Genomic DNA, 249,875 nt, shown 5'->3' on the forward strand with positions numbered 1-249,875 from the left:
ATTTATTCCAATAGGAACCAATAGGGTTCATTCTCGTGTTACGCAGCACGTTTGAGCTTCAGCAAGAACCAATAGGGTTCATTCTCGTGTTATGCAGCACGTTTGAGCTTAAGCAAGAACCAATAGGGTTCATTCTCGTGTTACGCAGCACGTTTGAGCTTCAGCAAGAACCATTGGGGTTCATTCTCGTGTTACGCAGCACGTTTGAGCTTCAGCAAGAACCAATAGGGTTCATTCTCGTGTTACGCAGCACGTTTGAGCTTCAGCAAGAACCATTGGGGTTCATTCTCGTGTTACGCAACACGTTTGAGCTTCAGCTAGAACCAATAGGGTTCATTCTCGTGTTACGCAGCACGTTTGAGCTTCAGCAAGAACCATTGGGGTTCATTCTCGTGTTACGCAACACGTTTGAGCTTCCTCAAGAACCAATGAGGTTCATTCTCATGTTACGCAGCACGTTTGAGCTTCCGCAAGAACCAATAGGGTTCATTCTCGTGTTATGCAGCACGTTTGAGCTTCCTCAAGAACCAATGAGGTTCAGTCTCGTGTTACGCAGCACGTTTGAGCTTCCTCAAGAACCAATGAAGTTAATTCTCGTGTTATGCAGCATGTTTGAGCTTCCTCAAGAACCAATGAGGTTCAGTCTTGTGTTACGCAGCACGTTTGAGCTTCCGCAAGAACCAGTGGGGTTCATCCTTGTGTTACGCAGCACGTTTGAGCTACCTCAAGAACCAATGATGTTCAGTCTCGTGTTACGGAGCACGTTTGAGCTTCCTCAAGAACCAATGAAGTTCATTCTCGTGTTATGCAGCACGTTTGAGCTTCCTCAAGAACCAATGAGGTTCAGTCTTGTGTTACGCAGCACGTTTGAGCTTCCGCAAGAACCAGTGGGGTTCATCCTTGTGTTACGCAGCACGTTTGAGCTACCTCAAGAACCAATGATGTTCAGTCTCGTGTTACGGAGCACGTTTGAGCTTCCTCAAGAACCAATGAAGTTCATTCTCGTGTTATGCAGCACGTTTGAGCTTCCTCAAGAACCAATGAGGTTCATTCTTGTGTTACGCAGCACGTTTGAGCTTCCGCAAGAACCAATGGGGTTCATCCTTGTGTTACGCAGCACGTTTGAGCTTCCTCAAGAACCAGTGAGGTTCAGTCTCGTGTTACGCAGCACGTTTGAGCTTCCGCAAGAACCAATGAGGTTCATTCTCGTGTTACGCAACACGTTTGAGCTTCCGCAAGAACCAATGGGGTTCAGTCTCGTGTTACGCAGCACGTTTGAGCTTCCTCAAGAACCAATGGGGTTCAGTCTCGTGTTACGCAGCACGTTTGAGCTTCCTCAAGAACCAATGGGGTTCAGTCTCGTGTTACGCAGCACGTGTTACAATGCTGCCCTATAGCTGGACTGTTTGTCAGGTGGTACCCAGTACAATTCCGCTGACCTTTATGAAGTCTGTGACCTAAATGTCTGAATCACCTACTGTCACATCACATCCCGTCTCATTTGTCCATTCCTTGAACATCCCTGTTGTTCTGGGAGGCATTTGTAACACCTTGTGGGTTTGAGGTCAGCAGAGACTCATACCTGTGCATTACAGAGGCTGTCTCTCTGATGGATGGCTTGTATTAACTGTTCTCTGCTCCGACAAAGTGAAGCGCGTCTAGTCTTGTGAAATTTCAATAACGCTGGCTGTTTTGCACATCTGTAGGCGTGCATCTGGAGGACTGAGGGCGTTTGATTTTCTATCATCATTATATTAAACTCCATATTAAATATATATTGAACACTAGTCTATATAATATCATACAATGTATATATGTATATTTTATTGTATTTTTATAATATATTTTTTGAGTTTCATATATTTTAATATATAGTGTGTGTATATATATATAATAATATATATACACACAATTAATAATATAATGTATTCAAAATATATGTATTCATATGAATTACATTATATATACACTCACCTAAAGGATTATTAGGAACACCTGTTCAATTTCTCATTAATGCAAATATCTAATCAACCAATCACATGGCAGTTGCTTCAATGCATTTAGGGGTGTGGTCCTGGTCAAGACAATCTCCTGAACTCCAAACTGAATGTCAGAATGGGAAAGAAAGGTGATTTAAGCAATTTTGAGCGTGGCATGGTTGTTGGTGCCAGACGGGCCGGTCTGAGTATTTTACAATCTGCTCAGTTACTGGGATTTTCACGCACAACCATTTCTAGGGTTTACAAAGAATGGTGTGAAAAGGGAAAAACATCCAGTATGCGGCAGTCCTGTGGGCGAAAATGCCTTGTTGATGCTAGAGGTCAGAGGAGAATGGGCCGACTGATTCAAGCTGATAGAAGAGCAACTTTGACTGAAATAACCACTCGTTACAACCGAGGTATGCAGCAAAGCATTTGTGAAGCCACAACACGCACAACCTTGAGGCGGATGGGCTACAACAGCAGAAGACCCCTCCGGGTACCACTCATCTCCACTACAAATAGGAAAAAAGAGGCTACAATTTGCACGAGCTCACCAAAATTGGACAGTTGAAGACTGGAAAAATGTTGCCTGGTCTGATGAGTCTCAATTTCTGTTGAGACATTCAGATGGTAGAGTCAGAATTTGGCGTAAACAGAATGAGAACATGGATCCATCATGCCTTGTTACCACTGTGCAGGCTGGTGGTGGTGGTGTAATGGTGTGGGGGATGTTTTCTTGGCACACTTTAGGCCCCTTAGTGCCAATTGGGCATGGTTTAAATGCCACGGCCTACCTGAGCATTGTTTCTGACCATGTCCATCCCTTTATGACCACCATGTACCCATCCTCTGATGGCTACTTCCAGCAGGATAATGCACCATGTCACAAAGCTCGAATCATTTCAAATTGGTTTCTTGAACATGACAATGAGTTCACTGTACTAAAATGACTCCCACAGTCACCAGATCTCAACCCAATAGAGCATCTTTGGGATGTGGTGGAACGGGAGCTTCGTGCCCTGGATGTGCATCCCACAAATCTCCATCAACTGCAAGATGCTATCCTATCAATATGGGCCAACATTTCTAAAGAATGCTTTCAGCACCTTGTTGAATCAATGCCACGTAGAATTAAGGCAGTTCTGAAGGCGAAAGGGGGTCAAACACAGTATTAGTATGGTGTTCCTAATAATCCTTTAGGTGAGTGTATATAGGCTATATTAGTTCTGTCAAATCGATTAAACACATCTAAAATAAAAGTTTGTAAATATATATGTATATGTGTAATATATATATCTGTAATGTATATATATATATATATATATATTTCTTTACGTTACCTTTCTTTTGGATTTTCTTAATTTGAGCATAATTAACAAATTAATTTTTCTTTGAGGAGAATTATGATCATTTTTTAACAACATTTAATATTTAATGAATTTTATTCATGTCAATGATAATGATATTCATCAATTAATAATGAACTAATTTAAAAATAACCTGCATAATACATTTGCACTGCAGAATTAAGGACCGAATAATCTATTATTAATGTTATTTATGTGTCCAGCATTGAGCAAAGGGAATTCTTTTATTATGTTTAAGTACAGTCTACTCCAGAGACTAGATTCCTGAACATAAATTCACCTGTGCACTTATATGCACAGGGCTGTTGGGTTGCCATGTCAACCTGACATCTGTGTACGTTATCAAGGAGAGATAAAACAGAGGTGTGAAATCTTTTCAGGTTCTTCCTAATGAGGGCAATGGATTGCAGTCTGTCCGTGTTGCCATGGCGATGCTTTTTGCAGTCAATGGAAGTGTGTGGCAGGCAGGACCTGTGAGACAGAGACAAATGTTGGAAGAAAAAAACAAACTGATGCGAGGACAAAGCTGAATACTGCTGTGCTAGTTAAGAGTCTGATTAAGCTAGTAGGGATGAAGCAAAATAAATCGGCTTAAAGAGGAAGATTAATGCACATGCCAGCTTCCTTTGGCCACCAGAGGGCAGTCTTGTCCCATTAGCCTGAGCCTCAATATAATTAATATCCCCGATGAGTTCAAATGTGGCATGTACGTCGTCTCACGCTGTCTGTGCAACAGACATGAATGAGACTATAATTATATAGGTACGCTACTACTAATCAATGTAACACGCTCAAACAAAAACAGGTGAAGCATTCCCACAGAGTAGCGTAAATTAAATCAAAATAAACTATTCTTATTTGTTATGGACCACTGCATTATTTATTGTAAATGATTAATCTGCACACATCATTATTGTTTTAAAAACCAGTGCCCTCATGATCTTTAATCAAAATAGCTTCCACTTCATCATCTCTTTTCTTCTCTGATGATGTGTTTACTGGCGAGAGGGCGGGGCAACCTGTCACTCACATGAGATCGACCAATAGCAAACCACAACCATCCAATCAAGTCCCGGTGGACAAAATCAAGTCCTACCCTTCACATTTTCTTGTTCAAGAAGCCGTTTCACTCGGATACAGGTCTTTCACAACTTCAGTTTCTTCCCTACTTTTTATCAAGGATAAAAGCCATTGAGAATTGGAGGAGATGTATTTTGACAACCAGAACGTGTGAATGAGTGAATGACCTTCTTGCCTCTGATACTGGTGTCCTCAGCCTTCTGATTCTTTTGCAACTGTTTGCCATTCTGTATTCCTATCTCGTCTAACTGCTATCAGTATTACAGGAATTGTCCTTCAAGCTCATATCTCTCAGACAGGCTACAATTCATTACAAACTCAAAACTCATTATGTCATTGTTTACAGTGGAGTACCTCAAGGTTCTGTTCTTGGTCCACTTCTATTTTTAATCTACGTGCTTCCTCTTCCGCTACATGCTTCCGTTTCATTTCAGATCATCCAGCGTCTTGGTCTTAATTTACAGTTATGCTGATGATACACAAATCTATCTTTCTGCTCAGCCTAATTCTGTTTTTTCTCCCCCTCCCATTACATCCTGCCTAAACGATCTCAAAGCTTGGATGGCTCAAAACTTCTTAAAACTGAATACTGAAAAAAACAGTAATCTTGTTAATAGGCCCTAAATCCCTTGTCTCTCCATTCATATTGACAGTTTTAGTTTGTCCTTACTACATGCAAACTTGGGGTAATATAAATTATGCTTTAAACCCCACATCAATCAGCTTGTTAAGAATTGTTTTTCCCATCTCCGTAATATTGCCGTACACAACCTTCGTTAAATCTCAAAGTTATTGAAACTGTTGTCCATGCTATTTTAAGCTCATGTCTGGACTATTGTAACACTTTGTTTTACGGACTACCCACTAAAACCCTAAATCGTCTGCAACTAATTCAAACCTCAGCTGCTCGTGCCCTTACATTTAACAAAAAAATCAGCTCACATCACTCCCATCCTACAGCTATTGCATTGGCTCCCTGTTCACTAATATATATATATATATATATATATATATATATATATATATATATATATATATATATATATATATATATATATATTAGTGCTGTCAAACGATCTATCAAGTTTTTGTTTACATAATATATATATATACACACACACACACATGTGTGTATGTGTGTGTGTGTGTGTGTGTGTGTGTGTGTATGTATGTATATATATATATATATATATATATATATGTATGTGTGTGTGTGTGTATATATATATATGTATGTGTGTGTATATACTGTACACACACACATATATATGTATATAAATATAATAATATATATACACATATATTATGTAAACAAAAACTTTTATGTTAGATGCAATTAATCGATTTGACAGCACTAATATATATACATATTGTCTTCAGAAAAGGCAAAAATCTAGTTTTGGTCACTTGTTAACCTCATTATAAATAAACGTGAAAAATGTGTGTGAAAACTAAAAGCATTTGAAAACGTACTTCTCAGTTTATTATTTAAGTAGTAGGCTTAAATGGTAAAATGGACTGCATTTATATAGCGCTTTCATAGACCTATGGCCACCAAAGCGCTTTACATAGCCTCACATTCACCCATTCACTCACTCATTCATACACCGACGGCGGTGTCAGCCATGCAAGGCGCCATCCAGCTCGTCGGGAGCAGCTGGGGTTAGGTGTCTTGCTCATGGACACCTCGGCACTTGGTCAGGTGGAACCGGGGATTGAACCACCAACCTTTCGGTTTGTAGACAACCTACATGAACCACTGAGCCACTGCCGCCCCACTAATGCTTAATGCTATATCATGCAGCATAAACATGCAATATAATGTATAATGTAAACTGAAAAGCAGGCATTAACCACCTGACAGCTTAAAGTGTGATGGACTGCAGGCAGATGGTTGGGGGTATCAGAACATGCTCTGCTTCAGATCGTCTGGGTGACTGACAGGGATCTAATGGGATAGCAGTGCATGGAGACACTTGAAAATTCATCCATTTTCTGCTGACCGGGTGAGCGGGTGGGCTGCCAGCACAGAAAACTCTCTAGAAAACAACATCACTCAGCAACCTCAGGACGAAAGCGCTCAGGGCAACTTTCTGTGGCACAGCCTATCTGAACCAGTCAGGCCCTGAATCTAACATTACTGTGGATAGGAGTTTGTTTTACAAATGGGGGGTTGCTGGGGAGGGGCTGGAGGGAGGGGGTGTGAGTCTCCATGAAATCAAAATTGACAATTCTTATTTTTTATGGAATATTGTACCTATTATAAATGATTTATTTGTGCACACCATTATTTTAATTCATATGCACTTGTTATCTTTAATTAAAATACTTACCCTCCATCTTGCAGCAACATTTCTGTCTTTCTCTGATGACATGTTTACTGGCACAAGGGCTGGATAACCTGTCACTCACATGAGATTGAACCAATAGCAAACCACAACCATTCAACCATCCAATCAATTCCCATTGGGCAAAATCAAGTCCCGTCCTACATTTTTTTCTTGTTCGAGAAGCCATTTCACTGTTTGAGAAGCTGTTTCATTAAAAGTTTTATTAAAAAAATGTGTCCTGCCCACAGAGCTCACCACAGACAAACTGTGACATATTAGAACTGCTCCAAGATTCAACACCCAAGGACGACTTTCTGGAAAACAGCCAGGGAAGCCAGGACAGCATATTACAGCCTCCGATAACATCAGAGCAACAGCCCCTCTAATCAGACATGTTATTCCTCTCTCCAGAGAAAATGGATGGACTGGTGTATGCTGGAACCAAACTATCCCACTCTATTACTGCAAGCCCCCAGATATCAACCAAAAAACGTCAGGCCCCACAAACACTAAAGCCCATAAACACTAAAGGGCCGAGCTTGCCCTCCCCCTCCTCCTGTGAGAGCTCTTCAGTCTCTGCCATAACGCCAAGGCCCACGCCCTCCTCCATCTGCTCGAGGTGAACCAAAAACAACTGATACCAGCTCTCAGTGATATGTGTCGGGTCCCCGCTATGATAACCAGTGTGGACCCAGTGTGCCTGTATCTTTCTCTATTGCTGTTCTATTACATGATAGAAAGTCTAAGGCCTTCAAAAGCCATACAGCAAACCCATCTAATCTGGTGCCTATTACACATCAAACTAAGATTGCTGTGGGGACAAAAAGTAAGACTGTTAAGTTAGCACTTTTAAACATCCGCTCACTTAAAAATAAATCACTTCTAGTCAACGACTTAATAACCACAAACAACCTGGATTTTACATTTCTAAATTAAACATGGCTAGAAGACAGCTGCAGTGCAACAATCCTCAATGAAACATCCCCTCCTAACTTTACTTTTATGAGTAAATAATTTTATTATAAAAAAAATTTTTTTTACGATTTGTCTAAACCCCAGTTACGGGTACGTTTAAGGGTAGGTTCAGGGGTAGGCCATTTGTGGGAACATTGTCTAAACCCCAGTTACGGGTAGGTTTAGGGGTGGGGTCAGGGGTAGGCCATTTGTGGGAACATAGGGCTGTGGGAACATAGGCATGATCCCTTCTGCAGAGCGGGTAGGAGAGGTGGGGGTGTAGCTGCTCTTTTTAAAGATGTCTATCAATGTAAGCAAATATCATTTGGGAATTACCCGTCTTTCGAATATCTTAGTGTTAAAAGGTGCTCCATGCATTTTATTTAACATTATTTACAGGCCTCCAAAATACTCGAGATCTCCAGCCTTTGCTGAGGACTTTACTTTGTTATCAACAATTACCTCAGAGTTTGACTGTTTTGCCATTGCTGGAGGCCAAATACGGCCAAAGAAATCAAACCTGTTTTAAAACCTTTTGATCTGACTCAGCATGTACATGGACCCACACACAATCGTGGACACACTCTAGATTTACTTATCAGTAAGGGTCTAAACATTTCATAGCACTGTCTGATCATTTCTGTATTTTATTTGATATATTGATCTCTCCTGCCATTGAAGCTAGTGTCTGTCAAGAAGAGATGCTTAAATGAGAACACTAGTGTACTATTTATGAAGGCCATATCTTTAACACCAAACATATCTGCTGACTTTCTGCTGAAAGTCACTGCTGACAAGTGATTTTCTCCTTGATTCTTTTGACTCAAAAGTTAAAAGTGTAATTGATGATATTGCTCCTGTGACAGTCAGGAAGAAGAGTGGCAGACAAAAAGCACCTTGGAGAAACTCAACAACAGTGCAAAATATGAAAACACAATGCAGAAAAGCATGTGGCGGAAGACAAAAGTTGTAGTCCATTATAACATCTACAAAGGATATGGAACTAGGCAAAGCTAGACAGACTTTCTTCTCGAATATTATAAACAGCTACTTAAACAAGTCAAGTCAAGTCGTCTTCATTTATATAGCGCTTTTAACCATGTAGATTGTTCCAAAGCAGCTTTACATTGATAATATGAAATTAAAGTAAAGTGTTTTGGCTTTATAGCAGCTCTAGAATAAAGTTATTGTCCAGCTAAAGTTAGTTTGATTGATTCACTTCCGTCGCAACGACCACCAGCCATTAACCCAGGGGCCGCCAACACGACACCGTTCCAACAGAAAACTCTTAAGTTCTTTCTTCGCAAACTTCAAAAACGCGAACCAGTGAGAACGCCAATGGCATGCACATGCGTATTACGAGTTCAGTCTATAGGTATGTGCGTTTGAATATATGTGCACAGGCGTGTAGTCCTTCCCTACAAAGGAAGCAAACTCACTGCATTTGCTGCAGTGCTGCATAAACAACACACACACTCTTTTTGCTACTGTAGAGAGCACAAACCCCCCCAAGTCACATTCCCAATGAATTACTCTCAGACAGCAAATGCAGTGAGTTTTCTTCCTTCTCCTCTGAGAAAATCAATAATATCAGAAAGGTGATCAGCACATCCTTGAGTTGCGCTGGGGTCAGACAGATCAGACCACAACCTGAGAAAGTAGTTATTATGTCTGATTTCGAAGAAATTGATGGCAAAATTTTGGAAGAACCCGTATAGCACCTTAAAACATCAACCTGCGCCCTTGACGCACTTCCCACATCTTTTTTCAAAAGTGTGTTAAACTGTTTAGAAGCAGACCTCCACGAAGTGGTAAACTCCTCACTTCTCTCTGGGAGTTTTTCAAACTCCCTGAAAACTGCAGTTGTCAAGCCTCTCCTGAAAAAGAGCAATCTGGATAAGACCATATTAAGCAACTATAGACCGATCTCAAATCTTCCTTTCATAGGCAAGATCATTGAAAAAGTTATCTTCAATCAGCTGAACAAATTCTTAAGCTCGAATGAATACTTTTTACATTTTCAATCTGGTTTCCGACCACATCACAGCACAGAGACAGCGCTCATTAAGATAATAAATGATATTCGCTTTAATACTGATACAGGCAAATTATCAGTGCTGGTACTACTCGACCTCAGTGCTGGATTTGACACTGTCGATCACAACATACTTCTTGACAGGCTGGAAAACTGGGTCGGGCTTTCTGGGATAGTCCTAAAATGGTTCAGGTCATACTTAGATGGGAGAGGTTATTATGTGAGTATAGGAGACCATAAGTCTGAGTGGACATCCATGACATGCGGAGTCCCTCAAGGCTCAATTCTTGCACCACTCCTGTTCAACCTGTATATGCTCCCAATGAGCCAAATAATGAGAAAGAACCAAATTACTTACCACAGCCATGCAGACAAGACACAGATCTACTCTGACTCCCTGTTTGATGCCCCATTGACTCCCTGTGCCAATGCATTGATGAAGTGAACAGTTGGATGTGCCAAAACTTTCTTCAGTTAAACAAAGACAAAACTGAAGTCATTGCGTTTGGAAACAAAGATGACCCAGAAAGCGATTTTGTGTTTAAAAGACGTGTCGTTTAAAAAAATAGCCGTCCAACACAGCCCAGACATAGGCTAAAACAAGGCAAAATTTAGGCTGTCAGTGAAAATTTTATATACGTCTAAACCCTAAATAGCCCAAGAATAGACTAGTCATCAATTAGATAAAGAAATTAAATGAGTGAAGAAATGAAACCAAACACCTTGTAATCACAGTTTACTTTGCTTACATGATGGAATATCACATCTCTCAAAAATGTAACCAAAGTCAAGGTTATTTTGGCTAGAAGTGGGTTACTCATAGCCGGACTATATCGGGTCTATAGTTAACCTATAGACGGTGAAATTACGACTTTTGCTTGCTGGGTGAAGTTCTCAAGGTGAAGGCATACTTTGACGCTATAGGGGTCAAACAACTAAAAATCAAGTCAGGAATCTTGGTGTGACTCTAGACTGTCGAAGCAATAACTAAATCAGCATATACTATCATCTGAAAAATATTGCAAGAATTAGATGCTTTGTTTCCAGTCAAGACTTCGAGAAACTTTGTAATGGACTCCTCACTGGCCTTCCCAAAAAGACCATAAGACAGATGCAGCTCATACAGAACGCTGAGCAGAACCAGAAAATATGAACACATAACACCAGTCCTCACACAAGTCTTTACATTGGCTCCCAGTTACATTTAAGATTGATTTTAAAATATTATTACTGGAATATAAATCATTCAATGGCCTAGGACTTCAATACATTGCAGATATGCTCACTGAATATAAACTCAACAGATCACTCAGATCATTAGGATCATATCAGCTAGAAATACCAAGGGTTCACTCTAAGCATGGCGAGTCCGCTTTTAGCTATGCTGGAACCAGCATCAGATGTCAGATGTGCTCCTACAGTATCACATTCAAATCCAGACTCAAAACACATCTGTTTAGCTGTGCCTTTACTGAATGAGCACTGTGCCACTGTTCGTCCGTCTGATTACACTATTTCATTTTCTTTTTTATTCTAAACTGTTGTAATTATCCTTGCCTTGCCATAAGTTTATTTTACAAGTCACGTAGACCAGAATATCATAGACACTTTTAAATGGCTATTTTGACGTCAGCCAGTAAGCAACCATTTAGGACACCCTAGCAACCACATATCCCCATGCTAAAACCACTCTGAATACTAATCAAGTCAAGTCACCTATATTTATATAGTGTTTAATACAATTCAGAGTGTTTCAAAGCAGTGATAACAGGAAAAGTATGCATTTCGGCTGTTGTTCAGCTGAAGTCAGTTCGGTGTTGAGTCAGTGCCGTTTTAAAGATCATCAAATATTAAATTAGTTCATTTCACCTAAAGCAGTTATGCAAAAAAGAAATCTAACTTAGTTCAGTTCTCATTCAACAGCATTGCAGTAAATTAGCAAACACTGTTGTGAGTTTAGCATGGTAAGCGCCACTCAGATTTGCTTCTGAAAATGTGAAAAAGAGTTTTGTTATCCAACAAGGGAAAACAATTGAACTAATTCATCAATTAGACTTTTTGCACAGTGCATACATTTAGGAAAACAGATCAATAAATTCAGGGAACTTGAATGCATTTTGCGTTATTGATTTTGTTATTGATATGGTTCTGCAGGCCTTATGGTGCAGTCAGACTCAGACATTGAGTGGTGATTTGAGATGTGTGTGTGTGTGTGTGTGTGAACAGGACACAGGTGTCCACGTCTCATGCCTCTGCAAATATCTCTTCTCCTCCGGTCATCGCTGGGCTGATGTGAGCGGATGGATGGATGATAGCAGCTCCGTGAAGAAGGATGAGTGGCTTCGATACCTGCCACATTACTCTTACTCAAGCCGAAATTTCAGATCAGTGAGCAGAAATTACAAGGTGGAATCTAAAGGTTTTATATCCATTGCACAGACCAAATTCTGTGGCCGCTCAGTTCTCTCAATGCATTATAACTCTATGGGTTTCATTTTTTATTTTCATGCCTTTATTATTGCTTACTTCAAATACTTTTTTGGTGTGGAATTTCTTGCTTTACTTTTGTCTATTTTAAATCTTCATATGAAAATATATTATAAAATGAATTTTAGCATTATTAAAGCAATAGTGATATAAAATGACACAAACATGAACCATTTCAATATCTATTGTTATATCAATTTTCTCTCTGCAGTTTCCATCAGAAGTTTTTTTCAGAAGTTGGTGAATCTGAGTTCACTAGTAGATGAAACGATCTGAAACACAAAGAGAAATCAAGGTTAATATCCCTTTTTACTGCCCATTATTACCAATCAAGCTGTATGGATGTGTTCATAATTATTCATTTCATATTCATTCACTTCTTTTGTTATTATAGCTTATTATCTGTCATCATGAGCCATATGTGATGAAACACTTGTGTTTTTCCCCTTTAAATAACCTTTTGTGCAATGAAAAGGTTACAATAATGTTAAAGGCTCTTAATGGAACCCTCAGTACCAATAAAGAATCTTTATTTTAAGAGTGTAAGAAAAAGACCGTAATTTCACGTCTCCTCTGCAGTTTCAGAAGAGATCAGTGTAAAATTAGCTGAGATCTCAATACAAAAAAAGCTATATTCTAGCCACATACATAGCTATGTCAACTGTTGTCTGATTCGTCTTTCTCCTGGGGAATTTTCTCTGAGCTCTGAGAGAACGATCCCTATAAACAATAAAACTGTCCTTTGTGTAATTTCTAACCATCTGAACCGCTGTGACACATATAGAGAGTGAACTTCAACAGAAGAACTCTTTCAGTGTTGTATTGGATGGTGTTCACACTAAATTAAACCTCTCTGCTGTTGCTCTAGTGAGTTTGGATGCAGAAATCAATGTTAAATTTGGCTAATTGCAGCTCATCAAAGATATAATGTCCCCCCGTTTGTCAGTGCGTAACTCTTATATGGATCGTTCATCCAGAAATGAAAATTGTCATCATTTACTCACCATAATGTCGTTCTAAACCTATGATTTTCTATCTCTGGTGGAACCGAGAGGAGATGAATGCATGAATGTTTGAGCTGTTGGGAACTGAGCTTCTCAAGCTCTTAAAACGCAAAGCTCTCAAATCTCACAAAACAAATTCAATTCCAAACATAAAAAAAAGTCACAATCGATCACAAGACTTGCAAAAACACAACATATGGCATACTTTCAGAAATATGATATTCACATAGCATTTGAAATGCTACACATTATATATAATTTTGATATATATATATATATACACACACATATACAAAATATAAGTACATTTGTATTGATTTTTATAAATTATGGATTATATAAATATAATTTAATGACAAAATATAGAATTATTCAGTGTTTATATATATATATATATATATATATATATATATATATATATATATATATATAATATATAATAATACTAATAATAACTATACCATTAATTTCAATTACATTTTTATCAAATTTTACAAAAAAAAAAAAAAAAATAGGCTATTATTAATTATAAAAAATATAAATATAATTATAAAAAGGTATTTAAAATGTAATATAAATTTAAACTGTAGGCTAAATAAATAATTATATAAATAACTGTAAAATAATAGAATATTACGATATAAGGATGTAAACCCTCTTTGGGACCGCCTTGGAAACCGCTTCCTTTCCCAGAATGCTATTTACCCCCAAACTCAAAATAGAATCAAAAAGCATCAAACATCCATTACCAGATGGAAACACTAAAACAGCTTAATTACAGTTATTGTTTTATTTGCAGGGCGATTCAGTAAAATCGGCTTCCTCATTCCTATTGTAATAGCAGTTTCACATCCTGTTAGCACTGAAAAAGAGGAAATTCTGAGTCTGTTCCTCACACAAAGCTATTGTACAACTTCAGAAAACTAGGAATATCCTGCATAAGTCATACAGACTTCTATCATGGTCAAGGCTTCTGTATTCAAAGTCAGATTTCATGTGCACATTCATTCAGCGAACACAAGCACATTGCTTCAATAAATCATGCGCGGGATGACTGTGAGACCATCACTGACAAAAATGACATGACCTCTGCTTCCTCTCCATCATACACACACACACACACACACCAGTGGAACTGAACATTTGTGTGTGTATGTGTGTGTGTGTGTGTGCACTCAGGACCATTCTAAGCAGATCATGGCTGACAAGCAAACGTCCCACAGCTCTGTGATGACAAAATCCCTCCATCTCATTCCCATTCTCATCTGCGTCAAAGTGTGCCTGCACGCGGCAGATAAAGACTGCAGGGCTGTAATCAAGCCGGTCCTTCCCTTCAGCTGTACACAGCTTTATGTTATTTACCAACAACTACGTGCAGCTCAGACTGCAAAAACACATCAGGACGCGAGACGCAATGTATGTGGACGTGAGAAATGAGCTACACGCAAGACAAAGACGGCTGAAATGTTAGATATTTGTTTTTGTGTGCGCATAAGACAAATAGCTATTTGGCTCCACGGAAAAACAAAAGGGAAATGAAATAAAAAGCTAAAAAAGTAAGCAGAAGAATGATGAGTTATAGACAAGGCCCTCAGGGAATGCCTCACTTTGCAGCATTTTCTGAATAATTCCAATTGATTTTTTTTTTCATCACACAATGTCTCATTCTGACTTTGTGAAAGGCATTTTTTTGAATATTGATTTTAAATTTAAAACCGAGATCTCATTACATTAGCATTCAGAACTGTGTAGGGCTGCAGTGATTACAGCTTCAAGTCCTTTTGGCTCTGTTTCGGAATAATCTTTCAATTTGTGAAGCTCCTCCTGTTTATCCATGCATGCCTCCTTGAGCTTTGTCAGAAATTATGGATGTGAATCTGTAAATGCAATCTCCTCTCCCTTTCCAATAGATGTTTGTTGCAATCTGACACCAGTCTTTGGTTGCTGTGATGCTTAAAGTCTACATTATTTTTTCCAGCTTTTCTCAGGTTGTGCGCACTCCAGGGTTTATTGCCTTCAAAAATCTGTCTGTATAAGCTTCATTTGACTTGCTCTCAATGCTCAAGTGGCTTTTGTCTATATCTGCTCTACCATACAGACCTGATGGATGGCGTCCTGCAGAGATGGTTGCCTTTTGACAGGTTCTTCCATCTCTTTATTGTTAGAATTCACTCATAAAGATGGTTTCTAATAAGATCTGAGATGAGTTTTATAATCTGATGCAATACAGGAGAAACTTGAACATTTTATTCACATGATCTTTCAAAAACAATCTACATTCTTAGAAGAAAAGGTTCTATAACCTTGAAGGCTTCTGTCAGGCGCTTCAAATATAGAACCTTTAAAGTTTTCCCATGGGATTATTTTATGGATTTAGTAATTCATTTTCATTTTAATTAAATTTTATGCTCAGATAGTAAACATATTTTATCACTAGAAAAATTAAATAACCCCTTAAATATGAAAGTTTTATGCAATAATTTCTTTAAATAGAACCTTTTTGGCATAATGGGTTCTTTAAAATTGAGCCAAGAACCCTATAGGGTGTAATATAAAACCCCACTGAACCTATTTTTTCTAAGGGTCTGTTAACACAAAAAAACACGAGACACGGGCAGTGGAATGGGGGGTCTCAAGACACGTTTTTTTTTTAAAGTTGAACTTCTTTTAACTTGAAAGTTTTTAGTGCACCGTTTCATAAGCGGGACACAGAGATCAAACACATCAGTCTAGTGCGTTTACATAGAAAATCAATGAAAAAATAGCCTTGAAAAAGGAATTGAAAAACACATTTTTGCGGGTAAAAACACAGGTCAGGTCAGTGAAGCGAGAGAGAGAGAGAGCGAAAACCCAAGGTCTAGAAATGCATTTTTGAAAATCCCCCTATTATGCTTTTTCAAAAATGACCTTTCATGTAGTGTGTCATATAGCTGTTTGTGAATGTAAAAGGTTTGCAAAGTTTTAAAGATCAAAGTGTCAGTCGTCTACCCTGGAAATCCAGAGTTCTCGCGAGAGCACAAGTTGAATTTGCTCAGCGAGTTTACTCTGGCGTCAAGTGATGATGCTCATTAAATATGCTCTTGCATCCGAGCTGCACCAATCACATCGGGTTATCTGATATAGGCGGGCCAGAGGCGAGCTATATAGATGACGACAGCGCTGTGACGTCGAAGTCATTAGTAAACATTGCAAGATGGCTATGGATGAACATCAGTTGTCTGAAACTGCTTTGGCCGCTACGATGAACGAGTTAGACTTGGCTTTTTATCTAAAAGAGGAACAGAAGACGGTGCTCGAATCGTTCCTTTGCAAGAAGGGCGTTTTTGCTGTTTTGCCGACTGGATACGGCAAGAGTCTAATCTACCAGTTAGCTCCGCTGGTAGCTAAGCATATGGGGCTTGTTGTGATTGGTCGTAGTGTTATCCAATTGCGTGCAGTGAGATTTTCAATGCATGCTTGGTGCCGCCCCTCAAGCTGGCCGATTTTCATTAATCGATGCCAGACCATTCATCTTTCAGATTTAGGTCTGGATTTCCAGGCTATCAATCGTCAGCAATTCCAGTCTCACTTCCTGTTACATACCTATAACAATGTAACAAATTTGCATCTATGGTCTTCATTTGTTGCTTGTGAACAACGTCTGCTTTGACCCACCCTTAAAGTTGTAGCTAAGACTGGAAAAGTTTGGTTCATGTCATGTTTTCTGCACTGAGAAAGCAAATCCACTTTGCATGCACTTCAAAAGGGTAAGGACTCATGCTGGAATTGATAAGAAAAAACGACCGTGTTGTTACTGTTCGTATCACAGTATATCAAGCGCTGAGGAAGATCTGGAGCTGAAATTCAGATTTGGTAATAAACGTTTTGTTTCTGAAGCGCTGGAAGTGGTAGACCAATCACAACAGACTGTGCCATCTGGCCAATCAGAGCAGAGTAGGCTTGCAGAAAGGAGGGGTTTAGAGAGCCTGAATCTTCAAACGAACCGTTTTCAGACTCTTTTATAAATTAGGTGACGTGCAATGTACATTGTAAGTAAATTAAAGTGTTTTTGACCTTTGATGCATGTACATATTGTAGGAGACCTTTAAAACCTTAGGAACCTTTAAAACAGCATAGTTGAACACTCTAAACTTGTTTTTACTTGAGTGCCGCATTTTTCAAATGCCTCGACATGCACTAGATGCTGCTAAATATGCGAGACACGAGCAAGCGGTCAGATACGTCAGTCTAGTGCGTGTTTGAAGGTATAATGTTATTTTACACTCTTTTAAACATAACTTTCTCAAGATCCAGAACAGACGAAATATTATTTCCTGCCAATTCAATTCAATTCAATTCCATAATGTATAACACAGTGTATAAATATATAAAATGAGAGAGAACAGTCCCACTGGAAGTGGAAAACAACATACCTACTTTCCTGCTTCACACATTCAACTCCAGCTATTTTTTCTCACTCTATCGCTTTTAATCCTTTTTTCCAAATGTTGTTTGTGTCCCCCAGGCGGAGGATTTTCTATATATGGAGGGGTGTTGAGAGGATGTGAGCCGATCACAGTGAGCCAGTCATTGTGTGCGTGTCTGAGTACATTGTGGTTTGAGAATGCCACACAATTCAACACACACACACACACACACACACAAGAACAGTGCAAACAGATGCATCGTGAAAAGATGTGAATGGGCAGAATTCATTGAAATGTGTGAGAAGCACATATTTGCGACACCTTTTTTTTCCCATTTTCACACCGCAAGCAAATCCTTTGAAATCTTGAGCTAAATTGAGATATTATTAGTATTATAGACAAGATTGCTGTATGCCTGTCTTACTATTTTTTCCTTGCTTTCTTTTCCCACACACACACAGCTTAAAACTCACATTTTAAACAAATCTGCAGTGAAGCATAAAAGATCTAATGAAAAAAAACCCACAAACCAGCAGCAAAACAAAGTGCCTGATTTCACAGTAATCAAGAGGTGAATAAGCATAAATGGAGCGAAAGAGCACTAAAAAGGAATGTAATGAAAGGAGTCTTAAAGGAATAGTTCACCCTAAAATTGGGTCATTTACTTGCCATTCCAAACCTGTATGAGTTTCTTTGGGGGACTGAAGGTTTGAACACAAAAATCAATAAAAATCACATAGAAGTGTGACACTATTCCACTTTATTCAATGGATTTGAGTGAGAAATAAACTGAAATTTATGTCAAGACTGGATCAATGAGTCAGCGAATTGAACTCAAGAACTAAATCAGTGCAATTTGTGAATGAATCAATCAGAACGAGTTTTGAACAGTTTTGACTCAAATGAACTGAATCATACATCTCTTTTTCTCTCATGAAGATTTTCAATAAGATTTTCAGTGAATGACACGACTCATGACTCATATGAACCACTTCTACGGCCCTGTTTACACCTGGTGATGCGTTTTGCTCGGTCGGATCACAAGTGGACGACGCAAAATACAGGTGTAAACGGGCTGGGGTCTAAAACGTTTTGAGTTTGTCCACTTTAAAACACTTCCAGAGGTAGTCGAAAACGCATTAAACCGGATTGCTTTAGAAGTGTAAACGCTCATGTGGTCGAATGCGATCGAACAGCCACAAAAGACGCCTATACTCTCCGCCTACCGACTCAATGAGTAAACATTACGCTAACCTGACAGGATTTAAACTTTGTTGGCTGGAGGCCCCAGTTTGGTTTGAAGAACAATGTTCTCTCCCCATTCCTGATTTCTAACACACACTCACAGAGTTTGCCGTGGTCTTCTTGTGGCTGTCAGAGCAGAAACGAAAGCTACTGCTCAGTGTATTTCTCCGTCGTCTCTAGGTCGCGTTCAAAATTGCGGGAGCATATTTCGTCTATTAGATTGAAAGATCTGAAAAACCCCAAACATTTACCCGCCCATAGACCCTCCTCTCGAAGAAATCAGGACAGACGTGGTTGAAAGTGGACGAAAGAGACGGATTAAACACCAGGCGTAAACGGGTATATGTGTCTCACTCGTATACTTGTGATCGGATCGACCAAAACGCATCTTAATACCAGGTGTAAACAGGGCCTATGATGCTTTTGCATCCTTTCCGAGGCTTGAAATGAGCATTTTGGGGTGAACTATGCCTCTAAGAAAACCTGAGAAATTAGACATTTGAGGCAAATGAACTGAGACATTTTAGTGAGTGTGTACGCAGAACGTACAAGAACCCTGCTGTGGGGTGGTAGCCTGCTCGGCCCTTTAATGTGTTTAATCATAGCGTATTATCAGCAGCCCTTTGGTGCGTCATTAGCAGAGCAACACTTAGCTGGGCCAGTTTAATGGAGCTTTAAGATATACTGTAATAATGAGGGGCAGAAGGTAACCGGATCGAGACCTGAGGAGAATAGAAAAATAAGGCAACAGTAAGGCATGGGGATGGACCCTTCAGTGTATTAATCAGTCTGTCCGAGTCGGAGAGTTATGCCGGTAAAGGTGTCGACAGGCAACTGATACATGATCACATTAAAGCAGCCACCAAGCTTAATCAATCTGAGCCTGCTGGGCCGAGCTAAGGGACAATCTTTCAGAAAGCTCGGATGGAGGGCAAAGTATGTGAGTGTGAAGGAGGTTTCAGGCCATTTTTAAAAGGGTTGTCAGATTTGGACATTTTGCCATCCTATTGGACCTCCGGTTAGGACAGTGTGTTGGAGACAATGACATTGAATGCTTGAAAACGTATCATTAGTGCCAAACTGTCAGTGGTCGTTAGAAGCGTTTGGCCCGGTGAGCGGCAATTCAAGCTATTTTTTGGCCGAGATGAGATACACATCGTCAAGCGCAATTGAACACACAGTAACAAGTGGGGGAATATAGACAGATTCTAATAGGATTCAATTGCTCTTTTTCCTGTGTTCCGGCTAACCATGACTCAGCTATAAGGATGCATCTGTGAGAGAGGGGGTGAGTGCTGTTAGGTAACAATATAATCAGGAATCTTACTGAATGTTCTGTGGGGTGGAAAAAAAAGTGTATATGAAGGTCATAGATTGAAGATGAATTTATAGCCCACTCCCACTGACAATATGCCACTCTTCACAGGACTCTTTATATACCAGCATTTGCTTTTGACCTTAAGGCACTCTCAGTAAATGGACACTCCTAGAAAAGCTGCTAATGGTGTACCCGAGGATTTTAATAGTGGTAATTTTCAGAAGGAAATGATTATTTGTATTAAGACGTGGAATTGACACATGTAGCCCTACCGTAATTATCTTACTATTTATATGAAATTTTAATTTGATGTTGTTCAATGGCCCATTTTAACACAGCTTTGTGAGGCTTCTTGAAAACCTCTGACTGTCCCTTTGACAGCCCAAGCTCTTAAAAATAAAGGTTAAAAAAAAGAGGTTTTTTGCAGCGAGGCCACAGAAGAAAGATTTTTGGTTTCCCAAAGAACCTTTCAGTGAACAGTTCTTAAAAGAGACTTTTTTTTTATTAGTGTGAAGAACATTTTGAAAATATAAAAAACTGTTTTACACTATGAAGAACCTTTTGTCAAAGGAATCATCGAATGCCAATAAAGAACCTTTATTTTTAGTGTGTGCGGTTGCACTAGACTTTGAACATGCAGAATTGCCTTTGTATCCTTTTGACATCCATATTGGGGTCAATGTCATTTAGGGCTGCTTCAATAAATCACAATTAACAAATATTATTACATTCAAAATGTCACTTACCGGAATACTGTTGGAATTTCCCCATCAACACTTGAAAATATCTAATGGGATGTTGCTTCAGTCACCACCATCTTGGAAAAGATGCATCACACTAGCTATGATACATGCACCCAAATGATCTGTTTATAAATGGATTGATGGCTCAATCTGACTGAAAAGCCTTCATGTAAACACCTCAATCAAATTCGATTGAGCTTGATCTGAATGAAATTTCAATTGGATTGAAAGGGATGGTGTAGACCTGAAATAATCTGATCAACAGAAGAAAAAAAAACATGTTAAGGCATGAATCCAACTATTTTCTCAATCGTTTTCAGAAATACCTTGTGAACATGTGAAATTTTTAAGTTTAATCAACTTGGATGTTTAATAACTTATTAAAAAAAGTAATTTTGATATACGTATATCGGATTACAACGTCTAGGGTTCATAAACAGAACTTTCAGTTTGTGAAATTGGATTGGATTCAATCCAATTGATGGAAATTAGTGCATGTAAACATACCCACTGAAGTCCAGATCTAGTGGTTATTTTCAGGTAGAAGATGGACGATTTCTTGTTAGTCACGAATGCAGCATTAGTTCCTATTCTAATCAAACACCTGCAAGAGGCCATCTTTTTCAGTGAAAATGTGTGGCTTTTAGTCTATGTCTGTTAGCCATGAGGTCAGTCATGCATATGCTAATACACTCCTAGCTGTTAACACAATATGACTAGCTAGCAGATAGGCCTATGTGCATTTTGACCTAACTCATGCTGCACTGAACAGAGTTTTGTCAAATCAAATGGTCTCTGAAATGAGTATGTTTCAACAGGAAACAGAAAAGAAAAGAAAAACGGTGTCTTTCAATCATTTCTTGGGGTATTTCAAGTATTCAAAGTGCACACGGCCTATGCAACCTTCAAACTTCGCAGCTTTTTAAGTTTTTCAAGCTGCCAGGCAAGACTTTGTCAGCTAACATCAAAGTTTGCCTTGTCGAACTTCTAGTTAAAACTATAAACGTATACGCAAGCAACCGTTTATGCATTATCGAGGGGACGCTGTATTTCATTTGACAGAAATCTTCCGGGCTCTGCATGCTAATGAATGTGAGCGCGTAATTTCACAGACTAGTCAATAGATGGCAGAGCGAGGTCACTGATTAGTATGCAGGCCATTCCCAGAGGAGAAGAGCACTGAATTCATCAATCCCGTCCTTCATTCCTCCTTATTTGAATAAATCGCATTGTTTTGACAGTCAATCAACGGCAGTTATGGGCCTCCGTGTGAGTATGAAGAAAGTCCGCCAATATGAGTATAAAATATTTTAACTTACAAGTTCAGATTCGACATGCAAAAACAGCCAAGTCGTCTGATTTATAGTGTCTGACAATTTTGCCAGTGTGGGAAATTAACTTTTTAATTATGGAATTTAATAGTCGCCCCATGGAAATTGAATTTCAGAATCATTTCTTTTCATCATTCACCGTTTACGAGGGCATATTTTGAAGAAAATAAAGCAGCGTGTCGTTTATTTGTCACGTTTATTTGAACTGAAATAAATCTTCAACTGATACAATGATGTCAGAAAACTCTCTGTTAGCGTATTTTTACATAATCGATGGTTCTCTTTGTTAGACTGTTGTTTACTGTCACAAACTTTAATATCTAAATAGATTTACTATTTCGATTAAAAATAGTGCTATAGAATGTTAGAAGTTATACAACGTCAAATGTTAGGTAAAACCCTGAGGAAATTACAACTGGGGGATTTTTGTCTAAATCCCCCGCTAATTTTACTCGCATTCTGATTACAATCTCAAACAAAATAGTAGGCTACTTCGAAGCGGAAAACCCGAATCTGGATTATACGCTTCAATGGTGTCTCTGGAACCCGATCCACAAGTTCTAAACTTCAATGCCCTTCCATTTCCCACTATGACGTGACGCGACGATGACATCACGACCAATTCCATCTGTAGCGCTCTCGCGCTCGCGACCGAACAGAACAAGTGAGCTAGTCTCGTCAGGCAGAAGGAGTCAACGGCACCATCACGAGCACAATAACATACCTGCACACACTCCGGGCTTTACTAGCAGTTGGAGCGGACTGTAAGACTGAGATTCCGACCTGACGAGCCTCAACACACCGCCTCCGGTTCGCCTCGCAAAGTGAAAGAGATTTTATGCTAAAGTTTTCAGGATTTGTTTAACCTCCCGCGGACAAGAGCGGAATGAGCGACTTTACGATGATAAACTGTTGCCTGATTCTTGGCGCGTGCCTTCTGTCCAGCCAAGGTAATGTGACTCAGTAACTTGTGGGTTAATCTTTTTTTTTTTTTTTTTTTTTTTACTGCTCAACCGGTCTCTTGTTATTTTGAAACTGTACCTACCTACACAGAGGTCATTTGCATGATGCAGTAGGCGCTTAACATGAAGTCGCCCGTCCCAAGTGTATTGATACGCAACTTGCACGCATGTGTTACGCTTGCGCGCGCTGATTTCTACGGCTTACCTGCTTATCTGGGTTATCCTGGTCAACTTAATAAGAGCCACTGACCGTAACCCGTATCCCTTGTCTCGTACTCCATGTTACGCAAGGTGTGGCCTGTCTGTCGTGATCAGTTTTTTTCTTTCTTTTTCTAAGGCTGGAAGACAGCAGGTGTAATTGAAATGTCATACTTTATCACCTGCTTTACAGTTTGAAACTTTTACATCTATACATCATTTGTTACATGTATTATAATGTATATTTGAGGCAGGAAATGCAACAGGGTTTAGTTGTTAACACTTAGAGGTTTATGACAAGTCTATGTTGCTGACTGTAACCTTATAAAATGCAATGATGTCTGAATTTTATGTAAGTCTTCTGCTATTTTGAGATACCACTGCTATAAAATGGCATTTTAAGTTACTGTTCCCCTTGTTTGCCACACTAGTCTTGCTAGTGGTGATGGTCCTAGACATTTCTTCCCTGGTGGTTTGAACATCACAGTGATTTGATGGCGTCTCAGAGGGGCTGGTTTCCTCTGATAAGGAGAGACATGTCTGCGGTTCAGTCTAAGCCGAGGCTACACTGCAGGACTGAAGCGCTGCACGTATTTAAAGACTCAAGTTTCTTGTTTTTGTCAATGTAGTGTGCACTTTACGCAACTAAATGCAGGTGCGTCTACTACAAGATGTCGGTTTTTAAATGATTTGCACGAATAAAATAAGAAAGATAAAGGAAAAATAAAGAATAAAAGCTTGTTAACATTAACAATAACTATAATGAAGACACGTCCACACCAACAGACGATAACATTCTGATTATTATAAGCGCATGTTGCAGTTTTGTTGTCTGCCACTTTAAATTCTCAAGCATTCTGATGGGCTGTCAATGTTTTTATTGTTCGTCAGCTAAAAAAAAAAAAAATTCGGAAAGTGATTGCAACATATGTTTCTCTGGGCTGTCATTGTTATAGCTGGGGTGTAGATGTCACTATTCTCTTAGAATAAGAAAGATTATAAAACGTTAAATTTATCGTCCTTGGAATGAACAGCACTTAAATGCCAAAAATATGGATGACTTTTGCATGCTCGTTTGCAGTCTCGCTGTTTCATTGGCTGCTCACCTTGTTGGGACAGTGTGCACACCTGTCAACTGGTTGGGCAGGTTTCAAACCAGTGTGTGCACGCACTTAGTTAACTATAATCCAGATTATTTATCGCATACTAGTTCCATACAATATTAGCTTCAGTCTTATAGTGTGCGCTTGGCTTTTCGGGTACATGGGTAAGGCTAGGAGACTCGAGATGCTGGCAACGGGTGACCGTAAATGAAGTGTTCCCTCTGCACATATTTCACAAGAAATAAGATGAGCATCTTGGCCATTGGATAAATGAGTTTTGGATGGATGAATCTTGGCACCACAATTAGTCATGCCAAGATTTCAGTGCCGCTCATCTCGCGTAGGTACACTCTGGGGTTCGCCTCTATTAATTTCTTCGCGGGATAAGGCGTTTTACACATCAGGATGAACGCAAGACTTCTGGTTGCCCATTAATCTTGTTGGTACATGTCAAAGGTTTGTGTATTAGTTCTCAGAGGGGATCTTCAGGGGTGAGGTTAAGGTTCCTCGCAGTTGTCATGGAGACCTCTTTTCATTGGGGATCTGATGGCATCCATCTTGTTTTAGAGTCTTTGAGGGGAGTTTAAAACATTATTGCCGAGTGTTTAATTCAGTTTGGGATCAGGGAAGCACGACAAATGGAAGTAGATACTTTTCTTATTGGTTCCCTTTGGTCTTCCATTACTGTCAGAAGCAACAAATGTCAGAGCGGCGGCAAAGAGCAACTCCTTCACAAAGGCGTGATAATTCCCTTGTATTCCTTTTTTCTTCCCGCCGAACAATATGCTTCTATCTATGCCAACAGGTTTCCAAGAACAAAAGACCTCAGTGTCTGCATTGTCCAGAATAGAGAGTAGAATGAAACTAACACCTTCACAAGAAACCTTTCTCTGTCTTTCTTTCTGACTCTCACCCACACCCACATTGAGCATGCAAGGGACTAAAATTGCTTGTCTTTGAATGAGTGCCCTTTCCCCGCACCCCTCCTTTTTTTTCTCCCAGTGTGCATTCAAAGCTCTGTCTCAAGCCTTTGTTCTGGTGGCTTTAGTGATTGGTCGCCCTATAAGACCCTCTGTCTCCTTTTTCTTCCATTGTTTATGAGTGTCTGGAGTGCACAGGAGAGCGTTTTTCTCGGAGTGTGTTGACAAAAAAGTTTCCCCGTCTGTCCTCAATTTACCTCCGTCTCACATGGTTTACACTTTATTGTGGCCCCACTATCTAGAAGCCATTTCCGAGGTCTCTTTTGTAATGTAGATGATATATTGGGAATGAGTGAGTTCCAGAGCATACAAAACCCGAAAATTGTTTGATAGCTGCAATCTTGCTCGCTGGACTTGAAAATATGCTGCAGTCGTAAATGGGGAATCAGATGTTGCCGCATAACAGATGGAAAATCTGTTCTGTGTCTCCGTCCGTCTCCCGATTTATGTGTTTGTCTCACGGCGTGAAAGAGATACTCTCAGTCTCTGACTCTCCCACCTCCCTCTTTTTTTTCTTTTTTTCTCCCTTGTTGTCCTCCTCTGCCGCTCAGCACTGATGTGGTCATACGGTGCCGTTAGTGAAGGCCGGAGGACTCCTGGAGGCCAGCCATGCCTTCTTATCACCCACCACTGTGCTTGATAAAATGATGGTTAAAGAGAGGGATTTTTGTGTGTGGGCTCTGAGATCAGCCTTTTCTGTGACCCTGGGCTCATTCAAAGGGCTTTTCCAGCCTCTTTAAAACTTTCACCACCTTCATCTTTATCCTTTAAGCAAAGAGCGACAGCCATCTCTGTACTGTGCTGCATTGATGTAGGCTGCCTCAAACATTTTGGTTAGGATTTGTTTTAACTTAAAGGGATAGTTCACCCAAAAATGAAAATTCTGTCATTAATTACTCACTCTCATGTCGTTCCAAATCCATAAGACTTTATTCATCTTCAAAACACAAATGATGAAGATATTTTTTAATGAAATCTGAAAGATTTCTGTCCTTCCATTGAAAGTCTATTCACCCAAAACTCTGATGCTTCAAAACGTTCATAAAGAGATAGTAAAATAAATCCACATGAATCGAGCAGTTTGATCCAAGTCTTCTGGGTTAGGGTTATGAGGGTGAGTAATGAATGACAGAATGAAAATTTGGGTGAACTATCGCTTTATATTAAAATTTGTTTTATAGGTTTCAGCTTTCATGCATTCTAACCCGATGGGATATACGTTTACAGCTGATATGGTTGGTTAGGACAGTGTTTGCGTCACTATATTGAAGTTTTATTTAAAATGTAGTAAAACATTAAGATTAAAGTAGGGCTGGGCGATATATCGCATGACATTGTTAGGCGCATATCGTCAGTAAAGCCGTTTCCTTGAGTAGTAAATCGCCATCACCTGCTTTCAGATGGAGCGGCATTTACAACACAGAGCCGTAGTTAACTGACAAGCTGAGCCATATCGCGTTAATTATCACGGACGTATCGCCTGCGATAATTAATGCGATATGGCTCAGCTTGTCAGTTAACTACAGCTCTGTGTTGTAAATGCCGCTCCATCTGAAAGCAGGTGATGGCGATTTACTACTAATCAAGGAACCGGCTTTACTGACGAGATGCGACTAACAATGTCATGCGATATATCGCCCAGCCCTAGATTAAAGTCCTTATTGACTTCTTTAAAATGTGAATGACAACTGATATTTGGGTCTTTTTCGTATATCTGCATGCATATTGAATTGGGATTGTGGTGTTTTCTTTCTCACATATTTTTAATAGTTGCCTTAAAATGTTGATATGTTGATTTTCGTATATGCTTGACAGAAAACAAACCATGGAGTGCAAAGCAACTCTGTTGTGTCTAGGGTTGTTCACGGTACCAACATTTCAGTAGCCGGTACCAATACCAGTAAAATTTCTTGGTACCAAAAGAGCAAGAGCAAAAACTGTTGAATTAAGTGAAATTATAAATGTTGTTTTGTCTCGTCCGTTGGTCATTACTGTCAATCACAGTTTCAGATTCAATTACACATTTAAATATGGTTGTCAATCCAGAAACTTTACAGTGTACTTGGCAGCATGAAAACCTAAACTTGTATCAGATTGTGAATGGGTGGTAAACGATAAGCAAGAGAAGAGCATCTCTTTATAATCTCTTAGGCTACCAATCAAGCACAAGCTCAGTGAATTCTGCACTCTTGCAAAAACTCGCGCAAACGTTAAAATAAAAAAGCTGTCTGAATTGTACAATGTATCTCTTATTTACACTTTGTTGGTGAAAGGATTCACAAGCGTGTGGCTCGCTTTGAACAAAACAAAACCTTGTGAGCTTTCAGCTGTTAAGCGGATTCTGACTAGCTTACTGACTAGCACTTCTGAAAGGCCATTGCATTCACACGCTCAACAGATAGGATTGTGATTTACTACAATGCTCAACGTTTGTAAAAACATGCTTTTTTTAAGACTGACTGGTACCAGTAGTGCTGGACTGGTACGTTTGATAACCTTAGTTGTGATCTTTTATTTGCACAGAACCAAAGCCTAAACCTAAACTTACTTAAAGCATTAGCACTTTTGATTGTTGCTGTGCAAGTGAAAAAATGTTCTCAAGGAAAATGCACATCTAGTTCTTTACAGCTTAACGTGTCTTAAAATGCATGTTAGCTGTCCTTTCATCTGTCAGATGTGTTGGTGGTGGATTAAGCACATGAGGCACATAAATGTTGCTCTTTCATAACTGAGAAGACTTAATGGAGTTCTCATTTATGTTTCATGTAAGTGGGAACCTCTCGTTTATGTTTGTTTTTATTGCTCATAGGAGTTCTAGAAGAAACGCCTAAATAATTGAGTGTAGAGCTATAAAATTAATGTGGATGGCATAGACTACCAAAGGTAATTTCATCTAGGAAGAATTTGATGAGAAATATGAGTGCATATTAAAATCTCTGACTTTATTAGCTTAACGTGTCCATACATGCAGGTTAGGCGGCCCTCCATCCATCCGCTGGATCGGTGATGGGTATTACGTGTTAACAGCCTTTGCCTGAGCTAGCGCAAACTACGCTGATTCATTGAGATCCTCTTGAGGGCGGAGCTGAAATTGCCTTAATTACCGACTGATCTTCTTCAGAAGCTCTCTGCTTGATTGACTTTCTTAGCCCCACGTCGTTAGCACGGTGCTTTTAATTGTGCCGAAACGCATGCGAACGTGCGCGTATGTCTTTATGTGCTTAATCTACCTTTTTAATAGAAACCACACTTTCACCTCAGCAGACCTTTGTAATTTACAGCCGTGTTAACCTCATTACCAACTATAAATTTGTGTCATTTAAAAAAGAAGGCTTACAGGATCTAATTTTCTCATCTTTTGCTTTGTCTCTGAGAGATGAATTTGAAGACCGTGTCAAATGCAATTTGCCATTAAATCTTGAGTTAGCCTACACTTGGGGAATGGTGATTTGGGTCTTCACGATCAGTTCGCAAGGAATTGAATTCCAGCACTGGAATGTTTTTGATTAAAAGCTCTTTCTTTTTTTTAAAGTCGACAAGCGTGTTTGCAACCCATTTTACTTCTGAATGAAACAATATTTAATGAGGGGAAAAAAAGGTGGGAATTGATTGGACTGTGCAAGTTTTCACAATTTGATGAAAGATTATGAAGATGAACATGTTGTTTTCAGAAAAAACATGCACAGATGACCTGTCGACAGTAAGACTATCAGCATGTATTAAGAAGTAAATCAATTTAGATTTTGTTTATTTAAAAGCAACTTGAAAAAAGGTTGAGAAACGATTTAGATGCAGAAGAGGATATTCTTTTGCTCCGTTTTTAATATTTTGAGTCCCTTGGGTGATAATCAGGGTGATGGAGAATGACTTCCAACCAGAGCTGATAAACTAAGACTTTTGGTGTAAACAAAACAGAATAAATAAGTTTTATTTCCTGTTTGGCTTTTAAGTTTGGTTCTGTGAATTTGAGATGGCAGGCATGTCTCAAGCTGGGAACTTAAACCCTGGAGAGAATATTCCGAGTTGCTGGTTGAAGGGTGAAAGGCTAATGCTTCTTGAGGATTCTGTGGACCTCCAGTCATGATGTAAGGGAAAATGACTTCCGTGGGGACTTTTCATAAATGTTTATTTGAGCGGCTGACTGTCATGCCTTTGACTTAGTGTCCTGTGTGTGTGTGTGTGTGTGTGTCTGTCTCTGTGTTTCTGCTTTTTAATTCCAGCTGACTTGGCGGTTATATAGCACTAGCAGTTTGTTCAGCTTTTTGTAGCGATGGAAATAGCTGAAAGAGGTTTTAGTAACGGAGCAGGAGCAAACGGGCTTCTGCAGACTGTAGAATTGCAGTTTACAGAATCACACTTGTCTGGATCTGAGAGTAGAATCGCAAGATATCCAGTCATTGCTTCGCACTCTCCTCAAGCACACAGGAGCTTTTTTTCACAATCATTTTGTCCACTTCCAGGCACACCTACGTCCTTGAAAATATAGAGAACATGCAGGCTTATGTGCAAAGACACAGACATGCTGAAGAAAATCATATTTCTCTGAGGTTTTGCTCTTTTATAGTTCAGGAGTTACCAGGTATGTGCGGTTTACATGACGTCGTTTTCAACAAAAACCGGACAACTTTTTTTGGTGGCCTGTAACGCAAAATTTTGAAACTGGGTTTCTAAGTTCAAGGTTTTTAAAAACGATGCCGTTATCTCCATGTAAATTACAAAAAGGCAAATTTGTGAAAACCGTCATGTGCATGTGTATTTAGTGTTCAGTCTATAGGCGCGTAGTGTTTCTTTACAAAGTGACATCGCCAACTACTGGCCTGGCATGAATATTACAGCATTTGTAGTTGTTTTCGCGGATCAGTGTGAACGTGAAAAAATGCGAAGGAAAACGTTTCCGTTTTTAGTACATCGTTGTCGTGTAAACGGTACAATAAGTCTCAGATGTAGATAAGTAAAAATTAAGTTGTCGGTATATGATAGAGTATAAGGCTATAAAAGTACATGTGAAAATGCATAAACCCTGCATTTACCAATTTAATTACCATAAATGCATTTACCAATTATTTGATAACATTTTTAATTTTTGGTTGCAGTCCTGGTGTCTTTGCAAATCTAATCACATATGCACTATTTGAATGAGATAGATAAGATTTCCAAATGATGCTTGAGTTATAATTATTAACATCAGATGTTTGTGATTTTATGAACTGATTCAGATGGGATCAGATTGGGATCTCTGTAGTTTTTATTATTAAGATGAGACTTAATCTGGATGTGCATCTAAAGCCCATTGAAATAAACGACATTCAAATATATAATATATTATGTATATTTGGGGGAAATAATATCAGCAAGGCTCAGCAGTAAGATTTCTTTTTCCCTGATTGGCTGTAGTTCACATTGTAAAGTACTTTCATTTTATGTTTTATATAACATTTCAATTTCTATTGTATTTTGATGTATTATTATGTATTATTATTTAATATTTATTTAAAAATTTTTTTTTATTATTATTAGTAGTATTAGTAATACTGTCATTTCAAGAAATGATTTTCTTATATTTTGCACATGGATAAAAGTTTTTTTTTTTCTAATCAAATGTTCAAGGTTGTTTCCTACAGAAATTTAGCTTCGGTATTCAATAAGGTTAAAATAATACCCCATAAACACAGACATTCCTATCCAGATGTGAATAGATTTCTCAAAGGACGCCTGCCTGAGTTAGCTGAACAACAGCAGGTAAATGCTCCATAATTTTTACACAGGTTATGTGAGAAAAACAGATGTATTTCGATTCAGATGGAACATAAATGACAAAGTATGCATGCAAAACACATCTTTATAGAGCTATAGTTGAAGTTTCTGCTAGAAAACGTCTCGGATGGCTCCCCTCAAGTCAAAGTCTGCATTTGTTCTCCATTTAATCTCACTTCTCATTTTCCGTCCTATGTGAGGGGTCTCGCAAAGATTGGCACTCTCATTTTCCCTGTTTCTTCCATCCGATAGCTATCTGTCTGTCAGGCATAACCTCACGGTGGGTTGAGTGTCAGGCGCACTGACACTGCACAGGTGGCTGCTCTCAGATCCGGAGAGTTTCCGAAGCCCAGAAGTTTCCAAAGTTTGTCCGTACTGTCATAACCAACGCTGTTCTAAGACACTCTTATACCCATTTCTTTCTCTATCTCTCTCTCTCTCATTCTCTCACTCGTCCTCTCACTTTCTCACACTGGCGAGTGTCTCATCCTGCACCATTTCCCAGAACAGTGATAGATAGAAAGAAAGAAAGAGAGAAGAGCCGAAGGAAATTGACTGTAAATCAGAAGACAGAGGTTAAATACCGCTTCATTAGGAAACGTGGTCTGAATCATAAGAAGGATGTTGAATGTGTAAGTCCCTCTCAGGCTGGAGAAGAAATCATTTCTTGGAATGACACTATTGAATTTGTGGTGAATATGGAAGGCGAAGCTGAAATTCAAGAGATGTTTAGAAAGCAAAATAGTCACTTTTCCAATTCATGGTATGTTAATAATTTAAAATACTGCTGGACCTAGAGTTCAGGGTAATTATTAATTTTTAATTTAATTTAATTTTAATGCCATTTCATTTGCTTTTGGTTATTGTAGAGAAGATAATGACCTATTGTAAAGAAAAATATCTATTGTATCACATTTTATTTACTTGAAATGAGAGAAAAGCCCATCCTTGTGAAATATAAGTGCTCTTAATTGTGTTGAATATGACTTGTAATGTACTTTAAATCTCAAAAATATGTTTTACAATCTTTTTTACTTCCAGGTAATATAATATTAATGAAATAAAAGCACTCTAAAGTGCATTTATAGAGTACACTTTCGTGACTGTTTCTTAACACACTTAAGTACACTTTTAAGAAGTACACTTTGTAATGCCAAATTAAAGGTTTCACTTTAAAGTACATTTTAAATCATTGTTTTAATAATATTTTGTCGTGCTATAGTATAGAGTAGCTATAATTTTGATGTGTTGACTAACAAAAAGCACATGTTAAGTACTCATAAATGTTATAACTGTAGTTTATTAAATATTACATTAATTTAATAAAAAATTTTAAGTGTACTAAATTACAATACATGACATGCACATTTCAATAGAAATAACATAAAATGTTGTTGACCATAAATGCTTGTCTGTACAGTTGGCAATACTCGTAATTATGAAATTACAAGTTATGTAAAAAAGCACTCTAAAGTTCAGCTAATTACATTCAATATAAATTTAAACTATAATACATTTTCTTTTAATATCAGTTAACATGCAATTGAGTGCCTGAAAACATAAAAGAATATTAAGTGCGAACTGAATGTAAAGTATATTATTTCTGTGATAAGTACTCTTTTTAACAGTATGCTAAAGGATTTTTCACAAGGGTATAGTCTCAAGCAATATAATTGATATATTATATATTATATAATAAGAATTTCCCATAAACTGGGTTTGCTTCAGGAACCATATTTTATATTTAGCCCTGAAACAAAGCCAGTTTATTGGGTAATCCCATATCATGTTGGCATTTTACCAGGCTGTTCTTGGATTTCACGTGATTTTATGTATCGCGCTCTGTCATTTATCTTCTCATCAGCTGTTTGCCTTCTGGTTAATCACATGACCAGATTAAGGTATGTGCAGTAGTGCCCATTCATAAACACGCAGTTTCGCTTTCACAATCACATGTCTTCTGAATGTCAACATCAAAACATCCGTGTCCTGTTGCATCCTGCTTTGAACACGTTGCTCAAGTATTAACCTGACTCCCATCAAATACTACTCAACACAAAAACAAGCTCGTTAAAATATAACATCGCAACCCGTCAGACGTTTCTTTTGAAGTGGCGTTATTTGAGTGGCGGCTTGAAAACTTGCATTGAGCTGTAGACATATAGTGTTACACCTGAAATGAGGTCTCTCTGATGAGTCACAATGCCGCAATGCATTAATGCATAAAACTAGACTTGAAAGTGTAATTTTAATGTCGTCTTTCCCCCCCAAATAAAGCTCTTTTTTTGGCACATATTATCACACATATTTCCTGATGGCTTCACTTGAGGAGAGCTAGGATAATGAAGGGAGGTGGGATTTTGCGCTTTGGTGTTCTTGACTAGTTTAGCATAAGCACTGCCGTAGGCCGCGTCACAATCGTGACATATTTAGAACTATTTTTGAAGTCATGATTACAGAGATGAAGCGTATCCTGATTAGGCTGTGTATATTGTTTTAAGCTCAAATGTTTGTTAAAATTATTTTCTTGTAACAGTAAGTAATTTGTAGATTGTAGGTCTACCATTTGTAGGTTGGTTCTCCAAAAAATGTATGCAAGCATCCCAACCACTCTCGGAGTGGCTAGGAACTATACTCTCATTCCTGCGTAATAATCAAGAAACTTTGCTGCAGTACCATGGGTGAAGCAGGCGTAATGTGTTTCCCACAGAATTAGATTCTATTTGCGGTGGTGTGGTGTTTGGGGACCGGGGGGGGGGGGGGGGGGGGGGGTGTTAAGTTAAATATATCATATATTTTTAGTGACAAGTACACATTTCCATTGCCAACACTTAGTGTCAGATAACTTAAAGACATATTGCTACATTGCTATGCCATTGCTACACTTTATATGCTATGACTGCTCCACAGACTTCTTGTTGCAAATTTTGCTCACACACACACACAAACCTGGAGATGGACACACTCACACCAACCTGGACCTGGAGATGGACACGCGCACACACACACACACACACACAAACTCACAAACTTACTGACACACTCAAACACAGGCTCACACACACTCACACATTCAAAAAGACTCACACAGATTCAAACACAGACACACACTCTCAAACACAGACTCAGACACACACAGGCTCACACACAAACCAAACTGGACCTGGAGATGGATACACACAGACTCAAGACACACACACACACACACACACACACACACACACACACACACACACACACACACACACACACACACAAACAAACCTGGAGATTGAGGTGGACTAAAACCAACACACACCAACCAACCTGAACCTGGAGATAATAATAATAATATAATGTCTTGTCTGGTGGCTGTGATATATATAAACCTACCAACGTCCGTTGCCATGATTTTTGGAATGACTGATTGCGAGAGGAAAAAAAATTACGTTACGTCGCATAACATTGGTTAATGGAAACGCCGTCATTTCGCAATAGTTGTTTATCGATATTTAGAAGAAAAAAAAAATCGCCAAAGTTTTGCGCGAATCTGTAATGGAAACGCGACAGCGCTTAACATAGACTAACTTCTCAGAGTTATGTTGAGCAACAGTGTTCATTACTAACCATTCAACTCCGGATTGATTCTGGAATCCTCGCAGGGGGAATTAGCATTAGGCACCAGCAACAATCCGTCCTCTAACTAACGCATGCTCATGTTTTGATTCAGATCGTGCTCGAAGAGGAGGGGCTAGTCGTGCCTCCGTTGTCTGTTTGTGAGAGAGAGGGAGCAAGCAGCGCGCAGCTCTACAATAAAATACAATTTTACCAATATTAAATAGTTAAAAAAATCTGAATCAATCCGTGGCGGTCAGCATTGATATTGTGGCGGGCCGCCACAAATTAATGAATGTATGGGAAACCCTGGATATGACGCAGCACATGCCGCCTGATAATAGGCTACCGAGCTGAGGACTATTATCAGGTGCTGCGTTATATCATTACGCCTGCTTCACCCATGGTACTGCAGCAAAGTTTCTTGATTATTACACAGGAATGAGAGTATAGTTCCTAGCCATATCAGCCTAGAAAATCACAACTTTTCATTTTCCGTCGGTCTTAGTACACGATGTAACTACAGAAGAGTCAAGTTTTAAATAGGAAAAATATCGAAACTCTTTTTTTTGAGAGAGATGCTAATGGTCTTGTCCGGTTCAATTCATTATGCTAAGCTATGCTAAAAGTGGGACCCCCCAGACCCAGAGATCGGCTGAATGGATTCGAAAACGGTAAAACTCAACTGTTTAACTCTGGGGGAGTTGTAAAATGAGCCTATTTCCAAAAAAGGTGGAGTATCCCTTTAAAGTGACAGCAGCCTAATATACCTGCTGACAAATTATGAGATAATATTAAAAACATCTATATGGCAGTTTTTCTCATTGATATCAGAATTGTGGCCAGTGAAAATGTGGAGTGGCTATTAACTTTGGAAAACTAGTAGCCACAATGGTTGGTGAGCAAAAAAGTTAATGTCAAGCCCTGGCGATAGCAATAGTGATTCCTTCATCTCCTCTGCTTTTGGTCGCTCTAAAAGTCTTAGTCAACATAAAACCGCATTTGCAGCCCATTTTACTTTTATAAACAGGATATTCAGTATGATAATACAGGGTGGGGAAAATGCATGTCATAAAAAGTGGTCTCTGTGTGACAAGTGTTTGTAGGTGACATCAGCTGAACAGAAAAGTTGTTTAAGAGGCAGATTTAGTTATTGTCTTTAATGAAAGTTTACAAAAAAAGATGTGTTTCTTTGGAATAACGTGCACTGATGAATCATTCCAACCCCATCTCACGGGAAAACGTAACTTTTTATGAGGTGTCGATTTTGTTTGAATTCGTATTATGTGAATTGTTCAAAACCGTATGATTATTTGAAAAAAGAAGGTCCACCCCTAAACATATGGGCGTAAGTAGATTGTACGAATGAGATCATACAAATTAGCCACCAATAAGCCAAAACATAAAATAGTTACGAATTGCCATGAGATTGCATTGATCATTCACAACAAGTTTAGTTAATATGGAGAATATCTAGTCTATTTTTATAGTAAATTTTTGTGCTATAGTGTAATGCCTTTGCCATGTACAGTTTTCCGTATTACATGAAGACTTTCTTGACATACTGCATTTCCCTCAACACTGGTTCTGCGGAGACTCATAACCAAGTCCTTCACAGATGAGCCCGACAGAATCCTGTCAAATCTTGCTGAGTCTATGCAGGGGTCCTGAGTTGGCACGAGAGCCGGGCCGGTCATGTGGGCGTCCTTGGCGTGCCAGGGAGCTGAGGTGGGCCTGGTGCCCTTCCAGATGCCCAGCACTTGCAGGAACGGAGGAGATAGCCAAGACTCGCTGTGCTTTCGTCCTCAGCCTCATGTCTGATGGGATGAGTCACACTCGTGCAGCACAGAGGGGCCTTAACTAGGTGTTTGTGGGAGGTTGCTGTATCAGAATCTCTGCTTTCAAAATACCCGCAGTAATGAGGATGCTTACGATCAGCCAACACAGTGTATGAAAAGTGCAGCTTTTGACTGGCTGATATCAGAGTAGTAGTTGACCAATATGGGTTTTTGAGTGGCCTGTTCTGAGCTCTTACTGAAGCATAGTGATTAATCTATCGGATGATAGTAGTCACTTTCATACTTGTTATATTGCAGGTAAATTGCTGTTTTACCTTTCCGGTAAATGTACAAAGCATCCGCTTTCAGTCTTTTATGAAAAGATTTTGATGAAATAGTAGCATATGAATATCATTAATTTTAAACAATAAATTCATGTTTATTTATTTATTTATTTATTTGCATATTTATTCTCTCATTAAGGATGCACAATATATCGGCCACCATATCGGTATCGGCAAATACATGTTCATTTTTAATGTTAACGTTATCGGCCCGATAAGAAAATTTGGACGATATATTAAAGCCGATAAGTAATTGATAATTTCCTTCGGCTGTGACACTTCAAATGTGCACTGTTCGCCATGATGGTTTTGAATTGCTTGAAATATGATTGGAATCATAAAAGGAAAATACAGTTGAGGGCAAACACGTAAGTCTGTCATAAAGGCTACATACAATTTGTTTTTGCGATCAGGCTCTTTTAAAAAATAATATAAAAATTTGGATTTAGATTAATCTTGCATAGATATCAGTTATCAGCTTTCAAATATAACGAATTATCGGTTATCGGTATCGGCCAAAATGTTCATATCGGTATATCCCAATCGCTTATTTATTTGTTATTTGCTTGCTTGGTTTTGCATTCTCTTGACTAAAATTAGATGCCTTTTCAGTAAAATGAACTAAAATGAATAATTATGACTTGATGAAATACTGACTTCATTTTCAAGGATATTTTCTGCAAAGGCAAAAACTTGAACAGAAAAAACTGTGTAAAAAAGGAACTTCGGTCAAAGCACCCTAACAATGTACGTGCTCAAATTTCAATCTTTCTTTTTTTTTTCACACATGCAGGGCATCAAAATTCAGCATCTTTGCAACTTATGTATTTCAACAACACATCGTGCCCACACATAACCTCTAAACTGAAAATATCAGTTGTGTGAAAGCGGCTATTGAATACTTTCGTGCATGATCAATTCTAGCACCCATCCCCTCCAGTCGCCTGACTCCATTTTGGTATAGAAGTATACACTTGTTGCAATCCAGTAAATTCCCCATACATTTATTTTCTTGTTGAGTATCCTGTTGCACTCCGATTACAGAAGTAAGTGGGCTGCGGAGGTCCTTTCATGTTGACCATAATAATTTGATGATGGCAGTTCTGTATGATTTTAATTTGACTGAGTATCTCTTGTCTCTTTCTATCTGTCAGGAGCTCTTGTAAGGTTTTTCTGTAGAGTGTTTATTTCTGAGTGTCGGTCTTCTCGTTTCTGAGTGATAATGTGTTTTGTAATCAGCATGTCTGATTGCTCTCTCTCTCTCTCTGTGTGTGTGTGTGTGTGTGTGTGTGGGAACGTGGTGATGCTCTCGGCTCAATACAGGTTACCCCCTCTCAGTCACGCATTCCATTACCATATATGGGCATCAGAGCAAGACGAAGCAATTACTGTCGACCACAGTGTTCTCTCATCGGATCCTCCTCTTCTCGCTCTTTCCCCATCCCTTTTATCTATCGCTCTCACTCTTTTCCTTTTTTTATTGGTCTCCATTGTTTCTCCTTTCTTCTTTTGTATGTTGTTCTGTCTTTCGTCTTTCTCCTTCACTGTCTACACCCACATCAATCCCATCACTTTGTTCCTTCCTTCTTAATTTCCTTCCTCCAGTCGTTTACTGCATTCCGATTTGCATACTTACATTACACACTTAAAGGGATAGTTCATCCAAAAATGGAAATTGTGTTGTATGACTTTCTTCTGTGGAACATAAAAATAACGACAATGAAAGTCAATGGAGTCCAATGTTGTTTGAACTTCAGGGTTCTTTAAAATATCTTCTTAGAAGAAGGAAAGTCATACAGGTTTGGAACAACATGAAGGTGAATAAATTGACACTTTTATGTACTATGGGGATGCGCGAAACCAGTTTCATAATAAATGCATGCATGTTATTTAAAGCACCACTGCTAAAAAATTCAAAACCAAAGTACTACAATAATAAACTACTACAAGGATCAGAAACTAAATCTGTATTGATGGCATATTATGGAATATTGTGAGAAATATGAAGTAAATGCATTTACTGTATAATGTTACAAAAAAATGAATGCTGTTTGTTTCAAGAATCCTGAAAAAGAATGTAAAAATTAAGCAGCACAACTGGACCAAAGCATCATATTACAAGGATTTCTGAAGGATCATGTGACACTGAAGAATGGAGTAATTATGCTGAAAATGTAGCTTTGCCAATATTTCACTATTACTTTTTTATTAATTTTTTTTTTTTTTAATGAATTTTGGACCTAATAAATGTGTCCAAACTTCCAGACTTGAATGCCTCTTGTACTGTAGGAAACATGATTTTGAAAACCAACTTGTTCTTGCATTTTCTCTTCTTTTTCTAGAAGTAAAAAAACGATCACAAGCAGCTCATCCTCTGTAGAAAGGGATTGTGGGTAATAGCCTATACTATGATTTGAAATCGACTAATCCATGTATTGCACGCTACATAGTATGGATAGTATGGGATTTAGAATACAACGCTTGTTCAATTTCCTTCCAAACACCCCACGCAAAAACATGGCATTGGGTCCCCGTCTCCAGGGCCGAGGTGTTCTGTGTCTCTGTTATAGAAGCAGAGCTCAGCCCTTTAACAACCACACCGTTGACGCTCTTCTTATCAAATGTTTTCCTTCGCCTTGATGACATTTCCTTGCCGCGTTCGCTCACGAATTGGTTTCGATTTAAAGTGTATTCTCCGCAGAGATTCAGAACAATGGAAGGGTTTTAATGCATCAGCCCGGAGAAAAAATATAAATGGCCTTGTCAGGCAAAAAAAAAAAAAAAAACATATCTCTGTTCTTGTGCTGTAAAAGGGCTTAGCAGAATGATTACTTGTGAAAGCTAAATTGGCTTTCTGCCCCCTGTCTTCCACTGTCGCCTGTTCTGTATCTCCAGTCCCTCACTCTTGTTTTGTTTCTCTCCGCCTCGCCTCTCACTAACTCCTTATTTCTTTCATACATCGTAACACAAACAACTCTGCTCTCCTGGAAATGAAGCCTCCCTCTCTCTCTTTCTTGTTTGGCTCTCTTGTGTAAGTGTATTGAGAAGGTCAAGACTGTGTGTCTATTTTAGTTCTTATCTTTGTCAATGACCTCCTTCAACCCAAGCAGAGATTCTGTCCCCTGATGTCTGACAGACTGACTCAATCTCCCTCCCTCTCGTCTGTCTTTCTTCCTCCCTTGTCACCTCAATCATCTCTTTTATTCCCCTTATCCATTTTCCCACTCCTCCTCTCACTCTTAGGCATAATTAAAGTTTGACGGTCGGAATACAGACTAGGGACGGCTCAGGATTAGGGCTGGCGAACAATTAAGAATTCTAATCAAAGTACATGATATGCAGCATAATACATTATTAATGAAATTAATTTTTTTGTTGAGAGAATACTTTAAGATAATTTAAGAGCACATTCTTCCATTTCGTTTGTCATTTTAATTAAATGTTGATCTATGCACATATGCAGATTGGCATCTCTGCATGTGTCTCTTATGATTTTATGACCTTGTTTCATGATAAAAATACATCCTGACACCTATTAATTGTTAATTGCCGATTTTTATGATTAATCACACTAAATTAGTACATTTAAATTAACAGTTCAGTGGTGACTCGCATATAAACTGTTCAGTGGCATATTTTAATAACTCTTGACATTTGGTAAATGGTCTGAGAAAAGCAATATGTTGCTTTGCCTATTTTTAAAACAATTATTTTTTTAAATATTCTTATTTTATACAGCAGTGGCAAAAAATTATGTTTTGTTTTTAATGACCCTACAAGTTCTATTAAACCATCAAAATATGAGGAAAATATTTGATCATTTTAACATTTTTAAATATGAGGGAAGAACAAATTATTCATCTGACAAAATTATTTGGCAAACTACAGCTACAAAAAGCTCACAGGAAAAAGCAAACATTGACTACAACATAATCAGTTATTAATATTTCATTGGTTCTCTCTTGTTTTTGTATGTGCTCATAATTTTTTTTTTTTGTGATAGCCTTGCCAAAAATTATGTCTGTATATTTCATTGCGTTATGACATGTAAAACAATTGACAACTATGCAATATGCTTAAATCTTTAACAAGTTTTTAATAATATTTGAATAAATATTTGATTTTTTTAGCTATTAGTTGAAATGATAGGCTACTGCTGTCCAAATTCACGATATTGGAGAGAGTTGTTTCCCGCACCCCTCCTCTTCAGACTTGGCGCTCACTCAGGTTGCCAGATTGAGGAAACTCAACCGAAACGAGCGTAATGGACAATGGAAAGCAACGAGCTTGACACTGTAAGTTGATGAGTTGGTTTATCCGCGTTTTAATATGCCTCTTTCTTTTCATAGAGCTTTTTAGGTGGATGCCGAGGCTTTTTAGGTCGGGTAGAATCCAAGGTTATTTTCGTGAACGAAAAACTGAAACTAAAACTATTGGGAATTTTTTTTTTTTTCGTAAACTGAAATAAAATAGAAATTTCAGCATAAATGAAAAACTAAAACTAAACGAACCTAACAACAGTTACTGAAAAACTAACTGAAACAAAATAATAATTAGCTCTCATCCTGTACCGGAAAATCACTTTTTTTCCATTCCAGTGCGCTAGCCTACTTTATTTTTCAATGTATGAGTCTCAACGCTTGAGTCTCGCGTCTTGAAGCCTTGTTTATACTTTCGCACCTCCCCAAACGGACGAGGCGTTTATACTCGACGCGCTCGCCGTTGTACTATTCTTTGAAACGAAAGGGGGCGACTCGAGTAATTGTCCTCTAAACCATCAGGAATCAGCGGTGAGAAGAAGAAAGCTATACACACGTGACAATGTTTATTTTAGTACACCACCACCACCACCAATACCACACTGCAAAAAGAATCGTGTAAAACCCAGGAAACCCTGAGATTATTACTCGTGACAATAAAACAAAATATATGGATATGAGAATGTGTATACAATATAACTAAATTAACTTACATATTTTCTAATTTCACTAAACATTTCATTAAGTTTCGTGAACATTTTTATTAAACATGGACCTTTATGTTCATTAAAAATACTTTTTATGCTATTGTATGCTCATTTTTTAAATGTAAGCAACTCATTTAGACGCGCAAACTGGGTGCCGGTGTGGTGAGAAGTTCGAGCTCGGCCAAATTCGGCTCGAAGTCGTTCATCTTCGGATGCAGCGCCGCGCGTGTTGTTACAAAAAAAGGCCTATTTATACTTCTGCGTCGAACTGCCGCCGTAGCTACGTCGTAGGCTGTGTGTAGCGCGCGTACCCTACGGCGTAACCTGACGTGCACCTCTCCAAAAATGTAACAACGCGTCAATTCTACACGGACGCCAGCGCTGTGATTGTTCTGCCAGAACCCCTCCCTCGGGGTTTCACATGCTCCCTAGGTGCGCGTCAACGCGGACAACAACACAGAAGTATAAATTAAAACCAACCTTAAGGCCTCATTATACTTCTGCGTCGGACCTACGCCGGAGCCTATACGCCGTAGGCAACGTGTTGGTTTTAATTTATAATTATGTGTCGTTGTCCGCGTTGACGCGCACCTAGGGAGCATGTGAAACCCCGAGGGAGGGGTTCTGGCAGACCAATCACAGCGCTTGTGTTCGCGTAGAATTGACGCGTTGTTACATTTTTGGAGAGGTGCACGTCAGGGTACGCCGTAGGGTACACGCGCTACACACAGCCTATGACGTAGCTACGGCGGCAGTTCGACGCAGAAGTATAAATAGGCCTTAAATGTCGCGCACACCGCCAGGCGAAATTGGGTCTTGCGAACCCAACGCGCACGACCGCCCACACCGCAATTACGTCATTTTTGCCGCTCGCACCTTTGCGCTCGTGCGGACGCGTCGAGTATAAACCTAACTATGCAGCGTCTCGTGCATGACACAACGCTTTAAAAACGCGGCACTCAAGTTAAAATAAGTTCAACTTTTAAAAGACATGCATCAAGAGACCTTGCGCTTTCTCCCCATTCCACTGCCCACGTCTTTTTTCCATTTTTCAAAGCAAAACCGCTTCCTGTTTGAACCAGCCCTAAGAAGCAGAAGGGCCCAAATAAGTATTTCCACCTTATGCAAGAAGTACAGCTGTACCTTTTATTCCAGGTAATATAACCATCTCATATGAAACTAGCCTAAACAAGATAGGCACACATATTAGACAAGATAGCCTACCACAGCTGAGCAGAAAACGGAAAAAACAAATAGCATGTCTATAGCCCAGAAATAGACTTACATTTGTCAGAGTAGAAGTATAATGTCTGGTCTAGAACACCTGAATATGAGTAGGCCTATGAGTATATGATTTTAAACAATGCAATAGACAAAAAGCATAAATGGATCAGTACAAGAATAATGTTTGAAAGGATTAATCATAGAAATAACCTTAAAGAATAATCATTTCATTTCTCAATTCTTTTCGTCTTTTCATTTGTCAATTTGAAGTGCTTTTTTTTAAACTCAGTGTTATTTAATAAACTGTGTTAAATGTTAATTTATGTATTTGGACTTAATGAATTGAATTCCTTAAAGGGATATTTCACCCAAAAATGGAAATTCTATCATCACTCACTCACCCTCATTTTGTTCCAAACCTTGTCTGAGTTTCTTTCTTCTGTTGAACACAAAAGAAGATATTTTAAAGAATGTTGTTGACGGTAGCCATTGACTTCCATAGGAAAAAAATACTATGGAAGTCAACGGCTACCGTCAACTGTCCGGTTACCAGCATTCCTAAAATATCATCTTTTGTGTTCAACAGAAGAATGAAACTCATACAGGTTTGGAACAACTTGAGGGTGAGTAAATGATATTTTGGGTGAACTATCCCTTTAAGTGGCACCAAATCTCTCATTAAGCTCTATGAACACAAGAATGCATCCTTCCTGTGTGACGTAAAAATGCTTCCGATCATACATGACCCTAAATCCGCTTATTTGTAGACCGACCACTCGGTTATGAAAATATGTACTTCCGCGCATCTCTACCACAGACCTGCGCTCACACGCCCAGTCCTGTCCCGCCTGTCTAGTTAGTGTGACAAATTCTCCTCATTTTATTACCAAACTATGTAAATATTATAAATGATTATAGTGCATGATAACAGCGCGCTCTATCTCTCCCCTCCTTCTGTTCCGGATCTACACTCCTAATCTGTCATTCCGAGACACTGCTAGCTTGAGCCTGGCTCAGCAGATATCATTGAGAAACTGTCAGCGCGAGACATGTTTATTCTCTTACGTTGTCTTAGCAGCTCTTTTCAACGCCTTTCTTCTCTGCTTTCCTTCCCCCGAGGTGCTTTCCACCATCTTTTCATTTGTATATTTTTGCGTATTCTTGCCGAGAGCCACTAGTGGGTGTTTAGTCGGGATGAGGGATGATGTAAGAGCGAGTCGATGGACCAGTAGAGCAGGTAGAGCTGGTATCATTAGTCTGAAATACTGCGCTTATGTCTCTGTATCCGTTAGTATTAAAGTTGTCTATTATTTCGATTCTTCTACCTCTGTAGTTTATCCGTCTTGTGCGTGGGCGTTTGTATGGACTGTTGTCTGACTAATTAACTGGTAATTTGTGTGTATGTAAGCGTAATCATCTACTTGTTGGCTTTGCGGCCTGTTTATGCACACGTGTGTGTTCATGCCGCTGTGTGTGCATGTTTGAGTGTTTGTAAAGCTGACAGTTTCCATATTGCAGTCGAACTGGCCTTTACCAAATGTCTCAATCCCACTCCTGCTGAGATCTCTGACAGGTTCTTCACTTCAGCATCAATCTCCTGCTGCACCGACTAACAGCCTGAAACACATGCCAGATTATCTGTCCGTCTGTCAATTTAGCTTCTTTCTTTCTGTCTGTCCTTCTATCATTGTTCTGTCATTCTATCTATCTGTGTATCGTTCTGGTGTTTTATCTATCGTTCAAGCTATATTTTTGTCATTCTGTCGATCCATCTTTCAATCTTGTCTGTCTGTCTGTCTATCGTTCTATCGTCTGTCTGTCATTCTGTCTTTCTGTCTGTCATTCTATCATTCTGTCTGTCATTCTATCGTTCTGTCTGTCATTCTGTCTGTCATTCTGTCTGTCATTCTATCGTTCCGTCTGTCATTCTGTCTGTCATTCTATCGTTCTGTCTGTCATTCTGTCTGTCATTCTATCGTTCTGTCTGTCTTTCTGTCTGTCTGTCATTGTCATTCTGTCTTTCTGTCTGTCATTCTGTCTGTCATTCTGTCTGTCATTCCGTCTAACTGTCTGTCTTTCTGTCTGTCATTCTGTCTGTCATTCTATCATTCTGTCTGTCATTCTGTCTGTCATTCTGTCTTTCTGTCTGTCTTTCTGTCTGTCATTCTGTCTGTCATTCTGTCTGTCATTCTGTCTAACTGTCTGTCATTCTATCGTTCTGTCTGCCATTCTATCGTTCTGTCTGTCATTCTATCGTTCTGTCTGTCATTCTATCGTTCTGTCTGTCATTCTGTCTGTCATTCTGTCTGTCATTCTGTCTGTCATTCTATCGTTCTGTCTGTCATTCTGTCTTTCTGTCTGTCATTCTGTCTTTCTGTCTGTCATTCTGTCTGTCATTCTGTCTTTCTGTCTGTCATTCTGTCTTTCTGTCTGTCATTCTGTCTTTCATTCTGTCTGTCATTCTGTCTAACTGTCTGTCATTCTATCGTTCTGTCTGTCATTCTATCGTTCTGTCTGTCGTTCTGTCTGTCATTCTGTCTGTCATTCTGTCGTTCTGTCTGTCATTCTGTCTTTCTGTCTGTCATTCTGTCTTTCTGTCTTTCTGTCTGTCATTCTGTCTTTCTGTCTTTCTGTCTGTCATTCTGTCTGTCATTTTATCGTTCTGTCTGTCATTCTGTCTGTCATTCTGTCTGTCATTCTGTCTAACTGTCTGTCATTCTGTCTAACTGTCTGTCATTCTATCGTTCTGTCTGTCATTCTATCGTTCTGTCTGTCATTCTGTCTGTCATTCTGTCTAACTGTCTGTCATTCTGTCTAACTGTCTGTCATTCTGTCTAACTGTCTGTCATTCTATCGTTCTGTCTGTCATTCTGTCTGTCATTCTGTCTGTCATTCTGTCTGTCTTTCTGTCTGTCATTCTGTCTGTCTTTCTGTCTGTCATTCTGTCTTTCTGTCTGTCATTCTGTCTTTCTGTCTGTCATTCTATCATTCTGTCTGTCATTCTATCGTTCTGTCTGTCGTTCTGTCTGTCGTTCTGTCTGTCATTCTGTCTGTCATTCTGTCTGTCATTCTGTCTGTCTGTCATTCTGTCTGTCATTCTGTCTGTCATTCTATCGTTCTGTCTGTCTTTCTGTCTGTCATTCTGTCTGTCATTCTGTCTGTCATTCTGTCTGTCATTCTATCGTTCTGTCTGTCTTTCTGTCTGTCATTCTATCGTTCAATTGTTCTGTCATTCTGACGTTCTGTCGTGTCATTCTATCGTTCTGTCTGTCTTCTGTTTGTCGTTCTGTCTGTGTCTGTTTGTCATTCAGTCTGTCATTCTATCGTTCTGTCTATGGTACTATCATTCTGTTTGTCATTCTGTCTATCGTTATGTCTGTCTGTCTGTCTTGTCATTGTGTCTGTCTGTCATTGTCTATAGTTCTATCATTCAGTCGTTCATTCTGTCGTTCATTCTATCATTCAAACATTCATTCTTTCATTTATTCTACTATTCAAATGTTCATTCTGTCGTTAATTTTATCATTCAAATGTTCATATTGTTCATTTTGTCATTCAATTGTTCATTCTATTGTTCATTATGTCATTCAAGTGTTCATTCTATTGTTCATTATATCATTACTCTTTTAAATGTTCATCCTATTATTCTATCTTTCAAATGTTCATCCTATCGTTCGTTCTATCGTTCTGTGTGGATGTCTATTGGGCTAGTTTGTAAGGAAGGAGGGAATGCAAATGTGTCCATGGAATGTTCAGAGACAAAAAAAAATGTAAGAGATGTGTCCATCTAGCAAGCTAGTTTGTTGTCTGGTGGGTTCGTTCATTGTCAGATCTGTCTTATCCGTCTAATGGGCCGATTTGCTGTCTATCAGTTTGCTTGTCTGTCACATGTTTGTGTTATTTCCTTTTAGCCGTGGTGAGAGAGGTAAAAACCAAGCAGTCTCTGTGGTGTAGCTTTATTAAGTCTTCACTGGTGAACTTGGCAGGCCGTTTGTTTCTCTCAGCGCAGGGGCAGAAGTCAGCATTTTGCTGAGGCGTTTTCTGCCTTGTATTTAAAATCGCTTTTGCTTATGCTTAATCTGTTACATGCAATATGTGGAAAAAAATGCTAATGGCAGATGATGGGGAACACTTTTACCACCTAATACATTTTAGAGCTGTTACAGCAAGCTCATTAATCTCAAATCAGATATTTGAGGTCTCGCTGTGTTTACTGTACAGCGTAATGTGAGACTGTCTGATAACGAGAGCTAATAGTTTGATTGATTTTCCCCATGCAGGAAATAATGCAATACTTCGTTGTACAAATTCCCCTTAAACATCAATCTTGAGTCCATTTTGGAAACGCTGTTCTGGAGAATGCCTGTAAAAACCCTTTAACATGGACACTTAAATGTAGTTCTTGGCTGGTTTCTTCACTTTTTCACTGTAAAAATCTCATTAGTGGTGACATGGTGGCAGTGTCAGTTTCATTTCCTGTTCAGTCTAACCAGTGTGATCATAAAATGTGATTGGGGCATTTGGGATTGGACTTACATTTCCATTACTGAGAACAAATCTCATAATGTGCATATGGTGAGCTGGCTGATGGCATTAGCTAGTTACTAATAGAGCTGCACATGTTAAGTATTTCACACAAGCACTCAGCCATGTGTTCGAAAGCTTTCTGCCTTGAATATGATGGATGACGGACTATGACTGTGTTTGTGTTTTCCATCAAAATGATGCTGATTCTCATGCCGGCGCTGGTGCAGAAACTTTTCCTAACCTTACCATGTTTTCACTGACTTAAAGCAGGGCTCAGTAGTTTCGGGATTTCTTCGCTGTATTCTCGCTTTTTGCTCGCAGGTTTCTCTCTAGAGCTCCCCCCACAGCTTCGGAATAGATATTTGACAACACTGTTGTAAAAACTCGTTGGCGATTCTCATACACCAGAGGCTAGTAGATCAACGACGTCAAAGCAGATGGGACATTCTTTAAAACGTCTTCTTCATTTGGGTTCGAACAGCGTGAGGGAGCGCAATAATGACGGCATTTTAGCAGATTTCTTTTGGCCGTAAAGCAATTGTTTACATGGCGAGACCTGATATCACGCGATACTTCCTGATGCGGCGGCCGGCGACCCGCCGGCCCAAAGTTGCAAGTGCGGATTTTCCGCTCACGGGCACCAGAGGGGTGCGAAACGACCACCATTCAACCCGAAATAAGTAATATAACCAACCATTCCAATGACTCTGAAGCTGTTCAGTTAAGGTAAAAAAGTTACTTAGATCACCTTTAACTAAGCTGATCAATAGTCCACATTCGCATTATTTCGTCTACGAGTCTTACTCTTTTACATCTATACTAAATTGTTTTAATGTATTTATGCCATCACAAGCTGGTTTAAATAAGTATGTTATTTTGTTGCTCATCACTGCAACCTTCAATGCCACGATCAAAATATAATGCTATAGATCTAAATATAATGCTATAATCAACTCTTTTCATGATTAGTTAACCTTGACAGCTGAAATAAAAAAAGAGAGATTTTCGCATGTAATACTTAGCTATTTCATATGCAAAAATGTTAGCCAATCGTAGCAGTGGGCGTTTACACTGAAGTCTCACAGCAGACACGCCCCTTCACTGTAAAAATAAGTTGCTACCTAAAATTAAGTACAGTCAACTTGGATGTTTAAGTTATTTCAACTTAAATTACATCAAAATGACTAAAAAACTGCTTAACTTATTTTGAGTTAAAGCAATGTAAAAACATATGTTGTCATAACTTATTGATAATATAACTTTTTACAGTGTTCAAAGAGAGCGTTCAAATCAGAGAGCTAAAATCATGGGAAACAAATGCCTTTTATTTCTAAATTGACAATTTTTTTGTAAAAAAATCATAGTAAAATTATAAGTGCACCCCAGAAAACATTATAAAACCCTTTAATAATTTTATTTATTTGTATTTATTTATTTTTTGTTATTTTAATTGTTATTATTTATTTATTTTCTGTTGTTTTGTATGTATTTAATGCGCAAAATATAAGGATGAGAAATGTTGTACACATTTTGGAAGATTTGGAAAACTTAAAACATTGGTCAAACCCAACAAAAGTTGGGTTTGGGAAAAGTTGGGAATCGACTTGTCGATTAGCGAGGTCAAATAGCCTACTTGTGCTGCTGTGGAGCTGAATATTCTGTTCCGGGAATTACTTTCTCCAGAACTGAAATGTTACCAAATTGGACTCGGACTCAAAAAAGTGTGTGTGTGCGGAAGTGTGTTTTTTGTGCTGTCTAAAGGGCAAGTGGGCTTGTGGCTTGGGCGCAATCATCTGAGAAAAGGGAACAGACACCATGGGTTTGAGAGACGGTGACTTAACCTTCCCCTCCAGTGAGCCGTGTGTGCGCACATATGTACGCTCTCAGATGGTCAGGTCTGATACGTCTTCCTTAGAGGCCCTCCTGACCTTTCAATTCGACGGCCATTCAAACTTCAGCGGCAGCGCTCAAGTCATTAGCAGCTGCCCACCCAGATTTTTCTAAATTTACACATATGCTAACAATCATCTACTGATAAGACTTCCTCTCCGGGTATACAAATACAAAGCGGACAGATGTTGTGAAATTTGCATTCTATTACCCCTCCCTTCAATCTTAAACTCTCACGCTCTCCCCTCTCGCTTTTAGCCGGCACACTATTTCATGCGCGTGTGTCTTTTTAATCGTCTCTAATTCTCTTCCTCCCACATTCTTCCTCTTCTCTTTCCTCTTTTTTTCTCCTTCCATCTGGCCTGAAATCATAAGGATTCAGGAAGAGCTAGCGGAGGTTCGGGGGAATGGCGTCAGAGCCGTGGGCTTGACAGAGGTCACACAGGTCGCTTGAGAGTCACCATCAAGACTGACAAATATGGCAGAGGGAGACCAACCCTGAAGAAAATTGTTGGAGTTATTAGGTGATTCGGAGCGTATCCACACTGGAGTGGGCAATAGCTAGCACTCAGCCATCCAAGAACACAACAGTGAAAGAGAGGAGGAGGAGAGATGCAGAAGCAAAGATGGCGAAAAAACAAAACAAAGACAATGTTTTCACAATTTACCTCCAAAATGTCTCTCAGAGGACTCTTGCTCATCTTTGGAGGTTATCATGTATCATATGGAAGTTGCTAGCACAGAAGTATTCTCATATATTTTTAATGGCAATACTGTATGAATTGCATTTCATTTCTTGTGTTTTCTAAGGCAAACATTGCTAGCACTTTCTTTCTTTCTTGAATTTTTTATAAAAAAAAATTATGTATTTGATTATTTTTATTTTTATTATAAAATTTTGTATTCATTTTTTTAAGTATATTTATTTATATATATTTATTTCAAAATTATTTTACAATTATTTTATTTTTTAATTTGAAAATGTCAAATTATTTATTGTAAAATATTTTTATTGTAAAATATTTTTAAAATTAAATTTGATATAGTTTTGTACATAATTTTATTTATAATCTTTTATTACATTTTTTGTTTGATTTATTTATTTTTCATAATTGTCTGTGAATTACATAAAGGTAGGGATTTTCAAACTCCTTTTTGTATATTATTTTTGTTATTGTTCTGAGAGAACAATAAAGAGTGACCTGAACAATATTGAGGAACCAAAAAATGTATATAATTCTTTTACTGACTTCAGTAAACAAACACTAGGCAACAACCAAACACTGCTCTAGCAACCACATCATGTAAGTGTGTTTTGTACGGGCAACAACAGAAAATGTGAAGTTTTTTTAATATAATTTTCTAAAGCAACAAGAACATTAGCAGTAAGCAAGCAAACCGACATACGCGGTAAAATGCGGCATGAGTCAAGCAGAAACATTTACAGTAATGTTGCTCTAAGACTTGCATTAAAAGCTAATGTTTTCTCTCTAAAAATACAACCAAATTATAAAAGCTGCAGTTTTGCATTCAAAGATAACAGAAGATTTACTGAATCCTCTTACATAGGAATGTGCAAAACTAGTTGGTGGTGGGATGCCCGCACGACTAGTCGACTCATCAATCTCAAGGAAATCTTGAATAAATAGACTGGTTTTAACTAAATATATTTTCTTATATTCAGAGTAGTCAGTTAGTCAATTAGTGAGGTAGACAAATTTATCTAGATTTTATTTATATTTATTAAAAATAAATCTAATTTCATATAAACGCTTTCAAAAGTTTGGAGTCAGGAAGATTTTGTTTTTAACAAAACATTTATTCATAAAGGATGCATACAATTAATCTGAAGTGACAGTAAAGACATTTCTAATGTTACAAAAGATTTCTGTTTCAAATAAACGTTTTTTGAGGAAATTGTGATACATGGACTTCAGAATTCTATTATATTAAGCAGCACAACTATTTTCAACACTGATAATAATAAATGTTTCTTGAGCGTCACATATTAGAATGATTTCTGAATGATCATGTGACACTGAAGACTGGAGTAATGATGCTGAAAAATTGCATCACAGGAATAAATTATTTTAAAATATATATTTAAATAGAAAACTATTATTTTAAACAGTAACAATATTTCACAATATTACTGTTTTACTGTATTTTTGATATAAATAAATGGAGTGTTGCTGAGCATAAGAAACTTCTTTCAAAATCAATAAAAAAATCTTACCGCCTTCAAGTTTTTGGATGGATGGATGGATGGATGGATGGATGGATGGATGGATAGATAGATAGATAGATAGATAGATAGATAGATAGATAGATAGATAGATAGATAGATAGATAGATAGATAGATAGATAGATAGATAGATAGATAGATAGATAGATAGATAGATAGATTCAATTCTAAATTCTTACATTTCCTCATTTCGAGCCCATGTAAGGACACACGTTTCAGGTTAGGACCATTGGACGGGCGAGTGAAGTGTGTTTGGATGTGTTTGTTGGGTGGTGAGAGCTTATCAACAGAGCAGCAGAAGAGAGACGATAACAGGGCTTTTAGAAGCATAGCTTGGCTTATCTGCAGTGTTTAGCGTGGCTAGTCCTCTGGGCTTTAGACACTGTCTGCTCCATCTGTCCTTGCTTTGCAAAAGCGCATGGACAAGAATGGACACAATCTCTCCCGTGGCACACTGTACTGGCTTTCTTTCCTTCTCCAATGCTCCACACATACACACCCGTACAAGCTATTACCCTAAGAGGGCCTCATGATTTCGCCGCAAGGCAGTGTTTGTAATTTGTTCAGTGTGTGTGTGTGTGTGTGTGTGTGTGTGTGTGTTCGGATACAGTGTAATCGAGTTTTTGGGGAGCGGAGCGGAGGGAAATGGGAAGGGGGGATTGGATGAGGAGAGGGAGTCGTTCTGGCCTTGCCCAGAAAATTGCTCTTCCCCTCTTGAGCACCCCTTTCTTCAGTCTGCAATGCTCTACTTTCCTGACTCGTTCTTGCGTGCTCCTCTCATGTGGGGCGACTCCGAGCAAACTTTGAACCGAACCAGATTAAAAGCCTGCAGAGGAAACACTCATCTGCTGTGCTTTTTAAAGGGCTTTGTTTTTTTTTTTCTTCCGGTAGCTCCTTCCCTCTGTCATCTCCCCGCTGAGTGTGAAGAGGGTTTGTCAGCAACTCATTAGTTCATCTTCATTACCACCATCAGCCTCACAGCCCTCCTCTCATTCTTTCCTTCGTTTTTTTTGGTTGTATGTTTACTCATTCTGTTGTTTGTCCTCTCCTTCGTTCATTGTTACTTTAGGTTGTTGTTTGTTTAGTTTGTCCTTGCTTTTGGTCATTCGGTCTTTGTTTGCTCATTTATCGCTTTGTTCAGTCAGTTTTTTTGTTAATTTGTACTTTTTTTGTTCATTCATACTGTCTTTCACATGTTTGGTCCTTTTATCATTTTGATTGTTTAATCTTTTTTTCGGTCTCTTGAATGTTTGTTTTGCTTGTTAAATTTTCACACTTTTTTACTTTCACCCTGTTTCATTTAGTTCATTTGTTTGTTCTCTCATTCTTTTTTATCATTTTATTCCTGCTTTTATTTTTCCTTAGTTTGTTGCACAGTGTTTTGTTTGTTTTTGTTTGGTCAACTTAAAAAAGTAGAAAATTGTTAAGGCGAGTTAAACAATGAGTTAAAGCAATGTAAAAACACATATTGTCATAACTTATTGATAATATAACTTTTTACAGTTTTCAAAGAGAGCATTTGTTTCCATCCATCCATCCATCCATCCATCCATCCATCCATCCATCCATCCATCCATCCATCCATCCATCCATCCATCCATCCATCCATCCATCCATCCATCCATCCATCCATCCATCCATCCATCCATCCATCCATCCATCCATCCATCCATCCATCCATCCATCCATCCATCCATCCATCCATCCATCCATCCATCCATCCATCCATCCATCCATCCATCCATCCATCCATCCATCCATCCGAGATAATGATTAGAAGAGAGCAAGATGCAGAGGAGAGTGGGAACATGGTTAGATATGTGTGCGTATGTGTGCTCTGTGTGACGCAAGCCGCGATTACAGCTGTAACACTCCCTGATTAAACACACATTTAAATAGACACTGCCTCAGGAGAGACGGATAGAGCGCGAAAGAGAGGGAATGTCAGAACCATGTGCTTTCATCTACAGAGCTTGCATAAGATATTCATACACAGTCTCTGGGTACACATGGCCCTTCTGCGCTCTCTCAACCTCTCCATTGTTGTGTTTCTTGTACTTTCACCTTTTAGTGCACTTTTCCTGATCTGCCATCCTCCACCTTCTTTTACTTTTCTGTCATTTTGCTCAGTCTTTCAGCTAGCAGTATCTCCATTTCATCCCATCTGTAATGTTTCTTTTTCTTCATTTTTTTCATTTTACTTTTCTCTTCCCTTTTCAAGTCCTCTTTCTTCTCCATTTCTTTTGCCAGCTATCTCTGTATTCTCAGTGGCGACATCCTTTCCCCTAATTTGCTCACCTCTATCATTCCCTCATCTCAATCCATTCTGCCCTCTCTTCTCTTTATCGCTGCTCCCTCCCAGATTCGGCCCTGTTCTTTCGTACGCTATCTGTCATTTCGCCTGCTGCATAAATGGTTTCCTATTTCCACATCCAACGGTCCTTTTTTCTCTTTTCGTTCTTTCATCAGAGTGTTGCTTATTTGTGTTCTCTGCTAGAAACTACATCTCTCTCTCTCTCTCTCTCTCTCTCTGGTATTACTTAGGGCTGCCCATAGCAGGTTGAAGTGCCCTACTTTTTCTCCCCCAACCCTCTTTTCCGCACCCCCTCCCTGTGTTGATTTATTCACATGCAGAGAGTAGAGATAGACAGATAGAGACCCGGCGAAATGGAAGGACTGAGGCGGAAGGGAGGTTTTGGAAAGAGGATGTCAGTGGAGAAGTGGGAATGACTATATCTTACGTTCCACTCATGTTAAATTGGAATTGGACAACTAATCAGAGAGTCAACAGTTTACCTCTGAAGGAGAATACTTCAGCTCTTCTGCTCTTCATCTGGTATTAACATGGATCACACTAGTTCGTGATGCATGTAGTTTGTTGACACGTGGTCAAAAGAGACACATTTAAGACTCTTAAGTGTAAACAAAGTGCATGTCTCGGCTGGCCAGTTATGAACAGATCACCTGAGGCGGATGATAACACCACCATGTAAACAGGCCCTGCAAGTTTTGTAGTTTGCATAAGGCAATAAGCTAGTGCAGTTTGAATTTTATATATAATAAAAGGGGTATATCATTTAATATTATATATTTTTAATTATTTATATTACTATTTTGTTATATTTTATATTAGTCATGATATTTTTTATATATTGTTTATGCATTTGGCTGACACCTTCATTTGAATTGATACACTGCATTCAAATTGTACATTTTCTAGATACTGAATCCATGAACTTCCTGATGTTTTGACTGTACAGGAATACTATTTAAAAGTATTACATGCAAATTAAAATGTCTGTATCCATAGGCATGTAGACATTATGTGCATCTGTAAGGTCAGCCTAACTGAGGACAGGTGTTAGTCTGCTTGTGTTTCACGGCCAAATTGATTTCGTGACATTGCTTGAAATATAGACGTAGCATGCTATGGTTGAATTAACAGCTTGCTTCTCTTAATAGAGGCGACTTGATGACAGTGTGGTGTCGTAATATCTGTAGCCGGTTTTGGTGACCCTGAGCACCCACTAGTAATGTGTTTTTATATGACACTGATGGCCAGAGACACTCCGAGTATCAACAGCAGATCATACGTCGGAGGATGTGATGAGCTGAGCCTGAGCATGACAGAGCGCTCTTTGATTGGAAAGACACATACATGGACACACTCACTCACTAGAGACGGTCCAGGGCCTTCTCCGTAAAAGGGAACGGCTTGATGACTCCATTACGGGCCACGGCTACAAGACTTTATTAGACTGGATTTGTACCCGGGGGATTCTTAGTGGAACCAGCCGTGTGTATGGTCCATGTGCACATGACAGCCTGCGAGGAGTTGCCTAATTAATTAGCTCGCTGAAAAGAGCCGGAAAAGTGTGGCTTTATTATTCGGCGGAGCAGTCGTGCAGTAAACCATTTATAACCGCCGAGCTGCTGTCAGTTTTAACTGATACAAATTTGCTTGGAGTATCTGAATTAAATGTGAACTGTGACGTGATTGAAGATCAGCAATCGAGTGACGAACAGAAAGTCAAATAGGGCCTTTTTGGGGGTTAATGAGGCACAGGTGCTTGAGAAAAGCGAGAGGGGAAGAAGTAGAGAAGGCAAAAAAGATGTTTTGTTAAAGCTAAACAAGCTCGGGAATGACTAAAAGCAGGATGAGATTGAGGAAGGATACAGTTACTACTGAAAATAGGGCCCTATTACTTCCGTTATGCAGAAATCAAGGACGGAATTGCGGAATTCAGGCATAAAAATGGAATTTATTGTGTAGCATGGAACGTCATGGAATTTGGCAAATTTTGTAGAGCTGTAAAAAATGAAATCCAAATCAGGATATGAAATAGAGGAAGTATTTATTATTAAAACACAAAAAGGACTGCTATTTGAAAGCAATGAGCATTTCATTTGTAAAAATAAATACAAATAATCTGCATGTGAAATACTCATAGAACTCAAAAATCTTCAAGACAATCTGCCAAAATAAAAGTTTGGTTGAAGAAATTATGAATATATATTAATAATAATAATAATAATAATAATAATAATAATAATAATTTTTATTAATAATAACAACAACAACAACATTGGTTTTATATTATTATTATTATTATTATTATTATTAATATTATTTTAAAGAATATCATAATTTTTACATCTAATTTTTAATTTATACAGTAAAGTTCACAGTTGTACAGCAAAAAAAAAAAAAATGGTATATTTTATTGTAAATTAATAGTTGAGCTTTCATTAGATTACTCAATCATTACTCCTCATTAATCATTGACTTCAAATGATTAGATATGCTGTTTAATGACACAAACTTTTATCAAACCTTTTAAACATAATCCAGGAAAAATAAAACAGAAAACAGAATTTTTTGTAAATAAATAAATAAATAAATAAATAAAATGGTACAGAAGATTCAGATCAAGATCAGCTGAAGGTGAAGGTGAAAAAGAAAGAGGTGGGAAATAAAAGTCAACTTGAGTGAGAAAGAACGAAGGAAAGCTCAATTGGTAGAGTCTTTTTGGCACTTAAGCTCGAACGAGTTTGAAGAGGAGAAGGGAAAAAAATGTGTGGGGTAACCTCATTATAAGTGTAGGAATCTAAAAACAGGAAAGAGGAGTGCGAGTCTGACAGGGAAGGTGTCTGTAAAGCCTGCTAATGAGCTGATGTGATGCGAGTTTGTGCGAGCGAAGAGAAGCAGCGCCGAGGTGATGAAGAAGATTAGGGAGGCCTGGCGCTGGAGTTTCCCGCTGGAAAAAAAAGCCACCGTAGGAGATGGATGAGCCACGGTTCCACTGCGAATTCAGCGCGCACACTGACACCAGATCACGAACTCGATGGCTCTCGGCCTCTGATCTCAGCCGGCATCAGAGCTCCTCTCCTCTACACTTCAAAGCTGACCTCGAGGCTTATTGTGGAACGCCACGTCTCGGTGTGGAACCGCTACGCTGTGTAACCGCGGACCGCTTTGTTCCGTGGTGGGCCGGTTTAAGTGGTTTACAAGAAATATCAAAAACTGCCGGCGACTGCACAGATCAGTAGATCTCCCAACTTGTGTTATTACTTCTCACAGCAGATTCCCCTTAGATGCTGTTAGTTTAGCTACGGGAACCTTGAAGGCGTCGCTTGGCAAAAAAATCTGCTTGTGGTTTTCTTTGAAGGTGGAGATGTGTTTGTAGCCTGTTATTGTTAGCATAGCGAAGCGCTGGAGAACTTCTGTAAGGCATGCAGGAGCTGTCCACCCATCATGTTTTGTTACGGGAAGAATTCCTCTGGGAATCCACATACTTTTGGAGTTGTAGGTGTGGGTTTAGTAACTCACGAGATACTACATGTTCTTCAAACACAAGTTCACGGTACTCTGTTATAATAGTCTGATTGCTTAATCTTGCACTGCATAGCATCTGACACAGTTGTAGTCCATAGCAATATTACGGAGGTTTTGACCACACCACATAGAATTTGTGATTTGTACCGGTGTTGCAGGTTTTTTTTTTTTTTTTTTTTTTTAAAGAAAGGAAAAAAAAGTTACACCACCATTCAGAAGTTTTGGGCTGGTAAGATTCCCCAAGGCTGCATTTATTTATTCAAGTACATTTATTTATCTATTAATATTTATCTATTTTTAATTGATATTGTTGCTCTCAGGTTCAAATGAAGTAAAGCAAAATATAATATGACTGTACATCCATTATGATGGAACTCATGCTGTCATAGGCCAGACTTAAAATGCGTTCCTACACCATCACTCTATCCACCAAGGGGTCCGTTGGCTGAAAAAGGTTGACGACCTCTATTTTAGCGAATCTGATGATGCTTTTAGTTTTAAGTAAGTGTCGCACTTTACATGTTTTACCATATTTAAATTCATTCCACAGATCTTCACTTTCCCCCCATCAAATCAGCACCCGAAAATGCTTTCTGGGCCTACTTAGTGTGGGAGAAAAAGAGTCCCGACATACTGTACCAAAAAGAGGAAATGGAATGAAAATGACTTCGCTCCATGGCGTAGTTGTTTAGACTGGCTTTGAAAAAAGGAAGTAGGACAGGAAAAATGTTTGATAACATCACTGAGGCTCATGACTTGGCTTTTCCTCTCAGTTCCTCCAAAGCAATTCTAGGCCATTTGTTTTATGATTAGCCCCCTATAGGTTTGCACGACCACCCAGTGCAGTTTGGAGACGAGAGCTTCTGGAGCCAGCTAGGCCAGGCTTTCCTGCCACACTCTCTCTGGTTCTTTTTGATAGGTGAGAAACTAGCACAGCGGAGCTTGTGGTGAGCAAGCTGGCGTTTGGAGATGCCACAGACTCTTGCTAGGGGATTGCCAAATCACTGAAGTACCCTTTTCCTGTGAGCCCCAGTGAAGATTGATGTGCAGATTGTTGTATATTGTGTTAAAGCTCATGCGCAGCCAAGCCCTTTGAATACACTTGCCAGTTCAAGTTTGAGGAAGCATGTGGGTCTCAAAGGTTTTTTTTAATGCTGGCAGTCCATCTTTATTGTGACCGGTGTGTTCTGCTTTTAGTGTGACAAATGGAGGTAAGCTTTATTAAATAATAATGTGGACGCAGGAGGGGGAGAGCACAGGAGAGCTGTAACTGTCAAGAAAGAATTTCTGCTTGTAAGGAAATCTTTCACCTTGTTTACGCAGTTTCTTTGAATAGACGATTAATAATTTGTTGGTAACCCAGATGGTTTTCATAGCATTACATTGTGAGGTCGCTTTTATTTGGGTTCAGTTATGGACTATGAGTGAATCATGGGTCAAATTCCACCTGAAATTTAAAAAGAAAAATTTGAATTATGAAGTCTATAATTTATATAATAAGCCAATAATAATAATTTAAGCCTAAAAAATTGTTTTTTTGTAATTATCATTCTCAGTAGATTCTCATTACTGTATAAAAGCAGCTTTGTACTGTAAAACATTACTTTCAATTATTAAATAAATAGCAGTACAGTCAGTACATAAAATATTAGCATGATGTATAAGTACTTTACACTTAAATAGATTTTTTTTCCTGCTTTTTTTTTCGCAGTAAGGTAGTGAGAATTGTGCTTAGTTTGAATGAAAACCGTGTCACAATAAAAAAAATAGGCTTTATTTTCTTACAAAACCGTATTTCAGTTTTCTTTCTTTTGAGTTTGGGGTGAAATATCACCTGGAGATATTTTTTGACAAGTTTGTGAAATTCAGCCAGTAAATTGACCCTTTGCGATGATCAGCGTTGTGTGCCGGAGGAGAACCGGGGTGTTCATGCTTCTGAAGGTCTGCTTAACACATTGTTTGTTGTTTTTTTGAGATGGGTGTTGATGAATAGATGGAGACAGTGGAAGAGGGGGGAAAGAAAACAGTTGGAGAACAGAGAACAGATGCCACATTCTGAGGTAGAACAGACAATGCTTGGAGGCAAAGCAAAAGAACTATTGACGGCACATGAGGATTGGAATACAAAAAAGAAGTATGCAACAGTTGGACTAATTTCTCCAGCCCCTTTATGTGGTGTTTTTCTCTATCCTCATGGGAAATATAGCAGGACATTTTAATGTATGATAATATATTAAAAAGTCCTGCTATATCTTTCTGTGAGGATACAGAGAGGATATTTCTTCTTTGCATTTCACTGCACAGCACTGGCCAATCTATCAATTAGAGTAACAAATCAACAATTCCTTAATTTTTTATTTTAGGCAATCAGGAATCACTCATGCTAACACATATCAGACGACATCATCTAGATTATTGTATGTCAGACTACTGTCTGTTCAAAAATGAAAAAAGGAAAAGAAACATAGCATTGGGAATGGGATTTGTTGCTGTTTTCTGTTGTACCAAACTCGTATTAAACCCCAAAACCGAGGTAGGTACCGAGCTGTGATTTCTGTGTACCGTTACACCCCTAATATACTGTGTATATAAGCTGTGCTTTAATTTGTGTGCCAAAGGAACACTTTACAGATACTTTTATAAAGTGTTTTAATGCGAAAGGAACATGTCGTAAGTAAAGGCCCCCGTAGAAGCCAGTCTAATTCTACAGGCCTTCGTTAAGACCAATTAGTTGGCTAGTTGTTCAGGCTAGTTCGTTTAGTTCGTTTTTGAAAATCCCAGTTTTGAACATCCCTACTTTTTTCTCTCTCTCTCTCTCTTCTTGTCTGTTTCTCCATCTCTCCGTTGGCACTCTCTGCTCTGTTGGCACAAAGATGAACGCTCTTGTCGCCAGATGTGACTGTGAATGAGCAGCTGTTGCTCCGTCACCCAGCTGCCTCTTCTCTCGCTGTCGCCTTGACGACAGTGACTCTTATCACCACAACAAATGTTCCTGGAAAACAAGGGGCGTGACCGAGATTGCAGCTTTTTTCCCCTGTATTCCTATTCACCATCCTCTTTTCTTGATGTTCCGACGCACTTGTGTGCGTTGGCCTTTGATCAGTTCTTCTTTTTTAGCCGGTGTTATTTTTCAAAGCGGAGAAGGGCGACCTTTCTTCCGGGGAAGCACATATTGGCGGCATATTGTTAAAGCCCTGTTCTAACAAACCCGGGCAAGCTTGTTAGAAGCCCATCAGGACACGGACTTGCTTGCATAAAGATGTGTTTGCAGTAGGGTTGCAATAGACACCGCAAAGGGCATTATATCAGGGCGCTGATCTCGGATCAAATCCGCATCTGCCCCGTCTGATCAAAGCAACTGTGGGCTAATGAGTGAGAACGATCTGCAAACTGCCATCTGACTCCAAAAAGATGATAGTTGAATGCTAAAGGCTGTGGCTCTTTAACGTTGTGTTCTGAGGTCATGGAAAACGGGGGTGATTTCAAGGGTGGTGGTGCAGAGTAATCTTGGCTTAGGACGTTTAGATGTATTGTGATTGATTTGAGGGGCATAACATCTGTGAGAGAGATGTGTGTCTATGTGTGTGTGAAGAGGATTAGCGTCTGAAAAGCTGAATGAAGGGCTTACACACAGGGAAAGGAGGTGTGATGTGACAGCCATCTACATTTGAGACAAGATCTTGACCAAAAATGTATGCATCTCTTGATGGAAAGAAATGTGATGTTATTTCCTTCAAGAGGTGCATACATTTTTAGTCAAGATCTTGCATTGCAAAGGTTCAACACAAAGTGCACACATCCAATGGGCAAAAAGCTCAATGAGGTTGCTCGACCACAATAAATTGCGAAAAGTTTGATGAAGAGACATTAGGCTCGTCGCCTGTGGTGAAAACACGATATACATATTTTCCAATTTTTGGAGCTGTGGTGTGCCAACTTTCTCTTCCTTTTTGCAAGATCTTGTATTGCCAATGCAAGTATCAAGCACTCTGTAAAGTTTTCTCCAGCACATCCCAAAGACTTTCAATGAATTTAACGTCTAGACTCAGAGGTGCCAATTCATGTGTGAAAATGATTCTTTATGCTCCCTCCCAACCATTCTTTCATGATTTGAGCCTGATGAATCTTGATAATGTCATCCTGGAATATGGCCATGATGTGTTTTCCTACATGATTGTTTAAGAAATGAAAAGCTACACACTCCATCAATAAGGGTTAGAAGAACTGTTGGCAAACATATAACATGCTAGAAACATAATAATCACTGCAATAATGATCCAATCACTGTAAAAAATGTTGCTGCAATTAGTTATAAAACAACTTAAAATTTGTAGAAATAACTTCAATATCCAACTAAACTGAAGTTAACTAAACTTAATATTTTAAGTCAAGCACGAACACATACTTTTTTAAGTTGAAACAACTCATTATTTCTTGTTCTAATGTTACATTTTAAGTTATAATCACAGTTTTTTCAGTGTAGACTCTTAAGCATTTGCCTATTTAAATCCAAAAATGTGATGGCCAGGCGGTGTCCTGCAAAATTGTAAATGTTTTATCAAGCCAAGATTCAATTACTCTTTCACCTGTGTGATTGGGATATCATAGACAGTGAAGAATATGCTACCTGCAGAAATCGACCAGAGGAACGTAAGAATTCCAAATTATGGCCTTTAAAAGGCACAGAGAGGCGTAAAATCTTAAAAGTTCATGGACATTTTTATATTCTCAGTATATATATATTTTTTAACTAGTTCTAAATTACCATATATAAGTATCCCATTCCGAGGGGCGGGATTAACGGTTGTCTTTCAAATTCCCTCTGCACGCAATAGGATAAGAGTCTCCAAGTCCTCCAGAGTCGCGGCCAAAACCGATTCGAAAGACGGTTGTTCGCCAGCAGCAGCAGTCATTCTTTATTTTCAAGTAGCAGGGAACCGTCGCAACTCTGTCGTCATTGTTAAGCCCGCCCACCGACTCTATACACGATGTGATTGGCCTGACTAGAGTTTGGTTTTTCCAGCTCGAAAGCCAACAGAGAGTTGCTAGACGACACTGGCTGCAAAATAAAATATGCTGCCGCTAGAGTGCGTCTAGATTTCTTGGCTAATTTATAAGTGCAATCTCTATAGAAATATGGATATTTTTTATATCTAATTAAAAATATATATTTGAACTCTAATACCTTAAAGGGACACTCCACCCATTTGCATTAAGCTTTGCATTGTTAGAAACCCAGTCATACTATTGAATGGTTGTGCAACACTCTCTCATTTTCCCCTGAGACGGGAGAAATCCGTTATTTACCTCTTACACTTCCTCCTACAATGACGCAAAAATCGTCATTTTGCGTCATTGTAGGAGGAAGTGTAAGAGGGGGGGATTTCTGTTGAGACTACAAGCACTAGTTCCTCATCTTTCCCAGGGGGCGGGACCCGCTCACGCTACAGGCCTATTACAGATCAGTGGGTGGGACTTTACTCTCTGAAACTGAAAGCAATATCCTCCATCTTGTTTGAAGCTAAGCTAACAGGCGCTGTGGAGACAGATGTAAAGTTATGACAATAGCGGAGGAGAGTGCTCAATATGATATAGAAGAAGAGGATTTCGGAAGTCTGATGCTTGAATCAGGTGTTTGTGGCTACCTTTACAAGCCGCATTATAGCGAAGAGCCGCCGAGGCAGAAGACCTGCCTGCCGAGGACGAGGAGCCCGGACTGGCTTGAGTTAGGGCGGACTGGTGGCGCCGGTGATCTCACTATGCAACTTATATAGACTGTAAGATGCAACTACGAACACAGAAATAGAGTCCGTCTGCGGCAAAGAATTTCAACGATGACAATTTCTCCTGGACGAAATCTCTGAATTAGACGAGGACACGGACGTTTGTGTTGAGAACTATCCTAGTTTCGCACCGCATATGTTCTGACTGAACATCCAGGTACCATGCAATAATTCACCTTTTCGAAAGAAATACAAACGAGGAGTAATGCACTAATGAGTTCGCCAACTAACTAGACATTTTGTGTGAATGTGAAATGAATTTCAAGCTCTGGTGGTAGCTAGCCTTGTAGACGGAAGAGTGATTTCTCTTATAGGCAGATATGCGCTTTCTGGATTAGTGGGAGTGGCTTGCGGAGCTGTGCAATGTGGTGCATTGTGGGAGTTGTTGTCTTTCATACAAATGCGTCCTGAAGTTATTTTTTGTCTTTCCTCGGTCACGAAGGCACCAAATTCAAAAATTATTTTACATTTCGACTACATATATGACCCACTTTAAATAAAAAACAATGTTCAAATGGGTGGAATGCCCCTTTAAAGTCCTGTAAGAAACATGATGTAAATTAATTTGTCAGAAAGTGTGGGAACCCTTAAGGTATCACACAGGACAGGATGATGTACAAACAATGGTATCAGATGTGCCTTTTTGTCTTCGTATCTCGGTTTGTCATCTTTCAGGTACAGCCCAGGATGTTTTCCTCCAGATGAACTGTAGCCAGCTGGACCTTGACCCCTCAGGATGTTTTGTGGCTTGGCACATCTCAATGTAATCTTTCTCAGGTTAACCCAGATGGTGTTTATGGCCTGGGATCTAATGATTGGGTATTGCTTTTGGTGAAGGACGTGCACGGATGTGATTGACAGCCAGATAAGCCAATAGGGTAATCTTATTAGATGGAGGTAACGTCCTTCATGCTACATGATGTGCAAGCAGCCACCCAAGGTAAAGCTGATGTTATATAATTGGTTTCCACTGCTCTTGTTATATATATATATATATATATATATATATATATATATTATTTTTTAATTTTTTTATGCATAAATTGAGTCGTAGATCCTTGAAATCCCAGGATCAGTGTGGCGGTAGACACGGAATTAAGCGCACGAGAGATAGAGAGACCAATACCACGCTCTAAACCGAACCAGAGATTGGGCGCTTTTAATCAGAGCACAGCTCGCTATGGGGAAAATGCGACAAGCAACCTAATTTAGAGCTCCAAATCCCAAAGCCATCAGTGTGTGTGTCTGTGTGTGTGTGCGGGTTTGCCTATGCATGGAAACTAACACCAGCAAATGAAAACACCTGACGTTTAGCCCAGATAAGCTGTAGCAGGGTGGTTGTTCTGCCTCGTTCAATTCCAAATACCGTGTTATGATTAAAAGGCTTGATATAGAAATCCGCAGCCTTGCTGAGTGTGAGCTTTTCCCTCTAAAATGATTCAAAGGAAACTTGCCTTCTGTGAAGGCCATGGATGCTATGATCTGTTTGTCCGCAGGTGCACCTCTGCCTAGACTCGTATTGAGTTTTTTTTTGAGAGATTGGAAAGTTCCAGAAAGGGAATAGAGAATTGAAAGTCCTTTGCTGGGTTTGGAACAATCATATTTTGTGTATGTGTCTGCTTCAGATAGCATGTCCTTTAGGAGTGTTGATAAGGTACTGGGTTTCTCCAACAAGTTCTTTGACACTTTACAATAAGGTTCAATTCATTAATATTAGTTAATGCTCATGAACTAACGATAAACAACCATCTTTGTTGGTTAATGTCAGTTGCATCGGATTCTTGCGGGTAGTAATTATACCATTATATTTAGCATTACAATAACCTGACACAAAAAGCTTGTACTTTCTGGGGGGTTTTTTGCACGATGATAAATTGCATTTTAAGTAATTAACTGCAAAATCATCAGGTATATCAGCTAGAAAGCGACTTGTGACAACACTCATGGAAAAACGGCTTTTGTTTGGTTGGTAATGTATTTACAGTCCGTGATTTTCTCTTCACGAGAAACAAATAACTTTTGTGTGATGAATTCATCAAGCGCACCATAGCACAGAGAGAAAGACAGTACTCTTAAAAAACTAACACCAAGTATAATTAATTATTGAGAAATTAGCATGGTAAAATGGTCAAAATCAAAACGAGAATCAATTCTAATTGAGAAATCGATATTTTTAACTCAAACCTATTATACTGTAGGCTGTATAATGGATTCTCTAGAACTTGTTGCTTCATTGTATTGTGTCTGGTTAGTTGAAATGCGTTTGGTGTTTTACGCCTTTCTTATCTAAGTGGGCTAATCTCGACCATAATAAGCTGCAATGATGACCAGACTTAAAGTCAAAAGTCTGGCTACGCCGTTCCTCGATTCCTCATTGAGTATTGGAAACATGCTCCGTCTCTTCCACGGTTACTGAATGGAAAGCGTGTCTCTGTAAAAGCCTTCAATGTCAGAGCGTCCTGATTACTTGCGCTAGTGTCTATTGTAATCCCTCCCTTTTCGTCTGCTCACTTGTTAACCTCCATTATTCTCGGGTGCATACTCACTGAAGTGTGCTCGGCAACAACCCGCTCTCATTTACGGGGCTAATCACCCGGGATGGGAGCGTGGCGTTTTACCACAGTGGAAGCTCATAAACGTACAGTGGGAATTTCCTATAAATATGAACACTGAGAGGAGCTGCCAGCTGCCGTCGCCTCCCAAAGTTGGTTTTTGCCATGCTGTCTCCTACCAGAGATCAGCGCTAACAGTTAGCTCAGAGGCTACACTCCGGCTATAATGTGATTTAGGGCTTTTCGGTAATGTGATGAACGCTGAACATTGCGTGTCGACAGTAGCTCTCGGGGGAAATGTGTGCTCGTATCTAAGTTTGTGCAAGTGGCTCGCTGGGGCTCCATTATGGGGCGGTCTTGACAATTTTGGCCCACTCATGGGAACATGTCTTACTGTAGCACACACAGGTGTCCGTTAATTGATTCCAGCGCACGGCCGACGCACGGCCACTTGAGTCACACGCAGATGATCACACTTCATCTGAGAGCTCCATAGCGCCTTGAATAATCTGCACGCATGCACACTCACTCACCCCCATTACGCCCACATCTTTTTAAACACACCGAATCAGTCACGTTTACATCCGTGCCTGTGACCCTCTCATATTTGCTGTGGTGAGGTTTTCTATTATGCAGTTTTTTCGTAATGCGATTAACCTTTGATTCAGTGGGAGAAAGTCCCAGAAGACCGCATTGCTAATCCTTAACATATGAGTTTTGCTCCCCCCTCCCCCGCTTTCATTCTCCCTGTGTAAAAGAAAAGTTCACATAAAAAGCATTTTTCACTCTCATGACTTTTTCTTGTGAGGGGGAAAAAAAGAAGATATTTTTTTTTACGTATATCCTGATCTCTTTTTTTTTTTATAATTAAAATGAATGGGAACTAGGGCTGTCAGACTTCAAAATAAGTAAGAAGAATCATAAAAGTGGTTCATATGATTTATATTCTTAAGTCATATGATACGTTTGAGAGGAACATACAAATTTTGTGAGTCCGGCTCGTGAACAATTTTTTTCTTTTGTCTTTTTAAAATAATAATTTGATTCAGGTCACAAAACTAATCTGAATGATTCATTCAGTGATTGAACGGATTCGGTTCTGGAGTTCAACTCACTGACTTAATGAATTGTTCACAGAATTCAATTTTTAAGTACCATACATTAAGTCATTTCAACTTAAATTACATTAAACTTACTTAAAATGAGTTGAATCTTGTATAACTTATAGAAAAGTTGAAATTGCTTAACTTATTTTGATGAGTTAAAGCAATGTAAAAACAAATCTTGTCATAACTTTTTACAGTGTAGGTGAAGATAACGAGTGTATAACGATAGATCTATCTATCTCTCTCTCTCTCTCTCTCTCTCTCTCTATATATATATATATATATATATATATATATATATATATATATATCTGTCTATTTTAGTCGTTTTTTTATTTTTATATCGGCTATTACAATAATTAATACATGTTCATTTTTGGCTGTGTTAATCCTTTAAGCAAATTACTTCTCACTTCTCTAGTCTGAATCTACTAGGGAATTCTGGGAAATGCAGTCAATCAGAATGGGATTTGGAGGCGAACGCGCTGGTCTGGGGAATTTGCAGTTGGCACGCTGTAATTATGGTGGCGGCGGCTTTTCTTTGTGGCCCTGACGTTTGGTAATATGGGAAAATCAATGCCTCGCTCCCGCTGTGGAGGGAATACTTTTGTCCAAACATGCACACTCGCACATGCACACATTAGACGCAGTCGGGCCCCACAAAAGCGCAGCGCCTCTCATTCTCCCTCGCTGCGTTTGTTTGGCTTGTTTACATGCTTGTAAGGTAATTGTACACTGTCGTCCCTTTTAGACAGAGCGGCGGGCAAACAACTTCACTAGTCCTGAATCAATTCTAACAAAGTGATCAGACCTGTGCCGGGCTAATGAGGAGAGAGAATTGATGACGGCGAGTAAATATGCTGTAACAATCCCAGTCTCTTTCCGTTTCTTTAAGTGCTCTCTTCTCCCCTCCGCGCTCACCCATATTCTCCGTGTTCAGTGTTAAGTGTACAACCGGAGGAAAGAGAACTGCCTCTAATGGCACTCAAATAAGCCTGGCTGTCCAGCGCCTCGAGGCCCCTGGTGATTCGGCATCCAGCTGGCGGAATAATGGAGGAAGTGCAGCGTTCACGTACGTGTGCCCACCTGCAGACTGTTTATATCGCTTTCTCTCATTTCTTTGTTCTCATTTTTCTCTTTATCATGCAGATGAGCTGTTTTTTCCCTTCACTTATCCCCACAATCAAACCTACGTTTTTAGAAATGCACCTACACTCTTAAAAATAATGATTCTGTATTGGCATCCATTGTTCCATGAAGAACCTTCAAGATCCATGGAATCTTTCCATTGCACAAATGGTTCTTTATTCTTTAGGTTAGATATTATTCAAATGTTTTTAACAGAAAAACTGTTCTGTTAAGAGTTTTAAAAAAGAAACGAAAATGGTTCTTCTATCGCATCACGGCGAAAACCTCTTTTTGAACCATTATTTTTAAGAGTGTCTATTCTTGCCAATATCAATGAGCTGGAATTTTCATGATATTATAAATCTACACTATATAATCAGTAATATAATATGTTTCAAGGGAAGCTTGGCTTCATACAGCATGAAAGATGGAGAAATCATGCATAATTAGTTTATTATGCCTAACAAAGTATCATTTGTAGAGGTTGTTCAAACTTTTTTTTCTCAAGTAATTTACTTTACCGGCTCATTCCTATGCATGAATGCTTACAGCTTGGGATCTGCTATCGTTATGTGCTTACAGCCACTCAATCTAACATGCGCTCTTAAGGGAAAAGAGCTCTTCAGAGCGTCCTGCTTCTATGAATAGTGCTCTTAAAGGGTTAAAGACCCCGTGAAATCAAATTTGGAGTTTTTCTGGCTTTTTGTCCGTGTCTGATAGCGCCAAAGTCATATTAATGCTGGTATTACCCTAAAAGGGAACAAAATTTACATCGAATATTTAAAAAAAAAAAAAATCTCTTCCAGGAAAATGGAGTGAAATAGAAATAATAATGCAAACACACTTTCATGCTTGGTATTCTCACAAATCACTATATCCAATGTGGTAATGATATATTGTGCAGCTCTAATCCTTTTGAATAAATACTTGATCTCGTTCTCAGCTCTTCTTCTTTCTTCCCCTTTTCCCCTGGCATGCTCTCTTCCTCTCATTCGCAGTTTTGTCTCCTCCACCTGTTCACCTTTTGCAGATTGGCTCTCCCCCTCGCCTCTGCATCAGTGTTCTCTCGCTCACTCCCCGTTTTCTCATTTCACCTGCATCTTTATTCTTTTATTATCTTTCCCTTCTGCTCTCATGCCCTGCAATTCCTCCACCCCAGCTCCGATCTCTCTGTTCCACCTCTTTCACCTCATTCTTTAGCTCCCTTGTCATCTCCTGCTGCTCCCCTCTCTCTCTCTCTCTCTCTCTTTTCAGTCTCTTTCCTCCCGACACTCTACATCATTTCAGTGCCAGCTGTTCTTTATCTGTCTGTCTTTCCATCTCCTTCTTGCTCTTCTCAGCGCCCATTTACAAGTCGTTTGCTTTCTTGGTCTCTCCATCTCCTAATGGCAGAAATGGCATGAACATGTCCTTGCAGGTTCCAAAATTATATGCTTTCCCACCGACCAATTCACTACTTATTTCATTATTTAATCATTTTAATAATGCAGATATATTTGATTCTAGTTAAAAGTGTATTTTCTTTAGTGGATTTATCTAGTAGATTTAATTTTAATTGTGCACATCTCTTACATCAGAGTCAGTCTTAAACCATGTAGCATCTTGCAGTTCCACTTCTAAATAGAGTTAGCCAGCCAACTGGCAACTACAGTTTATTTGGCAAATGTCCATTTTTACTCTCAGTCGGCATTTGGCAGATATCCATTTTGGATCCTATAAATAAAAGGAAAGTTATATTGCTTGAAGAATCTTAATGATCCTTAAAACAGGCGTCATTGTCTTCTCTAATTCTGCTCTATAATTTCTCCTCCTCTTTCCCTCCCGGCTCATCAGTTTCTCCTCCTCCTCCTCCTCGGGTCAGGTGCTGGCAGCATAAATGTTGCCTGTCAATAATTTAATAAGAGAGGAGTGCGTGTCTCCCCCTCTTTCAAACAGTTGCATCAATAATACATGGCTTACATGTAGAATAGGTTTGTACAGCCAGCCTCTGCTTTTTTTGTGGAAAACAGCCATGAGAATTTGTGAAATAAGCAGAAGAATGCATACACACTCATGGTAAAAAAAGAAAAGAAAATCAGTGCATGAGGGTTATGTGAAATAATTCATGTGGCGTGAGTGTAAAGAACGCAAGAAGGCAGGAGGGCTTTTTGTCTCCATTTCAGGCGCTCTCACTTGGGGATGAAGAAATGGGTCCCTGCCGCACATGTGCACAAACACAGACACACACATATGAACACCATCTCCTGGGGAAAAAAGATGGGGCCGCGACTGCTGTTGCTGCCGTTTCGTTGTCCTCGGGGAGGATGGCGAAATGCGTGCCTATCTCACACATACACGCGCAAAACAGCCATAATCTAGTGCACCACAGACACTTCCAGTAGGCATGCCCATAACCTCTGTCACGTAACAAAACTCGCACTTTAAATTATTCACCCAAATAAATGCACAATTTGCGTGCGGAAAGACAATTTGCGTGAAGTGACCTGTAACGGTTTATAGAAAATAAATACAATATTACTTAAAGTACTGTACACACATGCTTGTGTGTTCATAATCCAGTGTCAATACAATAAGAAAACCTATAAGCTGAGCATTTGAAGGCAGCACACGAAGGCTATTCCTTTGCCTTCTAGGATTCCATATATTTGCCGAAACTGAAATCCCTGCAATTCCCTGCAACAAAAAACATCTTAAAGGGATAGTTCACCCAAAATATTGACAATTCTGTCATTAATTACTCGCCCTCAAATCCTTCCACACCCGTGAGATTTGCGTTTATCTTCAGAACACAAATGAAGATGTTTTTGATGAAATCCGAGAGCTTTCAGTCCCTCCATTGTGGGAGCAACGCAGTTTACACGTTCAAGGTCCAGAACGATAGGAAAGACATCATTAAAGTCATCATGTGAATCCAATGGTTTAACCTCAATTTCATGAAGCGAGCAAGTGCTTTGTTTGCACACAAAAGAAACATAATTTACCACTTTATTTACAAAAATATTGACCTGCAATACAGTAGGGGGGAGCACCACGTGTTGTGTTGACTCAAGACCGGAACTTGTTCAATGAACACGCGTTGGATAATATTTTTCTGTAAATATAGAGGTAAATGATGGGGTTAAACCACTGGAGTCACATAGATTACTTTAATGATGTCTTTACTATCGTTCTCGACCTTGAATGTGTAAATTGCTCCCAATGGAGGGACTGAAAGCTCTTGGATTTCTTGTGTTCCGAAGATGAACGAAAGTATTACGGGTGTGGAATGACATGAGGGTGAGTAATTAATTAATTACAGAATTTTCATTTTTGGGTGAACTAACCCTTTAAACTGCCCTGAGATGGTTTATTGGTTTTGGTTAATAACCAAATTATTGGTTACTATTATTAGTAAATTAATCGATTAATCAGAACAATTGCTCGATTAATCGGAAACATAATCGATTTGATTAATCAATTGAAAAAAATAATCTATAGTTCCAGCCGTACTATATTTGTGTGCTATGAGTTTTTAAATTTTTTGTTTGTTTTCACTTAGTATTGCAGTGTTAGCTTAGCAAAATTCTGCTATCAAACTCTTTAGAGTGCATTAGCGTCTATCCACTTTTTTCAAGTATTTTCCCTTTTATTTTTCCCATAGAGATTTTTTCGTTAAAGAGTTACAAGCCATGCATCAAACCAACCAGCTATGACGTGAATTGCACCATTACAAACATTATGAAATTAGACAAAATGACAAGACTGTGCAGAGTTTCATTGAGTAGAAGACTCAATGTAATTGAGAGAAAGAACTACAATGAAGCACTGCAAATTACATAATCGAATTACAAAAACTTGTTTTAAAGATGTTAAAATGAGACTGTATAGTACGGAGACTGACTTTGCTCGTTTTGATTCTCTGATTTGGAGATTTCTTAATCATGGGTAATGTAGTTTTTCACCAGGAAATCTGCTGTTAAAGTAATTCACGCCAAGAATGAGATTCCGACTTGTAAAAAGCGTTCACGTCCTCGTACAACTTTAAAAATACAACTTGTAAAGAATTTTCGGATAGCTCCGACCGTTGAAGATTCATTTTGCCGTTGATAGTGTTAGGAAGGTAGTCACTTATGAATGTCGTTCCCTAAGTAGGCAGTGGACGGCTAGGCGACTAATTAGGGTTTAGAACCAAACTGAAGTGTACAAAAACAGAATGAGCTGAGTTTCAATGGAGGAGGAGATGAGAGTGGCCAGGAAACCGCGTTCCACTTAGTCGCATGGAAACCTAATGGCACACTTCCTGTTTTAAAGAAAAGGGCTATCTTAGCAGTCCGAGGATGAAAGGTGAAAATCTAACAAAAGATAAAAGAATGAACCATAAAGTGAAATGAAAGTGAATTGGAAGTGAAAAGAATCGAAAAATTGAGATGCGGAAAGGAGATGCAGGTAGACAGGCATGAATAGAGGAACTATAGAGATGAAAGAGGGAGAAATATGGAGGGATGGTTGAGAGGAAGTCGCAAGGTGACCTTGAAAAAAAAGGGATGGGAGGGAGGGAAAATAAAGATGCAGGAGATGTTATCAAGAAGGAGAAAAGATCTGCTTGATGTCTAAGAGGGAACACACAGCTTTAGGCGGTGTGTGCTCACTCTGAGCTAGTGTTTTATGTCTGGATGAGGGTGTGTCCCCTGGCGTACGTTTGACAGGGGGTGTGTGAGTGAGAGACACAGAAACAGAGTGGGTTTATAGAGGATAGAAGATTACTAGGTAGTGAGAGACAGCAGAGCCGGCGATGGCATAAAGTGCAGTAGATGGAATTTGTTTCACGATTTCACATTCAACAGAATGAGAGCTTCAGAGCTGTAAAGGATGGTCGAAATGAAGAGAATAAAAAGAAAAGTACCAGAGAGGGACGGAAACGTATAAAGAGAGGCGAGCCGGGCCACCTTTACATAATTCCTCTCTGTGGCCATTTTGCTCCAATCACAAAATCAGCAGAGCTAATGGATTCAATGAGCTGGAGGTGTGTGCGATGATCGGCGCACACACACATTAAAGGTCTTCTTTATTATGGCATGGATACCATCGTCGTGCCTGCAGGGAACGCAGAGGTCATTCGGTTCACGAGTGGGTACGCGTATGTTTTCACACCCGGATTATAACAAGCTCTACTCACTACTTTCCCATCACTGCCTGCCTTCAAACTCCAGCGCCTCCCTTTCTTCACCTCATGCCCTCTTCCCCTCTGCTTCCACAGTGACCTTTTACACCTCCGGGCCATTTGGAGATTAAAGATTTGAGCTCACCTTACCACTGGAAAATAACTTGCGTTGCATACAGCAAGTATAGGAGACAGTATAGGTTCCCATTATTATTTTGCGTTTCCTTCCTAAAGAACTGTACTTATTCATATAAAGGCCATAGGATTGTTTGAAACATTGGTAGGAACCTTTTAAATCAATCAGGTTACATATTTTGTAATTATTACTCAGTGAAACTGCTGTTACAGCTCATCGGTGGCTCTATTTATGCAAGAGTATACGTCCTCATTTGGCCTTTAGCTTTTGTACACTTGTTTATTTTATGCAGTGTAAAAATAAATGCATTTTTAATGAGTTTAAATGCTATTTTATAGCATACAATTATTTTAAATGTGGAGGCTCTAATGTGAACTATAAAGTGCTTGAGTGCAGTTTAGAGCCACACAGTTTTGATACTGGTTTATGTGTTGTTTGTCCACTATCAATTCTTCTACTTACATTTTGTTACAGATATGATGGAAATATTAGAATATAAATTTTAAGGTTAATTATTTAAGGTGCAACTCGGTATTTTTGTTTATTTTGTATTAATGTGTCGATATGGCAGGGTTAGACTTTCAATGACACCTGCAGCGTGAATGTTGCATCACGCTATTTTTTTTAAATAAATTGCTACTTTTATTCAACGTACAGTATGGAATTTTTCGCCGCTAGGGGTCGCTAGCCTCTTTACAGTAACAAAGGTGTAGTTTGATGACGCAACATTTGCTAAGAATTATGGATCTTGTCGTCAACGTCAAGCCGACCGATCTAATAATGTTTATGGATGACTGAATACATCGATGCATTTATCATGACTGTGATATGAAGCAGTTCGGGATTGCTAAGAGACAGCTATCAGCTCCACACGCGACGCGAGTCCCGCGGATATAAAAGGAATATGGATATGAATATGAATATTTCACTTAGTCTAACATTACACTAGCACACTAAACTGAATTTGAATGTGTTGAAATGTATGTGTTAGTTTGTCTGTATGAGACTAGCAGTAAGCTAGATCAACATTAGAATAACATACAGATCATATTCTAACATTTTATCATTGTTGAACTATATAACATTGATTAGTTTTATGTAAATGTGCTCACCTGTTTAATAAAGTACATGTAGGAGCGGTCGAAGTCTCGGACGTGGAGCTCTCGTTTATATAACGTTACTGTCTATGGGAGCTCTAGGCATCTCGAAAACACCGCGCTGATACAGTATTGATTCTCGTTTTAGTTCTCCTTTTTTTATCCAAAGTCTGCTTGCCATGGTCCATAATGTTTGAACGAAACAACAACAGCGTGCAAATAGACATTGCGAACTACACAGTTGTCTGCGTCTGTCGCTTTGGTTACTATCAGAGGGCTCTGGTTCATAGCTCTGGTTGCTATGGCAGTACGAGCGGAAACCAGGGACAACGCGGATATGACGCCATTGACGACGACAAAACGGAAATAAAGAAACGGGACGTGTCTTCGAATTAAATTACAAATTTCTCCTGGTTTGAAAGTTGTTGGAAACAGTCGGGATAATGTAAGCACACAACAACAAAATATATATAACATAGATATAGTGATTTTTGCTATTTTTAAAGCAAAAAAGTTACATATTATGCCTTTAAACTGGTCAAAAGTGACAGTAAGGGCATTGACAAAGTTTTGTTAAATGCTGTTCTTTTGAACTTTTCATCCATCAAAGAATCCTGAAAAACTGTAAAACATTTTTGATGTAATATATAGGCTATTACAATAGTAAACGTGTATTTTAATAATATTTCACAATATTAGCCTACTGTTTCGACTGTATTTTTATTTAGGCAGCCTTGGTGAGCATAAGATACTTTAAAAACATTAAAAAATCTTACCGACACCAAGTTTCTGAACAGTAGTTTACGTTGTAGAGAATCTGTTTGCCCTGATCAATGATTTATTTATTCCACAAGTGAAGAAAGGCCAGTTTCAGGGGAGTTATTGAGGTAGAGCTAGTTGTATTGGTCATTAATCATGTTTTTCAAAAGTAGGCTACTTGGTGTAAAACTTTTTAATGAGGAGAAAATTACAGTGTGTCCCTTTAAAGTCCCCCTGTAGTCAATAATTGTATCCCTTAAGTTAAAACTAATCATTGATCACCAAATTGACATAGTCTACTCTACACCCTTGCCTCATTTAGTAGGCTACACCATTTTATTAATATGCAAATTAGCCCCGCCTCCACAATCACACCAGCTCAGAGATCCACACCTTGACGATCACATGTTGAACTGATTGGTTAAAATGTAGTTTGTGAGTCAGATACACCACAAACCGCGTTTAAAAGACTGTCTTTGGTTCACTGCAGTTTTAAAGAGAAAATACTCCACAGTGGTGTTGAGTTATGAATTTTTCACATGGTTTGTCTTAACCCTCATGTGGTGTTCAAAACCCTATAACACCTGTGGTGTTCCCGGTCAAAAATGACAGGCCCATTAAAAAAAAGCTTATAAATCACTCATTATACCATATTTTCACCCAATCTTGGATTCAATCTTTTTGTCAACTTGTTCTCTTTCAATTAGGACTGGTTTTATATTTCTGTTTGCATCTGATTAATCATGGGCCTCATTTATCTGAGAGTAGGCATCTCATTTTTTGAGTAAAAAACAAATAATTTATGAGTAAATTTGGAAATATGAAAAAAAAAAATGAAAAAAATGGCTACTGTTGATCACACTAGTCTACTCTAATATTTTACCAGGAATTTTGTTTTGAAACTTTTGTTTTGTAAAAAATATGGCACATAGTCACACTTGTGGTGTTCCCGGTCAAAAATGACCGGCCTATAAAAAATAGCTTATAAATCACGCATTATACCATATTTTCACCCAATCTTGGATTCAATCTTTTTGTCCACTTGTTCTCTTTCAATTAGGACTGGTTTTATATTTATATTTGCATCTGATTATTCATAGGCCTCATTTATTTGATAGTAGGCATTTTTCTCAATATTGCCAAAATTATTAACAAATAATGCTTTTTTCACTCAAAAACTGAGGTGCATAAGCTCGGATAAATGACTCCTACAATTAAACTGTTTGAAAATTTAATACAAAACCAGTCCTAATTGAAAGGAAACAAGTTGATAAAAAGATTGAATCCAATTTTTGGGGATAATATAGCATAACGAGGGATTTATAAGCTATTTTGTGTAGGCCTGTCATTTTTGACCGGGAACACCATAAGTGTAACAAGGTGAAAAAAACAACACAAAAAAAGTAAAAAATAAAAAATAAAATTTGGACAAGTTGTTATAGTCTCTGTGAACAAAGTCACTAAGTTTCAGTTCAATGCGATAACATTAACTAGTATTTTCAGGAAAAAGAAAATCTTCTCCAGTCAAAAATGACATGAACACCACATGAGGGTTAAAGCATATTTTTTTTAAAACACCACATAAACATATAAACAACATTAAAGCTTGATTTTTTACCACAGGGGGACTTTTAAGGAATGTCTTATTTGACCGGAGTCATTATAATAACTGAGAGACTTCATCCGAGATTCAAACTCATAACGGTCACTCGGGCGGCGGGAAGAAACACATTCCTGTGAGATTCTAAAAGCGCGTGCTGCGTGCCCCCATGTCGCACTCTCACTGTGCTAATTATTTTCCATTCTCACTCCGTGGTCCAACGCCTCCTTTAGCGTCTTTGAGGCTTTTACACATACACGCGTGGAACGGGCTCAAGAGCTAACGAGTTCTTCTAGAAATACTTCACTGTTCACGATTGACCTTGGGGAAGTCGCCAGACCCTCAGAAATCGGCGCGTCCCTGTCTCGCGCGCACGGTAGGAGAGTTGAGCCTGGCTGAGAGGAATGTAGATCAAGCTGCTGATAATGTGAAGATATTTCATTACACAGCAGACTGAACAGTCAATCCCTGAATGGCAGGCTTTTATTTTTTTACGTTAGATGTCTAGGGAATTCAGTGGTTTTGACATCAACAAACGATAGAGAGCTTTCTGGCCTATATTTTAGGCTACAGTTTCTAAAGCCCTATTCGGACGGGATTAACTTTACAAGGGTAGATAGACGGAGTAATGCAATTTTACCACAGGACGTCTGTAATATTAATGGACAATTCACACGGGATAAGATATCAAAACTAGCAGAAGTGGGAGTGGTAACTCGATTTGCCATTGCTTTCACCCTCCTGTCGTCATGTGTGTATTATATTGCTTCCAGATTTCACGTGCGCAAACAAGCCTAAATTTATATATAAAAGTTAATAGTTATGTCCGGTAGAACTATGTATTAATTAACTTAAAGGGATAGTTCACTTTGAAAAAATGTTTTGATATGTTTTAGCTTACCTCAAGGGCATCCAAGATGTAGGTGTCTTTGTTTCCGCAGTAGTTTCAATTTTGATATTTTTAGGTCAAACCGTTCTTGTCTGTCAGTCATATAATGCAGGTCGATGGTCACTGGCTCAAAACACAAGCACAGAGTCCAAATTAAAACAATTCCCCATCGTCCAAATGAAACAATTCCCCATCATAAGTACACATTGATGGCCTAAGACACGAAACAAGCGGTTTGTGTGAGAAAACGAACAGTATTTATATCGTTGTTATCTCTTGAAAACAGCACACGTCCAAATGATCTGACGGCGCGGGCGGGTATAGATATATACATAGATGTCGCCTTGGCTACTGCAGTTCATTGGAACGAAACCGTAGCCAAGCGACATCTAGTGTATATATCTATACCCGCCCGCTGGCATCTTGGATGCCCTTGAGGTAAGCTAAAACATATCAAAAATTAATTTCAAAGTGAACTATCCCTTTAAGATTGGATTGTGTTGGTAATAGCACTTAAGGCTACCTTATGCTAAAAGATGTTTTGTGCCTCTAACAACTGCTTTCGATCTTCTTTCTGATCTGAATGGTGTGTGGAAAACACTTGAGTTTTGCCACAGACTTGTCCCAGTGTCTAGAATGCAACTGAAGGTTATATTTTTATATATATATAGAAACAAATTTGTATGTACAATATGCATTTTTTTATTTTTTATTGATATGAAAGTTACAAGACGTTTCTGTATGTATATATTAATAACGTATTAATAATAATAATGAGTATTGTTATTTAACAAATAAGATACGTTTATTTTTGTTGTCCTTACTATTTATGATTGTATGGCTTATGCAATTTGTGATTTGCTTAAACAACACACACAAGAGTATGTATATGTAGCCTACAGACATAATAATGAATTTCATGTTATTTAACAAATAAGATTTTGGAGGTTTTCCTTGAGTGTGTACAGCAAGAATATGTGGTTTGGTAAATGCCTTTTCCCCCTTAAATGTGGTTAGTTTGTGCATCATGTGACTTCTTTAGAAAGACAAGGACGTCTGGGAGAGAAAAGAAACTGAGGCTTAGTGCAAGTAGAAAAAAATGTTGATAATGAAAGAAGTATTTGAAAACAGGCTGAACAGACAAGTTCTTGAATGTGTATTATGGCCTTGTCAGTTAAATTATTTCTGTTGTCAGTGACATTTTCTTTCAAGGAAGTATTGCTCAAAATATGGTGTGAAAAACGGCATACTGAAAAAGACAATCCAATTATTGTTTAGTAGGCTCAAACGGGAAAAGGAATACTTGACTTTCTTCTGGGGAACACACAAGGAGACATTTTGAAGACTTCAATGGATAAGGATGCAAAAACACCATAAAAGCATCGTGTACAGTAGTAGCCAACACTACTCATACACTATCTACATTATTATTTTTTAATTTTTCACATGAAAGTGCTAGGCCTCCAGTGTCAGCTGCTTCCAGTTATTTTAGCTGTGCAAAATTGTCCGTTATGCTGTTTAATGCTTGTGTTTGGCAAACTGGTAGTTTTCATATTATTTTAATTATTTATACCAATCATAAACACACTGGTTTTTAGTGTAAATAGCTGTTACCATTTACTTAATTTTTTGTTGTTTACCTATAGTGGCAATATGAATCGAAAGTCTCGCACATTCACAGGAAATGACTTACTTCCATGATGAAAAATAAGGTTGATGTCCTTATATAAGTGTTCAGAAGTCATGTGATAACTTTGTGAGAGGGACGGATATTAGAAATGTATTTGATTAGTCACTGACAAATCTTCCCCTGCAGTGAGCTTTTAAACTCTGTGTCTGGATTGAATTAGTGAACTTGAAGTGGATTCGTCTGATTCATAGCATTCACAGTGATTTCCTGAACAGAATCAATCAATTCTTTGAAAAATCAGAGTCAAAAACAGGGCCGGCGCAACACCCTGACTACCCTGCTCACTCAGTCAAGATGAATGTAAAAATAGATTTTAATGATGAAATGGAATAGACTGTTTAGAAAAAATCACATTTACCAAGTGCATAAGCTTTCTAGCATTAAAGGGTTTGTTCACCCAAAAATGAAAATTCTGTCAGTAATTACTCACCCTCATGTTGTTCCAACCCTGTAAGACTTTAGTTCATCTTAGGAACACAAATAAAGATACTGAGAGCTGCTCACTCCTTCATAGGCTGCTAGGTAATCGATATCTGCCATCCCAGAAAAGTTAGCAAAAACATTGTTAAAATAGTCCAAGTGACTACAGTGGCTCAACCTTAAGTTTATCAAGCGACGAGAATACTTTTTGTGCGCAAAAAACCCGCAAAATAACGACTTTATTCAACTATTAATTTTCTTCCGTGTGGGCCTCTGAGAGAGTTCACAGAGCGCCACGCAAGAGAATTGAGAGGATGACGCAGATGGGTCTCGATGTAGTGTAACAGTTCTAAAGTGTGCATTTCCTGGATGTCCGAATCGTGAGAAACCAACGAGAAAACGTAAAAGTGCCTTACCAATGCCGCAAAATTGAATGGCTTATCTTTCACACTTTCCCATCAAATGATCGTAAGCTCAGAGAATGTCTAATATGGCGAGAAGTTTCACTCTCACTACACTTCCGGCTTCTGAACTGGTTGCAGTTCCACTCTGATTCCATATGAGGGCGCTCACAGGACGAGTGCAGAATGAATGGAGGTCAATGGCGGTATACCCCTCAAAATCCACTTTTCTCAGGATATAATTTTTTGTCTAGTAATTTGAATGTTGTATTCGAAAGGAGATGCAAAGAAATTACACATTGCTGGGTGTTAGATTTTTTAGAGTCACTTATTTGCTTTAAAAAAGTCTTTCAAAATGTCAATGACGTCAGAATGCTGACGTCATTAGCAGAATGCTAGCGTGTTATGGGCAACAACAACTCAACCTGTAAGAAATCAAAACGACATAAGTACTCGTTCATTCAACTTTCGACCTAAAACCCATGTTGAACTTGCAAAACCTCCAACCAAATCTGAGATTTCTCAACGGCAATCGGGTGAAAGAGACAAATTTAGCCGTCTAGCCCCATTGACTCCCATTCATTTTGCACTCATGGCGAGCGCCCCCCAGTGGAACTCTGGTGGTACTACAACCAAAATTCGGTACAATAGGGCTTAATAGGGAGTGGACAGGCTCTCCGTAGACGGGCTCTGGTAAGCTCATCTTCTCAGTTCTCGCGCATGCGTCGTGGCGCTCTCGTGAACTCACGTCAGAGGCCCACACGGAAGAAAATTAATAGTTGAATAAAGTCGTTATTTTTGTTTTGTTTTTGCACACAAAAAGTACTAACTAAAGAACTAACCCTTTAATATTAGGCTACTATAGCAACATTTTAGTTACTAGGATAGTTCAACCAAAAATGAACCCATTTACTCTGCTGAACACAAAAGAAGATATTTTGAAAAATGTTTGTAACCAAACAGTTGATGGACCTTATTGACTTCCATACTAGTATATATATATATATATATATATAAAAAAAAAAGGAAGTCAATGGGGTCCAAATATCTTCTTTTATGTTCAGCAGAAAATGTGAAATTCATACCGGTTTGGAACTTGAGGGTGAATAAATGATGACAGAAATAACATTTTTGGGTGAGCTATTCCTTTAAGGCCAGTCTGTTTAACAAAGTCACATTTTGATTGGCACATTTGACACAAACTTACCGCTTCGGTGATATCGATGAGTCGAATTTTCGAAAATGTTGGCCTAGGCAATTTTCCTTTTTTATCTAGGATATTATTCAATGCTCTGCCATCTGCATTTGCAGCTTCTAGTCTAATAGTTGTAGTAGCGACAGGTTTGTTTGGGCCACATATGCTTTTCTAGCGGGGAAACTTTGCGTTACATCATCGACCCCTTTCGTTTCTTCGGACTCTTCAGAGCCTCACTGGCGCCAGCTCAAATCAAAAAACGATTTGATACAAACTAGACGTTGCTACCCTTTTGTGAATTCATGAACAGTCCTACTATTTTAAAGCTATTGTATGGCTTCAGAAACCTTGAAACATAATGCATGAGTCATATGGACAGTTTAATGATTATTTTTGCTTTATAAAACTTTCAATTACATATTGGTTGCTTTTTTATGGTGCAGTTACAATTTAAGTTTGATCAAATCCTCCACGGAGGAAAGAAAGTTGTACGGAATGATTTTAGGGCGAGTAAATAGTGACAGAAAGACTGGGGGAACTAATCCTTTAAAGTTACTCCTAAATATATACCTAAAATTAAACATTTATGCTAGTTAGTGTGCAAATAGGTAACGCCCTAGGGCAGAGTCATCCCTGCGGTGCGCATGTATGCATATATTAATGACTCTGAGGTGAATTTCACACGTTATTTAACATAAGCGCCGATGAGCTTTGCATTGAGTTCATAAAGCAAGCTTATGTGCTTTTTGTAAATTGCTTCTGCCCCTTAAATGTGTTTGTGTTTTATTGAAGAGCCTGTTGCGGCCCTACTTAGGTTCGTTTGTCATCCTTAAGTAAAGCGTATCAGCAGTGCACAGACACCCCGGCTGTTTCAGAGGTATTAAAACCAGTGCAAATAGTAGATCAGTACAGGAATATGAACAGAAACACTTGAACACAAAGGGAGGGAGTGAAGCATGCTGGGTATGCATGCAAATGAGACAGATATTTGATCCATGTTGGTTCTTTACTCTATTGTTCTCATTTTTTCCTTCTTTTTGAACCCATGGCGTTCTTTCATTGACCCTATGAAAAACGAATGACTAAAACATCGTACAACTACATTCCACCCGATGACTCATTTGTTGATGTGTATGGAGGAAGAGGGAGAGAGGGAAATAGAGTTATGAGCCAAAGATAGAAGGAAACAAAAGAGGAGCGGAGCCGAGCGAGAGAGAGAGGTAAAGGGAGCGAGGTGAGTGAATAAATGCTTTGTGTTTCCGTTTCTTATACCACAGAGCTGGTCTGACAGGCCATTGTGTACCTTCAGGGGGAATTCTGCTACATTGAGTCACACGCAGCTCCTCGCATAATGAAAACACACACTTCTTGACATGAGAGCCCTGGATACGGACATGCACTGAGCACACTGTGATATGTGCATGCCTTCGCATACATCCTTGTATGTTAATTGGAACTTAAATGTAAATACCCACAACAAATGCAATAGTCAAAGATTATTTGTCAAATACAAATAGCGATACAGCAGCAGCAGCAGTTCTTGTAATGAGAATGACAAGGTTTGATGAAAATGAATGAATATAAAATTAGTAGTACATAAAAAAAGCTAAAGGGAAATTGGCTTCTATGACAGAAGATATTATTTAATACTGTCTTATGATATAATTTTTTTTTCCCTAAAAATTCAATATAAATGTTTATAATGTCTGTATATAGAAACTGTCAAGAGACATAAATTGTGTTGAACAACTATACGAAAACATTTACATACACTACCAAAGCTGTTCAGATGTTTGGGGCCAGTAAGATTTTTTTAAATATTTTTGAACAAAAGTCTCTTATGCTCAAAAATACAGTAAAAATAGTAATATTGTGAAATATTATTACAACAACAAAAAAATACACAGGTTCCAAAGTGTGTGTTTTTTCTGCAGCAATGCCACTGAAGAAAAATGTTTGGCTCCCCAAAGAAACTTTCCGTCATCAGCTCTTAAAAGAACCTTTTTCCATTATAAAGAACTGTTTGTTCAATTGAAAGGTTCCATGGATGTTAAAGGTTCTTCATTGACCCATAGATGCCAGTATAGAAGCTTTTTTTTTTCATTACTCCAGTCTTCAGTGTCACATGATCCTCCAGAAATCATTCTAATATGCTGGTTTTCTGCTCAAGAAACATTTCTTATTATTTTAAAATTTAAAAGTTTACATTTATTTGAAATAGAAATTATTTGCAACAATATAAATGTGCAGTGCATTGTCGTTGTATGTACCATGGCCTGAAACATAATCTACACAAGTATATGTGTGCAACTACTTTTAGTCGTGCAAGCTCGATTTTGTGCATTGTGCGTTCTTCAAATGCGGCACTGCATTGCATTCTCAGCCTTTCCACAAGGGGTGCTATAGTGGACATTAACGAACACTGCTTTATGGCTGTTTTTCTGCATGGTTGTCTTTGTGTTAAGTTTGTAACTGGTCTAATATGCGTTCTTGTGACAGATATAAACATCATTAGAATGCTTAATGGTGCGTATATGGAATTTCCTTCGATGCCATTAAACCACATTTATTCAATGCTATTCAGGTAAATCAGCTAGATAAACATGGCATTGTAACTAACTTAAAGCTGTTCAGCAAGATTTTCTTCAAGCTGTTGCACTGCAATGACAGTACTTGACTTGAAAGGAAAAACTGACCATAGACGAAGACAGTTTTTGCTAATGGATGCTTTAGCACCCCTTGTGGCGTATTTGCAATATAAATTGTGTTTTGACACTATCATGGATGAAATCAAGCTTAAGTCATTGAGCCTAAGGGTTTTTAATACAGACACATTACATTACAGCACAAGTATTTGGCATCGTCTGTAAGTGTGTCGTATTCCTTTCAGTCGGTGTTAGGTAACAGATCTGATTTATAGGAGGTTTGCGAACCTGAGGTCATATCGATTGAATGCCTTTGTGGAACATAAACCGAGGTGGATCTTTTCAATGTGGCGAAGGGGTTATAGCATAAGAGGAGAATGCTTTTGCATTTGAAAGTGTGCGTTTCTATGACAGAATCAAGCTCTGTTTATGTATCATTTTATGTGGCCGCAACCCTGCATTTGAGATGTATTTAATCCTCTCCGGGATACATGCAATCTGAGGTCTGTCTTTGATGTTTCTGTAGATTGTCAAATACAGCTGCTTGTGAATATGTGTGTGTGTGTGTTTGTGACCACTGAGCCATTCCTTATTCCATCAGTATATATGGAGCAGCTCTCATGCTGTTCGCTGGCCTTTGACTCCTAGAGCTCAGAGCTGGAGGTCTCTCGCTTCTGTCTCCACAGGAGCTCGCTGGAGTCGGCGGACTACCCGAGTCAAAACACGGGTTGTTTATTTTAACCTGCCTTTGTGTACGGCTGGGTGAGAAAACGTGAAAGCAAAGAGAAAGCGAGTGAGTTTTGAAAAAGTTGAACTTTGCAATCTTCCATAAGTGAATGCTGTGCTGACACAAAGATCACCGTCTGGCATCATGGCCACCGGGTCAAAATGTTCAAATGCAGAAGGAAAGCAATTTTAAAAGTGCTATGGCTGAGACTGCAATGCAGTGTCAGTTTACCATCAGTGTGATGCAGACTGCAGAACAACTCACATCGGGTTCTAGAATCACAGGTTTGTTTTTATTGCACTGTAAATGTGCAATAATTTTCTTTTATAGGCTTTAGCCTCCCACTATAAAGTTTTGATCACTTGACTGTTATGTTGAAGGGCAAAATTGTTTTAAAAGCAGCATAAACGTCATTTTAATGATGATTTTTAATTATTTGCGCACTTAATTACTTACGAGTCAAGTGTGTAATGTAATTTTCAGTTTGCAGAATCCATCTGTTATTTGCTGAGAGAGATGTGTTAGTCGGTGATGCTGAGAAAGTTAAGACTAATTATATTGCGCACAAGCAAAAAAACTATTAATTCTGTTCATATTAATATGAAGCCTTTGAACATATAATTAAGATCTAAATTGTTTCCCCCCCTGAAAAAATGGGAAAGATTGCTATGGGTATGTATATATATATATAAGTAAAAACTTTAAAGTGAACCTGGATCAAACGACCTTTACTTTATTAACTCTTTCCCTGCCATTGATGGAATTTTCTGTCATTTATGACACAATGCTTCTCCACCATTTACAGAATATTATGTCATTTATGACACAATGCTTCTCCGCCATTTACGGAATATTACGTCATTTATGACACAACGCTTCTCCGCCATTTACGGAATATTACGTCATTTATGACACAATGCTTCTCCGCCATTTACGGAATATTACGTCATTTATGACACAACGCTTCTCCACCATTTACGGAATATTACGTCATTTATGACACAATGCTTCTCCACCATTTACAGAATATTATGTCATTTATGACACAACGCTTCTCCGCCATTTACGGAATATTACGTCATTTATGACACAACGCTTCTCTGCCATTGATGGAGTTTTCTGTCATTTATGACCCTACGCTTTTCCACCCTTTACGGAATATTACGTCATTTATGACACGCTTCTCAGCCATTGACGGAATCTTCTGTAATTTATGACACAATGCTTTTCCACCATTTACGGAATATTACGCCATTTATGATACAATGGGCGCTATTACGCATCTTCTGAAAGTGTACAGAATCTCCAGATCAAAACACAGGCGAAGAAGCAGAAACAAGCAATAGAAGCATTGCTTGCACACATGTAAGCTAACGCGATCATCAAACACTAAACGGCATATAAATCAAAATTGCCTTGCATTACCGAACGAAATGTCGACACAGGACGAGGTTTAGGACTGAAGTTTGGGGGTGCTTATGGAAGTGACCTACTTCATCTGTGTGTTGATAATCATTCTAAATCTGATCCAAGCGTAGTCTTTGACAACAATGCTTTTTTTATGAAACATACCCACATTCAAGTGTTGATAAAAAAAGAATGCATGAAGCTAGAATAAAATGTTTGTTTTTTAAAGCATGTTGTTTGGCTTTTGATTATATTGCATGTTCTGACTGACAACTAAAAAAGAAAGAAATGCTGGTGGGGAAAGAGTTCATTTCCTCTTAAAAATAAAGGTTCTTTATTGACTTCAATGGTTCCATGAAGACCTGTTAACATCCATGAAATCCAATCATGTTGTTCATGTATAAAATCAAGCGCAACCTTACTTTTTCTTTATTGAATATTTCTTTTTCACTTGGGAATGCATTGCATTATAGAAGTTAAACGTTTCAGTTGACTTTTAGTTGTTTTCATCCAGAAGCATTTGTTCAACCGAGCTCTGATCCATATTCGTGTAGATTGATGCTGTGATGATGAGATAGCTCAAGTTTTTCTTTTTCTTTAATTATGGGCAATCAAAGCAGGATAAGTCTCATGCTGAGACAGTCTGCACATTCAATAGATAGATGTGAAGCCACTGAGCTCCAATCAGTCTAAGACTGCACTTTTCACACCCGGAGGAAGCTCAGGCCCAGGAATATAGCAGTCACTTTGGTGTGTTTCGTATTAGCCTGATGTCTGGGTTTCATTTTCATCATTTTAATATAGGCTACGATACTGGAAAGTTCTAATGTTTCGCTCTTTCCTACTTTGCAGCGGTCTGGAGTCAGCGTGTTCGAGTAGAGTATGAGGTCACTTCGAGTCCAAATGGATCTGTCAATCTGCGCTGTGAGTTCACCAACAGCGGAAGCACCAAACTCACACAGGTGAGAAAAGATAAGTTTGATTAGATCAAAAATGTAGTGTCAAAAATTTGATATTTGAGGCTCTCGCCATATATTCAGGGTGAATTCAGGTAAATTGGGATACTTTTTTCCATTAAGATTACTTTTTTTTTTTTTTATGCTGAATAATCCTATTTTACACAAATATATACAGTACACACACACACTTCGTTGGGTTTCCATGTTTTATGGGGACTATCCATAGACACAATGATTTTTATACTGTACAAACTGTATATTCTATCCCCTAACCATAACTCTCTACGCCTAAACACAACCCTCACTAAAACTTTCTTCATTTTTGCATTTTAAAAAAATCATTTTGTATAATTTTTATACTGTTTTTTTCATGGGGACCGAAAAATGTACGCACAAGATACAAAATATTAAGCAGCACAACTGTTTCCAACACTGATAATAATAAGAAATGTTTCTTGAGCAGCAAATCAGCACATTAGAATGATTTCTGAAGGATCATGTGACACTGAAGTCTGAAATAATGCATCACAGGAATAAATTATATTGTTTTAAATCATTAACATTATTGCTTTACTGTATTTTTGATCAAATAAAGGCAGCCTTGTTGAGCATAAGAGAATTTCATTCAAAAGTTTGATAACTAGCAGGTTTTCTTGAGAAAATTGCACAAATAATTTATTAGACTTTTAATTTGCCAGAATAGCTATAAGATTATGTATTTTATACAGAAAAAATGATAGCATCATTCTAAACTTTCAAGGTTATCAGAAGTCATCATCACTTTTTTCGATAAAATCTATGTCTGCCTGCTTGATAATACATTGGTGCATATTTAAATATGCAGAATTCACAACAACGTTAGTCAGTGCATACATGAATATTAATTATTGGCAATCAGTGAAACACCTGTACGTGTTGAACAAATGTAAGATATAGTGATAGTTCAGCACAGGCCCAGTAATTGTCCAATGTTATTGCCATCCATATGGTTAATCCTAAGTTTAAACAACAAGCAGATGGCTGGCAGCATGCTGTATGTTAAAGCAATGCCGTGAGAGGATTAATTCCCTATTTCTTTCTGGTTCGTAGGTTTCGTGGATGTTTGAGCGTGTTGAGGGTGACAGGCACAACATTGCTGTATTCCACCCCGTATATGGAGCCAGTTTCCCTAATAAAGATTTTGTAGGTCGAGTTAAGTTCACACAAGGCTCCCTGGAGAACCCATCCATTAGGATCGACAATCTGAGGATGTCTGATGCTGGCAGGTACATCTGCGAGTACGCGACTTACCCCAGCGGAAACGAGCAGGGAACGACCACTCTTATCATGCTGGGTAAGTAACTCACTTGTGTTTATTTATAGGCCTGCTTCAATGCTTCCTGCAAACAAGACAGAATCAAGTATAACAATTTAACCATTTTTTTCATGTCAAATGATGACACAAACATAGTATTTTGATGTGATATGGTTCAAAAGACCTGATTCATGAAAATGAATCAAACTTTCCAGTCGTTATTTTGGGCCTTTTGGTTAAAATCAGAGATGCTTTTAAAGAAGCCCTGCTCTCATACTCTCGAGTCTTGACATGAGCAGCGAGTGTGAAATTAGCCTGCTGGCGTAGTCTTTAGGAAACTTAATGGCGAAATAATTAGTGCATTAAAATAAAAGCAGTATTTACAATGTTTTCTAATTTTATATTGCCAACAAAATTCTATCAAATATGTTTTAAATGTTCATTAAATATCTGCCTAAACAACATACCTCAAGTTTGATGCTTCGACTGCTGAATCTTCAGCTACTCTGGGTGTAGTTAGGAGTCGTGCTAACTGCATTAGCTTTGCTCACAGGAGCATTTCTGCTGTCTGCTTTAACTCTAATGTCACCCATTAGCCTGATTCATCATTTGAATGACTAAGCTAATGCTATCATCAGAGAAAGAGTGATGGTATGAATCAGGGCTGCCCGTTTATCCATGTTGGCTGTGTTCAAGCGTCTCGCTCTGTTTGTCTTTCACTGTTTACCCCTGGGTAAACCAAGTAGAACATTAACTCAGCGTGCATCTTGTATTGTTGTTAACCACTTGCTTTTAAATGTGCTTGGCTAGTTTGAAATAATCATCTTACACACATACTGTATGTATGTATATATATATGTGTGTATATATATATATGTATGTGTGTGTGTGTAAGATGATCGTATAAGCAATGATAAAAATCATAAAGGTCAGTATTTAAAATTATAACATTTTAAAATCATGTATAATTTCACAGAGTGATTATTTAATTTAACTTCAGCTATTTTGTGTCCCAATTGGTTTCATTAAATACATTTTTTAGTGGATTAAGAAAAAACTGTGTAAAAAATGTTGCAGTATTGCAGAAAATACTTTGATTAAATGTTACATAAATAATCTCAAAATTGTCTTGTTGCTAATATTATATACACACGTTACAATTTATAATAAAAATCAATATTTGCATACAAATACTTTTTAATTAAAACATTTTAAAAACACCCGGCCCCGGATAAGCGGAAGAAGATGGTATGGTATGGTATTTTGAAACATGCAAATTGCCACAGAATTATTTAGTGTATCATTTCGATTCATTATATTTTATAATAATTTTAGTGAATTAAGACTAAATTCAACTTCAGCATAATTTGATTTCAGCAAGTGTCTCCTTGGCTTTTATTAAATGATGAATAAATAAATAATCAAACAAACATTGATAATAATAATCAAACAAACAGTTTTACATTTGGTTGTGTTGGAAAGTTTTTCTTTCTTCAAAGCAGACCAGGAGACGTTGGGATCACGTTCAAACAGAAATATTCTTTATTGAGCTCGGCTGCGGTTCGTCCAACATTATCTGACTAAGGGAACTTTACATGGTATCTTATAGGCAATTCAGTGGGCAGTCCTTAAAGGTACTCACAGCCTTTAGGGAAGACCACTAAGTCTAATCATCTAAAGACAATAGAGGCAATTACCCCCAACTGAGATAATGGTACCCCCCAAATTGTATAAATAACACATGGTCACGAGAACGAAGACTTTGTAACATTCACACATAGTTCAACTCTGAGTAGGACGATTAAAGACTTCCCCAAAAGGTATAAACAACACATGGTCCTGAGAACTGAAACTATGTAACATTCACACACAGTTCAACTCTAAGTTTTCTTATGTGATGTTATGAAAGGAAGCATATCTGAAATAGATTCTTAAATTTGTAACCCTTCAGTTGCCACCATTTATCTTTAATATTTGAGCTCCTCATTGGCCATCAGGTACATTGATGTCAGAATCAGGCGCTGAAAACCCCTATCAGACATTATTACACAGTTCTCTGATATGCTTGATTCCACTCAGTTCTGTGATTAAAGTATTTTTGTATAATGACCTCTATAATTGACCGTCCTAGATTGTCCCAGGCATCCAGTTTCCTACATAACTGTGCTAATTTGTATCACTCTGCGCTCTTTCTTCTCATGTAATCAATTCAGGTTTTTTTATTTGGTAAGTAGCTGTGTAATAAGGTCTGAATGTTTGAAACACCCTGTTGACATTTATTTTTGAAAATGACTGGCTGACTGTACATTATCCCATTAATAAGAGTCAGTGACATGTCTGAGTACTGTGTTGCTTTGCTGCATGTTTTTTTTGTTTAGCTCAAGCGCCACTTGATTAATAAAAAAAGGCTATTGAAAACCAAATTCATGTTGTAACTTGTAACCTAATCTTTTTTTTTTTTCTCTCCAATAGCTAAACCCAAAAACTCAGCTACCGCCATCCCAGTGCAAGCCGGCTCTTCTGAGGTTGTCGTGGCAAGATGTGAGGCAGCCCAAGGGAAACCAGAGGCAACAATCTCCTGGATTACAGCAACTGCTGGCCGCTATAACCACACTTCAGTGCCCGAGATGGACGGCACAGTGACCGTGAAGAGCGAGTATCGGATGATCCCGACATCTGCTGAAAACGGAAATGATATCACCTGCTTGGTGAATCAGAAGACGCAGAACGAACCGAAAGCCTTCCACTTGAAGCTGGTGGTGGAGTGTAAGATTCACACATACACACTGCAAGAAGTAGTTCATCCGAAATAAAAATTCTCTCATTATTTGCTCACTATATCCATATGACGTTCTTTCCTCTGTGGAACACAAAGAGAGACTTTATGAAGAATTTCCTGGCTTTTCAATGTCTTGAAAATGAATGGGGCTGTTAAGTTCGCTATAAAATGAGAGAATTTCATAAGATATTATGTAATAATGAACCATTCAGTTTATGAATCTGATCTTTTCTAAAAAATCTGATCCAGTTTACAAATCAAGGCTTATCCATACAATATATTGTAACAACATTTTCTACAATCTCCTTAGGCTTGCGAGGCTTTTGGGGAATGCAGCCCTGGTCTGAATGATTCATTTGTGAATCAAATGTATTCGGTTCTTGAGTTCACTGACTCCTGTCACAGCAGTTAATAGCTAACTGGAGGGGGAAGATTATCAATACATACAAAACTTAAATTGTGGTCTGTTCCTCACACATAGCTATCATATGACTTCAGAAGACAGTCATAAAAGTCATAGTGGTTTTTGTGTCATTTTTAAAGCTTGAAAGCTTCGGTTCCCATTCATTGTAACTGAAAAGAAAAGCCAACCAACAGATTATTCAGAACTTCTCTTTTTGTGTTTCACGGAAGAAAGAACGTCAAATGGTTTTGGAGCGACATGAAAGTTAGTAAACGAGGACAGAATTTTCATTTCTGGCCGAACTAATCCTTTAAAGAAGTGCGTTCTCAGTGACACACACATGAACTCATAATCCGTCCCGTATCATTCGCTCATAACACCTTTTCTCCCTCACCCGGCCTCCTTTTCATCAAAAAATGCATTTAAGCATCTTCGCCTCTGCCTCATATGTCTGCCTCAACACATTGTTTGCTTTTTTTTTTTCATGAAAGCTATTTACAGAGTGTTTGAGGTGTCTGTGTTTGCAAAGCTGAGGGGAAATGTTTGAGGATGTCACAGATTTGCAACTTCGCCATTTCTTTTTATAAATGCTCCTGTTGGAACATCCTCACCTCTTGCACTTTCATTCTGCATTTCTCTAGCATGTCAAAGCCCTTTAAGAGTCTATAGGGCAGTGCCAACTTCAGCAAGCCTGTATCTTCCCTTCACACCCCTGAACGGCAGATAACCAGTCTTTCAACTGCATTTTCAATGCAGGATTTTCAGATGAATGTCTTTCTCTCTTTCTCACGTTCTTTCTAGACCCACCCACTGTGACAATAGAAGGATATGACAATAACTGGTATATGGGTCGAACTGATGCCGTTTTGATCTGCAAGGCTGACGCCAACCCAGAACCCACTAATGTTACCTGGACAGCGTGAGTACATTTATAACTTTAAGTAATCGCTTAAAATTCTGTCACCGTTTATCCATGTCATTCCAAGCGCATTCTTTGGTCGAACACGAAAGGAGATGTGCTTAAAGGGATACTCCACTTTTTTTTGGAAATAGGCTTATTTTACAACTCTCCCAGAGTTAAACAGTTGAGTTTTACCGTTTTCGAATCCATTCAGCCGAACTCCGGGTCTGGCGGTACCACTTTTAGCATAGCTTAGCATAGATCATTGAATCGGACAAGACCATTAGCATCTCTCTCAAAAAAATGACCAAAGAGTTTCGTTATTTTTCCTATTTAAAACTTGACTGCAGTTACATCGTGTACTAAGACCGACGGAAAATGAAAAGTTGCGATTTTCTAGGCTGATATGGCTAGGAACTATACTCTCATTCCTGCGTAATAATCAAGAAACTTTACTACTGTACCATGGGTGCAGCAGGCGTAATGATATGACGCAGCGCCTGAAAATGGGTCTAATAGGTTAGACAAACTTAGTCCCGGTCACGTTAGAAGTTACTGAGCTGGGGACTATTTTCAGGCGCTGCGTCATATCATTACGCCTGCTGGACTCATGGTACGGCAGCAAAGTTTCATTATAGTTATATTACGCAGGAATGAGAGTATAGTTCCTAGCCATATCAGCCTAGAAAATCGCAACTTTACATTTTCCGTCGGTCTTAGTACACGATGTAACTACAGAAGAGTCAAGTTTTAAATAGGAAAAATATCGAAACTTTTTGGTCATTTTTTTGAGAGAGATGCTAATGGTCTTGTCCGATTCAATGATCTATGCTAAGCTATGCTAAAAGTGGTACCGCCAGACCCGGAGATCGGCTGAATGGATTCGAAAACGGTAAAACTCAACTCTTTAACTCTGGGGGAGTTGTAAAATGAGCCTATTTCCAAAAAAAGTGGAGTATCCCTTTAAGTGAGCACATTTAAATTTGACTTATGCTTATCAAGGCTACATTTAGTTGATCAAAAATACAATAAAAACAGAAATAATGTTTATTATAATTGTAAGTATTATTATTATAATTTTAAGTTACTGTTTTCTATTTTGATACATCGTAATTTATTTGTGTGATTAATTTCCAGAATTTTCAGCATCATTTCTTTGAAATGTCTTTATTGTAACTTTTGATTAGTTTAATGCATTCTTGCTGAAAAAAAGTATTAATATATATATTTTAAACCTTTTAAATCCTTCTTTTTTTTTTACCCACTTCAAACTTTAACTGTAGTGTACAAAATAACTGCTTGGACATTCTGCTAAATATCTCCTTCCACAGAATAAAAAAACAACAGCACTAAAGTGAGTAAATGATGACAGGATTTATTCAAAACAGAAAGAAACAAAACTTTTGTTTTCATTTGTTTTTATTAGCATTAGTATTTGTTTAGTCTGAAGAGAATCCATATTTCATATTTACATTTATGTGCTGTTGCCATCTCCAATATGACTGAAACAAAATCAAATATGGCAGTTTTGCTGCAAACAACAGCCACAGGCTAATTGGCTCTGAATTGAGGAAGCATCTTTGCCTGTGGTATAAAAACAACAACAGCCTATTAATGCTTCACTGCTTCAACTTCATTTTCTCACCAAAACAAAGGAGAACATGAATCGATACAGATCGAGAAACAACATTTATTTGCATGACTTATTGGGTGATACTTAGACGCAGCCGTTTGATTGCAGAGTTTCAAGTTAGTTGATAAATATGCAACACTTACAGATTTATTTGGCACATTTTCGAATGGAGTAGACCTAATTGTATAATAGTGTGCATTAAAGTGTTTCAGCACACAAAGACAAATAAATAAAAAATAACACATGCAATCATTGTCTTCTATGTGTCACACAAGTTAATGTCTCAAACGTCTTTAACGAGATATTTAGAGATATACGGTGTATTTTCAGTAAAGAAGTTTTACGTTTTTGAAATAAGCCAACATGCTATCAAAAACTAGCTAGAAATGCAGTTTTCTGTGTTGATTCCTCAGTGCCTCGGGTCAGTTGCCGCCTTCGGTACGGGTTGATCAGAACCGGCTGCTGGTGAAAAAGGTGGATGAAACGGTGAACACCACTTTCGTGTGCGAGGTGAAGAACAGTCTGGGTTCTGCCAAGAAAGAGTTCTCCGCCACGGTCATCGGTGAGTGGCGCAATGCAGGAATGACACATGCACTCACAAGTCTGTGCTGATGTAAAAATTCAATACACTTTTCAGCTCAAGCACAGTGTCCTAACCAGGCGCAGTGAGCTAAAGCATTTGGTGCCTGGTTAGGACACGGTGTTGCACGCCACCTCCCTCGCACGTAGGAGAACACAAAATGTGGGAAAAGGGTTTCTCCTTGCTAAATACAGATACATTTTGGTAATCATGTACACTTCTCTAATGTGGGTGGGCTTCAAAAGCCAGACTCTTACTTGGTGGTTGGATTTCTAGTTGGCCTGTCTAACCTAATTTTGCGGGATTTTCTCCAGAAGCCTTTGTACTATGTGAAGTCACTTGGTGTGAGCCAGTTTGCCGGGTTGCTTTTTATTTCTTCTTTTCACATGTTTTCTTTTCCCTCTTCACCATACCTAACAACACCGTAATGTTGTATATATTTATTTAACCTCTCTTAATAGAAAAAAAATGCTGTTGTTATTTTCCTCTCTGTTCCTGTGCCCTGTGCATGGTTTTCTTTCTTTTCCTACAGCTTTGTTGTGCCGAAACGCACACATTCTGTGTAAGCATTAATGCGCAACACCGTCTTGATGTTCCATTTCTTAAAACGTTAGCCTTTGTCGATAAGCTTTGGAGTGGCTGCTCCACTAAATGGACGCGTGTAGGCCCGCGAGCCACTATGCTTTTGGCACTTTCTCATGCCAAGGCAAGCGCAAGAGCTGTATTTAGAATCCGTGGGAATCCTTTTGGAAATTTCAATTGTCTTGTGGGAGAACAAAGGCTCTTTGTAGGCGCACTGTAGCGAGAAAGTGTGGGATGTTGTTCAAATGTTATTTTTTTTCCCTTTTCACAACGATATTATAAGGAGACTTTTATCGCAGTCATAAGGACGCCTGGTCCTTACAGAAACATTCACGTACCTTCACTTGATACATTCACTGTTGCCGCACAACAGTGGATTGTCACAAAGGCTAAGTCATTGCATTGTTAAATATCTGTTTTTTTGCGTGATGTTTTGCACAGCCATTTTGTCTCTGCTTGAAAGGCTGGTTAGTACTGGTCTAGCAGGTCTTTTCAGCAGTATATTTGAGTTGTTTGTCTGGGAATTGAGTTGTTATTGAAATGTGCCTGTGGGCAGAGAAGTACTCGACTGTATGTGTGATCTTTGATACTTTCCTTTACACACACTCATATATATATATATATATATATATACAGTATATAAGAGATTGGGAAGAGTACCAAAGTACTTTAGTACTTGGGCTAGCAATGATCTTGCAAACCCTGCTGAAAAACAGTTTAAACCATCCCAAATAGTTTGCAAGTTTTAACTGGTTTAAGATGGTTTAGCTGGTCTCCCAGCCTGGCAACCAGATGTTTAACTGGTCAGTCTAATATTATCTCCCACCCCGACCATCTGAAATGTATCCAAAACCGCTGTAAATAATCAAAACCAACCAATTTAACCAGCCAGGTTAAGTTGGTCTAACGCAAACGCGAGTGTGCGTTTCTGCAAAACAAAGCTGGTTTTAACTGGTGGTTTAAATTTTTTGTGGTTTAAACTGATATAGATGATCTCCCAGAATGGACAAGCTGATGTTAAGCCGGTCAGTCTAGCTTATTTCCAACCCTGACTAGCTGAAAATTGTCCCAAATCCATCTAAAATCTGGTCTAATCAGTTTACACAAACTAGTAGGCCTGGTTTAAGCAGTTTTTCGTACTTGCGGTGACAGCAATCATGAACACCCGACTAAAAAAAATTAAACCAGCTCAAAGTAGATATCTGGTCTTACCTGGTTTAAGCTAATGTCTAATGTCTCCCAGGTTGGTTAAGTTTTTATGGTTTTAGAGGGCTTTTGGACACTTTTCAGCTGGTCAGAGTGGGATATCATTTGTCAGGCTTGGAGACTAGCTAATCCTTGGCCCGTGGAGACCAGATTAAACAAGATAAAACCAGCACTAAAACTCCCTTAGGCTGGTTTAAGCAATTTTTTTTCCCCCGACAGGGAACACATAGGGGATAATTCACTTTGAATTGTTCACTACCTAGCTGCATTTTTTATTTTTACCAGCCACAATTTGTGTTGGTATTGTACTGCGCCATGTGTATTTCAATTAAGTCATTAAGTCAGGTGTAAACAGGGCCTAATATAAATGCAGACACGAATGCCACACCATGACAAAGCTCAGCGGATCGCAGGCGAGACTTGTGCTGACGTAAAAGGAATTTAAAATTCCCCTAACTCCTAAAACTGTACACGTGAATGAGGCTAGATTGCACTGGTTCCCAGTGGGTCCACCAGCCTAGCTGGAGAGAAAGTGTGTGTGTGTGTGTGTGTGTGTTTTTGAATTAAAAAGCGAGAAAAGAACGGAAGGAGGGCTGTTTTTAAGAAGAATATCCCCCAGACAGAATTCTCCTGAAGTTGAATTCACTCTCTTTTTCTCTTCCCGTTTTCCTCTCTCCTTGAAAGGAGGGAGACCTTAGCTTGTGCCAGCTAACAGACTAATCATGCAGCTTGCCAAGGAGGAGTGTTTCCTCATTTCTTTCCCCTCCTCAACCATTTTCAGACAGCTAATGCAGAAAACTGAAGGCTTTCATTGTAGACCCTTTAAGGGGAAATGAGAGGCCATTTAGCTGCTTAAATTCTTGGCTGAATCTAAGTGCTGTTTATTGGGGTTGGTAGTGGCTGCACTTAAGGAACCAAACAACTGAGTTTTTGCAGAAAGAAACAGGCGCACATTTGCATGCATGCATGCAAGTGCATGCACAGCTTAAAACAGCACACAAGGCACGTCCCTGCTGAAAAGACCATCGTGTTTTGAATGCATGAGTTCATTTGTCAGTAAGGCTTCACTTGTCAACTAGCTTCACCAGAAAGACCATGCTCTTTGACCCATCTTGCCAGCTGAGAAATAATCATCATACTGTGTTTTGAGGATTTTGTTTTGCTTTGCCACAGCGCAAAGAAAACAAATTTTAGCCAACCGCATAAAACAACTTTAAGACAAAACTAAAGATTTTCATAGAAGTTCCTGCTATGGTTAGTGCGTGTTTGTCAGTCTCTGCTTTACATCTAGACGTCACATTGGGTAATCAATATTCATGAGTCAAGATATTAAATATTAACTCATCTTGACCTTCCTGCTTTTCCGATCATTTCTACACCCTCAGGGTAAATAGCATGGCTACTGGTCCATCATGTTGACCAGCACCAAACATGCACTAAAAAATACGCTTTTTCTAGTCTAAGCTGGTCTTTTCAACAAGGACATTGAGAGAAAGAGTGAAATGATTTTCTGAATCGAAACATTAGATCATGCAGTGGTGATTGCAGACTGCAACACTTGTTGATGATCTTAGCCATCAGATCCAGTTCTGTAATTAGTAGATCTTCAGATTTATGCTCAATTGTACTGGCCTTAAATGGTTTATTCTTAAAAGTGAAGTGTAATTTATAATAAACTGTTCAAATAAGTGGCACTTTCTTTTTAAGGAAATCAACATACAAATGTCTTATTATCAGCCAGCTCTCTATATAAAGTTGGATATACAAGTATTATGACCCACCAACACCCAATGCGATATCCACCAATCAAAGAGGTTCCTGAATCTCAATCGTATTTTGATTGAATAAAAGGAATGGAGAATATTTTGTGGTTTTCCATGGGTTCGGCTCTTACGCTTCAAGTTTACTTTTGCGTAAACATCTAAAAACATACTTCATCTTTAAATTATGACATTTGGTCCATCCAGTCCTGAAAATGTGGTTGTGTATTCAATCAGATTTGATGTATTCCCTTTCACAGAGCCTTCATATCATATCAATCCTTTGTTCTGGCACTAGCCCTCTTACCTGTAGCATCTTCAGCCTCACTGTGTGAAAACAATGTCTGAAACTCAGCATGTGAGATAAGGTGAGGGTAAGACCTCAGTCGACTGACATCTGGGTGAAGCCTGTCACCCACGGCTTAGCAAGAGAAAACCGAGACAAAGAAAGAGGCAATGAGAGAGCGAGGAGATTTCACCCTGCTAACATTAAGTGAAATGTCAGAAAAGTGAGCTGCCAAGATTACCTGGCTCTTAGCCCACACCGTCCATCATTAGGGCTCATTACAGCTACTCCGAAACCTTAGAGCCCACCGCAGAAACATGAGGGCTCACCGGGATTCCCTTTTTCTTTGCTTTGATCACTTACAGAATAACAATGAGGCTTTCTCTGGGTCTTGCTTTTGGCTATACCTTTCTGACCCGCACGGATTCTAATGATTTATTGGTCTTTACTTAAATAAGCAATGATTAAATGATTCATCCAGAACATTTAAGTATTCATGAACATTATTAGGCATTTAGAAACCATGAGTTGGCAACTGTAAAATATTTAATTATGTATTCCTTTAATTTAAATGTTTAATTTAAATATTTCCTTTAAAGCAACAATAAATTGAGTATCAAAGCTGTTTTGCGACGTTTCTGACGCATCGCTTGTGCAATCTACCCTAGAAGTGCAGCTCGGAGTGCTTTAAAGATGTATCAAGTGATGCATCTCTGGGTCGGAATCAATGGAGGCTTATTTAAAAGCAGCATTTTTACTGAGCCGCTCCTTCATTCTCTCTTAGCAATTCCTTATACATGTCAGAGTTTAGAATCTGCCACGCTGCATATACCAATGCTTTAATGTTCAAAAACAGAATGCACGCCATGCCTAGCCAGATGGAGCTGGCGTTTTTTCATAAACATTTAGTTTTCAGACTCTCATTACTCCTCTCGATTTTCTTTGGGAAAGTAGTCGTCTTTTCTGAGTGGATTATGAGGAGCAGCTTGTCTGAAATGGGACAATGGCACATTTTTCACGAATTTCTCATGGATGTTGACACTGATGTGACGGCGGATGCAATGAACTGTTGAAAAATCATTACAGGATCCTTTTACAGCTTAGTTGTAGTTAGCCTGGCTTAGCGGAGCGATTTCTTCTGCTTCCACAATCCTGTTATCTGTCATTATTCGTCATTACCTGAGCCTTCTCTCTAATAAACTTGTGCTCTGCTTGAAGGGCTGGCTGATAAATGGATCTTGATATGTTCCAACCTTTTGATGATGTTCAATATATATATATCGCTATTCAAATCAGAGGAGCTATCATTTCAACCATAGAGCCAGTTGGATTCAAAACGTGTAATGCAAAAGTGAAATACAAGAAGTCTAGTTAATGTTTTTAATAACTCAAGACTAATCCTTTATTTATTTAACAATAAACAAACTTTGTCTTATATTTTGTCTCAACAAACAGCAAACAATTCCCTACACATATTCTTACCAAGTCATTTTAATAAATGGAAAAAATGTCATGCAATAACTTCTATAAACATTTCAGAGTGATGAGAACATTTTCAGAGTTTTGATTGGAGTCATTGAAAGTGTCAAAAATATATAAATATACAGTATTTGTATATAAATGTATGTGTATATATATATATATACAAAATATACGTGTATATTTCCCTGAGGCACAAGTATAATTACAGCATTTAGGGTAATGATTTCTGTCATTATGATTTGTCTAAGCTATATATGTTGTAGGTAGAGACTACGTGATGCTCTACAAACTGATTGCTAGCAGAGCTCTGTGTGTAGGCACAACATTTAAGTAACATTTAAGTAACATATTTAACACACACACACATTCTTGAACATCTATCTTTATGAGGACATTCATTGACACAATGCAATCTCTAGCCGCTTACCCTAACCTTACCTATCACAACTAAGAGCCTAACCCGAACCCTTACCCTAAACCTACCCTTAACCTAATTATAACCTTATTACTAAAACCAAGTCTTGACCCTCAAACAGGCCTTTAAAGTGGTCTCCGAAAGTGAGGACCGGCCAAAATGTCCTCACTTTACTCTTTGTCCTCACTCCAATGGTCTAAAACTCAAACTGGTCCTCACAAAGATAGTTGTTCAAGTACACACACACACACACACACACACACACACACACACTTATATTATATATATATATATATATATATATATATATATATATAAAAAGGGCTGGATAATGAATCATAAATCATACACACACATATACACATATGATTTATGATTCATTATCCGGCCCTTTTTGCTTGTTATGACATTTTTAGAAATCTCATGTTCACGACCCAAGACCTGGCAAGGTTTTTTTCTTTTTATCCTGATGTTGTAATCCACTCAGCCATGCTTACACCCGGGTCTTTGATGTACAGTGCACATGGTGACTTTAGCAGGACAAAAGAAATCAAGATAGGCACCCTGGGATTATTGCCTGCCACAGATCGAAATTGAGAAACATGCATGTCAGAAATACCATCCTCCTCCAGAGAAGCTCTACCGCTCTTTAAGCCGTCAACCCCGTGAGCGTGTGTGTGTTCTAGCACGGAAACTAGTGTCTCTGACAATAGGGTTATTAGGATCTGCTCAGAGCCCAATTATACATTTGAAATCTGTTGGATTTAGCACTTTCTTACAAGCGTTGCACATGACCTAGTGATATGCGCACTCAATTATCAGATATGTGCATCTCAAAACCGAGCCTTCTAGTGTTTTTCCAAGTAATTAACTTGTGTAGAATTCAACTCTTTGGTCAGTCAGCCCTTAGGACGCTTTTTCATATCACTTTTGGCAGCACCATTAGTGGTCAACACGTCACCTGTCAGTTAGCCCGGGCTTTAGGAGGACAGCAGGAGCGGTTGGTGTAAGCTGAATGTATGTGCCTTGAGTTCTCCAATAAATCAATACAGGACGTGTGAGACTCCGGAAAGGAGGGGCCACCGCAGGCCATGGCTGAGATTTGAGCCTATCCTTTACAATCAGAGGAAATGCGATCTGTCTGTGTTTGTTTCATCTATCATCTCTTTCCTATACTGCCAAAAAACCTGTATATTTTAGTCGAAATAAATTCGAATATAATGATCGCACTCACGCGGTACATGTGCGGATCGCTTTGGGTGCGGTGTTTTTCTGTGTGATTGATTGCTTCCATAGCATTTGTAGTTCTACCTGGGGTGGTGGTAGTTGTGTTATTTTTATAAATGGGAGTTTATAGTCGGGTGAAATGCGGATGCCTTTGTGACTTCTCGGTATAGAGCTCTGCTAGCAATCAGTTTGTAGAGTGCCAAGTGGTCTCTAACTACAACCTATAGTTTAGAAAAACATGAATAATGACATAAATTACCACCCTAAATGCTATAATTATACTTAGCGTATTGTTGTGCCTTGGGAAAGGTGCCGTCTTGTTGAGTTTAACTCTAGCGGGAAATTGATGACGCAATGTGGAGAACTTGCGTATGCAAATACTGTCCAACATTCGGATGAAGTGCAACAATCGGGTTAATTTTCTGATTGATTTTTGATAACTTCTAAACTTTTAAAGACAGTTACACTGCGAGCTCCTAGGTTGTAAATTGATGGTATATGCTTTTGTTGAGGCCATCAGTTTATATTAGTGCAACCTATTTTTTAAAGAATCTCATTTAACAGTAGGGTTCCTGGTGGAAAAACTACATTACCCATGATGCTATAAATATTAGAAAGCAAATCGTAGCAAAAGATCTCAGCAGTAAAACGCCCACTTCCATGAAGCACCATGAATTACTGTCTGTACTCAACCCTGTGCTCTCAAACTGATTAAATGCATATGCATATTTAGGAATAAATGTAAAATATATTGTTTCTTTATATATAATCAACATCTTTAAATCAAGTTCTCCATTGTTTTTATTTGATTGCAATGCTTTATGGGGATTATAGTTCTTTCCTTCAGTTAAGTTGTTATGTACACATTCTTTGTCTTTTTGTCTGATTTTCAAACACTTTTTTTGCTTCAAATACATTTTTGTAATGCTGTAATTCACCCCGTAACTGGTTGGTTTGGTACATGTTGTAAAACCCCTTATTGAAGACTTTTTAAAAAAAATCCCTATGAGAAAAATGAATGTAAAAAATACTTCCGGAATCAACACCGCTAAAAATGTTTGCAGGCACTGTTGCTCTTTATATACGTGTTAATAAAGTCCCTCAGAAGTTGGCATCATTTTTTTAGCTCTCTTGCATTATTAGTACATTAATGTAAGTATGCGTTAGTACGTGTGCTACCAAGCAACAGATTCCAGCTATGTATGCATTCAGGAAAATTGGCTTTAATGTTGAAGGGTTTGGTAGCATGCCATTAACAGAGTGCGGTGGAATAATAATGCGCTGTAGTTATGGCACTTGAGGAGCGTAGCGGACAAGTTAAAGGTCACGAGGGCTGAAGAGGTGCTTTGTCCTCGAGCCCATCAACATTCTTAGACAATAATGACCTTTAACAGCTTCCACAACTCTCTAAAGGTTCGCTCTCAATGTGGGTTGTAGGAACTCAATGTTTTTTCAATAACACTCATAAAGAGTTGTGCTAGTAAATTTGGCGGCCTAATGTTGTATTAGCCCTGGAGTAGATCAATACTGTGAGACTTCTTTGCTGGCCAAGTGCCATCATTTCAATGACGTTATCTTGAATTTAATCAAAGAAAGGATAAGCCCTCACACTATGGCCTATTAAAGATGCAGGGTTGTTAAAATTTTAAATATCCAGAGTGTACTGCTCTTTTTTTTAAACCTTAGAATAAGAGCAGTCAAGATGTAACAAGTCAGTTGTTCGGTCGTACTCAGAGTCAATGGTGAAGCGGTGCCGTATCTTTCCGCAACCCACCTTTGTCTTTTGTCTCAGTCTTAGAGCCTGATGTCGACCGTAGGATTCACGGATACTGTCTCCCAGACCGATGAATAATGGATCTTGAGCTGTGGCATCTGGCAGAGATAGTGTCAGGAGAGTGAGGTTAAGAGAGATTGGGGATGTTAGCCGGTTGTGTAGTTGTGTGTGTGTCTGTGTCTTAGTCCCACATACGAGCCCGTTCTCAGTAGCAGCGGAGCTTGAAGAGACTTTAATGGCGGTGGACTGAGAGGCACGGCGAAACGGAGCAGGGTATCCTAAGAAAGAGCTCTTTTAGCACCTCTCTGTCTACCGGGATAAATCAAACCAGCGGAGGAGCAAACGAAAAGGAAAAAAAGTTGTGTGGGAGAGGGAGCGGCTGTATGCTTGTTATATTGCATGGATATTAAGTCGTTTACAAATTGTGTGGGAAGAAATTGAATGTAAGTGTATACGTTTTCGCACATATTTTTTCATCATTTGCTTACTGTTGAGCAGAGAGAGAGAACATGAGCAGAGACTGCATGATTTTTTGGGAAAAGCCTCTTGACTTGTTTCTAGTAGACTGAATCCATAATCACTCAAATTGTCATGGTAACAGGAAATTGCAGGAGGTGGAATTGGTGATTGCTTGACCAAGAGCAAAGCATAAGTTTAGAAGAGTTTGCATGCGATTTTGCCTTTGAATTAAAGCGTAACTCTCGCCAAAATGCAACCTGGGGTCTTTTTGTGAATCTTCCCGGGGCAAACTTTTGTTTAAAAGCATAATTAGGATGGAAACGCCACTTTTAAGATTGACCGTATTTTCGTTTTCGGTCAAATTGCCTTTTGAATGGGAGTGCTAGGGGCACTACTATGATAGCATCAAAATCGCTATTTTTAAAACTCTAAGAAGGCTCGACACAACATGAAACTGTGCTGAAGTATCACCAGGGGCTCTACACATGAACTCGAGCATTGAGAACATTGTTTGTGTACACAGAGTTTACTAAAAAGAAAGAGTTTAGAGTTTTTTACTAAAAAACTCACTGTAGCTGTTGTTAGAGCCCCTGGTGATACTTTAAGCAAAGTTTCATGTTGTGTCGAGCCTTCTTAGTGTTTTAAAAATAGCGATTTTGATGCTATCATAGTCTGGCCCCTAGCACTCCCATTCAAAAGGCAATTTGACCGAAAACGAAAATACGGTCAATCTTAAAAGTGACGTTTCCATCCTAATTATGCTTTTAAACGAAAGTTTTCTTCGGGTAGATTAACAAAAAGACCCTATACAAACAACCTAGAAAGCTTCAGTTTATTTCAGTAGCGCTGTTTGCTAAGGCTAGGGTCACTGTTACTCTGACCCTCATAATTATATTCTGACCAACAGCACAAATTGCAGACAGGCAAATTGCGTTTATACAATAAACAGCAAGTTAATATTGAGTAACTTGCATATCATATCTTTGCTCCGCTAGTTTGAAACAAATCCACCGCAGAATAGCCTAACTGTTGTAATTCTTCTAGCAATACACAGTAGTGGTGTTTTCTGCCTGGACGAATTAGCATTTTATTTATTATTATTATTATTTAAACAACCATATACATTGCAACCATATGACTTGATCAATAAATATAATATGTAAAACAATGCTTTCTATTATGATTCAAAATAGCATTTCTTGAGTTTGAGTCTTTTTGAATGATTATTAAAATACTGAATGGAAATGATTTTGCAATTTGTGCATCTTGAAGAAAGTGTCCTGTTGTGTTTCAAAGCGATTTAAGAGACCACTTAGCAATATCTTGGCACTTACAACACTTTAGCAGTGTAGCAAAGAGCTTTGGACTAACAAGAAAAAGTCTAGCTGTTTGTTCTTTTAAAATCAGTGAACTTTTAATCCATTTTAACTTCTTAGAAAACCTCAAACTCATGCACTATTTCCTAATTCTCTTGCTTTGCATATTTATAAGGTTAGCTGTATGACCAGCGTTTTTAATATATTGACCAGTGTAATGCAGTAATGTAACCAAAATCAATACAGTGGCCTTGCAAATTACTGTTCTATAAGTTGCACAGACAGGCTCAGTCAGAAAACTTTTGATTAAATCAGACTGTAAGTAAATATATATATATATAGACATCACTTCCTGTATTGAGCACGCTGCCTCAGCAGCACATTCCATGCAGGCCCTGTGGGTTGCAGCATGAAATGGGGCTAATCCTTCCTGAAGCAGGTGTTCCTTTAGTGTTTGTGACTTGGACACATTCCCGGGAATTTGGTGGGAATGCACAATCTGACCAATTAGCTGACGTTAGCTGGAAGACTGCGTTCCCAGCATAACTTACGATTCTTCATCTTTGCATGACCATACTGTGACATAATCTTTACATCCCTTCTCCATCTGTGTGTTTCTCTTTCTTGCTCTCTATATGTGTAGTGTAATTTCACCTGGTCAGCTCCCGAGCGTAGAAGGAACGGACGTTTGTGTTGTTTTCTTGAATCGAGAACCGAGAGCGGATCCGGCAAACTTGGCTCACACCATAGGACTTGTAGCTGGGAACTGGGGGCAGCCAAAAACCATTTCACAGGCTAAACTGAACCAAATCGTACACCACCACCATGTATGGTGAAGAATAGCTCCCATCACCAAGCAGCAACTCCCTCTTTTGTGCCCCTCCCCTCCTCTGCAGAGTCGACTGAAGACCCCTCCAGTGCAGGCATGGTGGCCGGAGCCATCCTGGGCAGCTTCTTGGCCCTCGTTTTGGTCGGCGCGTTGGTCACCGTGTTAGTGATGCGAAGTCGTCGCCAGCAGCATGGATATTCGGGCGACGGCGAGCAGGGCGCTTACGGCAACAAAACCCGTCTTTTTGGAGGCAAGAAGGCCAGCAAGAACGGCACAGGGGCCAACAACAATGGCCCGATCTACACCTACCGCGAAAGCGAGCCGGGAGCCCTGACAGAGAAATGCAATGAGTTCCCTCACATGACAACCAGCCCGCCAACCGCCCATGACATCCTTCTTAGCGGCGAGCTGAATGAAGCGGTGCGAAGGAAGTTCGACGCCCTGAACGACAGCTTGGAGGAAGAGGAAGAGGACGAAAGGTACGACCGATTACACGTACTTCCGCCCAGCTACCAAATCCACCGGCACGAGGACGAGTGTGCTCCTTACCTGGATGACGACATGGAGTCTCAACGAGACGGCTCAATCATCTCCCGGACTGCCATCTATGTCTAGAAGAAGCAGATAATACACCTGACTGATATTTACTTGACCTTTTAAAACAAAGACGGAAACGTGCCATCTGAGGAGTGGAAGCAGAATGGTTAATGTCACATCTGTGGATGAAAACACTCATTATCAAGCAGAAAAAACATTAATTTTGCCTGCCTCACGATGCGTACTTTTAAGAGATATCATAAGTGATTTGATTGTCATGTAACTGTAACCTGTTGTTAACGCCCATTCTAGTCAGAATCCATCCTTCTGTGGTTCATTCACACCCATGAGCACAATACTCAAGTAGGCCCTTTGAAGCGAATAGAAAGCCCTGTGATTGCCCATACAGGGTTTTCAATGCTACATTGCACAAGTGGCTCAGCATCTGTGACCCAGAAGCTAAGGCCGCTCTCGCCAGGTTGTGTTCGGCTTCTTTTATCAATCGCAGAGAATGTCGTCTTCGAGAACAGCTGGATGTTTTGTTAGCTAAACAGAAAACAGACAACGCAACGTTCGCTCCAGCATCTGGGTCATTCATCTGTGCCGCCGATCAACTCCAGCAGCGAACGCTTTTAACTTTCCTCCACAATTTTTTAGTTCTTGTTCATTAATCGGATGTCTTGTTACGCTAAAGGAATTTTCTGATTCACTCAAGTTCTCGGCAGAGGCGTAATGGTGTTTTGTTTTTTTCCCTCTTCGGACTCTCCGGTCAGCCTCTGCAGTTTGTTCCAGGCCATGTTTAATTCAGAGTGTTGTGCATTAGCCGTGTGCATTTTGGGCTGATGCATGTTCCCCATCCACCCCCCGCCCCTCGATTAATCCAGTTATATCAAAACCATAGAATGCTACATCTAAAAACTGCAGACTGGAGCACTTCAGCACGACTTCAGCCTCTCGCATTAGCACGAATCCTTCCAGGAGGAAATAGGCTTGCACTGTTGTTTTTGTCTCTTAGCTTCACTACAACAGATTAAGTCGATTAATGCACATCATAGATCTGTGGGGAAGGCGGGGCCTTGAGAGAAACGCAACTGATGTGCCTTTTGAGTGTGGGATTATTTGGACAGCGAAGCGCGGATGGACCCCAGCAGGGACCGTTAAGCCAGCCGGCATATGTTGCCAGGTTCAGCGGAGTCCACGGTCTTGAAAAGCTGCCAGCTGTGAAAAAAGGTCAAGGGACAAGGCGCACTCACCGTATGTTCAGCAGCGAGATTAGGACACTCACTTTAACCGCATCCCTCTAGAGCGGGTCAATGGTTTGTTTTAATGCCTCGCGCATAAGCCGACTTTTTTAAAAATGACAAAAGACGACATTTCAGACATTTTGTTAACTATGTGTGTGTAACCGTAACAGTGAGTCCAGATGTGGATTCATTTGTCTCCGGGTGTCGGCGAATTCGTGTTTTGCATAATATCATGCAGCTTGTATGGATGCTTTGGCAGTGCTCTGAATTACTTGAGCCGTGACTCATTCATCCTTGCTTTCACAGCATCGAGCCTTCGGTGGAGGGAGGTTAGAGCGATAATGACAAAGGAGCAACACACTCACCAATGCGACGCAACCCAGAAAGAACTCTGTATCCAGCATAGCTGATATAGCATGAGTAATTTGGAGATTATACTATCTGGACCCTGTGACTGTAAAGACAGTAGTTACTCTAGCCATAGCCTACAATGTTCACCCACGCTGCAGATTTGCAAGGCTGTTAATTTTTTTTCCCCTCCCTAAAGCTCTTCAAGTTGCATCACTGCACTGAAAATTAAGGATGGGAAAGCTACTTTTCTGAGAGCTGCTAAGGCCTTGAAAAAATGTTGACGGAAAAAAGAAGATGCAGAGAGAGAGAAGGGGAGCTTAATGCGTCGGCCAATAGTGTGTTGTTTGCAGTAGTAAATGTATTAACTTTACCTGTTTAGTTATGAAATTGGAGTCAATGTCTGGCAGATTCATGCATTCAGAGAGGCCTGTGATGTCTTGTGATTTACTGACGACAGTTGTGAACGTTTGACTTGACAAATGCTATTCGAGACTTGAGAATACTAAAAGAGCAATGTTGCCAAATCAAGTTTTATCAACTCTTAGTATTCGTGTTTTAATAGAATCTTTGGTTGAACTTTTCTGAATGTTACTATAGAATTTTAGTATTAAGGGTTAGATGTGATGCCATGTTCTCATTTGCACAATCCCAAGGCTACATAGCGATTAATTATTGAAATAATTGGGGGAAAAAGAATATGTCTGGGTCATATTTTACTGCAGAATCTAAAGTAACTTTAATTCACATAAAGACAATTAAGTAACATACATGCATGCATACACACATGTAATAGTTTATCACAATTTATATCAAAAATATATTATGGTTAATGTAAATGTATGGAAGCATCAGTTTAATCATGAAGAATATAATGCCATAATGCAAAGCAGACACTATATATTTCTGTAATTTAGTTGATGTCTGATTTTGGAGTGAAATATGACCCGGACTTCGCCTGGTTATCTGGTAATGTTTAGAGATGAAAGATACCATCTATCCACGCGTTCTCAATATAATAAAACAAAACGGTATGTTTTGATAAGTTGATGTAAGTGCCTTCTGGGATGTGTTTTTAGGGTTGGAGGCTTGCCACAATTCATGCGATGGTGAAATCCCTGTATATTGTAAATTAATGCTAGACTTAAAGACTGCAATCAATCAACAATATTAAGGAAAGAAGAAAAACAAGACGGCAAATTGCCCCCACGTGATGATCCTTAATTGCTCCACATTATGGTGCAACTCATTATTAACTCATCAGCTGTGGATGCCATCCCGAGCTGATTTACACTTGTTATTCATTCACTCTGAATGTTGTGTTGTGCTGTCGGGTTGTGACACTATGTGTATGACGAACACTTGGACTGAACGCTGTTGCCTGGCGTCAGACTTCCTGTTTCTTTTGTGTAAAAACTGCAACTGTCCACGGTTTCATATCACATCACGTAACTGCTGTACTGCAACCAATCTTTGTCAATACTTGTGAGAACGATCTATACTCTCTTCTTTTTGTTTGTTTAGTTTGTTATATACTATGGATGGAAAACCAGTGTTATCCTGTGAGGTTTTGATGGTGTGTATTATGACGTGACGTGTCCTGTGTGTGAGATATCTATATACTGTATATGTATGTATTTATCATCAAGAAATCCAGTGAGAGAAAAGTGTTATTTATCAGTACTGTAAATAACAGATGTAGTGGTCAGTTATGGCCAACACCAAATATAAAAGCAGAAGTAGTTTAATATCCCAGAGTAGATGAGAATAACCTCAGCTGCCTTGAGTCCGGTGATTTCGACAGGCGTGACTACTGCGAGTTCAGCAGATGTAGCCTCCCCGACGCACACTAGTTAGGTAGTAACTGGGTCGCGGCCTGTGTTGAAGTACAGTAGGGATTGACGTTCGCACACAAACTTTTTGCACTGACAACTTTTTGCTCTCTCAGCCCTCAATGACATGACACACACTCTCAGCATGACAAAAGGTCAACACTAGATAAACACACACACTCACTCGACTGTAGCGGGTGGATCTCACGCACATGTCCTGGTCATATGACACCTGTGACTCAGAGGAAAGAAATAATAAATTACATTTTGTTTAAAGACGATTGTTCCAACGGTCATGAAGAACCTGGAAATAGACCTAGAAAAGTGCATAATTATTTAATGACTTTAACAATATTAATTTTATTAGATTTATTTTATATAATCTGAATATTGTTTAAATGTTATATAAATAAAAATATATCACTTCTAAATTAACGAGTAAAACGTAAATGTTTTAATAGTGTAAATAGTTTACATTTTAGTCGAGTTAATTTTGTAATGTATTTTTATTTTATATAGAAAATATGCATCACTGTTATGAAAACACTAAAAATCATAATGGTCCTATTCATAGCAAAATATAATAAAAAAAATGTCCCCTTTTTGAAATGAAATCTTAAGTCATGGAAATTCATTGGTCAAATGTGCATCGTTTTTTTTTTTTCATGACTGTAACAATCTTAATTTTATTACATTTCATCCGAATTTTCAAAATATTAATATTAAATATTAAATAAAAAATCACTTCAAAATTATCTCAGTTAAAAACGTAAATGTTTTAATGGTGAAAATATTATTTTAGTTGAGTTAATTTTGCCAATAAATAAATCTTATACATGGCAAAGAAAATATGCATACTTTATGAAAATAACTAAACAATGCTAAAAAAAAAAATCATAATTTTCCTATAAATAGCTAAATAAATTCCTTGTTGTATTGGGCTGAAATATGACATTTTAAAAGTTAAAATGTGCATTATTTTATTATGACTAATGATCTTAATTTTATTACATTTTGTTAATCTGAATATTTCAATTTTAAAATATTTATTCCAAATAAAAATACATCACTACAAAATGAACTCAAGAAAAATGTAAATGCTTTAATGGTGCAAAGAGTTTACATTTGAGTTATTTTTGTAATGTATTTTTAAATCCAGTATTTCAATGATTATATTGCATAATTTTCATGAAAATAATGGTACAATGCTAAAAATCATATCATTTTTTTTCTTATTTACTTTTTATTTCCTGTTGATGATGGGCTGAAATATGAACCAGGCATGTTTTTTTGTTTTCTTTGTGAGATTCGCCCTCAGATCACCCCGCGCACACTGTGTCCATCCAGGATTTATTCTCCGCAGTTAAAAGCAACGTGAGAAACTATTACGCTGACATACACCAGTATTATCCTGTTCAGTAAAAGACATTATCAAGATTCATATTAGTTTCCTCCGTTCCTCACTGGTCATGGGGCTTTATAACCCTGAAAGACTCCCAGATGAAGTGGGAAGCACTGGGGCACTAATCCTTTCTGAAAATGGTGCCACAGCGGGCAGAACACTGCCAGGTTAAAACCCAATGTTTCTGGCATGCAATTACGCAGCCACTACTCTTAATTTCTGACAACAGGAATGGGTTATGGCATCTCCAGTTTGCATCTGCCTCTAGTCTCAAAGCAACTCGGAGCCATTAGGCAAAATTGCCATTCCACGTGTTTTCATTGCCTGTTCCCTCTCATCAGCTACTTGTGAACACTATAAATAAATTAGAGAACTAGCAAACACATTACTAATTGATACGCAGCGCTGCATTACCTCCACGCCATTCGGTTGTTTTGCGTTTGGCTTGCTGCTTTTTTATTTTTATTTTTATTTTATTTTTTATTGTGTAAGATATTTAGTCTCTTTTAGGGGAAAAGGGTGCTCTGGCATCACTAAGATGTTCCACTGATTAACACTAATAGAAACACTTAAACTTGTGTGGAGTGTTTATTTGGAGCGGAAACAAAACCGTGTACATTCCAAGTCCCAGTTTTTGTCCTGTCACATTATTTTTGTATACTGGTTGTAATTAAAACCTGGTGGATTTCTAAGTGCTTTGTCTGTTTGTTGACTTCATATTTTCTGCATCTCGTGTTTTGCGATCAAACGCAGTGTGTTCACTGCCTCTCAGGAGCGCTCGTGATGCAGCAGGATGAAGATACACAGCTTACACAGATTCTGATCCACCCAAACGCAATCCTTGAAGAATGTTGGTGTGGTTTTTTTGTACGGCAGGAGTGGCATGACGAGCTGCTAAACTCCTCGAGCACACGTCCCAAAAAGTGGGTCACATGTTGTCAGTGGGATCAGCGCTGGGATGTGCTCCGTCAGAGGTCAAACTGACAGAAACATGCAGTCACACAAACAACATTAACTGAATCCTGTCCTCAAACGTCACTAAGATACATAGAACCAGTTAGAAATTGGTTTCATATATTCATATGTTTATATTTGTTATATAATGTTTATTATTAGTATAAAATTATATATATATATATATTTACACACACACAAACACACACACAGTAGGTTATTAATATATTAATATTTATTAATAATACAGCTTATTTATATAAAAATCTTTATTGTATATTATATAAAATGTAATATATTATTATTAATATATTAATAATATTTATAAATATGTATTATTTGAGTATATATATATATATATAGTATATGATTATATACAAATTACAATATATTAGAAATATATATATATAGTATATGATTATATAAAAATTACTATATATATATATATATATATATATATTAGAAATATTAAATATAATATGTACATACACAATAGTTTAATATATTAATATTTATATACAAATATTGTATATTGTCAAAAAGGTGTATATTATTAGTAATATAATTTATAAATATATTATTTTAATAAATAGTGTGTGTGTATATATATATATATATATATTATTAGTAATATAATTTATAAATATTTTATTTTAATAAATAATTGTCTGTGTATATATATATATATATATATATATATATAATATAATATATGTGTGTGTGTGTATATATATGTATGTATATGTAATTATTTAAATAACTGTTTTTAATATTATTAATAGATTAACTTTTTTAAATAATTTTTTATGAAATGCCATTTATATTATTATATTTACACTTAAAATGTTTTGGGGTCAGTAAAAATGTGAAAGAAGTCTCTAATGCTCACCAAGGCTGCATTTACCTGAGATATACACAGGAATATCATGAACTATTGCAATTTTTATTTTTATTTTTTGTGATGCAAAGCTGTATTTTCAGCATCATTACTCCAGTCTTCAGTGTCACATGATCCTTCAGAAATCATTCTAATATACTGATTTGCTGCTCAAGAAACATTTCTGATTATTATCATTATCAACAACAAAAAGCTGTTTTGCTTAATATTTTTGTGGAAACTGACACATTTTTCAGGATTCTTTGATTTATTTGAAAGGAAAATACCAATGACAATTTTGATCAATTCAACACATCAGTGCTGAATAGAAGTATTAGTTTCTTTCCCAATTTTTTTTTAAATAATCTTACTTACCCAAACCTCTTGACCAGTAGTGTGTATATGTAACAAAAATATATACCTGACCAAACTGCCTGAGGGTTTCCAGAGGTATCCTCCACCTCCACTCAACCCTGTCCTTTTATCCTACACTGCTAATGGCTTTTGACAAACCTGCCGTCCATTGTGGCCTGGTTCCAGCGAGACCCAGCGAGCCTCCCCTCAGCCTTGCCTTGAGGGCCCACTTCAGGCTCCCGCATCTGTCGTCTTGACAACGCTCTGTCACCAGCTCCAGTCTCTCTCGTTCCCTCCCTGCGCAAGGACACAGTCCGCAAAGGATCTTTTGTGTCAGACACGTCGCTTAGTTTATGAAGAACACTGACTACTGTAGGAGACCTTAAAATAGCTTTGCATTACTGTTTGATTAAGACCTGGGGAAAGGTACAGTACATCAGCGGTCTTCCAAAAGATGATTGTCATTATTAAATAACCTTACACAACTGGAATTGGAATTCCTGAAGGAATGCCACATTCGGCCATCTGCCAGGTGCTTTTATCCGTAGAGCACGGATGCATAACAGGGTGAATTCGGGTAAATTGGCTTTTTGCCATTGATATATACAGCAGGGTCCAACAATCTGAGACCAATCAGCGCTCAACAATAGGAATGGCCCGGAGCCAGTGTGAGAGCTTTTCCAGACAGTTGACAGGACTGTCACTCATCCCTTCTGGCCAGTGCTGCCATGCCACACAAACTTTATATTCATTGATCTTCTACATCCGCTTTTATACCTTGTAAACGTAAAGGTTTCTGTGATTGTATTCTATTCTGTTGTTGCATATACTGCTGATTTGTCACCAAGATTATCTTTCTGGCTAACATAGTCAAAATAGTTTAGTCAAAATTGCAAAAATGACTGTTAAGGCCCGTTTACGCCAAAGAATGATAACTGTAAAGATAACTATATTAGCGTCCACAGCAGCGGATGATATCGTTCTGTTTATTGTAAGCGCGTGCTTGTCTGTCTCTTTAAATGCGCTACTGCAGGATGGATTCTGATTGGCTGTCAATCATTCATCAGCTGGTTAAAATCGTTCTGAAAGTGATTCCAACAATACCGTTTCTCTGTGCCGTTATCGTTAAAGCTGTGGTGTGAACTCTGCTATTCTTTAATATTGAGAACGATTTTTAGAACTATATCTTTATCTTCATAGTTATCGTCCTTGGTGTGAATGGCCTTTAGTCTCGAAAGAATGCTTTATTTTTCCCTGATAAACCGTTTTAGAATTATAAAGCAAAATCTTTGTAAAGAAAAATTGTAAATAAAATGTCACATTTATTTGAGAATATAAATATTTTTTATATGAAAACACACAGCTAAACATATCAATATTTTCAGTTATTTATTATTAAAAACAAGTGTGAAAAGTTGAAACAATTAACATGAATTTCTGAGTATTGAACAACTGTTTTAGAATTTATATAGAACATTTCACATTTATTTAAAAATATAAATATTAGTTCTAGAAAATATTTTGAAAACGTAAAAAATATCAGTATTGAAAATGTATCTAATGTATTTTTCATTTTTCTATTAACAATGATATTTCCAACATTAATATATGAGACACACTCTCAGCATGACAAGACGTCAACACTAGATAAACACACACTCGTTAAATGAAAATATAAAAAAAAAAAAATTATATTAAAAATTATATTACCAGCGTAACAACGTTGAAACAATGAACATAAATGTAAAAATATTATCTTAGTTTTGAAAACTGTTATATAATAGAAATTTCACACTGATTATTAATATTAATATTATATCTTGAAAATCTAAAAATACATAGCTAATAATATCAATACTGAAAATGCATCCACTGTATTTTTTATGCAAAATGATATTTTCAGCATAACAACTGTGAAAAGTTTAAATGAATAACATGAATGTGAGAATGTTGAATTATGGTCTTATTTGGTTTAATTACCGCACTTGATTTTACATGTATATATGTAAAATCAAGTGCAGTGTGTGTGTATATGTATATATGTATATATATATATATATATATATTAATATTTATTTGATTAGTGATCATAAATAGAGCAGGCTCTTAAATATGACTTATGCATTTTATGTCATATTGATTTTTAAGGATTTTAAAAAGGTATAATGCTGTTTATTTCCATGTTTAAATGATCAAAATAAAAAAAATCAGATTTTCTATGTGGTTTCAGTCTTGTGAACCCCACTATATAAATATATATATATATATATATATATATAGTCAGAGAAGACACCATATTTTATTTAACACAAACTCAAAAAGGCTTTGAAGGAAGTACAGTCTGTTTGATGTGCAGTCCTGTTTAAAGTCTAAGTCACGTGACGCGTCCAAAGAAAATTTGTGAAATAACATTTTTGTAATATGAATATGTAAACAAAGCTGAATGCGTAACACATACCAGAGCTGATAAGTTGTTTAAAAAAGCTGTTTGGGACGTTTCAGCTGTTTAACGTTTTCACAGCGAACAAGAAAAAAAAAAAAAAAAGCTTGGTTGCTAAATAATTAGTCATGTTCAGAAACCTATTTCTCTCGGAATGTCGGCTCGCCCTGTTTCTCGCTGCGCTTCTCTTTTAACATGCATTTTCCCCGCTGCTTTTCTCAGTGAGAATGTTATTTTTTAATGGCACACTGAGGACTGATAGGCCTCAATTATCCTGTGCAGCCATTTGCTCAGAGCTTTTTGTTTGTCTGACATGGCTTCATGCCGTGGACGAATGAAAATTCTCAAAACAATTCTCCAGAACTACATTTTTCCCAGAGAACAGGGAAGACAAAGTTAGATCAGAAAGTAATTTTTTTTTTGTTTCATCTCACTGTTTTCCCCCCCTTCCTTTCAGACTTTCTTAGTGTCCTTTTTTATTGTAGCTTGCATCAAGATCTTTTTACATCTAATAAGAAGAAGGTTGTTCATTTATACATGCTCTGCAGTTTCACAAATTTCCCTTTGAGCCTCGAGAGGAATGAAAGCTCTTTTTAACCAATACCTATTACCTCAGCCATCTGTTCCCTGGGCGTGAAATAATTCACATTTTCTCAGATATTATCTTTTTCATTTTGCCTTGTCATATTCATTTGAATTATTTTATTCCTGTTCTTTAAGTTGTATTCGTTTCACAGTCTTGGTAAATTCACCCTTTTGTGCTCGGGCTCATTATGGTTAACACCCCCACTGGATGTGAGATTTTATTAGTCCTCTTGCCTCCAACCCCCTCGTGGGGTCTTCAGAAATTAAGACATTACCAACCAAACGCTCCATGATGAACTAATGAGCCACTGAAACACGCCGGTGGGGGACTTATTTTAAACGCAGCCTTTTCGCATGACTATTTGCACTCTGTATTAAAGATAAAATGGGCTAAATGTTTGTTTCTAAAGTTGGCTTGCATTGCACCAACCCTAAACTTTTGCTCACTGCAGAGCCAAATGACGTCCAGCTCCCCCACTCTGGATCTAATGGGTTGAGCTTGACCTAATTAGGTTTGGGGTGTGTCTGGACCTTCAAGCCCCACCCATTATGTCCAAAGAGGGGGAGCTGGATGTCAAGCTCCACCCATTGGCTCTGCAGAGAGCAGCCTTTTATTTTGAGCGCCAAATCAGCTGGAATGTAATGCCGTGACAGATCAAGTTGAGTTGGGAACGTTGAACTGACTGCTGCCATCTGGAGTTTAGATGGACTTGTGGTGAGACTGAGTGTTATCGTCCATTAACATCAATAATCAATGTGGCGTAAAAGCCACGGCCTAGCGTTTAGCACACATACCTCGTCGTGGTGTGTAGAGCACATGTGGCATATCCTGATCTTGCCTCTTCTCTGCATCATTTCCTGTGCTTTTTCGACTCCCTTCACAAATTAAAGAGGCAGGAGGCTAAAAGTACTAGATTCTAACAGATGTTAAAATTCATCAAAAGTTGATGCGATGAATTAACAATAACAACATTATTATTTTAACACAACATTTATTTGTGTTGGCAAGATTTTTTTAAAGTTTCTGAAAGAAGGCTGCATTTATTTGAGCAAAAATAGAGTAAAAACAGTAATATTGTGAAATATTATTAGAATTTAAAGTAACACTTTTGTATTTGAATATATTTTAAAATGTAATTTATTCCTGTTATGCAAAGTTGAATTTTCAGCATCATTACTCGAGTCTTCAGTGTCACATTCTAATATGCTGATTTGCTGCTCAAAAAATAAATAAAAACATTTCTCATAATTGTCCATTTCTTTCAGGATTCTTTGATGAAATAGAAAGCTCAAAAGAACAACATTTATTTGAAATGGAAATCATTTGACCCTCACTTTGTATCAATTTAATGCCTCTTTTCTGAATTAAAGTATTAATAAATTTTTTTGAAAACACCTTTTGAATGGTATAGTCTAAAGCAGATACCGTCTTGAAATGTAAATTACCGTGAAACTAGATTCTAGGATCATCATTACTATGTTGGCTTTTAGTTTCAAATGGAAGAGCTGCTAAATTAGTATTTTTTTCTGAATGTCCTGAAGGTCTTCCAAGGCAGGTTATAAAAAGTTGGTTTTGGTGCCAGACGAAAGCCACCAGAGCAGTCGTAGTTAAGTGTCCTGCTCAGGGGCACGACTGTGCTGGACAGATCAGGACCGTAACCAAATCATCCCCCCCTTGCGGTTGGCTGACTCTCCCTGCCCGCCAGCGCTGGAACTCAAATCCCTCGCCCTTGGCTTGATGGTCTGACCTCACCAAGAGCACCATGGGCTGTCTGGCTGCCGTGGTATTGATGTTTTCTAATGGCTCGTCTGTGTCGGCTAATGGAGGGATGGGATTGGTTGTGACTTTGAATCTTATATTTCAGTGAGTGTGTTTGTCTGTTTGTCTGTTTGTCTGCCGTCAATGCGCGCTGACCTCTTTCTGCTGGACATTGGAATACAATAAACTTAGTAGTGCATTAGGATCAGCAGAAAACCATCCTCTTATGAGGAACTTTGTTCTATAGGGTTCTGCCTGTTTTTCTCCTGCTGTCTCTGCTAAACAGTGTAGATGCCAGCTGAGCAACAGATGCATTCAGTTAGTACTTAACCCTCCGATATAGCAGTGTTTGAAATGCTCCAACCACCCTCTGGCGCCTCATAAATAAGGTGTTGTCTGGATTATCTGGCTGTGAGGGTTATTTGGATGATGTGGTTTTGTATTGTTCATCTTGGGCAGATCACCTAATCCAAATAAGGCAGTTATTTGCTTGCCTGACAGGGACCTCTTTAACTTTAAATCTGGCAAAATGCGAATTTGGAAAAGCTATAGTCACCTATTTAGGCAAAAAAGTCAGAAATGGACAGTTGAAGCTTAGATTGAGTCTATTTGTTATCTTTCCAGTGCCTACAAATCACAGAATTGCATTGGTTTCTGGGAAAGGCTGGTTATTATCATGGGTTTTGCCCAAATTTTGCATCTATGTGGCACCCTTGACCGATCTTATAAGTACTAAAGGACCTTTTGAGTGGACCACTGTTCTCAACAGACATTTGATGGAGCCAAAGCCCCGTTGGCTAGTGCTCCCGTGCTTGTTGCACTAGACTTTTCTCAATCTTTTTGTTTAGCTGTAGATGCCAGCTGTTCTTTTACTGAAAAGTCAAGATGGGGTGTAACATCCAATTTGTTATTAAAAAAAAAAACCACTGATATCCATCAGTGAGTTTACTCCGTTGTGGAGGAGGTGGCACTTGACCTTTTCTTGGCTATCCAACACTTTTATCACACAAGTTTATCTGGGATGATCTGCCATTCCAATTGTTGTGTATATGGTCCTTTGGTGTTTTTACACCGTATGAAAACACGTACCATTTTACCTTGACATTAAACATATCGGGGGCTTTACCTTGACATTACTGACACATATTCTGTGTTGTGTATCCCCTTTTTCCTTTTCTTCTTGTTCTGTCCTGTTTTCCTAGATCCCAGTAAGCGGGAACCCACTGATGTGAGGAATAATTGTTGGAGTCTTGGTTTTAATTTTTATTTTTGCAGTCCTTAGAGGAACACTTTTGTGGGGGAGGTGTAATGCCTGCCTGTTTCCCCCTGTTGGCTCTGCTAAACAGTGCAAAAGCTGGCTTGGCAACAGGTGCATTCAATTAGTACTTAACCCTCCGTTATGCCGTCAGTATAAAGACACATGCACCTTAGAGTGGGGTCTCTCCCATTTCTCTCTCATTAGGGAAAACAAAAATTATACATATATATTAGTACTACTATTTTTAGCATGTGCACATTAATTAACCACACACACATTTATTTCTCCCTAGACGTCGGTTGTCTTTTGATTGTTTAATAATTGTTTTCTTGTCTTATAAATAAATAGATTTATTGGTTGAAGAATTTGTTGTTTGGCTTATTTATGTTGCAGTATACGGGCCAGCTGTAACATTCTGAATTGCTATTTTTAAAAGTTCTTCATGTTCATTTTGCTGTGTTGGTTTATAGGTACTCTAAAGCAGGGGTTTTCAAACTTGGCCACAGCCCCCCCCCCCAAATGTGCAAGGGACCCCATCCTTTAATTTACAAGGCAGCTATGTATTATCATTTATAAAAACTAATTTATACCGTAAAAAAATTATTTGGAAAATTGTCCCCGGATGTCTAATATTGCTAATTAAAACAAATGGGACACCAGTTTTTACCCTATTCGTGAAAAGTGCCATTTTTAAGACCGTAATTAAGGGCGGTTCACATAGGTGTTCATGCATCCATCTCCATTCCATTTAAAAAAAAATTATGGATCATGCTAGTTTAGAGAAGTTGAACTAAAAATACATTGCAATCGCAGCATCTTGAATACTTTTTTTACTCTCTCACTTTAAGAGCGCTCCAGATGTGTTGGATGTTTTTAAACGTGGCGTAACTATATATAAGCGTGTGAGTGTGTTCTTCGTCCCCTGTGTGTGAATATAGCTTGTCTCTCTATTACTCGCTGCAGCTCGATACAGATGGACGGATAAATGGCTCAGGAGGATTCGGCAAACTCACTGTTAAACTCCACTCCACTCTCTTATTTCTCCATTTCAATCCTTTGTTCTCATCCTCCCCCGCAAGGGCCTCCCCAAAACGCAACGAAACACACTGACACGTACTCACAGCCTCTCATTCACACATACAGTCACTCTCTGTGGGACTTACCCACTCTTTCATGTAGACAAAACCATGGAGGTTGGATCGTCATGTCTGTCTGTTCTTCTGTGAAGCGCTACAGCAGCTCCCGTTGCCTAAAATAGTGTTGTTTCACCTGAGCTTAGTTTCTTCACAGGTTGACAAAGTGTGGAGGAAGGTGAGAGGTGGATGGTAGGATGTGAGGTTTATGGTGTAGGCCTCGGCCTACTTTTGAAACTGTTGCAAAAAGCTTCTCAGATATTAAAGCCTGTCAAGGTTTTTTTACATGCAGATATTAGATTACATCAGCCATCATCCAATACTCACCTAACATTGATCTTTAAAACGCTAATAGTTTAAATAACACTTCCATATTTGACACTTGTTTGAACTTGCTCCCACAGCGAAATCTCATATTTCCGAAATAGTCTACGCTCCACATAACTATAGCTGCGTCCAATTCGCCTACTTATACTATGCCCTAAAAGTATACTGTATTTGTGAAGAAAAAGTACGTAATTTTGAGTGTGTGGCAGGCTTTGGGACACACTACTTTGTCATGATTGCGTCTTTAACGGACAGCTTTGTCCCTTAGAACGTGTATCCTGTCACAGTTTAAACTGTCCTGTCAATCATCTTGTCACATTTAAAATCCTCCACATTCAAATTAATTAAATTTTCTAACGCTTTGGAAAGAAATGTAGTACCATGTTGATCTGCCATTCGTGGTCTTTCATGCGGAGAACTCCTGATGTGTTAGCAATTTGCATAATGATGCATTTAAAAGTTAAAGACAGAACATATCTTTACAAAGTTCACAATGCTGTTGCAGATTAAATATAACGTAGATAACACTGCATAAATATCTTTTCGTCATGTTAGATACTGATTATTAATCACTCAAACCTCTCTACATAACTGTTGCCTTCCACACCCGCCATGTTTGTAGTTTTTAACACTTGTTATGTGTATTTGTAGTTCTAATCAAATCCTCATCCAACACGCAATTGGTTGTGGGTAATATTAGCCGTTAGAGTGTGCACGGATCTGCACTTCGGATTCTAACCGGAAAAAGACCATCCAGGAATACTCATTTCAACATACTACGATTTGGTGGTACACGCTAATTCTAATTTCGAATACTATTTTGGACGGATAGTATGCAAATTGGGACGCTGCATCAGTTCTGACTGGCTGTTTTTTCGCACTTCACACAATAATTCTCTTATCTCTTTCACCAATGGCAGAAAAAACTGAGGGTCAGGACACGGTGTGAGCCTTTTATCATATACAGTACATATACAGTTTTGCACGCTTGCTTGTGTGAAGTGAGCGTTGAAATGTCCTTTCACTTTCAACTGCTTTTTTCCCAGCAAATTTTCTTAACATGTGTAAATATTTATATGAAGATAAACAGATTCAGCAACTGAGACATACATTTCACAGATGTTTGACGAACAGAAAGGGAATAATGAGTCCTTGAACAAAGCGGGGGGCAATATTAAAAGTAATATCACCAGCTGCTATGTTCTACAGTGCATCTCATCCTCATGGATGGACAGCAGCAGATTTGCCAGTTCTTGCTGTGAGATGTTACTTTACTCTTCCACCAAGGCACTTGCAAGTTCTGTATGCAATATCACACGAGTAACCATAGCAATATCGTGAGTAATGAGCGCAATATCACACGAGTAACGATAGCAATATCGCGAGTAATGAGCGCAATATCACACGATATTGTCTGTTTTTGCTCAGTTTTGCCAACTTAAATATTACCTGTACAGCCAGAGCAGAGCTGTTGTGTGTCTCTGAGCAACACTGTTGCGTTTCTGAACGAATCAACGTTTTCAGCGAATCAATCGGGTGAACCAATAATTCAATGGCCCATTCTAAAGAAAGCCATTTACTTAATTCCTGAATAAATAGTATTAGAGAGTATATCTAAATAGAGTATTTCCATATTAACAAAAGCCCCATTAAAGGTATATGTATATATTTGATGCTTTTCTCATTTAACACAATAATTTTTTGGGAATAATTTGCGTATAAATTCCATGAATTAATAGCCACATTGTGTAATTAATTAGATTAAAAATTGAATTGCTTGTTTTTAATCACTGTTTACTCTCTGTTATTGTGTGTGTGTGCACGCTCGCAGCATATCTATTTAATTTCACTGAAGTAACAGCACTAAAACATATTTTCCATTCTGTAGAAAATGCTTGTAATGCCCACTGGTGAAATGGATGATGTGTGTGAGCTTGTTTTGTGAGAATTGTTTGTGTTATATGAAGTATTGAACCATAACATTCACGTAAATTCGGCTAGAGCTACCTGTGAGAGAGATTGCTATCTGCCTCCATGTGTACGAGTTTTGTTCTGGATGGAATGTCTACCACACTGATACTGTTAGTGTGTGTTTCTGAGAATGCCTGTACACGAGTGTGTGTGTGTGTGTGTTTATCTGCAGACATCCATTAGTGCATGACAGTAGAGTTCGACAGGAACACTATCTCTCTCGGTTGAGAGAGAGAGAGAGAGAGAGAGAGATACGCTCGAGACTCTTTGCCTCTCCCTCCCTCTTTTTCCCTCCTTTCCTCCCTCTTTTTCCCTCCTTCCCTTTGTCAGGCTTTTCCTCTGTCTGTCACTCTCTGAGAGCACAACACCTGAGCTGGACACTTTTTCTGAGAACAGACTGAAGACTCTATCAGAATTTGTGCCCAAAATGTCCCAGTTTCTTCCAGTGTCAAAAATAGTCTGAGCTGAGTTCCCTGAGCAGTTGCTGTGCATTTCAGCACAAAGTACCAAGGCCGTTGCCAGGGCCTGCGATACATTTGAACCTGACTCTAAAAGTGCTGAAATATTGTGCCGCTGTATTTAAATCAACTCATTGTCATTCTTTTCAACCCAATCACGCCTCCCTTCTATGTAAATTAGGGTTTTTAATAGAATGGGTTTTATTCACAAAACTATTTGCCTATTAACTTTGCGCTATTACTGCCTGAGGAAAGCAGGCAGTCAACTGAATTTCATTTACGATCTTTGTACATATTTTCTATTGATTACAGCAGCAGTTATTCATCAAATGAAGATTATAAAAAGACAAAGCATTCTAGCCGACATAGACCTGAATCCAGATGTGTGTGCATTTCTGTCTGTCTGTCTATCTATCTATCTATCTATCTATCTATCTATCTATCTATCTATCTATCTGTCTGTCTGTCTGTCTGTCTGTCTGTCTGTCTGTCTGTCTATCTATCTATCTATCTATCTATCTATCTATCTATCTGTCTATCTGTCTGTCTGTCTGTCTGTCTGTCTGTCTGTCTGTCCATCTATCTGTCTGTCTGTCTATATCTATCTATCTATCGATCTGTCTATCTGTCTGTCTGTCTGTCTGTCTGTCTGTCTGTCTATCTATCTATCTATCTGTCTGTCTATCTATCTATCTATCTGTCTGTCTGTCTGTCTGTCTGTCTGTCTGTCTGTCTATTTGTCTATCTGTCTATCTGTCTGTCTGTCTGTCTGTCTGTCTGTCTTTCTATCTGTCTATCTATCTATCTATCTATCTATCTATCTGTCTATCTGTCTGTCTGTCTGTCTGTCTGTCTGTCTGTCTGTCCATCTATCTGTCTGTCTGTCTGTCTATCTATCTATCTATCGATCTATCGATCTATCTATCTGTCTGTCTATATGTCTGTCTGTCTATCTGTCTATCTGTTTGTCTGTCTGTCTTTCTGTCTATCTATCTGTCTGTCTGTCTGTCTGTCTGTCTGTCTGTCTGTCTGTCTGTCTGTCTGTCTGTCTGTCTGTCTGTCTGTCTGTCTGTCTGTCTGTCTGTCTATCTATCTATCTATCTATCTATCTATCTATCTATCTATCTATCTATCTATCTATCTATCTATCTATCTATCTATCTATCTATCTATCTATCTATCTATCTATCTATCTGTCTGTCTGTCTGTCTGTCTGTCTGTCTGTCTGTCTGTCTAATACACCAATTTAATGGGTATAAATATTTATATTTATATATATTTTTTAAATTTGATTATAATCTGTTTTCATCATTTGTTGGCCCTGAAATGTATTTATTTCAAAAAAGTAGATATTTCAGACTATTTTATATATCAGGCTTTAAAGAAATGACTCAAGATTTGGGTCAGGGACCGGTGATGTACAGTCCTAGTAAAGTATGCCAGATCACGGTAGTTTGTCATCTTCCATTACCTCAGAACTGGCCTTGAAGACGGGGAATTTTGGCACGCGAATTGCATTGAGCACTGATTTTGTGGGTGCGTTTGCGCTGGTGCTTGATTTACATAATTCCTTTAGTGAATTGGGCGTTAAAACATGCAAAACAAACAACGCAACTCCTAATAGATCTGTATCAATTCTGTCTAAAATACTTCCAGCGCGTGTCCACGTGTTCGGGGAGGTGTGGGCGGCCAAGTGTGGGTGCATTTGGTGCGCTGTTTTGAATTTTGTCTTGATAATTATTTCTGCTAATTACAAACTAATTGCCATGTTAACAGACTGTTTTTTGGCACGCACCTTTATTGCGAAGTCCAGCTGGACCTGTATCTGCCTCTGACGGTTTGTGTCACTCAGAGGAACTTGAAAAGCTGTCGCTTGAGCGCTTGAACGTGTTACGCAGTCAGCCGCTGTGATCACAATGACACGGCCAAACTCTCATATCATCCGCTGTTAATTGTAGCTGTCACTGACTAAAGTGGGTTTGATTGGCAAATCGAACACTTAAAAGTGTGATTTAACATACCCTCTGGTTGGACTGGGAAAGGAAGGTTAGTCTCGCTACTAAGAATAGCTTTGTGAGACGGAAATGATTTTGATGCTGTGTTTTTGTGTGTGTGTGTCTTTGTGCATACCTACAGGCGCTGTGTGGATCACTCAATGTTTAATCCATTACTTTCCCCTCCCGCACAATTCCCAACATGCAGCGCTCACCCTGACACATGCGATGCATCTTTAATGCACCCAGAACGTTGAAATGATTCACCTCATTTTTCGCTCTCTTTTTTTCCTCCTTATCTCATCACTTTAACAATGGGAAGCAGAAATTGGATGGAGTGGTTGAATAAGTGCAGAGAAACAAACGAGATTTTCTGAGCTCACGCGAACAATGCCAAGTAGAGACGACCGAATTTAGTAATTTGATTTGGATCAAGCAGCCTTCATAATTAATATTGGCTTTTATCGACTTCCGTCTCTGTTAAATATTAATAATCTTGCGAATAACAATTCAAACTAGCAGGTTTCCTGAACACTTTTCAGGTGGGTCTGTTTACATTTGAGTCGATATTCTCTGGCCGCTGGAAGTTGGAGACGATACCTGGCTCGCTCAGATCTTCAGTATTATTTGCAACTTTAACATTTTAATATTAATAACCTTTCACTTCATCTTACGAGCTGGCAGGAAGCACAATTTCAGTTCTCATTCTTTCAGTTGTTTTATTAATCTTCTTTTCTCCTCTGCAGGCTTTCCTCAGTTTGTCATCAGCACTCAACAGAAACACGATTAAATGGTGCTGATGGCTTAGTTGTATTATCCTGTGCTCATTCCCCCCCCTCCCCCCCCCCCTTTATCTTTCAAGGCCCTTTCATATTCATATTTGTATTTACTATTACATTACTGTTTTATATAGACTAATGTTTATGTTAAAGGCCCACTGAAGTGCCTTGAAACGTGCAGCATTACTCAATGTGTTGATGTAAATTCCACTAAAACAGGAAAAGAGGGCGGGACATATCTATCAGCTCCTCCCCCTTTTTTCAATAGCCAATAGCGTTTTGTTTATATCACAGCTTGGCCGGAGCCCTTGAGCTCGCAGTGTCCTAATCTCTAACCGTTTCTCCTCCTAATCTCCTCCATATTGCTTTAAAATACAGTGCAGAATTAAAATGGGTCTGATAGGTTTTCTGGTAGTGCACTATGTGCCATTCACCATGTAGAAAATAGGAAATGTGTGAACAAAAAAAAGATTTTAGCCCTTCAGCGTCTATTTATAGTGTAGGGGGCGGGACGCTTCAGATTCTAGAGAGCATTTGATTGGACAGAAAATCTGTTGAGAAGTTGAAGTGCAGCGTGATGTCATCAAAATCATTGATCCATATGGGGAGAAGTGAGAGACTAAGTTTTGAATGCTTACAATATATCTTCTAAATGTGAATTTTGTAATTGTTTTAGGGCACACTATAGCGTATGGATTACATATTCATACTAAAAGCCAAATAACTTAAATTTTGACTTGAGATCAAAACTTTAAGATCTATGAATACACATGATTATCTCAATGGATCTACATACACACGGGGCGATTTCACAAACAGTTGCACCACATTTGCAACATAGCGCTGTAACTGCCTTTAGACCAGCCTTCAAGATTAGGAATTGCACAATGCAGAATGTTGTCCGACACTAACTTTGCATGTTTGTAGCATCTTCTGATTTGCATAATTCCTTTAGCGAATCAAATTCTAAAGCAACACAGTGCATGCAAACAAATTACACCATCAGCAGGAGCACTTCATTCTCAATTATTTAAGAATACTTAGTTAAATTAATTTAATTATGTATTATTATCATTTTTGGTAACACTTTATTTTACAGTGTCCTTTGTTACATATGTTACATGTACTTACCATAGTATTAACAGTAAATTATGCATAATTTCATGCAGCTAACCCTCAACCAAATCCTAATCCTACCCTAACCCTATAGTAAGTACATGTAGTTGCTTAATATTACTCAGTACTTAAATATACACTCACCTAAAGGATTATTACAGTAGGAACACCTGTTCAATTTCTCATTAATGCAATTATCTAATCAACCAATCACATGGCAGTTGCTTCAATGCATTTAGGGGTGTGGTCCTGGTCAAGACAATCTCCTGAACTCCAAACTGAATGTCAGAATGGGAAAGAAAGGTGATTTAAGCAATTTTGAGCGTGGCATGGTTGTTGGTGCCAGACGGGCCGGTCGGAGTATTTCACAATCTGCTCAGTTACTGGGATTTTCACGCACAACCATTTCTAGGGTTTACAAAGAATGGTGTGAAAAGGGAAAAACATCCAGTATGCGGCAGTCCTGTGGGCGAAAATGCCTTGTTGATGCTAGAGGTCAGAGGAGAATGGGCCGACTGATTCAAGCTGATAGAAGAGCAACTTTGACTGAAATAACCACTCGTTACAACCGAGGTATGCAGCAAAGCATTTGTGAAGCCACAACACGCACAACCTTGAGGCGGGTACCCACCGGGTACCACTCATCTCCACTACAAATAGGCAAAAGAGGCTACAATTTGCACGAGCTCAACAAAATTGGACAGTTGAAGACTGGAAAAATGTTGCCTGGTCTGATGAGTCTCGATTTCTGTTGAGACATTCAGATGGTAGAGTCAGAATTTGGCGTAAACAGAATGAGAACATGGATCCATCATGCCTTGTTACCACTGTGCAGGCTGGTGGTGGTGGTGTAATGGTGTGGGGGATGTTTTCTTGGCACACTTTAGGCCCCTTAGTGCCAATTGGGCATCGTTTAAATGCCACGGCCTACCTGAGCATTGTTTCTGACCATGTCCATCCCTTTATGACCACCATGTACCCATCCTCTGATGGCTACTTCCAGCAGGATAATGCACCATGTCACAAAGCTCGAATCATTTCAAATTGTTTTCTTGAACATGACAATGAGTTCACTGTACTAAAATGGCTCCCACAGTCACCAGATCTCAACCCAATAGAGCATCTTTGGGATGTGGTGGAACGGGAGCTTTGTGCCCTGGATGTGCATCCCACAAATCTCCATCAACTGCAAGATGCTATCCTATCAATATGGGCCAACATTTCTAAAGAATGCTTTCAGCACCTTGTTGAATCAATGCCACGTAGAATTAAGGCAGTTCTGAAGGCGAAAGGGGGTCAAACACAGTATTAGTATGGTGTTCCTAATAATCCTTTAGGTGAGTGTATAATTACACTGTAACAATGACACCTTAAAATAAAGTGTAACCTTATTTTGTAATATTCATATTTAATGCATCATTTAATTTTGTTTAATATTTGAAAAATCCAGTAACTTATGGAATCAAAGGTGGCATTATTTGAACTTTGACCAATATGTTACAACAACACTTTGATGCTTCATGCAACACAGCCGTAATGCAGTTCCTTGGTGTTTCGTTCCATAGATTTCAATGCTTTTGGAAACACCTTATATGCATCATTGTTTTCTCTCTCTTCCTCACTGTCTTCATCTGTCTATCCATATCTTCATTTCTGAAGGGCATGCCTCCTCACCTCTCTTTTCTGCTTTTATCTGTCTGTCTATCTCCCTTAAGTCAATCATCATAATCTTGCGCAGTCGGAATAGGCCGTTTTCGTTGGGACTTCTCTCTCTCTCTCTCTCCATATCTCTCTGTCAGTCTGTCTTCTGTCGGAGACACTCTTTCTGCTTTGGTTCAGATGATGGTGACACAAAAGATCCAGTTGTCAAATGGCTGGATGTATCGAATCACTCTCTGAACAGCATGTACGCACGGCGCATTTCATGTTCTCTCTTTTGTTTGTTTTTTCTTTCGGCTTTTATTCATGTCTTTCTCTGGTTCCTGGTGTTGTCACATACACAAACAAACTCAGTATGGAATAAATCAGCGCATTAGGGGACTCCGCGGCTCACGCTGTGCATCTGACGATACAGATGCCCACACACACACGTCCCCTCGGGTTAGTGTGACGGACGAACGGGACAGCCGGGACACGGAAAGGCCGTCAACCTGGTTTAAAACCTGCAAGACCTGCGAAGAGTTTCATTCTAAAGCAGCATTTTCTAAACACTTTCACAAAAGACCCCCACTTCACTAAAAGATAACACCCAATTACATGAAAGTAAAGGGTGGAGAGCGTTTATTACTGTCATCCTCTGTGTCAATCTCAGCATAATGGCCTCAGATCTGATCGCAACTGACTGGATAAAACTGCTGCTCGGTGATTGCAGATCTGCACGTTACCCATAATGCATTCTGCCTCTCACTGTATGATTGATAACTGTAGGCAGACTGAGCACTAATATATAGGCAAGTCTTGAGACCATGCAATTATGTGCATATAATTATAACTGATGAAGTGGTGCTCGGTGAAGTGAGTGAAGTCCGTCAAAAGATGTTTTTATTTGATTGAAGAGTTCGTCAGAGACTGGAATCAGGGAAAAAGAGCTGGATTTCCCATCAGTCAGTGCAGAGGAATGTAAATGGGGAAATGGCACAGTCTGGCCTGAAACTTAAGCTTTGATTTGACTGCAGATGTATGTTGTTCTTTCTTTTGAATTGGCTCCTGATGACTAGTCGTGGTCGAGTGGGTTCAGTCAGGAATATTTATTCTGTTGTGTCGTGTTTGAGGGAGTCGGTTTTATTTATGATGTCGTGGGATGGGGACCAGGTTTTACTGTAAAATGATTGCGTCATAATTCAGTGGTTTTATGTAGACACACTGGCTGATTGTGAAAAGAGCTCATTTAGAGCAACAATATTTCAAAGTGTAGGCCAAACACAACAATAATATACTGGCTTATTTACCAGTCTATCTAGTCTATTATAAGTTTTAATTTTTTTTCCTCTTAAAGGATCTGAACATCCAAAATTCTGTATACTCATGTCAGTAATTTTCTTCTGTGGAACACAGGCTGTCAACAGTGTTATTTTAATATTATTTATATACATTTATTATAGTAATATATATGTTTAATAATACTTTTTACATTTTTAGTTTGTGCTTTTGTCATTTTTTTTATATTTCAATTTAGCTAATTTTTTTCAGTTTTAGTAATTTTAGTATTTATTTGACTTATTTCATTTAGTTATTTCGTTTAGTTTATTTTTAAAAGGTTTATATCTAATATTTATATTTAATTCCAGCTTCATTGCATTAACCAAATCAATGTTATTTTAGTAATATTGATTTACTACTATAGTTTTTATTAATATTTTGAATTAGATTTTTTTTATTATATATTTCCGATCTTTTTTAAATAGTCTTTTTGATAGTTTTATTTTTATTTTTATTTTTTAAATGTCTATATAGTTTATTTTAGTACATCAAGTAAAAACTAAATTAAAATATGAAATCTTGCCTTGGCAACAAGCTGAAATAAAATACGTTTTGGGATATTTTTCAGTTAACGTTCATATTATTTTTTATTTTATTATTATAATTTTTTTGCTATAATAACCCTGTACCAAATTCCAATGATTTCAGTTAGTTTTAGTCAACTATAACAACACTTGCTGTCCAAAATAGGACAAAAAAGCACACTATAAAAGTAATCCATACAGACTCATGTTAAATTAAAAGTGTTCTAAAGTGATCTAATATTTTTGTGTGAAAAGTAGGCCAAAAGTTTCTGCAGCTCTCAAATCTCATTTCGCATAAATTTTAGCACCACATTTAGGATGCTAATGAAATTTCAGTTACCTAATTTTGGTTTTATTCTTACAGAAGGCTTCAGAAGTCTTCACAACTCTTATAGTGCATTATTTGACAGACCTTGGTCACTATATGCTTTTGTTATATGGATCAGTGTGTAAATTGATGACATCTAATGTGTTTCACAGAAGAAAGCCAGTCATATGGGTTGGGAATAACATTAGTGGGAGTAAATGATGACAGTATTGTTATTTTAAGGTTAACTATTCCTTTAAAATATGCGTATATAGTGGACTACGCCTCAGTGTGTTTTACTCCTAAACAGGGTGATTTCAATCTCGGTTCACATGGGAGAAGATGATTCATTTCCTAAACATTTGCAACTGAGTGCTGACTGAGTGAACGTGAATCTTGAACTGATTTTTCCCGCACCGTGTAGATTAGAGACAGAATTTCCCCAGCGCAGATGAGCTGTGGATAATGGAGAAATACTTAGTGTTTTTGCAGGTCTCGGCAAGTGATTACACCTTAGCTCAGGCAATCTTTCGCATGATGTTTCTTGTAAATTAAATCACTTTGTTTTGATTTAGTCTGTAATTTGGAACTTTTATTTCCTTTGCTCTACTTTCTTTCTGTAGCTTTTTTCTTTCCTTACAATTCCACAGACGAAATGCCCTAGGTATTTACAGGCAACCATTTTTCCAGTAAGCCACAAGCTGATTCTTGTGAAATGCGGGTTTAGTCGACACTTAGTCACACTTGATACTTCATGCTAAGACTAATCAAAACAATATGTGACTAAGTGCTTGTATGTGTATATGTGAGAATTTTTAAATCCACCTACAGATACTTAGTGTCCTGTACTCATGATTGGCTCGATACTCGTGTTTTATGTATTTGAACAAGAAAACATTGCTGAAAATCACATGTACGTCTGCATGTGCGTTATAAAACATTGTTGATTTGTGTTCACTTTAAAGGCCTTCAGAAATGCCTTTTGTGCCATCTATAAGACCCACTGTCACTCTCAGCGTCACAGCATGAAACAACACACACCAGAAACGAAATATTTCACCCGAAAATTACAATAGAGTGACGCAGGGATGACTTATTTTTGTAGGCCAAAACCCGGAAACTAGTATTTTAGCACTTCCGGTTCTATCGTCCTGAAGTCAATGGGTTTTTGGTTAAATGCTTGAAATAAGGCAGGGTTCTCAAGTTTTATCAAAAGCTTGGAGTGAGATCACATGCGGTTAGGGGAGGAGCCCTGATGGAGCCCCGCCCCCACCCGTCCGTCCCCGCCCCCCCAATTTTAACCATTGTTCATAATTAACCAGCACAAATTGAAATTATAACAATTGGTAAATCTGATAAATGACAGAGCAATTAATCACATCAAATATACTCTTTAATGTTATATTTCAAAATTACAAATATACAAAAATATAACAAATTGCTCCAAACAGTTTGGAAAAACAAATCTTTTTGCATTTTGAATGTGTCTAGTCGTAATGGTATAATGATTTATTGTGTGGTGGGACATTGTGAACAAATGACATAGTATTAAGGTGTGTGTGCGTGTGTGTGTGTGTGTGTGTGTGTGTGTAAGTGTGGCCTGGTAAACCTTACATTATGGGGACAAAATGTCCCCACAAGGATGGCAATATCCGAAATCCTTGTTCGAGTGGGCACATTTTTTGGTCCCCATGAGGAAAACGGCTTATAAATCCACTCCATCACGACGTGTGTTCGCGTGATGTTGTTGGTTACTTAGTAACGAACGTACGGCGGCCGAGAATTTTCCGTCAACTTCCGTGTGTTCGCGCCTATGGTTCGCGTATCTATGTTGCCTAGTAACGAATGCAATCTGGCCGAGATACGTGCTGGCGGCAGGAAGCTTCACTTTGTGTGCCTGCGCCTCGTATACAACGTTATATATAAAGCTTGCAGGACAACTTGGTTGGCATTGCCTTTTCAGCGTGAGAAATACACGGTGTGGCGTGTGAGCGTGTGAACTGGTTGAATTGCGTGTGTCTCACGGCCAATGCGTGAGACTTGAGAACCCTGCATAAGGTCTGTGGTAAACACAAGCTCAAGATTTTTTCTCGTTTTATTCTACGATATAAAATGCATCAGGAATACCCTCATGTAAAGCTTTTACTTGTCTTGCAGGGTTCTCAAGTCTCACGCAATGCGGTCGTGAGACACACGCAATTCAACCAGTTCACACGCTCACACGCCACACCGTGTATTTCTCACGCTGAAAAGGCAATGCCAACCAAGTTGTCCTGCAAGCTTTATATATAACGTTGTATACGAGGCGCAGGCACACAAAGTGAAGTTTCCTGCCGCCAGCACGTATCTCGGCCAGATTGCGTTCGTTACTAGGCAACATAGATGCGCGAACACACGGAAGTTGACGGAACATTCTCCGCCACCGTACGTTCGTTACTAGGTAACCAACAACATCGCGCGAATACACGTCGTGATGGAGAAGGTAAGTTGGAAGAAAGCTCGTCTAACATTTTTAGGCTAGAACATTTAATATATAGCCCGTCCTATACATTATTATTGATGCAGTCAAAAACTCTACAACTACTTTGCAACCAGGCCAGAAGCTTTGGCTCAGTTTGGCTAGCTTACGTTATCTGAAACTAAGGGAAATGTTAGTGGGTATGGGAAGGAATGAAGATGTATTTCTTCATTTTATTTTAAATGATATATTATACTGTATTAATAGTCTTTCTAGTTAAATTAAGGCTACATGTAACTTATTAAAGCAGAGTGCTCTGGGTAATATTTTATATCCTGTCAAAACATACATTAATCATTGCCATTGCATTTGTATTTCGATTTTGACTAGACACATTCAAAATGCAAAAAGATTTGTTTTTCCAAACTGTTTGGAGCAATTTGTTGTATTTTTGTAATTTTTGTATATTTGTAAGTTTGAAATATAACATTAAAGAGTATATTTGATGTGATGAATTGCTCTGTCATTTATCAGATTTAGGCTACCAATTGTTATAATTTCAATTTGTGCTGGTTAATTATGAACAATGGGTAAAATTAGGGGGCGGGGACGGGGCTCCATTAGGGCTCCTCCCCTAACAGCATGTGATCTCACTCCAAGCTTTTGATAAAACTTGAGAACCCTGTTGTCTTGTAGGCTAAAAGGTGGTTGTAAAATGTATGGACTTTTTCAGATGTTTTGATCTAATGGACAAAATAAGCATGCGCAATCTGTAGGAGCCATATATTGGGTTTGACTTGTCTTCTATGATATTTCCTCCTTTTTCTATACTAATGTGCACGCGCATAGTGACGTCATTGATTACTGTGGGTGTCACCGGGGGTGTGGTGTCTGTATTATGGTTGCAGGGTGAGCATGTGGAGAAACTTTCTGCTGAGACAATATTGCGGCGTATAAACTTAAAAACCAATCCAGACGCCGCAGCAGGCTAAAACATGTGGGTTTATACTGAAGACGCGTCACGCTGAACCATTGCACATGATGGGATGTCTTTATTGTTCCATTTCACAAGCTTAGAAAGAACAAACACTTACTTTAATAGATGCATTTCATAAGCCGTGCGAAGATACCTCAGACAGTGCATTAATAGAAGATGATGACGATGGTGATGGTTAACAGATAGTTTCTCCACATGCTCACCCTGCAGCAATATGAACATGCACAGAGATGACAGAAAAACACAAAAACTCAGCTTTTGTTTCCGCTCTGATAGCTTCAAGACCACGGCGAACGCTGTGAGTGTGTGTTAGAAATCAGGAATGGGGAGAGAACATTGTGCTTGGTATGTTTTTCATCTTCAAACCAAACTGGGGCCTCCAGCCAACAAAGTTTAAGCGTAATGTTTACTCATTGAGTCGGTAGGCGGAGAGTATAGGCGTCTTTTGTGGCTGTTCGATCGCATTCAACCACATGAGCGTTTACACTACTAAAGCAATCCAGTTGAATGCGTTTTCATCTAACTATGGAAGTGTTCGAAAGTGGACAAGATCAAAACAGTTTAGACCCCGTTTACACCTGTATTTAGCGTTGTCCACTTGTGATCCGATCGACCAAAACGCATTTTAATACCTGGTTTAAACATGGCCCCATCACTAGTCCACTTTCACAGCCTCGTTGTGTTCATAATCGCGCTCTTGCAAAGTATTATAACTCGAACTTTCTGGGAAAATGTTTTTAAACAGTTGTCGGAAGCTTAGTGATGGTGACGTTGAAGTCATGCGACCATTCTGTAGTTCGTTAATAGACTACGTTTAGCTTTTGACTTCTGCCGATTGTATTTACGCTTCAAAATTCATAAAAGTTGTGTTAATTTGCGAAGACTGTCACAATGAACAAAACATGTAAGAATCATAAGCTTTTGTTTGTCATTGGGTTTTTGTCAAGGGAACCAGGGTGATGCAGACTTTTCAGGTTGGCCCACAAAATTTTTCTTTTTTCTTTTGATAAAGTATGTTTACGAGCTGTTACACATAAAGCGCTTGACAGAACCCTTTAAGGTTCTATATAGAACCTTTTCTTCTAAGAAAATATTTTTTTGTAGATTGTTTGAGAAAGAATCATGCATCGATGAATCACCCTAAATCTTAAAATCTGATTGGTTGATATGAATATTTAAGGATGTTGATTCAGGAACATGTCCTACTACACAATATTGGCTTATTTGTTTTAATCAAATGCAGTTGCTTGCTCTAACCACACTTTGTCTTTCGTGTACTTCACGGTTTGGATGTTCCCTTCATATTTAATAAGAGAGATGAATATTTCATCAGATCTACAATTAATATTTGTTATGACGGCGAACTGGATATTGAGTCTCAAGGCGGTGTGATGTTCGGCTCAGGATTACAGGTGTTGGATATGATAGTGAGTGGTTTTGTAGTATCGCTAACATGCTTTTAGTCTCCCAGCTATAATTACGTTACTGTACCGGCTGTATTAGGAAATGAATGTGTTAGTTTGTGTAGATTAGATGCTGTGTTTCCTGTGAACACTTTAATCTCAGGCTTAGTCTTAAGGCATGATGCCTACAGGTTTGTGCTTGCTATGCATGAAGGTGTGTGTGTGTGTGTGTGTTGGTACACAGCCTTGATGTTGACTTTGTGTGCTGTGTGCATTGGATAAAGGACCCAGTGTTCGTTTCCATTTCAGAGAGTTCGAAGCATATTTACCGTCTGGTCTGGCATGTGTGGACGAGGCTTTGTTCTTGCTGTGCTGGTGGCATCTCAAAGGGTTGCATAAATACATATGAAAAACACAACTTTGAGTACACCAAGAGCTGAGGAAAGGGTTTTGAAAGCGTTTCAACTTGAGTGCTGAGTGAATATTTGTGTTTTTAACCCCCATAGCTGTTTGTGTGTGCATTTGCTAAGCTACTTTTGCTACTAAAAGTGAGCTAAAAGTGACCAAATGTGTCTCTTTGGTGACATTCATGGCCTTTCTTTATAGTTGAGGGTTAGAGAATCACTGTTTATTTTCGTTTTTTTTTTTTGTTCTTTCGTTTGTTCGTTCGATTGTTCATAATGTTCAAAAGTTTGTGGTAAGAAAGATTTTTATGTACGGTAATGCATTTATTGGATCAAAAATACAGTAAAAACTGTAATATTGTGAAATATTATTGCAATTTTGTTTTTATTCTTTTGTGGTAAAGCTGAATTTTCAGCATCATTACTCCAGTCTTCAGAGTCACATGATCCTTCAGAAATCATTCTAATATCTTGATTTGGTAATCAAATATTTATTATTATTATTATCAATGTTGAAAACAGTTCATATTTTGAAGATTCTCAGATAAATAGAAAGTTTAAAAAAGAAGAGAATTTATATTAAAATTGTAAAGAAATATGTAATGTTGCAGATGATTTCTGTCACTTCTATTGCATCAATTTAATGTGTCCTTGCTGAATGAAAGCATTATTATTTTATTTTTTTATCTGACCCCAAACTTTTGAACAGTAGTTTATATAATATAGATTAATAGACATGTCTTACTGAACATGTAAAAAGAAAAATGTTCAATGTGTCAGGTTATAGAAAATGGAAAATATCATTAGCTCGCTATTTACAAGTGTCAATAGAAAGTCCCAGTCATTATAGAAAAATGTGTGTTATTGGTCATGTTGCAAAAGGAGGAAGAAATATGGCAGATGGTAGAAATAAGCAAGTGAAGGAGAGAAAAAGAGAGAGTATGTGTGTCTCTCTTTCTCTCAGCAGCTGAGAGCTCCAGATGGAGTGTGTGTGTGTGTGTGTGTGTGTGTGTGTGTGTGTGTGTGTGTGTGTGCTAATACTATACCATACATGTATATGGAGAGGCCAGGTTTGATTTGCCAGTTTTCACACTTTGTATCACTGATGGAACAAATATAGATAACCTCTAGATGCAAATGAAAGCTTAAGCTCTTGTCCAACACACTCAGGCCCGGTTTCACAGACAGGGCTTAGACTAAGCCAGGATTAGACCATAGATCAATTAGGACATTTAAGTAATTTTTATAAACATGCTTAGAAAAAAACATTACCGATGTGCATCTTAAAACTAAAAAGGCACTGATATATTTTTAAGATCAGTCAGTGCAAGTTTATTTCAGTGGAAACAGCTCAGACTTACATTTTAGTCTAGGACTAGTCTTAAGCCCTGTCTGTGAAACCAGGGGTATATGTCCAAACTATTACCCGTTTTAATAATTCACAATTAAAGTTATGTTCAGTGCAAATGAGGGTTTTGCAACATTTTATTTGTATACTTGTATGCAAACGCTTTGGAAATATAAATGTAAAATATTTTTTGGACCAATAAAACACAAAATTTAAATTGAACGGAACTCTAATTTTGGAAGAAACTTACACTACCGTTCAAAATTTTGGGGTCGGTACGTTTTTTGAAAATGCCAAACCAAGGCTGCATTTATTTGATCAAAAATACAGTAAAAACAGTCATAATGTGAAATATTATTATCTAGGCCTATGTGAATATATTTTAAACTGTTATTTATTCTTGTGACGGTAAAGCTGAATTTTCAGCATCATTACTCCAGTCTTCAGTGTCACATGATCCTTCAGAAATCATTCTAATATGTTGATTTGTTGCTCAAGGAACATTTACTCTTATCAATCTTGAAAACTGTTGTGCTGCTTAATATTTTTATATAAACTCTTGTATAAATTTTTGTAGTGTATCATAAATCAGAATGTTTCTATTTATATGTATTATGTATATGAATTTTAACCATTGTTACCATCTTCAATAATGGTTTAAACACTTGTTTTAATCGTTTAAAGAATCAGTGATCATTTATTTTGCTGCAAGGGTTAATGTTTGTTTTTGCAGTGACAAAGGAACTTTAATGCATTGATAGAATCAGTGAGTGTGAGTCAAGAGGGTAAATATTCCCTAATTTTCGTATCCAATTATGATCCAAAAAGTACCCCGTACCAACCAATGTCCTGCATTCATACCTATTGCAGCAAGTGTGTGTGTGTGTGCGTGCAGTGCACTGGGATTTGACTGCATTATGCATGTGACATGTTTCGTCCATGTGTGTGAAATGCATTTGATGGGGCTTCACGGCTGTCAGACAGTGTATTCTCTTTGTCGCTCGGTTCTTCTGTGGTAGTGTTGAGCATTAGCATGGTGAAAGATGTCGTTCCCTGGAGGCATTCCTTCAGCGTCTAAACAGCTGTGTGTGTGTGTACATGTTTTATATGCTATGGAACAGAAGCGCGCCCACCACATGCAGAATTAAATTCCACTAAATTCCTCTTTAACTGCAGGGTTGGAGGTGGAACTTCAGTTCAGGGAAAATTCTTTGAAATGGAGTTTCATGTCATTCAAATCATGCTTGACACATGCTTTTGTCTGCATTCAACATCCGTCCGCTGCTCAAATATGCTTGTTGGATCGATTTTATGTGATTTGATTAATCTTGTAACGTTGGTGTATTAAATATGGATTACAATAGTGCACTGTGAGGTACAAACCTATAATAGCATCTTTTCATTATAGCTGTGGCCTGTGGGGAAGGCCCTTTTCACCTGGTATTAACGTCCGTCGCGGGTGATCTGATCACAAGTTGACAGTGCTAAATACAGGTGTAACCGGAGGTCCAAAACATTTTGTGATCCCATCACTCAAACCACATTCAACAGTGATCAGACACGCATGTGACCACGTCGCATTTCTGGTGTAAACGCTAATGCATTTTGATGCAACAACCCCTACTCGCCAAACTCAGGGTTTTAAATTTTCATGGCTAGGAATGACTTAAAAGAAAACAACTGCCATAAAAAGTGTGGAAAAGCACTTATGAACAAGACTTCACAGGACATTTTTTATAAAAGGTTGAAATGCATGCTTGGGTTGAGAGAAGAAAATCTTATATATAAATGATATGTACAGTATACACATATGCATTTCAAACATTTAGAATGTAAGGGCTTTATATATATATATATATCATCCATTTTTTTGAGGAGATACTGCCTCCCTTGCCTCCCCGGAGAAAACGCCCCTTATGGTCTTAAATCTCACATAATCATCAATCTGTCTGCGCACAGACCTTTATAGTTCAGTTAATTCAGCTCTTCATTTGCTGTGTATATATGCATAATTGTATTGGTTCTGTACTGAATGACTTGGTGTTTGAGTTTGCCAAAAGTGAACTTTTCCTTGACCATCACCTGACCAGTGATCGACCAGTCCCTGCCTTCATGTTAACGCCACAGTCTATAATCACCACAGCATGTTTCTTTTCACACACCTTTCATGTAGTATTTTTAAACCTAATTTTCTCTCATTTCATGTGTGCCAACTCAAATTCACTCACAATCACACAATGTGCTCCCTGTGCGCTACACTATGGAATTATGTCAGCCATTTGTGCTCCTACTAAAGAGCTGAAAAGAAAACTATGGTATGAAAAAAATAATCTTTTTTTTTTGTGTGTGTGTACTTGTAGTGTTTAAGTGCACCGGGAGGGAAAATGTCTGACAGTTTGTCAGCTTGTTTTTAATGGGGCAGTGTTTTCCAGAGAGCACTTTGAGGCGGATCTGCATTGATTTTCGCTTCAAGAGTCTAGTGGCGAAGATTGCGTGTCTGAAATACAGGTGGTACCTCAGCAGTGGAGAGCCGAGGGCAAATGTGTGTGTGTGTGTGTGTGTGTGTTCGTGTCTGTTAGTGTTGAAATCTGCAAGAGATGATCTTTGTGAAGATCTTTGTGCGATTGTGCAGTAAAGGCGGGATAGTGAGTTTTTGTGTGCAGTAAAGAGGAAATACGTGCATGTGTGTGTGTGTGTGTGTGTGTGTGTGTGAATGTGTTCATTTATTACAGCGCCGTGGGCTCTCGGTTTCCATGGTAACCAGATCTGACACACCTCCGAATCAGACTTAGGTATGTCAGGCTTGTGCTAACCCATCAAGGTGTCAGTGTACAAAAGTATGAGTGTGTTTTCACTCTTCAAAGCTTTGCTTTTTAAAACCTCTTCCATTAGAAGCGTCACTTCACAGCTCATATTTTTTGAAATGCGGGCTGAGGGAAGGAGCTTCAGTACAGTAGACTTGGCAGACACAGGGAAGGTAGCCTGGGGGAAAGTTACACAAACACACACGGATACACACAGAGTTGTCGTTCTAGCTGGCGTCCAGAGCTTCACCTTATCACAAACTCAAGGTGACCGTGACCAAATTTACATTAATGAGGCGTCAGCTTGTTTAATATGCTAATAAAAGCAACATCCTGCTGTGACTTGAGTGTATATTAGGGGCTATGAATGTGTGTGTTTGTGTGTAGGATCTGTGCATATCCATGGGGCGTTTATCAGCAATTTCCATAGCCTCCCTATACGTGTTCATAGTTTATAGTGCTTTTATGCTTTTGTTGATCTTACAATGTCATGCGGAAGCTAGTTTTTGCTTCAGCGTAAAAATAAAGGTAGTTGTGAGAAAGTCTGAAATAAGTAGCCACTCTATGAGAAATAAAGTTTCAATCGTCAAAATAAAAACTTGTGCATATAAAGATACAATTATGAGATAAAAAGTTGCGATTATGTACTCTACTTTTCAAAAGTTTGAGGCCAGTAAGACATTTTTACAGTAAACAGTATGTTTAAGGTTACAGTAAAGACATTTATGTGTTGCAAAAGATTTCTCTTTCAGATAAATGCTGTTCTTTTGAACTTTCTCTTCATCAAAGAATCCTGAGAACACAGTTTTAAACAAAAATATGACGCTATTTTGAACATTAATAATAATAATAATAATTGTTTCTTGAGTAGCAAATTAGCAGAATGATTTCTGAAGGATCATGTGACACTGAGGAGTGGAGTAATGATGCTGAATATTCAGTTTTGATCACAGGAATAAATTTTAATAGTTAATAGTTAATATTTTCAGAAGATTGATGTATTTACTGTATTTTTTCATCATCAGTGGTAGTGTATCTAAAGTCACAATTGAGAGGAAAAAAAGCATAATTATGAGATATAAAGTGATAATTGTTAGAAACTGGATTTTCTTATTGCAATTCTTATATATAGCCTATATATATAATTAATAGGTAATTTTCATTGCTATTTAAGTGAAATTACTGAACTTAAATATACGAGCTTGATAAAAATGATCATTCTAGAAGAAAATTTCAGATGGCACTTAGAGGCTTTTGCATCTGAACTCTTCATATATATATATACAGTGGTGGTCAAAATTGATGGCACCCCTGATAAATATGATAAAAAATGGCTGTAAAAAATCAATCTGCATTGTTTATCCTTTTGATCTTTCCTTCAAAATATCCTTTCATTGAAGTAAAAGAATTGAAATCACATTATGAAATAAATGTTTTTCTCCAAAACACGCTGGCCATAATTGTTGGCACCCCTAGAATTTTTTATGAGAAAAATATCTCTGAAGTATATTCCCATTAATATTTACCTTTTTTTGCACACCAGGGTGACTAGGAACATGAAATTGTCTAGCTATGACTTCTTGTTTCACAGGAATTTAAATATGAGGAAACACAAAGACAAAATTCCCTTAATCATCCATCACAATGAGTAAAACCACAGAATATAGTTCTGATGTGCAGCAAAAGATTGTTGAGCTTCACAAAATAGAAAGTGGCTGTAAGAAAATAGCTAAAGAATTGAAAATCCCCATTTTGACCATCAGGGCAATAATTAAGCAGTTATAATCAACTAAAGATGTTACGAATCTGCCAGGAAGAGGACACGGTCTATATTGTCTTAATGGACGGCGAGGATGAAAGTTTGAGTCGCCAAAGACTCTTCAAGGATCATAGATGGAGAATTGCAGAGATTACTTGAGTCTTGGGTGTCAGAAAGCCTAAAAAATTTTTATCAAACAACCCCTACATCACCACATGTTGTTTGGGAGGGTTTCACGAAAAATCCTCCTCGCTCCTCCAAAAATAAACTCCAGCAAATTCAGTTGTCAGACACGACTGGAACTTCAAAAGGGACCGGATTCTGTGGTCAGATAAAACGAAAAAAAAAGGCTTTTTGGCAGCAAACCCAGCAGATGTGTTTGGTGCAAACAGGGATGAAGAGTACCCCATGCCTACGGTTAAATATACTGCTGGATCTTATATGTTGTGGGCCTATTTATTTGCTGGAGGTCCTGGACATCTTATTCAGATACATGGTATTATGGATTCTAACAAATACAAACAGATAAAAAATCTAAACCTGACGGCCTCTGCTAGAAATCTTATAATGGGCCGTGGTCGGATCTTCCATCAGAACAATGGTCCAAAACAAACATCAAAATCAACACAAAAATGTGTAACTGAGCACAAAATGAAGCTTCTGCCATGACCGTCACAGTTCCCTGACCTGATGAGTGGAGTGAACTGAAGAGAAGAAGCACCAACAGGAACTTGTGAATCTGAAGGATCTGGAGAGATTCTGTATGGAGGAATGGTCTCTGATCTCTTGTCAGGTGTTCTCCAAACTCATCAGAACTCATCATTATAGAAGAAAACTCAGATCTGTTATCTTGGCAAAAGGAGGTTGCAAAAAGTATTTTATAACAGGGTGCCAACAATTATGGCCAGCGTGTTTTGGAGAAAAACATTTATTTTATAATGTGATTTTTTTCAATTCTTTTACTTCAATGAAAGGTTAGATTTTTGTGAATTTTTTGAATGAAAGATCAAAAGGATAAACAATGCAGATTTATTTTTTACAGCCATTTTTTATCATATTTATCAGGGGTGCCATAAATTCCATCATAATTGCAGTCAAGGAAACTTACAAGGAATAAGTGCATCATCTGAAAAGGACATTCCATTCTTTTTAAAGCATCAAATTTGTATACAAAGAACAGACAGTCGACTAAACATTACATTCATTATGAATCAGAATCTCCAAAAGTGCAAAATGTTGTTGAACGTTTTAGCAACATGATGACACTCTAAACAGTGAAATCTTCCAGATGGAAACACACATATCAAATGGGCGTGAAGTGTCAATGTGATGGTGACTATTTCATCATGTCCAAAACTCCGGTTAGTGTTTGCAGAGGCTGTAGCAGAACTCGTGTGCCTGACTGCACATAAAATATATAATTAGCTTCTATTAATATCAATGTGCTGTTTACGAGCAGCCAGCTCTTTTTAGCTTCGTCACAAACAAAAAAGGCAACTGCTCCTCAAACAGTGAGAGAGGAACACTTCTAAATTTCATTAGTGCCATTTAGAAGTAAAGACTCTCCAGATAGCTTTCAGACGACTGAACATCAAAGACGACAATTAAGAGATTATGCCCCTCTTCCTCCTTTTCCTTTAAATGTATTTAGGAACGGTCCTGGGGGCCTGAGCGCTTGGCTAAAACGAGACACTGGCTTGAAAATCATCTTGTGTTACGGTCACAAAACTCCATCTCTTAATGCAGTCTGATCAGAGGTTAATGGGCCTTGAATGTTTACTCTCAGGAGCGGTAAGGTTGGTGTTCTGCGACCATCATCTCCACATAATGCACGTTATATTAGCGGCTAATGATGCTAATAGGGCCGCTAGCGCTTGATGGAGTGCTGAGTGGGATGTCCATTTGTGATGCTGTCCATTTTGAGTGAGAGTGTTTTGTACTCTGAATGTGTTTGTGTGAGAGCGAGTGAGTATGTGAGAAAGTGTGGTGAGGCTGTGTGGTTTTTACGTAATGGCTGGTTAGCCTCTTGGTTTCTGGTGATTGCATTAGGCTTGGCCTCAACAACGGGTGGTCACGGGTGCAAGCTTTTTTGATGAATTATAGATCAATATGTGACCGATTTAAGACTTTTGACTGAGGTTACATTTAACAAATGAGGTGTTACCTTGTATCAGCTCTTCTAGGGTGCTGGTTTTGAAAGTAAATGTTCAGCAAGCACGCATGGGTGTGATGTTTAGGTTTCCACATACTTTTGTACAGGTTGCGTATATTGACATTATACAGAATATGAGGATAATTATTCTGTAATTTTATCGCATTTTCCAACATTCATTGCGGTCAGGATTGTGCGCCATTTTGAATTCATTTTCTTTTCCAGAATTTGAACTGAATATGAATTTAGGCAGCAAACAAGATGCAGAATTGCAAGTCAATTAATTTGGATGTTGGTAGAATTGAATATGAATTGGAGAAATCCATATAACTGTATTATTTCATATTATTTAAAACACCTTACAGTTTTATAGGATGGATGGATGGATGGATGGAGATTCATGTTCATAAATTGGTTGACCAACTTGACCACTCAAACCTGGCACAGCCTATTTTTTTTTTTAGCAGATACATTTCTAAAATATCCACCTTCCATAAGATTCACACTTGCTGCTTGAACTCTGAAGTAAAAAAAAAAAAGCAAGAAGCTAACCATTATCTCAGACCATTTATACCAGCATAACTTGCAGTTTTATTAGCAATTTGTTTGACAACCGTGGTTGATTTTTCATCATTGCCACTTTTCAGCTTAGATAATTGTCACATTTGCGATTTATACATTTATTTTGCCAGCGCGGAAAATCAATGCAAATCAAGTAGAGGCAGAGCTTTTCACAAATGCATTTGAAGATCTTCGCTGTCACGTTACACCCTCAGGCTGCATTCAAACGCACGTACACAAACTTTTTAAAGCTTGTCTTTTATTTCGCCTTAAACCCTTCAGCCTTGAACCGCTAGAGGTCAGTTTACCCTGACTTCTCGCTTCTCTATGAGAATGAGTTTTGTTAAGACCTTAATATTAACTTGAGATAAAAATTCAATTCTCTCTCATAAAGAGCAAGGCCATCTTTGCACTCGGGCTCCATTGTGCGCTCTCGCACCGTATCTCCTTTCACATCGGGAAGGGAACGCACATTTTCTGATTGGTTTGGATCCCGACTCCTAAAATCATCCGTACACATTCCCTAAACACATGTTTTCTCACAATAGGGAAGAAACAGTCTTTTCAGAATCCACCATATGGCGGATTTTCTTATAGTCACGGAATGGAGCTGGAGATTGAATGAAATGAATATTAATGAAACACATTTTTTTTCTTTCTCTGTTATTGAGTTAGCTTGCAACAAGAAAGAAAACAGTCGGCTTGCATCTGGGGAGCCTTTGATCTCAGTAAGGGTGAGGAGAAATATGTGCAGGGCGATAAAGATGAGGTTTTTCTCTCTGTCTTGTCACTGTTATTATTTATTTCTCTCTTTCTTGATGCTTTCTGACTTAAAGCCTTGTGGGAACTCCCCAAGATTAGATAAGATGATAAGGCCAAATGAGTGAAGTATGTTGCCCGTGCCATTGCCACCGGGCTCTCCATTAAAGCCAGATGTGTGTGTGGAGTGTTGGTGTCCCTGTGCGCCCGCTTCTCTGCATCGCCCGTGGCTCTGTACGCTACATCGCTGGACTGCACACAGCAGCCCGTAATAGAGGTTAAGTGTGCTTCAGGCTTTCCCGAATGTCCCTCCACTCTGTATCTCTGTCGCTCTTTCTTGAGTTCTGTATTGTTGTGCTAAGATGAAAGAAAAGAGCTGAAAAGTCATAGTCGAGAGCTGTTTGCTGATGGATGGATGGATGGATGGATTGATGTGTGTGTGTTTGGAGAAAGCATTTCTTGGTTCAGTGGAGCTGGAGCTGACCTCTCCTCAACCCTTGACCCAGCAACAAAACAAGTACTTGTCTTCCCAGAGCAAAAAAAAAAAAAAAAGAGATGAAAAGATAAACATATTGATGAGTAGTGACAGAGCAGAACAAAGAGAAATGCAAGATAAGAGAAAGAACTTGAACATAGACAAATTACACACTTCAGCATCGAACTAACATGTATTTTACAACCTGATGCCGCAAGAGAACCATTTCCGTGTTTTAAAGCAGCATGTAATCAAAAGTTTTTACATTCCTACAACACTTTTCCAATCTTTTTGTGCATGATTTTCAGTGCAGATTATTCTGAAGAAGACAAAAAAATTCTCCAAAATGTAATATCATGCTGCTTCTCTGAAACGACTTTTCTTTTTGGCTGAGGTCAGTAAGCCTGTGTGAGGTATTATTTAATGTTAACCAATAGCTAATTGGCTATTTTGCCATTGCTGTAGGCAGGGCCTTTTCTAGGCATAGGCAAACTAGGCGGTCGCCTAGGGCGCAAACAGCTGGGGGGCGCCAGTGAGAGCCCCCGCCCCACCAAGAGTTTTTTTTTTATATTTATCTGAACAGTCGTTGGTGTACGTTAGAAACTCGCATTGATTTCTTTGAAACGAGGCGGCAAAGATGACACCGACACGGATATATATAGATGCCGTGACCCGAAAGTGTTTATTTATAGAATTTGCGGAAAAAGGTAAAGTGTCCGGAATACCGTGATGGTTGGTAGAAATCTCGCCTAGGGTGCCAAAAAGGCTAGAAACGGCCCTGGCTGTAGGTAATGCGGTAGGTATCTATTGGCTAAAATCTTGCCAGTAAGAGATTTGAAAAAGATGTGTGTGACAGGAAGCTGCTTTGAAAGGTGAATTTCAATGTCCTGGTCAAAAAACCTCCTCAAATGTGTGTGCGATGATTGTGTGGTGTTTCAGGTGGCGAGTAGTTCTCCACAATCCACTACTGACTCACATTTAGCTCTGACTCCATCCACTCGTCTTCATGATGCAATCAATTCCTGAATCAATTTTTTCTACTTTCATGTGGAAATACGACACATGCCATTTTGACTTTAAAGATGCACTTAAATTGTATTCACTAGTGCTTCATTTTGTACTCAATCTACGTACCGGTGCTTCCCTACAGCAGGGTTATGTGTTTGTGTTCTCCAGGGGCTAATTAAACAGGCTCATTGGGGTACTTCACTTGCTTTGTGAAACTATAAAACCAAAATGGCAACCTTTTAACTTTTTTAAATAAATTAAAATATTATAGTCTTTTCTTCCATATTGTGATGTTTATTTGAGTGAAACAGCTTCTCGATGAAGAAAAAATGTATGGTGTGAACTGTGAATTGATTTTGTCCATGGGGAACTGATTGTGTGGTTGTGGTTTGCTATTGGTTGATCACATTTGAGTGACATGTTGTCTGCCCCACCCTCACACCTTCTCTGACATAATCCAAACCCAGTTCTGTCATGACGACTCTTGGAGTGTTTGGTCTTGGCAGAATAGATCTGCTACGCTGCTGCTGCTGCTGCAGAGCAAGTGCGGGACTTGTTACTGCCAATTCATACACAACTCGCTGCTGTGAGCAAGAAACACATGCTGCTGCTGTACAATATAGCATGCGTGAATTAACCATAGCAGATGTACAGGTGGAGCTGGGGAAGGTGAAGGGTTTCTGAAGCGCGCTGCAACTGCTACAGCAAATGCTGACCAAGTTTTTGAAGGTTGAGCAGCGAGCTCATTGGCTACTGATACAGCAGGAACCAATCAGCTGTGCCCTATAGATAATAGCCGCTTTCCGACCGGAGGAACCTTTTCACAGTTCCTAGAACTATTGGCTAAAGTACCCAGATGTCGACGTGTTCGCACCGCAGGAACTAGGAACGATTTTAGTTCTAGGAACTCCATTTGTAGGAACTAATTTAGGTCCTACTTCAGAGTAGGGTCTAAACCAGCACTATAGGAACTATCTGTGACGTTAGTATACGCTGATTGACCGAACGCACGCGGAGCACCAGCACCCGCCATTTTTAAAACAGCTATATGTAAACACACAGATTATAGCCTATATATTTACTCCAGAAACTAACTATACAAACATGGAAAACAGTGATAGATGGGTCTCTAAACCTTTATGCTGAAGAGAAAATCCAACGCAACTTTGAGGGGACCAAGCCAAACATGATTATGTTTATCTGCCCAGCTAGCAACACTGGAAATCAACCACACGGCATAGGCTAATAACCTTTTTTCATATACTGTCTACTTTCTATAACAGTTCTATCTAATAAGATATTAAACAGAACTGTTAGACAGATCGCTAACTAATAAACACAGAGAATGCGAGCATTGTTTGCTCTGGCGTTCTCAGTGCCGAAATAAAGGTCCGTCGCGCCGTCAAAATAAAAGTCACCGTGCCTGCGTCACTCCCTTACCCCTCCTACCAGTTCCTATGGCCACTTGGCCAGTGCGAACGCAAACAGCAAAACCGAGTTTGGGGGAGAGTAGTTCTTAGAACTGTTTAGAAGTGGACAGTTCCTAGAACTAAGTTCCTAGAACTACTTGGTCGGAAAGCGGCTATTGATGTGATCAGCCTGGGCCATCTAGAGGTTCATGACAGAACTTTCTATTAGGCATTATTGATGCTTTATCCAAGTGTTTTTACCACCGAGCACACAAGCACATTTCAGAAATGAGACTGTTATAGCAATGTTGTTTCTGTCAGAATCTGAGCCAGCAAATTGTAGAGAAATACAACAGAAGGCTAAATAAACAGCTGGCAGGAGTGTGCTACTGCTGTATGTAGCTTATGGTAATGCACTCAACAGAATGAATGATTCTTGAAAAGAGGTACATAGAAAAACCTTTGTGGATGGAGAGAGAACAAGTGCAATAGACGGGCAACCATTTTGTTTAGTGCTCACTCGGCGTGGGGCAACTGGCTCCGTTGCAGATACAGATACTGAAAGCAGATGAATTTATTATGTGCAGCTGAGCTCCACAGAGAGAGAGAAAGATAGAGCAAGAAAATGAGAGGGGGAATAGAAAATGATTGAAAAACATGGCACAGCCTGTGCTGTGGGAGTTTAAGCACATTAAAACAATCAAGCTATGCCATTTGCTTTGGTGCACCATGTGCATGTTTGGCTCGGAGAGGGCTTGATTGGTGGCAACGACGCTTTTGTTACTATATCTGAGATGACAAGGCCAAAAGAATAGGTTGAACAGAAAGAGAAATGGAGCGGAGGTGAGTGGGGAGAGATATTAAAGGACCATGAAATATTAAATTCAGAGTTTTGTGGCTATTAGTCCTTGTGCGTTAGCTTTGAGTTCATCTGAATGCTAATGTTCTCGTAAAAGTTGACTGAATTAATTTTGCCTCAGGACCTGGATTTTATCAATATTTTATAATGTCTTTTGAATTTTGAATGTTAGCATCTGTTTAATTTGCCAACGCTAGTTAAGTCTGATTGGATGTACAACCTTTGGCATCAACAACAAACAATTTGGGAAGCTTTTTCCTCTTCCTTTTAAAAGTTGATCAACTAAGTTGGCTATCCTAACTAATAACTTATTTAGCTTAGTTTTTTTCTTGTGATCTGATCAGAACAGATCTGTGGCCTGACTTATTGGCTTTTTGTTGCGATAGTCTTTTCTTCTCTATTGTGATATATCCCAATGAAACGGCTTCTCAAACAAGAAAAAATGTAGGGCGGGACTTGATTTTGTCCATCGGGGAATTGATTGGATCGTTGGATGGTTGTTGTTTGCTATTGGTCAATCTCATGTGAGTGACAGGTTGTCCCGCCCTCATGCCAGTAAACACATCATCAGCGAAGAAAAGAGATGACGCTGCAAGACTGAGAGGAAGTTATTTTGGTTAAAGATTGTGAGGGCACAATAAAAAAATATATAAAAAAAGATGTGCACGGATAAATTATTTATGATAAACACTGCAATATTTAATAAAAAAACAAGAATTGGCCATTTTGATTTCATGGTGACTAAACAATAAACAAAACCTTTGATATGTGCACCTAAATTTCATGTTTCAGTAGGAAATGCATCAAGCGTAAGACAAAAAACCAGCTCGGCAAGCAGAATCCCCAACACTCTACAGTAGAAATAGGTGCGTTGGATGAGCGTTATATAGAAAAGTGCAAATGAAGAACAAGATGTGGTAAGAAGAGCGGAACGAAGCACCTCATTAATAGATGAGAGTACAGAAAACAGTCATTTCACACAAATTGTCGACCCCGGGTAGGCTCTTGACTTCTGAATAAATGGTTTAAGAATAAAATAGCATAGTGATGCGCAGAGTGTGCAGATATTGAGATGGGTTTTACATAATACACTACAGTAGACTCAAGAGGTATTCAACGAGAGTACAGGGTCAGAATAACCCATCACATATGATAAAATATACCGAGCGCATCCAGTGCGTGATATACATTAAGGGGCAGCATATGTTGAGGATTTCAAGGATATTGCAGAACGAAGGCCGGATATACATGTCTCTTAGGGAATGAGTGATGGGGAGAAATAAAGAGAAATGGAGAGGAGTGGGGAGACCCTGCTGTGCTGCACTGACACTCACAGGGAAAGAGAGTGAAACAAAGACTGACAGAGAGCAGATTGTTCTCCTACAGAGAGAGAGAGAGAGAGAGAGAGAGATAGAGAGAGAGAGAGAGAGAGTTGCCACGGCATAGAAATAGGGGTCTTATAATTTGAGAGCTGAGCTGAGTGATATAGCTAAAAAATATATATTTATATCTAATATTTGTCATCCTTTTTACGATGTCATAATGTATGATTCAGATTGAGTCACTGAATCATTCATAACCGATTCAATAAAAAAATACATTAAGTAATACAAACATAAAGGTGCAGTAAGCGATTTCTGAGAAATGCTGTTGAAAGTGGATCGGGGACACACTTGTAGCCAATCAGCAGTAGGGGGCGTGTCCACTCATGATTGGGTAGGAGAGAGAGTGAGCAAGATTTTAAAGAAAGACTATTGAAAGAGAGATGGCTGAGAGACATTACAAAAGAGAAAAGGTCAGAGGAACATCACTGGAAAAAGAAGGGTTACGATCAGGCAAGAGCTTTAGGACGCGCGTTAATATTAGAAAAGCTTTCCAGCGCTGGAGAGACCCAAGCGGGAACCCCCTGAAAACGGATGCCGAGGTTGCGTTGTTTCTGATCTATACGCGAGTTACATTGGTTTTGATGTTTCACAGAACCATGCTGTTGTAATGTTAGCTCTAGTAACAGGACAGTTTTGAGTGTCATTGTTTGTCTGGAGCTGCCGTGCTGCTGGCGACTAACAACCAACTCTTGCTTGTATATACTCTTGTGTACTGTATGTTCATTTTCCTTGTCTTTCGTTCACTTTATTTTTCACAAAGCATTATTTTGCTTCGCTTCAGCTATGATAAAGAGACATCCACTCTTGCGTTGTGTGTCGTGCATTTTGGGGGCGGAGCAATGAAGGGAGGGGTGTGTTTGTTTGGGTTGATTTCAAATATCAACAGTGTTTCTCAGAAATCTCTTACTACACCTTTAAGATGTTTTTACTCATAGGACCCAATTAAACATCCATACCTGTCAAAAACTTTCAAAATATATTTATATGTAATCATGTAACATATTTAATCATTTTATATACTGTATTTGTACAATTATAACGGTATACTTAAAAAACGGTATATGGTATTCAGTGTTTCCTTTAGGATTTTTTTTAGCAGTGGGGGCAGGTCTTTCCGAACAACCCCCCACCCCCCACTTGTGCTCCTAATTAAAAAAATGTAGGAGCACAGTCCAAAATTTAGGAGCACATACAATTGAAAGGGTTTTTTTTTTCTTTTAACGACACAATATTACTGTGCCACATTGTGTGACAAAAGTTTACCTTATGAACATTAAATATTTTCAGTTTTAGAAAAACAATTACACTGGCTGTCATAAAAAAAAAATTTGCATAAAAAAACCCCCATATTCATACATTTCGTGCCTCATAGCGATTCTTGCTTGAAGTGTGAATGTCCGCACACAAACATTGTTGGCCCTGCAGGGTTTTACCTGGGTCAAAAATGGTCTTCGGTGGCCAACACTTAAAAAAAAAAAAAAAAGCTGTGATTTTACCTCTGGATTTCATAGCTTTGTAAGATAAAATCCTTCTTTAATAGATTATTTTGGTATATAATCATATCAATATAAAAATCATATCAAGAGAAAAAGTAGCATTAAAAAGTTTATTTTAACTAATAGTCTTATTTAATCTACCATCTACAATTGAATAGGCTACCATTCAGTTGTAAATGCTGTAGTTTATTAAGGCTAAATCTTGCTAACCATATAGGCTGTAAAGGGGGTAAGCACACCTTACGTTCTTATTTTAAGGTGTTCTGTAAATTATTTTTTTGAAACACTTTACAATATGGTTTGATTTAACATTAGTTTATTACTAACATGAACCATGAGCAATACATGTTACTGAATGTATTCATCTTTATTAATCTTAATAAAAATACAGCTGTTTATTGTTTGTTCATGTTAGTTCACAGTGCATTAACTAAATGTTAACAAATACAACTTTTGATTTCAATAATGTAGGCTATTAAATGTTGAAATGAACATTAGCAAAGATTAATACATTCTGTAGAAGTGCAGAGTTTAATAAATGGAACCTTATTGTAAAGTGTTACCGATCTGTTTCTGTTATACACCGATTCAGACGTCTCGTGAGTTCAGTGTTGGAAAGATCAGTCGTTTAACCATTCATTAAAACGTGGAACCTTGCTTCGCAAAGAGAGTGGGTCGCTCTCTCTCTCTCTCTCTCGTTCTTTTAAACATGCGCCCAGCTGTCACAAGCGCAGCAGTTTATCTACATTACACACCGGTCAAATAAGACTTTGGCGGGACAAAAATTCGCTTTGGCGGCCGGCAAAAAAAAATCTTCGATCGGGTCAGTCGCACAAGTGCGCCTAAATATCTTTTCATGGTCGCACACAGACATATTTAGGCGCAAATGCGAGTGAAATGGTCGCACTGTAGAGCCCTAACGTTTCCGTGGCGGCAAAAATTTTGCCGTGGCGGGCCGCCATTAACTAATCAACATAGAGGAAACACTGGTATTACTAAAACATTTTATTACATGAAAAATGCCACATGGAGACTGAATATTTAGAATGATGCAAATAATGAAACATTGAATCAGAGTTCTAAATCAATTAATTGAAATGGAGCTGAATGAGTTTGATCTGATTCAAAACTAATCTAATCTAATGTCACATTCTTTAGGAAACCTAATGGTTGCATTAAAATAATTGTGATATTTGCGCTGTTGCTGCATTTTATATTGCCAGAAAAATTTGATTTCTTAATCAGCTCAAGTTACAAACATAGACAGACAGACAGACATCTCACTGTCATTTGCCGTAATCCACAGACAGCCCAAACGCACACAGCTAGGATGAGAGGAGATTAGTTTAGACTCAGAACGATGCGGAAATCTGGAGACAAACACACACAGCACTTCAGACAGCACTGTACACTCATACTGCCAATACAGAAAACCACCTCAAGGCGCTGAATGTCTTGTTTTGACGGTTTCTCAAACTTGTGATGTTATGCGTCTTCTACTCTCAGGGTGGCTGTTGGTTGTATCTTCTAAACTCAGGTTTTGTGTAAAGTCAGAACAAGTTACGGAAGATGAATATGAACATGCTGCTTCAATCGTCAGTTACACTCAAAAACACCTCTCTCTCTCTCTCTCTCTCTCTCTCTCTCTCTCTATATATATATATATATATATATATCATAATCTTAATTTGACTGTTAAATGTAAGTATGAAAATGAATATCCATTTTTCATACCGCACATTATAATGCGGTTATGACCAAATTCACTTTAGCATTTCTAAATAACTTAGCATTTAAAATTATTGACTTTAGTTTTTATCGTTTATATTATTTAAACATAATAGTATTGAATTTCAGTTGTGCCATCTGTCAGGTATTGGCCATAACTTGGTTATTAGTTTGTTGATATCAGCCAGAATTGTAATATTGGTGCACCCCTAATATAGATTAACATTTGGCTTAAAAAAAAGAAAAAAAAAGTGTGTTCTTTTGCATATTACCGTTTGCTGTGGTGTTTATGAAGTGTTCAGTCAAAACAGGGATGCTACAGTAGGTACGCTGCTCGGGTGTAAAATTAATTCCTACTCTTTGAATAAGAGAGTCTCACTTGTAACACACTCATAGTCTAAAGCACTCAGACTAGGATAAAAATGAAAAAGCAAAAGCTTAATATGTCAGTTTGTGGAATGTTTTTAACTGAATTGCCATGATAAAGTACTGAGAACTATGAGTTTTTTAATTAAATGTTATATTGATATACTTAAATGAATAAGTCCCTATATAATAGAAATGGCTCCACTGCCTCTGTCTGTAACTCTGCAGATTTTTATCATCCACAAAGCCAGAATTGCTCAAATGATGCCATGAAGTTGCACTGGCTTCTCCTACAGAGAGTCCATCAGATATAACTATAAGAGGAGAACCTTAGTGCAAGTCGAGGATGGTTTGTTTTATTAATTCACGACAAAAAAGGGAAAAAAAGACTATTTTGCTGCCAGCCACGCAGGTGTTTTGCAACTCCACATGAGGCTGGGCAGCCAAACACACACACACACACACACACATACACTTACTCACTTGTCTCAGGCCCAATTATTTATGCATGCAGTTTCCAGGTAACCACTCCATCAGGGAGTTAAGACACCATCTAGTGAGTTCCACCGCTGAGACAGACCTGAACATAAACACTTACACACAGGAGTCAAAGACACAGCAAGATATAATATTATGTTAAATCAATCTGAAAACTCTTTAAAATGAACCTTTCAAGTCGCTGTGACAATCACCTGAGGGTTGTACTTTCTGATGAGAAAAACACCCAAATATGATGATCCCCTTGGAAGGAAAGAAAAGGCCACTTTGATGTATAAAGACTTGTTTATCAGGGTTGTTATTATAACTGAAAACTAAAACCATAAAATTTTTTAAAAAAAAACATTTTCGCTACTTGAAATAAAATAAACCATAACATTTCCTATTTTCATTTGGTTTAAAAAAATAAAATGAAAATGAAAAAAAACCTTAAATGACAAAAACACAAAATTACTCAAACAGAAACAGAAAATACACTGTAAAAAATGATTTTTTGGTGAAGTAAATACTACTGAAAAAAAACAATGTAATCTACATGAAAAAGTTAGTTCAGGCAAGAATTAAAAAAACGAAGTAAATTCCATATCAGTACTTAATTCAAATGAGTAGAAATGAAAGCGTAAATATCAACTCAATAAAATTAAGTAAAAATTACTCAGCTTTTCTGATACTGGGGTTCCCATCATGCACTGGACCTTGAATAATTAATGAGGTTAATTTTTCACTGGTTTCCAGCTGTATTTACACTGTTTTATCATTGCTTTTGTTGTCAGGATTAGTAACTTGCCATTTTGTGACATTTCGAGTAAATTTTCTGCTCAAAATGACACATTCAAACACACACACGATCCATCAAATGTTACCGTCATTGTGTATTGTCTACCAAGTATTGAGGTCTTTGCATTCACATGATGCTTAACATCTGACATGCTGTAGTATAAATGACTTAGATAATCTAAGTAAAGCACATACTATAAATGACTGGTATAATTCAATATTATTGTTTGAGTGAAATGTAATGCAAAGGAAATTTCAACTAAATCGATATTAATCAACCTTTTACTAGCCAAGTTACTTATTTTCTGTGTTACTTTCACTTAACTAGGTTAAGTAAAGTTTACTTAATTCCATATTCCAAGTAAATTTAACTTAAAGATTTCTAATTAAAGCTACTGATGAATTTGTTTAGGTTTTTACTTGGCAAATCTTTGTAAATTTACTAGCATTTTCTGAGTGAAAAAAGTTGCCTAGCTTTTTTCAAGTAAATCCTACTCCAAATTTTTTTCAGTGTATGAGCAAAACCTAATTTAAAATATTTATGAAAACTAATAGTGTCTAAATGATTCTAAAATAGCTGCTATTTATACTTTGTGTAAAATAATAAGTGTGATATTAAAGACAACCCTGATAAATTTGGCCTTAATTTATCATCACACTAAAGACAACAAGAAAATTATAATTAAACATGGTATCTTTTTTGGAATGTTAGATATTAGGAGCCCAGTTCAGTTTGAAAAACCCTGACTTGCACAAGGACATCTGACCAGAAAAAAAAAAAGGTGTCTACTGTATATTGTTCTGGTCTTCTGAAATCCTTAAAAAAAAGATCTGACCTTGTGAAACAAAGTGTATTTTTGGGCCTCAATGGGTTTCTGAACAATCTTCATTTGAATCCGTACTTCTACAACTTGCTTTTCATTCAGGCAATTCACAATGACAGCAATTTAGAGTGATTGGCCTGTATCAAACTGACTTTAGCTTAAAATTGTTCTGTCCTGTTCCTGAAAAATGATTCCTCCCCCCATCCATTTGGTTCTCTTCGCCCTGGCTTTTATGGAAAAAAAAAATCAATCCTACTGTTTTATTTGAAGAGGCAGAAATGCACTTATGAGTGTGAGGAAGAGAAAGAACGAGGGAGGGAGTTTTGCAGAGACACCACACGATAGATGTGCCTTTAATCCGTTGAGTAGTGCTGGCAGATGGATCAAATATGGAGAGAATTGAACAAACGTTTTTTTTACTGAATTTGCTGCTCCTCGGAAGAGACTGTTCCTTGACTTGCAGTCAGAGAGAGAGGGAAAGAAAATGTGTGTTGGAAATGTAAAGGATGGAGTTATATTTCCAAACAACATTATTAATTATTAATTATTAACAAAGGATGTCGGTCTTATCATGTACATGTTCAAATGGGATTCAGATTTTTCAAGTAACAAACTTAAACTGTTTAGGTTCTTACACTACTATTAAAAAGTTTGGGGTCAGAATGATTTTTTTTTTTTTTTTTACTAAATTAATACTTTTATTCAGAAAGGATTCATTAAATTGATCAAAATTTACAGTTAAGACATTTATAATGTTACAAAAGATTTATTTTTACTTGTCAAAGAATCCAAAAAATATATATATATATGTATCACTGTTTCCTCAAAAATATTAAGCAACATTGATGATAATGATAATAATAATAATAATGTTTCTTGAGCAGCAAATCAGCCTATTAGAATGATATCTGAAGAATCATGTGACACTGAAGACTGCTGAAAATGTAACTTTGCCATGACAGGAATAAATTACATTATAAAATATATTCAAATAGAAAATAGTTATTTTATATTGTAATAGTATTTCATAAATGTATCTGTTTTTAATGTAAAACCTTACAATAAGGTTCCACTTGTTAACATTAGTTAACATGAACAATGAATGTTTTAGAATACTTCTAAAACATCTATTAATCTTAGTTCATTTTAGTTGAACATTTACTAATACATTATTCAAATCAAAAGTATTTAATAAACCTTAACATGAACTAACAATGAACAGCTGTATTTTTATTAACTAATGTTTTCAAAGATTAATACTGTAACAAATATATTGCTCATTGTTAATGCATTAAGTAACGTAAACTAAGACATTACTGTTTTTACTGTATTTTTAATAAAACAATGCAAGTTAACTTAAAGCGGCGCTATGCAGTTTTGGCAATTTCTTTCGCTGTTTTCTCGTTTTTTGCTTGCGGGTTTCTCTATAGAGCTCCCCCTACAGCTTCGGAGTAGATATTTGACAACACTGTCGTCAAAACTCGTTGACGACCCCCCCCCCCTCCCATCTTCTCCCTCTGACATGTGCATTTGTTTTCAAAGAAGCCGGCGAACGCACAGAGCCATGTCCACTGAGGTATGAAACACAGAAGGCTAGCATATGAATGTATGTGTGCAGTGGCGTAAAGCAATCATGTGCGATACTTCCCGCCGTGGTTTTTCCACTCACAGGCGCTAGGGGGAAGCGAGACGGCCACCATTCAACCCGAAAAAAGTCACATAACCATTCCAATGACTCCTAAGCTGTTCAGTTAAGGTAAATTAAGCTAAAAAAAACTGCATAACAGACTTTCAAAAATCATTAAACAAACGCAAACCCTAAACTATTAAATATTTCTTCCACTATTTGTTTAGAAACACCAGTCTGAATCAAGTCTCAAACCACACAGCCAATCAAAAAAATTCTCTGTAAGTGCAGGAACAAATCACAGATGAGTATGCAAATAGGATGTGTAAAGGCAAGAATCGACCAGGTCACCAAAATAGGAACAGGGGCTAGCAAAAACACTTTGAGCGTGTGTGTGTGTGTGTGTGTATACATGTAATCCTCTTTGTGGCATTAAGAAGCGGCCGCAGTGGACTGAGCAGGGCTGTTTTTCCCGCATGTGGACAGATTTCAGACTGCACATCTCAATTATCATGATCTTTATAAAGCTTTTAAGGGCAGCTCAGCATACAACCTCTCTCTAATTCTCTCTTTCTTTCTAAGTCTGGCGGCTAAGTATAGTGGTGGAATGCTGAAAGAATATGGGCGATAATGGGATGAATCAGAAGTCAAGCTGCTGCTGATAATTATTATTATTTCAACAATGAGTCTTTTGTCAGTCCCTCCAAAATGTCCACCCACCTCTTACACTCGTGTGTGTGTTTTAATTTCCTCCTACACAAGCAAGGTTCGGTGGCCTTGGGTGACATCGCATCGGGGGGGGGGGTGGGGGGGACATAACAGCGTTGAACGTTTTTGAGATATTAGGAAGAGAAATGTCAGTTTTCTTGATTGTGTGTTCCAGTGATGCATTTGATTTCTGGTTCTTTCCAGTACTGTACTTATCATTACATTCCTGGAAATCAGTAGATAAATGTCCAAGTCTGTCTGTCTGTCTTTTTGTCATTCCATTGACTCTCCCTCTCTGACATTGCTCTTCTTTTAATAACGGATTCACAAGAAATTGTGGTTTATTGCTGGTCACGGTCTAGTTTTTTTCCATTCTAATGAAATTGCAATATGGATGATGCACTCAATGATTTTAAGAAGTTCCTCTCAAACAGACACAAACGCATCAGCACGAGCAGCGGTTTCAACAGTAATTTCCTGGTGGCAGTCTATTTTTTTCTAGACTCTTCATTCGTATTAAAAATTGTAATTTGGATTATTCTCTCAAGGATTTCTGAAGGAATTAAAAGTCGTTTTTTTTTCCGAGACTTCACAAAACAGTTTTGAAAATTGGTCTTTTATTAGAGTCCTGATCCTAATGAAATTTGGACAGAAGTAATCTGTTATCAGAGGTGACTGTGTAAAAGTAATGTCCATTAGTTAGAAATGTACAGTTCTAAGATAATGCATATCATGCAGTTAGCTAATCATGTCTTCATTTAGGCAGAAACAATGATCTCATTAAAGCAATTATTACACATTGTGATCGTTATGATTACAATATATAGAAAATTTGTCAGTGGTGCATGTTGATTCAGAGTTGGCATCATCTGAAGTCCTCGCAGTGGTTGGGGTCATCCCTTCGCAACTGAAATCTTTGAAAGGGGCTGGATCCAAACTGGAGCTCAGGTGGAAATGGAAAATAATTAGCATAGCTGCTGTTCATAACATTCAGGCAAAATATAATCATGTGCATTTCATCTGATATAACTGGAGTACAAGGTTATTCGGTACATTATGTGAATGCTTGGCTAAAGAGATGCGTCTTTAATCTAGATTTAAACTGGGAGAGCGTGCCTGAGCCTCGAACATTATCAGGAAGGCTATTCCAGAGTTTAGGAGCCAAATGTGAAAACGCTCTCCCTCCTTTAGTGGACGTACATACCAAAAGTTCAGAGTTTTGTGACCTGAAAGAGCGTAATGGATTTTAGGGTGATAGAAGATTGGTTACATACGCAGGAGTTGAACCATTAAGGTCCTTATAGGTCAGTAGCAATACTTTGTAATCGATACAGAACTTAATAGGTCACCAGTGTAGAGATAAAATTGGTGTTATATGATCATGTTTTCTTGACCTTGTAAGAACTCTAGCAAGCTGCATTTTGAAATTAACTGGAGTTTAGGCTATTTATTGAGGATGAAGGACAACCAGCTCGTAGTCGTAGTGTATATTTCAGTCTAGAGATCATGAATGCATGAACTACCATTTCTGCATCAGAAACGGATAACATGTTCTGAAGCTTAGAGATTTTTCCGAGGTGGAAGAAGGCTGTTTTTGTAACATTTGAAATATGATTATCAAAAGACAAGTTGCTGTCTAATATAACACCCAGTTCTTTAACTGTAGAGGATAAAGTAACAGTACATCCTAAATTTTATTCTAAGAGATTCTTATCTGAATTTAATAGAAGAAAATACTGGTCATCTTTAACACACTCTGTCAACTAGGATTATTTAGTATGGAGTATTATCGGCATAACAGTGTGAACTAATTCCATGTTTTATTATAATATTACCAAAAAGCAGCATGTATTTTGAAAATAGCAGAGGTCCTAAACCAGACCCTTGCGGCACTCCATAATTTCGATTTACAATGTTAATTTGGATAATTCCCAGTTTAAATAAACCAAAATGTAACAGTCAGATTTTAATCACCCTAATGTCTGTCCCTGAATACCAGTGTAATTTTGTAGTCGATCTAAGAGTATGATAAACGGTATAGTGTCGAACGCAGCACTAAGATCAAGTAAAACTAGTATTGAGATGCAGCCTTGGTCAGAAGCTAGAAGTCATTTGTAATTTTAACGAGTGCAGTTTCTGTGCTTTGATGGGGGTTGTCATTGTACATTTACAATTGTATTCCTGATGCATTCGATTTTCTCAGTAAAGAAATTCATTAAGTCATTACTACTAAACTGTGATGGAATATTCAGTTAAGGTGGCGTCTGTTTATTTGTTAATCTAGCCACTGTACTAAATAAAAACCTTGGATTCTTGTATCGCATTCTAGGTTCAAAGTTTCTCTCTTGAGAGTGTGAGTAAATTGTTTTACCATGGTGCTAGAGGTGTACTAGAGAAGATGGTGCCCATACTCTTTGTCATTTCATCAAGTTAATTTGTGTTTATGGGAACACTGCTGGCAGATCAGGCAGGTTATTTTTGAATCCATCTATAGTGGTTGGGACAATTGTTCTGCCTGGTCGATAAAGCGGAGTGCTATGACAAATATCAGCAGTAAGCAGAATGCATGTTACAAGGTAGTGATCAGTGACATCATAACTTGGCGGTTGAATATTTATATCAGTAAGATTGGTTCCATGAGATATAATTAAATCAAGTGTATGATAAAACGAAGAGTGGTCTGGTGACTTTTGCTTGACCCCAAAAGAGTTTAGTTAGTCTGTAATCGCAACTCCTAACATAATTTGTATTATGTGAATGTTAAAATCTCAGACACTCAACACTTGTACAATAGGTTTGGAGGAAAATCTGCAAACTCTCTTAGAAAATCAACATAGGGCCTTGGAGATCTATACACAGTAGCCAGAGCAAGAGATAGCAGGGATATTTTTCTTATCTGAAAGTGTGAAAGTGTAGTATTTAGTACAAGGCAAGCACTTCAAATGAATTAAACCTTTGTCCTGTTTTCTGAGTAACATTAAGAATATCTCTATAGACTGTTGCAACACCTCCACCATGACCAATCAGACGAGGCTCATGCTTATAACAGTAGCCTGATGGAGTAGATTCATTAAGACTGAAAGATTTGGTTTGGGTCTCAGTGAGGCAGATTACATCAAAACTATTATCTGTGATCATTATCATTTCATTTACAATATTGTTTTGTTTTTAGCTTGTCTTCATTCTACTAAAATTGCAAGGATTTTTCAAGTTCCCTTCCTGCCCTCAGTGTTTCTCGTTTAATTGCAAGCTGTTTGTTGCGAGACACTACTCAACAAACTAACAATCCGCACAGCACGAGCTACGACCCAAAATAAGCAGCTTCAGAGGAAATTTACCCCAGCCAAATAAACGCACTGCAAATGTGAGAACGAGAACCCACCAACAGAGGAGACATGCGGAGGAATAGTAGCTAGTCTAAGCCGTGAGCTGATGAACAGCGTGCGATATATATGCAGGATTGCGCGATATGCAACAGCCATTTGTTTAGACACATTTGTTATAGATGAAGTTTCAGGTTGCTTTCGGTGCCTGATCTATATGATAAACCCCACTGATACGTGCACACACACTCGCTCGGGAGGACATTGATATAATAAATGCTCTTGTTTAATATCCACAGCAGGTAAAAATGATTGCTGAAGGTTTCGTGCTGCGTGGCTATCAGCTTTTATCAAATAAAGACTTTTTTTCTAACATTCATCTGATCTCTCCACTTCGATGCTGCTGTTGAAAGACTGGTGTGTTTTAAGAGTGTCCAATATTGTTTTCGCCCCCCTACAAGTCCTCAGTGTGTGAGCTTTCATGCATTTCTGTGGCTCACTGCCCGGTTTCATCAAGAATCTGTTTTATATTAAAAATGTATGTGTGACCACAAGTGTGTGTGCGTGCAAGTAATGAGCACATCTGTTTCTTTACAATCACTGGAAACAGAGTTAAACTAATCCGTCCAAAAAAAGCTGCAATTCACAGAAAGATCACCATTGTGACTTTGCAGATCAAATGTGCATTTAGGAATTTACAAAATGGCAATCCTGGTGGACAGCGGCGTTACTGCACTGTTGTTTCCGTCCAAACGCAACTGAACTCTTCCTGTCTTTTCCTACCTCTCCCAGTCGTCATACCTCATTTCAAGAGCATTTCATTGGCATGACAATAGACAAAGTTTCAATAAAATATTCAGTGATGGCAATCCCCCTTTCTATATCTCTCTGTCTCACCCCGTCTCTCATCTCTTTCTCTCACTTCCCTTCTGTCTCATCAATCGCTCTGAAAGCAGTGGGGCTTACTAATTTTAGCATACCCACCCCAGCAGCAAGTCTCAGCAAGCTTTGCCTGTGAATACCTCATCAAACTGAGCCGCACTACAAAGCACCTTATCACTCCAGCTTTAAATGTCTAACTGCGAAGGGAAAGATAAGGAGCTGTGGTGCATTAGTTCTCAAACCGGATTACTGGTCCGGGGGACTAATGGTGGACATCACAATGGAGATGAAACAGAAAAAAAGGCTGATAGACATCTCTTTACACATCCAATTTGGGCCAATTTCAAATGTGGTTTATATCTGGTATGTGGTCATCTGACCTACATCTGAACCAGGACTGTGCGAAAGTTTGCACTGTATTTTACTGTACGGCCACTTTCAAAGTACTTACAGTGTACTTACCAAGTAAGTACTGTATAATATAAGGTAACTACATGGGTTAAGGTTAGGTTTAGGGGTAGGTTCAAGATTAGGACCTAGTTATTACCCATTTATTGTAATCAATACAATAAGTATATAGTATGTACATGCGAAATGGGACTGTAAAATAGTGCTATCTATATATATAGCGTTCTGTCTGTCTATCTATCTATCTATCTAGCGTTCTGTCTGTCTGTCTGTCATTCTCAAGGCCTATACAACTTTCAAAGGCATTATTCAAGTCTTGACAAACTTTTGACAAAATCGTTTTTCTAGTTAATTTATGAATTAGCTTTAAAATTTATTTTTAATTCGACTTCCTTACATTCAATCTTGAATTACAATTATTCATGTTTGCTGCCACAGTCCAAATTCAATTCAAATTCAATTCCTGAATTGTCTATAATGCATTAACTATTCAGTTCTGAATGGCACACAACCCTGATATCAACTATCTGTTTGTCCTCAGAATTCAGTCTAAAATCCCCACTTGGCATTCAGGTGGTTAATGAACGTATGGAAATGCCTACCAGTGCATCATGGGAGCACACACGTGCCACCGCTGGTGAGCGATAAGAACAAGAGCACTTGCTGTTATATGTATTTATTTTAGAAATGTTAAAATCCGCTGCCTCTGCATGTCAAATGACATAAACCTATTACAGTAATCCTTCCTCATAGTCCCCACAGCCTGTTTCATGTAGTTACAAGCTGTTTGGAAAACCAAATGCTCCAAAAGAGGATCGAACCGTGCTACTGAAATGATCCGCGTGGGTGCTGACCAACATCCGTGTGACCCGCTGAACACGGAGCGGATCTTTTCACGTGTAATCACAGTCGGCTATATGTCCAGGCTCAGATAGCATATGCAGATATGATTTGATAAGATGATAAAAATCAGTCAGGAGGTCTTGCAGTGTAAAGGAAATTCTTCATTCTCTTATATCTGTTTACATGGGTGGTTTGTACTTTAAGAGGACAAAAAAACACTCAAAGATAATTGTATGTGTCTCTTGCTTCTTGTAGATCAACCTTTACCAAAAGTCACCTCGCCCGGACCAGTTATCGGGGGCATCATTGCAGCCATAATGATTCTGTGTTTGATCGGCGCTGGCGTGGCCATGTACCACAAACGCCGTCAGAGGACCGAGAACGGAGAGTAAGTGTGAACGCGCACCCACAAACACAATCACACATTCATGTGAAACATCCTTTTTTTTTCTCTCCTGGCTAGAACACCCAAGCTATTTTCATCTCTTTCATTCTCAACTCATCTTAATTTGTGCATTCGCGGTATGGCATACATGCGCTCCACGGTTATTGCTTAACATCTCCTTGTATTACTTTTCCAGAGGCCCCCCCAAACACAAGCCACCTCCTCCGATGAAGTCTGGCAGCTCAACAGAAATGGTGAGCGGACATTTTTTCCATCAGTCACCTCTCAACGCTCACATCAAACATTCTCTTTCGCTTTCTTCATTACACAATGTTGAGATTACTTACAGTTCTCCAGGCTACGCGCGGCAATTAAATCAGAGCTGGTGAGAAGACACATATACATAAACCACCATAAAAAAGATCTTTGAATTGAAACCTTTGAAGAACAAACTTCGTATTGGGACGAGGGAAAATTTGTATTGCTCAAAATAGGGTAATTGCGTTTCCCACGGTTAACGATTATTTCCTGTTCGCTTGGTTGGTTTTGGACCACATTTGAAACAAATTTGTATTGTGAAGTATGTAAAAGCAAGCCGAGCGAAGAGAATGAGAATTGCTAATGTTGCCCTCGGGTTATGGTCGAGAAAGAAAGGGTTAACATGGGGGTAATGTGTATTGATTGAAGCTTAATGTAGAACGTGTGGGTGGAGATAAATTTGTGTGTGCATACATGTTCGTGTATATGTGTGCGCACGAGCAAATGAGCCTGTACATCACAGGCATCTTTCATCTCGGCTGCCCTAAAAAAGCTGATTAATTCAGCTGTCAGCACCCTCAAAATATGTGATTATGAGATCTCGCTTCATGTTTGCTGAAAATAGCGGCTGCAGTAAAATATTATTATATTTTTAGCAGCTTATTTCACTGAACACTGCCTTTTACCAGTGAAAACTTTAGATTAGCCTTTGAGACCTGGTAATTTAATACTGTTCAAAAGTTTGGGGTCACTTTTCTTTTTTAAAGAAAGAATAAATGTTATTCAGCAAGGACGCATTAGATCAAAGTGACAATAAATACATTTATAATGTATTTAAAAAAGTATATAAAAAAATATTTTAAATAAGTGCTGTACTTTCTATTCATCATCAAATCCTGTAAAAAAATCCAACTTTTTTCAACATTGATAATAAATAATTCTTGAGCAGCAAATCAGCATATTAGAATTATTTCTGAAGGATCATGTGACACTGAAGACTGCAGGAATGATGCTGAAAATGCAGCTTTGCATTCATAAATATATAAATAGTTTTATTTTAAAAAGTTGGCAGCTGAGCAAGATTCAGACTCGTCTGCACTAAAATGTGCGTGCTGAACTCCTCATCTCATGTGTTTGTCCCTCTATAGCTGAATAAACCTCAGGACAAGGCCACAGCCATCACAGAAACCCAGCCGCTCAGCAATCATCCCGAGACATACTACTATGAAACTAACTCTGGCGAGCCCGTTACGGTAAGATCCCTTTTCCAAACGTTGTTGTGCAGTGCTGAAAGCTGTGAATCCCATTCCATGAGCATCCCTCATTCGGTGGCGTCTCATTTCTCCTTTTACGGTGTTGGAATGAATGACTTCAGGCATCCTGAATGACTATAGGCTGTCAAGCAATTCAAATTTAGTATCTATCTAATTACACGATGTGCAGATTAATTAATTGTGAATTAATCATTTAAAGTCATTATTGTGTTAGATGGCAATGGCATTGAATAGACATTAAAAAAAAGTAACTTTAGAAAAATATTTAGATTTTATTACACAAACTTTTCAGAAGTTGCACCTGAAGTGGCATTTAGGTATATTTTCACAGACTGTTTAATGCAGCTCAGGGGTGACATGAATATGAATTAATTATATTATTTATTAATTATAATATTTCTGAATCATTGACTCACTCATTCCGTTAAAACCATTCAGTAACCGATTCATTCACACCGCTGTGTGTTGCTCTACAGATCTGATGGGGCTTTGTTTGGAACTATATTCATCTGTGAAATTGAGCAAAATAAGGGAATATGGTGTGTAAAATGTAAGGAGAGTATGTAATGCAATGAGAGAGAGAGAGAGAGAGCATGCACGCACTACTGTTGCATGTTCTTGATTGCTGATCGTTCACTCGGCACACGTGTAATTTGGATTAAAACTAAATCGTAAGTAAACCATGAACTGTTACCTTATTTATGTATAACGAGTGGTTCCCTAAATTTTAACAGCACGTTGGCAAGTCAGGAACGCGAACACACAAACATCCGAAGCGCTCACCCCTAAAACCCTCAGCGCGGAATACTGTCATTTGTCAGTGAAAATAACTGAAGGAAATATATATTTGCTGAACAAATTAAGCCAACTAATATAATTTATATTCTTTTGGTTTCTCTACCCAATACATTTAAAAATGACAAATGCAGTGAAAATACAGGTATCGGTATCGGTACTCTGTATCGGCAAGTACCAAAAATGAAAGTATCGGTGCATCCCTAATTTATATAATTATTTAAAGGTGCATTAAGCAACTTTTCATGTTAAAAATACCTGTTTTTCTAACCCATACATGCTTAAACAATTGCCTGATGGGCTGAATGAGCCCTTCTATGATCACTGCGATTGCCTCTATAATCCTGTACAGTAAAATAAATAAGAGGGATTCGGGACGGAATCGACTGGGCGTGACGTCATGCGCGTTCACGCTCACCTGGCTATGTCTGGCAGGTTTGTGTATTCGCCGCCATTATCCGCATCAGCGAAGACAACTCAAGCGACTTTTGCAAAAGTAGAAGATGGATTCAAAGAGACCGGCTTCTAGTTCATCCCAAACCCCAACGCAAACTCCACGTAACCGCGTGCACAACTCTGGTTGCAGTTTCGCGTGTCGCCAGAAGGAGGCATAGTTCTGCAAAAACTCAGAGACTTGCGCAATGCACCTTTAATAACTGTTTTGGACACGAATATCATGCAGTGCAGCAGGTAATTACATGCGTCTTTACATATGGCTATGGCTTCCAAACAAAGCTATCTGTCTGGAGCAGAAAAAGAAAATGCGCCAAGAACGAAATAGGTATCTATTTTTGTAACATTTCAAATTTTTATTTAGTCAAACCATTAAATTGGAGAAATAAAAAATAACTACTCCAGTCCAGATCAATGGGTTGTGGGGTCATATCGACGCGGGCCCTTCACAAAATTTAGCTTAGGGCCCCCAGAAGCGTAGGACCGGCACTGATTCCATAGGACGAAATCAAGTCGTTCCACTCAGATATACGTCACAATTGGGAAGAAAACTTCGGTTTCATGCCGACTTGAAGACGCTGCTGTCTTGCAGCAGGCGGCTTACACTCTTATGCTAACGGCGAAAGCTAGTGACTCATAACGATGCGTGGCATGTGCTAACACTGCCAAAGGGTCTTTTATGTGGATTAATATGATGAGCTGGTTATTTCATCAACTATGATAACCGTAAAGCCAATTACTACAGCGGATGTGTGTATGAAGGCCAGACTCAGAAACGTACCTTTTGTGATAAAGCCCCCAGGGCTCTAGTTTGCTCTTTCAATAACTGCCTGTATTTATTGTTTTAGGTGATTTAGCCAACAGGGTCGGGCATTATTCAGAATTTTAAGAATTGGCTCCATTTAATTTGTGAATTTGAATGGAATTGGCCACACCCCACAGGAAGTATTGTGCATTTCAATCAAATTCAACACAGGCACACAACAGAGGAATAATTGTGTGCATCATTAAAGTAATTAATCATGTGTATTTATGTATTCTAAACTGTGCTGGGAATAGTGTTTTTCTAAACTTTTAGTATTATTAAAATATATTATTTTAATAATAATATTCATATTATTATGTTTTACATTACATATATAAATATAGAAAACATTCATTTATTATTACTTTTTTAGAATGTTTTAGATTTTTTCATGGTCTGTGATCACATATTTATGGGTAATTTAAACTGAATAAAAATGCATTTACAGCTCTTTGAATGTCATTTTAGTTCCATTTAAATTTCAGTTCTGCATCTTGTATCAATTTAAATGAAAGAATTTTAAAGGCAATTTATGGCGCATATCCCTGAGAGAAATAAAACCCTTTTTACATCCTTTCTGTGTCCAGACCTTTATAAAAAGGTTAAACGACCAGGGGTGAACTGGCATCACCTTATGTTATGACATAAAAAAGAACATTCACCTCACATAATTAGAAACCAACTTTTGCTTCAATCATTCAGACACCGATTCACACACGTACATGCAAGAGATAGCGATCACACCATATTAACACTTTTAAATTAAATTTTTGCTCACTGAGAGTCAGGAGGTGAAGTGTTCTATCAAATCGTTTTATCAGATGAATCTTCATTCGGTATAAATTAATTCTAATAAATAAGAATGTGTGCTTCTGTTCTCAAGCTATTATACTGATGCTTAATGACCGATTGAGGATCTATTAAATTGGCATTAGTACCACCTCAGTGATTGTAATGAATTGTGAATGTGTATACGTGCAGCTAGTTACATGTGTCTGAACCAGACGTGTGTGTCGTGACAAAACTACATCTCAGCCTTAATAATCAGAGGAGCTGTTTGAAATAGTTTTGCGAGGAATTTTATTCATTGTTTTTTTATTCTTTAAGTAAGGGATCATCCATGGCTAGCTGTGCATTTAATGCTTTTAAAGGGATAGTTCACCCAAAAATGAAAATTCTATCATCGTTTACTCACCCTCAAGTTGTTCCAAACCTGTATGAGTTTCTTTGTTCTGCTGAACACAAAGGAAGATATTTGGAAGAATGTTTTAATCAAACAGATCTCGGTCCCCATTGACTTCCATAGTAGGAAAAAATATATACTATGGTAGTCAATGGGGACCGAGATCTGTTTGGTTACAAACATTCTTCCAAATATCTTCCTTTGTGTTCAGCAGAACAAAGAAACTCATACAGGTTTGGAACAACTTGAGGGTGAGTAAACGATGATAGAATTTTCATTTTTGGGTGAACTATCCCTTTAATTCATGTGGAGGCAAAGAACCACCTGACGCGAACTGGAAATCGCAGCTAGCCGTGGATTTTCCCACTTATACCATGGTCATTCGCCAGCATTGACAACTCAAATCTGTTATTGACGTTTGCAGCGTCCAATATTGGACCGGACAGGTAACAATGACGGTTATTCTCGTCAGTTATGGATCATTAGGTCAAGCATTTTGCCCGCTTTCAATCAGACACAGAGAGATAAAGTATTGTGCAAGATTACATTTATTTGAATGAATGAATTATAGCATTTATTTGAATTAATTATCGAGAGGGAGAGATGAGCGATGCGTGTGTGAATTACCTGCATCTGTGCAGCGTCTTTCTCTATTAACAACAAAGCTGTGAGTTTAATTACTTACAAACCAGTGATGTTAATCCCTCGTTGCTGAGAAATATAGGCCCGGTTTCACAGTCAGGGCTTAGACTAAGCCAGGATTAGACCATAGATCAATTAGGACATTTAAGTAATTTTTATAAACATGCTTAGAAAACAACATTACCGATGTGCATCTTAAAACTAAAAAGGCACTGATATATTTTTAAGATCAGTCAGTGCAAGTTTATTTCAGTGGAAACAGCTCAGACTTACATTTTAGTCTAGGACTAGTCTTAAGCCCTGTCTGTGAAACCAGGGGATAATGTATCGATTCAGCTGCGAAGCTATTTTGTTAATAAAAGCCGCAGGCAGCATTGACAAGTTTCTCTGTGTGTGCAGCGCGATCTCCGATCTCTGTGTGTCTTCAATGAAAACAGTGCATTAATACAGAATGGTGATTAAACTGTCTTGGAATGGTTTTAAAGGAATAGTTCACCCTAAATGAAAATTAAGTCATAAATTACTCACCCTGGTGTTTTTCTAATGCCGTATGACCTTATTTTTTATTAATGTACCACAAAAGGAGGATTAAAAAAAAATCCTTATAGTCACACGAACGTGCAAATAATACATTACATTACATTTCATATCGTATACCCACAGCTTGATTCTGCCAGCTATTTACTGCCATTATATGGACGAGTGCGAAAGGGACATTTAAAAAAAAATTCTCATTCTGTGGTCCATTTAAGAAAGAAGGGCAAACGCCATTAGAACAACACCAGGGTGAGTAAATTATACTTAATTTTCATTTTAGGGTGAACAATCCTTTTAACGCACACCTTCCAGCCAATCAGAATCAAGTATTCAGATAAACCATGGTATAATTCATTATATGTTATTTTCGAAGGATTATGCATTTAAATAACTTTACTCTATGCTTTTATTGTATGTGCTTCAGGATCTGGATGATGACAACATGGGCCCTCCCGCTAACGGCGGCACCCCCAATGTCTGGGACGGCTCGGGACACCCTCCTGATAATGAGTCGACCAACGAGACTCTTCCACCATACGCACCAGCTGACCAGAATGATATTGAAGCTAGCCATGCTTACATAGCCCGTGAAGAAAGTTTCATGTCTCAGCCCATGTTGGTCTAAAAACGTAGGCCGTGCCTGCGATTTGCACTGCCACCGTCCTACCCAGCAGCGGACGCCCATTACAGCACAGCAGGCTAAAGTCCACGGCTCGGCACACACACATTGGAAACCACCCCAGCCTGGTGCAAGTTTTTTTTTCTTTTTTTTTTAAGTGGCTAAATTACCTTTTAACCTATTCTCATGGTTTTGTTGGATGGTCCATGAAACATATTGATATCTTTTGGACCCGTGTTCATTAGACTTTTGACCGATTTTGGACATTTAACAAGTTCTTAGTACTTCAGAAAAGCAAACTTAAAAAAAATGACGGTAAAACAAAACCATGAGAATCGTAGTTATTCAGTTTTGAGGTACTATGTTATATTTTAATCCTGGTTATGTGAAAAGCAAACATAGTCGCACCAGTTTGACTTGACAAGCATTTAATTTTCCTGAAAGGTCTAAATATAAGAATTTGCTTTCAGTATTTTAAAATACACTGCATATACTGTGAAATCTTGCTTATGTTTCTGATCTCTACATTTTTATTCTGCGATCTTGGTGTAGTGCTCTTTTAAAGCTTTAGCTTCTGTCGGTTTTGTGCGTTAAGGGAAAACGTTGTGGTATATGCAATGTATTTTACATACAGCAAAAATGTATTTTTATATTTTATATTTGATGTCATTTTGATCGATTATATCTGCTAAAAACAGATGTATGCATTATTTTCTTATTTTTGTTTCTTTGATTCTTTGGCGTGTTCATTGTTTTTGAAAAGTACCAAATAAGTTCTGTAAATAATTTAAGAAAATAATATATATATATATAGCTAGTCTAACATGCGTCAAAAAAATATAATATTAAAAAAGAAGAACAAAAAAAAGAAAAAATGCAAACAAATCCAAAAAAAGAGGTGCAAAATGAAAAAGTGTACATTTTTTTTAACATTTATTTTAACGGGTATTACTAAAGTCGTTTGCTGATGTTTTACTTATTGATACGTGTGGATTTTGTTACTGTATAATCTGCATGGCATGGTTGGCTGCTTTCCTAAAAACAGTGGGCACCTGTCGCAACCTTTCCTCGCTCCCCTATTTTCTGGTCATAAGAAGCACAATACGCATATAGAGATGCTGATCATTTGGATCATTTTCTGCACTTCTGAAGCGAAACATTAATGTTAAAGACCTTGTGAAATCTCTTGACAAGCACAATTTTCTTTCTGTACTGACATTTCCTATTGAAACATTTTAGAAGATCAAAGACAAAAGATCCCACCCATTTTAAAATTGCCAATGGGGGGAGGGACATTCTCCTCCTAGAGAGCATTTGATTGGACAATACTTTTAGTGCAGGATGAGTCATCAATATTTTTAAATCTGTTTTCCAAAAGAAAGATGGTACATTTTAAATGTTTTTATCTGCTAAAAACTTAATTTTGTAAACTTTAAGGAGTATACCATGACATATAGCTATTGGTTTCAAAGTTAACAGATAATAATGTTGAAAGCCATTGATTTTATGTGGTCTTTAATATTTAAATGCACTGTGTATCACTTTCTTGAGCATGGCCACAACTCTTCAGTTGCCTTTGTTTGGCCAAATGTTATCATTAACGCTCTCTTATTCCTATAATTCTCCTCAAAAAGAAGTAGAATTTGATTTGCAAGAAGAGGAGAAAATGTAAAGGAACAGTTCACCAAAAAATGATTTACTCGCATTCATGTTGTTGCAATTCCATATGATTTGTTTCTAGATATGATATTAAGATATTTTCAAGAACTGCTGTATGATGGCTTTGTGTTCTCGACATGCTGGAATTTAAGTTCACTTTGGTCACCATTTACTTCCATTGTATGGAAAGGACAAAGAGAGTTTTTAAAGACATGAATTTATTTTGGTGAACTATTCCTTTAAGAGATATATGAGGAACACTACAGAAGTTCTTTTAAAGTTTAAAGTTTTTTAATGGTCTTTTTTTCTTTTTCACTGGTTCTTGGATGGCATGGCAACTAATTCCATCACTGTTTGTGTCTTTCACTCTTGAATGTAATTTTTGCACATCCACTTAAAGCTGTCGATAGATCATCGTGTCATAGTGTCTGAATACATTGTTGTAATTGTGCCAAAGAACTCATATCAAAACCATAGTGATGCAATGAACTAAAGACTTGCTAACAGGTGACAGAGGTGATAAAGGGAATGAATGGATGGCTTTTTAATGGTCACCTGGAGCGGAAACTTGCACATTCACAAAGCTCACCTTTAGATGGGTGAATGGATGAATAGGTGGGCAGGCGAAATCAATGGATGAACGCTACGGTTCCCCTAGATGAATTAACAAGCCCTCCTTTGTTCTTGATTAATCATCGATCACATTCACTGCCTGATCTTCTGCCCTGTTGGACAACACAGCAAATTACTGATTCTTGCAAAACGGTTATTCTTGACATGACACGACAATCTTTCACCTGTCATCTCGGGTTAGCTGGGTTGTGGTCTCGTCACTGTTTCTGATGAAGGGAATGTATACGTCTGCATGCTGCATGAGATCTGGGGTTCGCTTATGTTATCATCACGCGCAAATGGACTGTCTTCACGCAACCGTCATTTGCTACAATGGTGCAGTATTAGACAATCACTGTATGTTATAGTCATCCATAAGGGTTTCTGTGTTTTAAACTGTGACTTCATTTTTTTTTTTACGTTTGCATTTTTAAACTTAATTTAATTATTGCTTATCTGTATTTAAGTTTTTTTTTTTTTTACGTTTCTGTCTTATATACATTAAAGTCCTAGTAAAACTATTTAATGTCATTTTGGATTTTAAAAAGACAATCAAAGGAGTTTAGGAATGTTAAAGGGATTGTTTAGTCAAAAAATTCTATTCTGTCCTCATTTACTCACCGTCATGTAGCTCCAAACCTGACTTTTTATTTTGAAGAACGCTGTTTTTGTCCATACTATGAAAGCCAATGGGGTCCAAAACAACAAAAAAGACAGTCTTACAGGTTTAGAATGACACAAGGGCGAGTAAATGCTGACAGGATTTCCATTTTGCAATGAATTATCTCTTTAACAAAGTAGTGGCCCACTAAAATTAGTCTTTGGTTACAGAACGACTCTTGACTTTAATCAAAACTACTCTCCACCAAAAATCAAACATACTTGATTTGCCATATGTTTGTTTATACTTCATTATCACAAATCATATCTGCCACGTGTTCGCTTATGCGCTGCCCTGTCATCGTCAAGCCAGATGTGCCTTTGTTACTTTGTTTTCAGCCATTTTACTGACAGATTTGTTTTGCCTGAGATAAAAGTAAATCATCGACTATATAGACCGCCTAATGGGGAGAATTGTGATTATTTTTATTTCTAATGTTTGTTTTTGCATCTTATTTCTTTCCCTACTGAGATTATTTTATATGCATAAGCAACTTGTTCTATGTTTTATGGATCATTGTGATGTCTAATAAACTAAAAGCCAAAGCTCCTGTTGTGAAGCGTCTTTGTGTAATAATCGGTATTATTGCTTCTGTATAATTTACTGCTTTTGTAGAATTTCCTCGTTCTACAATTCCAGTGTAATACATGTATGCTGCAGTTTGTGGATATTAACAAATGGCAAAAAAGTGTTTGGCATTCATTTATTGATTTACCATCTGAGAGACCTTCAGAAGATGCGGTTTAACTCCTGAACTGGGAAAATGTCAGACTCGCAAGTCAAACATCATCCTGTCTAAACTTTAACAGCAAGACTTTAGGTAAATACAAATTTAGAAGCCTTTTAGTGCCTCTGAAATGCTCTCATTCTGTCCATATGTCTGGTAGACTGGGCAATATAAATAATACATAATGTGATACTTTTTTTTTTCAGTCACAAACAAACTGGAGTGAAAGCTCAGGAAATTCTCAGAACAGTTCTCTAACAAGTGTGACGTTGAAAGACTTTCATATTCTTATTTTTTCTTGATTTTTCTGCATTTTTAATGGTTCTATTGAATTGCTGTCAAAAGTTTTGATGTAAACTTTACATTTCTCAACATAGTTGTCAGATAAAAGTTAACATGAATGACACCATCGCTGCTATATAGGATTCTTTTATGGTTGTGAGGTTGGGGCAATTATGACACAAGTAATGAATAAAAATGGCATGGCTTTTGAATATTTAAAATAGGTAATGAACATTTCATTTAAGTATCTGGCCGAAGGCTGCTCTTGAGCTGGTCGATTCATATTTTATATTAAAATGAATTTGACTTAAGTAATTATATGGACCCATTTAGACTCGGGCTTTAAACTCATTATTCCTGACAGCTCAAATAATTCGTGTCATAAAATGGATGAAAAGTATTCCAAAATGTGAAGAAATATTAAAGCAAGGATATTACTTTGTTGATATTAGTTTGTTGTTTAAATAAACCAAGCAAAATTGCAGCTGACGTACTGAGTGAAGTAACCTACACTTTACTATCCCCTAAGGCCAAGGGAGAGGATTTGTGAATCAGTGAAGTACATCATGGTAATGGCAACATGTAGTACGGATTGCATAGCCTACATGCCATATTGAACGTACATTTTTTTGCACCTCACGAGTAGGTAGCTACTTATTTTGAATATGCTATTTCGGGCGCAGCCAGAGAGTAGGGATGCTCACTACCCAGCAAGCAAAAGTCGTAATTTCACCGTCTAGGTCACGTGTCAAACTCAAGGCCCGCGGGCCTATTCCGGCCCGCCACATTATTTTATATAGCCCGCGAGAGCATATGGGTGTCTTAAAATTAGATGCAACGAAATTTAGGCTGGCGAAAATTTTCGGTTTTTGGCCTAAAGATAGGCTACTAAAAAGCCGCCGCGCCCCTCCGTGTTCGGCGATGGTTTGACTCTGGCTCAGCGTGTTTTATGACTTTGCGTGCGAGTCCGCTTCCGAAGATGCATAACTTCGAAGCGCGTTCCGCTGTGTGTGTGCGCTGTGCTCTCCACTCCGTGTTCACAGCGCGTTCTGCTCAATGTTCCGCTGCAACCTCCGTGTGTGTGTGTGTGTGTGTGTGTGTGTGTTTGTGTTGCGAGCTCTGCTCACGCTCACCGGAAAGGCAAAGTCCGCAAAAAAAAAAAAAACCTGCCGACATGAAATTTCTCTGGACTTGTTTCTTTTTGCAATAGCACTACTGTGCTGTAACATGGTGTGTATAGCCGTGCTGGGCAACACTGGTAAAATTACACGAATCACGATCCTCTCATTCACTGGTCCTCTCCCTGCTCTGCTCATGCTCTGATAAAAATAGCCTTGTAGGACTATACTTTATTTTGACAATTGGTCAAAAAATAAATCTGATTCTGCTGCATAGATTCTGCTGCATATGATTGAAGAATAATATATTGATATTTTATATTATTTTAATATAGGTACCAGTATTAGCCTTTTCACCATTTGTGTCACTCCGCTTGTCTGTGTTTGCGCCACTTGCATCATTAAGCCAGTAGGTGGCGACAAGTGACTGTCTTTATGAGTGAACAATTGAACTTTAAACTGATTAGTGCCAAAAACATTGATTAACTCAGGAAAGAAACAAGTTGCTGAAACCAATCTTTAATGCTAATATAAATTGCTCATTTGCCTCTGGACACAAAAAGATTGCACTGGTTTTTGATTGAAATGTAACATCTATGCAAAATCATCCTTGAAAGATTTCTCATTTAAGGCCATTCCTGTTTGGAATATGTGATTGTGTATTGTCAACAATAAGCAGAAACATTCTGCATTTCCATTTTGTAGTGTGGATCATACATTGCAACATTTATCCTCATTCTCATGTTTAAGAATCTGTTATCTTGACAAATAATTTATGCTACTGCCCACTGACATGCTTTTAAAGCTATTGTTATCCAAATTTTTTGGCCTTTAAACACCTTAAAATGCACATATGTAGGTCTGAGAAATCCTAATTTTATTGGGGGAGCATGTCCCCGAACCCCCCTAACTACCTCACATTTGAATACGCATGACTGTGTGGTAATGTGTGCTGTGTGGCCAGTGCCAAGGCTGAATTTTTGAGCCAGTTTGCCCCTGCATATATACAATATACATTATTCTCTGTATCAAATCATTATTACCGAGCCCCTGATGTTTCGGGCTCATCCCCTGATGTTTTTAAAACCTAGAAACACCCCTGCAAATGCATATACAATATTTGTAACTTAAATAAGTAATAATCAAATAAAGAGACAATATATTAACATTTTAAAAGTCTTACAGTTACAACCGGCCCTTTGAGGGCAGCCATAATGCTGAAGTGGCCCTCAGTGAAAATGAGTTTGACACAGGTTAACTATAGACCCGATATAGTCCGGCTATGAGTAGCCCACTTCAAGCCAAAATAACCTTGAATTTGGTTACATGTCGTTTTTGCCAAAATAACTTGCGAGATGTGATATTCCATCATGTAAGCACATTAAACAGTGATTACAAGGTGTTTGGTTTAATTTCTTCACTCATTTCATTTCTTTATCTAATTGATGACTAGTCTATTCTTGGGCTATGGTTTAGACGTCTATTAAATTTTCACTGACAGACCAAATTTTGCCTTGTTTTAGCCTTGACGCCTGGGCTGTTGTGGACGGCTAGTCACTTCCGATTGGAATTTGCCAAATGGAAGTAAAGCGACGCATTATCGCGTGGTGGGTCACATGACAAGGACAACATGGCGAATGTAGTAGGCTATGTCCGGATTGCATTCATACGTACTTTTTTTTTTTTAGCAGTCGCAAAGTAATTTCTTATTCAAAATAACCTACTCAGATATGCGATTTCAGATGCAGCCCACAACAAATGGTAGGCTACTATTTTTTGGCCCCACGTGAAATATGGCAGAAAGACTTTTGGTAGGCCTACTACGATAGTGTGATTTATAAGGAAAACTCTGACAGCCCATAACTTTTGATCACAAGGCCCAGGCAGGTAGCATGAAATTTAAAACCAATCACCATGGAGAATGCAGTTACCTCAATGAGAACTAGTCCCCTGTTGTGTTTGATTAATATGCTAATTTCATTGCAAAGACATCAACTATTGTTCATTGCCGTTCGGGTCATTTGTATGCCTCACGACACCCCGAAGAAGCAGGCGATTGCAGGCTGCTTGAGTCAGACACTGTTTGCCATTTGTTGCCCACCAAAAGGCTGCTTGATTCATTAGCAGCACATACTCTATGTTAATTCCCATTAACTCTTCATAGCATTCTCTCTAATTGAAACCCAACTGGCCTCAACACTTGCGCACAGCGACTTGACATCGCTTTCATGAGGACATAATGAATACATTGCTAATTTACCCTTTCAAGCGCCAGTGTACAACAACACCAGTTCCAGCGGCTCGCGACTAGCGACTTTTTTTTAACGACGTTGCCTCCTTCAGCACCTGTCACCCTGCATTCGTTAGCCCTTTCCTTAATGAGTTGGATCTCAAGGCTCCATCTCTGATGAGATACAAGCTGAGTGTGGCGATTGTTCCGTGTCAGAGCCTGTTAAGTCAGCTGTGGGCGTGCGGGGATGAGACTGAGGCCATGATTAAATGTTGATAGCAATGATGTGCAATCAGCGATTTAAAACGGGCCATTCGGGCTAATGCTCGGTTTAACCTCTGGCTGCAGAGACTGCGAGCTGAGGAGGAGGGAGAGAACGACGGAAATGAAGACGATACAATGAGGTAAAAGGAGAGAAAAATGAAGGTGCAGAACCCTCTTGGTCATTCTTCAGACGTGTTTACTCAGCCTTTTGACCTCTGTTGTGGATAAAGAGATGACGAGGTGGCTGGGAAAGAAATCGCGAATAAGGTGCGATACATTAGGAAGCACGTGCTGGGAGAGATGTGGAAAGTGGTGGACTATTGGCGGTAAAAGGAGACAGCTCCTCCATGTGGCCACAAAAGTGGTATTTACATGTGCCAGAACAACATCTCAGTGCTGCCTTTTAGACTTTTAACCACATTCAATCTCAATATTTATGTAGGCTATTTGCATAAAGGAGGACATTTTATTCGTTTAAATGGGAGGAAGCACACTATTAAGTAAGGACCAATGTTGTTTTTGTTAAAGGGAAAGTTCACCCAAAAACGAAAATTCTGTCATTGTTTACTCACCCACAAGTTGTTCCAAGCCTGTATGCATTTCTTTTTTCTCATATAGAATGAAAAAAAAAGTACTATGGAAGTCAATGGGGCCCATCAACTGTTTGGTTACCGACATTCAAAATCTTCTTTTGTGTTCAGCAGAAGAAAGAAATTCATACAGGTTTGGAACAACTTGAGGGAGAGTAAATGATGACAGAAAAATTTAACTAAAACTATTAAAATCTGAAAGCTGACATAAAATAAAAGATAAATATCAGATTAAAAACTTAAACATAAATTAGAAATGTTGCCTTGGCAACTAAAACCGAAATGTAATGCTGTTAGTTTCAAGTAGAACTAAAATGACTAAAACTGAAATAAAAAATAAAGTTAAATAGAAGTGTTAAAAAAATTTCTAAAACTACAAAAAAAAGCATAACACAACAAAATCACTAACACAAAGTAAAAGTAAAATGAAAACTGAAAATATAAAAAAAAAAGCTAATTCAAAATATTACAAAAATATTACAAAAGTACTACAATATTAATAATAAACCCCAGAAATTCCAATGCAAATTTGATCTCTTAACATAGTTAAATTAAATATGCAATATAATTAGGTCATGGGAATACTATTTATCAAAATGTTGCATATTTGTAATAAATATGGCTGCACTGCATGGTGTAAATAGCAGTATTCCAGTCTGAACATAGGTTGTGTCTTATTATCCTCCCTAGTGCAAACATGAATTCAGGCACTAACAAGGGCCTTAACCACAAAACACTGGGAAACTGATGCCTCAATTACTGATGAGACACAATTATGAGGTCACACATTAAAAAATGCATGCCTGTATAACACAGGGCATGACTAATATCTTCCTGGTGTGATTTGATTTGTTTCTTGTGCTTCTTCATCATAGCTGTTAAAAAATACTGCGGCATTATAAAATATGCCCTCGTTTTTCATTTATAATGACTGCAAAAAAGACATGATGACATTTCTTGCAGGTAATATAGCGAGCAGCTGATGCTCACAGGGGGTTATGGTGCGTTCTAGTAAGTGAACAAATGTTTGAAGTTAACCGGAACAATTTTGACAATGGGACTCCTTGGATAGTACTTTAGCAGTGAGCAATTTCTGTTTACTTTAGCTGATAGTTCAGAACATACTTGATGTAAATCTTAACTCAAACAGAAATGTCATTTGCCAGATGTTTTATCCAACTTAATTCAGGCCACATGCAGTAACAAAATACTGCATCAGACTACTAAACCAGGCCTTCATTAAAAACAGTCCAGCTGTGAGGAATATCTGCGATCAGTTAGTGATAATGGGCTTCCTATAAGCTGAAACTAGAAGCTGTGTGCTTCCCTTGTGGATGCAGATGTTCAAGCAAAATGCTGCGTTTAATTCAAGTCAGTGAATAAATATGTGTGAAAACCCATTTCCAAGATGCTAAAGATTGCCTGGGAGAATTTAATATTTAAAAAATGTTGCCCTTTAATAAAATTTGAGGTATGGTTATGGCTAACAGCACAAGGAATGCAAGTTTCATTCCCAATGAGGGTGTCCTAGAAAAAAATAAGTAACATTCCTGTTTTATCACCATTGTGTCCTTGAGCAAAGCATGTGACCTCAGGGTCACAACTGAGGGACTATCCATGCAATCACTGTATTTTCAGTTGTAGTTATATTTAAGACAGCAATGTAAAAGATGTAAAACAAGGATTTGGATATCAAGCGCCTATGTGTGTTTGGGGGAGAGAATTATTACATAGCAGCCACTTGGGAATTTCACCCATGGAAGTACTATATTACAGCATGTTGCACCAGTTAGTGTTACATAACTATAACCAGATGTCACAGCGGGTTTAAAACCCATCAAAAAGTTCACTGACAGGAAACAGAGAAATTCTTTAAATAGAAAATAAGGTTCGATTTAAAATTTTTTAATTGGATCAGATAAATAATAAAACAACAATGGTGTGTTTGTTGGATATATGGCATTGTATTGATTTTACACAATGCTAAAAAGTTAAGTAATTATTTAAAACATAGGGGAAATATAGAGCAATTATATAGCCTAAAGGAGTGACACTGAGAGAGGGAGATTCATTATCCGTGAAAATAGTATAGGTTTATTATTGTGTAACATTGTAACACCTATCCCTAAGACTTTTGTTCATGTGCATTAGCCTACATAAAGTTATACAGAACATACAAATTCAACATAGCAACAATAACGGATGGTCAAACACCAATTCCTCTGTTCCAGGAATAAAAAAACAGGTGACTGGTCATTAGCTAGTGCAAGCTGATCATTAGCTCACTGACCCGCCACCATCTAAAAACCTGCTTGACCACTTAAAGGTTGTATGACCTCTGACCTTGTTGCTGATCTAGCCTCCACCAGTGACTTGCTATGAACCAGCCATCATACAAAGCATGCAGCTACTAGCTTGAATCGGATTTTCTAACAGACAGTTTGACGGTAGACAGTCTGTTATGGTATTTTGGTGACAACTATGGTTGTGTTATCTTGGGATTTTGAAGGTTGGTGATTCTGGTAATTACATGCAGACCTACTAGGACACTTGTTAATCGAGCAGGTGAGAAAACGCGGCAAACAAAACTAGTCACAGTTCACTGAATATATCTCTTAATTTTCATTTCTACTTAAACTAAGTTTCATTTCCTATTTATTTAACTAGTAAATATGTTGTCTTTTAGAAAATGAGTAACTTTTCGATAATGCTCCGATTTGAGGTAATTTTATGGTGTCATTCGACCACAAGATGTCGCCACATCTTTTGCCCATAAACTTAGTACAATGTCTGTATAATGCGTTTTAGGTGTGTATAGCGGGACTTAGACGTTCGTTTCGTTTGATTTATTTGTCACACATCTAAAAAAATTAAATAAAATCACATCAGTCACGTTAATTCCTTATTGCCACTAAACAAGGAGATTGAGATAGGACCGTGTATTATCCTCCAAAAACAGCAGAGGGCGCCGTTCCTCACATTAACCGCTACGGAAGTGAGCTCAATCTCTGCAACACTTCATTCTCGAATAATTTATTAGTATTTCGCAGGCCTTGTCCAGGAACTAACTGTCAAGGTCATTCACCTGCCTTAATATTGTTATGCGTATGCTTGTAAATTCAAGCATTTCGTTTCTTGAGTTGTATTGGCTTTGATTCATTTCAATTGAATAGTCTCTGTCCATTCAAAATCAATCCATGTCATTTAGCTCAATGTTTAGAGTGATTGGGATGAGATACAAACAGAGCTGAGGCTGTTTCATGGTCCCCAGTGGATTCATAATTCAATTAAAGCATGCATTGGGCTTGTTTAATGTATTTTTCTGTGGCGCTCTCTCTGTTTCCAGTCATTTGTGTTTGAATTGAGCAGGTTTATACTTAAAGGGCTCATATAATAAGGAATACAATTTTCCTTGATTCTTTGAGATAAAATAGTTAAAAAACAAATAAAAACGAAAACATTGTTAATCCTTTGTATGTGCGTCAAATCTCATAATGTGTGGATTCAAGGAACTTCAGTGCATATTTAATAGATGCCTATTTTCAATTTATAATTAAAGTTATTTTTAAGAAATTATATTTTTAGTCACGTTTTTTGCCACATTCAATCACATTAAAATTTCATTTTAATGGTCCAATACTGTGACAAACATATAAAAGTATAAATATTTCCCTTAGTTTCTCAATTTACTGTACTCAAAATTAATGAGGTCATAAAGACAGCCTGTTATCCTCATTAGTGTCCACTGAATAATTAATCTAAATGAAAATATTTGAGATATTTTAATATTTTAATATTTTTAAATAGTTTCAGTGCAAAGGAATATAGCAGCATGTCGAACTTCACGTCAGTTGCTGTAGTTGAATTCCCTGCTGTGAAATGAGGATATATGTCCAGTTGACGTTGAGGTTAATAATTCATAAATTTGAATCTTTCTCAAAGCAATAAAGTAATCATTAGTCAAAGACCGACTAATGTTATTTTAATCTCATACATTAAGCTACATATAAACCCTTAAGATCAAATGCTGCTCCCTGTAAATGAAGTGATTACAGTCATCCTTAGATTTTTAATGAATCAGAATCATGTTGCTCGACACATCTCCGATTATTAAAACCATAGGATCCGATCAGAGCTAATTACGTGCTTCAGTGCTGCATGAGTAGAGATTGGTCTCCGTGGCAAATCCTTCAGTATCGCTCTGGAACACATCTGAAGGTCAGTGGACACTAACGAGGAAGCTGAACAAACATCAGCTGAATGACTCTATTGGCTTTTTCTAGTAAAAATCACACTCTACTGATGCTGAGCTTCCAGCATCCTGAAATGGCACCTGCTACAAAATACAGAAACAGTATGCATGATGACTAAGAAGAATGGCTGGAAGAAGTCCCATTTCTTCTTATTCTCATCTGTTTAATCTACAATACTCATTGGCTGCAAATGAAAACATTCAAATTTTTAGATACTGAACATTGTAATTGAATTATGCTGATTTAGGCCAAGGTAACTTTATGCAGCTGTCAGACATCGATTTGTTTTGGATGCATTGGTGAGAATGGGTCTAAAATGAAAAAATGTCTAAATGAGGTGCGTAGACCAAAAACTCCAAATAGTGAAACACTTAAAAGCAAAAGTGCTTTAATAAAAAGTAGCAAATGTTTCGGTCACATGTGTAGAGAAAGGTCACGTGACCGAAATGTTTGCCACTTCTTCTTTGTTTTGCCACTGGTTACACTTCATTATTAGTGTGCTGGCTTTTTTAAAAAGTGTTCAATTATGAACAAATCAGTAATGTTTCTTACCGTATGCCATGATTTTCCAAAGAAAGTGTTTATGAATTTATAGATGTCATGAAGTTACACCATAGCCTTTTTTTGTGAAGATAATATTTAATCATATAAAAATATGCTGCTAATCTTTTTTTTAATCATATTTGTGAATTTAAGGTAAGAAAAAGCTAAAATAATTGTATTTGTTTTGAACATAACCTCTCTGTTTCTCTATTTTAGCTGTCGGATTACGCTAATCATGTTCCCAGCAGATGTGCTAATATATAAATATTTTAAAAAAAGTCCATCCAGAACCTTCAGTCAGATGAATTAGGTATTAAGTGTAGTGGTATTACATTTTCTGCCTTTTCTGAGTGGACTGATTTCAGTCAGTCAAAATCTCATGATCATTTTAGGTACGTTCACTTTAATGTGTTTCATCATGCAAGAAAAGTGTTAAAATATAGAGGGATTTGGCTTTAGCAGCTTATTGATCAGATGTATATGCCTCCGAATGGATGTTTCTGTCTTTCACCTGATTTCCCTCGTCTTAAAACATCAAACTTTAAAATCCATACATAGATAGGCCATATGTTAATGTGCATTGATCTTGATCTTCTTCGGTAATCCATCGTATCCGATGATGACATTCCTCCACACGTGTGATTGATACACATTCACTCACACACACACACTCTATTTGCCACATACGACCAACCTGTTTCTTTTGCTTAATCCATCCTTTTTATGCGTCATTACATCAATCCATTTAGTCTCTCTCTTTCATGCACACACACACACACACACACACACACACACACAATCCTCACTTTTTCTCATTAACCATCTTTGCCCCATCTATTTCCCCAGTGAGGCTCCAGCACTACCTTCGATAAGCCATCTCCATGGAAACAGCCCAGCAACAGGCTGGCCACTCATGGCCAATGAGAGCGTGAGGTGTCCCGGATCCTCCTCCAATGGTGGTGAGCCTGGCGTGCTCAAGGTGAATGCTCAGGGAGGCGTGAGCACTTACATTCTGGTATATTTAGCAGCAAGCATTGCTGAATATCTCTTTCACTTAATCTCTGTCTCTTTCTTCCTGTGCTTCTGAATAATCTGGATGCAAAAATGTAATACCTATTTTCTTTTCTTTTAGATCACAGTTCTGGATTTACGTAAAAAGCCGTTGCATGGAAGCCTAATGTAAGTTAGCTTAGAAGAGTTGCTTTCTCATACTCGTCTAAAAAATAATAAAGTGATACAAAGTGTATTTGTAAGCGTATCTTTTTTGTTAGATGTTGTAAACCTGAAGATAAAATGTAGTTCAATTTATTTTATTTCGCTTTTCACAGACCCAGCCTTCTTGGATGGACGAATAATGAAGCAGCTGAAAAACAAGTGAGAAGATTCACTGAAAAATGTCCAGGTTTATATTAAATTTCAAGAGATTTAAATTAAGATTTGAGCGATTTTATTAAAGGTACACTATGTAACTTTTTTTTCTTTTTTTTTTTAATTAACAATTTAAATAATGAGTCAATATTCAATCCTTCTTCTAAAATGTGTTTCACTATGGTAATCCTTTAGTTGGATCTGGGAGTAGAACCCTTCCCATTCTGTGAGGGTCTAAGCAGGCTCCTCCGCTCCTCTGGACCCTTCACCTGACAAGGGGTGAGCACTGAATTTGGGAGTAGCTGGCTCTCCTTGGGTGTTCCCGGGCCGTATTCCCTCAAATACAGTGTCTAGTGTTTTAGAAACTGACACTGCCAGACCTTTGAGTGCTGTCCTTGGACCGGGCTCTTTTTGCCTGGGCCTGCAAGGAAGGGAGGAAGGCTGTAAAGGCTGGGACTTTCCTTGTTTAGGGTTTGAAGCTTGGGTTTTGGCCTTAGAGAGTTTTGTCACTGAGAGTCATCAATTGGGGAAGCTTATTGACCTCGGCAGTTAAGTCCGTTGTTTCATCATGTTTCTGCCCATTGTGGTATCGCTTCGACACAGCTGATGTGGCAGATATCCCCCTCAGCATGGTGTAGAGGGTATTTGTTCCCCATAGCATCTTAGTGCGAGTTCACATTCGAAAGGGAACGTCTTGGGTACAACTGTAACCATGGTTCCCTGTGAAAGGGAGTGAGAATCCCATGCTCAGGTATGCCTGCCCACGTCTCCTTCAGACAAAGAAGTTGATGACGTGTACTACAGGCACCCTGTTATACTCACGGTCGCACCAGTAATGACGTCATGTACTGTCGTGGGCCAATGAGATTGTCACGTTCAGACACGTGTTTCAGATGTCAGTCTGGGTGACGTTTCCCAACGGGTGAGTGAGGTATTTTATTGAACAGATAAATTGCCATATGTAGCTCTCTAACAGAGTTAATTGTAAAGCATTATCTATGATGAAGGATCATATTAACCCGCATAGTCATGCAGAGCCAAAACACAACCAAAACAAGATGATCCCACAGTAGCTGCACGGATCTCAAGCTGTCTGGCGGACATCTCGACATGGATGAAGGAACATCACCTGCAGCTCAACCTGACAAAGACTGAGCTTCTCTGCCTCCCTGACAATCCGTCTCTACAGCACAACTTCACTATCCAGCTAGAATCATCATCAATCACCCCATCAAGGTCGGTCAGAAATCTTGGAGTAACGTTTGATGACCAGCTGACCTTCACAGATCACATTTCTAAGACAGCTCGATCATGCAGGTTTGCACTGCACAACATCAGGAAGATCAGGCCTTTCCTTACTGAGCATGCAACACAACTTCTCGTCCAGGCCCTGGTCATTTCTAGGCTTGACTACTGCAATGCTCTTCTGGCCAGACTTCCATCATGTGCATCGTCTTGTCTTCAACGAGCCCAAGAGGGCCCACGTCACTCCTCTGTTCATCTCTCTGCACTGGCTACCTCTCGCTGCTCGCATCAAGTTCAAGGCATTGACGCTTGCTTACAGATCTATCACAGGCTCAGCTCCCTCCTACTTTCACTCACTCCTACGAGTCTACATCCCTACCAGACGCCTACGATCGGTCAAAGAGCGACGTCTCGTGGTTCCATCACAGAAAGCCACAAAATCACTTTCCAGAACATTCTCATTCACAGTTCCATGCTGGTGGAACGCTCTCCCCACCCTCATCCGGAATGCAGAATCACTGACAACATTCAAAAGACAGCTGAAAACCCATCTCTTCTGTGAGCACTTAACCTCATTAAAAAAATAAAATGGAAAAAAAACCTTCCCTTTCCCTTTAAAACCTCACTTATCTGGCTTATGCTACTCTGAATAATGCCTGAACTTCGTATTTTGAGCACTTCTTGCGTTGTTTTTGCCTCTTCATGATGACTCGCTTAATTTAGTCCTAATTTGTAAGACGCTTTGGATAAAAGCGTCTGCTAAATGACTAAATGTAAATGTAAAACAATGTTCTTCCACAAAATGCTGGCAATTTTGTTTTTTAAACCACTTAAAAAGTTACAAACCTTTGAATTTTCAGTGTACCTGTACATTTCCTCATAATGACTGTTACAAATACAATATCCATAATAAGAAATACGAAATCATGGTCTCAAATAGCATTAATGCCTGTATCACTAAATCAGCAAGACCTGCAAGTCAAACCTTTATCATTCACAGAAGAAGATGCACAAAATTGCCTCTGGTATGAAGATGGAACAGACATACTGTAATTTAACTCGCATACAGTATTACATCATGGTCTCAACAACCGTTTAAGTCATCATCAGTCACTTAAAAACAGACAAGCAGCTTTTTCTTGTTTACACATCTATAAACTGTACAGTCATTTAATCAACAGCGGTTTAATCATGCTCAATATCCTTTTTCGATTACTTTGATGTAAAGCTAAATGAATTTGTGTATGTGTTTAGTGTGTTCACCTTTCACACTGTGCATCAATGTTTTGTTAGCCGAAGATTTCTATTGTCATCCCTGTTAGTGTCCACCTGTATCATTTCGAGACCCAATCGTTCGAGCCATATTATCTAACCTGCATTGAGCGTGTGAAACAGAGGGCTTTTCAAAGGTGAAAGACACCTTTTATGAAAATTTTTAAGTTACACCATTTAAAACAGTAGGTGATGAGAGTGAGTGTGTGTGTGTGTGTATTGTGTCGTGAGACTGCATTCTATACCAGTGCCAGTCATCTCCAGTCACATGACCTGCCTGCCAGTGGTCTCCTAGCAACCTCATCCCCCTCCATCCATCCCTCCGGGGCCCATGTATACGCGTGGGAGTGGACGTGATCGAGTGAGCCAGCGAGGTATGTGGTTATTTATAGGTCTGATGGATAAGTGGTGGGGGAACTTTGTGTTTGCTAACATTAAACCATCTCTCACGATTTATAGCAAGTTTTTTAAATATATTTTTTGATGAAAATGTGAGTGGTGTTTTAACTGGTTTCAGGGTGTTGCTATGCAGAAAGACTAAATAAAATTACAGAATCACTCAATGGTTGTTCTGCAGTTTAAGTTCATTGAGGGCATAGCTTCATACTTTAAATTGGTAAAGTGTGTGAGGGTTTTAATTAATTAGTCAGTTATTGTATTCAATTAGTTTCAATTGAATACTACAATTTGATTGTATTCGTGTCATATATTTTTACAAAAATGTTCTCCCTGCTTTACAAAAAATAATAAATGTTGATTATGCTTCTAAACAAAGGTACCTTAAATAATTTTTTACAACAAAACTATGTTGTGAACATAAATCTTTAATTACACGTAAATTGTCATATGAGCAATATAGCTCATGACCCTAAAGTAGGCCATGCATAAAGTTTCAGGTTTATTTTCAATAGTAGAAAAAATGACTCGCGGAGCGATGTCTTAGTTTGAACATTCACTGACTGAGCGACTCTGATGTAGACTCTTACTATTAAGGTCCGTACACTCCAAGAACATAAATAACAATAACCAGTCCTGGGTAGATTAATACAAATTGTAATGGGTTACTGATTCCAAGTTCCAAATAAAACTCCTTTTTGATTACTTTTAGATAATTGTACAAACATTTTTTTTATTTGTTTACCTGCTTTCATGTGATCATTAACCGACATCAGAGAACTGTGAAATTAATTTAATTTATTTGTGTTATTATTATTATTATTGACTTCATTTTACCCACCCAAGGGCGTAGATTTGGTTTGAACATTGGGGGGGTTGAAGTTTGGGTATGCCTCCTGATATTGTGATCATGGTATAAATATTGGGGGGGTTGTAATGCATAGATTTAAATATTGGGGGGGGTTATCTCCCCCATCCCCCCCACAAACTACGCCCCTGTATTGACCTAACTTATACTAGCTTAAAATCTCAGGGGGTACTTCAAGAAAACACTATATTAGGTCAAAGAGGTTCAGCTGATGAAAAGTTAGGGGAATCCCTGCATTGCATGTATGTAAATGATGTGAATTTGTACATTTTAATGTGTTTGAAAGACTAAAGCCTTCCAGAGACAGTAATACATGGTTAATTGACTTATTGAGGAATAATTCAAACACTAACTAATGTCTAATGAGAACTAATGTTCTCATGTAAAAGGATCATGTAATGATCTGATATGATATGTAACAAAATGTGGAGGCGCGCAAAAGCGGAATTGTAAGTCTGATCACTTAGTAAACCCCTTGATTTGAAGTATCATTCACAAATGGTGTGGGAGACGTTTGCTCAAATCACTATAAGTTTGATAAAGAGTCCATGGAAAACAGTTCATTGGTCTTTTTGTCAGACTACATTTTGTCTTAATTAGTGAAATGATGGGGGGAAAATGGGTCAGGTGTGTCAGACATTCTACCCATTTGTCACGGCTCCAATTTGATTTTCCATTTCATTTAATCTTTAAAAGGTATTCTTTATTTGTGGATTTGAAACCCAAAAAGAACCATCTCATTCAAATATGCAGACCTGATGAAACTGATTGCAGTTGTTTTCTTGGTCTGTGTGATTACTGGCATGGAACCATTTTAGATAGGATTTTTTTTAAACTGAGCACTAGGACCCAGTGTGGTGTGAACGATTGTAAGGGTGTAATTAGAGGCTTTTGTTACGTGTGGGAAGATGTTGATTGGTTTATAATGATGGGAGGTTCACCTTCCCTGCTGTTGCTTGTTGGGCTTGTGGCACATAGAGCCTGATTGATTGACCTCCTGCAATGACAAAAGACGGGTTACTTAGCTTGCCTCTTCCCAGTGGACGGAATTGATTTTTCTTTTCTTAAAAGACAGTATGTAACTGACCTGTATGTAAATGTAAACGCAGTACACTGTTGTGAACTGAACTGAAATGAAATGAACTGAATCTGTTGATAAAGGTAGTAAACACTAAACTAGATTTCTGAGTCGTTACATTATGTCAGGGTGTTCTGGGCCCGGTTTCCCGATAACGCTCACTCTTAGCGCGCTAAGAGAGCTCGAGAGATATATCTTACCAAAGTTGTTTATGTTCCTAAGTGTGTTCCCCGAACCATACCTTAGGAAGCTGCTTAAGATATACCTTCTTACATGCGACGTTACCCGGCGCTGTCCGTGGCGATGGTGCTGAATTGTTTGATATCGATGGCTCGACAATCAATTATTCTCTCGTGCAGGGGCTGTTTATGTGAGAAAGCGGTGATCTTTATAAATGAAGCACTTCAGAAATAGTTGAAATTGCAATTTATTATGATTATTGGATATTATAAAAAATAATCCAAACTATAATAGCCTAGCCTACATATTTAAAAATTGTAACACATATTGCTGCCACAATAACCTTTTCAAAAATTTACGTGCCTTCTTCTCTTTCCCATTTTTGTTCGCTGAGGTGGAGCTGCGATGAAATATTGTTCTTGTAAATACTTTCCAGCATTTCAGTAATAAAAGTTTACAGTGATCAAAAAGGATTTAAACCGTGAATTTTGAATCTCTTGTAAACTCAGAGATGTGGATTCAGACGGCAATTAAATGACCACACGACCTGTTTGTCAAAAAACAGAAGGTACTAATTTGGCCAGGGATTTTTACGCGGGTTGGGTGAGAAAAACACTAATATTATGGATTCGGACGGCACTAAAATCACCGACTTACCCCTGTAAATGTTTAAAATACCGGACGAGCCCATGAGAAACAATATTAGCTTCCGAATAGGACTTAACTGACAGTAGCCTATGCTTTCACTGGCCTTTAAAAGAGCGTTTTAATTAAATTAATAATATTGTATAATAATATAATTAAAAATCTAACAACAATCAGTGTAATGACAATTTTATTCTTTGCATGAAAACACTTGAATTAGCCTAATTGAATACTGTCTGGGTGTATTAAAACTTAAGAATTATATTCATATAGACCTGCAACAGTGATAAGGTAAAGCTAAGAGTGGTCCAGACCAACCTTACGAAAGTGTGACTTACAAAAGATATACTTAGCGTACGAACGTTTCGGGAACCGTCCCATAAGGTTAAGAGAGAGGTTAAGGAATAGGTTAAGAACTACTTAGAGATAAGAACGCTTTGGGAAACTGGGCCCTGAGTGGTTGTCAACTCAATGCAGTTGCTGAGAAGTTTTTAGTGTTGCTATGAGGTTGCTAGGGTGTTGCTAGAATGTTAATTTGGCTGTTAGGGGGTTGCACAAATGTTTCTGGCTATGCAAGCTCAGTTGTGTGCACAGGTGCATTTTGAAATTGGTCAGATTGCAATTCAATACTCAAAATGCTAAATTTTACATATTTTTACATAGTCCTAAATGTTTTAATAAAAATCAACCTCTGCAACATACATTACCATTCAAACATTTGGCAATTTTTTTTATCAAAAATACTGTAAAAACAATAATATTGTGAAAAATTATTACAATAATAAAAAAAAATCTAATATAATGTATTTTAAAATATTATTTATTTCTGTGATGGCAAAGCTGAATTTTCAGCATCATTACTTCAAGTCTTAGATGATCCCAAATGAAATCACTCTGATTTGCTGCTCAAGAAACATTTCAAATTATAATTAATGTTGAAAACTCTTGTGCTGCTTAATATTTTTGTGGAAATCTCAATACTTTTTTCAGTATTCTTTGATTAACATTCAAAAGAGCTGTATTTATTTGAAATTGAATCGTTTGTAACAATGTAAAAGTCTTTACTGGCACTTTTTGAGCAGTTTAATGAATCCTTGCTCAATAAAAGTAATAAGTAATAAAATAATTTCTTTCTTTTTTTCCACTGACTCGCACCCAAAACACACCGAGTACATGTTGCGTTCTCAGCATTGCCAGAACAGGCACTAGCTGTTAGGCACATTAGCATAAAAGTTTTCTACAGCCATTTTTCTCTTTCAAGTCGAATACTGTCAAGGTGTAGCAACAATTTTCAGATTTTCTGACAGAATTGTTTAAAGTTAAAGTGTTAACAGCCAGAAGGTATCTCTATCGCCCCCTTGAGCACTGAATCTTACAAACATATAGCCTATTATATTCAACAGGACTGCATGCTTGCAATGCTTTTGGTAGTTTGCGTACTTGCGTGAATTATGTTTCTGCCCTGAGAATAAGCAAGCACAACTTTTCATGACACCCCGGGGAAATATGAAGTTTGCTTCCATTTCCACTAAATGCATTTCCTGTTAAATGAGGTGGCACATAATGCAGGCTATCCTCCATGTGTTTGTCCTACCTCAACCTGCCAATAATAATGTGTCATTGCTCCGGAAGACCACCTGTCAAACCCATCCATGTGTAAAACAAGGAGTGGAGGCGAGAGAGGGAGAGAGATAAAAAAGAGAGAGAGAAGTGAGCGAGCATTATTACTCGTTCATTGATGTGTGCTTTTTTTTTTCTTTTCCAGCCTCAAGCTCTTGACTACAAGTGCAGAGATTATGAAACATTTACGCACATGAAATGTAGTGAGCGCGAGGGGGAGGAAGTGAGATGGAGGGATGTGGAGGGGAGGGGACGGATGAGAGATGGGGGAAGCCGAGCACAATCACTGTAGGATTGGTGTGTTTCCCGATGCCACATGACACCCGACCACCCCCCAACCCCCCACCCACCCTCTCTCTCTCTGCTCTTCATCCCTTCCTCTTCCTCTCTGCTGAAACCCATTTATATCAGTGCCATTGTTTTCAGTCATTCTGTTCCCTCTTCATCAAGGTCGCGGGCAAGGACGTTCAAAGCATCTCCTCTGTGATTGGCTAGCTCGCCGACTGGAGCTTAAAGAGACGAGAGCATTTAAAATGGCAGCCATGTTGGATTCTCAGTCCTTCACAGAACAAATATTTAGCTTTTTTGTTGAAACTTAAATTTAGAATAATCAGGAAGGATTAAAATAAGATGCTCAGTGTTTCTTCTTTAACAACTGCATAACGTTTATCATGATGCAGCAAAACTGCAGGAGATTCCAGGATATCCGAAACAGTCATAGGACAGGACAAGGTTATAAGGATTTTGCATTTATAAGCAGACTACAGTATTGATCATGAGGAGGCTAGTTTTGCCTTTAGCATTACTATGACCTGATCTCATCGCTTTGCAGATGTACAGTAGAAGAAAAAGACTTTTAATGGGTTCAAATACGATAATGGGCACTTTTGTCACGTGTCTTGCACAGAATCACTGGTTTTATGGAGAAACCAAAGCTTGCATTTTGTGCTAGATACATAAGCTTGGCAAACCCAGAGGAATAATGAAGGAGGTGTCACACACAAACAACCTTGTGCACATACTCTACAACATTTTGGTATGTAAATCGAATATCCAGATTCAATTTAATCTTGCCACATAAATAAATCTATCCTATAGCTGGACAGACATTCAGTTGCATTCGTTTTGCTTTTTAATGCATTTCATGAATATTAGGACCTCATGTATGATTACTGAATATTTTGACATTTTATGTCTTCCGTCAACATGTGGCTAGATGTGCAGTTCAACCTTACTAGAAGATTTTGTTCCGGTGACATTTTCCTCGGCATCTGTTATGCAAAACCGCACCATCCTCCTCCGTGCTTTGTTAGTCTGAGTAGATCTGGTACAGTCGTCTTATGTGCATCATTTGTCAATTTGAGAAATGGGAACATGCAAATAATCTCTGTTAATTCATTTCAGTTGCTGTTGAGGAAGCGTTCTAGACAAAATGTGTGGGGGGGAGGAAGGAGAAATGACAAGAGGTGCTTATAACAAGAAAGAGAAGAGGAGGGTAACAAAAAAAGCTCGAAGGCAGATTATGCGCTCCAGAAAAACGAGAGGGAGAGAGAGAGAACGAAAGGCATTAGCAACCAAATCATGTTCATGTCAGAGGAAGTGTGAACATCTTCCACATCTTCCACTAGTTCCAGCATTAATATTAGCAGGGGAAGCACAACAGTTTGGGCTTTCTAGATGCCTAAACTTACACGAAAGCTTAATGAGTCATATTAATATGAATGGTGGCTGTAAGGTGTTTTGGTCAGATGCAGATTCAAATGGTCATACACACACATCCAAACTCACTCAGGGTTTATGTAACAGCAGGTGTATGTAGGTGGGTTTTGACTGCTGTGGTCCTCACAAGAATAGGATAATCTGAAATAACCTATTGTGTGGATCAGTCAGCGGTACTGTACATACAGTTTATTAAATGTTTTAATGAAAACTTAAAACTACAAAAAAGGTTTGGATGCGGGATATGTTTAGAGGCACTGTGTAGAAAACCAATAGATAAATCATTCAAAAATGTCAGGGTTTGGTTGAGTGAAAGAAGAGGTACAGTTAGGGATTTTTCAGCAGTACGTTTATTTAAAGGGTTAGTTCACCCAAAAATGAAAATTCTGTCACCCTCATGCTGTTCCAACCCCATAAGACTTTCGTTCATCTTCGGAATACAAATGAAGATATTTTTGATGAAATCTGAAAGCTGTCTGACTCCTTCATACGCTTCTAGGCAATTTCATTCTGCCGGTCCAGAAAACAAAAGTTGGTAAAAACATCGTTAAAATAGTCCAAGTGAGTGGCTCAACCTTAAGTTTATCAATCAACGAGAATATTTTTTGTGCCCAAAAACCCCCCAAAATAATGACTTTATTCAACAATTAATTTTCTTCCGTGTGGACCTCTGAGTGAGTTCACAAGAGCGCCACGACGCATGCGCGAGAACTGAGAAGACAACAGGTTTCAAAGTGCAAGTCTTTGAAAACGTTACAGTTATAGTCTCCATTTAAACCATAAAAATGTGAATTTGTGAAAACAGTGACATCATGCGCATGCGTGTTGTGTGTTCAGTATAGGTGCGTAGTGTTTCTTTACAGAGTGACATCACCAACTACTGGCCTGGCATGAATATTACAGCATTTTTAATCCTTTTTGCGGATCTGTGTTTTTGGATATTGCATATATTTTATTTCACAGCTCCATATAAATAATCCCACAAATAAACATGCAAAACCAAACAAAAATAGATTAAATTACTTTGTTGAAAAATTGTTTATTAGTCAGTTTCAATTAATACAATTTAATTAAATAATAATAATAATAAATATATATATATATATATAAAGCATGTCTTCATTATTTTATACACTCACCTAAAGGATTATTAGGAACACCATACTAATACTGTGTTTGACCCCCTTTCGCCTTCAGAACTGCCTTAATTCTACGTGGCATTGATTCAACAAGGTGCTGAAAGCATTCTTTAGAAATGTTGGCCCATATTGATAGGATAGCATCTTGCAGTTGATGGAGATTTGTGGGATGCACATCCAGGGCACGAAGCTCCCGTTCCACCACATCCCAAAGATGCTCTATTGGGTTGAGATCTGGTGACTGGCCATTTTAGTACAGTGAACTCATTGTCATGTTCAAGAAACCAATTTGAAATGATTCGAGCTTTGTGATATGGTGCATTATCCTTCTGGAAGTAGCCATCAGAGGATGGGTACATGGTGGTCATAAAGGGATGGACATGGTCAGAAACAATGCTCAGGTAGGCCGTGGCATTTAAACGATGCCCAATTGGCACTAAGGGGCCTAAAGTGTGCCAAGAAAACATCCCCCACACCATTACACCACCACCACCAGCCTGCACAGTGGTAACAAGGCATGATGGATCCATGTTCTCATTCTGTTTACGCCAAATTCTGACTCTACCATCTGAATGTCTCAACAGAAATCGAGACTCATCAGACCAGGCAACATTTTTCCAGTCTTCAACAGTCCAATTTTGGTGAGCTCGTGCAAATTGTAGCCTCTTTTTCCTATTTGTAGTGGAGATGAGTGGTACCCGGTGGGGTCTTCTGCTGTTGTAGCCCATCCGCCTCAAGGTTGTGCGTGTTGTGGCTTCACAAATGCTTTGCTGCATACCTCGGTTGTAACGAGTGGTTATTTCAGTCAAAGTTGCTCTTCTATCAGCTTGAATCAGTCGGCCCATTCTCCTCTGACCTCTAGCATCAACAAGGCATTTTCGCCCACAGGACTGCCGCATACTGGATGTTTTTCCCTTTTCACACCATTCTTTGTAAACCCTAGAAATGGTTGAGCGTAAAATCCCAGTAACTTACAATTTCCTTCTGATTTAAGGCTATAGTTACTTGGCAAAATCACCTCAGATACGGTGAATGCACTTAAGCTGGCATGCTATTCATCCTACAAATTTTGGGCCAATTTACCTGAATTCACTTAATCACAAAATTTGCACATATGCACACCTCTTCAGTCTTATGGGTGGTGGTGGTTCAGGGCTCTTCAGGACTCACACTACAGTACGAATGTACACTTTTAAGTTACCGGTATACACTAAAAAATAAAGACGGAAAATGTACTGGTAATTTTCTGCCAGGACATTATCCAGTAATTTTATGCAAATTTCCGTTAACCCTTAAAACATAACCTATAATGCAACGTGTAATACAAAATACAGGTAAAACACCTGTAAAAAAGCAAGACTGAAAATTCCTTGGTATTTATACAGTACATTGTGTCCTAATTTTAAGGACTTCTTTTTTTTACAGTGTATTCAAGACACCCAAGATGATTGATCCGCATGGCATGCTTTGCGGCAAATCTTGAACCCTTTCTAAATCGTTTCAACCCTTACCTTTCTTGCTCGAGAATGAGAGTAAATCTAGCACAAATCTAATAAAGATTGACCAACATTTGTTTTGATAAAAAATCTGGTTTCTGCAAGTCTAACAGCACAGAACTCCTTATGTTGTTTATGGTTTGGCACCACTGTAAAACTAAAAGTGCTTGGATTACTCTGTGTACTCAACTTCAATAAATATTTCAAAAGGTTTTCTTCATATTTCACTGGCGAAACAGATCTTTCATGTTCTAGCATGCATTGGTTCCATTTTGCAATTAGCTTCAGCTCCAATTTCCTGTAGCCACCGTTGAAATCTTCAAAAAGCTTTATAAGTTATTCAGGGAACTGGCCTTTTTGTTGTATAAAGATCTACTGATGATGGTTTCATGCTCTCACCACACAAAACAGATTGTGACCAGCACAAATCACGTTTATCCTTGCTGCAAATGAACCTGAATTGGACATTTAAAAAATACAGAAAATACTAAAATAAGCCTAATTGTTTTTATACCAGAACTATGCATGAGTATATGATTATTTGCATTGTATTATTAGCATTTAACAATTTTTTGAGAATTTTTCGCCAGTCTGATGAACCCCAGAGGTTGCCTCAAGTATGCATTCACTTTTACTACATTTAACACTCTCTGGATTCTTCAAAAACCCTAAGCCATGTTTATAAAGTTTAACATGTAATACAGTATTGCACAGTTACACATGTTATTTAATAAAGAATGCAAGAAGCTGCATATTAAAAAGCAAATGAAATCCAACTGGACAAATAACATGATGTTTATGCATCAACAAAAGGGAGACTCCACCAACGTAGTGGTATAAACTTCCACAAAGAGGTTTCTTGCATATATTTAGACAAAGACGAAAATAGAGCAATGACTCATAGTTGAGTTCTTGAGCATGCATGTATAAAGAACAATGTGTCTAAGACGTCCTAAGCTCTAACTGAACTTTTTCTCTTATGTAGTAATGACCATTAAATTCACCTCAGGGATTAATAAAGCATTTATCTATGACATAAATATATATAATGTAACACTAGCTGCAGGATTTTATAGAACGGTAAAAGAATAGTCTTATTAGGGAACATAATGAGTGCACTTAAATCAAAGAAATATGAACATAGAGACTGTTTTTAACTGAACTTTCATGCTAAGTTGAATGATTAGACACATTACCTGAAACTTCTACAACAGTTCAGAATTCAGAAGTATTGGCTTAAATTTGAAGTTTTAGCTCAGAGAGGTTAATTAAATGTCCCTCAATGCCCTAAATGCACCTCCACATATCATTTTCTCAATATCTTACTAGCTTGATTAAGGGGGAAGGTTACTTAGCAGCTGTTGCAATGGGGACCTGATGGAGGATGACATGAAAAAGAGGTTAAGTATAGTGTTGTTTGGATGTAGTCAGCTAATTTGTTCTCTGGAAATGAACAACTTTGTTTACCAGACTCAATGGGACATAAGCAGACAGTGTGAACAAGCTCAGGTTGCAAAAAAACAACAGTAAAAGATTTATTGATCGCAGCACTGATCTGGCCTTGAGAACACCGTTGGAAAGTAATGTTATGTATTGCACAGTATCTAAATGCAGATTGACCACCACTTGCACCACTAATGTTTTCTAATAAAATGTAAAAATCTTGTAATGTTCATCTAAGCACCAAGTAAAAGGTAAGTGAAGGTAAAAGTTCAACCAAAAGTTTTAACTGTACATGTCAGGGTTCTGTCACTTAGGTCGAGTTTATTGGTTTGTTGGCAGAGCTCTGACACTTCTATCATCTTGTCGTTGTGTGATCGTTCGGTTTCCAGTTTGCTCGGGACATGCGCTCTTTTGTCGGTGTGATACGTTGCGGTGTTCGGATCCTGGCACTTCGGTCTAGTTCGGTTTTGCTTCAGTGACAGGTTTTGGACATCCATGGTCCATGTTTTGCTTTTTTTGTGAATGAGTGTTCATTCACTCGTCATGCACTCTCAAGACCCTGGTTTATGTTTTCATTGCCCTGGGGTGGATTCCAGAAAGCAAGGTTATCTTACCGTCAAACATACCCTGAACTTTTGCTTGATTAACCCAAACCTTGCTTACTCAAGGTATACTGGTTCCAAAAACGCATCCGAGGTAAGTTTAGTCAGCTCAAGAGTAAGTTCACAGTTAACATACAAGACATTCTGAACAGAGCGACGAATTGACGAGTCACCATTGAAACATGCAAAGAAAAAGCACACCATACTTATTTTTTCTTTTGTTTAATGCCGATTTACATTCTTAGTGCATTTCGCCACCTCATTGGTGGTTGTGAAATCATTCTTCAATCTTTATTAACTGTGAACACCACCAATTCCACCAATAAGGGATAAGCTGAGTCTTAGTCATTTCATTATTTACCCACTTCCTCCCAGATTGCAAATTAATGATTGTCATGCAAGGCTGCAAATAGGCACATGCATATTTTATAAAGGAAAAAACAGATTTTTAGGTAAGAATGTAATTTTCTTTTTGACTAAAACTATATTTTGTTTTGCAGATAAAAACAACAGATAAAATCATACAACTAATATTACATTAAATTGTAGTTTCTCAGGCAAAATGTGCATTTTTTTTTAACCTGCTAATTCAAACCAACATGCTAATACAGCTAGCTAAACACTGGCTGACAGTGGTGGGGTAGGTTGTAACATCTTTAAAAACTTTAAATTATTTTACAGAATGCCTAGACAGTGTGCCTGCAGTGTTTAAAAAAAGGAACCGATGAGGTTTCAAAGAAGGGCAGGTCAGTCGGATCAGTTGCATTGTTGAAATCCAGTGGTGAGGATTCTGAGACCTCAGAAAATGACATTTGGCAACTCAAAGCCAAAGGAAGTGTGGGTAAAATGAGACCGATGTAGTTTCTGAAGCATTCTTTGCATCTTTTTGAAGCATATTTCTTGGTGTGGCTGCTGTTTTTTGCTTCTTTTGTCTAAGCATGTGTTACAACCTACCCGAATATGAATATGAATAAATATGAAATACATGACGAAAATGTGTCTACAGTATATATCACAACAAAACAAAACAACTTAAATTATTCTGTTTATACGCTAACTCCAATTCTCCCGCCATATCTAAGTTTAAAATGAATCGTGAGGATTCGCCACCCTGGGTCACGTGACCATAAACGATTAACTGACGACCATTGCATGTTGTTCCCTTCGCTACCTGTGGAAGGGCCCTTCATGAAGGGATTCAATTGTTCACTTTCGTTTGGAGTGCCCCTACAAATGGCGTCCCCTTCTCGAAGTGCCCTTCAAGGGTGCAAAAATGCCGTTTGGAATTCGCCCGATACAGCTGAGCTTTCTCACTCTCTCATCTCTCCGACAGTGAGTTGACACACAAACCCGCCTCCCCTCACTCACTCATTTCATTTGCTCTGGATGAACAACTTTGTTGGTGTTACAGGGCTTGAATTTCGGCGCATATTGCCACAGATTTTGTGCTCACACCCAAAATTGGCGAGTATTCACATAAACACAGTCAGTTATGTTTTAAGTGAATGTAAACAGCTGAGAAAGAAACACGTGTAACAGTACAATGGATCCATGTGTCAGGTCTTAAAGTGATAGCAGCTTAATATACCTGCTGACAAATTATGAGATAATATTAAAATATATATGTCAGTTTTCCCCCATCGCATAGATTTCAAAATTTTAGTTGAGTTGAAAATGTTGAGTTGCTAGTAACTTTTGAAAACTAATAGGCACAGTGGCTGGTGAGCAAAAAAGTGAATGTCAAGCCCTGTATATAACTATGACAAACCCAGTGGAACAGAAGATGCTCTGGAGAAGGTTATGTTCAGAGAGTAAGTTGCTATGGCTACGTATACCCTGATAGTAACTGTTTTTGGTTTTTGGAGGTTATCCGCTTACTTACTTACCCTTTAACATACCCAGGTATGTCACATAACCTGCTTTCTAGCGATTCTTGTGTTGTTGGGTTCTGTATAGCGTGCGGTTCATGTTTATCATCGGCCGCATACTTTTTTGTTGTCATTTTTTGTGTAGCATATAGCTTGTGTTCATCATCGGTTGGCACATGCTTTCATTTTGTGTTTAGTGTGGATACGCAGTCAGTGAGTTCTCATTGGCTGTGTGTTCTTATGTCATGTTTTGTGTGACCACATCTCTTTGTTTTATTTGTGTGTATGAGCCATGTGCTCTGCTGTCTATTGTCTTGCCCTTCTTGTTACCTGATTATTGGTTTATTCGCCCAACCTGCTCTCCCTCGCTATCCTCCTAATTTCTCCCCCTATTGATTTCCCCTGTGTTCGCAGGCCTGTGCCAGTACTTTGTCAAATGTATCCCTCATGTCCTACTGTTTCTGCCTTGCTATGCCTTGCCTTGCCTACTGCCAGTGTTTTCCCCTACGGAGTAGTTTTATTTTTAATTACAAATAAAAGCCCATTGAAACTCTGCATTTGAGTCCTCGGACCATTCTTAACCCAAAACTTGACAGTACATATATTTACCACATATATATATATATTATTTAATGTCACTAATGGTGATAGTGCAGTAAAGTTTTCAAGATCCATCCTGGAAATATGATTCTCTGATAAATGGTGTGACCCTGATTATTTTAGGCCTCATTAATCTATCATTAGCACCTGGTGAAAGCACTTGTCTCCTGTCTTCCTGAGCTTGTTTCATCTGTTTTATTCTGTCTATACATCTCTTTTATGTTTATTTTTCTCTCTCGATCCAGACTCTGATTAGATGGCTGACTCATTCTGTCTCTTCAGCTCATTATATCTTTTTCTCGCTGCATTTAAAAATACCTGATCGCTTTATCTCAGTTTGCCCTATCTGCCCTTGTACACACAAAAAATATCCAGTCTTTATGACTAATAGACAGCAGCAGCATCATTCCCTTTTCGCCGCAAGACACATTTGCACAAAACCAACACTGCCTAAAAACATACAGTTCTACATATTTTCTGTTTTCAGTCTATTATATATTTTAAAATGTTATTATTTTTTTCTGTCTATTTCATTCTGTCTTTTTTTCTGTAATACACCCACACAGATTTAAGATTCGGTCCATTTCGGGGATCAGATAACACCATTAAATTGGCTGATCTGCTGGAACATGTGCCAAGAGTCAAATATGTTTAAGGAGCCTTAGAGCTTTTGGGGTGCTTTGGTGCATTTACACCAAAATGCCATCCATTATATGATATTTTAGTAATTTGTTAAACAGATTTATTCTATACTTAATTGACAATCATAAGATTGATATCATAAGATGAGAAAAGCATTGTATTCCAGCATCTCAGATATAAATAATGACTATAATTGGCAAATATTGTTTTTGGGAACCTTTAGGATGTGTTTTGTTCATGTTTACAAGTTCCAGCTCCAGTTTTGACCATTAAGAAAAAAGTTTCCTGGCCTGGTGCTTTGATATACCTGAATGATTACCATATCCTTCAACCATGGTATTTGCACTCCAAGGTGTTTCAAAGAATACCATGGTAGGCTACATGCTCAGAAAATCTAGTACAATGGTCTATTATAGCCTGTCCAGTGGTTTGACCGTTATTCAGCATAATTATCCATTAATATTTTTTAAGTTGAGCTGTATACTTGTAATATTTTCTTAATTTAACCGGATTCTTATCTCATTGTCATAACATTACATTACATTACGCGTTTAGCTACTGTCACACGCGGAGGGATAAGAAGTGTGCATGGAGCAGTAGCGGCGGAAGGACACAGAGAGGCAGAGCGCGTCGGCTCTTCGTCTCACTGGCATCATTCAGCCAGAGAAGCTTCATAGTCCTCTGCGCTACATATGCTATTCTATCATTATATCAAAGGCAGCCACATGTGCTTTTAAAACCAATGCAGCTTGGCCCATTCTTTGTGTTTTTTATTCATACAGAGCCCCTCTAATTCATTATTATGCATGGTAACCTTGTGTATATATAGATTTAATTTATAGACAGAGGGTCGTTCAAACGCTGCCCGTCGTTATCCGTTCAAGAGCTTCATTTTTTTCTTCTCTCCCGCTTGCCTGAAACCAAGCACAGTTGATAGACTGAAGAGACCGCGACTGACGGCTCCAAAATGGGGGTAAGAATCTATTTTAAATGCTTGCACATTCTGTTTGACACCCTCATAATATTTCGGGGTTATGATATTTGAATAGCCCATGTCAAATCGTTGCATTTAACAGGTGCATGTATTTCTCAATTAGCGTATTGCTTAGGCTGCTAATGACAATACTGTAAATGATAAGCAAACATTAATCAGTTTGGCTATTATGTGAGACTGCAGGATTAACATTATTGACATTGTGAAATAACGCTGCACGATCGTTTTGGCATTTGCGTCAAGTCGGATGCTTCATTTTTGCACCAAGTCAGATGCGCCATTATGTAGGCAAGTAAAAGGGAACAAATGAAGCATATCTTGGTGAATTTAAATTCACATGTCATATACATCATTGATGTTCAAGGCGTTTGGCATTGATCGCTCAAATTTGAAAATAGCCTATAGCCTACTCGTCTCATTTGATGCATAAAAGGCGCACTGAGGTAAACGCAAAAATGACATCAAATATCAAAATGAACTGTGATAACGAATATGTTTCAAATAGCTTACATGATGGTAAGATATCATAATAACACACATTCAGTAATACAGTAGGCTAGCCTATGATTCTAAGGTTTGTTTGCGCCTCTGTGTGCTCAGTCAAACGTGACCGCGCGTCAGGAATAGCCTACCGTTGACGACCGTAGTAATGACCATTTGTGGCTAGCGATTTTTTTTTATTATTATTATTGGGATTAGGTTTTTAAAATGACACCAAAAGCTTACATTGCCATTGAGAGATACATTTTTTAGTCCTCATTTGTGAACTCAGATAACATTGTAGCCTAGCTACCTTTTTGAAATCCACCGATTTTTAGCATACATTGACGATTTCCTTTCAATGACGATAACAAAGTTTACTAGCTAGGAAAGCGACATCTTAAATTATCCAGGTGACAATTCTGTTCTGTCTGTAAGTCGTCTGCAAGTCTGAGGAGAAATTCTGGGAGAAAGTCTCCTAAATAAAAGGCGTTAACCACAGATGGGTGGGGGGAGCGTAGCGTAGCGTATGGATTTAGGATGACTGCATCTGGACTGACCCATTTCAATAGTCTCACAGCCGACTATGCAACAAAAAAAACTTGTGTATCACAATTATGACAGTAGGCTATCTATATATATTGGCCAGAAGACGCGCAGACAAGCATCAAAATGGATGTCTGATGATTCACGATAGAAACGCGAATAAATCGAACTAGTGACCTTGCAATAAGCAGAATTGGAAATCCTTAATAAGAGAAACAAATCAGTGATACATTAATGCTGTGTAGCCTAATGGAAGAATGTATCTCCTGCAAATGATACCTTTTCATGGCACGGAATGTTTTGTATCTCGGTTTCTGTGTCGTTTTTTCATGCTGATATTGGTCGTGATGCCCGGAGGGATAACCGGGCTCGACGATTGGTGACTGCGTCAATGTGTAGGCTGATCAATGAGAGTGGAAATTCCCGAACACGCACAGCGATTGGTCTGTGTAGCGCCACGAGGGCTGCGATGACGAGAGGGCGGGTCATATTCACAGTCGCCGGTGATTGATTGGTCTTGAGCCAATCAATGTGTAGAGGATGCGTGATTGGCAAAATACGCTAGGGCGAAATGAAGGGCTGGAGCTGGAGAGGGTGGTGGGGATGGAGAATATAGTGAGCATGGAAAGTGAATGATGGGGTTACTGGAGCTTGTTACCTGGTGTCACCTTGAGAGGTAGTGACTCATTTGTTGGAGGCTCAGGTGCTTGGGGATGTTGGCAATTTGTGTGAGGTGAACGTTTCTTGCAGGGTGTTTGGAATTGCATATCTGTGGCCTGTTACAGTTTCTACAGTGTACAGTATAATGTGTGTACAGTATTAATTTTTGCATGCATAGAATACCTGTACACATCTTGTATTAATGCACATTTGAATACTTTCAGTTGTTTGTAGCCTATTTCCAATCATTGTGAACAAAAATATGAGGCAAATAGAATGAAGATTTATTGCATTGATTTACGGTCACTGACTTACAAACATACTGTAGTTCAGTACGTGGTTGGCCTATTATTATTCACTCATTTCTGTTCTCACAGCACTAAATGACATTCACTGTATACGGAATAATTTTGTGATTTCAGACATAGCACCACTGTGCAAGACATAGTATCCCACAATGCAGTGCTTTCCTAAACAGGAAGTACTATCAACCAAAAGGTGATACACTGTTAAAAATAAAGCTTCCACAGGGGGGTTTTATGCATAGATATCATATAATAAAGGCTAGATGTCTCTTCCATGCTGCTGGCCAATGGAGGTCGACGTCCGCACACTCGCTCACTCGTAACATGGTGCATGTACTTTTAAATAACCATAACTCGCTCAATTTTCTACCGATTTTCAAACGGTTTGGTTTGTTATAAACGTCAGAGATGTAGTTATGACACTGCATACATATGAATAATTATAACAATGGACTTCCATATGAAAGAATTATAGCCACGTTAATAACGTTTGTAAGAAACCAAACCGTTTGTAAATCCGTCAAGATTTCAGCGAGATAAGAGGATTTGTGTGCGTGCTGATCACTCACCTTAATTCACCGCTTCCCTGTGGTAAGATGGCCGCCGGTGATGCCGGAAGTGACTCCGCCTTAAGACATCTAGCCTTTATTATGGATATCTATGGTTTTATGCAGTGATACCATTAAAGATACATTTTTGGTTTCCCAAAGAACTTTCAGTAAACCGTTCTTAAATTTATTATTTTTTTCGTTAAGTGTGAAGAACATTTTAAATAATCTAAAGAACCTTTTTTTACTGTAAAGAATATTTTGTGGAATGGAAAGGCTCCATGGATGTTTAAGGTTCTTAATGGAACCATCTATGTAAATAAAGAACCTTTATTTTAAGAGTGTATCTTGAAACATTATTTGAGAGTTAACACAATTTCATGCATTTTTTTAAATATAAAATTTCACATTTAAAATGTAAACTTGGGATGAATTCAGTCATCATAAATTAAGTTTAAGATTACTCCCTGAATTAATCATGCAATGTAACAGTTGCATTATGGGATCTGTTTCACATGGTACACTGTAAAAGATTACATGATCAATGAGTTATGACAACATGTTTTTACATTGCTTTAACTCATCAAAATAAATTAAGCCATTCTCAACTTTTTTAGTTGAAATGACTTAAACATCCCAAATTAATACTTAAAATTTTAAGGCAGCATTTTTTTTTTTACAGTGAGAAACAGTAGGCAGCATACAATGTAGACTGCATTGTAAGCTGTATGATAATATCCCATTTAGCAGGTTTTGAGCTTTGAAATGGTACCAGGGATGGGCTGATACAGGTGTGCAGGGCTGCAAAGGTGAGCGATGGGGCAGGCGGTTACCTGGTGTCACCTTGAGAACAGCACTGAAGTAGTTGTAGGAGGCTCAGGTGCTTGGGGTTGTCGGCAATTAGTATGCCGTGAATGTTTCTTGGAGGGTGACTCTGCAATGCCCTTGAGACATGCATCCAAAGACGCAAGTCTGTCTGAAGGCTTCAAGGGCACTGCAGGTGATTAGGTTGTTTAGAATAGCAAGAAAGTCGCCTGCTAGTGTGAAATCAGTTTTATAAACTGAGTTGGAGCATCTACGTTTTGAACTTATGTTTGAGCTTAAACAGTTTCTATTTGGTTTTAGTTTGCCACCATTTTGTTTTGATAATATATCAATTTATCTTTGAGGTAAAGGTGGTGACAATGATGTTTAAATATCTATTTGTTTAACTTCATAGTGATTTACATGGTGCGTGATTGATAATTGTGTATGCTGCGTGAACGAGAAAGAGACTGGTGGTGAAATGTCTTATAATGGATGGTTGTGTAATGGACGCCGTTCAATAGCTCATTCTCATTGAGTGATTTTGGATATGTATGTGTGCGCTTTTCCACTAAAGCATGCGATCAAGCCTTATTTTGTGTCAAAGCCTGGGGGTCATATGAAGCAAAGCTAGCAGACACGCTATCAGTCAATTTGCTAGACGCCAACATGATGTCATATCCTGTGGGGCCTTCAAGGTCAGCCAGCAAGCTCATTTGATTGGCCCTCAAACGTCAATAGCAGGTTTTAATCAATTTGTTCCAAGTCAAGGTTGCCTTCCTGTATATTTAGATAGTCACAATGACCACCCATGATTGCATCAACAGTCTGGGGTGCTCTAAAACTGATTCTGTATTATTATACAGAATTTAAATTCGAATTACTTAAGAAGTTTAGTAGACACAAGGATGCACATTTTAGCCACAACACATGCGATGTTTTCCCCCCTTTAAGTTTAAATCAAGGTTTATTTAAAGAATTTCATACTTCATATTCAAATGAGATTTTTTTTACTTTTTAATAGCATATAGAAATCATGTAAATAAAATCAAAATATAGTTTGCATGAAGAAAATAAAGCCTATTTTAGGATAATTTATTGCATTGTGATTAGTTTCACCACATGTATTATTATTATCAACGATTTTCATAAATTCCATTACTGTAATTTTTACAGAAAAAAAATCTATATGCAATGATTTTTATTTCAAATTAGCATATTGTCTGTATTATTGATTTATAAAAATTTGATGTATAAAAATTTATTTTTCACATTTCAAAAATCATAATGTTCATGAAAACAGGTTCAATTCTCAATTTTTGCAGTTATGATTAGGCCAAGTTATACATGAGATTTAAACCAGTATTTTCAACACTTACACTGTAAGAAAAAAAGTTGCTGCCTTACATTTTTAAGTACAGTCAACTTAAATGTTTAAGTCATTTCAACTTAAATCACATTAAACTGACATAAAAATAAATAATCTTGTGTAATTTATGAAAAAGTTGAAAATTGCTTGTGTAAAAACATGTTTTCATTATGTATTGATCATGTATATATATATTTTTTTACAGTGTATTATTTTTTATCAAACACATTCTTACTAAAGTGATATATTTCACAAACAGAATAGAGGCATTTTAATTCACACCCTCACTTTAGAAATCCATTGCACACTAACATACTAATTTTGTCTATGAATGCATGTACAATATGCTTAATTTCTGGACAATGACTCCCTGCACTGCTGAGATATCTACATCCATATCTTCACATTTGAATTAAACACCCATCACTCTCTTACTTCTGCTGCTTGATAGACAGCTCTAACATTTAGTTATTTAGCCTCAACGTTTTATGTGGTTTGTTTCATTGATGTCTTATACAGTATATGTAGTTATCAAGACGCAAGGTTTCTTTAAAAGGTTTATGGAGGGTATCAATGCATGTTGTTAATTCACTACTGCATGTACAGTACACTGTGTGTTTCCATGTCCTCAAGGCCATTAGATGAAGCCTTGGACTTGGAGAGAGAGAATCCTTTTGAAATGGATTTCAATTTGGACCAATGGCTGTCCAACTCCAAAGATGACAAAACGCATCATAAAGGTGGTCCATACGAACCATGCAAGTCTTTAGAAGCCATACAATAGCTATGTATCAATGATACCAAATATTTGGTTACGATTGGTAACGGTTACGATCACTATATTAGCTCCCGCATGAGCGGACGATATAATTTTGTTTATTCTAAGCGCGTTGCAGATTTGTCGCCTGCCGCTTTAAATGCTCTGAAAGCTCTTAAAGCAGGATTGATTCTGATTGGCTATCAATGTTTTATCGTTCATCATCTGGAAAAATTTTTTTCTAAAAGTGTTTCCAACTATATCGTTTCTCTTTGCCGTTATCGTTATAGTTGTGGTGTGGACTCTTCTATTCTTTTATATTTAGAAAGATTTTTTTAAACTATATCTTTATCGTTATCATTATAGTTATCGTCCTTGGTGTGAACATGCCTTTACAGACTATTTTTAGATAATTTTTAGACTTAAACATCTTTAACTTCATTTGTATGTATCTTCTTTTTGTACACTGAAAAAAATAGCCGTAGGATTTACTTGGAAAAAAAAATTCACTCAGAAATTGTTTGTAAATTTCACAAATAATTGCAAAGAAACGGCAAAATAACACATTGAATTAAACATAAAATTTTGAAGTAGTATTTTCTTTTAAAACGTAGTACACCAGTAATCTTCACAAAATAATTTCTTTACAGTGTAGTCTACAGAATAAAGAAAACATACAAGTTTGGACAACATGTGGGTGAATAAATGATGACAGAATTTTCATTATATTAACATGATTGTCTCAGACATCAAGTCCTCATCAGGCACCTCTTACGTTTCAGTCATTTTCTCCGAGAACGTAATCTTAATCAGTTCTGAGACGAGACTCTATGGATTTACTTAAAGTGGAGCAGCTGCAGTTCTCCGGAAGCTTTGGCGATCACACATCCTATGGCACAGCGGCCAATGGGCTTTGACATGAACGTGCACGTGTCACACATCTGATCTCAGGGTCATGACTGAGTATGTAACTGTGAATGCACGTGTGCAGGCGTGCATGAACGATGAAGAGAGAACTGCAAACAGTCAAATGGAGGATGTTGTCATGAATGAATACAGTGAGAACACAGTGTACCCAAGTAAGGCCATGCTATCAAGTTGGTTAGACTACATAAGACAGCAAACTCTGTGGAGGCGTTAAGAGATTATATATATATATACAAACAGACAGTATATAATGTTTCTCAAAGAATATGAGTGATTGAATGTATAAATAGGAGAAAAGGAGGGAGCAGGATTACGGTTGTTCAGTAGGTTAATCCAGACGGTAGTAAACAGACTTAATCCTGCATTGCCATCTCACCCAGAGGATATAAAGAGGGAATCCTTGACAGATGGTCAAAGCGTTTCAACACACTGCCACAGGGATGCTACAATTTTGGCCTTTTTGCAATTTGTAGTGTTTTGGGTTTATTTTTTATCCTTATTTTGAAATATTAGCAAGTCTTTTGAACATATAATGATGAACATACTGTATTTCATTAGAAACAAGTGGTTAAAGAGTTGTTTTATCATCATTTTAGGGATCTTTTTACGGATTGTATGGTATGTTTCCCCTCTGTTTTTATTAATACTATAATATAGTTTCTGAATATATGAAGAAACATCATTTGTTTTAAATGACGAATAATTGTAGCTAATAAATGATAGCTTTTTTATCATCATTCAGTATTTGTAATCTGTTATTAGTATTAGTATATATATACTAAGAAAATATAAATTACAATCAAGAAAATGTATTACTTTAGTATCTTTTTCATTAGTTTTTTTATTTATTTAATACTTTCAGTTTAATTGAAGTTAAGCCTTAAAATAAACAATTAATTTTAATACATTTACTTTGTTTTTAGAATTATAACTTCTGTGTGCAGTTTAACCTTATAATAAACGAATGACAAATAAAAGCTGTAAATAAATAAAAGACTAAATATTTGACTATTTAATGTTTAAATTTTATTAATAGTAAAAGTTAATGATTACTATTTCTATTACTTGTAATAAAGTTCAATGTATTTAAATCTAAACATTTAAGTAATTTTTTCCTTTAATATTTTCTTATTTTATAAAATAATATTATCATTCAACCTTTACATCAGAAACATTTATGGATAAATTTTATGCATTGCGTTTTAACATCTAAGCAAGCTGGTGTGCTGTAATGGTGGATTTAACCATAATGCCGTCTGGTTGTGCATGTAAGCTAAAATAGGTCACAGAAGCACACATGACAAATCAGGGGATGCCACATCAATGAAAAGCCCTAATGTGGATTTAAGCGCACTAGACCACCCTCAACGCCCCCCATGCTTATACCATCCCATATCCCGCATGGGGTTCCTGGTTAAGCTTCGCGGTTTCAAAGATAATCAGGATTGTGGATGAAGCATTATCTGGTTGGCATTTCCCCTCTCCTCTTTAGTCATGGAGAGAGTCAGTTCCTCAGTTCCTGGACCGTGCGTCTCTCGCAGTGCATGCAAATTTGGCAAGGAACGAAGTTGTGATGGTCTTTTCTTCCCTATTATGATGTATATCCGCAAGAACTGGCTTCCCGAATAAGGAAAAAATTTAGTGCGGGACTTGAATTTTTGTCCATCAGAAATCGATTGGATGGTTGTGTTTGGCTATTGGTCGATCTCATGTGAGTGACAGGTTGTTCCGCCCTCGAGCCAATAAAGGGCCCGATATACTCACGGCGAAGTTCTTTTTCGTTCTTCGCTTAGTGGTAATAAGTTTGAAATGCATGACAGTGGTATCCTGTTAGCGAACATCCTGATGCTGCCCACACTGCTGAGAGCAGCGTTTAGATGAATATGTAAAAATTTGCTGCACAATAACCAAATAAACACACAACAAGAATGACAGTGATGAGAAAACAGCAGTTAAGAAAGCATCTAATCATGACGATTTGTCAAGTCACGTTATGTTTATTTATATACCACTTTATACAGCTTTAGAGTATTAAACATGGAAAACAGTATCAGTGTCTCTTTCAATTAGAATTACAACTTCAATTTCTCCAGTGTGTTCATGTTAGTTGCATCTGAAAGGAGAAGATTTCCATGTCAAAGAAAGGTGGAGCCTCAGAGTCACACCTACTTATTATGTCATTGTCACAGATCAATGGTAGTTTGATTGGGTTAACCAGCCGGAGTTGAACTCCACAAGAACTTCGTTTTGGCCTGATTTTGTTAGAAAATATGTCACACCAGTTTGTTTTTCGATTTCACTTGATATAGAATTCCTTAAACACGTCATCAGAGAAGAGAAGCAATATTCCATTAAAAATAAGAATGGTCAATTTTGATTTAATGGTCACTTTAAATCTGTGGAAAAGTCTACTATATGGGGCTTAAAAAAGGTATAAAGATACAAACTCAAAATTCTGACTTTATTTCTCAGAATTGTGAGTTTATATCTCGCAAATCTGACTTTATAACTCGCAATTGCGAATTTATATCACGCAATTCTGAGAAAAAAGTTGGAATTGCGAGATAAAAAATTACCTTTTTTATTTTTATTCTGTGGCGGAAACAAGCTACCAAACTTTTCACACCAAATAAGCCTCAGGCTGAAGGAAATGCAAGGTCATGCCTGTACAGTAGGGGGCGCAGCTCAAACAAACCTTTCAGCTGTGCTGCCATTCTAGATTGCAGAAGAATAAACTTATCTAAAGTAATTTTTAATATGGTTGAATTGGATCATCAAAGGTCAGCAGCAAAGACATTGGTTAATAAAGTGAGATTAAAAACATAAAGTATATTTGTGCAATTTAGCTCATTTAATTCTTGCAGGTTTGCGTAATATTCTCAGTTTGCAGTTTGCGTTTTATATTATGCATATTTGTACAGCCTGGCTTATGTGGTAGAAATAAAAAGGATACTTATTGCTTTGACTTCCAGTGTAAGCTGGCTTTATTCGAGGTGTAATTATGTAGCTGATCTAAACAGAAAATGTTTTCCCTGCAGTATGGACGGTCGGACAGCTACCGCGTGGCGACCACGCAGGACAAAGATGAGAAGGAGTCCCCCAAGAAGGGAAAGGGAGGGAAAGACATGGATGACCTGAAGAAAGAAGTGCCACTGGTAAGACACATCCACATATAAAAAAAAAAAATCATATTCTTGTATGTACTATATATTAATATTTTGCAAAAAACTTCAAACATATATACTCACAACAAACCTCTTACTTCGTCTCTACACCTTTTTAGTTAATGAGAGGTTTTGCAAACCTGCATTACTCAGCACTGAATAAAAACTCTGGCGTTTTGAGCAGTGAGTGGATTCTGAACTTAAACACCTCTGATTGGCCTTTGTGTTCAAGAGACATTGCTACATTGCAGACCGCTACAAAAACACATTGTAAATAGATATTTGATGTTCTCCAGAGCGTAAACACCAACATGCACTGGAGCGTTTGCCAAATCTGTTCCGCCAATATACAGTGCTATGCATAAGTTTAGACACCCATGCTAAAGTTGACTAAAAAGAGGAATAAAAAATCATCTTTTGGAAATTGAACTTAATGCCTTAATTTAAAAAATTAGGAAAAATCCAACCTTTAAGGACACCAATTTTCTTTGTGAATGAATAATGTATCGTAAATAAATAAATGTTCTTCCTTAAAATACAGGGTGCATAAGTGTGTACACCCCTATGTTAAATTCCCATAGAGGCAGGCAGATTTTTATTTTTAAGTATTTAAAAAAAAAAAATTTTTAGGATACTATGCATCCTGATAAAGTTCCCTTGGCCTTTGGAATTAAAATAGCCCCACATCATCACATAGCCTTCACCATACCTAGAGATTGGCATGGAGTCCATAAGATCATCTCTCAATGCAAATCAAACCAGCTATTAGGCTAACTGAAATAAAACCATGCCAATCTCTAGGTATGGTGAAGGCTATGTGATGATGTGGGGCTATTTTAATTCCAAAGGCCAAGGGAACTTTATCAGGATGCATAGTATCCTAAAAATTTTTTTTTTTTTAAATACTTAAAAATAAAAATCTGCCTGCCTCTATGGGAATTTATTATTATATTATTTATTTACGATACATTATTCATTCACAAAGAAAATTGGTGTCCTTAAAGGTTGGATTTTTCCTATTTTTTTAAATTAAGGCATTAAGTTCAGTTTCCAAAAGATGATTTTTTATTCCTCTTTTTAGTCAACTTTAGTATGGGTGTATTAACTTATGCATAGCACTGTATTATTACTATCACCTGAGGGTGCTTAGCAACCTCCAGCACCCCCTTAGAACCGGGCCTGCCTCATACAGAAATTTAAGTACACCATATTGTATTGATTTTCAAAGAATACTTTGCCTTGAAACAAATGTAGCAAGGTTGTGATTTAAACTGTGTTCAGTTGTACTCTATAAAGCAATTCATCCTTTCTTTGTGCAGTTTTAGACTCTCTTTTTTTGTGATTCCTCAGACAGAGCATAAGATGTCAATTGAAGAAGTATGCCGAAAGTTCAGCACTGACATTGTACAGGTGAGTTTCTCACATCAGCAGTGAACAATTCATACATTCTAAAAATAAATCATGAAAAAAGCCAGCTGTTTCATATGATAGCATTGAAGAGAAACATTCAAATAAATGTGAAACTCCAAAAATAGTATTACAATAATAAAGTTTTGAGAATAATTTAATAATAGACTTTTTACTAGAATAAAGGTATAGTTCTGAGAATAAAGATTTTAGATTAAACAGTAACATTTTTAGATTAAAGCAGTGGTTCTCAAACTTCTTTGGTCTCCCCCTCCCCCTCTTTAAACCTTTAAAAAAATCTGGCGAGCTCAGCTTCTTGCACGTCTTTTCGCCGGAACTTGTGTGCGCCACACTGAGAACCACTGGATTAAAGTAATAATAAAGTTACAATTATGAGAACGATGTTATAGTATTATGAGTATTAAATTAGCAATATTATGAGAATCATAAGGAAAGAAACATCAAAGTGAAGTGGAGTCGACCACTGCTTGTTATTTGAGATTTGCAGAAAAGAGGCAATTTCCTGAATGTCTGTCTTGTTCTTTCTCCTGAATGAATTCAATTTCCTTCATAACTGCTGATGTGTCCGGATACTAAAGATAATGCCTCAAAATCGATGCTGATGCCTCAAAAGACCAAGGATTTCTTTCTTGGTGAATCTTATGCAAGTATAATTGAACTAAATCCTCCATTTCCTCATAGATGAGGCTGCTGTGGCACTCCATTCCTATTATTATAGTGAATTTTTTTTTTTTTTTTTTTTTACCCCTTCCTCATCACCCCCAATTTTGGAAAGTGCTGCATACATGACATACCCAAATTAAAAAGGTTGCTGCTCATAAGTCATTCTGAATAGACACATAACCAACATATATTTAGAAAGCCAACCCTTGAGAGTTTACAGTTCAAGACTCAAAATTAACCAGACTGTTATCAACATTGAGATATACAAGCTCAAACATAAAAACAAAAACAAAAAATATTAAGAATCCGGGATCACCAGTGATCCCTGACGGGTAAGGGGTTTTAATAAAAACAAATGTTTGTTACATACTATGTAAATGCAGTCTGTTTTTTATTTTGAACCCATTTCGTTTTAAAACGTTATTGAGTGAACTGTCCCGAAAAGGGCTGGGTATCTTTCAAAAATGTTCAACATCGATATCGATACCGATACCATGACTTCGATACCAGTTTCTGAACGATACTTTTTTCGATGCCAATTTTATGAAATCCGTTTTAACAAGATTACATTACATATTACCTTTTTTTACAGACTTAATGACACATATAGGCCACTGGGGGGCAGAATATATTGCTCACCCTCAAGCGCTTTCATAAAGCTTGCCGCAAAGCACTGGCAAAAGTAGCCTAATGATTATGAATGTGTTGGGAAAAAATAGCAAGGAGACCTTTTAATTGTTTATTAATAAACTAGTGTTTTCTGAGTCAGTGTTGGCTGCAAAGATGAAGTTGACGTTGCTGACTCATCATCTCCGCAGTGCAGTGAACGCGCGCGAGCCTATAGAGAAAAATGCACCTTTCATTTGGATTATATAATCAAGAGTATTTGTTTTCGATTCGAATTGGTTTGTTAAAAAGTAGACATTTCAAGCTTTCTATATGCCTATTTTTCATGTCTGTGAGGCAAGCAGCCTATACGCAGAGTTTCGGTTCATTTGTGATGCACTCCAGCTCTTCTTACAGTCGAAGAAGTCAGCAGTCGACTTCTCTTAAGTATGAAATTGAGTCGAAATTCAAAATTCAGCACAACACCGGTCTTGGCAGCAATTATCTAATCGCAAATATCGCATTGTGTTGGCATTGAGCCTGGTGAAATGTAGACACACTTTTGATTTTTTCCACATCTTTTCCATCTATGGGGGTTGGGATGCTTACACACTACAGCCTCACGTGTGAGCCCCGTTTTTGGGTGTAACTGGCGTAAACTAGATGCCTCGCCACACAGCCAATCATGCTTCATGATTATTGGCTTACTGGTTTTTTGATACTTGATGGTATCAAGGCAATTCGGTCGGTGCCTTAAAAGTATCGAACTCGATACCCATCCCTAGTCCCTACTCCCTTTAATCTTGTAACATTATGTCTGTATTATCACTTTTTTTATTTATTCTTGTGATGAGACAGCTGTATTCTCAGAATAGTTTTTTCTATTTGAATGTGACTGAAACGCAGTCATACTTTCACTATGTACTGCAAAACATATAGCTTCTGTTAACCCTATGAAGCCTACTGTATCACATTTGACAACATGATCAAGCAAACATAAGAATAACTTTATATTGTTAGAAATATTTTTTAAGATGAACAGTTTCTAGACTGAAGCAACCTAGGTTTAGTTAATTACACAGACATTATTTTTTTAGAGAAAAATCTTATAAATGCGAGTATCAAATATGATATATCAGACTTCAGAGAAATATTTATTTGTATTTATTTCTCTCAATCATAATTGCATTGTATTGTTTTGCCCCCACAATAAAAACCACTGAGCTTTGATCATGAAACTAAGCTTTTAAACATCATCATTCTTATTGGATGATATAGAGTGGTATTTATATGCATTTTAAATTGGCTGATATACTGTTTGCATTACAACCAACCGAATTTAACCTTTTTTGGCCATTTAAAGATCAGCAAGTGCACCAATTTGCGTATATTTGCACAGTTTAGACCTCTGAATAAAACTGAGGTGTTTTTTCCTTCTCGAGTATGACTTCCATATTCTCATACCGTATGGGCCAGAAAAGCCATAAAAAAACACACGTATACCATACAAACATATTCTCCTCATCCAAAGCAGCGTAAACCATGATGATCTTGTCTAAAGCACTACTTTTTTAGAGCAGGAACTGTGATCTCAACAAATCTTAGCCACACGGTCTCCATCGCCCCCTAGTGGCAGAGCAGTAGTGTTTGATGTGAACTCCTGAATCAGATTTCTTCTCACACTCTCTTGTCCCCTGAAGGGTCTGACTAATGCTAAGGCGGCGGAGTACCTCATTCGTGATGGTCCCAACGCTCTCACCCCACCCCCCACCACCCCGGAGTGGGTCAAATTCTGCCGACAGCTCTTCGGAGGCTTCTCCATCCTGCTGTGGATCGGAGCCATCCTCTGTTTCCTGGCCTACGCCATCCAGGCCGCCACGGAGGACGAGCCTGCGGGAGACAACGTGAGAACTCACACACACGCCTCATTAGAGCACCGCAGAAATTTAACACAATTTTATTGCAAGTAGATAAGTCCATGTTTGTGACATAATCGGTTATCCTATTCAGCAGCTAGACTTTTGTTTGTAATCTGGGTAGTTTGTTATTTTTGTTAATTATTCCATATTTGATGCTGTGAGATCCAGGCAGTGCAACAATATTAAAATCTATTCCTTTTTATAGTAGCCTATATTTGGCTTGGAGAAATGTCATGGGCGGCAGAAAACATTTTGAATAGGTTGGGTTGAGAATAAAAACGAGAAGTAATACTGACCTATTTTAATTTCAGTAAATGAGTTCTTTAAAGACTTTTACTTTGTAAAGAGGTTAAGTTTTTACTGGTTAGAATGGTCCATTAGCATGACCAAAATGCATATTTCTCCTTTGACAGCTTTTCAAAACTACTCATATATTCTGGCGATTTTTTTTTTTTTTTTTTTTCACTCCAAGAAATATATACTGTACACTAACTTTCAAAAGTTTGGGGTCAGTTGGATTTTTAAAAGTTTTTGAAACAATTCTCTTATGCTCACCCAGCCTGCATTTCCTGTATTTGATCAAAAATGCAGTTTAAACAGCAGTATTGTGATATATTATTACAATTTTTAATAACAGTTTCTGTTTGGATACATTTTAAAAGTTTTTTTTTATTTTTTTTTTATGCAAAGATGAATTTTCAGCATCATAAATTCAGTCTTCACATGATCCTTCAGAAATCATTCTAATATGCTGATTTGCTGCTCAATAAATTATTATTATTATTACTATCAATGTTGAAATCAGTTGTGCTGCTTAATATTTTTGAGGAAACTGTGATAATTTTTTAAAGGATTCTTTGAACAGAAAGTTCACATTCAAATAGATTTTTTGAATAGTGAAAGTATTAATTTGTTTTGAAAAACTACTGACCCCATACTTTTGAATGGTAGTTTGTTTCATTACTACATTTACATTACATTTATTAATTTCGCATACACTTTATTGACTTAGAAAATAAGAAAATAACAGGCCATTTATGTTATATGAATAAATATATAATTATGTTTCAGTATGTGGTATCGTCAGGTTTTATACCTCAAATTAAAACCCAGTGATGTCCACAAATCTTATGATAACAAAATAAAAACGAAACTAAGATTATTCCCTGTATCATGAAGAAAAAAACGTTTATTTTGTGTTGCATGATATAAATACCTAATGGTGTTGTCTACCGTAGAGATGCGCGGCTGGCGGTTACAGCCGCGGATAAACCGCGGAATGGGTGGATGACGTGACGAAAAATAATATTTTAATTAAATTCGGGCGGGTGGCGGGCGGTTGAACCAATCAAATGAAAAATATATGTATACACAAATCAACGGATGGCGGGTGCGGTTTTGAAAATTGGTCAAAAATGTTGGTGCGGCTGGATGGCGGACGGATGATGATTTTTGTGATGCGGTTGCGGATGAAATAATAGCCAATCCGCGCATCTCTAGTCTACCGTACCTCTATGAACAGTGCTAATTCAGGTTAAGAATACACTGTGACAAGAGCCAAAAATAATAATAATAATGATGATGATGAATGCAAAACAGAGAGAAAAGACTACCATAATATAATAATTATTCATGGTTTGCTTCAATTACATGATTTCTGGTGTGATATATTGGGGATTTTGACCGTGATTTTGGTTTGTCACCTAAATGGGGCTCACAAGGTGGATCAGAGAAATCAAGGTTAGTGAGCTCTTGCAGATTTTCTAGTTTGATAACCTGTCCTCTGCTCTGCAGTTGTATCTGGGGATCGTTCTGTCTGCTGTGGTCATCATCACCGGCTGCTTCTCCTACTTCCAGGAGGCCAAGAGCTCCAAGATCATGGAGTCTTTCAAAAACATGGTCCCCCAGGTACACAAAATCACTTCCTCCAACAGCCTTTATTCAAAAGTGCCAACCTTCACATTGCATATTTCTAGTTGTGCTTCTCAACTTGAAAATAACAGTCTGGGGGGATCAAAAAGAGAGCGAGGAGCAATACTCAAATAACCAATACACTGTAGTCCAATAATCTTAATAATCCCCTGTTTGCCTCTCTGGTCATAATCCTAATTATTATATCCCTCCGCAGAGTCTCTGAATCCTCTAGACTGTATTAATGCTCTTCTAATCTCTCCTTTGGCCTTAGAGTCATTAGAGGTTGAAATTGATGTGTGTGTGTGTGTGTGTGTGTGTGTGTGTGTGTGTGTGTGTGTGTGTGTGTGTGTGTGTGTGTGTGTGTGTGTGTGTGTGTGTGTGTGTGTGTGTGTGTGTGTGTGGTCCGCAGCAAGCTTTAGTGATCCGTGAAGGTGAGAAGCTGCAGATTAATGCTGAGGAGGTGGTGGCTGGTGATCTGGTGGAGGTGAAGGGAGGAGACAGGATTCCTGCGGATCTCAGGATCACCTCTGCTCACGGCTGCAAGGTACCTGGACAAACGTGATGGAAATATTCTCTATGAACACTTGCAGTCTTTCTCGTGCACCTTTATGTAGTCTACAGTAGAGATATTGTGGGATATACTGTATTCAGATATGTATGTATATTGCATTAATAGTTAAGGCCATTGCACACTGAGTCCGAAATTTTCGTATGCGTTTTTTCGTGTTCGTCAGCAGTAAAATTCGTCACACACAGAAACCTTGCACACTGAGTCCGATGCGTATTTATTAAACCTTTGCGGAAAAAAACGCAAAAAATACTAAATGGATTCGTCAAGCAGTGAGGATGAATTTGTTGCCCTCTTTCTTCTTAAAAAGAGAAAAAGAAAGAGGAAATATTGGGTCCATCCAATCCTGAGATTGCGCCGAGAGGAAGGAGAGTTTCACCTCCTTATCAAGGAGTTGCGAAATTATCCCAAACGATTCAAAATTTACCTCAGAATGTCAGTGGAACAGTTTGATGCTTTGCTAGCGATACTGGAGCCACATATTAAAAGAAGACCACCAATTTCCGTGAACCAATCGATCCTGAACAGAAACTGGCAGTATGTCTATGGACGGACACACACACACACACACACACACGCGGCCGGCAGAAGCGCTGGGCAGACAGAACAGCTGTATACAGGTTATATTTTATTCAGTGTCTTTGTAATCCGCATTTTGTTTTTCATACAGTACTTGTGCTGCGAGACGAAGTGTATCAACTTGTCAGACGTCATTCTGGATTTTGTCGTTCGCTTGTACGGTGGCTCTGAATTTTAAAAAAACCTCACAAAACACTGGCTGTGGATGCGAAAAACGCAGAAAATCGAACCCAATCCGAATTTTTTTTTTACGGACGAAAGTTTCGTAGACAGTGTGCAAGCATGATTGACATAACGTGAGGTCGAATTTTTTTTTTAACGTGCGAAAATTTCGGATGCGAATTTCGGACTCAGTGTGCAATGGCCTTTAATATAAATATAAATGTTATGTTCTGGAATCTGGTTGTAAAAATATAGTGGCCAGTGGACTTATATATATATATTTTATATAGATATATTTTACATCAAAATCTATCTATCTATCTATCTATCTATCTATCTATCTATCTATCTATCTATCTATCTATCTATCTATCTATATATATATCTCTGTGTGTATCTATATCTCTCTCTCTCTCTCTATCTAGCTATCTGTGTATCTCTCTCTCTCTATATATATATATATACCTACTGTATCTTGTCTCTAGAACCTTCAAACTTCAATATTTTAAAACACTTTGAAACTTTCAGAGAAGGCATTATCAAGCCAACAAAAGTTTGTTATAAATATATACATGTATATATATTATAATTCTTTAGGTTGACAACTCCTCCCTGACCGGCGAATCAGAGCCCCAGACCAGGTCACCTGACTGCACCCATGATAACCCTCTGGAAACCCGTAACATCGCCTTCTTCTCCACCAACTGTGTTGAGGGTACGGTTGCCATAGCAGCTGCTTCACTGCTCCATTTTCTCCCCCATGGTGTCTCTCTCACTTTATTATTTCATTTCCTGTTCTTTATGAACTCATCTTCTCCAATCGATTTTTGCTTTTTCATTGCACTCTTTTTCCCATCTCTTCATTTTTTTTTCCTTCCTGGTCGTCTTTGCCAAGACCAGCCGAAGAGGAAAGATGTTGTCATGACAACAACCTCTCACTTTTGCTCCCCGTCTTGCCACTCGTCAACTTCCCACGCGGTTGCTTACACACTGTTGTTTTTCACTCTGTTTTTCCACACATTTCTCTTTCTATATAACCATTTTGGCTTCGTTTTGATAGTAAGACACTAATCGATTCAGATTCAAATGAATAAATGAATAATACTGCAGGAGCTAAAGACATTTTCATCATTTGCTTCACAGGTTTACACCTTCAGAATGATGATGAATATTACTTATAACAAATTTTGCTGCTTTAATTAAAGCAGTTAGATGTAGAGTTCTCTGAGAAATGAGCAGTCAGTGTCAGTGAGTTGTGTAATGCTGTTGTTTTGATAGGTCAAGAGATGTTGCATATGTCCAGTGCTCAGTGCGCTGTTTCGTGATCTCATGACGTTCAGCTCCAGGGTCACACTCTCCTGCCACCATGTGGTGGATTAGAGGATTACACAACATGATTCTGAGGTTTCTAGAATTTTGCACAGAACTAAAATATTTTTACTCGTGGTCCGAGATTTGAAAAGACAAAATAAGAAAAATGCTAATATGAAACATATTAATTTGTTTGTTATTTAGTTTTTTTTATTAAAGAGATTTATTAGTTTAACATCCGTTCAACAGTTTGGTGTTGTTTTTTTTACAATAATTTTATTCAGCAAGAACACATTCAATTGATCAAAAGTAACAGTAAAGACATTTATAATGTGTTGCAAAATATTTCTATTTCAAAATAAATTATATTCATCAAAGAATCATACAAATAAAAGTATCATGGTTTCCACAAAAATATGAAGCAGCACAACTGTTTTCAACTTTGATAATAATAAGAAATGTTTCTTGAGCAGCAAATCAGCATATTAGAATGATTTCTCAATGATCATGTGACACTGAAGACTATAATGATGAGTAATGAGAGTATTGATGCTGAACATTGTTATTTTTTATTGTAATAATATTTCACAGTATTACTGTTTTTACTGTATTTTGATCAAATAAATGCAGCGTTCAAGAGACGTCTTTCAAAATCACACACACACACATATATATATATATATATATATATATATATATATATAATTATTTTTTTATATTTTTTTATATTACTAACCCAATACTTTTGAACGGTGATGTATTTATTATATATAATTTGTAATAAGGCAAAAATAAGTGCCAAACTAACTAAGAATGGTATAATTTATGTGCAACTAGCAATACTACTACACAATACAACAATATAACAGGTGGTCTGGAATACTTGATTCTGATTGGTCAATCATGGTATTCAGTGGTCACATATTTTATCACCCTACACTCTCTTTCTTCTCACGTAATAAAATAATTTCAAACCAAATCAGTTTTGGTTTAAAACTTTTTTCTATTCATATATTTGGTAAGTAGCCATGGAATAATGTCAGATGATCATTATAACAAAATAAATGACAGGTCGATTGGGTCACTGGCCAGAACGGACCAATAAAAGTGGCTGTTTTCTCTCCTCTGTCAGGAACTGCTCGTGGTATTGTGGTTTGCACCGGTGACCGCACTGTCATGGGCCGCATTGCTACTCTGACCTCCGGCCTGGAGACCGGAAAGACCCCCATCGCCAAGGAGATCGAGCACTTCATCCAAATTATCACCGGCGTGGCCGTCTTCCTGGGCGTGAGCTTCTTCATCCTGTCAATCATCCTGGGCTACAGCTGGTTAGAGGCCGTCATCTTCCTCATCGGAATCATCGTCGCCAACGTGCCCGAGGGTCTGCTGGCCACCGTCACTGTGAGGATCGCTGCTTTTTCTCTGTGTTAGGATTTTGTAGTGTGTACTGATGACTATGATAGTGTTTAAATGTCTTTCTGCGACACTAAAATTTTTCAGTATAATTAATGTATGTTTGTCATCTTCTTTGGTTTCTTTGGTTTGGTATTTTTTTGTTCATGGCTTTGTTCGGAATGGAAAACTAACGTACTGCACAGTATGTACTTCATATCGCCTAGTGAGTACGGTATGTGAAATATAATGTGGAACAGTGCAAACATTTCAAACAGTAGTGTGCTACATTGTATTCACACATTTGCATAATTAATTCACTAAGTGGCGTCTAATAAGTCAGTAAATAAACTTGTATACAGTACCATTCAAAAGTTTGGGGTCAGTAAGATTGTTTTTGGAAAGAAATTAAAACTTTTATTCATCAAGGATGCATTAAATAAAATAAAAAGTGACAGTGCATATATTTATAATGTTACAAAAGATTTATAAAAAAAAAAAATCTATTAATCAAAAATTACAGAAAAAAATATCCTGGTTTACTCAAAAATAAGAAGCAGCACAACTGTTTTCAACATTGATAATAATAAGAAACGTTTCTTGAGCAGCAAATCAAAGGACCATGTGACACCGAAGACTGGAGTAATGATGCTGAAAAGTGTTCTTTTCATAATATTTCAAATGCAGCCTTGGTGAGCATATGATAATTAAATTAAAGAACATTAAAAATCGATCCCAAACTTTTTAACAGTAGTATATTTTATGTAAAAAATATGAAAAATATTGGCAGCGCAAACAAATAATTAGTCGGAAAAGTAAAAAGTTTGTGTTTGATATTTCGCTTTACGTCACAGTAGAAATGCATTGCATTGTGGGATACAGTATCCCATGAAGTGTGCTTTGTTGTATAGTACATACACATTCAATACTATAGACAAAAAATAGTAAGTCAATTTTGGTTCATATAGTTTCATTCTTATAATTTTACAGTACTAGTCAGGTCGGGTCAGATTACAGGGTTCAGTTCTCTATTAGTTTGCCATTCCGAAAAATTCCATGAGATTATATTTGGACAATTTAATCTGTGTGTGAAGTGTGTTGTCTGTCCATTTATTCTTATATATTCCTTTTGTTCCATTCACCTCTTGTTCATTTCTTTTCTTCTCCAGTGTAACTCTTTACAGTGTTAGTGAAGGCTTGTGTTCTTGAACTGTATTCCCTCTCTCTAATCCTTCATATCTGTGACTCTTTGTGACTCTATCGCTGTTTCTCTCTCTGTCTGTTTCTTTCCTGTGTTCTTTTACAGACTCTCACTGTTGAAAGCCTATAGGTCAATATGAAAATCTGAAAAGTATTGTTCTGTGGTATCTCTAGTTGCCTGTGAAAGCTAGTGGCTGCCACACACTCTGAGACGCTGTGCTCAGCTGTGCATTGAGGTTGGCCTGTGCCTCTGGCTGCGGTACACAACTACTGTAGGCCTGAAACATACCCTACGCAGACGTCATACTCAGTTTCGTGCATCATTGCATTCCAAAATGTGTCAGAGTGCAATTATTAATCTAACGCAGATATGCATTGGCTATGCATTGCCTACGCCGACACTGAGGACGTTTGTATTTTTTGTATTAATGATATATATTTATTTTATTGTTTTGACTGTACCAAACTGGCAAATTAATATTCATTCAGGGTTCCCACGGGTCCTTGAAATCCTTGAAAGTTTGTGAATCTGAAAAAAAATTTTCAAGGCCCTGGAAAGTTTTTGAAAATAAACATACATAGAGACAGGTGCTTGAAAGTGCTTGAATTTATTTTGTGCAATAAGTTTTCTGGAAATAATTCCATATTCACTCCAGTCCCCTAATGTGTTATTTCGCCAACACTTCATGGCCTTTGCATACTAGCTTGCTTGATTTACACTAGTTAAGCGCATTTACGCGTTTCGTTACCAGGGTTTTTCCTGCATAGAGAATTATGAGGCGGCCGCCTCCGTCAAATTTTGTGCCGCCTCCGTCCCTCGACAATAAAAAATAACTAGGGAATCACCGAAAAACTGAGGATGATTCTGTTTTATTTAATTTAAAGTAAGTGGTGATTGATAGCCTATAGTTGATAATACACTGTAAAAAATTTCTAACCCTCCCAAATCAAAAATTTCAAGTGACCGATAACATCTAAATTTTTCAATTGGCCCAAGTGAAATTCTGTAAATTATAAAATTTAATTTACAGATTTTCACTTGAGCCAATTGAAATTTACAGAATTTCACTTGGGCCAATTGAAAAATTTAGATGTTATCGGTCACTTGAAATTTTTGATTTGGGAGGGTTAGAATTTTTTTACAGTGTATTATAGGCCTACCTAATGTACTGACGGTAACAATGTTGCGCTGTTGAGGCTCGCGCAGTTATTTATAACATATTATAGTTAAGAAACAATATATAGCCTAGGCTACACACGACCAGAGAGCTGTTTGCCTGAATGCCATCAAGATTGAAACCGAGACTGATTTCATAACAGTTCAATAAACAAATAGTTAAAATTAAGTCACTTACATTTTAGACGCAATGACTGTTTTTGTTCTGTTTCAGCAGCTAAAATAGTTCCAAACATCACAGCAGAACCATAGCGCATCTCACAGCAAAACTTGTTGCATTACTGAATGATTCAGCGTTTTGAAAGAATCGGTTGAGTCAAAGATTCAATTACCCATTCTTAAAGGGATAGTTCACTTTGAAATTAATTTTTGATATGTTTTAGCTTACCTCAAGGGCATCCAAGATGTAGGTGTCTTTGTTTCCGCAGTAGTTTCAATTTTGATATTTTTAGGTCAAACCGTTCTTGTCTGTCAGTCATATAATGCAGGTCTGTGGTCACTGTCTCAAAACACAAGCACAGAGTCCAAATTAAAACAATTCCCCATCGTCCAAATGAAACAATTCCCCATCATAAGTACACATTGATGGCCTAAGACACGAAACGAGCGGTTTGTGTGAGAAAACGAACAGTATATATATAGTTTTTAGCTCTTGAAAACAGCACACGTCCAAATGGTCTGACGGCGCGGGCGAGTATAGATGTATACATAGATGTCGCCTTGGCTACTGCAGTTCATTGGAACGAAACCGTAGCAAAGCGACATCTAGTGTATATATCTATGCGGGTATAGATGTATACACTAGATGTCGCCTTCGCTACTGCAGTTCATTGGAACGAAACCGTAGCCAAGGCGACATCTATGTATATATCTATACCCGCCCGCGCCGTCAGACCATTTGGACGTGTGCTGTTTTCAAGAGCTAAAAACGATATATATACTGTTCGTTTTCTCACACAAACCGCTCGTTTCGTGTCTTAGGCCATCAATGTGTACTTATGATGGGGAATTGTTTCATTTGGACGATGGGGAATTGTTTTAATTTGGACTCTGTGCTTGTGTTTTGAGACAGTGACCACAGACCTGCATTATATGACTGACAGACAAGAACGGTTTGACCTAAAAATATCAAAATTGAAACTACTGCGGAAACAAAGACACCTACATCTTGGATGCCCTTGAGGTAAGCTAAAACATATCAAAAATTAATTTCAAAGTGAACTATCCCTTTAAACTGCCTCATTCTGAATAAATCAGCCGTTTGAATGAATGACTCAATGACTCGCTCATTAAGACGGTCGCCTGCCGCCTCCTACTGGCGGTTTAGTTTCATGAAGTATCATTCTTTTCAACATTCCTTATTTGTATATTCAAAAATATTTAAAATAATCTAATTTAATACAGTTATAATTTTTCAATGTAAATTATTTAATTTGATTGGTAACAGCCTAGTGTCTTATTATTTTAATTGAATATATTGTTCAAATTTAAGAATTTGAAATGAAAGATGGAGCAAACATTTAATAAAATAAGTAAAAAAAATGCCCTTTATAAAAGGTACAAAAATTAGTGCATTCAAACAGTAATGTAATGAAAGACTGAAACAACAATGAAATTAAACAACTTAAGTTTGAAGGGAGTAAAGCCTCTGTTTAGGCTATTAAGGAATTATGTAATTTTGCCAAAAAAAGAACTTTTATTTTAAATAAATGTTAATTTTAAATCAGCCTACTTCAGTGTGATATGTTACCATATTAGCATGCTTAACACTGAGAATTTGAATAATTGTAATGTGATGATCAGATGCAGATATCTAAATCAAAGAATATAGGTGGTTTGCGGTTGGATTATCTATTTTTAACAGTGGATTCGGGTGATTCAAAGTGCACCAGATTAATGAATTTATCTTTAAAATGTACAAAATTTTCTTACGGGGAGACATGCCCCCGTACCCCCCTAGAGGTACCAAGCTCTACCCACAAAAACAATGTGGGAAACACATTAGGCTATATGATGATCTACAAAAAATACAAATTTTATAATCTTATTATTAAAGTACATTATTAGGATTTTACCACATCCGCCTCATTTTGAGCCAGGAAAAACCCTGAGTTATGTTAAGTGTTTCCCGCATGAGGTACTTTGTGTTGTACGTTGCCATGAAGTTCACGTGCGCATGAAACTACGATGGTACCTCATCGTTTGTTGTTGGACACAACAAATGTGTCCCCACATTAAGTCCTTGAATTTGAGGGTATTGGACCTGGAAAGTCCTTGAAAGGTCCTTGAATTTGAAGTCAACCAAGGTGTGGGAACCCTGTTCATTTCTATATCATTAACTATATTTTTAGAGTAAATGTTAATTATTCTTCAGCATTAAAATGCATCATTTTATTTAATGAAAAAATAAATAAAAATAGGAACATTAAATAAAAAAATTGTTTTATTTAGATAGACTTTAGTAAGATTGTTTTTAATGTAAAAAAAACATTTTTTATCCTAACCTAGCTAGGATGTATTTATTATTATTATTATTATTTATTTATTTATTTTTATTCAGAAATACAGTAAAACTTTAATATTGTGAAATAGTATTACAGCCTAAATTATTTTCTATTTTTCTATATTTTAAAATGTAATTTATTCCTGTGATGTAAAGCTGAATTTTCAGCATCATTACTCCAGTCTTCAGTGTCACATGATCCTTCAGAAATCATTCTAATATGCCGATTTGATGCTCAAGAAACATTTATTATTATTCTCATCAATGTTGAAAACAGTTGTGTTGCCCTATATAAATTGTATAACTCTCATATGTATCTTGATTTTTGGTGCAAAGCTTTATCAAATGCTGGAAATGATTACATTTTGATTGATTTTTATATCAATTTACACACTCCATTTTCTTTGAATCTGATTATAGTTGAACCAAGCTCATCTGTCACAGGTCAGATCATAGTCTGAAAGACAAAAAATACAGTTACTGCATTTTGCATGTTCCCTGGCAGACAGTTGTTCTCCTCAGAAAATAAACTGTGGTCTGCACATATGTTTTTCTCAACCCTTTATTATCAATATGGATTGGGTTATTTTTTCTTGTCTTTTTTTCTTCAGGCTTTGGATGATGAGGGCATGTCACTCCTGTTCATGTTAGCATTTGTCTAATTTGACTGGCTCCAAGTAACAGATGAATTTGTGCCAATATTCCTTAGATTTAGATTTGAGATATTCGCTCATCATTTGACGTCAATAACAAAAGCTAGACAATCGCGTAGAGTATGTTTCTGACCACTCTGCTTTCTCTATCTGTGCTGTGCTTCGCTTTAATTTAACACAGTTCTATTACTGCACGATGTTGCATTGTGCCACAATATGAAATATGTAATGTCACTGAAATTCTATTTGGCTCTCTTTCTCTCCACTCTCTTTTCCTTTTAACTTCTGCCTCAACCACTCTTCCTTTTGTTCTGTTTCTCTGGTCCTCTGTTTCCGTTCCTCTCGTTCTACCTTTCTGTTTCCGTGTCTCAGGTGTGTCTGACCCTCACGGCCAAGCGCATGGCCCGTAAGAACTGCCTGGTGAAGAATCTGGAGGCTGTGGAGACTCTGGGGTCCACCTCCACCATCTGCTCGGATAAAACCGGCACCCTGACGCAGAACCGCATGACTGTCGCCCACATGTGGTTCGACAATCAGATCCATGAGGCCGACACCACTGAAGATCAGTCTGGTGAGCTGCGAGAGGATTACTAGGTGGTTGCTTGGGTGTTCTGGGAAGATAGATCTTACCATTCAAAAGTTTGGGGTCTTTAAGATTTAGTTTGGAAATAAATTCATGCTTTTATTTAGCAAGGATGTGCTAAATTAATTTAAAAGTGACTGTAAAGACATGTATAATGTTACAAAAGATCTGTTTCAAATAAATGCTGTTCTTTGTATTTGTCAAAGAACCCAGAAAAGAATGTATCATGGTTTTCACCAGGGTTATTATATTTCACTTAAACTAAAATCATTCAAAGATGTTTTCGTTACTTGAAATACAGTAAACGTTAAGTGAAATCAAATAAGATCTAAAAAATGTAGTTGCTAGTTGCAACATTTCTCATTTTCATTTAATTGAATTTAACTTAACTAAAACCAAAACTGAAATAATAAATTATAAAAACTATATAGACTTATAAAAATCATACAACACAATCGCTAAAATCGAACTAAAATTAAAACGAAAACAGATAAATTAAAATGAATCCAAATTACTAAAATATCACTGATTTCCACAAAATAATAAGCAGCAGAACTGTTTTTAACATTGATAATAATAAGAAATCTTTCTTGAGCAGCAAATCAGCATATTAGAATGATTTCTGAAGAATCATGTGACGCTGAAGACTGGAGTAATGATGCTGAAAATTCATTCAAAGGAATAAATAATTTGAAAATGTATAAACAGAAAAGAGTTATTTTAAATTGTAATGATATTTCACAATATTACTGTTTTTATTACTGTATTGTGCTACTGTAGTTTTGATTAAATAAATGCAGCTTTGGTGAGCATAAAGAATTCTTTCAAAAACATTTTAGATAGATAGATAGATAGATAGATAGATAGATAGATAGATAGATAGATAGTTACTAGGCTGTAGATAGATACTATATTGATCCCGTGTGTGATCTCTTCTAGGTGCTTCCTTTGATAAGAGCTCTGGGACGTGGTTGGCTCTGGCCCGTGTGGCAGCGCTCTGTAACAGAGCCGTGTTTAAGGCGGGACAGGATTCTCTGCCAATCCTGAAGCGTGATGTTGCCGGTGACGCCTCGGAGTCGGCTCTTCTCAAGTGCATCGAGCTCTCCTGTGGGTCTGTCAAAGCCATGAGGGAAAAGAACAAAAAAGTGGCTGAAATTCCCTTCAACTCCACCAACAAATATCAGGTTTGTTTTCTGTGACTGGATTTATAAAGTAATTGTAAGTCCGGCATCCATTAACTTGGTTAACATTCAGTCAACATAACCTTAATTAACTTAATACTTAAAATAATATTGTATTTTTACTGTCGGTGCAAAATAAAATGTAAAAAATGTAAGTTTGGTGTAACAACATTTCATAGTTATTATTATTCCAGGTAAATATTGTGCAACTCAAACCAATATTAAACAGTATGATATTATTTTAACTTTAATTGCAAAATGGACGGTTGACATGTCCATGTCCAGGCCCCTTTTTTTAATTAACGCCAAGATTTTATGTTGAAATGTATTCGTATGTGTAAGGAAAGTTGCAGGTTCTGTCACCATTTATATTAAGTTTATCATCCTGCAATTAAGTGTTTTTTTTTATTACAAATATTCCATGTAGTCTCTCTTTTTTTCACTTTTTTTATTATTTAGATATTAGATAGAAAGAGATTTTTTATATATTTAAATTATTATTGTTGTTTTATAATATTATTGTTTCTTAATAACAAATATGATGTGTAGTCTCTCAGTTACTATAGTCATTAATATATTCTTTTGAAGCTGCGAGCATAATAATAATACAAAATTAGCAAAATATTGTTTAAAATAGTTTTAGATGGATTATAGTATGTCACATCACAAAACACGACACCTTATAACCAAATATATTTCATTTCAACTAATAATAAAACAAATAAAGAGAGAAATAAATCGTTTTTAAATATTAATATATTTTACATTTCATCAATGCTAAAGTTTATCATTTTAATTATAATTCATTAAAAATGAATTAAGAATGATTTTGTATATAGATAACTGTAGATTTGTTTAGTTCATCATTAGACAATGCCATTTTTCTAAGATTTTTACTTTAATTCTTAGGGATAGTTAAACATGATCATCTTCATTCACATTCTGCACTTTATTCAGTTCTGACTAACACTCATTCTCATGTGCTTGGATGTGTTTTCCCACCAGCTGTCAGTGCACGAGACGGATGAGGGTAGCGATAGCCACTACCTGCTGGTGATGAAGGGGGCGCCAGAGCGCATCCTGGACCGTTGCACCAGCATCCTCATTCAAGGGAAAGAGCAGCCCATGGATGAGGAACTGAAGGAGGCCTTCCAGAACGCCTACCTGGAACTCGGAGGGCTGGGAGAAAGAGTGCTTGGTGAGAAATAGAGAGAGACCTCAAAATAAAAGACTCTTTTGTTTCCTGTTACCTCTCCACTATCCTGACACACACAAAAAAACTCAAAAAACTCATTTAAAAAAGGCATTTACATTTACATTTATTAATTTAGCAGACGCTTTTATCCAAAGCGACTTACAAATGAGAACAATAGAAGCAGTTATACAATAGGACAACAATATGCAAGTGCTATGACCCTTCCCAGTTTAATCTAACGCAGTACCTGTAATTTTTTTTTTTAAGATGATGGATATAGAATAGAAGATAAAGTGTTATTATTAATGGATCAAGTGTTGCCGAAAAAGATGCGTCTTCAGCCGTTTCTTGAAAATGGACACGGACTCAGCCGCTCTGGTTGAGTTGGGCAGGTCATTCCACTAGCATGGAACAGACCAGGAAAAGGTCAGAGAAATAGATTTAGTGCCTCTTTGAGATGGCACGACAAGACGGTGTTCACTTGCTGAGTGCAAGTTTCTGGATGGCACGTAAGTCTGAAGTAATGAGTTTAGGTAAAAGGGAGCAGAGCCAGTGGTTGTTCTGTAGGCAAAAGTCAGTGACTTGAATTTGATGCGAGCAGCAACTGGCAACCAGTGCAGTTTTGTGAGGAGAGGAGTGACGTGTGCTCTCTTCGGCTCGTTAAAGACCACTCTAGCTGCAGTATTTTGGATCAGTTGCAGAGTTTTGATAGTGCAAGCTGGAAGACCAGGAGAGCATTACAATAGTCCAGTCTGGATAGAACAAGTGCTTGGACAAGGAGTTGTATAGCATGCTCTGATAGGAAGGGCCTGATCCTCCTGATGTTGTATAAGGCAAATCTGCTGGACCGGGCAGTTCTAACAATGTGGTCTGTAAAGTTCAATTGATCATCAATCACAACTCAAGGTTCCTGGCTGACCTTGATGGAGTTATGGATGACGAACCTAGCTGAGTGGGGAAGTTGTGGTGTAGTGTTGGGTTGGCCGGGACCACAAGCAACTCTGTCTTCGCAAGGTTTAGTTGAAGGTGGTGGTCCTTCATCCAGCCAGAAATGTCTGTCAGGCAGGTTGAGATGCGAGCAGCTACTGTCAGATCATCAGGCTGGAATGAGAGGTAGAGTTGTGTGTCATCAGCGTAGCAGTGATAGGAAAAAACATGTTTCTGAATCACAGATCCTAGTGATGACATGTAGATGGAGAATAGAAGTGGTCCAAGCACTGAGTCCTGAGGCACCCCAGTGGCTAGATGTTGGGTCTTAGACACCTCACTCCTCCACGACACCCTGAATGACCTACCTGAGAGGTAAGACTTGAACCATTGAAGTGCAGTCCCCGAGATGCCCTTCGTCTTTAGGATTGACAGGAGGATCTGGTGGTTAACTGTGTCAAAGGCAGCAGACAGATCCAGCAGGATGAGAATTGAGGATTTGGAAGCTGCTCTTGCCAGTCTCAGAGCTTCAATTACCGAGAGTAGGGCAGTCTCAGTTGAGTGTCCGCTTTTGAAACCAGACTGGTTGCTGTCCAGGGGGTTGTTCTGTGTAAAAAAGGAAGAGATCTGGTTGAAAACAACTTGTTCAAGTGTCTTCGCGACGAATGGAAGAAGGGATACTGGTCTGTGATTTTCCAGATGTGCTGGATTACAAATATGAATAGAAATCCAAGACGCATGAAAAACTCAAAACTGTGGAATAAATCCATTCTGATTGTTTCTATTTTTTTTTTCTACTTCCATCCAGGTTTCTGCCACGTGTTCCTGCCCGAGGACAAGTACCCCAAAGGATTTGCCTTTGACACCGACGACATCAACTTCCAGACAGACAAACTGTGCTTTGTGGGTCTGATATCCATGATTGACCCTCCCCGAGCTGCCGTCCCCGACGCTGTGGGCAAATGCCGCTCAGCTGGTATCAAAGTCATCATGGTGACAGGTGACCATCCAATCACGGCCAAGGCCATTGCTAAAGGTGTCGGTATCATCTCTGAGGGTAACGAAACTGTGGAAGACATCGCCGCTCGGCTTAATATTCCTGTCAGCCAGGTCAACCCCAGGTAGAGTATTAAAACACACAGAAAACTTCAAAAAAAATTATTCACGATCCCATTTTGCCTGTTTCTTCCCATAATCTTCTCTAAAAACTTTACTATACTATGGATAAAAATGTCAAAAAAGGGAAAAAACACACATTTAGGGAGGCCTGTGCTAAACGTTCAACTTCCCAAGGACATGTTCCTGGATCAACATGCTTTTAAGTCCTGGAATTACTTTCCTATCAACTGATCTGATTACAAGGTTGGGATTATGTTTGAACAGCATTCATTTCCACCAATTGTAGGCTAGGGTTAGGATTTGATTTATGAATGCTTGATAGGAATATTGTTTCTAGGAATGACAAAGGATGTTGATCCAGGAACACGTCCTGTTTGGCTAAATTGCATCAGGCTGGTTTCAACCAAAGACATCTATAATACCTTCAAAAATCGCTCAGTGGTAAAGCATCTACAATAATACAGCAAAATATTTGCTAATTATTTTTTACAAAAGGAGAATACATGGCTACTTTTGAATGTCCATCAATGGAGAAAAATGCTTTTGCCTGATAATGGTGCAGTTTCCGTATCTACCATACTGGAAAAACCTAGAGTGCGTCTCAATCAGATCCCAAGCTTCCTTGGTCCTGAATCAGTATAACGTCTATACAAATTGTCACTGGTAAGGACAGTAAGGACGCTGGCTCACTACACATCTGGACACTGATGACTCTATTTGCGGCGACATGACAACGTCCTCATTGTACAACATCGCTACTGGTATTTATAACGGATATCTTTCTGACAATATTTGTTTACAGCACTTTGCTTGTTACGTATACGTGCAGCATTTCAGCTGAAAATAAATTCTAAATGTTAGCTATATTTTGTTAATTACGATGTATATTTATGCTGAAATATAATTGTTTTTTATTTTTTAAAAAACATCTATCGCGTGTCTTTATGTTTATTGAGTTGAGTTGGCTCACGTGATTTATGTTTCGCGCTTCAGAACTTTTGTTAAGGGAACATAGTGAGCATCGATGCTCCCTGGTTTTCACGGTACATTGTGGGACTTTTTAGGGAGCAAATGTTTCAGTACACTGGAAGGATTTCGCGATGTCCGACTCCCTAATCAGTGCCCTGACTACTGAACTAGGGAGCTGATTGAGACGCACCCCTAGTCACTCTTCGAGAACTACTAAAATTGTTTGTCACTTCAAAATAATGATCCATATCAATAATAGTTCCTGCAGAGTGACAAGGGGTTTAAGAAACATTTGAGTAATTATGATGCTTTTTATGACCATGTTCAGAGTAAAAAAGACAACTGCTCACATCTCAGACACGTTATTGGTAATTGATTGGTAATTTTTTATAATGTATGTGTGAGGCTAATTTCATTCAGTAATTATTGACTACCTAATAGGAACTATCTCAGTCCTACATTTGCTATTACTTGCTGATTAGTTCATATTGTTTCCATATTAGTTTATAGTAGTAGCTGAAGTGTTAATGTAGTACTACTCATTAGTCCTGCATTACTTCAGACTTCAGGTAAATGTGGCCCAAATCCGATTTTTTTATGTGTGAATCAGATCTGTTTTTCTCATGACAGTGTGAACGGCACAAACCACATGGAATCTTTGTGCTACTTCCATATGTGGTCCTAAATCCGATACAGGTCAGATGTTTTGCAGTGTGACCTCAGTCTGAACAGTCCTATCGTTATTCATGCGACTTTTACGTCACTCTAGAGCAACATTCATCACAATTCTGCGCTCATGGGAGTCACTTCAGAGATTTTACATACCCAAAGTTATCAAGACACTTGTGAAGGGTAGTCAGTGGAAGGACAGTGATGTGTGACAACTCTATATAAAAGCAAAACATTAGGGCTCCTATCATAAATGTTTAAAAACTCTGCTCTTTTTTCGCATCCACGTCAATTGTTATTTATACTGCCTGCATGTAAATTCGCTAGCTTCCACGTCAGATCACATTATACACAAACGAGTAATCACTTACTTTAATGTCCTCCGTGTTTACTTCCATGTGACAGCTGCTATGCGATGTCTTTTTATTGCTCTTTTGCGCATGTGGGTCAGTTCAGGACTATGGTCTGTTCGCACTGGAGTAATGACATTGGCCACATTTAATACAACAATGTGAACAGCTATACAAAAAAATCTGATCTGAGCAATAAATCCAAATTGAGCACTAAGGCTTGAAGTGTGAACGTGGTTGCCATATAAATGACGACCATTATTCTAAAGTGTTACCAAAAAAACACTGAACTGAAACTTCTGGATAATGTGAAACTGATTTGTGTATTGCTCTAACCGCAGCTGTACATTTTGTCTGATTTTGACACAACTGGAGTTTCGAGTTTCCATTAAGTATTCTTCATGCGTGTGTTGTCAGGGATGCTAAAGCCTGTGTGATCCACGGCTCAGATCTGAAGGATCTCTCGCAGGATCAGATGGATGAACTGCTGAGGAATCACACAGAGATTGTGTTCGCCAGGACCTCTCCCCAGCAGAAACTCATCATCGTGGAGGGCTGCCAGAGACAGGTACACACACACACACTCACATTCACCAAAACACTGTTCATTTAAACTCTTCATTAGTAGTCATAAATAACTGAATACACACACTCTCTGTGTGACTGTGTCCTTTAGGGCGCCATTGTGGCCGTGACTGGTGATGGAGTGAACGACTCCCCCGCTCTGAAGAAGGCTGACATCGGTGTTGCCATGGGGATCTCGGGCTCAGACGTCTCCAAGCAGGCTGCAGACATGATCCTGCTCGACGACAACTTTGCATCCATCGTTACTGGAGTTGAGGAAGGTATGAGGGAGAGAGGGAGGCAAAGCTTATGAGAAAGATAGAAAGAAATCCAGAGCAAGCCAGGGGCAACTCATACAAGGAGATTGTTTTCATCTATGCCTCAGATTTTGCACTTTATTCTTCATTTGGATCTCTGCTAGATTCCACAAAGCGGTTGCTAGTCTTCCTGGGGTCCACATTTAACATTCGTAATATAAAATTGTATAAATGTATGTTAAAAACTCAGAATAAAATGTTCTGGTAATTAAAATCAACAAAAATATGATAGAAAAAAACAATAAATAAAATGAAATAAAAATAACAAGATTATTCATATATATTTTATAGTATAGTTTATATTTTATAGTATAGTATAATATAGTTTAATGCTACAACAAGTAGGTAATATTTAAAACAGATAATAAACACAATTGATTTTGATAGTAACTTCTTTTGTTTGGAAATTTTTGAAGAAAGATTTTGAAACATGTATTAATTAATTAAAAATAAACATTTATTACAAACAACCATGTGACTTATGGTTATATGTAATATATGTTTAAAATGTAATTAAAATGAAGATAATTAAAATAAGAAATATGATAAAATGTAAGAATATATTAGATTTTATATTTTTTATTACTTTTATTTATTGTGATTTTATCATATTTTTATTTTAGTTTTTTAATACTTTAATTAAAAAAAAATCAACAAAATGACAACAACAGTGAAAAGAGTAGGTCATTTTTAAACCAAATAATAAATACAATTCAGAGTGTCTTTTGATAGTAACTTTTTGAAAATATTTTTAAATATGTATTAATTAATTTAAAATGTATTTTTTTTAAACCATATGACTTATGGTTATATATAATATATGTAAAAAAAAAACTGAATTAAAATGCAAATAATTCAAATAAATAAAAAATATATAAAATATAACAATCAATCAAAATTAATATTTTATTTATTGTCATTTTTATCATATTTTTATTTTAGTGTTTTTTAACGCTTTAATAAAAAAAATCTAAAGGACAACAACAGTAAAGAAAAGTAGGTCATATTTAAACCATATAATAAACATTGACAGATTTCCCAGGCAGCATAAGTGTAATGCAGGGGACTTCTGTGAAAGCAAATTATCATGAAAAATGGTTGGAAAAAATAATACAAAACAGAAACAGTCTAGATGAATGAAAGAAAAGACTTGAATGACGCGGGTAATAATGAGGTCTGTGTGTTTTTCTCTTCCAGGTCGTCTCATCTTTGATAACCTGAAGAAGTCCATCGCCTATACGCTGACCAGCAACATCCCTGAGATCACTCCCTTCCTGTTCTTCATCTTGGTCAACATTCCTCTTCCTCTCGGAACCATCACCATCCTCTGCATCGACCTGGGCACTGACATGGTGAGACTCATACACACACATCTAAAGTTTTCATTTTAATAATGAACATATTCTTGAATGTAACAGAAACTGGAGTTATCTTCTAGTGGCAATACACTTTTTTCTCTAATACTCATACATTAACCAATTGTTGTATGCCATCTCAGGTCCCTGCAATCTCATTGGCTTATGAAGCAGCAGAGAGTGACATCATGAAGCGCCAGCCTCGTAACCCCCACAGGGACAAGCTGGTGAACGAGCGTCTCATCAGCATCGCCTATGGACAGATCGGTTAGTGAGCTGCTACAATACAAAAATCGCCGTTATAAGAGATTAGACTTGAAATGAACTGAATAAAAGTGACTTACCCTCTGTCTTTTTAAATATGCGTGTGTAGGCATGATTCAAGCCCTGGGAGGATTTTTCAGTTATTTCGTGATTCTGGCTGAGAACGGCTGGCTTCCCAGCCTGCTGGTGGGCATCCGGCTAAACTGGGACGATCGCTCCAATAATGACCTGGAGGACAGTTACGGACAGCAATGGGTAAACGTCACATTACACAAACTATGCAGTGCATGTTTATAGAGCACGCTCTTGTCCAAAGCAACTTAAATTGCATTTCATTTATTTTTACATTTAGATTTAGCAGATGCTTCTAAAAAGCATCTTATCAAAACAAAGAATTATTAATCATATTTTCTGTCTTTTGCCATTGGCTTCCATCTTAGCTATAAATTATCTGCTTTTTGACCTAAAAATGTGTAAAATTTTGGTGTCAATGTTTTTTTTTAAAGAGTTACTTATGCTCATTTTATCAAAAATACAGTAAAACAGTAATATTGTGAAATATTATTACATATTATTACATACTATATTTTAAAAATGTCATTTATTTTGGTGACACCAGTTTCCAGTGTCACACTTTCAGAAATCATTTTAATATGCCGACTAGATGCACAAGAAACATTTCTTATGTTAAAAACAGTTGTGCTGCTTATTATTTTTGTGGAAAGTATGCTACGTATTTTTTCAGGAATTCTTTTATAAATAGAAAGTTCAATAGAACAGCATTTATTTGAAATAAAAATATTACAAATAATATTAAAGTATTTTCTGTTACTTTTGATCATTTGAATGCAACCTTACTGAATAAAAGTATTAATTTCCTTCCAAAAAATATAAAAAATCTTTCTGAGCCCAAAACCATTGAACAGTAGTGTATGCAAGATTGTGTAATGAAATAATGTCTTTCTCTCAGACATATGAGCAGAGGAAGATTGTGGAGTTCACGTGTCACACGGCCTTCTTCGTCAGTATCGTGGTGGTGCAGTGGGCCGACGTGATCATCTGCAAAACTCGCCGCAACTCTGTGTTCCAGCAGGGCATGAAGTGAGTATCTGCTGCCCTGGTGCTAACAGACATCTGCTGGAATTAGTTGTTGGATCAAATATGAAGCTTGGGATTCGGAGCTGAATGATTGTGCTTGTTCGTAGGAATAAAATCTTGATCTTCGGCCTGTTTGAGGAGACGGCTCTCGCTGCCTTCCTCTCTTACTGCCCCGGCATGGATGTGGCCCTCAGGATGTACCCTCTCAAGTGAGTGTTGCTTCCTAATGGAACATTACAAAGCAAATTTGATAAATGCTACGTCAATATCATAGCATTAGCTGAGGAAAAACTCACTCAAATAATGTGAATTCTCCTTTTTTTCTCTCGTTTCTTCTCTCAGGCCCAGTTGGTGGTTCTGTGCGTTCCCTTACAGCTTCTTAATTTTTGTTTACGATGAGATCCGAAAACTTATCCTGCGCAGAAACCCAGGAGGTACAGAGCCTGAATTACTCTCTCACACTGAGAAATACAGCTTTTTTTCTTCTGTATACAGGATTTTGATATAAATATCAATATTTATGTATTACTCTCTGACATGGCTTTTTTTGTGTAACATCCAAAAGTCAGATTTTTAAATTTATTTGAAATAAGTATTATGCTCATTGTTACATTTGAAAAATAACGTGAACAATTATGTGTAAATCATTCTAATATACTAATTTGAAGAAACACTTGATCATTATTAATGTTGAAAACATTTTTCAGGATTCTTTGATCATTTGAAAGTACAGCAAAGCACAGCATTTATTTAAAATATTTTTTTGTAACATTATACTTTTCTCTATTGTCACTTTTGATCAATGCAACGCATCCTTGCTGAATAAAAGTATTAATTTCTTTCAAAAATTCTTATTGGCCACAGTAAAAATATCTATAAAATATCTATCTTAAAAGAAAACTTTTCGTAAAAAAAAAGTTTTTCACTAAATGAACAAGAAGAATAAAAACAATACATAGCAAAAAACAAAAAAGCTAAACTGACCTACAAATATTTTATGTTTTATTGATTATGCAAATGAATCATTTTCATCAGAGTTTTGAATCGATTCACTGAAGTTGACAGTTTGAACTGATTCATGAAAATGAATCAAACTTAACAACTCTTAACATTTTAGTTACTAAAGTGGCAAGAAGAGGATGCATTGCAAAAATAAATTCAATATTGCAAAATTGCAAATCATAATATTCACAATGTTTCGTATATGAATATTCTGTGAATGATGCTGAATTTTAATTATGGCCTTTTTTCTCTCTGTTTTACTTCAGGTTGGATTGAAAAGGAGACGTACTACTAAATTGTCGAATACTTCACTCATCAATTCTCCCTCATTCCCTCACTTTCTCTTTCTCTCTCTCTTTTTTACATTCTACCCATCCCTCCTTTATAAAAACATCATCTCCATCCTTTTACTGAAATAATAAACAAAAATGAGACGAGATGAGCGGACCAACAAACAGAGGGAGATGACAAACCCAAAGACTACAGCTGAATCTGCCAGTATCATAGTTGTAAGGTTTACTAAAAACCGTTAAACGCACTGTTAGCATGTGCACACGCACGGCTTTTGGAATGGATGTCGTCGCGCGTCACGTCTTTCCAAACCCGCAGCTGCATTTAGATTCCGTCACGGGCGACTGGGACTCCTGCACAAACACTGCCACGCTAGATTACTGTTGTTCATCCCTCTCCGTCCTCGCCGTCGGGAAAACACTAACAACCTAATGATCATGAAACTCATTTAGACTCTCGCCCTCTGCTGGGGGAAAAGAGGAAGACAGCCGCCCCGCTCCAAACCGGTCCCGTCTCACCTGCCACCTCCTCCCTTTCTCTGTGTCTTTTCTTTCCAGGTCGTCGTTGTTGTGTTTTTTCTTTCTTTTTTCGAGTGTTGTTTTTATTAATCATTCCTAACTTTTTAGGCCGAAATTTGTTATGTTAGAAGTGTGTCTGAGAGCTGCTTGGTTTCATTTTTTTTCTCAGACATGACAAAGCACACTGCCACCCACTCACTCTTTCTCTCTCTCTCTCTCTCTCTCTCTCTCTCTCTCTCTCTCTCTCTCTCTCTCTCTCTCTCTCTCTCTCTCTCTCTCTCTCTCTCTCTCTCTCTCTCTCTCTCTCTCTCTCTCTCTCTCTCTCTCTCTCATTCCTCCTCTCCCTCCCATTTACCCTGCACTGCCCCCTCCCTCCCTGCTCTCGCTCCTTCTGTCCGTCCCCGTCTGTTTGTCTGTTTGTGAACGATGTGAAGAAGCCCCCCCCCCCCCCCCCCCGCCCCGTTTCCCTCTTCCCCTGTTAAAAAAAAAGAAGAAGAGAAAATACAATCTTTCTGTGTCCTAGGAAAAAGAGATTTCTCTCTAATGTCATTGTTTAAATAAGTGCAGAAAAAATGGAATAAAAGCAATGGTACAACATGTCAATCAACTGCGAAAAATGAAATAAAAATGAAGGATCTCTCTTTTCTCAGCTTGGCGTCGGTTTGTTTTTGTGTCTGATGTCTGGTTAATGAAATATTAAACTTTCTTTTGTGTAATTTATAGCCATTACAGGACATGTAAACATGCATTCACGTGGCGTTTGAGCACAGATTCGACACTTTTCATTTATAAATATCTATAAAAAAGTCAAGAAATCATTTTATAGGAGTGAATCATATTGTAGTGCATCCAGATGTCTTCTCAGTTCATAATTCACATCATAATTCTTAATATGCACTAATTTCTGTATTAAGGTAATGTTATTAAAATGATATAAATACTATATACAATTTAAATCAAATATATATTTTGCATAATCGTAATGAGAATTTGGGGGTGAGAAATGTGAATAGATGTCATGAAAATGTATTATTTTATATTATGTTGGGGCTGAAATATAACCTAGCCATGTTCTTGTAAGATTCAGCAAGTATATTTTAAAGTCAGATAATAAAGATATCAGCTATTTGTTCGATTAACATGGACAGTGCGAGAACTTTTACCTCTGTAATGGGTTTTCTCTGAACTCTGTAAGACTGTTAATGGTTTTACAGTCATTAATTCACTCTCGCAGGTTTATAACCTTCTTTATCGTAGGTTTTATGAGTTCAGTGCTATGACATTTATATAGAGGTGGCTTCTCCCAAAATAATATCACAAAAATAATCATACCAAAAAATCTCACTTCAAATCACTCGCTATTATTTTAGTAACATTTGTCATTTTGAGGATGTTGTTTTTCAAAACAGACTGCTATCATAAATTTAATTTGAGATATAAAATAAATCCTGTAAATAAATAAATAAAATAAAATAAAATTGCTTTTTCACAGCCATAACACCTAGAGGTGTGGGTCACCCCGTTTAAAGAGTGTCTGCACACACAGATAGAGACAAAGGGCCTAAAACACCTTTTATATTTATACAGGCTGTTATATATATGTATATATATATACAGTTAGGGGTTTTTATATGAAAGAGAAAGGAGGAGACGGGCTGCAGTAAAGTCTTTGATGAATTCCCTGGTTACATTCAGCCGCTGTTTCATTTTGATGATGAAGAGGGCTCACAAACACACACACACACACGCACACAGAACCACACCTCTAAAAACAGAATTACAAACATGCCTTGAAGCCAACTCTCCAAAATAACAGAAATATGTCTCCTCATTATGAAACACACACACATACACACACACACTCCCCTTGTCAGCTGTCCTGCCTGCTTTAATCTTTCTGCTCAATGCAGACCCCCAATCTCTCTCTCTCTCTCTCTCTCTCTCTCCCCCTTTCCCCCTCTCCCTCTCTCGCTCCACTGTTCTGTGTGATAGAATATCGATCGCTTGCCTCGTCTCAGCAGAAAGGGGGAAGGGAGGGGGCAATGGTCAGATGTGCTCCAAGGTTGTCTCCTTGGCAACTGATAGGTTGAACCGGATAGGTCACAGGGTTGCCATGGTGCCTAGGTCGTCAGGGTCATCGAGAGGGGGAGGGGTTATCGGGCTGACCAGTAATGTTTGGGTGAAGAGTAATTGTGGACATGCTCTGTGTTTGGGTGCGTGATGAGTGCAGGTCATGTTCATTCAGTATGCTCGTGTTTGGCTGTTTATGCTGTGTGCATTCTTAAAAATACAGGGGTTTTCACAGCAATGCCATCGAAGAACCATTTTTGGTACCCACAAAACCTTTCTGTGAACTCTTCTTAAAAGAACCTTTTTTTCTTAGTGTGAAGAACATTTTAAAAATCTCTTTCCTCTATAAAGAACCTTTTGTTGAATGGAAAGGTTGGATCATAAAGGTTCCTCATGGAACCATCGATGCCAATAGACCTTATTCAGAGCAGCGCCATGACAGGTATGAAAGTGAGGGCCGTGTTTTCAATGGCATCCGCTGTAAAAAAGCAGCATAACGCTCCAGATCACTTGTACTTTTCCACAGCTCAAATTGTCTGGGTTTTTTTTTTTTTTGGTCTACTGAAGTTTCTTGGAAATATATTTTTGCAGTGTTTCGTTTGCAGAACAATCCAAAAACACCTTAAATACAGTACAACCCACTGAAGACATGTATGTATATGGCCTCAGCCTCGCTTCCATTCAAAATCAAAGATGGCGCTGCTGTGAATAAGGTCAATAAAGAACCTTTATTTTTAAGAACGTAAAGACGTTTTGCCTGCTCTCTACTTCATACACACACTGACACACACAATAACAGCTTACAAACAGACTATATCACGTTTCATAAGTTGGCGCGCTTTGCTTCAATAGTTGTATTCAAACGGTCCAAATAAAGAGTTCAACTTTGACGTGTTTAAAGGACAAATTCTCAAATAATAATTCATATTAAAGTTGTGAATAAAGCTTCTGTTCTTCAAAACTGTTTAAGAATTTTAGGAACAAAGTAGGCCCTATGGCTATATTACAAAATAAAGCATACAATTACAATATTACAATTTTCGCGTGTTTTCTTTCGGCCTATATGTATAAAACACTTTTTTTTGGGATATATTTGTCATCATATAATGACATGAATCCTCCTGGAAAGCTCTCGAGCGGCGAACTGTTGCTATGGTTACTTCCTGAGGCGAACGGTTAGTGCACTTTGGCTAACTTGATCTAACTTTTGTCTTAATAACTTTGAAATTATTTAAATCTATATACTTAAGACTCCCTCAACCTCCTGATTTTACTTCATATGGAGGGTTCAAACATCAGCAATTCGCCAGTAACAGTCTCCACAAGGCATTTGGAGACATCCTGATAATGCTGCTCCTGATTCCTTGTAGAGAACGATTCACACCGCTAGATGGCGACCAAACTCGCCAAATCATGTGATTTCCTATTTGATATTTATTTGAACGCCGACTCTGAGTTCAGATTCTCTGTATCGAAGTTCATCCTTATATCCAGGTGATATTGTTACACATTTATGCTTTTGCACACAAAAGGGGCTACTGACACGATTTAATCTTGAAAAGTTATTCTGCAATTGTTTTATCCGTGTATTCCAGCCAAAAGGGATTAAAAACAAGACGTAAATTATTTTGTGGCTAGAAAATAAACGAATAGGTTGGTTATAAACTGTTATTATGAGGCCCTTACCTTACTGTTTTATAGTTAGACTAGGTTAATATTTACATTGTATAAAAATGTTTGTTTACATGATGTTAGCAGACGCTTTCTCTCAAAAACGACTTGACTCAACTCAAATTTCGAGTCACGTACAGAGAAATGTGCGACAGTCACTCACAAAAAAAGAAATAAAAATGTATCCAGCTTGTGTTTTGTAACATGACAGTTGTTTTTTAGTTGGAACAAGCTGGTTATTGGCTAGCTGAACAACCTCCATGTTCCAAAGACCATGACCAGGTTCGTTGGATATACCAGTGCCATGCTCCAAAACACAGCAACCATCTTAAGATATATTTCCAGTGTAGGCCTGGCCTAAAGATCCAGTAAAAAAAAATAAAAATAATGTTGATCAATCACTTACAATTCACACTTAATCTTACAGTTGCAGATGAATGAAGTTTAGACAAGTATTTCAATAAAGCCAAATGTATGTTTTGTGGCGGTAACACATGACAAGGTGTATCTATCTGAAAGTTTTGATTTGAACGGTTATGATATTTAATATTTGGAGTTTGTTCCAATGAAGAACCCGATATAAAATTCTGGACTTGGATGAGCAGGAAGTCTTCGCTTTGAGGGGATTTAAGCCACCAGAAATGGCTGATTGCAGCGACCAGACTGGAGTGTACCAGTTTGATGAAGGATTTTAGGTAATGGTTCTGCGGGCTATTGCAGGCTAGGAACAGTGACTTGGGTTTAATTCTTACAGTTACTGGCAGTCCGTGTAGAGAGCTGAGCACAGGCGGAAAATGAGAGAATTTCCAGAGGTTAAATACAAGTCGAGCGGCAGCATTTTGGATGCGCTCGAAGGACCGTATAGCAGATACAGGTGGACCAGAGATGTCTGAGGAGCAATAGTCTATCTGTGATTTAATAAAGGGGCTAATAGTGTTATTCAACATATTCCTTTTCTTTATTGAGGAAAAAGTTAGCTTAACTGGCATTAACCATATAAATCCTACTGTATCATATTTGATACACAAATTTCTAAAGCCTGTAAATTATCAACAGGACCAAAACTTAACTTCCCAAGTAAAAGGCCTTTTAGTATAATTCTAAAAATGTCCACCTTCAGGTCGTCTTTTTGCTTTGAAATCTTTAAACATAATAACTTTTATATTGTTAGTGATATTTTAAGATGAACACTTACTGGACTGAGGCAACTAAGGTTTACTTGATTATCCAGACATATATTTTTTTTGAAAAATCATGTTAAAATATCAAATACAATCAGGCTTTTAAAAAAAATTCTCGATCATCATTTTTTTGCACAGCATTATGTTTTACCCCCACAAAAACAACTATAGATCTTTGATCGTAAAACTAAGCATTTAAATATCATCTTGTGAAGTATCATCTCTTTTTATGCAACTGTACTGTTATAAAAATCTCATTGATTTACATTACAGGCTATCATAATTTAATCTTTTTGGGCATATACATTTCTGCAACTGCCAAATGGCATATTCAGGCTCATTTTGGGAAACTTTACAGTCATTGATCGATGCAATGATATTTCCAGAAGAAATGAGGTATTAAAGCGTGTCGAAACATGTGAACATGCCGGTTGTGTTTTTCACAGGTAGCCACACTAACTGCCTACTTTCATGCAGCTTAAAGTCCAAATGAATTTTTTTTCAACCCATTTTATAGGCTAATTTGTTTTTATATATAGGCTAATGTGTATTTCAAAGTGAAGAAGGATATTTAATGACAAAGAGATTTTATTTTACCCATTAGAACGTTGTTGCATATTTTGCTGAGATATTACAAAGCCAAAGATTTTTTTCTTTGGAATAGAGTGTACCGATGAATCTGATGAAGCGTCAGTTTTGAATTGATGATGACTTTAAGAGGCAAACATTATATCTAATAGTACTGTGCGAGTTTAATTTGAGTCGTATTATAATATAACTGTGCATGCATGCAGAATTATAAAGCTCACCCATTAAGACGTGTATGATGGATTTTAAATGTGTCAATGTCCATCAAGTGGAGTCCCACTCTCAATAACTCTCAGGTTCCCTCACGAATGTGCCCCTCTTCCCCATCAGTATCCACTCGGTCGTCATGGAAACAGCCAGGATGCTGGGTACAACAAGGGAAAGTGAGAGAAGGAGAGATGGAGGGTGAGGGACGCAGGAAAAAAAAGTGTCTGAAGGTCGCTCACAGATTAAAGGTTGGTGATGACAACTGTTCAAGTTTGTGTCCTCATGTTAATAACATGAAATGTGTCTTTGAAAAATCATATTTTTAATGCTGTGTTTTTGCATAGTCCTGCACAAACCCCCAAATACATCGCACTTGGTTGTTGTTCCATCGGTTTCTCGCCATGTCACGCCCATTGATCTTCCACTTTCTTTCTTGCTCACTCTTTCTCCCTGAAAGAGCCAGATGGGGTGAGCGTTTTTTATTCTCGGAGGCCTCCTGCACGTGCCTCCTATTCAGAGCCTTAAAGCGTTTAATTCATGAGGGGTTTGATTCTACAGAGAAGGGGCCTCTACATCCCTCCCTCCGCCTGCGTTCTTTCGCCCCTCTCTTTTTCTCTGATCCACTCTTACACCATCTTATTTCTTCCTCTGTTCACCTCACTTTTTTTCCCTCTCAGCTCCTTTATTCACTCCCTTCCTCTTTTTGACCGTTTCTTTCCTTCAAACATTTCTGTTGCTTCTCTCCATTCAGCCTCTTTTACCTTTTACCTTTTACTAAATTTCATATTTAAAAGCATGGCCTTACCTTTTGGAAAAATGCAATGCTAAAAGTAGGCAGTGTAATAATAGTAACATGTTGTATTTGATCAATGTAATTTAACTTTATGCACATGCAACCATCATTTGACAAAGAAATGTTGCTTTAAGCTTGGGTTTTTTGTTTCATATAGATGCGTAGAGTATGTGCAAGATTGACCCTCCCGCTCTCTGATAATTACACATTGAGTTAGTGACCATTATCCTGTCAGGTGCCTGCTTGATAAAGCTGTGATAAACCTTTCTCCTGTCCTTGCTTTGCTCTCTCACTGTCTTTCTCTGTTCTTGAATTTCAGAGCTGGTTTGTCTTGAGATTCTGGGATTTTTACCTTTTTAAAAATACAAAAATGTGGACTTGCTGGCCCCTGGAAATGTTCAGCCGTAGCTACCGCGCTGGTCACAGATAAATATATTTGAATAGCTTGAATAGGAACTGTTACAGTTTTAAGAAGATTGAAGAGGTTCACAAAAATCAAGGACAACTATCACTGACATTGAGAGAGTGCTAAAATATTCTCATTGGCTGATTGTTAGTTATATCTAACAATCAGTAATTAGGTTCAGTAATTTCACTTTAATGGCAGTTAAAAGGTTATTATTCAGTTATAGAAATGCCTTATTTTCAAAAATGTCACTGATAAGAGTAAAATTAAATACAGTAAAATGCTCATTTAAAAGAAAAATGTCAGACTGACAGAGGTTTTTGCATCTGAAGTCTTCATATATGTGTGTGTGTGTGTGTGTGTGTGTGTGTGTGTGTGTGTGTGTGTGTGTGTGTGTAATCCTTATTCCTTATTCTCTCATGGAACACGGTCAGATAAAGGTGTGCACGTCCGGTATGCATGCATATTTTGACCATTTATGTTGTGAATATGTTAATGTATTTGCTTAATGCTTATTTAAATTGATTATAAATGTATCTATATCAAATGACAAAAGAAAGGTTATAACTAAAGGAAAAATGTGTGTATGTGCGCTATCCACCTTTAAAATACACGTGTTCCTCCATTTTGACGACCTCTCTACCTGTCGAGGGGACGCCGGTGGCAGAAACAGTGGGATTATTTAGTGCCGTTGGGCTTTAATTGATATTGAATGTGGTCAATATTTATTCGGCTTCAGTTAACGCCAAAATAATAAGGCCTTATGTTCGCGACCGACGTGTTCCCGGATAGAGAGGCCGATGCGCCGTCGAGTGAAAATCGATGAACACACTGAGTTAATTATGAGAAATCAATTAAAAGGATGGAATTGTGACTTTTATAAAGAGCGAACTGCCATCGGGATATCGACAGGTCGAGAGGGGCGCGAGAGACACTTCCTCCCAGCGCGCGCGTGTTTGAAGTCTCGAGCGCGCGGCTGGTATCTCTCTATCTAGAGAGAGAGAGAGAGAGACAGACAGACAGACCGAGAGAGAGAGAACGAGAGAGACTGGCTGACACAATCTACAAAGACTCAGTGAACATCTTCCAGGTTTAAACTCCGTCTGTCTGTCTTCATGAAGCTGTATTGGCAGTGTAAAGGGCTTCACGATGCAACGTATAGCTGTACATCTTA

General features: G+C 37.9%; 3 protein-coding genes across 4 annotated transcripts; all 3 read left to right on the top strand.

Moving 5' to 3' along the window:
• The first annotated feature begins 22,899 nt into the window (after positions 1-22,899).
• Positions 22,900-172,531, top strand: pvrl2l (PVR cell adhesion molecule related 2 like). Of its 2 annotated transcripts, XM_084423506.1 has the most exons (10): positions 22,900-23,232; positions 87,212-87,321; positions 88,408-88,651; positions 91,085-91,378; positions 92,596-92,713; positions 94,742-94,890; positions 164,939-165,071; positions 165,265-165,322; positions 166,475-166,579; positions 171,440-172,531. In XM_084423506.1, exons 1-10 carry the CDS (start codon positions 23,169-23,171, stop codon positions 171,638-171,640), a joined length of 1,476 nt encoding a protein of 491 aa, XP_084279632.1. In that variant the 5' UTR covers positions 22,900-23,168; the 3' UTR covers positions 171,641-172,531. The 2 variants fall into 2 exon arrangements, with proteins under 2 accessions (XP_084279632.1, XP_084279631.1); XM_084423505.1 differs by lacking the exons at positions 164,939-165,071; positions 165,265-165,322; positions 166,475-166,579; positions 171,440-172,531 and adding an exon at positions 106,312-110,896.
• A 6,742-nt stretch (positions 172,532-179,273) lies between these two features.
• LOC311300134 (uncharacterized protein) lies at positions 179,274-186,214 on the top strand (the record flags this gene model as incomplete). Its single annotated transcript, XM_084424268.1, has 5 exons — positions 179,274-179,327; positions 185,420-185,588; positions 185,706-185,752; positions 185,902-185,947; positions 186,137-186,214. Exons 1-5 carry the CDS (start codon positions 179,323-179,325, stop codon positions 186,212-186,214), a joined length of 345 nt encoding a protein of 114 aa, XP_084280394.1. The 5' UTR covers positions 179,274-179,322.
• A 17,147-nt stretch (positions 186,215-203,361) lies between these two features.
• On the top strand, positions 203,362-242,434 carry atp1a3a (ATPase Na+/K+ transporting subunit alpha 3a). The gene is made up of 21 exons (XM_084423768.1): positions 203,362-203,727; positions 213,183-213,299; positions 214,659-214,718; positions 217,706-217,909; positions 219,719-219,832; positions 220,248-220,382; positions 221,745-221,862; positions 223,591-223,859; positions 229,756-229,954; positions 230,906-231,150; positions 232,153-232,345; positions 234,078-234,390; positions 236,794-236,944; positions 237,053-237,221; positions 238,455-238,609; positions 238,756-238,879; positions 238,986-239,131; positions 239,847-239,977; positions 240,082-240,183; positions 240,317-240,408; positions 241,243-242,434. The coding sequence occupies exons 1-21, from the start codon at positions 203,722-203,724 to the stop codon at positions 241,269-241,271; spliced, it is 3,072 nt and encodes a 1,023-aa protein (XP_084279894.1). The 5' UTR covers positions 203,362-203,721; the 3' UTR covers positions 241,272-242,434.
• The last annotated feature ends 7,441 nt before the right edge of the window (positions 242,435-249,875 follow it).

The sequence above is a fragment of the Rutilus rutilus genome (assembly GCF_951802725.1).
Source record: "Rutilus rutilus genome assembly, chromosome: 11".
Lineage (NCBI taxonomy): Eukaryota > Metazoa > Chordata > Actinopteri > Cypriniformes > Leuciscidae > Rutilus > Rutilus rutilus.

Bases quoted from the DNA above. Each gene is read 5' to 3' on its own strand.
- atp1a3a (XM_084423768.1), top strand. The intron at 223,860-229,755 runs GTGAGGATCGCT...TCCGTGTCTCAG, and splicing joins GTCTGCTGGCCACCGTCACT to GTGTGTCTGACCCTCACGGC. The intron at 239,132-239,846 runs GTAAACGTCACA...TCTTTCTCTCAG, and splicing joins ACAGTTACGGACAGCAATGG to ACATATGAGCAGAGGAAGAT.
- pvrl2l (XM_084423505.1), top strand. From the start codon at position 23,169: ATGAGCGACTTTACGATGATAAACTGTTGCCTGATTCTTGGCGCGTGC. The intron at 23,233-87,211 runs GTAATGTGACTC...CCTACTTTGCAG, and splicing joins GTGCCTTCTGTCCAGCCAAG to CGGTCTGGAGTCAGCGTGTT. The intron at 94,891-106,311 runs GTGAGTGGCGCA...CCTCCTCTGCAG, and splicing joins GTTCTCCGCCACGGTCATCG to AGTCGACTGAAGACCCCTCC.